The sequence below is a fragment of the Anas platyrhynchos genome, chromosome 6 (genome assembly GCF_047663525.1).
Source record: "Anas platyrhynchos isolate ZD024472 breed Pekin duck chromosome 6, IASCAAS_PekinDuck_T2T, whole genome shotgun sequence".
NCBI lineage: Eukaryota > Metazoa > Chordata > Aves > Anseriformes > Anatidae > Anas > Anas platyrhynchos.
This window is the reverse complement of record NC_092592.1, coordinates 7,620,078-7,894,386: the sequence shown is the minus strand read 5'-3', so window position 1 is coordinate 7,894,386 and position 274,309 is coordinate 7,620,078. Positions and strand designations below refer to the sequence as shown.

Genomic DNA, 274,309 nt, shown 5'->3' with positions numbered 1-274,309 from the left:
ACCAGGGAAAACCTCTGAATGAAAATAGGAAAGAAGGGCACACAAATTCAAAATAATTTTGAAGTGCACACAACCTATTTTTCGCATTCGGAAAGATAAACAAAATTTGCTACTGATTTCCAACTGATTTCCTTTACTGTTCACTGAAAACATGCAATGCATTAAAATAAGTCTGAGTGAGTAATTAGGATCACCAGGTCAACTACACAATATTAACATACAGTTGCTACTCGGAAAATCAATGCTCTTTTTTCTTGCCACTCTCAGCAGCCTTGCTTATTTTGCATATGGTTGCATGTTTAATGAGTGATCCTTCTGTAAGTGTCTGCAATTAGCACAATGATGATTAATAAAATAAGTCCTTTAAAGCTCCATTTAGGCAGCAGAACTGCACAATCAGGTATAATTAATTCATCATTAATAAATCATGGCTGATTAACTAATCTGTTGATTACAAGCACATTACTGCATAGTATCCCACCTGAGCTCTGGTGATTTTTCTACCCTTACCACAAAGAAAGACTAAGTAGCAGCAAAGTACAAAAAGAAAAAAAAAAAAAGCTTCAAGCCACAAGTATATTGGTTTGGTCAGGAAATTTAGATAGCAGATATATCTAAAATTTACACGGCTTGGTTCTTTATTAGTCCCCCTGGGTAATAAATAAGTAAAATTAATATTTATTAAATGCGGACATGTGAACAGTAATTGCTTCTTTAGTTGATTTATATTCTTTAAGTGCTGGAGTGTTTTTAAAGCACCTCAGATTCTGAGATTCACTCTTTGCATACGCCAGCAGGAAAACAAGTTTCCAGTATTGCTCCTCAAATGAATCCAAGTCACTAGCTGGAAAGTGATCATTTTTCTTTACAAGAAGGCAAGGTCAAGGCAAAATATGCCATTGCAACATTGCTGTTGAACTGCCGTCATTCCTGTGTCTTGCACATGATGATTCCGTGTTTGTAAATCAAATGTCACATCCCTGATCTTCAGGCAAGACTGAATACAGAAGAACATGCATTTCAACTTGGAAATCTGCTTACCGTCTTGCTCTCAATCTTCGTGGTACATTTAAATCACATTTTCAATATGTAGCTAAGCAGCTACAAGAACCAGAAACTTTTATTTTAAATGAATCCTAGGATTCTCACACTGTTACTTGCCTTCAGCTGCTTGGGCTTAAGTAAAACGTAAATTACGAGTTGTGATAGAATTCAAGATAGCTGGAAAGATGGTAATTTGGCACAAGTTCCTTATCATTTATAAAGGACTGCATATAATATCCAGCTGTTTCCACAGTATGGCAATGCCTTTGAATTTAAAATATATTATCCTGAAAGATCACAAAAAAGAAGAACTAATTCAGTTTAGGATAAAAGTGATTTGGAATGGAAAACAGATTTTAGCTAGAGTAACTAAAACAGTTACTTATTATATCCCTAATAAATCCTAAGAAAAATGAGAACACAAATGGAAAAAGTGACATCTGAAGCAGTATGCTCCATGAAGAACATTACAGAAGAAACTTTTAATTTAGGAGCAAATATTCAGTCTTTGAAAAGTAAATATTACATTAACCAATAAAGTTTTCTTTAAAATTTCAGCTACTTTTAAGTGTATCGCTATGTCAATCTCTTAAATCTTTCTGTTAAAACTTTAAACTACTGACTAAGCAGCAGTACTATTAGCCACTGCAACACCATTTGTCTTTGGAAGATACTGTTCATAAAAGAGAACCATGAAGCATATTGTTAAACCTTTTATATTTGCTTCATATTTTAATTCAAGTAAATTAACAAGCATGAGGAACATCTCAAGATGTGGCAGAGAGGATTTTTTTTCTTGGAAGGATGACAGATTTTAAGGAGAATAACTGAATACGGAAAAAGTTTGATTGTTTTATCCATCAGGTAAGTTTACAAATCAATCCAGGAGACAGAAATGGCTTTTAAAACATAGAATTCGGAAACAAATGAAACGATCATTTTAGAGCAGAAAAATGAGACAGCTGTCCTTTGACAGCTTTCTGAAATTAGTGCACATACGAAGTCATCAGAAGAAAGTGAAGAAAACAATATCAGGGATCTTGAAGTTTAGAAGTGAACGTTTTCAAGCACCTTTTAAAGGTGGACAGTAAGTAATCAAAGATTCTTGATGACCATGGTGATTCAGTGTCTAGAACTAAGATATAATCAACACAATAGGAATAATATGAAGGTGTGAGAGATGAAACTGTTAGTATCAGTTTCTTCATAAAGTCAAGTTTCCTTTCAACACAATAGCAAATTGCCCCGCAATTTCAACTCTTCCATCATTACGCAGTGAAATCTTCAACTCTCCTCCACGGCGAGAACATTGAAAAGCTAAATAGAAACAAGAATTCAGAGTTAAAATTCTAGTATATAATACAATTTTATTTTTTTCTAAATGCATGAAAATTCAGGCTAATGATGCCTCTGTCTCCAGAAAGCAAGCAGCATCAAGTCAGTCACTGTACCAGAGACAACCTGGATCAATTGTCTTTATGGATGAAGATTAGCTGAGGGTCTATCTCAGACAAGAATATACATATATGTCACATACAGAATGTGACAGAAGTAATACGTAGTACTAAGCAATGAAGGATGGTTTGCTGTGGTGCAGCCAGCTAAGTTTCTTTTGCATGTTTAGGTATGTCTTGAATGCACCCATTCATGGGATACAGTTTCCATAAGCAAGAAGGAAGAACACTTATCTGTGAAAGAACAGTGAACCACTTTTCTAGTACTGAACTACAATTAAATAAAAGGTTCAAAGCATGTTTTGGGTTAAAGGGTAAATAAAAATGAAGTACCTAGTGGTCTAGGAAGAAACATAGACGCTGCTTCAGCTGTCACAAACTGAGAACAAATTGTTACGTAGACAGGAAAAGATATTGATTTATATAATTCTGAAAATATCACTTAATACAGCCAGATAAAGTTTACAGAGAATAGCTTTCCACCTGTGAATAATCACAAAGCTCCATTTTTGCTGAAGCTGTTTAAGCCATATTCAGGTGGGAAGATAACGCTTAGCTAGCATGTTGAGTCTGTAGTCTTGTTTCAGTAGTCCAATTTTAGCTGCATAATTACTTGATCAGCAAATGCTCTCGTTAAGAAGTCATCTTGCAAAGGTTAGAGTTTCATATCATTTTGTTTTTGTAAAAGGCTGTAAATGGATGAGACAAGCCACTGATGTTCACAGTCTCCCTACTCAATGAAATTCCAATGACAAAGGTTGCTCAAAGCAAACAACCTTTTCCTCACAATTCCCCAATTTGTAATTGGGTAGAGACTGCATTCAGTTCCTGGCAGAGTGCAGGATCTCCATCAGACGGCACACACACCATATGCTTTAAGATGGTTTCTCAGCCACAGCTGACTAGAAAGCTCTTACTTAGAGCAGGATATCAGATTCCCAAGGCTCCAAAACCAGTGAGAACAGGAGCTCTATAATAATTGCTACTGATACTTTCTGGTCTTCTTTATTTATAGAACTACTGGCTATCATTTGTAACTTATCAGAGCAATACCTATTTATGGACTAATGACTTTAATTAGAATACTCCATACCATGATAAATTTGATAAACTGTTATTGCCAAGTGTGGATACACAGCTAAACCTTCCCCACCTCCTTGTGATAGCAGATTTAAAGAAAAGAGATAAATTATTTCATATCTTCAGAGGTTGCCTGATTTTTGTTTTTCTTTCTTTAAATGTGGAACTAGTTCTGTCTGTTTCATGGCAAGATTACTGAGGTTATTTTGATATTGGTCCATTTTATTTTACTTTCAAAGAAACCTCCAAAATACAAGGAAAAAAAGACAAAGATTTTATGCAAGCCTGTATGTAAATGGTACTTGATCTTTTCTTTCTCTCACACAGAAACAATGATACTTCACACTGTGTCTGAAAGGAAACAGACCTGCATGGAATATTTCATTAACTAGATGATTTTATTTAATAGCATTGTCTTCAAAGAGATTCAAGCATCTCTGATGTACACACTCACTTTCTGGAACATGCAGTTGTTGCACATCCCTCCCATGTGCGGATTTACCAGGAATTTCTCATACTACACACACTATTCCCAGTATAAACACAAATCTGTACATTCTGATCTGTAGAAATAATATATCACAGCCGAATTCAGTCTCTAAGACTTTCTCTAAAAAAAGAAGGTGGACAAATCTACTGACTGATGGAGGGAAACACTTTGGCAGAAATATTATACTTCTGTGTAAATCTAATGTAGCCCTAGGGAAATAGAACACCTACTAAAAATAAAAGCAGTGAATTCTATCAGTCTGTATGCTGAGATTAACTGGGAAAGATGAAAGCTATGACTGTAAATGTGCAGAACTCTTCACTTCATGGGACTTAAAATCAGCAGAAAAAAATAAACACATATTTATTCCACCTTATGAGGCAACTTATTCAAAAATTGTGAGGAGACTAAAAAACTAACAGACAGGACCTTATGTTGAAAGAAATTCTGGCAAACGTTTCTAAAAGACAAGCTTACATTTGAAGTAGGGGGGCAAAGGATCTATCCCACTCCCCCAAAAAACTCACAACTAAAATTTCTAAACCTGTTCTGTATTGGAAAGGAATCACAGAAGTTAGAGGCAACAACAGGAACCATACAATAAAATAATTTAGTTAGTTGAAGTGAAGAGGTACAGAAAAGACTCCTCTAGCTTTACCAAATACAAAAAAACCTGCCCTGGATCAGGCCCCTTGTCTTTAAAATAATTTGGAAAGTCCTATAATTTGTTTGGATATATCATATTGCTCATGTAGGTTTATAAATATCATAAAGCTACATGAAAGACTGAATACTGTGAAAATTGCTAAATAATGTAAATATTGTATTCATTAGCAATTGAAATCTAACACCTGATAGGATAGATTATTTTTTTTTTAAATATAGATATATTTCAGGGACTCTTCAAATGAAAAAACGTAAGGACTGATAGTGAATTCTCATTTAACACACCTTAAACACAAGAATATTTACATACCTCCAGGAAAAATGATTAAAGCATTTTACCTTGTAAAAAGAATTGAAAATTCTCTTTGTAGTTGATAGGAGTTGTCAGTGTTTGACAGTTTGGTCTAATAAAAATAGAAGAGAACCTAGACACAGGATATTATGTCTGATACTTCAGCGGAGATGTAGCTGACCTCCTCCTAGAGGTCCCAAAACTCAGAGAGAGCTGACAATACATGTAATGTTCTTCGTTTTTATACCATTTCATATCTAATCTATTTTGGAACTAACAGATCTTTCATTTGGAAGAAAGCCGTAATTCTTGCAATAAAAGATATCAGATATTAAAAAAGCTGTTGTGAAAGTTTCTGAAGAGTCAAAATATGCTTTTATTTATAAATTTTTGGTGATAAGTTATCTTTTATAAATAATCAAATTAAAAATGGAATTTGTACCTGCTTGCTATCAGTAACATTTTGAATATGTATTTGTGTATATAGGTAATCTACCACAAATACATTTGCTACTTTACTAGTGATGTTTTCAGTAACCTGTAAGACAAATATATATTTTTTTTGCAATATTATTTATTGCTGCTACTGATTACTGCCACTACTGATTTTATTTTTATTTTATATACATAATATACACACACACTTCCTTTTGTGGTAATAATTTGAAAAAGATTGATATATACTTGCTTTACTATTCATAAGAAGACTTCCCAGTGGCGATTTATTTTCACCTGTACTAGAGTATTTTTCATATTTCATATGCATGAAATATGAAAAAATCTAGCCTGCGGGAAGATGGGACTTGTTTCTTCCCCACTAAAAATACTAGGGGAGTAGATTATAGTATAAATTGCCTTTGCTGCTTGAGATAGTTTCTCTAAAAGAGGAAACAGCATGACACATATGAAACAAATGAAAACATAGAAGTAGAAAGTACCATATAAAAATACAGACAGAATTTGTGTCTGATTGTTTAGAGAAACACTGCTGACAGGTGTGAAGGAAGACTTTCAGCACCTGACATTAAAGACTGAAATCAACAAATCTTATGAGAAGATTGGCTACTGGCTAGTCCATAAAGATGCAATACCAAAGACGGTTGTTCTTCAGAAAATATTTTTTCCTCAACTTTATGATAACTATCACAGATCTGTATGATGTAAATGCAAATATGACCTTGGAACAGACTGATAAACGTTTCCTTCAATCCACGATGGAGAAGGTCTCAGTTACCGTGGATTATCATGCCAAGCTATGGAGGGCTAACAGATCCTTTAAAGAGATTATCATTCAAAAAAAGTCCACTCTGAGATTCATTTGGCTAAATATAGGAAGGCTTATATTCAAAGTGGCTGTTTGGAAAAGCATTTACAAACAAGAGTCCAATCTCTGATTAGACTAGGTATTACCAATTGTTGCCGAGTGCACAAAAAAATAGTATTTCTAACACAGTCATCACCACCCACTGAGAGAGACAGGACTACTAGGATATCATCTAAAGCTTACCAAGCTTCAGCCATGATGAAAGGTCATGACAGCTAAAATACAAAAGCTGAGATCAAAAACTAATGAGAGTTAGGATCCAGAACTGACACTTCAGATTCTATGCAAACATGGTGTGTCACGTTGGTAGGCAGGAAACAAAACAATTTTTTAAAGATTATCTCTCACAAAATTATTATATGTTATTCTACTCATGATGGGAAAATGGATAGGGAGTTATTACTGTTTTGGGGTTGTAATTTTATTTAATTTAAAGCTGGTAGCTTTTAAATAAATGGACAGCTTTCCAAGATGACAGTCCCTCTTACCAAGCATTTCTGTCTTCCCCAGCTGCTCTGACCAGTAGCTGCTTAAAACAGCATGGGCAGATCCTGAAAAGAAATTAGAACACAAAGTACAGAATTACATTAGAATCACTATTTTACAGAGCAATCACATTCAAAATGTAAATACCATATAAAAATCAAGTGACACCTGTGTGCACTTAAGAGTAAAAATGCCTAGGAGTCTGCAGAGCAGACAGAACGTAAAGCTTTGTCATTTCATTTATTTATGATCAAGCAGTATTACTTCCTCATCCTCTGACTTCAATGGAAATTTTGCGTAAGGGCTTCAAAATGAGGCTCAATTGGTAGGAACAACAGACACTACAGATTAAAATACTTGAGCCAAAGTATTGACTTTTGGTAAACAAGTGAAGTTTCCTAACAATGGAATCTCAAAATATTAAGCTTAATAATACTATTCATCTAAACATAATGTTATTCAATTAAACACCAACAGCTACCCATAAGGAAAAAAAAAAAGAATCTTGGATTTTTTTATTTTTTAAGAATAGGTAGACAGAAGTCAATGTGCAAAAAAGAAAGAATTCCCTCTCTTAACAGTTTTCACAAGCAAACCTCTGTTTTTTTTTTCAGTCTTGAACACTAAGTATCAGGATGTAACTCACGGTGGTCTTTTAAGATCTCACTACAGCCTCTGGAAGACCAACTTATTGTTTCCTGAGTGGCAGATGGCTTAAAAATGTAGAATGACTTATTGGATTTTTAGCTTCAGTATACATTAGCAGCTAGGGGCAAAGACACTCTGCTGGAAACCCAACTGTGAATTAGCTATAATTATCAGGGCTCTGGGACACCAGGACATGTAACAATTAAGAAATTCTCACAGAAGAAAGATAATACAAAGTTGTATCACTTACAAGTACAATTCAGCAGTATAATAAAGAGATTGGTTTCTATAAAAGAAAGGGTGATTGCAGGTGCAAGACAAGCAACTGTGAGCTACAAGCCTAGAAAATCTCAGAGATTCAGGGAACATGTAGCTTTTCCTACATAAGAATAATAATCTTCTCACAAAACTTAAGGAACAAGCTCTGGGATCAGATACATCCACCACTCTGTCCCCTGGTTTAACAGTAAAGCAGGATTACAAGTTTAATAACTGAAACATGGCCTGTGTTTACTTGCAAACCTTTCTGCTAGAAAAGCAGAATGACTACCATTATTCCAATAAAGACCTACTTCTATTTAGCAAAACACTTAATGAGTATTTTTGACTAAGTTCTCATCAGACTAGCAATTAACCTGTGATTAAGGGGTACCTAAGCAAATAATATTACTTCGATCATTCTGCAGCAAATATTATCACATCTATGGAGCAGAACATCAAAGGAAGACTTCGAACTAGTGTCTCTGCCTCTAAAAATATACCTAGCTAAGTTCTTATTACTTGCAGCACTGAGAACACACACAATAAAATGTTCTTAAACCAAGAAGCGATTTCAGCTGAAGCACAAAATAAACAACACTGAAAGAAGTGGATATGAACTTCTGCAGTACTTGCTCAATACCAAAGCATTCTCTTGCTTTTCTGTAATTGTAATACTTCAGGGAAAAGATCTGAAAAAAAAAAGAGGCAGGAACATCTGACCTGGCTTCCTGACAGCAGGAAGCTGATTTTTTCTGAATGAGGTTCACATCAGTCAAAGTTTTCCTGCTGTCCATAGAAAGCAGTAATTTATAAGAGAGACTCTGAAGTACTAATTCATGAAGTTTAATAAGAACATTTTAACTGAATTGAAACAAGACTAATTCATCCATGATGCAAATACATACCTGTAACAGGGTCTTCCAGAACTCCATACCAAGGTGCAAAATATCTGGAGTAAAAATCACGGCCTTTATCTTTTCCACTGGAGTTTCCCTTAAGAGTGAGTATGAGTCCTTTCACCTTTCCAGTCTTTTCAGCTGATAGAAATTGTTGTGCGTTCACTTGCAGTTTTTCTAACACAGACCTTGAATTTAATTATAGAATATTTTAAAAATTAATTTCACACGAGTTCAAGTATTGAAAAGCATCAGAAAGCTACAAAACTGTCTTCTCTACAATCTCAAAACAGCCACAACAAAGTGTTGGAGCAAATTGTTCTCCCAATGTCTTTTGACATAAGACTACCCTGAATATACTACACTCCTAGTAAGCAGAGAAAAAAGGCCAGGCCATGTATTTCCTATTTCTGAAAACAGAAATAAAATGCCCAGAAAAAAAGCTCTAGAAATATACACTTTCATTTCTGTTTTTCCATCACTGGACAAAATATTTCATCACTACAGAATGCAAAGTGTAAGCACTCCACATGCTTCCAGAAAAAGGAAACAACTAATACTTTTCAGATCTTCAAAGAATTGTAAAGCACTCTATAACAGTCCCAATTCTCTCAGTCTCTGTGAAGCTGCAGATACCTCCCTAAAAAATGAAGTATTGAAAGAGTAAAAATACTGATATTCAGCTGATTTTTTTGTTTAAATCTCCCCATTACCTCACTCTATAAACAGTAGTTTGGCCAAATTTCAAGTAACAATTGCAATTTGACCTGATTAAAAAATTTAGGCTTGAACAATATATATGTATATGTATGTATGTGTGTGTATATATAAATATATATATATATATATATATATACACACACACACATATATATATGTGTGTATGTGTGTGTACATACATATATATATACATACATATATATATGTGTGTATATATATATACATATATATATATGTGTGTGTGTATATATATGTGTGTGTATATATATATATATATATACACACACACACACACACACACACACACAAATGATATTCAACAAGGAAATTCAGGTCTCTGAGATTAACAAATGCTTTGAAATCAATTGAATTGGAATTTCCTCTGTAAAGCTACTTATGATGCTGTAAGGAATGTGTAAGCAGATTACAGTCAATTGGGCATGTGAATCCACGGCATTCTGTCGATGTGTCTTGTCTCACCATGAGGACCTCTATAGCTCTACAATTAATAGTTCTTCAGCTGAGAAGCTAGACTCCCAGTTTAGTTTAGTTTTGCTGGTTCTGTAAACTTACACGGGAAGATTACAGAATTATTTAACATGAGAGTTTAAATTAGAGTTTTTAATCTCCAACTGTTTCTAAAAAAAAGTAAGTAAACCTAGCCTATATGGAATAGTGGTTAAATGAAAGGAATCAATTTCTGCATGCTTGATTCAAAAAGTATCACAAACCTTTCATAAGTATCACTGAGGCGGACCAGGAGCTTCTTTGTGTCAGGAGAATAACGGAGATCTTGAACAATCATGTCACCAACAGCTGCCTGGTAAAAAAGAGTTAAAGGAACAAAGAAAAACAGAGTCATCTGAATATAAAATATCTCCTTAAAATATTCCTCAAACAAATTCTCTGCTAGAATAGGGCTCATGCAAGGTCTTTGATGCAGCCCATGAGAACACACATGCAAGAAAATTAAATTCACTAAGTGCATGAATGGATATGGGCAGGTGCCAGGAGCTTCATGTTTGTCAACTTGGAAAGAAATCCAGAAACTAAGAGCAGGGCAAGGACACCAGAGTACCCTCACATACATTCACTGAAATACATGCCAAGCACCGGCAGTGGAAGACAAAAAGGTTAACTGCAGCATTTTGGAGAATTCCATTTCTTGAACTGCAGAACTTAAGAGTTTTCAGGTTTTATGAATCTCTATGAAGTACCTCAACCAACATCATGTTGTCACTGTTCAGCCATTTTAATATACAAAAATAAGTATAGCTAATTTAAATGTATTTCTAAGAGTATTTCTACTTACCTTTATTAACTCTCCTACTTCCTCAAGTGCCTAAAGCAAAAAAAAAAAAAAAAAAAAGAAAAACTGTAAAAGATAGAACATGTATGCCATACAGCTATCTGACTACAGATAGGTAGATATATATACACCCATGCAAACATAAACACAGGCTTTCCTTGAAAGCCTTTTATAAATAAAATTTTGACTCACCTGTGGGTAGGTTGAATAAAGCGGTAAGTCCAGGACAATATGATCTTTCTCTCGTCTCGTTTTTAATTCCCCACTCAGAGTGACAAAAGTAAGAACTGAATTTGTGTTTTCTAGAGAGACACAATATTGCAACATTGTCAAGCATAAGAATTTAAATCTAAATTATTATAGCTTTTAGCCTAATACATTCAAAAAAGTTATACAGCTAAAAACCTAATAGCTACAGTAAACCTGTATTCCAGGACAAAATTCCCAGCTAATTTAGTAAATAAGCTGCTGAGACTAATGAATACAGCAACTGCCAGTAAGTCTTTCCTGTATATACCTAGAATAAATGGGAATTTCCTTTTATCAGTAACGGAGATATTCCCTATTCATCAAACTCTACTGTACCTCTCTGAAATGGCATTTGCATATTTAGCACTAGTCTTTAGTGATGGCAGGACATCAGAATCCTAAATGCAGACATCAGACTACAAGCTTACAATTAATAAAAAATTATAGTAACAAATAGCTTGTAAACATACTTTGTATGTGAAACAAAACAGCAGCTGAGGCAAGTGTAGCATGACCACACAGAGGAACTTCATTGGCTGGAGTGAACCATCTGAGTCCAAAGCAGGAACCTTAAAAATAAAGTTTGTTATTTAGTGGAAGAGGATTTTTTCCTCTTCAATTTATGTCAAAAACTTTATATACAGTAAGGACATTTAAGTTAAAATGCATGCTGTAATCAGTCTCAGTCCCAAACACCCTTTTAGGAATCTATTTTGTACTGATTTTTGGAATAGCCATTGCTTTTGAGCCAGGACTACAACTTGAGTCTACAGAGGAAAGCTACTTTGTTATAAGGACAAAGAATTTGCAGAGTAGAGAAGCTCCTTGCTTACAAGTGTAAAACAAGATTTTTCCCCATGAATAAAACACAATGCACCAGTAAAGAGTTTTGCTGGTATAATGGAATTTACACCTCAGCTAGAGCAGTTATGACTTATTTTGTTTAAACTACCAGTTAATAGTGGTAAAAGACTAATGTATTCTAACCATTTATTTCACTAAAAAATTGATTTCAATTGGTTGATTAAAAAAATTCAAAAAATCTAAGATAACTAGATGCTAACTCAGTACCTTAATCTGAAATCTGTCTTCAGGATAACACAGCTGCAAAGTGAGTAGAATCAGCATACTGAGAACTAATCCACAAAGCAATTCTGATTGGGCTCTGTGTTTGATATTTTTTGCCTTTTTCAGCATCTACCCGTTTCCTCACCCCACACATATACAAGCCCTACCAAAGAAGAAGAGTGAATTCTGTCCACTCAAACTGATCAAATAAGCAGCCTTAAGCGTTTGTTTGTGCAATTCCACATTCCTTGTTTTTGATGGAAACCTGTTTTTTTCCGGTACTGGCTCCACAGTCAGTTTCTAAGACTTTGTGCAAACTCAAAGAACAGCTTACAGTTACCCTGGTGATGATTTCCTGAACAGCCAAGCCAGATTCTGCTCACTCTGCAGTCCTGTGCATACAGAATAAGCCCTGTCTCTCTTCTGGATGTATAATAGAACTATCTCAAGAGATAATTAGTAGAAATAGAAGTATTAATTGAAGGATCTTTGCATGGCACTTTCAGGAGATTTTCTGTATACAGCTTGCTTACTTAGTGAAAGATACTAATACAAATGTTCTAATTTATGAGTGTTTGCATATTATAAAATTAATTTGATATGCAAAACAAGTACTTTAAAGAATCCATGTGCAAAAACCTTAATATTATTATTGTAAGATGCAACTCAACTCCAAGATTTTGTTTTTGCTGTCTTACAAACTAGCTTATTCCTTATAAATGAACCCACAGTATCTTCTTATTCTTTTGAAAGCAATATTGGTGCTCAAACAGAACCACTCACTTTTGGTGAAGTCATCTGCAGGGTGCAGTTTTCTGATGAAGGCAGTTTCAGAAAGATTCATTTCTGTTGCAATTTTTTGGTGCAAACCTTCATCCAAGTCCTAACAATGAAGTGACAAATCCATTTAAAAGCAGTCCATAAAAAGCAAAATCAAACTGTCAAATAAACACAGTCATCCCATTTTTTATTGTAATAAAGCAGATTCATTTTTAGTTCAATTTTTTGCATTTCCAGCATGTATTCTGTATTCTGTAAGTTCACAAATCCTTGAACTACATGAAGAACAAAGTTACAAAAATACTAAACTCAGACATTTAATGAGTACATCTTTTTTCTTAATTATGATGAAAGTCACACTGAAGTAATTCTGAACAATCAAAAACTAACTAAAACCTCCTTCTGTAACTCTGAAAAATCAATGTCAGCAAAGGGTATGTAGTAACAGCTAGGGCAATGGCCAAGGCAGCTTATCAGCACTTACTGCTGTACCCTCAATACTAGTCTTTGAACATGCTAAGTCAGTAGAAGTTGAGAGATAAACTGAAAAAACAAAAATGCTGGGCTCACTACATTCCGCTCTAACTGCCTGCAGATCTCAACCAGTGAACATTGATACTGGGACACATGAGTTGTAGTGACAGTATGAAATTTCACTTAACCCTTGTTCTGTTGTTCTTTCCCCACAATTATGCAGACTGGCCAGGTATAAGCATCTGGTCTTCAAAGTACAAACAATGATGTACTAAATGGACCTGAACAAGTCCGAACTCCGGCGGGTTGAACTTTGCCCTGCTAACTTTACTTATTTCTCTTAATAATTTTAATCCTTTAAACCAATGATCCCACATTATAGATATGAAACAACTACCAATGGGCAGAATAGACCTATCCTTGCAGAGTTAATTCTATACAATTAAACAACATCCTAACCTTTTACAGTACCAAGAGTCTCCTTTATTCCAGGAAAATAATTCTTGCTGTTAATTACTCCAAAGATGCCAAACCAGAACACTGACCAGAAAAATTTTTATTAGTATTAAAATTCTATTGAAATACTGCCATCCTGTGGCACTTCTGAAACACAGCAAGTTTGCTTTGCCATTCTTGCTTTACTGGCAAGTTTTTGTAAAGCACCTGCTGTGCCTTTGAAGGGAACAGAAACACTGCTGTTACCTGCACCGTATGTTTTTGGAGCTTAGAATAAGACTATTAATTAGAATGTCAGCTTTAATATGACACGGAAGCCTCTAACCCTGTGTACTGTAAAAAAAAGTCAAAACTTCAACGTGCCAAAGGCAACATGCAAATTGCCCACAACACATTAATGTAATAAAGTAAGATTAATATAAAAATGCAATTAGAAGCTTATAACTTTAAGTTAAGTTAGTTCTGAGAGGGAGCAGTTAGATTTCAAAGGGCTACAATGCTTCTGAAGTGAGATACTCCCTATCACAACTTTAGCTGAGCTGGTTAAGTATACAATATGGTACAAGATCTAGACAGGATTGCAGTGATTTAGGCAGGATTCATGTGGTGAATGACTATTTATATTTTTATACTTAAATTTTGAACAAGTGATACCACACAAAATACAAGGCGTATAAATTTCTACTCTTATTTAGTAACTAGGTTGTGGTAGAACTTGTCAACAGCATATCAACTTGAACCATTTGTTCAGAACATCTTCATAAAGAGAACGACTGCTGTTGAATGCCGCAGAACTACCAGTCTGCTCTGAAGTGCTCCAAGCTGTTTGCTTAGACCTGCCAAAAGCTGAGCCCGGCATGTTCAGTGACCCAGATCCAGTCCTACACATTCCCCTCACACACACTTTTCTTCCACAGGAAAAGCAAAGAAACAAATAATAAAACTTCAACCAAGAATAAAATTATTGAATATTGATTCTGTTATTTGGTACTGAGCACTCAAGTTAGGAGTGGTAAAAAAACACTGCAGTCTCTCATACATTTTTTTTTGTTTTTTTAAACTTTTTTTTTTAAAACTTACATTTTCGAGCAGACAAACTGCCGCAGGGTTTCCACAAAACGGCCGGTTTGTAAAAGCATCAACCGTAAAAATAGGAATCTGCATTGCTGCTTGCGCCTATTTAGCTTTACGCTGATTACCTCAGGGTGCTTTCTAACCCGTTCTACCCCGTGAAGGGAGCCCAACTCTGAAGTTAATGTTTCCCTATCGACAGGAGGAGCCAGCGGGGTGCTGCTCGTCACTTCCGAGCACATAGAGGGCGCCCAACGGCGGCTTGGATTCATGACGGCAGATTTTAACCTCTGTGTGGCGTCCTGCCTCCCTAACCCACGGCGGGAGGGACACACGCCCGACAACCCGACCGGCCACGGCCGCCTGAGAGAGGCGATACCCGCGCCGAGGCGACGGCAGCGCTGAGGCGATGCCCGCGTGAGGCGATGCCCGCGCGACCGTTAGGGGGCGACCGTTAGGGGCGCACGCGCCCCTCTCTGAGAGACTTGGCGCCAAGCCGCCGCCGAGCCCGCCCGGCGCAGCGCGCATGCGCCCCGGCGCCCCTCAGCCACCCTCGGGAGAGGAGCGAGCGGGCGCTCCCCTCCCGTCCCCGCCGCGCCGCGCATGCGCAGTTGCCGCTGCTCGCCACCGGCCGCGCATGCCCGTGTGCCGCCCGGGCGGGGCTGAGGGGAGCGCGGCGCCGCTGTCGCGATAGTTGCGCGCTCGGGGCCGCCATCGCGCCTCGGCTGCTCGCGTCGCTTCGGAGCCCGGCGGCCGGTCGGGAGCGCGGAGGAGCTTCCTGCGCGGCGGGACGGAGCTGCCGCTGCCGGGGGCGCGCCTGACGGCTGTGCGAGCGGCTGCCGGTGAGCGGCGGGGCGGTGGGAGGGCGGCGGGAGGGCAGCGCTCGCCTCAGCGGAGCCCGCCGGGACCGCCCGGGGAGGAGGCGGCGGCGGCAGCGCCCCCGGGGCCGGCCGCGCCCCCCCCCGGCCCTCGCCGCGGCCGGGAAGGGGCTGAGGGAGGCGGGGGGGGAGGGGGCGGTGCCTCGCTCCCGGCGCGGCCGCCATTTTGCGGAGCTGAGGCGGAGGGCGGCAGCGGGCCTGCGGAGGGCGGGCGGCGGCTCCCCGGGGCTCGGCGGCGGCTGAGGGGAGGCTGAGGCGGCTCCGCCGGGGCTGAGAGGTGCCGGGGGGACGGCGAGGGGAAAGGGGGAGGCGGGGGGGGCAGGGGCGGCCGTGAGGGGGCCCTGTGGAGGCGCGTTAAATGGCGCCGGGCGGGGAGCGGGCGCTGCGGGGGGAGGCTGGCGGCGGGATGGGGCCGTGAGGAGCCCGCGGGAGGCGGCGCGGAGGGCTCCGGGCCCCCCCTCGCCTTCAGCCGGTGGCGGCCTGCAGGCACCTGCTGCCGGGGGGGGGCTCGGCCGCCTCCCCCTGCCCCTCAAGGTGATCCCGCGGCGCCGCCCCGGGCTGCTTGAATTGGGAATAAAGCCCTGCCCGTGTGCACGGGGGGACGGGGGGGGGGGTGAAGCGCACACAAAAAGGGGCCGGGAGCGTGGCCCGTGGTGCTCGGTTCGCAGACAAAGGGGAGGGAAGGGGAGGGTTGTGGTTCCACGCCGCAGCCGTTGCGTGGTTCCTGCCCCGCCGAGTGTCACGCGTTAAAAAACAAAAGCCGCCAGGATTAGCGCGGAGAACATGCTGAGGAAATAACGAGCGCTGCCGCGGCCCGCGTACCACGCTCCCTACGAGCGGTTTTCCCTCTTGGACTCGGGGATGTTGTTAGATGTGTATGTGCTTAAGATGGGACAAAGTAAAATTTAAATGCGTAACGGGAATAAAGCGTATTATCCATAATACTACTTAATAGTAGTTCATGGGAGGAAAACTACTTGATTTCCTTTCAGGCTTGGGGGGCAGACTCAGGTACATATGGAATTTAAAGAAACTTCTTCGTTTTTTTTCTCTTGATAGCATTTAACTTAAATAAAAATGGACTGGAGTGGAAAACACAACGGGCCGAATGATACAACTAACGATGGAACGGTGGTACGACTTCGAGGCCTGCCATTTGGATGCAGCAAAGAAGAAATTGTTCAGTTTTTCCAAGGTATCTCTAGTATAGTCAAAATATAGAGAGTGGCTTTTCTTGTATCTTTTACGCAGTGTTTTGCACACTTTAATTTGTAATGCCCATTAATGGGGTGGAGGGGTGGTATTGTGCCAGATTAGATTACTTTAAGTAAGATTTATGTCCTGTAATTACAGTACAACCAACTGTAGATGTAGTACACCTGAGTATGTATCTATTTTTGTTGAGGTGGTAAATGTATTATGCATATTGAGATAACCTATACGTTAGCATTTGGAGCATTTAAATTGCTTGATTGGTAGCTATGTTTTCGTCATGTAACCTAGGTGGTTGCATTTTTGCATAACTAAAACAGAAAACAAGTATGGCTAATTCCATAAATGTTTAATGAAAGATTGTTGGCTTGTATTGTTGGGTGATGGGGGAAACTTTTTTTTTTTCGTTGTTGTTGTTTAGATATGCTTAAAGTATTTGCTGCAGATGGGAATGTTTCAGCCTTTAACACTGTTCCCCTTGATGGGGTTATTTGTCCTTGGGTTAAAGGGTTGGAAATCGTGCCAAATGGGATAACATTGACGCTGGACTACCAGGGGAGAAGCACAGGGGAGGCCTTCGTGCAGTTTGCTTCAAAGGAGATAGCAGAAAATGCTCTGGGGAAACACAAGGAAAGAATAGGGCACAGGTGGGGATGGAGAGTTTGGGATGGTGTTTAAATTTTTATTTTTTGGGGGTTGTGGGTCAGTAATGCTTTTGGGGGGGTTGGGGATCATAATATGGAACTGGGTATTTTAAAGATTTTTTTTGTAACTGATCCTAAGTTAATTGGGGAAATATGGTAGATTTGGGGGGTGGGGGAGACAGTACTACTCTGTGTATGTAGCTTGCTAAACTCAGAAAATTGTTTCAGTCATTTCTGTCATGTGTAGGGTAATTTGTGCTAAGTGCTACTATAGCCAGACATTGTTTTTCACCAGTATCTTTCTCATACTGGAAAGACATGTTCTATGCTTAATTTGTACAGCTAGAATTTTCACACAGTAATTTTTGCTATTGTTAAGTTTTTCTTTGATACAGTAAAGATTCTTATGGTTTTGAGAAGAAAATTAAGTTGTATGGTATCTTTAGTCATTTTTATTGGATTGTACATCTAGTTGTAGAAAACGTAGTATGGCCTTTTATAATATTCTGAGAGCTTACGCATGTATTCTTACTTGTACTTTGAAAATCCTCTCTTATTCAGATATATTGAAATCTTCAAAAGTAGTAAGAGTGAAATCAGAGGATTCTGTGACCTGCCAAGAAGAATGATGGGACAACAGCGACCTGGACCATATGATAGACCAATAGGAGGAAGAGGGGGTTATTATGGAGCTGGGCGTGGAAGTATGTATGACAGAATGCGTCGAGGAGGTGGTGGATATGACGGTGGTATGTTTATCTAATGATAGGGGTTCTGTTGTCAGTTTCATGTTTCTGACATTTTTGTCAAGAAATAACGAAATGGCAGTAGCTTCGTATTAGGTTTGATGCACTTCTCTAAAAAGAAATTTGACTTGTAATATATCAAAAAAATGCAGCTTCCTATTTAAGAGTAATGGAAAATATTTGAAAACTTTTCGTTAGAATTTTATATCTTGTTTGCATGTTGGTCTTTTTATGGTATAAAAGGGATTCTGCACTTGAACACTGTTCAGAACCCAGTTTTAACAGTCTGTAGAGGCAAACACAGACATCTTGGTGCTCAAAGACTGAAAAAACGATTCTTTTGCATCACTGTGTTTTCAGTAACAGCGTAATCATTCTTTTTCTTTCTCTCACTTGTACAGGGTATGGTGGCTTTGATGATTATGGTGGCTATAACAACTATGGCTACGGAAATGATGGTTATGATGACAGAATGAGAGATGGGAGAGGTAAAAAATACTGTTTAAATGTGTTTTTTTTTTATCTTTGAATTGTAAGACAGTATTTTCAAGACAGAAGTGGATTTCTTTATTAAATTGTTTTGTAAAGAAAGAAGGTTACTTAGGAAAGGGGAGTTGAGGAATCTCTGGGAAATAATACACAGATAAGTGTTTAGGTTGATACACTAGAATTGCAACCTATTCAATAGTCTAAAGTCAGCACTTTCAGGAAAAAAAAATTAGTAATCGCTTTTCTTGCTTTTCATGATGTACTTACCAGGTGTGTGTTTTCTTGGCTGTGTTTTTCTAGGCATGGGAGGACATGGCTACGGTGGAGCTGGAGATGCAGGTTCAGGTTTCCATGGTGGTGGTCATTTTGTTCACATGAGAGGACTGCCTTTTCGAGCAACAGAAAATGACATTGCTAATGTAAGTACACTAGGAAAAACTGACCTTTTAACACCAAGAGTTTACACATTCTTATCTTCCCTTTTCCAAACTAATTTACCGTTCTCCAGTGAGTGATTGATAGCTTTAACACATCTGCTACCTGAAGTCATGATTAATTATGCAAGTTCTGCAGAACTTCACAACAAACGAGCTTTTATAAAGGTAATGTCTGTGGTAAGGTTACTAAAGAAGTCAGATTGTTATTAACATTAATTCCTGTACTTTTCTGCATTTAATTTCCTTAAAAGATGGATACAGTTGTTGCAATCAGTATCTTCATTCTAAGACTTTCAGAAGCTGAAGTTTAACTGAAGATAGAGTGATTTTGTAAAAGAGTGATAGTAGATATAAAACTTTGATGATGGTGTTTGTATGTTGACATGAAACTTGTTTTAGGATGGACAAAGTGGGAAAACAGTAGGGAGCTGTGTTTGCAGGGAAAGTATTGTGTTTACCCATACGACATCAGGGTGGCAGATAAAGGGACACGTGCAGGATTTGAGCAATCTTGAGTCAGTGTGGATGTCTGCTGTGATTACAGGGAGAGTTCTCATGGGACAGTGGGCCTGGTTTAACCATAGGCTTTGTACAAGGGGCACCTTCTGTATTGTATCTGTTTAGTGTATATGTGGAACTCCATCAGGTTGTGCTCGTCTCCATTTTTTTCTGTATTTTGAAATTGAGTTGTAACATTAGTTTGGTTGTTTCCTTCAGTCTAAGGACTCTTCAAGAACAAGGGGCTGACTTCAGTCTTTGATTCAGAGTGCATTACTGCAAATTGAAAGCGTGCTGAGTAGTTCCTCAATAGTTATCCTAAAAGTTTGTTTGCACATACTGTCTATTAAAAGAGCAGTTGGTCAGATACACCATTGCATCTTTTTGATGACTTATGTGGGAAGAGAAATCTGATTAACAGCTCTTTTGTTGTTATTCCATAAACGTGTCCCTACTTCAGGATATTTAAGAGAGCTTCTTAAGATCTGTGGCTGGAGTTCTTCAAGTTGTATAATAGGGATTGTAAGTAATGCTCTGGAAATGAGTAATTAAATTTCTCATTCTACCACACAAAACCATTACTTAGTGCTTAGTGCTGTAATCCCTGCGATAGCAAAAAATGTACCTGGCTTAAATTCTAAATTTATGTGACTTTTTTTTTCGTTTTTATTTTCAGTTTTTCTCGCCATTGAATCCTATAAGAGTTCACATTGATATTGGGGCAGATGGACGAGCAACAGGAGAGGCAGATGTGGAATTTGTAACACATGAGGATGCAGTAGCTGCTATGTCAAAGGATAAGAATCACATGCGTGAGTGTTGTGTTCAAATGAGGTTTTTGTTGACCAGGCTTTTTTATGGTATATATAGGTAAACTGAATGTAAGGGTTTAAACTCAGTATAACTGAAGTTACACTGCATTAAATACACACATTGTGGTATTTTTTGCTGCTTATCAGAATAATGACTAATTGGTCATTTAAAAAAAAAAATCCTGTGGACTTGCAACTAATTCTGCAGGATGGATTTTTTTTTTCTTCAAATCTTTCTGTTTTCTGAATCAAAATACAACCTAGTTTATTGATTTCCTACAGAACATCGATATATTGAACTATTCCTGAATTCAACTGCTGGAGGTGGATCTGGAATGGGAGGCTATGGCAGAGATGGCATGGGTATGCATCAATTCCAGATTGAGCTCATTTTGCCAAACGTAGTGGGGTTCCCAGCTTGTAACGGTGCACATTCTGCTTTTCAGATCAAGGTTACGGCTCTGTTGGTAGAATGGGCATGGGTAGCAATTACAGCGGCGGGTACGGAACTCCTGATGGCTTGGGTGGATACAGTAAGTAGATGTTCTGTTTTAAAATTTATTTTCTGACTGTGTTGCTACATCTGTCTTCTGACAGATGATCTGGAAGGGTGGGTTCTGGGTGCTGTAGGATGTGCTGGGAGAAAGGGAAGGGAGGGCATTGGTTTAACTTCAATTACAAATCACATGTTTTTTTTACACCTTTGGCTACTGCAGCAAATGCTTTTTTAGAAAAATAGTGCTGAAGTATTGTTGTTCTAGTATAACTTAAGTTGGTGCTGAACAGTTTTGTATTACCCATCACGTTCTTTTCTTTTTTTAAGGTATGTATACGTGACCTTGTGTCAATTGTTTGCAGGTCGTGGCAGTGGAAATAGTGGAGGATACTATGGGCAAGGCAGTATGGGTGGAGGAGGATGGCGTGGAATGTATTGAAGGATAGCCTTGCTTCTGCGTAATATCCTGGAAGAAACAGTCTCTGGTCTACTAGACTTTCTTACAAAATTTAATTTCTTTTGTATTTTAAGAACTTTATAATGACTGAAGGAATGTGTTTTCACAATATTATTTGGTAAGCAACAGATTGTGATGGGAAAATCTGTTTTCTGTAGGTTTTATTTGTTGCATACTCTGACTTTAAATAAATTTTTATATTCAAACCACTGATGTTGATACTTTTTATACTAGTTACTCCTAAGGATGTATTACATATTCAGGAAACAGTCGGTTTAAGATGTTGTACTATGGTTCAATAAAGGTGGTTGTACTGTAACTCCTATGAACACTGAGTTCTATGTAATCTTGGTGTAGTGAACGAGTTTGAAAAATTCACTTGTTTAAGGGGGAGAAAGGTAGATTAATAGACTAGTTTATTTGGTAACAGTCTTTCCTAAATCCTTTTGATAAGTTGTATGTAATAATTTCTCAACATGGCATTAAGCTAAAGCTGTGGAGGCTAAAAGTCATAGTTCCAGCTTCCTTCCTTGTACTATCACAATCTACTGTGCTTTTCAAATGCACAGTTACATAAATGCTTAGTTTCCAAATTGTGTGCATCCACAACACCAAGCTACAGTAGTTCTCTGCTTTGCTGTAGAACTCCAGGTGCTGCATTTCACACATTTAACTTGCAAATGAGTTGCTAATCGAACTAAAACACTAGCACAGCTTTCAGCTAACATGAAATAGGTCAAATACTAGTTAATTTCAAACTAGCTTAGCTTTTTTTCTTCACAAACTGTTTTTGGGTGTTTTTAGGAAGATGGGGGGATTTTGAAGCAAGACATAAGTTTCTTTCATCAAACTTGTATTTCAACACCATTGAGCTTTTTTTCCTTTAGTGCACATAGCTGATTTGTCTGTATTTGTTCAAAACTTGGCAACCCATTTTATGGATGAGCTTGTTATGAGCCACATCTCTAAAATGCCAACTGTAAGCCCGATATTTGTTAAGTGACACAACCCCGAACACATTGGAAAAAAGTTTTTTGTGCATTTGTGACATGTAAGATGTGTAAGAAACAATTGTTTGAAGACACTTAACATACCTGATGTGTAACGAGGTATTTATTCTGAGCCAGTGTGATCTCCCAAACTAACTGCTTTGTCCTCAATGCCTCCCTTAAAATGTCAAATGTGATCTTGGGTATTGAAAGTTTGTCACCTGTTCTGCCAGTACTGTGTTATATATGTAATAAATGTCTTAACTGCAGGAGAGAGTAGAATGGAGTTTATTTCACTAGAGAGTGTGTGCTTGTGTCCAAGTGACTGGAAGTAAGAGCTGAAAGGGGCATGTAGGAAGTGAAATACTTTGGGAGAGGAAGGGGAGGAAAGATGGCTTGAAATCATTATACCAGGGATGGTGCAGGGCTCTGTTTTTAACTTGGTGCTCACAATCTAAGTAGGGGGTTCTTAGTCAGTTGCTGAGGTTTGCCTTGTAAAACTAAGGTAACAGAGGTCAGGACAATGTATCTTAGAGTCAGGTAAAGCACATCTACTTAAAGGTTTTTGTAAAAGCATAGCATCTGAATACTGTACAATAGTGTCAGCTCTAATCTTTCCTCAATCAAGTATGCTCAGCATTCTATTTTCTGAGAAAAAACACAACAACACTGGTTTAAAACTTACCTTTGGGAGAGCAGGGGGAATTACTTGGTTACTCAAAGTAGCTTGAAGTGTAGGTTACAAAAGGTACACTGAATGTGAGTCTTGAATGAAATTCTGCTGTATGGGACAGTGAATGCCTTATGACTGCCCCTTCCCCACTAATGCTTCATCCTGTAACAGTACTGAACCTTTCAAGGAACTTGGCATTTAAATTGCAGAGGAATAAAAACTCACCTGCAAACATCCTCAGATCAGAGTACTTTCAGGCGGCAGGTGAGCAGCACTTTGTTAAGTAAGGAGTAGGGTAGCTCCCCTCTGTCCAACATGTGCAAAGACATTCTAAGCAACTTGATCACATCAATAAAATGCTAAGAATACTCTGAATTGCAAATTTTAATATGACAGTGCTCCCATCATTAAGTTGCAGATCAATTAAATTTATTTTTTCCAAAAGCTATTTACAGATTTACAAATATTTGTTTTACATTTTACAAAAAGTAATGCTGGGTAATTTTAAAAACACTTTCCTTTACAAAAGCTACATAAGCAACTACATTGATGTGTGGAAATTAACAGGATGGCTCTTGGAATACTGGCTAAATGCCTATCTTTAAAAGACACAGCTAAGCTAAACAAAGTTTAGGAATGACTAAAAGACCTGTTTCTAAGCCTCCATGCTCCTGTTAGTAGGAATATAACAGGCCCATGGATGAAAGAACCAGGGAGTTGATAATTCTGCTGACTGCTCCTCAGTACTGACCAGATTGCACAGCTGGATCCAGCCACACAAAGGGCTGAAGGGAAGAGGGTTTAATGCTAGTGCAGTGACATCAAACTGAGGCCGATACTAAATATAACCCAAAAGGATGTATTCTTATTTGGCTACTAGAAGAATAAAGACTTACATTCCAGCAGAAATTACCATGGGATAACAATGAGAGGAGTGAGAGATGGTGTCAGACCTAGCAACACTCAAAAGCTGTCTTGAAGAAAAGAAAGACCGATTTAGAAACGAACTAGAAATCTGAGAAAGATAGTGACAAAATGAGGAATAACCTTCCTGTCAACACAGGCACCACACAAAGGACACAGTCTGCAGTGCTTAATCCTAGTGTCTCCTGGCAGCACATTCACGCTGCTTCTAGAGCTAAGCATGACTTACATGAAAACAATGCAGATACTCGTTTGAAGCTACAGACAACATAAGGCAAAACAACTGGGATGAACATCTCTCCATGAAAACACAGATAAGCCGAAATAATAGTTCATTTTCCAAAATAATTTGGCAAAACACATCCCCTTTCTTCCAGTGCCTAAAGGCATTGTTTCTCACCTGTCCGATAAAATCTTCTGCAGCTGTGACTACAAAGAACAGAGCTGTCAGTGCAATATTCTTTGATACATCAAATCTTGAGAATTGAGGGGAAGCAAACAAATATGGTATTTGGCAATAACTTACAGGACCACCTGCATTAATTTCATTACTAATTTTAAACTACAATTTAAAACTACCTACTGTAGAGTTTTACTTCACAGCAGCATACTGCAGGCAAATTGTGCAGCAGAATTAGGTTGGACTTGTTGCAGACTAGCCTGTAAAAGCAGGTAAATATATCACGTTTTTCAAGATCAAAATGACTAAGATACTTATCAAATACACATTAACACTGAGTCTCCTGTATAAACTTTCCTCCTTCCTCCAGAAAAGCTTACAAGTAATCTGTTAGACTAACATTGTGATCTGTATTTTTAACATGTTCAGTTTTAACATGTGTTTTCCATCTTTGGATCCCATTTTCTCTATTTGTATGAACAGGAAGCAGCCACTAAACTCCTCTACAGTGCTTTGAAAATGCAACTCCAGACTGCTTACCTGAAATTCCAGAAACAGTGCTGTACATTCTGTAGCTGGTACACTTTTACAGAATTAGCTAAATACCAAAAATTGATAAATTACTTGTAAAAGAATCTTAGGGCACATTAGAAGAGCACCTCTGTATAAGTATTGCATGGCAGGAATCACAGACACGAACAGGCTTTGGCGAAGAAGGCAGAGGCAGTTCATTGTCCGAACAGGCATTACAGAAGATCTCACCACAGTTTCTACAGTGATGCTAAATAATGGGGAGAAGGGAGAAGTGTTTGTCAAGAAAAAAAAAATAAAAATTGCAGTGGAAATATACTTGGTAATTGGATACCAATAAACCATGTATACAGAGTGATCTCAGCTGTGATTCCTTCCAATACTTTGGTCCAAGTATGAAATCAGTTTTCAAAAGATAATTCATCTAAATCTCAATCTATAATGCAATCTTTTACAGACCAAATTTCTAAACTTTGCAGATTTTTTTCAATCCCAAAAATAAGATGAACTAATATATTTTGCCAAATAAAAATATAATATAAGCATGAGTGGACAATTCTGTCAAGCAGCTCATGAGATTTAACATAAAAAATAGGTAAAATAAAAATTTCTGCATACATTAATAAAGCTTGGAAATTAACACCACTTTCAAATCACAATAAATCCATAACTTTTTAAGTTTATTATATAAAAAATGCAATACGATGACTTGCACGTGTCAAATTTTAACAGTGTCACAGCTGACAAGCACTAGAGATAGTGATTCCACAAAGTAGGTCGAATAATTTTAAGTATGGTCCTCTGTCACACTTTACCCAAAGGCAGTGTTTCTTTTGATAGCAGGGCCTGACTGTGTTACACATATCAAAGAACTAGAAAAGCATCTCAGAAAATATCTACACGTTCATCTGAAGGTTGACATTTCATACTGCATCTCTAAGACAGCTGACACATTTCTCATAATACATGTAAAAAAGTTGGAAGAAATTGTTTTAGTTTTACCTTCCTTTTGGAAAGGGAAAATTCCTTTTCACATAACTTGCAATGTGTAGCCTCTTTGTCCTTCAACCAAACCTGGCCCTGGAGAAAAAAAAAAGATCATAAATATGTGTATCCAATAAAGGTAAACCTTCGGGTTCCAAAGGACGAAACAAATCAATAGGAGTAGCATTTACTGCCTGAATTGCTTAATGCCCTGAGACTACTCTAATGTCACAGAGACACTAATGCAGAGTAACTCTGCTCCAAAACACTGCTAAGAGAACGGGAACAGGTGCAAAGAGAACATGCTTGAGGTAATAAAGATGGTCAATGGCTGAGATGGGAAAAGCAGAAAGCTATCCAAGTCTCAAAGCTGAAACCTATTTCTTTGTCCATCACAGAGGAACAATCCTCAAGATACTAGGGAGCAAAAAAAAAAAACAAAAAAACAAAAAAACAAGTGTCAAGAGCTGTTCATTTCTTTCTGTCTAAAGCAATTAATAAAAACAGCAGTGTGTTTGGCAAAACCACTTCGCACACCTTTACCTGGACTGAAAGAACACCTAAGGTACACACCACGTGATCCAGCATGTGTGCAGACACAACTGCTGCTCTCAAGTGCTCCCTGAGCAAGTCTTAAGAAAGTTCCTAATCTTTCAATGTTACAAATCGTATTTTTAGTGGCTTTTGGATGATCAAGTATTTAGTGATTGCTGACAAGTAACATGTAATTTAAGCTCAGTTGGCTACATAGATTTTCTTAGATACACTTTGTAAAATAAAAAGGGTGTACTGTTGCAAGAAGTGTCAAAATACGTACTTTTATGTCAAACAATACAAATCAGAAGCAACTGTATATTTTCTTTCCCTAAGGCTACAGAGAATCTCTGCTTCTCTCCCACTGGAGGATATCATAGAGTGAGTGTCTCCTGTAGAGCTGCTGCTGGAGAGGAGCCTTCTCATGCTTGCAAAACAGTTCAATGGGGACAGTGGGAAAAAAAAAATATCTCTCTCCTCCGAATCCTACCAACCTGCAATGCTTTGTTGGCTTCCTTTATATCTTCTATTTTCAGCTTTGATCTAAAAAATAAAGATAATGCTATTTCAAACTTTTGTCAGTTACTGCCCAACAACTTTAAAAGGTGTAGGTATTTAACAACTTTTAAGCAGAGTACTCTGAACTTCTACTTAGTATTTCATATTATAGCAGCATCTAGGAGATGCTGTCCTAAGTACTACACAAAGAGAACAAGCTCTCTCCAAAGAGCTCAGAATCCTTCGAATGGCTGCAGATATGTTTGGGATTATATGGATAAAAGAAATTTGTACCAGCGTAGCTCTGTGCAAATACCTAAAGCTAGCACATGGCATTGGTATGAACCAGGAATTCGAATTTCTGGACTGTCATGCTGGGAAAACCAACCTTCCCCCAGCAATCCAGTGCCAGCCCACTCCGGATTGTCTAAACTACAATATACACAGGAAATTTTTACACAGGGCATGAAAGCCTACACTGGTCATGGCAAAACAATTCAGAAGACATATCATTAAATGAAACTTTAACAACACCGGAGGAGGACAAAAACTGTGCTCAGAGCTTACTGCTCATTATAGTCTGAAGAGGCATAGCCCAGGCAAGGACTGGCTTAGCCTTCTGCCCAACACTGTGGAGCCCATGGAGCTGGATCCACCAGATGTGAAGGAACGGATGGAAGTGGATCCACCTCTGCCACAACGGGCCTGGGACTACTGCAGCACGTCTTTGTGCTCTGCCATCTGATAGCACCAACAGCAGCGCAGGAGTGCCTGGCAAGCCCCCTACTTGTTGCTCAGGCTCCATTGCAAGCATTAGCTTGGAGCCACCAAACACCACGGGCATCCAGCAGGCTTGCCTGCAAGATGTCCTGGCAATAAACAGCTCTTGCTGATTCTCAGGGGTTGTGTGAGTGCTTCTTTTGGGGGGGGGAATGGGCTAAAGTTGCACCAGGGGAGGTGTAGGTTGGATATTAGGAAGAACTTCTTTACTGAAAGGGTTGTGAGGCATTGGAATGGGCTGCCCAGGGAAGTGGTGGAGTCACCACCCCTGGAGGTCTTGAAAAGATGTAGAGCTTAGCGATATGGTTTAGTGGATGACGTGGTAGTGTTAGGTCAGAGGTTGGACTATGGGATCTTGGAGGTCTCTTCCAACCTGGGTGATTCTGTGATTCTGCTTGGGTTCCTTCTTTAGGAAAGCTAAGATATGCAAACTTGTCAGCCACTTCCAATGAAAAACTCCACCTACTGCCCCCCATACCCTTTTTACCTAGGATTTTCCTCATCAGAGCACTGTGCACAACTGCCTATGAGTTAGCCCACAAGTCAGAAATAAAAATAAGCAGACTTCAACTAACTGGACATTATTTCTTCCTGATAACTGGTTAGGTAATCTTGTCTTATACACTGAACTTCAAATGACCACCATCCTATTATTTCTCTTAATCCAAGTTAACATGACAAATGAAATCATCGTGAATAATTACTCGCTCAGCTTGGATGCCAGTTCTTGGAGAGCAGCTTCTTGGTCTTGACATATCCTTTTCAGTTGCCTGTTTTTTTCTTGAAGTTTAAGGAACTCCTTAAAAAAAAGAAAAAATATATCCACACAATATAGATGTATATGCCTAAAGCCCAGCAAATATAGATGTATGTGCCTAATGGCTAGAAAACTGCTCCTAACCCAAGCTGATCTTACTGAGAAAAGTAAATGAATTGATGATTCGTATCAGTTGATGATATGAATCTCTATAAAGATTTCTAAGTCCAATTCAAATAGCAACAACTCAAGATTAAATTCTTAGACCCTAAGAGCTGAAGCATTTTTGCTTCTTCGGTCCTCTCTAGGAAATAAATACAATTTATTACAGAGATCAACAACACTATATAGCCATGTACCAAGTCAGAGAGAACCTAAAGCACTTTCTGGCCTATCATAAGAAGACATTGTTCAATAAAACTGAAAAAGGAAAATGAGAATTTCATTTTTCCTTATTTGAAGGAGGGGATTCTGATGTGAATAAAAAATGGGGAGTAAAAAGAAAACCAATGTTTCCATTTTTTTTCTTAATCAATCTGTGAGAATACATTAGTCTAATCTCTCTTATCTACTTGCAGAAATCCTTAGAAATACCATGCCTAAATTCATAATTAACTTTAAAGTCAGCAGTAATTTAGAAACTGAAGTTATATTGTAGAATTTACTTTTTTAAGGTTAATTATTTCTTGAGTTTCTATTCGTAGATGAGATACTGTTTCTTTTTCCTTTTGAAGATCATCCTCTAGGGTTTGCCGCCACTCCTTTTCTATCTTCAAATCAGTTTCCAGTTGAAGCCTAGAATATGCAAACCAAACAAACAAACAAAAGAAAACAATCACTGAGCACAACAGTACCATTTATAAAACAAAAATGAGTTTATTTCTGGGTGCAATATCCTATTACCATAATAAACAGCTGATGTGTTTTTTAAAACAGAAATAGTGCGGCACTACTAAAACATTTTAGACCTCATTGTAATAAACAAAACACTGTCACTTAGGAAGTGCTTTTAAAAACAAATCATTTAAAAGGATCAAGACTATGGCATCGTTTTGAAGAGCTGTCCAATAAATGAGCAAGAGAAGATTAACCACAACCTTCTAAGGCATTTTTTAAGACATGCATAAGGGGATGTCCTCCCTTAACTTTACGTACCTTGTTTCTAAAATAAACAAACAAACCACACTGCCATTGGTGATACACAGAATGTTTACATACGTCTCTGGTGCTCACAGAAGTTATTTAATATTGTATCTTCAGGTGTTAATCTTCTTGTTTAGAATAAGGCTTATGGAGATTTGAACTGAATTAAGACTAAAGAAGGAAGGACTTTAAAGTGCTATTTTAACTGAGCTTTCTACATGGCTGAGGTTCAACATAAAGAGGGATCTAAATCCTATTACTTTAATAGGAGGCCAGTTATTGGCACTGGGGTTAATCTGATGGAAGATCCACTCTAGCTGGAGTTTTGTTATCAGTTTTGTGGAAGAGTTGGTGATTAGAATGTCATGGAAAACAAAGGACAGAAGCACACTGCCCAACCTTCTACAGCTAAATCTTGCCAACACACCAGAAGAGGAAAAAAAGCCTGAGAGTAGTCATGCAAGGTTTTTTGATGGAAAACCTGTATCCACATTAATTTCCCTGTTTTAAAACCAAAATCATTTTTAAAGGAAAGACTTACATTTGGGACACTACCTCAGCATCTGGTTGGAAAAGATCAGAAGTGAGCATGACCTTGAGGTTTCAGAATTGCAGAATTCTAAGGTTGGGGTCTGAAATGTTCTTTTGCCCAAAATCTGCAAAGATGACTGTGGTAGTAAAGTGAACATTTGTCATGACAGTGAAACAAGTTTATTAACATTCAGAGTTGTACGAGAGGCAGGGTGGGCTGGTAATCGGATTGGAATTCACTAATATTTAAGCTCCAATCCTTGTGTCACAGATCTGCAACTATCTTAAATTGTTTACTTGTTATGTTGATCACAGAGAAAACACCTGCCCCTACAGGGAGCTTTTTACATTAGATATTTATTTAGATAAGCACTGAAAAATTTAACAGGAGAAAGGGTAGAGGGTTGGCCTTTATGTTGCATTTTAGTATTTTTGATTCCTGTGGGTTTCTTCTCATGCAGTGGTAAATTAAACCATTTTTAAGGCTTTTACCTTATTCATAAGCCTGATCAATTGTACTATTCTTATGCCATTTCTGTTTAAGTTTATACTATTACATACTTATGGGGTTTGTTAAAAGTGTGGATTACTACTACTACACTACGTATTTTCCCCTGCTTATGATAATTTCCTAATGAATTACGCCAGCACCTTTAGCCAAAAATACTTCTTTCTCTTCCTTTTGAGCTGCACGCCATTTCAGAGGTGCCCAAAGGTAGCCTGACTTCCCTGGAATGCACTTATTTTCTGTCACCTTGCCAGTACCTAACATTACCATCTTTAGTATTTACATTCTGTTCAAAACCATTTATCAACCACCAGCCTGCATTAACACAGGAGACATGCTGCACTGCAGAAGGTTTATGGCTATACATTTTTCCAAACAGGACAGATATACTTACAGCTGTTTCTCCTTCTGGGAGAATTCTTTCTGCAGACTTTCAGATTTATTCACATATTCCTGTTTAAGTTTCTCATCCTCATTCTCTGCTTCCACTTGAGCCTTCTCTGCTTGCTGCAATCTGGTGTAATTCAAATCAACTTTGGGTAAAACTGAAGCTAGAACTAGGGTGTAGAGGGTGAAGAAGACAAATAAAAGAAAAATGGGGAAATAGAAACATTTCTAAATAAAAACAAAGTTTGGGGGAAACTCACAAACTCAAACGAGAAATCCATACAATGCCTAGAGAACTAGCTCCTGTTTTTCATACAGTAAGCGAGTAATCACTGTAAGTAATCAGTTTTTTTATTTTATGCTCATCAATAACAGATGCCAAAGCATGATGATACATTTTAGAATTGAAGCAAATACCTTAATGGTTTTTTTTTACTCTACTATATGTTCCTGTATTATTTTTAGAAGCTTTTTTTTTTCCCTTTTATCTCATCTTTTTTAAAATAAACCCTGTAAAAGTACGTGGCTTGGCTAGTACTTGACTAATCACCCATTAAGAGAGGGCAGAACATGTGTTGTGCAAAAGCAGCTTAAAACAATTCAAGCATAAGGCTGAACACAGAGCACTGCAATCATACAGCAAAACACTTAACTAGCCTAACACGAGACACACCGTGACAGGTCCCATTACATTTAGAGAACTATCTCAACTACATCACATTAGTAATTAACTTAAATTATCTGTATGAAAAATAATACATTCTTACAGTGTTTAAATAGCTCCATACTACAGACAAAATAAATAAAACTGATTAATCATGAAGGGAGGGGTTGTTGTTCTTTTCAATTTAGTCTTTCCTTTCTGAATTCTAGGGGTTTGTTTCTGCTTCAGCTAGAGCTCCCCTTGGAATCCACTAGCTCCTTGTGGTTTCTCTCTGCTTGACCACCTCTCCAAGTCCAAAAAAAAGATGGATGTAATGTAACAAAAGTAAAGGTGTCTAGATGGAACTTGTGCTATTGTGGCTACACCTGTCTTGATGAAAAGGCAGGAGAGTAAAAAGGCCTGTACGATACCACTGAATGCCCCCACCTGCTGTGCCTAGTTTAACAAACATGTTTCAAGTGCCAGCTCAGGTAAGAAGTGGGAGAAATCTGTGATAACTGTCTTGCTGTGCTTGATTTGACAATTCCTTAGCTGAATGGAGCCACCCATTCACCCATCTCAACTCCCAGCTAAAAAGAAATTAAGTCAGCAATACATCACATTTGTGCTTCCACTGATGAAGCTGCACCAGTGGGAATTTCCAAAAGCTAACAGTAAACAAGTGATTAAAGACTGGAACTAAAACACTTTCTGAAGTATGTACTATCTCATTCAACTATACCAGTTGTTGTGTGTTCCCTGTCACATTTGCAGAGGTAGTGCACAAAGGGGCCAAAGCAGACACATGGGAAGGAGAATACTTGGAAAAAGCAGGGTCAATTTACTGGGCAAGAGACTGAATCAAGTTACACTAGACAGGAAAAGACATGGCAAGTTAAAACCCTCTCTAAATTACAAATTAAAGTGCCATGCAGTTTCCACAGCCAAGGTAGAAAGGCAGCTTGTAACCCAAGAAACATGCTAGCCAACCCAAGCTACAGCACCATCCTCTAGACTAGCACCAAGGCCAACAGCACAGCTGTAATTCAGACAAATGCTGAGTTCGACCGAGTTCACAGCAGGATTTGAGATTCAGATGATTCCGAGACAGATATTGTTCACATTAATTGACTATGAGATCGTTAGTGCTCCCATTTCTGCTATGATCCACCTTGTTTCTTCGTTGTTTCTGTTTTGGTTTCTTCATTGTTTCTGTTTTGGGTTTTCTTCAAGGATGGAAGATTTTTTTTATTATTTTTTTTTTTTTTTAGTAGCCAGCTCACTTTAAAGGCTCTTGCTGGTTCCAAACCAAGGAATATGACATATAATCACAAAGTAAGAAACCCTTCTTGAATTATGGTGTCTTGCCCCCACTTCTGCAAGCACATTCCCTCCTGCTGATTCTTTTCCCTGTCAACTCCCCTTCCACACTTCAAGGTGTGAGGAATGTTTTAACAATTCGTGTCCATAAAGAACAGTCCTGTCTGCCTCTGGGCCCTGCACTGGCAATTTAATTCTTGAACCACAGATGCAGTGTGTCCCAGTCTCCCCCTCATTCTAGTCAATTTATCAAGTCTTCAGAAAATACTCTTCAAATTTATGAACCTGTTTGCTTTTGTTATTCTGGACTTCTATTTCTAACAGTTACAGCCTTTTTTTTGTCTTCTTCGAGATTAACTTAACACTGCTATAGGTGTGACTGTCCCTGTGAATGGCTGGTGAAGAATGTTTTAATTACTGGTGAAGTGTCAATAAGAAAGGTATTTGTGTTTGTATGAAGTCTTTGATGTCTGGGGGTTTCAGAACAACTGATTACAACTAGTGACTGTTATGGGATACCATGCAAACCTCTGGTATCTGACCAGATGGCCAAGAGATTAAGACGAAGAAAAAAAAGAAGCTGAAGGATGGCTGGGAGACAAGACCTGCAGAAAATGTTCTATAAACTTGATACGGTTCCAAAGGAGTACAAAGGGAATCATAGAATCATAGAATATCCTGAGTTGGAAGGGACCCTTAAGGATCATCAAGTCCAACTCTTGACACCGCACAGGTCTACCCAAAAGTTCAGACCATGTGACTAAGTGCACAGTCCAATCTCTTCTTAAATTCAGTCAGGTTCGGTGCAGTGACCACTTCCCTGGGGAGCCTGTTCCAGTGTGCAACCACTCTCTCTGTGAAGAACCCCCTCCTGATGTCAAGCCTAAACTTCCCCTGCCTCAGCTTAACCCCGTTCCCGCGGGTCCTGTCGCTGATGTTAATGGAGAAAAGGTCTCCTGCCTCTCGACACCCCCTTACGAGGAAGTTGTAGACTGCGATGAGGTCTCCCCTCAGCCTCCTCTTCTCCAGGCTGAACAGGCCCAGTGCCCTCAGCCGTTCCTCGTACGTCTTCCCCTCCAGGCCTTTCACCATCTTCGTAGCCCTCCTCTGCACACTCTCCAACAGTTTCATGTCCTTTTTATACTGTGGTGCCCAGAACTGCACACAGTACTCGAGGTGAGGCCGCACCAGCGCAGAGTAGAGCGGGACAATCACCTCCCTTGACCTACTAGCGATGCCGTGCTTGATGCACCCCAGGACACGGTTGGCCCTCCTGGCTGCCAGGGCACACTGCCGGCTCATATTCAACTTGTTGTCTACCACGACCCCCAGATCCCTCTCTTCTAGGCTGCTCTCCAGCGTCTCATCGCCCAGTCTGTACGTGCAGCCAGGGTTTCCCCGTCCCAGGTGCAGGACCCGGCACTTGCTCTTATTGAACTTCATGCGGTTGGCGATCGCCCAGCTCTCCAACCTATCCAGATCCCTCTGCAAGGCCTTTCCACCCTCAACAGAGTCCACAACTCCTCCAAGTTTGGTGTCATCGGCAAACTTGCTCAAAATACCTTCTATTCCTTCATCCAGACCGTTCATAAAAATATTGAAAAGTACCGGCCCTAAAATGGAGCCTTGAGGGACCCCACTGGTGACCGCCCGCCAGCCTGACGCAGCCCCATTTACCATAACCCTTTGGGCCCTGCCCGTTAGCCAATTGCTCACCCATCGTATGATGTTTTTATTTAGCTGTATGGTGGACATTTTGTCCAGTAGGATAGAACTGGGAAGGACTTGGAGAGGAAGACTATGAGCCTTCAGCATGAAAGACCCCTAGAGACCCCCAGAGGAGACTGATGCGCATGCTCCAGTAGGAGGGACTGGACCCCGGAACCTAATTATAATAACCTGGTTTTTTTAGAAGTAGTAATGAATATGTATTAGTCTAGGAGCATAAAAATCAGCTACTTGATGTGGCTGGTGTGCGTCCTGGTGGAGCGGAGACTCCCAGTGCACCCAGCGCTGTTTGCTTACCTCTATTCTTTTATATTCTTTTAATGAATCCTATTTTTTTATTTAATCCTAATTTGAATCCTGAGCCATTTCTAACAAAGGGAAACAGTGAGAAAAGCACAAAGGGCAGTCAGCAGCTAAAGCTCCCTTATTTCAGCAGTGCAGGCAAGCAGCAACAGAGATATGATTTGTAAAGACTGCCTAGTGACGGGTGGAGAGAGGGAAAAGGGGCTGGGCAAAGCCACAGGTTAGGATTACAATGACCTGCAAGAAACTCAGCTTAAAAACAAGTTAGACAAGTTCAGGATCTGTGCCTGAAATGTAAATCCTATCTATTGCTACAGCTTCTATCCTCAGCAGAAGCTACAGCTACAAAATGTGCTGGAGCAGGCTGCCCTGCCTAAGTCCAGGCTCCAAACACGATGTACCTCTGGGAAAATGTTTTATCCTCCATCACATCAGCAGAATGGAATTGTGCTTTTGCTGTTTTATCCCCAAACCCTCGAATTCTTCAACTGTACGTATTCAACATATATTTTTACACGCCCCCCCTTTTTTAAGCATACTATTCTGAAAGAGCACTCAGCCCCCCTTCCCCAAATCTCCTGCTCATGCTGTTCAAGAAAACAGTGCTAGTTACAACCAAAAAAAAACACATCAAAGAGCATGCTTTTGGGATAAACACAGCCTAAAAGTGAAAGAAGTAAGCAGGGGAGAAGGGAAATATTAGCCAGAAGGGCTACTTTTAAAATCTTTTAGTACTGCAAACAACAGGAAAAATGGCTAGATTAGCAACAAATGTCATAAATATGTACAGTCAAAATGAAGATAGCTAACCTTTTAAAATAAACTTTCACAATTAAGAAGTGATTAAATACCATTAGAAAACTAGCTTACATTTGCTTAATAATAGTGCAATAATTTACTTTCTCTCTTATTTTTAAGAAGAGGGGCAAAGTGAGATCAGAGATGATCTTTCAGAAAACAAAATAGAACCCAGCTATGATCAGTTATAGTGCAGGATTTCTAATACCACTTTACATGTAAAATTGTTATTTTACAATGCTTAAGTTGTATTTTATCAGTAATTATTTAAACACAACAGATCAGGAGGAGCTTTCAGAATGATATATCTTTGACAAGTTTATACTGGTGCTGAGCTTCATGGCTGGCACATTTGACGAATGACATTGCAATAGTCCTAGTTTGAGTTAACAGATCTTTGTCACTTCATGAATGCAGTGGACAAAAATCAAAGACAGATGAAGGCAGCAAAACAGTAAGAACAAAAATTGGGATAAAGGATAAAAAGAAAAAGAAAAAAGAGGAAAAAGGATGTCAATAAAAGAATATTCATGTCACTAATTTTTAAAATACATAACCATGTTTTTTATAATCAGATTTAAATGAAAAAAAGACGTGTCAAACACCAACATGACAATGTTTATGGATGTGTTATATTCTACAATTAAAAAGACCAATGTTGCATATAGGCTACTAAATTAAACATATGCATCACATTTTCATGTTATGTTACACATGCAATCTAACCATAACGGAAGTTTATACACTGGAATTTTAGTCTTTCACTTTTCAAGCTTTCAGTGAAAAAACACATTACATGGCTAGAACAATGGTAGTTCCAAAGCAACTGACAATAATTTTAAGAGATTCAGCAAATTCAGCAGTGATCCATGAAGGCATTAAATGTTTATATTAAGCCCATGCTTAAGTATAAGCAATATTAATGCTTTGCTTTCTATTGCATTTCATTCATTTGGGGGGGGAGGGGGGGGGGGGGGGGAAAGGGTAGTATGAATCTAAATTTTGAAACAGCTGAAACAACAGCTTTTGGTGTCAGCACAAAAACATAGAACCAGAAGATAGTGGACGAAGAAAAATGAAAGATTAAGTTTGTATTTTGAATAAGTGTATTTGTTAAAAAGAAAACAAACAAACAAACAGTAAAGCAGCAGTTAGAGTTTCAGAAACTGTCTTCAATTTTCTAGTTGGAAGTTACATTTCAGTGGCAACTGCGTGGGAATGAAGTAAATGTAAGGGGATGGAGAAATGAATGAAGAAAAACAAAGATAGACCTGTACCTTTGTTCTAGTTGTTTCATCGTTGCATTAATCTGATTGGTCTTATCCTCTAAGCGACCAATTATTTCATTCTTTTCTTTCATAGCATCTTCAGAGACCTGTGTTATAAAAAAGGGTAAAACTGAAGTAGGTATGTATTGCACTGTTACCCCATGGAGTTTCTCTCTTCAACATCTTTGTTGAAGATGGATTTTTTTTAACATTCCCATCTAAAAAGTGTACTTGACAAAGTACTTAGACAAAATTTCATGCCTAAAAACATGTAGTTTTGTACTTTACATGTGTAGATGCTATTTAGTAAACAAGAATTTTTTATTTGGTTTCCTTTCTTAGTTCATCATTTTGCAAGTCAACTTAAATTCACTGGCCGTATTTTTCAGTAGCTCACTAAGAACTAAGATGCTTCAACCTGGAAATCACTAAGGTTCTCACACTATCAGACTTTACCATATGTGCCAAAAAATACTTTGTGAATTTTACTAGCACATTTTACAATTTTGATTGCTTGCACAGCTATCACAATCTCAGCTTGAAGATCTAAATGCAAGGGAGAACATTATCCTTGTTATACAGATCAACACTATACACTGGTCCCTGAACAGGAAATTCAGCATGATTAAACTGCTTGACTCATTTCATTGTCCAGAAAGTGGGTCTGAACGTCATTACATGAAATTTGTGTTACAGTCCCCAGAAGTATATCTTCAAAAGAAAAACAAAAACCTACAAATGCTAACATAATGAATAATATTCACTTCTTATTCTTCTTCCTAGCTCTGTTTGTATTTCTCACCTTCTGGTCCAGTCTCCTGACAGTTGCAAGCAGAAGAGTAGAATCCTTTGTCCTTCATCCCACTTAACTCTCAGCAGCACTCTACTTTTTTTTTCCCTCATTCTGTCAGAGATTTGACTGGTTTCTTGTGCTGTTTTTGATAATTCCTTCCATACATAAAACTTCCTTGGTGCATAAATAACTTAATACTAAACCTCCTTGGTGTTTTGTTAAATGTATTTTGGGTCTCTGAGATCCATATTCTCACAAAGAAATTTTTTTTTAGCATTGCACTGTTACACATTTTCTTTATTTGTTAACAGATTTTAAAAAGCTGTAATTAGCTTTCTCCAATGAACCTTGTTTTCAAGTGCCATGTCCTACTTTGAATGCTCACATCTCATTTTCTCTTTAATTCCTCACCACGTGCCTCTACCTTTTATAGTTCTCTCTCTGGTTTTTATACAGCACAGGCCAAGAAGCGTGAATACCTCTAGATATAACTATTTCACATAAAATGTTACAAGACCATGCTCTTATTCTCATGCTCCTATTCTCATGCTCTGTTATTCTATAATCCAATAAAATTAAGTGACTTCCTTAAACTTTGCTTTGTGTGAAATCATGTTTGCATCAGTAATGTTCCCAAAAAGCCCACTGACCTAAAAAGTGGAAAGAAACTAAAAATTAAGGAAATAGCAGTATCTAAAGAAAATGGTAATATATCTTTCTTACTTATATCAACATCATTTCATCTGAGAGCAGACTTTACCTGCAGCTTTTGGTACATTTCCATGTTAATCGCTTTAACTTCATCAAGCTGCTGTCGAAGGCCTATGAGTGTATCCTGCTTCTCATGGATGTCCTTCTCCAGTAACTTCATGGCAAGTTCTATCTCATGTTTCATGCTAACTTGAACTACTAGCTCATTCTCCATATCCTACAAATCACACAAAAATCACACCAACACAATGCAACACAGAACCGTTCAACAATTATGCAACGTTTTATCTACGTTTTGAAGAAGTACAAAGCTAACTCTAACAGAGCTGCAGTACCACCTATTTCACCACATCAGAGATTCTGCCCCTCTGTAACTTTGCTGAGTAATTACCCGCTATCTAAGCATTACACTCACGTGCTTAGTGATTTAGGCTTTAAAAAGCTTAGAGAAGACAACTCACATTTCAATACTGGAAGATAATACTGATTTCTTACAGAGTTGACTAAGTATTAATTACAAAAATAGAACTACAGGATTTCTAGTTTTGCAAAAAAATACCTAGCATACATACACAAAGCATACAGTACTACTAACAATTTATCTGATTTTTTTTTAAAGAACTTGTATTTTCTTTACTATGCTTTGGCAACATAGTTACAGAAATGCTAATGTAATGTAATGCAAATTGCTCTTTTAGAAAACCTTTTTATTACATGCAGTTAGAGGAACAACACTCAATTAAAGTCAGTACTTAAACTGTGCAAAAGCAAAACTAGAAATGATTTCAGTCTCTTCTCAAGTATAATCTCTTCTAGAAATGCTGTGTACTTCTAGAAAAATGTACTCACTTGTCGAAGCTGTGATTCTTCTCGAAGCTGTCTACGTGCTTCATTGTACATTTCATCTAACCCCTGCCTGGAGTGTTTGTATGTCTGAAGTTCTGCTTCAACATCCACTTTAGTTACCTACAAAGATATGCAGAATCTTTTTTCATTACAAGTTTAGCAATTAACAGCATAATCCCCAAGCACAGTAGAAACAGGAAAGCAGCCTGTTTCTGCTACGTGTTCATCACTTTTATGAAAACTGAGTAAATGAGCAAACTAAGCTGTACTCCAGTACAGTACTCCTTCAGTACGTCATTCCGAAACACCGTTTCAATACTGAACAATCGAAATATCTGTCTAACCTGTGCTTTTACTTGTTTTCCTGTAAAAGAAGTTTATCTATTATCCTGTGTAGGAAGTTACGTAAGGAGTTACAAATTACAGCTTAAAAAGCATTTAGCAATTGTATATACAAGTATTCCAAATGATGTAACATTCTTATAATGAGACAGGTCAGAATAGACTGTTCACCAACTAAAACATATACTACCTTGACAAGATTTTCAGATAACTGTACTAAATGCCCTTAAGATGTAGCTTACAGTTTAAAGAAAAAAAGAAAAAAACCATGCATAAAACAACCTAGTGACCTAAAATTTCAACATATTTATGCCATAATAAAGCTTTTCAGATCTAACAGATTCTTTCCCTAAAAGAGCTGTTCTAAGTTTGGCCAGGTACTGCTTACTTTAAGTTGCAATGTAAACACAGTCAAATGACAATGAACAATGCTATGACGTACCTCTAGATGATGCTGTGTTTTCATTAAAATCAGAGTATTTTCACTCCTTAATTGATGGTTTTCTTCCTGAAGTTTAATTATATTGTTTTTGGCTATTGCTAACTGAAAAAAAAAAAAAAGGAAAAAAGACACTGACCATGTTTGTGAGTAAAAAAACAACAAATAAATGTTCTGATGAATGTAAGACCTAGACATTCTCTGCCCTACTCTTGCAGTCTATGAAATAAAGGATTCCTAAAGAAAACATAAAGGTCCCTTATTTAGTAATGAGTCACCTTTATTACACAACACCATATGTATCCAAGATACTTCATTATTTCATGTCTGGTAAAGAAGAACATGTTTTCTTTTCATTGCTTCGTTATGATGCAGAGACCCTCAAGTCTCCTTTTCTCATCCTGCATTTTTCTTTTTAATTGCATTCAAATACATCCAATTTGATTCTTTTTGGTCATCTTAACATATCATATGGAGCAATTTACATAAGAAAAGCTCTCCCACGTGGTGAGAACACACACACAAAAGAGGAAAACATTACAACTGGGCCCTATACTATATACCTCAATGACAGAAATATAAACCATCTGATCAAAACAGGTGGACACCTTGAAGTGAAGGTTTGCAAAGGAACCAGAAAACTGAGAATTAGCACTCAGAAAAAGTGTTTTCCTCTCTGTGGTTACATTAATACCCACAGCAAGCTAGCTATCTCTTCAGTCACTGAATTTGGACATTTAAATTTTCTACTACATGAACTATTTTTCAATCAGCTTGGGTTAAAAAATAATTGTGCTCTCTCTTAAAAAGCAACATATATTGGAATCTAGCAAAGCAACAGAAATAACTGAAAATATAAGATATAAATGCAAAACCAGAGCTAGGCAGATCAAAAACCTGTATATAAGCATATGGTGAATAAACGAGAAAGAAACATTTGGCTAAAGCTGAGAACAGTAACAGAAATTGCTTGCTGAACTACTTTCTGTCTCTATGTAGCAACCGGTGTCATCCATTATGGACTAGTCACCAACACAAAATTGTCTTGACAGCTGGCATTAAGAAAGGCTTCTTTTCTGTTTTTGTCCCAAGCGGGAAATTGTGATGTTCCCTAGAACTCCTTTACTGATGCTGCATGATACTAAAGCAAGTTGACTGTAAATCCCCGCAGCTACTGAACCCTTTCTACAAGTCAAATTAAAAGTATCTGAACATATTATAAAGAACTGACGTAAACTAAAAGAAGTTTTGTTTATAAATATAGTGAGTGCAAATAATATGTATTATATATTACTAAAAAATAGTACCTCTTCAATCAGTTTAGTATTTGATTTCTCTAATGAATCAACTCTTGCATGTAGACTGCTAACTGTGCTACTGAGAGAAAAAAGAAAGAAAGCATTATTCAAAATGACATACAAACTCATTCAACCAAGCTCAAAAGCTTTAAAGCAAGGAAGTGATTAATCATTAACAAGTGCTACAAGGTCTTCTCCCATTATTTGAGGTTTACCTAAATATAAGAAAATTAGTCTCCTTTGTTAAATGTTTATATACTGCTTCCCAACTCCCAACATCATCCTTGTCACAAACTCATTTTTGGATGTGATTCTACATTCCTCCCTTTCCTTTATCCTTACAGCTTATATTGTATCCAAATGTTTAATGAGTTCCCTTAAAAGGCAGTTTGCAATCATCATCTTGCCTTCCCCCAGCCCCATATAATGAAAACCATTGTCTAAATTATCTTCCTCCAAAATTCATTTATTTGTATAAAATCATTGGCTTCTCCACATTTTTTGAGATATTATCCTCAGGCTCCCTCTTTCTTGCTGCTTCTTGACTTCACTAACAAGACGCATCAGAATTTTTTTCCTTTCTGTTTGTCTGGTTTTTGTTTGTTTGGTTTTAAATCCAAACTACACCCTTTGACCAGCACTTTGTCATCACCCACCTGCCCATTTCTGCTGTAAGCACCTTTTTAGGCTTCCCTTTATGCACTGAAAAAAAATCTCTATTCTGTAAAACTATTTACTTTTTCACCTATTTCTAGTATGGTGTCCTCAGAAGCCATGAGATGTCCTTGGCTTAGTATAAGCACTGCTCTGCAACAATTAAAGCATCGGGGTGTTATTAGAACTCTTCTCATCCTAAGCCAAAACACAGCATTCCACCAGCTACTAGGAAGAAAATTAATTCTGTTCTAACTGAAACCAGGACACCAATTCATAAAGAATGGCAAGGTAGAAGACATCAATATATTTTACAATCTAAGGGGAAACGGGAAAGCAAAAGGCACCTCACAGCACTGACTTTCTTCAAGCACCATGGGATATTAGCAGCTAAGCCTGCTTTCCTGCAAGCTTTGGTTCTGCAAGAACCATGACCATACAATAGTTTCCAACAGCAATGAATCTATTCTGTTTTGGTCCTAGTTATTAAAACTGCAAACTAAATTATGAAAGGTATCATCCAGAACAGTAAAATTTTTCAAAAATTATTATTAAAACAGATCGCACTTAAAATTGTACCGACTGCACACCCAGATAAATCCTATGATGCTAGGAACCCTATGATGTTATGAACCCCAAGTACCTTGATCAATTTTGCCCTCTCGTTTTTCATTTCTCTGAAGGTTATGTTTATCAAAAACAAAAGCATGAAAATTAACATTTCCTCCCCTCAATGTCTCCAGAAAATGTAGACTCCTTTCCAACTTCACTGCATCCCCAGTCTAAGCATGAAGAATTTTCACCCATTTCCCTCAGGTTCTCTCTCCCAAAGCTGGGGTGGAAAATAGAAACGGAAATAGAGGTGTTTTACCTTTAAGCCTGAACTGACATTCATACTTCAAAATAATACTTACTTCAGTTGCCTGTTTAGTTCTTCAACATAATTCTTTTGGTCCAAAATTGCAGCAATCTGAACATTTCTAAAGCAAGAACATAATAAAGTGAGCTGTATCAAAATGCTGTAATGAATTATCATATGCAAATATCCATATTGTGTGCTTAAAAAAAATAAAATGAAGCAACTTTGTCTCACAGTCATGAAGTCAGTAACTTATTTGTTGTGACAACAGTGAAAGACAAAAGATCTAATGCTTTAACTGCAAATAATTTCTACACATGGAATGTAAAAATCTATACAGTCTCAAAAGAAAAAGGATATTTATTTACTCTGCCATATCTCTGGTTCTTTGATATACTGACTACATCACAAGCTGAGGGCTAAAAGCTTAGCAGATTCTTTCACACTGCCACTTTGCAATCCTTCAATACCATTCATTAGGTAAATGCAGCAGGTGATGTTGCTTAGGCTTGCTACAGGGTGCAAATATTCTGACAGCTAACTAGTAACACAGACCAAAGTAGCGTGCCGTCTATCTCAAGACAGTGAGATCAGAAAATTTCATATTCAGGGAACCCTGTTTCTACAAAGAACAGGGCACCAATCAAGAAAACATTTGTTGATATGCAAAAACTGAGGCATTTGGTGTGAGGACGTACCTCTCCTTTCCCCCAATGTCATCATCACTCTTCAAATACATGGAGAAATCGATCACCCCAACCTAAGGAAAAGCAAACGTACACAGTCTCATATCATGCAAGTAACTGCTGTTGTCATACATGGTCTTGTCTCCATTTATTAAAACCTCAGCTACATCAGCTTCCAACGGCTGGTCCAGTTTCAGTGTGTTTAAGTGAAGCTCAAAGAATTGAACACTAATATTTTAAACAGAACAAAACAAAAGGCCAGTCTCATGTGTTTGTTAAAAACGATGTTTCCTTTGAAACAAACTACACACCGTGAAACAAACATCCTTCAGTCAAGTTCAGAAAAGATGATTTCTTACATCTGATGGAGCTTTGCCAAGAGTTCATAGGAAGATTTTTTTCTGGGAGACTATCAGATGCTACTGAACCCTATCACTGATTGAGGAGACTTGAGATTAATTTGTCTATAGCATTTCACGCCATTTCTCTCTGCAGCACAACTCCCAAAACTGACGTTTCTCCCATGTTCAGCTTTTCAAAATTCTTTGCCAAACAGCACTACCTCTCCACACTTGCTGACTCCCAGGTGTGCACACTCAACTGTCCATTCATATTTTTATACCTTGCTAAACATGAATCCAATTCATATACTTTCTGTTCAATTGTAATTCAATCATATACACCATGAATAACATTACCTTGAGTTCTGCTTTCCATTCTATTCATGAAGCCCTACAAGCGTACTTAAACTATTTACTTTACCAAAACCAATTATTTCTGGTCTCTAGCAGCCTCTTCATAAAATTATTTCAGTTTCTCTGATCCACTGCTTCTTTCTTGAGCTCCGTTTAGCTTTTGAATACAGGTAACTTGCTAAGTCTAACATTTTCTTGGTTTGTACAGTGCTCTCCTGCACACTTCCTATCACCATCTTCTATTTGTTTTTTCCTCATCTTTTCTGAAAGGTCCCTCTTCCAAAAGCTTTCATTTAAATGTATTTTGCTTATTAAAGTAAAATATTCTCCCTTTACAAAAAGGCAAAATGCCATCTCTATAAAATGTACTTTGTTTTAATCCTCCGTATGTGCATACACACATTTCTCCACTGGAGAGGATTCTTCTGAAATACCAAAACCGTACTCCTGGGTGTGACTTTCATAACCCTTCAGAAGTCTCTTTCTGCTCAACACAACTTGCTGCTTTTGGCTTCTCTGAGGAAGATGCCTTATTCACACTGTTCTTCATAAACAGAATTACTGTAGAACCTCCCCAGGGCAGCCACTATCACCTTCTCAAATCAAGTTTTCTCCCCCCTCATAGAACAAAGCCAGCAAGTGACCTAGATAACAAAGGTGCAGCTAGCAATAGCTGTTTTGTAAGTTATAATACACGTGTGTAATTCTCAGTACTGGGGAAAGCACACTGATAAATTTCTGGAATTACATGCTTTTCAATATTGTGTCTTCTGTTAGTCAATATCAGTTTCTAAACCATTAGATATTAACTAGCAGGAATCCTAAAGACAAGTGAACTATGATTCAAGAGCACACAAAACCACTTAGCTACGGCTTTTCTTTAATACAAAAATTGCTTTTCATCAAACATATGCTGAAATACAGTAACAATCACTTAAACAGTTATGAATTTTTCCACAAACTATCTGGACACAGTCAGGGCTGAACACATCTTGTATATACTTAAAAACACTTGCGCCTATGCCTTTAAAAAAGATTTCATCAAGATTTTCTTGGAAAAGCTCAGAGTTCAAAGTCAACACAGTTTGTAAAGCATGCAGTGCTGCTCTACTGATACCAGTCTTGGTTCACATTGAAAGCAGTCACTCTCTTATAAAGACTTTTATTACACTGTGTGAAGCATTTTATCTTTTTTTCAGGTCACATTGCTCCTATTGTGTTCCAGAACAACAACAAATGAATTGAATGGGATTATGTGAACTATACTCAAAGAAAGAAGCAGAGTTATGCAATTAAAATGGGAAGAACTCTGCCATTACTACTGCTGCATCCATTTGACACCAAGCCATAAAACTTCGCCTTTGCACTCTGACCATTACCACCATGTAAAGGTCTGATCCAACCAACATTGAGGTTAATGCAACGGCCCCACAGATCCAGGACCTGGATCACACCCTCAACTATCTAGAAAGATTTCTAACAAGTCACAGCTCTATAATAATGAAATTCATTGTACACAAAATCTTCCAGAGTGCATGTTTGTTACTTTACCTGTATTGACTTACTTGTGAATCTAGGTCTTCGCCCTTTACACACAGGTTGGCATCTATTACATTCAAGCCAACTAACAATCCAACAATAACTGCTCCTTCTTCCTCCATCATTAGCGCATGATACTCATAAAATTCACTGTTAAATAAAAAGATTGTCTAAATTGATACATACAGTATATGTAGGTGCAATAAATTAACTATAAGTGACATCTAAATTTGAATTGTTTCTCTTATTCTAATCTTACTCCAACATTCTTAATGACAAAAAACTCTGCCTATATTTTGACTTCATGAATATTTAAAAGCAGGAAGCGCAGTTTGTCTCAGAGGCTACTAAAAACATAGCTAATACCCTTGGCTCCAGAAATCTAAGCTGCAAGCTTAGGGTACATAAGATGGGGATACAACTTATCTTACCTTAAAAAAGGCTTTTTTCCTGTACACTTGCTTTGAGCCACTTCTGATAGAAATTTTATCTAGTGAAAAAAAAGCTCTGGACTTTAACAAAAACACTCTTACTTGGCTTCTTTAATTTCGAGTGAGTAAATGGGTATAAGAAATATGGAAAGGGCTGAAATTATGAAAGGTTTTTTTAAAGAAAAATACTACACTAAGCCACAGAATATCAACATTTACTTCCTCCTCCTTGTATTTTTTTAAATAAAGTTTTAGACTTTATGGAAGAAACCGTTCTTTCAGTGGAAAAGTGCACAACCATTGACCAACAGTGTCATCCTGACACACCTGCATCATCTACGAGAAATAACAGTTCTTCAAAATATTTATAGGTTATAGATTTGAAAATAAGGTGGCAAGTCCTTTTTCCTTTTGTGCTTCATCTACCCCACCACAAAGCAGACCTTATGACAGAAGGGAGAAATGCCAGTTTTAGAATTGTGAAAGGACTAGCAAATTCAAGGCAATAGCCCTCCACACAATGGCTGCTTGGTAGAAAACCATGCACGTGGTAAGGGTGGATTAACCTCCCATACAGAATTTTCTAGTCCATATTCTGGATGGCTGAGGAACGCAGTAGGACCCCTTCCCCACCAGTGAAAGAACAGCAGGTACACTGCAGAAGGCCCCTCTACCATGATGGGGAGAAATGTTATCTCTTCATCCATTAGCTGGCCCTCAGTCTTGATGAGAGGACAGCATTTGGCCCCTCTGCCCCAGGGACTGGAAGAAATCAGCCCACAGGCCAGAAACTATGCCGTACTATGTTAAAGATAAATTAAAAAGTAGTAAATACAAGACAGTAATTTTTTCAGGAGACTAAATCCATAAAAGTAAGTTCTAAATGGAATTTGCTTAATTGTTTACCTGAGAAGATCTCTCTGAATGATTAAACAGCGAAGATAGTCAGCCATTTTCTTCTGCATTAGTGCCAACCGTAACCAGGCCCGGGCACGGCCCAGTGGTGTTCTGGACAAAGGGGACAGAGAAGACAAGCAGTTCAAAATCAACAATATAGCAATTAGTTTATTTTCTTAACTATCTTACCAGTATACTGGTAGAGCAACTGAGATTTCTGAAAGGTTATTTTAAATGACTGAGCAACACAGTCTGTGCAGACATGCTTTCTAGGCTTTGACTCCAAGCTTTGGGACAACATAAGAAAATTTTTCATTGACTCAGCCAGGTTTGCAAGTAGACCCTGGAAAGAACAATAGAAAAAGCAAAGGAGCCTGCCAGTAAAATTAGCTGTTTAGCTCAAGAGGGTAAAAGCATGCAACTTTCTACACACCGCTGTACTTTGTTTTCACACAATGCATGGCTAGCCAAGTGGAAAGAATTTTTAAGAGTGGTGCTTTTTCCTGTAATACCTGCTTCTTAACCTGACAGCAATGATTGTGAACAATGACCTTGAAAGTCCAGTTTCTAGCTGAAGTAAAATGTCTGCAACAATTCAGATTCCTTTCTCCAGCTCACTTATAAAGACTTTAGAGAAATTGTGAGAAAAGTAACTGAACGTCCACTACAACTTGCCATGCAAGTTTGCCTTCTCAATCCACAGTGAATTCTAACTTGAGCTCATACATTTTATGTATGTACATTTTATATCTGTGGTATCTTGAAGAGACAATTCAAAGAAAATGAAGATGTATATGTAATTAGCAAACATTAATACCTAACAAATTAAACCTGAAACTTCACATCCTCCTCTTCAAGTGCTTGCATGCTAAGTGATGAGAATGTATGAGGAAGAAAAAATAAAAACGAAAAAAGGAAACCAAGCCAAAACAGAATAAAAACAACACTACCCCCAAAAAAAGAAAAAAAATACCACACACACACCCCTATATGCTGTATCAAGATAGAAAGTGCAACACACTTAGCAAAAAGTATTATTTCATCAAGCCTGATACAAGAGTAAATAATAATTTATATACCTATCTGCTTTAGATGAGGTCTAAAGCTACAAATTATAACTTATGCTGCCATACAACCAATGACAATGTAAGCAAACCCCTTCAGAATATAATATATGGTCAATTAAAACGCTAAACACAGAAGTGGAGTGCAGAGAGATGGAAGGAGATTGTAGTCTACAGCATAAATTCACATTAGAGAAGGATGCTGTACTGGAGAATATTCCTACAAAAATCCAAAGAACTGCCCAATTAATTACTCTTCAGTATGGTACCTTTTGTTTTTATACAGCTTTTGCTGACTAGAAACATGTGTTCTTTGCAATTCTAGACTGCAATACACAACCCATTCCTTTTTCTGCTGTTTTTGTCTACCACTTAGGAGACTTTTCTCACAGGGATATCAGAAAAGAACATAAAAATCCCACTTTTGACAGTAAAAATTTTTAAGCAGCTACCAAGAACCACCTGTGCTCTCCCCCAGTATCGTGTGCTAGTGTTCAAAGGCTTGATTAGTGCCAAATGAAATCATGAGACATCTGTAGATCAGATTTTGTATCTTCTTGTTATGTTTTACCAATACAACTTACTTGAGGCCAGGCAAATCTCTGACACTTGCTGCTATTTCCTCAGCTTCTGGATATAATTTCTCCACAAGTTCCAGAGGACCCCAGATGGTTTTATTGTAGCTTAGAAAGGATTTTCTTACTAGGGGAAGAAAAATGTAACTGAATTCATTTAAACACTAGACCAGCTTCCTTCAAAACAACTAGTCGGTTCACCAGTGTCCAAAGCCCTCTCGCAAATTACTTTGCCATGAACATAGAATTATGGCTGATGCTAGAACGAAATAGTAACAAAAAGTGTGACTAGCTAGAAATACAAGCTACATACACACATACAGTTGTGGAATCCTTGGATCACTTACAACAACAGTTTACAAAACAAAAAGTTAGCAGATGTAGAAATATATGTTGTAAAGTATTAATAACGGTATTGATTATAACAGTTGACAACTCATACTTGATTCTCTTCTTAAAGGAAAAACAAAACAAAACAAAAAAAAAAAAAAAAAAAAACGCTGTTTTCATCTCATTCAAGAAAGAAAGGAAGAAAAACTGCATGTTTGGGAAGAGAAAGATGCACCTAGTATAATTACCACACCTTTAAGGCCATGCTTCAGGCAGTGCTCCATGACAACAAAGAACTGCTGCAAAGGAGGGTAGTCAGAATCCAGAGTGCGGCCAAAGCTCAAAGCTGATTCAATGAGTCCTTTGATACTTAATTTCGCCATGTTCAGTAAATTTGCTCTTTCTACAGCTGTCGGGTCTTTTACAGCTAAGGCAAGAAAGAAAACAAAAAGTTACAGTTCAAGTTTTAGAAAAGATGCAGAATATTAAAATGGTTCTTGGCTGCCTTGTTCAAAGGAATGCTTATCTTAAACTAGATAAATTCCAAGAAATAATTTAGTAAGAGCTATACGACACTACATTATGGAAAAGCACACAGCTCAGAACAAATGCCCTTACAGATTGTTTTAGTAGGTGAATGAAAAAATGAGTCCAGAAATGTCAGTTCTCCATTACTTTCTTGTCTCAGTACCTCCCAGTAACAATCAGTAACTGCAAATTAACACCGGTATCACTGCTGTCCTGAAATACTCATCGGCACAACAGCAATCAGTGCCCTCACCATGATATCAAAGCAGCATTTCTACTGATGCCAACATCTACTTGGTGTATTATAGTATAATATGCTAACGACAAAGAGACGTGATATTTCTCTTCTATATATAGCCATTTTCCACTGCAGCCCTAATTTCCAATGACAGAAGCATTTGTTTTCCTTTTTAGTCTGCACATAGTCTCAGTGAGTAAATCTGGAGTGATTTCACGAAGACATTTCATATGCACATATGTGTTGTTTTTGTTCCTGGAAAATTAATATTTAAGTTTCTCATATAACTACAAATTAATTTCTACACATTAACATTTAAGAAATAAAGGTTCCACCTTAAGTTCCACTTAAATATGTTCTTGGTACACTTTACAAAACGCACACCACAAAATTTACATTTGGAGATTAAACCTTGACAGTAAAATTCCCACAGCTTTTAAAAATCGTTCTAATCTGACAGAATGGGCAAGGTTCCTCTTTGTTGAGCTCCAGCTACTGAAACCAGAGTGTTCAGAAGATTCTCAGTTAATTTCATTCGTAATTAAGCATTTCATGCATTCAGGCCACCTTTTATTTTGCCAAAGTGAAACAAGAGACAAAGCAACCCTCTGTTTATTCACCGTGATCAAAGGAACTTGTAAAGAGGCAAAGAAAAAACTTGATGATTTACTGGTTTCTGCTATTTGCAATTAAATCTAACCAAAAAAAGCAAACAAATGAAGAACACCTATTTAAACATTGCGACACACATGTCAAAATATGCTTATATATTTGTGTCTGAGGGATCATGAACCTCTTCCCCTCTTCCTCTGCAAATGTTGGTGTTAATATCCTTGTCTCTCTGGATTTCAGAAAGCACGAAACAGTGTTCAAAAGAAAATACCTAAGACACACTTCCTTGGTGGATTCCTCAAACAGCAACGAAATCATTTGGCTGATTTCTTACATAGCACAGCTCTAGGTATTTAGGTATTAGATATTATAAACTTAGAAAGCTGCATTCTAGTTTTCTGTATTCATAACTGCCCATCAAATGCCAAAGTACCATATTACCATACAGCCTGACCTATGTCAATGTTCCAGGAAAAAAATAATTGACTGAGATGATATACCCAAGATAACCTTAAAAATCACTTTTACATTCTCTTAATTTACCAGCACTTTAACAGAAAGCATTAAGATCTGGTGGCAGACACAGCAACCAACTAGTGACAGTGCTGTGACAAGGATTCCCCCAGTCAGCAGTCCCTGCTCGCTTGTTTGTCTCTTGCCTGCCAGCCTGAGGAAGAGCAGCATCCGTACCCCTTCTGCAACAGGAGCAGGCTTGCAACAACCTGAGCGTTTCTGCTAGTATGGGTCATGTCAGATTTCCTGCTTTCTTTATTAGGTTTGGTACTGACAGTGCTAAATTCCAACTTCATCGTAGCCAAAGCATTGCTCGCTTCAGGTGGACAGCTCCCCCTCGCCACGCATTCGGTCCATCCGCCCAAAGGCATCTCACAAATTCCTTTTGCAAGCGACCTGATTTTGACTTTGGAGCTGATCCTGCCCGCAGGCAGGCAGAGTTCCACACCCACCATCCTTTTAATCAACAGCCCTCCTGCCCGGTCCTTCTAATGCAGAAACACCGAATTTTAGGTCTGTTTTAAAATACGATCTGGCTGCATTGAGTTATTTCCCTTCATCTGCTTCTTAAAAATCACGACTTGGGATTCTACACGGTGTGCTTTCTGACAGCTGCCGCCCGATGAGGCAGGCTGCCCCTCCGTAGATCGTGGCGAAAAGGGCTTTTCTCACCCCAAAACAGCAGCAGCTGAAGGGCCTGTTTGCAGGCAGCGCCCGTTTCCCCAGCCTCACCGCCACGGCTCGTACTGCTTCAGAGCCACCACAATTTTATATTCGTGAAAATAATAAAAACGTGCAGTCACAGGCTGGAGCCAGCTGTCGCCAGCAAACGCTCCCTCCCCTCCCCAGAGCCCACCCTTAGCCCTTCCCGGCCGGTTTCTGCCTCCCCCCCGGGGACGGGAGGGCACCGGCCCCTGAGAGCGCGCCCGCCGCCAGCCGCCCCTCAGCGCCCCCCGCCCGCGGCGGCCATTTTGTGCTCGCTGAGGCGCGGCGCCCGCCGCCCCCCGCCACCCCCTGGCCGAGCACCTCAGCGCCCCCCGGGCGGCCCGGCCCGGCCCCACCGCTCACCCATGGCCGGAGAGGAGGAGCCGCCGCCGCCGCCGCCGCCCCGGCCGCTCCCTGCGGGCCCCGCCGCTCCGCCTGCCCCGCCGCTGCGTGAGCCCGGCCCGGCCCCGCCGCCACACGGCGTCCCCGGCGGCGGGAGGACCCGCCCCCGGCCTCCCATCGCGATAGGCGCGACAGAGCTGCCGCGGTGGCGCCGCTCGTGGTCGCTGTCTGAATAAAAAGGGCTCGGGCACCAGGCTTTTGGCGTCTGCGGGGAAGAGGTGGGAGAAGGGCTGCAGTGCCAGGGCTCCTTCGCGTTCAACGATACAAAGGAAAAAAAAAAAAGGAAGCGATAGCTGTAAACCTTGACCAGCCCTGATGCTCAGGCTCTGATCCCTCCTCCTTTGTTTTGCAACTGCTGCCTGTCTGTGTTTAGTTACAGAAGTAGCCTAGGGAAATATATAGCACTAAGGCAGTGTTGAAGGTGATACCCATGACTGAGAAAGACCAGTTCTTAAGGCAGTGTAGATCAATCAGTTTTTAAAAGATGCTTTTGGTACTCCTTAGAATATAAGAGTATTTCAAAGAATCACAGCATAAGTGTGAGACCACCAGACCAAAACATTGTTTCCCTTGTAATCTGATTTTACCCTACATCAAGGGAAGAAGCAGATAAGGGAAGAAGAGTTTTTTTCTCATGCTTCTTTCCGATACAGGGCGGTAGAGGGATGACTAATTTAGTATAAGAAAAAAGCTACATCTTAAGCCTTCTGTGTACATATCCTAATCAAAGAAAGAAAAACTATTCTAACAAGAATATAGTATCCTGAACTAACAACGCTTATAAGCAAAAAGTGGGGTGGCAGCTAAACTGTATCTTTCAAAAGACCCAAACATGCAAAGTTGCTGAAGAAGCATGCAACCTGAAAACAGGAGATCCTGTCATGTATTCCAACTATTTCTGCGCTGTGTATTACGTGAAGCATTGTGAACAAACAACTGGAAAGAAACCAATATCAAAATTTATTATTTCAAACGTTACAAAAGTTAGGGAGTAGCTTAAAGAAGTACAAAGATATCCACATTTAACATCTGGAAGTGTCTGCAACTATATACACACAACCACCTGACATTGATACAAGAGAAAATAAATACTCAAGATTAAGAATTAGAAAAATTGACATTTCTACCACTGATCTCTGAAAGAAGCCTTTCAGAACTATTCTAGCATATGAGATAGCATAAGGAAGCTAGACTTAATCAAGTAGAAGATGCTTTGTATTGAACATGATATCATTAAAAGCACATGTTAACACCTTAGCCAGCAAGCTGCAACTCTAGTTTTGTTTCTTGGTAATTCTATTCATATTGTATGAAGACCACAGATCAAAGACTGAAACCAGCAGTTTTACAACAATCTTCAGCTGGGCAGCATTTCACTTCAGCAGATTCACCTGCTAAATACATTAGTTCATAAAAAGGAGTTAAGTGAATCAGTATCACATTCCTCCCAGATGTACATAAAATCAAGGGATTAGACAAGCCACCAAGTGATCCTCATATGAAAGATTATTTACAGTATGTATATAAATATAAGAGAGATCAGTATTTAAAAAAAAGGAAAACACAAGGCTTTGAAAGAACACATCTCCCCAAACTGCACAACACAGTTTATTAGGAATGCTAACAACGGGATTAACGGTATGTCAACTACATGTTAAAAGTGCTTAAAACCAAACTGAGCCCAGAAAACTGACTCGATGCAGCACTGGTTTACTCCCCTCTTTTCAAGTTTTTCTCCATTCACTTATACAGAAAAATGTTCATCAAGATAGAAGTGAATATAGAAATAGCCAACCAGTAGCCAAAGGAACAGAAGACTTCATATTCCTCACTTGTTGCAAATACACTGGTACCGAAATGGCCAGCTTAAGAATCAGCTTACTGAAGAAAGAAATGTGTATTGTTACTTTTACTGAAATGAACCATTTAAAATAATTTAATGTCATTTCAGTTTTGGCTTCATTCACATTGAACAGTGCACATCAGCACTCACCCTACCAAGCAGTGATTTACATTCAGCAGCACCAGAAGAAAATAGATGGGAAATGTCTTTTAAAGTCTTCATAATCACAAAATGTTACATTTGTGGATACTCTCATAAGCCCCAGCTGGAAGATTGAAGATGTAGCAAAAGTTAAGGAAGTAGTTCTCAAACATTTCAATAAGGTATTGCTATCACACACACAAAACCAAGATGAGTATGTAGTGATGCTTAAAAAAAAAAAAACTAAGAGCTTTTCAACCTTCCCATTTAAATAGGAAATGTAAGGAGCCACACCTAGAACAAATTTGGCACAATGCTGGAGAGAACCAAAAAAACATACACATATCAAAGTTACACTACTTTTCCATCTAGCAACCTTATTCCTGAACCATTCTCTCAACCTGTATTTAAATGTGTGGTTCTTCTAGAGGAAAACAAATCACAGTAACATTAAGATCCCAAGGAACTAAGATGATTAACAAAAAAACGCAAAGAAAGATTTAATAACTTAGGTTGAAATTGAATTGCAAATCACCATGGACTTATTTGTACTTTTGAAGACAGAGCAAAGGTTCTAGGTCCACCTGTTATTAGTTTGACCTCAAAGTATATTTCTGGCACATTTGACACGTTCTATACTGTGCTGTCAACCAACGTTACAACTACGACCTAAATGATCAGAGGTCTTTCCATCCTTACCTCCTATCCCAACAAGTCCCATCTTACCTTCCCCTTTTCACAAAACAGTTTGGAGAAAAAGGATATCATTGCCTCGGCCTGCAAGTGGCACAATAGCTTCTCCAGAGGAGGGTAGCGGCGCAGAGATGGAATGCAGCCCACCATGACTAGTTTGTGCTTAGCTCTTGTGATAGCAACGTTAAGACGTCTCCAGTCCTTCAGGAGGGTTCCAAGCTGTTAAACATAATTTGCTATTAGTTTTCCTACCTAAGTCGTAGAATTTAATGTAGATAATTTGTCAAAATGCATCAAAAACTTCAAGGTTGTGGGTGAATTTTACCCAGATTGAAAGTCAAGTTAGTACAAACAACTCACATTTTCTTCATTACTGTTCCTAACGAAAGATACAATTATGATACTTTTGTCTCTTCCTTGGTACTTGTCTATAGTGTTGACTTCCACTCTGTTCTCCTTCAGTCTCGCCATCAAATCAGTGATTATTTTTAATTGATGTCTGTATGGTGATATCACACCAATGTCTGAAGGCTTACAACCAGCCTAAATAAAAAAAATAGAAAGAAGAAAACAGTCACTGCAGTTAGCCTGGGATACTCTTTACTGTCAGAAGAGCCTCAATGAGGCTAATCTATATATTTAAATAGTGCTGCAAGCTATCATCTCTACACTAAAAAGTCAGTGGAACTCTAGGTATAATTGGCATTAAAGAAAATACTAAATACTGCAAGACCCCAAGCTTTGTCTTAAACCTGGCATAAAGATAAATATCAAAATCCTCACCTTCCTTTCTTCCTCAGACTGTGAGGTGAGCGTTCGTAACTCTTAATTACTCTGTATTACTCCTGAAGTTGACTAGCTGAAATAAGGAACAAGTGCAAATCCTTCCCCCTCCCTTACAAGAAAAAGTCCTAATCTCAAAGAAATTGTCATCCAGCTTTTATGCGGCCCAGCTGCAACCAGGCAAGGAACAGGGAACTGAATGCAGACCTCAGATCCCTCACTATAGTGACATGTACCTAACACTGAATTTATCCTTAAGGTCATCTCTCCTGTACGTGTGGTTGGTGCTTCTACAGCAATGTAAGATTCATTATAAAGCTGTCACTCTTGAGCAACATAATTAAAAAATACCTGAATAAATAAGGACGTGAGGAAGAACACAAGTTTGGCTTCTGTCACATTATATACACCACCTTTTTCTGCATGTTCTGGTGCTGGGACCTTTAGAAATATAAGCAGAAAATAATGAGTGTCTACAATCACACACTGTATTCTGATCCTTAACTCACCATATCATAACATTTTTATACTAAGTTTTAATAAAAAAGGGTAAAAACTAAATTTGACAGAGTATAACAACCTATACCATAAAGTAACCTCAGAACACAGCATCTGCAAAGTGGTTGAAACACTCCACAAAGATGAGTTTCTAGTAAAAGCACTTTCAAATAACAGAGAATTTTTAGTAAGAGCAAGGCACCTCAGGAAACTGTCAAGGCTCAATCATCTTACTTTACAGTTAACCTGATATACCATATAAAAATGGACTTTTTTGTAGGTGGCTCTTTTGGTTTTGTTTGAATACTACAATAAGTGGAATTTTTACAGCAGTTGAAAGAGACGTGACATCAGAGCCTAATGCTTCAACAAAACCAAGAATATTTTGGAAAGAGAAACTTTCCTGATGGTTCTACAAACAGAACAGCTCTACATACTTGAGACGGGCTTTCTAGCAAAGCAAAAAATTAAAATGGACCAGCAGATCCAGTTTCACATGACTAATTTTGGTCTGATTAATGGACAGACAGCATACCAACTCGTTTCCTGCTGTGACAAGCATTTTCCCTATGACCAACTGTTAACTTTTCTATGAAAGGGTCAGAAAACGTGCTTGAGAGCACACAAAGACTGACTGGCGAGTTCTTTCCAGGGTCAGCGATTATTGGCAAAAGGTGGTGTCAAGAGGAATCAGCATCCAAGCTGTTAGACTCAAATCATTATAATCTAGTCACCAACTACAGTGACTCCAAATATGACACTGAGTATATGTTAGTATAAAATATATTTGGAAAAAGATTAATCAACTCTTCTTCATTTTACCTCAGTTTATTTACCTAATTCTCATCTATTATGGAGTTTAATTTTTCCTGCAATAAATTGAGTCTCTATTAAAGCACACACCTGAAGCAACTTATTCCTCCCAATTTAAAATGTCTCCAAAATGTAATAGAGTTGCAATAATTCCTCCCAGTGGTGCACAGCTTAGACTATACTGATCCTCAGCCACTGGAAATGACAGCGTTCTGTGGTTGCAAGGACATCAGTAGGGCTGCACACTTACAGCTGCATTCTCTACATAAGAACAAAGTCTATAGCACATATAGCATTACCTGCAGCACTGCCTGAATTAAACTTTTCAACTGCTGTTAGATGCAATATTTCCAGCAGCAACTCTACCACTATTAACATCTTTACACATTGCAGTTTACATATAAACAAGAAACCATTTTTAAAGCTAAGTACTTTACCCTGCCTTAGCTGTATGAATTCTTATGTGCTGACTGTATTGAAAACTTGTATCAAAATGCAATTTTGAAAGGAGAATATAATGAACTTTACCTTCTCGGTGTTCAGAAAACACACAGGTTTGTCTGGCTCAAGTACTTCTTTCAACCATGTTTTTGAAGCATCTGCAAGTTCCAGTTTCAACTTCTTTAGGTTTGGCAAGTTAACAGTGGCATTTGACACCTTCTCTGATCCACATTCCAGTTTGCCTTCATATACTAACATATTACTCAGCGACATAATTTTACTAAAGATTTAGAAGAGAAGAAATTAATTTAAATCCTGCAATTTCAATCCCACATTGAAAACCCTACCATAACAAGTAGAAGTTACAAATACCTATTCATTCTGTATTGCACAGTTAACTGGACAACAGCATTCTGATTTTTCTCCAGCCTTTTAAATAAGCTTTCGCTCATACCAAGATCTCTGTTACAAAAGAAAAATCACAAAAATGTGTCAGGCCACACATTGCAAGAGACTTCCCAGAATTCATATCACTAATATCTGTCCAGCAGCATTTTTATCTTACCTTGCTTCTGAATTCTGTACAAGTGGAGGCAGCTGCTGATGATCCCCTACCAGCACAAACCTTTTGGAGCAGAACAGTGGGCCCAAACAGATGGGCTGGCTTATTTGGGAAGCTTCATCAACTATACAGAAATCAAACTGCCTCTGAGCAAAGATGGGGTGATTTACTCCCATGCAAGCTGTTGCTACCACTGGCTGAAAATTGAGACAGTAAAAATAAGAGACATCTTACACACTTTAACAGTACATTTTTAGATTAGAAGAAAACTTTAAATTAACTAAAAAGAAAAAATGAGAAACCTTTAATCCTTGAAATCAGAGCAGTTCACATTCTGCATACACATTGGCCTAATATTCCTAAAATTTTGCATCAACAAATGACAAACAAAAATCAGCTTTAGAATAGGACTTGGTAAATAACTCATTCCTGACACGTGCTCAGGATAATACCAAGTTCTGTGCATACACAATTCCTGGAGTAAGTTAAAATGACTACCTTAGAAAAGTAGGAGCACTTTTTTCTCCCCTTCTCCCCCCTTTAAGCTTTCAAATAGACAATAAAAATAGAAAGCTGAACTTGCAGCTGTCGTTATTTCCTCATTTATAAAACTCTTATATTCTTCTGAAGAATACGTAATGCATTGTGACTCATTAAAGGTTGGACTAGGTCATCTTAAAGGTCTTTTCCAACCTAAATGATTCTATGATAAGTTCTTTCCATCTCTGTGCTTCCAGTGCAATCTGAAGTGACTAAATATGAAATGTTACAATACTTCTGTTATTACTTCAATGATTTTCCTGCAACGCCTATCAGCAGCATAGTAAGCGATGGGTTTGGCAGTACGGCATTTATTCCAACTACCACGGCATTTCATTCTTTCAATGAATTTAATTTAAAGCTGTCACCCACTCTGTTTCCCCAGTTCATGGTGTGGTCCTTTGCATTAACACACAGAGCAGCACTGATCTTTCCATCAAAAATTAGTGTTTGGTCAGATCAGCTCCACAACACAATTATTCTTCTTCCCCACCCCCTGATTCTACAAACATCACAACTAGCACACGTAACAGGGACTGGAGCCTGTGGGAGTTATTATACATATGTATTACACATGTAATTACATATTGTATGTAGCTGTTTTTTAAGCAGAAAAAATGCTTTTTTGCTTTTAGATTACTGATGTTGGTCATTATTAGCTATAATGAAATTGCAATGAGGCAACAATTGAGTATCTTGTTCAGCTCAGGCTTCTCATAGCAGTAACACACACTTGGGATAGTTTCCTTCTCCGTAGTATTCTGTTTGTTCAAATGCTAACAATTATCCTCAACATTTCACAGGGCTAACAAAAACAATTTTCTCACCTGACTGTTATAGAGCTCTTCCAAATCTGTTACAGAGTTAATTGACTTGGACCTGCAAGTTTCTTCTTCTGTAAATTTCCGTATATCTGGATGAACCTTCTGAGCTCGTCCCAAACGCAAGAAGCCTACTTTGAATTTGGCCAGCTTCAGCAGAATATTGTCCACAGCAGTGTGTGTAAAACTAGTCAGAAGAACACTGAAGCCACAAGCAGAGAGAATTCTCACCTAACAAGTGGCAAAGGGAAAGAAAAGGAAGTTGTTAGCTTATATAGAAGAACCAGCAATCCCAAGTTTGTCTAGGGGGAACAGTAATCTTCAGAGGAAACCAAGAGCAAGTATGAAGACTTGCTCTTCACGACCAAATCTGCTACCTAGCTGTTATCAAAGGGACACAGGCAATAGATGTGATGTTTCTCCTAAATAGCACACGTACAACATATGCTGCAAAACAGAGAGATAACCTCCATTCAGACTTGCCAACTGCATTAAAAAGGCAGCACACCAAAGAACAAGCCATGCAGCCCATTCCCAGAAATACTTCTCTCCACAATTTAACTACGTTAGATTCAGTAGAATGAGCTGATCTGATAGCAGCACTGCTTGCTCTCCTTTCTCCTCTCTCCCCATCAGAGATCACAGAGCAGGTAAGGAACAAGAGCAGAATACCCAATTAGGAGAGATGAAATAATAGTGACATCTCACTTTCAGCTGTCAGGAACTCACTCAACCTACAGCCTGAGTCCAGTACATCCCCACAGTCCATCCCCGGAGAGAGAACACTAGCCAGAGGAGCTGGCTAGCAGGCTACACATGCTTCAGCACCACACATTTGTATAATTTAAACACAAGCAAGTTACAGACTTCTCCAAGGAGTCCTTTTTTGAGCTGTGAGTCAGGATTGGGGGACTTGCTGACATTTGCGACCAAAGAATTTAACATTAAAATGTCAGACTAAATATTACTATTGGATTTTCTCCCTTCAACATACTTCCACAAAACCAGAAGTAAGCAGAAGTGCACAAAAACAAATTTTTAGTTGTACCAAATAAAGGTTCTTCAACAAAATTAATGTATAAATCCAAATAAGAAAACACAAATAGCAGTACACTAAATCATGACAATCAATTTAGAAAAGTACACTTTATTAAGTGTTTAATACTCCCCTCCAAGTGTCATAAAAAAATTAGAAGTCCAGGCACAAGATCTTACCAGAGCACATATTGTAGTGGTTTTCCCAGTTCCAGGCATACCCACAATAAGCGTGTAGTCCTTCGAAAGCAACACTTGTTTCATTGCCTGTTTCTGAGGCTTATTCAGACCTTTAAAGAATTAAAACAACCATCAATTATCTGTCCTTCAAAATCATTATATTTGCTAACATCACTAAAGCAAAACTACAGTTTCTGCCTCCCCTTTAACTGTTAAAGAAAATATTGGGGCAAGTCTGTATGTTCTGATGAAGTTCAACATTATAATGTACAACATTATAAAGTACATTATAATGTTCAACATTATAATATAATGTTTGCCTTTGTAGGCCTTTTATGCCTTTTTTTCCTAATATACTAAATGACCACTTCCATATGGTATCTTGCATGGACATTTCTATTTTATCATACCCACTTTCAGGTTCAAATACAGGTCTAAAGGCAAAGGGAAGTGAATTGCAGAGATTGCATAATCTTTTCTAGAAGAAGCAGCAAGAAACCAGAGCTATTTTTCCCCTGTCTGATGCAGATGAGCAGTATATTTCAGAGCCTTGGATTTGACAAAGCTCAAGGAAAAAAAAAAGTATCTAGAATGATCAGTGCCTTACTGTAAAGAACACATATGGCTTGCAAGTACAGGAAGGATCTGTTACTCTTTGTCTTGCAGTACTTGTTAATCTGTCATTCTTAAATTTCAGAATATATGCCTTCCCCTCATTTCCTATTCTTTCAGCAGTTGGCAAGGAGGCTGGGCAAATCCTTATTTGAAGCAGACCTCAAAGCAACAAGAGGTTTCAGTCTTCAGAAAGTTTGTATTCAGAGTTAAGACAAATCAATTAAATTTCTGCTTTCATAGACAACTCTGCCAAAGGCAAAGAAACATTTTCACCAAATACATGACACTACCACATACAAAGTTTGTTTGAAAAAAAAACAAAAACAAAGAGTGCCCCAAAGCTTCACATATTACTGAGCAGTCAACAAGTCAGCAAGAGCGCTTATGCAAGTGCTTACATTAAAGCCCATCTCCTTCCACTCTGAGAGTCCACTTCCCCTATCCCAAGAGTCTTTTCTGCTCTCTTATTTTTACAAAATCAGGAACAAACAGCAAGCTGCAGGAAGTAACAAAAGTGAAATTCGAAGCAAACATCTGGTCATGTCTTCCAAGTAGTTTCTAACTAATTTAATCACAGAAAGACATATAATGTTAGAACTTGTCTTGTTTTTAAGCAGAAAACTACCACCAGGCCCTGATCTCAGAAAGAAAGAAACTTGTATTTAGTGTGATAAATGCTCTGTCAATGGACTTACACTACTAGACGAAAGATTAGGAGGGGTGAGAGGAAGGGTTTAGAAAGATTTTATACCCTTTAAAATATTTGCAACAGTTTCCTTTGCTTCTGCAGGAAGAACTGAGCTCAAATGCTGTATAAAACGTGGTTTGTCAAAGTCAATAATCAAGTTGCGGAGCTTTTCACTGTGGATGAAAAAAAAAAAAAAACAAGAATTAAGAGTTGTCTACTGAGAAACTACCCCAAAACCTTCAAATTTGATTCTTCATACCTGACTGGGGAATCTTTCATCAATTTGGAAAGGTTTTCAAAAGGGACCCCTGTACCAAAATCTCCTTCTTCATGATCCAGCCTAAAGGTGGTATCCTTGGGGAGCTTTGATAAATTCCTAGAGGATGACAGTAACAGGGACAAATTAATTCTATTTACAAGCAGCATGCTGATGATGAAAGACTTTTTACTAAGCATTAAGCTCCCAGAGATCACAGAGTGAAGCAACAACGTGAAGAAACACTACTGACTGATGCAAAAAAAAAAATAAAAATCAGAGCCAAATTTAAAGGCAGTTTAGTCTGAATAATGCAGGTTACCTTTAACAGTAACAGTCACAGTATCCATATCGTCTCATGTTGGAGAAATAAGTAAATTGAGTTTGCAAACATGTTTTTAATCAGTCAACCTAGTTAAATAGACAAGCATAGAGACTAATCAAGGTCAGACATTTTCAATCAAGACTAGTCTTTCAAGGGTGTACTTCCCCAGGCCCAAGTCACCACATCAGAGTTGCCTTGAGGCCTGGAAGTGCCCCTGATAGGCCTGAAGCCCCTATCATAATGCCTTCAGGTAGCTGTTTTTTCTTTTGTTCTATTACCTGCCCAACAAACAGGAGACTTTTGTTGCACTGATTTCTCTAACATAGCCAGTAGCCAAACCAAGCAACCCATTTTCCTCTCCACTCACAACCACTCTATCACCAGCCAAGAGGTTTGCTCCAGGTATTGTGCCATTTTTACGTTGGAAAGAATGCAGATACTGTCCCTCAGAAATTTCCTGCACTTGATCAATTCTGATCATGTTTCCAACACAATCTCCAGCCTTCTCTCTGTGAAGATATAACAAAAAGTGGTATTTTAACATAAAATCCCCTTGGTAAGAGATTATTTAAAAAGAAACAAAGAAATACACACTTTTCAACAGGCACTCTGACCAGAAAAGAGTTGTAAAAACCCCTGTACTTGTTTCAATGAGACTGTGCTATCTAAAGTTATAGATAACTTCCTGTTCAAAACTGAACACTGAAATGAGTGGATGTACTTCACTGAAGTGTTTAATATTTGCTTGAGTTTCTTGCTTCACCTTAAACACAATGACACTTCCCTTCTACAGACATCCTGAAACGGGCCCCAAAACTGCCAATTTTTCCACAGCTGCTAGATCAAGCACTGTAAAATAGCAAGACACTTCAGCCAGCAAAAGCCCTTAGCCACCTTTCACCCATGTTCTTAGACATGCCTAAGAATATGACCCCAAACACATCACTCTTCATCAAATCAACCCTCAGGAAACTGGTGTAATGAGCTGGACTCACAGTCAACACTCGGGGTCAACCCTCAGACACCGAAACAACACAAAACTAACTCCTGCTTCTGAATTTTGAGGCTACAATTAATTTACTTTTCCTGTATATGACTTAAAAATCTCCTATTGAAAATAGAAAACTTATGAATGTAGTAAGCTAATGCCTTCATTAGGTCACATTTCACAAAAAACAACCTTGAAAAAGGCATATTTGACTATTTCTACAAGCAATGGAGAACATCTAGTTTCCTTATAGGGAAAACTACAAGTTGACAGTGCCTCACTTCCAGTTACTGAAGGAGGGGATCATTTGTACTAGGTTACAAATTTATCTTACCTTTCCAAAGAAGGTATCATCCATATATTTTTATACCCCTTTCTACCCTCTCCAGTTTGCATCTCCAACGTTAACATTAAATACCACAGACTAAAATATTCCAAGTGGGAGGGCTTCAGGTGCTGGGTCTCTTTTTCAATAATCGATACCATGGCAGGAGGAAAAGAGATACTAGCAATCTTTTCTTCTACAGCCCTAGGAATAGAACCAAACACAGGAAAGAATCAACTTTTATCCACAAGTCTGTGTGTATGTAATGCCAATCTAAATTTAATCACTGAAAAACACACCACTTAAATTTATCTATCATGAGTGAAATAAGGTTGAATACATCCTTGTTCATATGAACAATCTCATAGTAGTAACTTTACATCACCTCTCTGATTTTTAATTAAGGACAATAAGTTAAAGAACAGTTAAAGATATTTCAAAGGTATTTCTACACATATTTAGATATTTTATCTTTTACACTTTTTTTTTAAGCAAGCTATGAATACTATATTGAGATTTATTTAAGCAAATGTTTTTGTAGTAACTGTTAAATCTCATACTTCAAGTGGATTCATCTCAGAACTATGTATCTATAGACATACTTAAATCACGTATACAGAAATGTAATCAAAGAGAAAAAGGTTAGTTCACAAGTTAAGAATATTACTCAATTAGGAATAATGTAATGCTTTAACAGCTGAATATTACAAATAGTATTTAATTAAAATTACTGTACAAAAACACAGCACATACCCACAAAGCTAGTCCCCTCAACACTTTTATCCCTACAGCTTTAAAAGATCTTCCCCATAGTTCTGTTTTTTTAAAACCCACTTGATCTCTTCAGTATGAAAATGTGTTGTTTTTTTTTTAGTGTCAAAAAACCACACAAAACAACCATTCAGCTTTATAATACCTTTATAACCAACTCAAAAACTTTATGTAAAAACTTACCAAGCATTTATTCATGTCTTTTAATGGGAGATGTGGTAAGACCACTGATTACAGTAGTGTTACAGTGGTATTGATGTATCATTCCTTGTGTGATACCCTTACAGGGAAACTATTGCCTGGAGTCCATGAGAAAGTTGTCCAGTCACAACTCAGCCCTACTGCTTCATAAGACTGCCCACTTCAAGAAGTTGTAAGGATATTAGTTTTTTAACCATAACTATTATTAATTTAAATATAGTAGACAGCTGTTGTCTTCATCAAGTGATTTGTTGAGACTTCTCTCAGATTTTGTCCTGCTCAAAGTGCACCTGAGCAAAGATGTTTAAGTCTCTGCCAGATCAGACAGACTATATGCATTGTGCAGGATTCAACAGTGTTATTTCAGGGTGCAAGAATTATCATAAAAAATACACTGAATCACAAAAATCAGATTACAGCATCATTTAAAAGCATTTAAAGCTTATTTAAAAACAAGAGTCAAACTTCATTATTTTTTTACCTGCTATATAGGAAACAATTGTGCATTTGGGAGCAATATTTACAGGCTTGACTGTCATCAATTACAGGAGGCAAAGCAGCGAGCTGTGAGTGCTGTCTTCCCACAGTAGATTTATATGTGCTGTGCATTAAGTAGAAGGCCACCTGGTTTCTTAGCTTCATTAATTCTGCCAAAAAAAGAACAAACTAGGTAGACAGTTTAAGTTTTGTTTTTAATCACTCTTAACTGAAAAATAACTAGGCATCACAATTAGCTAAGGCATAGGTACTCATATAGCAAAGTCCTAACATATTAACAAAACATTTAAGTTTTTAACATAAGCTTATTTGAATAGGTAAAATATGATAAGCAGTACATCTATAAGTACAGATACATCTGTAAGAGTAAGTCTTGATGTGTTTAACTATTACTAGAATGCTTAGTTTTAATTATGATAGTTAAGTATGGTTTGCAAGACAAGAGAACCGATTTACCTCTTTTATCCATGCGAGTCCCAGAAACAGGGTACATCGTACCAGTTTTAAGATAAAGAAGAAATCCAGCTTCAGGATCTAGTCTCCTTTCTAAATTCAACAAGGTATACAGAATAACCTGCAAACATTTTAAATATCAAACTTTTATAATGTGTTACCAAAAAAGGCTGAATTTATTATTTCCAAAATTTAAGCAGCCATTGCTATCACAATGTATCTAGAAAGCATAAGTAGCAAGCACCTAATGAAATATTTCAATTAAAAGGCATCTTTCCTAACAAAAGCTTGTACATGGCTACTACCTCTAGATCACTGACCAGCTATCTGCCAGGATGTACAATGCTAATTCTTAAAGCAGTCTGCCTCAAGCTAGTACATGAATGTATTGAGGTTTTTTTTTTCCTCTTCAAGAGGAAAGACAAAGGTGTTTGAAAGTGGTAAGTGTTCTCACTCAAAATTTCACTTTATATCTACAACTTTTTGCATTCCAGGATCAGCCATCCACAAATCTTGGTTATACCACACAAAGTACATTGCATTCATTAAGACAAAATAAGTCATTCTAATAAAACAAGATATTACTTACGGCCACTGAGAATCAAATTATTTGGTTGTTTGGTTTTCCGTACCTGACTCCTGTGCTCTATAGAATTAGATTCCTTTCCAGACTTGAGCTCTAATGGCATTATCTTAGATTGTACTCCAGACTGACGATGGATTTTCACCTTGGCTGTAACATCAATCTTTCCCTTCAATCCAAACCTGGGAGACCAGATATTCTCTTCAATGTCTAAGATCTCTACAATTTCTATCTTAGAAGAGAAATCTCCAGTTTTATCATCACTTGACCTAAGAAGAAAATAAAGTCAGTCAGAAGTTAATAAATTCCCTTAGTTCTTAATACTTAAGCATTAAAATGTGTTATAATATACATTATTTCTAAAGTGGGTGCCTATTAAGTCTCACAGAAGCCATTTTCCCATTAACAGAGAAAGCGTATCAGAAAGTTAATTTAAATTGCAGGTTTGCATGTAGATTTGCTACTCACCTAAAGTTCAAAGATAAAATACAATTTTGAAATGTTTTTTAACAGCATTTGGTCTTTTCTGAATCAACATCCTCTAAAAACATTTCTACAAAAGGATTAGTGATATATGCACCAGAAGGTAGCATACATTTTTACTTTATGCTACCTTCCTGACCAGCCATTTCTCTGAAACCTAAACAGCCTATGTCTGTTACCATTGACAACAAGAAGTCAGACAAGAAGAGCTCAGCAACAGCAGAGCCAAAACATTGTTTCATTGATAACCTTATCTTACTGAAGAGTTTCATTTCAGTAAGTTCTAATATTCTAGTTTTCAGTCTTACATTTATAACTTCAGGCTTAGTCAGTTGACGAAGTATGCTTGCTCTACTAATTACTAAAATATCTATTTTGTACCACATTTTTATAAACAATATTAAGACTACTGTGATTATATGTAACCTCTCCCTCAGTCCCATAAATAAAAGGTCCTTCTTTATATTTTTCCCAGTATTCATTATTGGAGCTAAATGTGCAGCTCAAGATTAGCTATTTAGGCACTGAGGTGATGAATTAACTCTTTATCACTGAACTGACTTGCATAATAAGCGTTCTTCTAAAAATGAAAGCAAACCAAACAAGATACACAATTGTAAATGGCATTAAATTTCTTCTTACAGTTTTAGTTGCATTTTATTTTGGTTAACTGGATTGTGCATAAAGTCTTCTGTCCATTTAAAAAATGATGGCAAGTATTCTTCTATTTCCTGCAATACTTCTGCTTGTTTCAGATTTAAGTGATACCTAAAAAAATAAAGCCACTTACATTAAGGAGACAAATATTACCTTTGCTTCTGACACTGAATTTCAAACATTACTGGAAATAACTGTCAAGTTTAAAGAACCATCTATAAAACAGACAGCAGATTCATTAAGATTCACCTCAACTGATTAATCCATAAAACTACAGCTGATCACCAGTTACAAAAGATGGAACACACTGTTTCTGATCTAACTCCCTTGAAACAACAGATGTAATACAAAGAAAGCATCAGCAAGGTGAAAGTGATGAAATAAAACCAACAGTAGAAGTGAAAGAGGACTGCATTTAGAACTGCCTATTCCTATGCTTTATGCAAAACTGAGAACATGAACGAAAACGACCATTTCCTTGTATTTGTTTTTTTGTCTCAATACACTGATCTGCTAATTGCTCTTGGTATACATTTTGATAGGCTTCAGGCCATTTCAAATGGGGGAAGGAATCACCATCTTCAGTTGCTACAGTTACAAACATGCAAGAAAGCAGAAGCCTCATTAAACAGAGCCTGATCATGTGGCATTAGACAATTCAGTGCTGGCATCCACTGGAAATAATGTCATTATTTTACAGCACCAGAGAAATACAAGCAAGTTTTACAAAACAAGTGCAAATGGCTTTAAACATCAGGCTTTTATGTAACTTACTCTCTAGTACCAAGAAATAGTAGCTTACATATGCAAAGACCAATTGAAACGAACAGTTTCAAATATGGAAGCCCAGTGTGAGACACATGCCTTGAGGAACGACAATCTAAAACAGTCACCTTCATATCAGAACCAGAGTAATAAATCTTGTTCTCATTTTATTTCTCATCTCTTCCAAGGCTGACAGACACTTTTCCCCAGTACGTGCTTTGTAATGTTCTAGAGATAACTGGATTTATGTGACTTGAATTCAATTTTAGTCAAGTCTGCAGTGGATCCCTTTAAACTGACAGCCACTTGTCTCATCATTTCTGACAGAAATATGAAGACTACTATTCATCCAGCTAGCATTTCCATCAGACTTGCTGAGAAAATAAAGGTCCTCTAACATCAGAGACATTAAATAACCCAATGAAGAATATATCAAACATCTCAGAAGCTTGTTGGTGACCAAGCACTATGTTATTTCCCAGCTATCAACACTAATTATGCTCATCAAATTTTCATCAGCTTTCAGAAATGCCGAGAAATAAGGTGTTACAGACAAAAACACCCACACAAGCACACTGTTGGAGTTTCTTCAGAAGCATAATTTACATCTATGGAAGCAATTCAGCAGGGCAGGCATATTAAACTACATTATGGAACAGTGAAATATTAAAAGACTCCTGAGTTTTATTAAGCAAGGTCATTTGGTAGAACATTCTCCTGATAATAGTAAATTTCTACTTCAAAAAAATGTGTTATCTGCTAGTTCAAGCATTCCTATCCAGTCTTCAAAACAAAAACATACATGTATCTGCAATGCTACTTACATTTCTCTGAGATACTTTTGTCCATATACGATTTTATTTGCTAGTTCTTTTACTTTTTCAGGTGACAGGTTATTTGTTACTGATTGCTGGAAAATTTCATGAAGAATTGTACCAACAAGCATTTGGCGTGATCCAGAGTCAGAGCCCTAAAACAGAAATGATACAACAAACATCAGGATTTATGCTAAAAAATGTAGCTTCTTTACAAAATGTCTGGGTTTATTTACTGCACATGATAGATGTCACTCATTTAATAATTGACAAACCATTTGATCTTTCATCTCACTAATTAATATCAGTTCAAAACTGACTGTGAATGCAGCCAAAATGAAATGAGTCTCTCCTATTGCTTTCTCTCTCATTTTTCTCTGGTGTTAAGATGCAATCCTTATGTGATTGACAGGTGAGGAACAAAGACACAGATTAAAATGAATTGTGAGCAAGTTTTGCTCATGAACAGTATTAACAGCAGCATTTCCTAGTGCAACTCTCTTTACAATCTTACAAATACTATTTTTTATTATGCACACATTAAGCAATTTCACATTGTTTTACCAACTCACATGAAATTGGTCCAACAATACCAGAATGGCTCAGAAACCCGTCTAAGCCATTCAGGAATGGGTTCTGTAGACTTCTAGCAGTAAATTATGACCTTTAAAAAGCCACCAAGAAACTGCAAAGCTAATCAGTATGTTTTGTACTTACTGACCTCTTTCACAGACCTGGCAGTTGTGGGTTCCACTCCCAATTGGAAGGTGGTGTTATCCTGTGATCAGCACCCTTTGCATTGCTCCTTCCAAACAAAATTGTTCCAAGTTCCAGTACTTGGATTTAGATTCCAGAATTAGCCCACATCAGCCCTAATTCCAGTATAGGTATATTCCAGCTAGATCATGAGCTAAAGAACTCTTCTCAGAGGGTAAACTGCCTAGCCTTGCTGATTTTTCTGATGTTTTTAACTTGTCCAAATGAGGTTACATTATGTTCTCATATAGCCAACAGGAGGCACATCCCTCAGAAGGGATTCCTATGCACAAGGTACATGTCTAAAAACCAGAAGAGCATCAAAGAAGTTGCCAGAATCTTAAGATGGGGGGTAGAACATTTTTGTCTCCACTACCTGTATTAAGAACACAAGATGACTTCAACTGAAAACCTCTGCAAAAATAAAAAAAACACAAACCACAAGTAGCCTAAACATTGTGAAGGTCAATACAATTTTACAGAACAGCATCTCAACCAACAGTTTTAATTAATATTGAGTTAAACTAACAGTTTCCATGAAACATTAGCCCAATAAAACATCTGATGCTCCACAATTAACACTTACCCTAAATTTTTCACTCAGCACTGCTCTTCTTATGCATCGAATGCTGCTTGATATTGTAGTGCCAGACAGCAGCAGATCTGGGTAAAGAATGAGGTATCCTGACTGTTCATCTATTATCCACGTACCAGAAGTACAGTCCCCTTCTAAATGAACAATGTCTCCTGGAACAACTGGAACACACTCCCTATAAAACAATACATTAAAAAACCATTTGCAAGCAAAGGTCACCACACCTAAGAAATTATACATTAACATAACAGATTCACCATACTTCAAGTCACTCCAGATCCATGCTTTGAGTCATTTCAGTATTGTTGTATTTTATGCTAGCATGCTACACTTTTTAATTACGTAACTGCAACCTTTCTATTAAACTTGTTTCAAAAGCTCAGCAAAATCTCAAAGTATTTTATTATTAATAATAATTTTAAAATATTTTCATTAATTGACAAGTTTCAAGGTTCAAGATCTTTTATATTTTGTCTTCTAAAGTCTTCTTAGACTTTGCTTTTCCTTTTCCATCTTCCAGACTTTCACGCAAAATTAAAAGCAGTGCTTTTCATTTTCAAAAGCACACTGCATATGCATTTCCCTGTGTTTCAAAAGACTAAACAAGTCCTTTCCTCTACAACATACCATCAATGCACAAACACCTAAACTAGAATCCTCATTGATTCCCTTATTAAATACTTTTACTGTACAGCTCAACTTAAGATTTCAACGTATGTTTCAAAACCCCATGTTTTACAGACATAGTACTTTCATATGAACAGTGAGGGTTCATCACTCAGAGTAATACTTCTACCTGAAACTAAGTAGCCTAATTAAAATTTATAATCTTTCTACTTCTTCATATGAATGCAAGACTGAACAAACTAAAACTTTATGGTAGCAATATGCACTCAATACAAGTTAAATGGCATCAGTTTTCTCAAGACAAACACCCATTACACTAAAATGATGACAATACAATATTAGATAAAGGTTGTTTCAACATTTCTAATCATTTTTAAGACAATACTCTCATTTTCAGTAAAACTCTCCTCTAAGGCAACACAAAGAAAATTGAGTTATTAATACAATATTTCATGCTCCTTTCAGATGTCTATATTTCTGTGTGCCTTACCAGCCATTCCTAAGGATGCACAGCTCTGTATCTTGCAGTGACTGAGATGAGGTGACTGTCAGGTGCTTCTCAGAATCATTTCCATTACTCTGCTTTACGCTGACCTCCAACACACGGTATCTGTTGTTCAACCCATTCTTAAGTATTGCGCTAGAGGAGTCAGTCACTGTCTTCCGGAAACTGAAATAACAATTTGTGAATACAAAGACATTAGGTTATTTGAAAAGAAAAGAGCTAACCCACACACAAGACGAGAACAAACTTCAAGCATAAATTCAACATCGACTCCCTTCAAATTTCTAAATGTTTGTGTATATAGACAGGTAATTACAGTGTGCTTTTTAAGTTTTATACCGATAGAGTATAGGAAATCTCTAACAATGGTTCCATATTGTTTCTTTGAAAGAAGTGAAAAAACACCGTTTGGATATATGAACCATAAGGAAGAAGATAAATACTACGGAAGCTTTAACGAAGGAGACATACGTAGCACATAAGCTACTCCTTATTGCAGTTAGTGCTTCCATTTGGTGCCTCAACACTCGCCGATCCCAAACTTAACTCCAACTACGCTTCAAACCCTGCGCCCGTGAGCAAGCCCCCGGCGGCGGGTCGTTATTCCCGTCAGCCGCCCGCACGCCGCGCTTCTAATTTCAAACCTCCCGCCCCAGGGGAGCTGCGCCCCGGCCGGCAGCTACCTGTCGGCCATGAGGGGAGCCCCCGCGGCTCGGCCCGGCTCGGCCCAGCTCAGCCCGCCTGAGCCCCGCGGCGCTGTGAGGGGAGCTGCTGAGACGAGGCGAGGGGTCCGCTCCCTTCCCCGCGCCTCACGAAATGTCGCCGCCCCCGGCCCGCCCCGCCCGCCTCCCGAGAAGCCCCACCCCCAGGCCGGCCATTGGTGGGAAGGAGGCCGCGCAGCCAATGGGAGGCGCCGCCGCACGGCGGAGGGGTGAAGGCGGGAAGCGGCGCGCGGCGGCCCCCGGCCGTTAGGGGTGGGGCCGCGCTGTGAGGGAGCCCAACGGTCAGCGCCGGCCCCTCAGCGTCAGCGCCGCTGGTGCCCGCTCCTCCGGCAGCCGGGCGACGGCTCAAACGGAATTTCGAGGTGCTTTTCTTTCTCCCAGTGCCTGTGGGCGAACCTCAACCCTGGCGTTGAGCTTTTTCTGTGAGAACAACCCCTCAGTACCGGTCGCTGCTGGGCGGGCAGCCACACCGAGGGCCTCTGAGGTGGCACGGGAGTCACTGACACGCAGACTTTTTTTTTTTTGTCACAAGACCGCTAGGACTGAAGGACACAGGTATTAGATCTATTCTTGACACATCAATATGAGCATTCTGTCGTTAAAATGTTATAAAAGCTATGTAATTGCAATTTGGTCTTGCCTCTCTTCAATGTAGCTGAACGCTGGGAAACAGTATCGCCCTCCAGTCCTTCAAAGACAGATTTGGCAAGTGGTAATGCATCGTAGCAGGAGAATCCAAGCTTAAATTTTGCAAGGTAAGGTCGTACTCAGGTGAGTGCCTGCTCTTTAGGATAATCCTGACATACATGGAAAAGACTACATTATATAGTTTCCATCGCACAGCCACTAATAAAAGCTATCTGAATAGTTAATATGGCCATACTATTAAATGCACAGGCACATAATTTGGAATGGTATTAAAACATTACTTTCACAGCAATTTTTACTTTGTACATTTGATAGCCTCGTTTATGTTGCTTCTCCCTTTCACATACACTAGAGAATAAACAATGCAAAGAAATATTGAAAATTATCAGTGTAAAAAGAAGATTCAAATACATGCAAACGTTCTTGTCTAACTTTCCTGAAAATGTTACCATCATTCCTGTATAAATGCCTTAGTTAGTTACAGCAGGCAGAAATTTCCATTATGAGAAAATAGTTGAAGTAGGGAGTTTATTTTAAAGATAGTGTTTGATCACTGGAAACAAACACTCAGACTGCGATTTTTGGGAACTACTATGGATAAACCTGCACATAAACTTTTATGTCAAAGAGTATCTGAAATAGCTTGGTTAACAGAGTTTTAAAAGTATTATCCAAGACTACATAAACAATTCTTCACAGAAGGTAAGTACTTCATTGGGTAGCACTAGCAGTTATGAGACTATTATGATTAGGATTTTAAGGAAATGTGGTTAAAAAAAGATACTGAGGCTTCTTCATTCAATAAAGTCATTTGGAATAACTATCTATACCACCAAATAAACAGAAAAACTAAATCTTGGCATTGTCAAAAATATTTTCTTACACATCTTCTCCACCTTCAGCAAGCCTTTAAAAATGACTTGGAAGCAATTAAATCAAGAAAGAACCAACACACTCACACACCAATTTATAGTAACTTTTAAAGTTTCTAGAAAGGAAGTACCCAAGCACATTTCCAATTGTTATGCTGCTGATACGTTTGAAGAACTAGAATAGTTTGAAAATAAAACTGTATGTTAATGATCACCAAGTTCTTTGAGGTCCAATTGCTGACAAACCAGTAAATTTAGAAAAACAGTGGCAGAAGGGTAGTTTAAAAATAAATTAGAAATTTATTTCAGAAATAAAAATTCACTGCAATATTGTTTTCCTGCAAGTCAAACTAAAAATCAGACCAAAAATCTTAATTGTTGTCTCTTTTAATTAAGAATGACAATTTTATGCAGATTTAACAAGGAGAAACATTCAGATAATTTCATAAACTTTTTTTTTTTTGCTACAACACACAAAATCACACAGATATTACTTCAAAAATTTTAATAAAATAAATTCAAATACATCTTGTTCTCTGTCCGTAACTATATTGTTAAATATCAAAGAAATACATACTTTTAAGAAACTGGAAAAAAAAATGAGCCATAAAAGTTGGTTTGGGATATATAACTCAAAATCCAGCTTGTCAAATTTGTCAAATTTAAGCAAATTCATGGTATCATCAACCAGTTCATTTAACAAAACCATTACCAATTCTTAAAGGACACTGATAAAATATTTACAATAAATAAATAATTTACATCACTTAAAGCAAATGCTTTACAGTTTCCTGAATCAAGTGAATAAAATCAAAAGTACCAATGCAGATTATGTATTAACAAATGTGGAAAACAATTCCTTCTACAAAAGGAACTGTAGTAGGAGAAAAATGTAAGTCTATTGCATATCATACTTTAGAAACAATACATACACACATCTACAGATTCCCAATACAACCTTCATTTACTCCTCCTCACATCCTCCCCAAGAGGTTGAATATGGTCCAGATGCTCAAATAAGTAAATGCAGCAGCATGCGCTCTTGTTTGTCACCACATTTTAAGGTAGGGACAAACCTGTTTACAAAAGCCAGTACTGTCAAGTAGATAATATACTTACAGCCTTCAATAAACTAAATTGAGAACATTAAGCTCCACATAAAAGGTTCATAATGCATTGCAAGATTAGGCCCATACTAACTGCCCTAAGGAGATCTTTTCTAGCACTTGTCATTGTACAAGTTCCACCTGCTTTTCTTTATGTAGATAGAGCATTTTCTTTTTAGAATAGAATGCATGCAAATAAACTGCTTTCCAAATTGCAAGATTACAAATAATGTTCAATACTTTGTGTCATAGTTTATTGAAATGTCTGAAAGGACTTTCATATGTACCCATCTGAAGATATGTGCATTGTTCTTATTATACAGAAAATTTGTACAAAAGGAAAAAAAAAAGAAAAGATTGTAAAGTTGCGGTCTACTGAGTTTAGCTTCCGCAGAGCTGGCAAGTAGTTGAATATAAAAAACATTACATTTTATTCAAATTAGTTTAATCAAATTAAATTTTAAAGAACAGATGTCTATTAGCTTAAAAAGCAATACAATCATGTATATAACTCCTGGAATGGTGATAAAGCTAGATAGCTAACAGCTTGAAACCCGTATAAAATGTGGGTGTAATTTTAAAACTGTGTAATTCTTAACATTAATCTAATAAAGGCTACAAGATCAAGTGCAAAAAATGTTTATAGCTAACTAATACTTATTATGATCTGTCTCCTGGTTTTAATCCAGAAAATTAACGACATTTTGGCAAATAAAATTAAGTTGTCATACAACAGCAGCTCCACAGTATCATATATTTAACTTCAAGTAATTTATTCACCAATAACACTTGAGGACTGATAGTGTAGTTTTATCTTAAAGCTTCAGAAAATTTAGTTGAGGTGCAAGAATTGTTTCATAAGTTCATATGTGGTAAAAGCCACTGCCTGGGAAGGAATGCAACGAATATAATTTAGCGATAGACCACGGTATAATCCTCTTCGTATTCCATGTTGTTGATAGACATATTTCAGTGTCTGCACCATTGTACTGGAAAAATAAGAACTTGAATCATTATTGAATAAATGCATTTAACAGCCAAATCACTTTCTTAAACACAAAACACTTCTTTTACTTGATTCCTAAGAGATCTATGTTTAAAAATAAAAAAATGACTCCATAAAGCAGAATATGACAGTCCTTTCAGGACTCAGAAGACAGTCTGAGCTTCTGCAAGACGTTTGCACACAAAGGCTGAAAATCAGAAAGAGGACAGTGCAATCCCATATCAAGACACTGCAGTCTGAAAATGATCTGCCCTAGCAGACGTAGTAAGAAATTTTACACCAGAATGGCCACACATTTTCTATCTGGCAGAAGGCAGTTATGAAGCACCATTTCTGGCTTACCAATGCAAATACAGAGTAACAAAAACAATATACTTTGCCCAATGCACACTTCTGGTATGAAATACCAGTATTTAGGTTTTGCATTCCATTCCCTTATTTTCTCCTAAAGTTCTGCACATAAAGCTTGGTTAGCCATGATTTCTACATCTTGCATGTGTGTAGCCTCCTCACCCCAAGCAAAGACCTCTTTTCTCTCAAGAGAGAGACACTAATGCATGTTAAGTATAACGTTTGACCTTATTAGAAGCAGAATTTGTGGAAGGTATGCAAGGCGAAAGATTTTCCTCACATAGCTATATTGAAACGGAGCAAAGACATTATAATGCAAAGCCCTCGAGTAAAAACCTCTAAGGTGCTCAGCACTCCAAGATATTAAAGACATTACTCTTTGAGAATATCTTCAGTGTGCCTCAGAATTTCAGTAATTTTCTTGTTTTACCTTCTTGTCCGCTAAAGACATTTGTCTACTATACTTCAAGGTACAGCTCTCCCCAAACACAGTCACAACGGAATTGGTAAACTTGGAAGCCTAATCGTAAAAGCATTAATTCTCACAAACACAGGAAGCAAAAGCCCAAGGACAAGTAACACATTTTTATTTTAAAAGTATCTGGAGTGAAAGTAATCAAGGAAAGAAACAAAACAAAACAAAACTTACGCTGTTAATGAAAAACAGAACAGCAACTTCCACAGTGAGCAACATCTAAGGTATTTATGAAAGCTCACTGAGACTACTGCTTGTAAGATCCAACTCATCATGCAGGTGGCTCATAACTGGACTCAGATACACACAATTCCACAAAACGTGAAGTAGCCAAGATAAAACTTTCCTGAAGTTTAATTTGTTTAGGGGAATTTGAAACTCAGAATGTTTTTCAAGATGACACCTGACTTAATACTATGATTTGAAGGATATTATGGTACTTCCACCTCTACTGGACTGAAGCATATGACTAAAAAACCTGCAGGAACCCCAACTACAATCAGTGCATGTGACATTACTGTAAGTGAAGTCAATAAAGCAAGTCAAATAGAATAATATTATTTAACATCAACTTTTGGAACAGATTCTGCACCATTAAAGAAATGTCTTGAGACATCTCATTTCAGGAGAAGCAGGCAGTCTCTCAGGGATCCTACGGATACTAAGGATGAGTTAGTTGAGTTAAAATATGAAATATATACCTATTCATACAGACACGGTATTAGTAAAAACAAAGTGTATGTGATTTTTATTTTTTTAACCCCAGCTTTTGACCAACTGTGTGGAAACCACATATTTGATTAAAAGCATAATGAAATCAACACTACAATAACTCATTAAAAAAAAAAACTTTTAAACTAAGAATTTAGCATTGCTCAGACATCTCGGAACTCAGTTCCCAAAGGTAAAAAGGAAATACTTACAGGCACTTGTCAGAATCTGGAAGAACCGCTCCTAACTGCATTCGCCTACGAGTTACATCAAGAGGGTATCTATAGAGGAGATATTTGAACAGCAGTTCAACCAGATGTGTGATGACTACATGAGAATATTGTGTTGTTTGTTTTTGTGGGTTTTTTTAACCAAAAAAAGAATACAGAAGTCCACGTGCAACTTCCAAGCTCCCTTTTCAGTGAGTCAGGAATCCGGCTTAGATTCTCAACACAGCTGAAAGTTCTCCAAAAAGGAGAGACTTCCCTATACAATCAAAATCAGCAAATCAGATCCCTTAAGGTATTCCATTTGGCATGAGTAAGGAAGACACATGAAGATCAGATGAGAATATAAAACAGTCTGTAAAATGCTGGAGGGAGAAGACACCTGAATCAAAAATAAAATTAACAGTTTAAAGATTAATAGAAAATGTATTTGTGACATTTGTAATGCAGTGATTTAGTGAAAAATCGATGCCACGAAAGTCTTTCAAATTCACTTGGTTTATGGCCAAAAGAAAATATAACAAGGACAGCATGAGAATGGAAGAAAAGAGGCAAAGTAATAATAAGGTAATGCCAAACAACAAAAGAAAAGTTTAAGTTATTGTAGATTCTATAGATTTGCAGGTTACATAATTTTAGAAGTAAATTGTAATAATAAAATTCTGCAAATGATGTTCCCACTCCAGATTTCATAGTTTACCGCACAAGATTCCAGCTGATTTTAGTTTTGTCTGAATTTAATTGACTCAATGCATTTATCTTTAACCCCCCTGAGAATTAAATAGATGTTTACTACGTGAAGCAATATAATTGCAACGTGTCTGATTAAAAACCCTTACTAACAACTAGACTCGTGAAAAAGTCATTCTCATGAAAAACACTTTTTCTAGAACAAACAGCTATATAGCAAAAAAACAAACAATACCCAAACTTACGATATCGTCTGAGCTATTGCTCCAGCTATGCCACCACACAGCAGATTTACATGTGTTTTCAAAACTAAGACATCGGGATTATCTAAGGAAGGCCGTCCAAGCAAGTTAGGTGCTTGAGCAAGTCCAATGCTCTTTAAGGTACCAAAGGTAAAAAATGAAAAACCTAAAAGGAAATTTAATTTTATGTACTTTCACAAAAGAGCAAAGTATTTGATGTATGTATCATCATAAACAAAAATCTGCAATTACAAGATTAAACTATTTTCCAATCCTATCAGAAGTTTTCTTAAGCAGAAAGAAATAGAATTGACAAATAATACTTTAAGTTTGTCCAAATTAACGTTTATAATTAATATTAAAAGAATGCTTTAAATAAGCTAGACCACAGATTTTAAATTACTGAATTGCTGCTAAGAGTAACCCTCTAAGATCTATTTAACTGGAAAACACTTATCATCTAGAGGTGAGCGTAGTTTAGGTAGATAGTTCTGCTGTTCCTCCATCTCACGCCACCTACTTCAGCTTGGCCAAGCATTTTTACAGAAGTCACCAGGAGATGGAGCCAACAGAGAGCCTCTAAACCTCCGCCTCTGCCCTCCCGTGGATTTACCTGTTTGAGAGAGAACCTACATGCTTTCTTACGACAAGACTGGGAAGCAGAAGAGGAAGAGAACTACTTTGCCTCTTTCCCTCTCAACTTCAAGTCTGCAGAAAGCCTGATGATGATGCTTTAACACACATTGATCAATTTAGATAAAGAACTACAAATGCTTCCAATGGCCTCCCCTCTCCATTCAGTAAAACACAAAATCCTTGATTTTAACAGAAGTTGATTAAGTAGCTGTGTGAGCATATCAAGCAAATTTAGCAGCACAAAAAAATGTTGAAGGACTGCTGTGTTGTTTTTAACTTACCAGCGTACGGAGCCATTCCTACAACAGTTGGCATCAGCCCTCTGTAGAACCCACTAAAACCACCTTCCTTTGAAAGAAAAATACACGGACATTTGTGGCAAGAAATACAATAAATGTCTTAAGCTACACATCTGTTCATACAGATCTGCACAACAGCAATCTGACTAGCAACAAGGAGCTAACAGCAGGTGCTGTTTCTTGTGCCTGAAGAACTGAGGGGACAACTGCTGGCTCCATAAATGAAGAAGGCAAAATGAATCTATAGTATCTATATCCAACATCATAACCTAGGAGACATTTCTGCATTATACATATCCCTCCCCAAATTTTTGGAATCATTACTATATGTTCTTGAAAACCAACTTCTCTCTGTTGTTTGTTTTTACCTCCCACTTATACAAGCCTTAGCTACATCTTAGCAGCCAAAGTAGAAGGAAGCATCCAGATAATTTTTTACATTAAGAAGTTCAAGGTACACACAATGAACTCATGTTATTTTCCACCAGTTCACTACTTCAATGCAGTGCAACATTATTTAAGGAGCATATTTTGCTTTGACAGGACTGAAGATTAAAAGAAAAAATACCTTTGTGTAAATCATCTTGAATGCATGGATAATTCCCATGTACTTGTGTTCCCCTTTTACTTGGAATGCCAGACGAACTCTAACCATATCAAGAGGGTAAGTACAAATCACTGCTGTAATACCTTTATTAAAAACAAAAACAAAACAAGCAAACAAAACTCACCTACACCTTATCTGGATCTAGGATTATTTTGAAAATTAGAATTTGTTTGTAGCAGTGAATATAATAGCATATACAAATTACTTTGTTAAAGAAGCACTTAAAAATCACTTCTAATCAGCAAATAGCAACCTCAGCAACACAAGAGGAATTTATATTTATACTCGATGTTCACTGAAGCTGCACATCAACCTTGATTCTCCAAAGATTTACGGGTCTAACTGTATTCACATGAGCGATCTTCACCGTGGCTCTTAAGCATCAGCTTAATCAAGTGCCTTGGCCTTTACTGGACTGCAACCACAAAATCTAATCCTATGTTACCTAATAAATAGCACCATTTATATGTTTAATTACCAAAAAGTTGTCAGAATTCAAGTGTGATTACTGGGTATAGATACATGCATTTACCTACTGCATCTGAAAATACTGAACATATTCTAACGACGTTTAAAATGAAGTCAGGAACCTACTAATGAAGAGCACTGAACTGTGTTGCATTACTGCATTTTTATAGTTCTTGTTATACCAGCACTTTGGTTTTAAAACTTTGACCAAAAAAGCTATTTCTATACTTAACAAGATGTTAAAAAGAAAAAAATCTTAGCTCGTAACTGGATGAATCCTACTTCAAAACTGTGTAGATAACTGACCAACTCGTCATTTTGGAAACACACCTCCAGTACAAAGAATAACTTCTATTACATTTACCTGAATAATAAAATTCCTTTTTACCACTAGTCTTTGAGGTAAACCACTCAGTTTCTGACAAATTATTTGGAGGGGATGGTTAAAACTGCTTACTAAAACCTGCTTACTCACCAGATTATTTTCTGGTGGTGTACCACTGGCTCTTGACAAATATATATATATACTGGGAAAAGAAGAAAGCAAAAGCCTATTCTGCTCCCTAGCAACCGCTTTTCTTTACCTAAAGATCACCCTTAAAATTGATCCTACAGAAAACGGGCACACTTCGGAACACTGGCAGGAAATCACCAGTTCCTCCTAAGTTTTAATACTCTGTTACTGGTATCTCTCTTGTAGATGCATCATTTTCTCCCTCTTTCATAAGAGGAAGAGAAAGCCACAAGAGAAAAGAGACAAAAGTGAAACAGGCAAAACCAAACAGTTCCAGCAAAGATCTCTATAACTTATGTCCACAGAGACAAAAATCAACTCCAGTTAGCTGAATTATCTGACATAAAATATCTGTGTTGGATAGGAATGGACAAAAAAAATTAACAGCATGAGAAGGCTACCCTAAAAGCTGACACTGGTCAGCTGTCAACTGAGAGCAAAGTTTTTGTCTTCCTGTAGCTTTTATTTTAGAAGACAAAAACACCTCTATTAGACATTTTTGGACTATTCCTCTGAACAAAAAAGCAGAACTCTGTCGTTGATTTTTGATGCAGTCTCACCCCTAGGGTTCAAAAGTTGGAAGCTCTATAACACCAAAGCAATTTTAGAACTGTTTCCACTGACCTACATTATTAAATGCAATTCCTCAGACTGCAGCCTTTTCCTAATGGATTGCCCAAGACGTCCAGAAATATTGTAAAATGGATGAATTCAAGCAGTTTCAAAAAAGGGGGGGGAGGAAAGAGCAAAACTTCTAGAGCTTTAGAGTTCAGAGGAAAGTTATCATAATACAGAACATGGACAAACTTATCCCTGTTCTCATTCCACTCATGCACTAAGTATCCAGGACTATCCTCTGTACAAAGACTAGCAAACAGAACAACCCAAAGTTTGATGAATGCAGTAAGTAGTCAACAAGAAGTCCAAAACCAGCACAATAGCACAATTCAAGAAAAAAAAATCAGAGGGGACTGAAAGAAACTATGTCGCATGGTTTTAAATAGGACCCATTTCTGACTTTATCTTAAAATCCTCTAGCCATGAATTCTGGAAAAAAAAAAAAAAAAAAGGATGTCCAACATTAAGGGATGATAAAACCACAAAATATGCAATATGCTTTCCTGAAGGAACTTGAAGAGGCATGTTACTGCTTACTGTTCATATGTATATTGGGAAAGGATCAAGATTTTCTCAGTCAGAAGAGACACTATCTTTTCTGGGAGGAATAGTGGCCAGCTTTGGGACACTGAAAGCCGTTTTGGGGAAGTCAACAAGAATACTAATCTCATCTCTACTCCCTAAATGCTATGAGTTATCAGAAGATGGACCACAACACCTTAAGGCTGATTCCCTGTCTTGAGGAAGTCTTTTTCAACTAACTTAAACCAACCATAGCAGAGATTTCTGTCTCAACAGGACAGAACTGAAGTCTCTCCCCAGTTCAGAGATACCTATGGCAAATCCCAGCATCTTATCTGAAATAATTGTAATAAGGCCAATGTAGTTCCTCCCTCCTGTAAGGTACCACTTCTTCAAATACAGCAACTTTTTCAATGCAAATGCTGACTCAGAAGTACCTACCCCACTGAAGTCAAGGAATTGTCAGGGAAAGATCATTTCTCACTTATTAATTTTTCTTCAAGCACTTCTGACCATTCTTGGGGACAAGATACTGGGTTACACAGACTTTTACTGGGACTCGGCATAAACAAAGCACAAGAATTAGGCCATCCAAGCTTTCAAAGTTGACAATGAGTTTAGCTGAATGGGTATTGAACTGTCTCCTGATTTCCCTACTATTCCTCCATTCTTAGTAATTTTCTTTCTTTCTCTGAAAATCAAAACTAAACTTATAAAAGTGAGAAAAAAGTGAAATACGTTTATAAAGAACAGGTGCTGCAAACATACCTGATGTACATATTTTATCTGATTTCTACATCATGCAATTTGTACTACATCGAAAACTACATAGACTAAATTAGTGCTACCAGATTATTCAGAGATATACATTCTGGAAAATGATACACACAAGTCACTGCCTGCAAGGAAATATACTCCTTCACTAGCATGAAGTAGATTGATTTATCAAGGAGGCATCTTCTGGAAAAAAAAAAAAAAAGCTTTGGGAACTATACAAAGAGAGAGACACGGCTGATGACAAAGACCATGCATCAGACTGGTTAAAGAACTGGATAATTTACAAGTCTTAGTATGTCTAGGCCTTTAATACATAATTGTATTTCTTTCTAAATGGCACCTGAAGAAGTAAACAGCACTGATTCTTTTTAAATGTTGACTCAATTAGATAACTGTTACTTAGATACTATTTAAAATTGAGATAGCAGTACCCTCCTACCCCATACTGTTTTCCAATCACTTTTAGTAAAAACAAACAAACCACCACCATGCTCTCTTTCTCTGTTAGTTTCACAGAACTTATGTTTATTCTGTTAACATCCAGTCTATTTCAGCACCTTTTTTTTATTTTTTTTTTTTTTGAGTTAATCAAGGGCAGGGGAAGAAATACACATTTCTGTTTCAAGTCAGATTTGTCAGTAAGAAAAATGAAAAATATTTAGATTTGCAAAGTCTTTCTGTAATACAGGTGTTGTTTCCTAAACCCCACTAACATCTATGATTTCTCAATCCTCTCCCCAGTTCCGTATTTTCTAAAAAAAAAAAAAAAAAAAGTTATAAGCCATTTATCTGTTAATGAGGTGTTACAGCTGAAATTTAAATCACACAAGGCCCAGGAAATTCAGAGTTGAAGTTTCCACAGTAATTTTAACTCAACCTCCTTAAATACATGCATTACAATAGGTTTTTCTTCTCTCTCACTCCACTGCCCCCATCCTCATTGCCTTGCTTTTCCCTGTGGATATGCCTTTGATCCTGTTTATCAGTTACAAAAGCTACTCAAAAGTTTCCCACCGTTCTGAAGCTGATTTCAGGTCTGTTGACTGTTAGTAATGTTGGAAACACTGACATAAGCAAGATTTAAGTATCTGTACCACACACTAAAGTGAATGCAGACAGCTGTGTGGTCTGATGGCACAGAAGGGGCAAAAAGGAATAGGAACCAAGGGCTAGCCATTTTCAACTGCATAACACTATGTTCTAGGAAACTGTGAAGACCCCTCTCCATCAACATTGAGGTGCATCCAGCTCACTGTCTCTTTCAGTCATTTAAACGTCGAAAAAAAGAGGATTATATCCCTTTGCTGGTGCCAGGAAGAGACTAAGCCATGGGAGTTAAAGCCAGAAATATTGTCAGTTGCTTTTAAGAGTCTTCTCTCTTTTTGTTTGCAATTCTAGAGAACTTCTAACACTCCAGACTCTGTGCCTCCTTCCTCCACGTATCTTCTTGGCACGCTCAATACAAACCCTCCCCTCTTATCTAATATTAATGCAACCTAATAAACAAATATTAGAACTCCCCAAATGTCACACTACTACCGTACTTGTGTGTTACATTCATTTCACTACACACCTAAGTCCAGCTCATCTACTCAGTTTTGGGGTTCTCAATACCAGACTATTGAGGATATTGTACTTAAATGCACCACACCAAGCATTTCATTTGATCAGGGTTTCCAGATATATCCTCTGTATATTCATCATATTTCTGTTACTCTAACTACACAAAACAATTAACCACAAGGGTGCTTAAAGCTATGTCAGATACTATTAATTTATCTACACAAAGAATTTCAGCATGTCCAACACTGGCAGAATTAACCAATTATTCAAAGTTTTTTACAGTGTCTCACAAGTCAGGTCCCTGGTCTCTGACAAGACTCCTGAAAAAAACTAATAATAACGAATTTTGGGGAAAAATATTTTTAATGCAGTTAAAGACAGAAAAGAAAATATATATATTTCCACTTCTTTTACACAAAAAGCCAACCAAGTTCTAGAACATATCTTTTCCTTTTCTCAGATGGCATGCAAAACCAAAATACTTTCATAAAGTCTTCCTAGTTTAACTGAAGTTAGCATAACTCATCCTTTTTTCCAAAAAAAAAAAAAGAAAAAAAAAAGAAAAAAAAGAAACTACATATGAATACATTGCAACTAGTTAAGGACTGTCAATAGACTGTATTAAGCCTCTTTTACAATGTAAAAACACACACGAAAAAACACCTCGATTAAAAATCTGTCCACTATTACTTACCTTACCCTGTTTTTTTTCTTAGCTACCTTTGGCTGAATGACCAGCAAGAGAAAAATGGACTTGTATAACCATATTATATACTGGCAGTTAAAAGTGGTTATTTTTCCTACTGTTATTGCACTAATTGATAGCTAATTATTTTTAATGTTCACATATATGATGTAAGGGTATTATGACAATCCTACACTGCATGTTGAACATATAAACATTTCTGGGAAATCCAAAGAATCCACCCATTTAAGCAGCTGCATTTCCCTCTATTTCTCCAGGCTTATTTTCAACCTAGTAGCAATGGCAGACAGGCTGATGAGCCAATTCTACAAAAACCTGCATCTTTACTCTTCATCCTGATGAGATTGCATTTTTCATTATTCAGAAGCTGTAAGGAAAACCATAAAACCTGTGCTTTACAGCCTAGCACAGAATTCAGTGTTGGAACAAATATATTTTAAAGAATACTCTTAGTCAAACAGTTTTCAACCAGGCAACTATTAGTTACCATAACCATTTACATATATTTTTGCTTAATACAAATTTGCAGGAGTTTGACCTGGGAACACACTAAATCATCCTCTAATCAGATACTAGCTTTTCAGCAAAAAGGATGTCTGAAACCCAAGTACAAAACCATACCTGCCATGGATCCAGCCATTAACCGATGCACATGCCCTGAAATCCCAAGGTGCTTCTTTATTACCTACAAAATAAGGAACATTTACAATAGTTGTATATAGAAAATACAAGGAAATACATCACACCATTTACTGGCACATTAATGCAAACCCTGTAGCTGTTTATAAGAAGTTTACAACCTTACAAATTCAAACCAGACCACTAATTACTGTTAAAGTAGTTTTTTGAAATTTTATGTTGGTACCAATTTCTTATTAAAAACACCCAAGTATTAAAATACTTCTAACAAGGCAGAATGATTAGTTGAACTTATTTGTACTATTTACTCTGGACACTAGATTGTTTATTTAGTTATCTTTAATCCAGTTCAAACAAGGCAAACTGAATACTACCTCTTTCGCATGACAGTACAAAGGACAGTGAGCAAAATTGGAAAGTTACACATTTGAACGAGAACTTCCTAAATTACATTAAGTCCTTCAAGGAAGTTAGAAAACAATTTTCGGACTTATGTCAAAGAACTAAGCAGTTTTAAGAAGCAGTTTTTCCTACGAAGAATCATTCATGGGATTATTTCATATATTCACAGAAACACAGAGTTGTCTAGGTTGGAAGAGACCTCAAGATCATCAAGTCCTAACACTGACCTAACACTAACAAGTCCTCCACTAAACCATATCACTAAGTTCAACACCTAAACGTCTTTTAAAGACCTCTATTATTCCTGTGGAGGTCCTTCTATGGGATTGTTTCCCCCTCCTTTTACACACTGCTCCAAACTATCTTGAATGTTTGTCGTCAAATAATAGATAAAAGAAACTGCTATGACGTTAAATGGTTTCTTGAAATGTGTGGATTCACAAATCATTTCATTATAAAGCACGGCATGTGCTCTTTTGTTCAACACAATATAAAACAAGCATAGCGTTTTGATCAACAGCATTTACAATTACACCACAAAAAAAAAGAACATATGAAGCTCATTACAGTTAGTTCTTTGTGTGAGCCTTCTGAAACTTCCTCTTCTGGGAGGGAAGTCACAATTTGAATCTTGCTGTCTTCAGTGAAAATCCTGCAATTTACTTCACTGGGTACTAAATCTGACCTTTCAACTATGAAATTCCTCATTGCTAACAGTAAAATTATATTTTTCACCATGTATACATGGTTAAAAACATAGTCCTGCTAACATCTGATTTCTAAAACATGCTGTGGAGATTTATTATGAAAGACTAAATGCATAAGAGTCGAAAGGAATACACAAATCACACAGGCCCCCTGAAATATGCACCTTCTCTTCCAGGTCATTTTTATCTACAGCCTGACACTGACAGTCATTTCTCAGGTCAAACGTAAGAGTAATATAGCCAGACAGATTTTCAAGTTCAAGTTATTCCATACATCGGGTACTAAGAATTCCAATGCAGTATAATAAAGAACAGAAAGGTTATGTTTTGTATTTTGTTCCTACTTTCTTCACAAAGGTATATTTTTAGCAAAATAACTAGCAGAAGACTTTAATGACCTTTATATGTGTGTGTGTGTGTGTGTGTGTGTGTAAAAACACACACAATCAACAATACAAAGCAACAAGAATTGTTTGGAATTTTTCCTTAAGCAGCACTGCAAACAGTTTCACTGTTGCTTTGAAATTTTTAATGGGTAGATTTGGATAAAATTAAGCAACCTTATGAAAGATGTGCAGATTAACCAGTAAGAAACAAAAGTTTCAGTGTTAGTTTTGATCACTTAAAAATCTGTATTCATTGCAGCCAGATAAAAAGAAAAAAAAAATAAAAGAAGAGAAAAATAAATTCAGCTACCTTTTTATATTGGTCAAATGCCATAAATTGAATTGCTCCATATGGAAAGATTCTAATCATCATTGCCCCGTTTCCTTTATACAACCCAAGGTAACCTTCCTTTTTGGGGACAGCACACAACGTAGAAAACACTCCTGCCACAATGCAAAAAGAGGTATTTAACAATTACACTGGGGAAAAAAAAAAAAAAGAAAAAGTTTCAAGCAAGTAAAATAGGACAGTATGCATAGAAGTAAAGTCCAACCATGTTGCTCCTTTAACTATGGAAAACCCACTTTTAATGCCAAAATATTGCCAGAAGGAAGAGGTTTAAGGTTAAGTTTTTACCAATTTTCTCACCTCCTATATTCAGTGAATCTCCTTCTGCATTCACATATTTCAAGCCTCATGCTTGCCTGGACTGCCACCAATCCTACTGCAAATGACAATAGCTACCCACAAAAGCTAAGACTAGCAACTGAAGGAAATAAACCTGTTGAGTTGCATTTCAGTCAATTTAAAAGTCAATTAACAATAACAACAAAAAACCTTACAACAAATCTAAAATAATGGGCAAACAACCTATTGTTGTCACATGCTAAATTAGAGATTAAATGCCATTACTGAGGAAATGAAGTAAACAAGTTTAAGACTCCCATTACTTCAACATTTTACACTTCCTGTCTCAAAGAAGAAGCAATCCTACTCCCTTTTGATGGGTGGCAAATAATGCAAGATCACATAAAGTTAGGGCAAAACCAACAGCTTTAGGAGAAGCATATTGTTAGCTATAAACGACTGCTATCAAGTTGATTTTTTTTCTTTTAAATAAAGGAATAAACCATAACAGTTGAACAATTTCCACATGCAACTACTTAAGAAGAGGTAAACCTGAGAAAAGCTTCCACCTCTACCTTACTTGAAGGCAGAAAAAAAAATGATAAACTTCCATTTAAAATTTAAACAAATGTTAATTAGCTTCTGGGGTTCTAAGAATACAATAGTGTATCTGTTTTTAAGAGGTTGCACCTACTACGTGCCTCTGAGAAAATATTTACACCATGACTAGAATTTCTCTCTACCCTGCAATGCTGAGTTACTGTTTTTTATTTCTTTCAATACACGCTCTGAGATCCAGCTGTCATGAACTCCACAGAGCAGGGACAGTAAAAACACTTAGTGAGGACTGCGATGAACCCACCCACTGGATCTCTGCACATACAGGTATTCTATCCATATAATTATCTTTTTTGCCTACACGTAACAAGGACACGCATTCAAGTCAGACACGTTTCTAACAATCAAAATCATATTTAACTCTAAGTGGGGAAGAATACAAAACTTAACTATGTGTAGTCTTAATTCTACCTTATCTAGTGCCAACTATGGCACAGTACAAAGTAATAATTTAAAATATTAGTCAAACCAATTATTTCAGCCTTCCGTTGTTAAAGTGAAGATTTGAATGCGTACTTATGTGATTGCATTACCAAGCTGCCACATGCCTCGTGTTTCCCTTTTTCATACATCAAAGTTAATATATATCTGTTGAATTTTGTTGCAAGATTTATTTTTCAAGCCTTGAAAACATGATCATTATTCTTTAAGTTACAAATTTTGAAGTTTCATTTCATGTAATGTTAACTAACTCGATTATTTTTTTCTGGACACACACCCGAACTTCTGGACGTAAGTTAGGACATGTATTTCAAGGCCAAATGACAAAATATGTCTAACATTATGCACGAGAGGGCACTGTTACAGCCGCACACCGAACGGTTCTGAACATGCTGACAATTCTGAGATGACTCTCTCACCATGATGTAACACAGATGCCGAATGCAGATCGCCAGCACCTTTTGCGAAGCACCAGCCCACTTTTATTCTCAGTTTGCATCAATCACACTGCTGTCAGGGAGGGTAAGTGCACGAGCCTGGCAGGACTCAGCGGTCACCGTCATGGTATCACCAGCCCCTCTGCGAGGACCACCAAGCTCTGAAAAGTGCCCACTCCCACAAGCCCTGCAGGCAGGTACTGGCAGTAAACACAGTAACAGTTAGCAGCAGTGACAGGTCTTACATAAATGATCCCAAGCTTTGAACCTGTGATTACCAATCTCCTGCTGACTTCAGTAAGAAGAGGATCAAGCCCCAGCTCTTCCGCCTTATGGAGGATTATTCTGACATCTCAATCTCTAACTTGTCAACCAGTGCTGCAACTTAATTGTACAGGCTCAACATCTCTCGTTTAAGGGCAGTTTGGTTGGTTGGTTTCGTTTTTAAATGCTTGCAATATACAGCACAGCGACTGCCAAACGGAAATGACCTTCTGTCTGATTAGCACCTTTATCACCGTTTCATCACTGAATAACTCAACAAACCTAAATGACAGACATTGCATTTCACAACAGAATTAGACACGCAGCAGCCATCTTACCTAGATGTTTGTAATGGTGGTTATGAGCTTGCAGCAAAATCTTTACTCGATCCAGTGGTGCAGTGGTTGTTTTGGCACAACATCCTGCGACACCTTTCCAAGAGGAGAAAAAAGCCATGGGATGCCAAAGTCCTTCAAGTCAGCAGTTAAATAAGGGATTTCCTGGTGCATTTTCAAACGGAGTGGGAGAGAGGAAGCTTACATAGGAAGTCGAGAAGGCCCCAATTAGGGGACATCCTCTAGAAGCATGCCACAAAACCCCAGCAGCCTCACTGCCTAAGCTCACTGCGTGCAGCACACAAGGGCCGCCACCCGCTGAAGCCGCAGCGCTGGGCGAAGCCTTTACCCTCGAAGGAGGGCTCCCCTCCCCTCTCCTCGCACCCCCTGGAGGGAAGCACCCCTCGGACGGAGCTACGGGACCCACCTCCGGCGATGAAGGAGCGCAGCCAGTAGAAGTCACGCCGCGCCGTACCCGCACCGGCCGGCAGCGCAGCGCCGGGCCCCGCCGCCGCCGGGGAGGCCATGGGGCAGCGCGGGCACGGCCGGCGGCGGCTCGGCTCGGCTGGGCTCGGAGCAGCCGCCGCTGCGGTGCAGGGGAGGAGCCGGGGCCGCCCGCACCCTCCCCGCGGCCGCCGCCGCGCCGGGCTCCGGCCGCCGGGCCGCGCTGCGGCGCCTGCCGATGGCGTCAGAGCCGGCAGCGTCCCGCCCGGGGAGAGCGCCACACAGCACGGCACAGCAGAAGCGAGGCCGGCCCCGCGAGGTGCAACTTGTACCCCATGCTCCGCTGGGCCAGCGCTTCGAGCCGGCCGCACCACGAGCGTTTAAACTGCGTCAGTCTGCATCAGTGTGGCTTCGTGTTCTTGAGCGCGCCCACGCTCAAGTTTCGAAATGCATCAGAAAGGGACGTAGATGCTGCATCGAAAAAGTTATCTCGCAGTCAGAGTTATCAAAACCAGTACCGTATTTGTAGCCATCAGGAGCATTGCGCAACTTGTTAGGCTGTCCACAGTGTCTCTGATAAATAATGTTTTGGTAAGCACAGGGCTTACCAAAAACCATTTGGAGGACAGGAATTCAACATGTGATGAATGCCAATGCACATCACAGGCAAGGAGTGTACCTGAAGCCAGACATTAGCGAGCAACTTAATACTGTCAGCTTTTCAATACATTTTCTGCAGTTATTCACATTTCTTATACTTTATGCCCCATATGCATTGAGCTGAGGTGCAGGTGTGCAGAACATCCTGCTTTCAGCTTGTGTCAAACTGCATTCAACAGATTTTACTTTTTTTTTCCCCCTTTAACAGACTACCTTGCTTAAAAAATAAGTTTGTTTCAGTACTGGGTTGGTTACATGCTCGATCATTACTTATTTGGGGAGTGGCTATTGTAATACACATTTTTTTCCAATAATAAAATACATAGCAAGGATGTGCAGAGACTTCTCTTGCTGGGAGAATACAAAACACCTTTTACAGCAGCCAACTCAAGCTTTTAACATTTAATAAACCAGCAATTCATAGTTTTTGTTCAGGTTGCCCTGTTGAAGTTTCCAATGCAAAATCAACCAGCCTATTAAGAGTTATTTGAATACCCATGTTTATATTAAGTGTTCATACAGTTTTCCACAGTCAGTTTGTGTTCTTTTGGGATTCTGCTCAGGAACTCCACATCAATCACACTGCTTGGACAGCCCCAACGGTAAACAATTTCTTCTATCTACTGTTTTCACCCAAGTGTTGCAACGATACTGACAGCTGAAAGTCTTCTAGAGTTTCACAAACAGCTCGAAAAATCTGGTAACCACATAAATGTCCTGTTGCTTATTTTTGACAGTGGTGAGGTATTTCAGGAAGAAACTTCATCAGACCTTGTAATTTAGGGAAGTGTGCACCATGACTGGGTACTTTTTAGGAAAGCAGGAAGAAGAGGTATTGCAAAATTAAACAGAACATCTCCTCAGAGGAACACTACCACAATGAAACTCAGCAGTGAAATTTGTGTTTAGCCTAAACCTTTTTAAACTCTATTTACACCTTCAAGTCTTAACATTCTTACTACTATCACTTCATCTTCTTACCTTGCAATCACAGAATTTCACAGAATCACAGAATCACACAATTTCTAGGTTGGAAGAGACCTCAAGATCATTGAGTCCAACCTCACAGCTAACAGTCCCCACTAAACCATATCCCTAAGCTCTACATCTAAATGTCTTTTAAAGACTTCCAGGGATGGTGACTCCACCACTTCCCTGGGCAGCCCGTTCCAATGTCTAACAACCCTTTCAGTAAAGAAGTTCTTCCTAACATCCAACCTGAAACTCCCCTGGCGCAACTTTAGCCCATTCCCCCTCGTCCTGTCACCAGGCACGTGGGAGAATAGACCAACCCCCACCTCGCTACAGCCTCCTTTAATGTACTTATAAAGAGCGATAAGGTCGCCCCTGAGCCTCCTTTTCTCCAAGGCTGAACAAGCCCAGCTCCCTCAGCCGCTCCTCGTAGGACTTGTTCTCCAGGCCCCTCACCAGCTTCGTCGCCCTTCTCTGGACCCGCTCAAGCACCTCGATGTCCTTCTTGTAGCGAGGGGCCCAAAACTGAACACAGTACTCAAGGTGCGGCCTCACCAGAGCCGAGTACAGGGGGACGATCACCTCCCTAGCCCTGCTGGTCACAGTGTTTCTGATACAAGCCAGGATGCCGTTGGCCTTCTTGGCCCCCTGAGCACACTGCTGGCTCATATTCAGCCGACTGTCCACCATCACTCCCAGGTCCTTCTCTGCCTGGCAGCTCTCCAACCACTCATCTCCCAGCCTGTAGCTCTGCTTGGGGTTATTGCGCCCCAGGTGCAGGACCCGGCACTTGGCCTTGTTAAACTTCATGCAATAAGTTTCTAAATGTTTATGCCCTCCACAAAAATTTTTTGGTGACTCTTTTATGACCCATTCTTAAAAGTCATCAGCATTTTTAATGTCATTCAAGTTATACTCATGCCTGACACCATCAGCCTTCCCTGGCAGATTGACCATACAGCAGGGGAAGACATGGAAGTCAAGACACTCAAAAGAATAGCTGCAAAGTGGAAGAAAAACTCAAACAGGTAGCAGGTAATTTTGTAGATAGATGTCATTGCTTTCTATTTTTTGACCATTGTTGCACTGTTAAAGATACTTGTTTTTATTAAGATGTTTCAAGCAGTTATCAATTTAAACAAGCTATCAAGACTACAATTAAGTAAGCTGTTCTTACAGCACTTGTTTCTGAAAAGATTGTTTTTATTACTCTTAAAATGCTCAGGCATGCCTAGCTCTGTTTTGAGACAATCATTCAAGTTTTTATCAAGTGTCACATCTGTAGGCTTTAGGGTAAATTTTTTTTTCTTCTTTATATTTATTTCTGGTCTTTATAGGTTATAGACCTGAAGTGACACCTATTCTGTCACTTCAGGTCTAGTGACACCTGTGCTGTTCATTTGTCCTAACCTATACCCAAAGCCACTATAAGTCCCAAGCTTCCACACACAAGACTCAGGAATTTGAAGTTTTATTTTTTCTTTCTCCTGTGAAGACATGGCTTGCAAATTGAAAACATCTAGACAAGTCTTTGTCTATTTTGCCTACCTTGCTACTATTGCATCTTGAGCTCTCTGGTACCACATAAAGGTACCAATGCTGCTTCCCAAGGTGAACTGAGCCAGGAACCAAGGTTGATCCACAGCACAGGGTGCATCCTCACCAACAGGGTGCAGTCCTGTAGCAGGAGAAGCAGAGCTAGGTGCTAGAAACAGGCTCTAATGCTCACATCAGGAGACAAAGCAGGTCTAGGGTCCATCTACAGAAGCACATCAGGAACAATAGGAGATAAAACCTAAAACAGGACTAGAGGCAAGTCTAAAATTTATCTAGTAACAAGGCCAGAGCCAAGACTGGCAGTAGCTACACCTATAACGTAGCTCAAATAAGGATTAGGTGTCCAGGCTTGAGTTTAAATAGAGCTGCTGGGACTGTGGACAGGGGAGAGCCCAGGTGGGGCTGGTCAGGGCCATTAAATCCTGTTGGTACAATCAGGAGCCTTATAGTCCCTACCTGTATCTTGTCAGTGAGGTCTTTAAGGAACAGAAATATTTGATTATCCAAAGTCATGAAGCTTGCAAACACAGTGGTGCTAAGTTTCTTTACACTGGCCTCTACTTTTCTTTCAAGTATAGGGACGAGGTGCAGACTTCATGAGCTCTAGTGTTACTTAATAAGGCTACTGCACAAGTGCAGCAGACTTGAAGCACCCATAAATGCCAGGCTGGTGCATGAAAAGTTAGCTAGTGTCTTCCCAGGCATAGTGTTTACTGTCAGATTATGTTTATTGGCCAGGCACAGCACGGTTATTCTGCCCTCATGCATTATACTGCTCTGCTCATGCATAGTCATGTAGTGAAATACAGGCCAAGATTTCCCCCAAAAAAAGGGAAATAGGGGCAAACTACTGCCACATGTGGCTTACAGTCTGCTCTCAAACTGCCCTTTTGAAAGGAGGGTGGCAAGCTGGGGCCATGGTTGGCAGATTTGTTCTGTAGGCTGTGTGTAGTCTGTCAGCCACAGGTCAAGAACATCCGATAGAAAATATTTGGATTAAATACAATGGACCTGTATAAAACTGGGGCAGAAGAGGAAATTATAGTATTATAAAATAGTATTAACACTTAAACTGTCTGTGTTCAGTACGCTTCCAGATGTTACCTTACTTTCAGTGCCTATCAGGCAGGTAGATACTATCTGCAGAACCAGGGCCAAGAAAGACTAAATGAGGAAGTCATTGTCAAAACCACAATTAGAATCCAAGAGTTTCTGCATTAAACACATGTTATTCAAGACTTCTCTTTCAGATACTGCCAACTGACAATTCTGCGGGTTATTTATCTGATTATCTGTGTTACAAAGACATTAGCAGTGCCTGGCTTGCGTTCAGGTGGGTTCACAGGCACAGCCCCGCAGCGGTGCAGCACGGAGCTTCCCAGGCTGGTCCAAGAGCTGGCCCCTCACTTTTTCTCATCAGAGTCTGAGTCAATAAATAGGAGGGAAGCTTTGCAAGGTAGATGTTTTAACCCATGGTTTGTAATCACACCAGAAGCCAGCTCTAATGTCTCAGCATCATATTTCCATTGCTAGCACCTGGCACTAGAAGTCTACATAGGCCTGGACAGATCCAATCTTTCTCTTACAGAACAGTTTAGGTGTCTTTGTGGTGTAATTTCTAGGGGTTTTGGCTTGGGAAGGGCTTGACTCAGGCTTGGCAGCAGTGACCTCTAGCCCTCCCTAGCCTGGCCTGATGATAGATGATCAGAAGTCTGGTCCAGATAACTCTGCAGGACTGATTTTGGGCCAGCATCTAATATAATGCACTAATAGGTCTTAATGGCCCTGATCAGCTGCCTCTACCCGCATGCTCTGCCCTAGGACACAGGACCGCTGTTTAAGCTCAGCCCTGGGTTATATATATATATTTATTATTATTATTTTAAAAGGGTGGTTTTCTTTAGTTTTCATGAACTCTGTCCCCCATTCACTTGGATTATGTCAAGCCTTATTTTCCTATTGTGCCCCTATACCTGATTTCCATGTTGACTTCTTGGTCCATCTTCAAACACGTCTCATCATCTGACAGCAGTGCTCCCTAGGACTCTTGGCTGGACCTGGTTGCTGTCACCAGCCCTGTTCTGTTTTCCTTGCATGGCTGCAGTGGGGTGGGCAGTGGCCAGCATGGTTTCTGTCCCCCATTTACATTATTGTGCTTGGCTCCCTCTTCCTCAGGGAGCAGATACTCTGCATGGATCCCTGGTACCAAGTGCAGACCTGACTTTTGCCAGAGGTGACAAAGATGTGGAGCTACTTCTGGGTTCCTGCGTTATATTCTTCAGTACTTCATTGCCCGGTTTTATTTGTTCTGCAGGTAAGTGCCAATTCTAACATTAATTTGGATAAACATTCAGGGATGGTAGTGCTGCATTAGGCCAAAGGTCTACCAGCTGAAAGGTCTACCTCTGGCTAGTAGCACATCCCTGGAAGAAGGCTGAAGTAGCATACAGGGCTGTTTTCTTAAGATACTCTTTTACCTTACAGTAATCCACAGCTGAAATAGCACTCTTCTATTACGCAGATTTTGATTCAATTTTCTCCCATTAATGTTTAAGAATACTTAACCTGTTAAGACTTCTAGCATCTACAGTGCTTTGTAGCAGTGAGTTCTATGGTTTGACAATACACTGTGACAGTAGCTGTCATCTGATGAGTTTATTTGATAAATTGGCTTGAAATAGTGATCACTCTCTGTTAATACTTTGTGTTGTTTGTTTTTAAAATATACTATTTGGTGTTTAACCTATCTGGCCATTTTTCAGCGTGAAAATCTCGGAGTGCTTAGTTGCTCCTTGTATTTCTGGCTGCTGTTACCACCCTTGTGCCTTCTTGGGTGGTGCCTGTGACTCTTTAAGCTGTGGGGACAAGAACTGTGTGTTATATTCAAGATCTTAGCAAATGACAGATTGGACTAAGTGATGGAATGGTGGTGTCTCCTGGTCTGTTTTCTCCCCTTTTTGTAATGGCTCCTGACACTACTGAGCACACAGAAGAGTTTGACAGCACTGCCTGTCTCAGTACCAGGGTGTTTGTTCTGAATGATAGTAGCTAATTCAGAGGCTGTGATTTCTGTGCTTTCCCCATGTGCCTCACTTTGTGTTCTAGTCCAATAATTTCATCCACCATTTTGTTGCCCAGCCAGGTGTTACTGTGAGTTCTTTCTGCAAACCTTTACACTCTGCTTTTGTTTTGGTAGGCTGAGCATCTTAGCAGTGTCAGGAAAGATTGTCACCTTGTGCTACTCACCTTCTAGGTTAGTGTTGAAATAGACCACAAGCATACATGTATGTCTGTATTTGTGAAAGCAAACAAATGTTAACTCTAGTTTGTTTCTTATCTTTTAGTGGAGTTCTTAATGGGGCAGTGATTGAACATGTCAGTGTTTGGTTGATTCTATCACACTTTGTATTCCACAAGCTTTTGCACCTGTGCTTGTTGCTTTCCTCCAGGTTATGTGTTTCTCTTGTTTTATGCAAGCCCTCCCCTCCCCTCGATGTGTTCCCATCTTGCCAGGAACCATGCTCTTAGCTTATGTGGGGTTTTATCATCAGCTTCCAATTTCCTTCTACTTCTGCTATGTGCAGCACTTGGAGAGCAATAGTTCTTCTCAAATCATGTATTCTTTCCTGTTGCAGAAAGCACGGCCGAAAGCACGACAGACACCACTAGAGTCAGATCACGCTCCATTTTATTGCCCGAATAGCCTAACTTTTATAGTGAACTTAACAGGGGCGGACAGTGTCTCACACAAGATTATTGGTCAAAAGCACTCAAACAACTACAAGAAAACAACCCCACCTGCAAGAAAACAACCCCCTTGTGATTAGCAGTCATGTAGACCTTGTCCTTGAAGCCAGCTACTGGTAACAATGTTTTTCTGAATTCCTAAATTGGGCAATGTGGGAACACTGTCATGGGAACTTCTCATAGTTGCCCTGGTAGCTTGGTTTGCTCAGCTACAGCAAGCCATGGGATTTTTGCTGTTTCAAAAAATCCCTCAACACTTTCTTAATTAAATTTTATTACCTCCTCTTTTTGTTGGGCAGGTCATTGTCAGAAGTCTTGATATCCTGCACCGCACAAAGTAATCTACCCAAACAGTAATCTACCATTCAGAGATGGTGGCTATGCCCTGATGGGAGAGCTCCCATCTAGGGTTAAAATTAGCAGCCAGTGCAAGTGAATCAGGAGCATGCTTTAATTTCAGGTGTATGTGCTGTTGGGTTTGCTGTATTATATCTGAGATGTCTGTGAGCTTGGCTAAGGTTCCCAGATCATATTCCTTTTTGGCTGTAAGGAAATGAAGAGAGAAGAGGATGGAGGTACGAACTGGTGATGAGCACCCACAGGTTCTGAACTGATGCCAGGAGGAGATGGCAGGAACAATAAGCCGTGCAGGTCTGTGCTGCCTCTCCTTTCTCACGCAAATTACAATAGGTAGTAAAATACTCGTGCTAAAACGTCCTTGCAGGAGTGGATGCAGGCAGTGCTGCTGCTCTCATGTAGAGCAGAGAAGCTTCCCTGCAGACTTGCGTTTGAATGGCTTGCTTCACATTTTAAGTGCTTTCTAGTGCAACAGCCAGAGACTTAATAACGAAGCTTTTTTAGAAAGTACTTCTGAGCTGCAGAGTCCCATGGACCCCTTCCACCATCAGTTTTGCAGTGCGAGGAGACGCTAGCCTTGGTGGCCTGCTCTGGGCCGTGCTGATGACTGGGGTAGGACGAGCGGCTCCATCCTGGTTACTACCAGGCAGCTCCGGGAGGCAGCAGCGGTGGCTGGGGGGGGTCCGGGCGGTTCTCTCCCGCGGGGGGACACCTCTCAGCCCCGGGGCCGGCCGGGCTCCGGGCCCCTGGCTTCCCCGAGCCGGGCCAGCCGCGGGGGGGCGGCCGGGGGATCCGGCTCCAGCGGCGGGGATCCAGGGCGCGTTTTGCCGCCTGCCGGGAGGGCCGAGTGCGGCGAGCTCCCCGCCGAGCCGCCCCCTCCCCTCCCCTGCCCTCCCGTCCCCTCCTCTCCCCTCCCCGCTCCCTCCCGGAGGGTCCGGCCGGGGCCGCCGCCGCCCGCACGTTTCGCCGCCGGGGCTCCGCCAGCCGCGCTGGGCTCGTCGCGCCGCGGGGACCGGCAGCGAGGAGGGAGCCATGAACCCAGCCGCGCCGAGCCGGCGCCGAGCCAGCCCAGCGTCGCCCCTCGCCGGTAGCCGCGGGCTGGCCGCGCCGCAGCCCTGGTACGTACCGGGGGGGTGGGGGAGAGTTGTGGGGGCTCCGCTTCCTCACGCTTTTAATTTTTAACACCCCCCACCCTCTTCTTCCTCTCCCCTCTTGCTCGGCCCGCTGAGGAGTTGGGTAGGGGGTGGCCCCGGAGGGGCGGTGGGGCAGCCCGGGGGCTATTGAGCGCCGACAGAGACACCGAGCCCACTCCTGCTGCCCCCCGTGGCCAGAGCCTGCCTGCGGAAAGCCGCCGGGCCAGCGAAACCGCCTGCGGCCCCCCCCGGAGGGGCACGGAGCCATGCGAGGGACCCTGCCCGGCAGCCACCCCCCCCGACTGCGGGCGGGGGCCGTGCAGCGCTGCCAGCAGCTGCCGCTCCGCGCTGGGCCCTGGGGGAGCAGCCCCGGGGCGAGTTCCCCCCCTCCCCGGTCCCCCCGGCTTTGCAGGGGGGCGGCCCCTTTGTCTGCCCCCTGCAGCCCCGCGGGGACCGCCCGCCCCCGGGCGGGTCGCGGGGCCGGCGGGCCACGAGGAGCCGCCGCCTACCCCAGCGCCGGGCCTGCCCCTTCCCTTCTCCCCTTCCCTCCTTCCCTTCCCTGCTCCCCTCTTTCCCTTCCTCCCGGGTCCGCCCGCCTGCTCTCGCTGAAGGAGGCAGAGCCTGGCCCGGCCCAGGGGGGCCTCAGTCCCCCGGTGCCGCCGGGCAGCCGAGCCCGAGCCGGGCGGCCCCGCCGTGTGCTTTAGGGAGCCCCGAGGCAGGGATGGGTGAGGGAATGGGATGGCATGGCTCGCTGTGAGGGAAAAGGACAGGGCGGCCTGCTGGGGGGCAGGACCGCTTCGTCTTGCCAAGGTACAGCTCATTGCACCCCAGGGGCGTGTAGGGTCTCCAGAAGGCACCAGGCACAGCAGCGGTTTGAGGAGTCGTGCCTGTCGTGTGTGCCCAGCTGGTCCGGCACCTCAGAGAGACTTTAAAGAGCAACAGAGTCAGCGACCAGCACAGACCTGGCTAGGGAGCCCCGCTTCCAGAGGCATCAACGCTGTAACTGCAAAACTGAGCAACCGTGCAGTTGCAGCGCTGGATACTTAAAGTGTAACCAAGCAGGCTTAAAGGGCAAAGGTGTCTCTTTAAATTTTCCAGCCAGCGTAGAAACCTGTGAAAATAATTTAAAAATCTTCTGACTAGTAGCTCTTCCCAGCACTTTTATGGAGAGGCAGAGGACTCTTCCACACAGTAATCACCTTGTTTTCATTAATGTCAGTCAACACAAATTAAGAGTAGGGATTGAATCCAGAAAACGTAGCATTTGTTCAGGGTCTGGGCAGGTAGCCGGGCTGGCCTTGGCTGTGAAGGAGAAGGCTGGGATATGCAGGATGGGCTGGGTTACACGGGGCAGGTAATCAGGGAGGAATTCAAGGCGAGACTGAGGAACTTTCTGATAGTTGTGATTTCTGTAGGACGGAATTCTTCATTGTATAATAATTCAAAATCCCCACTGATAATGTTTTATTATAGCTGGTGCACTACCCGTGCTTGTTAAAGCCAGCCTAAGCATTTCCATCCTGCTTTCTGTTTTCAGTTACTTACATTTCAAAACACCTTTCAGGCTGAAATTTTCCAGGCTTAATCTTTGCCTGAAGGTTCTTCCCTCCACCTCCCCCTTCTTTTAATTGAGTTTGAGATAAGGTGATTCAGTTAGGGTGGTTGTTTTTTTCTTAAGGTAAAATCTTCAAAGAATGGAGTCCAGTGCTATCAAAAAGAAAATCATGGTTTAAAGCAGCATAAATGTAGAATTGGGGGAAATATGATTAGTTTGGGGAGATTGTTTGCTTTTTTTATTCCCAAGTTCCAGAAGTATTGTAGCAGAAAAGGTTTTCAGTTGGTGAGCCTTTAGAAATTACTTATCTTTTTGCTTTTTAGCACTTCTCCAAGTTAAGGTCAGTGTTTGGCTGTGCTTAACAGATGAAAGCAAATGCATGTTGCTCCCTGGGTCGGAGGGGTGATGCTTGCGCATGCGGTGTGAGCCTTCACAATGGGTTTTTGGTGCCAGTTGTTTGAGGTTTAATTGAGTTTTGTGGTTTAAGCATGTGTGGTTCCTTGCCTTTTTTCTTTCTTTCTTTCTTTCTTTCCTTTTTTTTTTTTTTATTGTTCTAATAGAGCTTTCCCTAAGGTAGGAGGGCTTTTTTGTGGTGCTTTTGCTAGTTTCCTTCACTGTGCAGGCTCCAAAGTGTATGCTGAAGTCATGATGCCGCAAAATGTGGAGTCTTGACATCTCTTGCTGAACTCAGTGAGACTGAGAATGCAAGCCTTGGGGCAGTCCTCATCTCCCGGTGCAGTGGGGGGAAGTGGGACCTGGTGGCAGTCCTGTGCTGCTCCAGGCTCAGAGGCAGGCTTCTGGGTCCAGGAGGGACAAACATCAGGGGGAAGGCCTTGCTGCTTGGCCAGCTGAGCATCAGCAGAAGGGTTATGCTCTCAAACTGAGGCAGCACAACTGGGATGTCCCACATCCCAGTTATGCTACTGGGAAGTAAGTCCAAGTTTAATATAGCTGGGTAAAATACTCCACTTTACCTCAGGAGTGGCATAATCCTGGAAAGCAAGGTAGCAAACATCAATGTAGAAAAATAGAAAACAGTGCTGTTGCAAGGCCTGCGAGGCTGCAGCCCTGTCTGAAGTGGTGGTTCTGTGGGAGAAGTCTGAGAGGCTGTGTGGTGGTGGGTGACAGGAAAGCGGGGAGGCTGTGCTGACAGGGGAGAGGCCTCTACAAGAGCCTGTGTACAATAATTCATGGTCCTGAGAAGGCAGGCGAGAAGTTTCATTTCTGTTTCTTAACCAAAACCAAATGGATGCTCAAGGATTAAAAGGGGGGGGGGGGGGAGATGGATTTAAAGCTAATTCCCTACTCAACCCATTTCCCTTCTTTTCATATACAAAGTGTTGTACAGAGCAGTCAGGAGACGCAGAGAATGGAGCAAGATTGAAAAGCAGGTTGACTGGTGCAGCTGGGAGGAGCGTCCAGATGATATGATAATTCTGAACGGGCTGAAAAAAGATTTTGTACCTAGCATGAGCATCAGGTTTTCCAATTTCTGTCTTTTCTGGTGTATCTTGCATCATCCTTTAAAGCGCTTGCAGCTGGAAGATTCAAAAAGCTCCTCAATTCAAAATTGTAGATCAGAGATTGTGTGACATCCCAGTCAAATGGTGACCCTTATTGCTTGGGACCTGTTCATTATTGCTGAAGTGGCTTTTCTGAAAGCTTCTGGGTCTTGTTTCCCCACCAGGCTGATTTCAAGTGACTTTTAAAAAGACACCTTAACACTGAAACAAAATGCATTTGATTAATTAATTCTGGCTGTAGTGAAACCAGGCTTGACTATTCCTAGCTGTGTGATTTTTCCCATTTCCTATGCAGCTATGTTTTTTGTTTTGTTTTGTCTTTTTTCAGGGGTCACTTGCTCTCTTTCATGATGTCACGAGAAGGCTGCCATCATTTTATGAAAACATATCTTTTTTTTTTTTTTTTTTTTTCAGATTTCCACTTAGTTATGAAACAGAAACTTGATAAACGCTACTTCTAAAGGGATTTTTTTTACATTACTTTCAATTTCTTTACACAAAGTTAATTTTTTCTATTTTTTTTTCCCTGGAGGCATTCCAGCAATATGGGGTTAAATTCCCCCTAGTGCTTTGTAGACGAGATTCTCATTATAGCTGTTTGGAATTTTGACCCAGATGAAACTAGAAGATTTAGCCCTTGATTAGCTTTTTAGTGGTATTTGTTTAGGATTATAGCAGTCAGTGGGATTGCTCCAGATTTATTACTGTGAGCAAAACTTAAGCAACTGGCCTTACAACCAGCTTTCGGTTTTGCACGTGAATTAAAGAGATAAGTCAGCTCAAGTAACAAGCAGCTTCAGAATGCACAGTTACTATCTAGGGCAGTTCCCTGCAAACCCTCCTATTACCTGGTTCACTTTATAGGGACGCCCGTCCTTTCTCTGGGGGAGGGCATGGGATATCCCATCTGACGTGGCATTGAGAAGAGAGCATTGAAGTAAGTTTGTTTCTCTCCAGGGTGGTGAAAAACTGACAAGTTGTTGTATTGGACGGTGAGGTTTATATTTGATAATCCTTTTTAGTTGGCATAGATATTTTGGAAATAAACTTGCTTTGAAATGTGACTAGTGTGGTGTTGGTATTGGCTGTCCTTAAGAAGTGATGCGAGGCAATTTGCAACTGCTGCAGGCATCAAGGCAGAGTCATTGCCAGCCCTTTAAATGGAAAAGGGAGGGTAAAATATTCCTTAGTGCAACAGAAAACAGAACTTGAACGCTCAGCTTGTAGCTACCTAATATTTTGGTTCTAAATGTAGAAATGTAAACAAGGAAATAACAATGTAATTTGGTTTTATTAGAAACTTTCTTTTCAAAATGTAATTTTTCATCTAGCAGTTAAGATTATTGTGGCAGAGTAGTGCTCACTGAGACTCTGGGGTTTCTTTAAGTGGAAGTGAGGATTTTGTGCTGACAGGCATTTCTCCCAGGAGCTTACAATCACCTCGGAGGTCATATGCTCAGTCCCAGACAAATAAAACTGGAGTCCAGCATTAAAAGAAAAGGGAAAAAGTAAGACCTTTGGAGATGTATTACTCAGGTCTATATATTTCCAGGGACAAAATCAAAACAAAATGGATACAGTTGCTGCTGGTTTCTGTATGTTCCTGTATTGTTATTTCTGAGCAAGACAATACTAACAGCTTTTCTCATCTTCTCTAACACAGTATTTAAATGCCAGGCCATTTGCTACAAATAACAGCATTCTTTCTTTACCAAGAAAAAGATCTTCAACCACTCTGTGTTCAGAGCCTCTGATTTTGGCTCTGAAAAGCAGCAACACTTTGACATTGTTACTTTTCTTTGTTCTTGCCAGGCAGGTGGGTTTCTGTTAAAAACAAAAACCAGAACCAAAATGTAACAGGATAGTCTTACTTCTTCAGTCTTGAAGCAACAGTGTTTAAGTTTCTAAATGCAGGTAAAAGCATATCACACAAATATAATTTTAAAGAAAAATAAAGATTGACAAGATAGTTATAAATTAAGCTTCTAATTGGTGATTTTGGACATGATGCTTCCAAAACTTCCCCAGCAGCAGTGGCAGCTGTTTATGTAGAGAAGTAGTATGACCAGTGTTAACAAACATTCAGTATCTTCAGAAATCCAGTCTGTTTCCATTCCTGATCTGTTTTCTCATCATTCTGCTTCTGTTTCAGGGCTGATAAAGAGAAAAAGCTTTATCTCCTCTCTTCTGCTCCCCTCCTGATTCACACATTCCCATACTGTCTGGCCCTTGTTTGCTTGCTTTCTTTCTTGCTCTCCTGGCTATAGTCTCTGGAAGTAGCTCGCATTTCCTCTCCTACCACTGTTATGTAGCACCAGCCACTAATGGCTACAGATGTGCTGCCTGCTGCTTGTTTGCAGCTGGTTTTGCAGCCCTCCAGGCTATCCTTTGGAGCAAGGAGCCTTGTCTCATCAAACCACAGTCTCATCAAACCACAAAAAAAATGGGATGCTTTTTGCAGGCTGCTAACAACCAGTTTCGTAGACCTGTTGACATGCTGCTGATGCCCTCTTTGACGCTGGGTTCATGGAGTGGCAAGTGATGGCCATGCTCCACTTCCCCCATGCCTCTCCAGGAAAGGGTGAAGGGAGGAAATCTCTCAAATTACCTTAATTTCAGCTTTGTATTTATTTTATTTCAGTGTCTCACCCACCTTCTGTAGAACACCTCTGCAGGAACTGTTTAGGTCTTTGGCAATGGCCTTTGAAGCATTAGGTTTATATTCTGTAGTACACAGAATCACTCAGCTTGCTGCTGCTGAATGGACAGGAACGGGGCTTCAAAGTGCTTTAGGCAAGCTGCTAGATAGAAAAGAGTATGGGAAAGTTAGCGGTAGCCTTGGCAGGTATTGTGCTAACTGGGCAGCCTGCTCCCAGATGAGGCAAAGCTGTGGATGAGCTTACTGCTGGTGTGCTGTTTGGGGGGCAGCAGGAGACGGTGGTCCTGCACAGAGGCCATGCGCGTTGGCTGTGCTAGACCGTCTCTGTGGTGGGCTGATGAGCTTATCTTGGCACAGTGCAATGCTGCTGTCAGTTTTTTTGCACCCTTTTATGCTTACACAGGATCTGTTCTCACAGAGCCTGCTCTCTTTGCATGCTCTGTGCCTTTCTGTGTGCCCTGCACCAGGCAAACCTGGGCAGCATGGTACCGTTACACATTAAGTAGGCTGGGCTGCACCAGCAGGACTCTGCCTAAGAGCCCTGCTGGTCACCTGGGAATGATGACAAAGGGAAAGCACTCTCCTGCCTGAGACTACAGTCTCTTGCCTTGGCTTTGCCTGCTCCCATTTTTAGGATGCTCTTGTCCACCCATCTGATCTGCTTGAAGAGCTAAATAAAACTTCTAAAGCCTTCCACAGATATTTTAAAATAGCATGCATTTAAAAACTGTGTACTTGAAAGAATTGCTTTACACTTTAAAACCATAAAAAACACAAACCACCTTGAAGAAAATTGCTATGGAGCAAGAAGAGTTGGTTGTACCCTCTGAAATGGCTGGGCTGTATTTGGGGAGTTGAGGGGCTTTTGCATTGCACTCATATTTGGGGGCAAAAGCTTAGGATAAACCTGGTGGTATTGTGTTGATGGCAAATAAGGTGGTAGTCCTGCTGGTGAAGCAGAAGTCATGGCTTGCATAGTACATTTGATATAGCTAGACGGGACCCAGGCTTGCAGCGTAGTACGTTGTTGTGAGATGTTATCCCAGGACATAACCCTGGGAAAGGAGATTCTTCCCTGGTTCAGTTCCTCCATGAACAGCATTCCAAGCTAGACGTGCTTAGTTACTTCTCCCTTTTTACCTGGATTGTACCATGGTGGGCAGCCTGTGGGAGTGTGAAGGATGGCCAGGGGATGGTGTATGAGTGCGCACATACACGAGGTAAACTTGGCTTTGTTCCTTTTCCCCGAATGCCCTTAGGGTGGTAGCTTTCTGTTCCGCAGTGTATTTGTGGATTTAAATTTTACCTCTTCTTTCCCAAGGGCAGGAGTGGCTAATAAACCATTAATAAGATTGAGAAAGCTCAGTCTTTTAAAAAATGAAGTAAAATTGTAAATATGGGGTGTTGCATGGTCACCTGAGTTTGGCTCACTTCTTCGTTGGTGTTCTAGGAGTTTAGGCAAGTTCTCCATTTTGCAGTGTACTAATATTTTCAAAGCTTTTGTGTTGATTGAACTTCACACCCAATAACAACGTTTCTAGTTCTACCTCTGTATTTTTAAATGGTCATTTTAGTATATGTGCTTCCTGTGTTAATTGGGCTTCTATTAATGTGATTTTTTATCTTTTTCTATTTCAGAGTTGACTCTGTATCACTACAGAGAGCCGCAATGGGAGTGTGCAGTTTTCTATTGAAAAATTCTCTCAAGAGCTCATGATTTTTTTCCATCTCTCCTCTTAACATTTCTACTACTCCGCAGACATGGCTCACCACGCAAGGCCTTCCAGATTAGCCAAAAAGGAAGAGATAGGCAAAAGGAAAACTAACCAGGGCAAAAAGAAATCTACCCAAGTGAGAAAGAAAACTGCAAAGACTTCCACAAAGGCTGTTAGTTCTGGAAAATGCAAAAAGCCAGCACAAGAAAAAGATGTTAAGAAAAAACAGCAAGAAAAGAAACCAATCATGAGCTCTTCAGGTAGACTTCTCAGGAGCAGTGTCACCAGAACCTTGTCTGGAACACCGTGGGTGAGTTTGGAGAAAGCTGACAATATCCTCTTTCATAACCAGGATGCTTTCAACTTCAATGGCTTTACAATGTCTCTTCGTAACCGATCATTCTCCCGTAGATTTTGCCAGGCTCCAATAATCACAAAACCTAGGAAAACTGCAGCACAGAAAAGGCTAGAAACAAAGGAAAAACATGAACAAGAAGCCTTGGCAGCAGTAGAAGAAAAAAATGTCGAAGTGGGCGAAAAAGCATTGGAACAGGATCCAGCACAAAATGAGGTAGCTCCTCTGCCTGTAGAGGATGCTCCACGCAGCGCAGACGAAGAGCCTGCTGCCACATGTGCCGCTCAAGAGGAGGAGGTAGAAGTACCTGAAATAAGTGACACTGTTCCAAGCAGTCAGGTAGCTGCTGGCGATACCGAAGTGTCAGAGGTGGGATCTCAGCATGAAGACCCACCCTGTGAGCAGACCCCCACTGATCTCAGTGCAGGTAGTTCAGCTGAAGCGTTTGTAGAAGCTGCCGTGCTTGTGCCTCCATCTTCTCCTGATTCCATAACTGCCTCTGAATCAAACTCGAAGGAGCATGTAGAAGTTCCCTTCGACCCGGTGCCTAACAGTCAAGAACCCGACTCCGGTTCTGTCGATACCTCAGACCTCAGTTCAGCAGCAGCGCTGGAAGAGTTGGTCCCGCTTGCTGAACCGCACACCGAAACGGAGTCGGACCTGGTGCTAGCTAGTGGAGAACATGACTCGAGTTCTGCACCCATAGTTACCTCTGAGTTTAACTCACAAGAACATTTAGAAGATTCGAGCTTGCTCTCAGAGTCCTGCTTAAAGGCAGACTGGGATTTAGAGTCAGAGAATAAAGACTTCGGTTCAAATTCCATCTCTTTGTCTGCCACTGAATCAAATTCACTTTTACATCTTGAAGGTGTAAGCTCCCCTGCAGAATCCCCCATGAAACTAGTTGTGGATTTTGTACCCGTTCACAAGGAACTTGACTCAAATTCAGATTTGAGCTTTACCAGAGAGATTTCAGAATCTGACTCACAAAACATATTTACAGCATGTGAACCGGTTTCCGATACCTCTTTAAGCAATATTGAAGTGGAGGATATTGAACAACTTGTTAAATGTATTGATGCAGAGACGTTAATTTTGAATTCAGGTTATGTCCCCGCTTTATCGTCAGATTTAGAAAAAAGCACAGTTGATAAAATCTCCAGTGAAAACTCTGGACAATTCTCTCAAGGTTTTGTTTCAGAGTTGCCTTCAAGCACGGAAATCTCTGCTCTTGCCTCAGAAAAAGCCATAAATGCAGACTTGCCAGCTGACTCAAGACTGCAGCATAATGATTATTCATCACAGCTGGGAAGTGTTGGAATAAGCTTGAATTTGGTTCAGGACAACGTGAGCGACAGCACTGAAGCAGTTGAGGCCTCAGGGCCATCCTCTCGTACAAATCCAGCTGGTGATCACCCTGTTCCTTATTCAACCCTGCTCCCTATGTTAGAGAAAAAGAAACGAAGGCGTTGTGGAGTCTGTGAGCCCTGTCTGCGGAAAACAAATTGTGAAGAATGCAGCTGTTGCAGGAAACGCAAAACCAGTCACCGGATATGTAAAAAGAGAAAATGTGAAGAACTGAAAAAGCCACCACCGCCGATCACACTACCTCTTGAGGTAAGCCCGTGGAGTCTCAAATTAAGTCCACCCTTTTGAGGCTTGAGATACATTTCAAAATTCTGCAAAGGGAAATGCTGGTCACTGTGCAGCTTTAGAGGACTTAGGGTTTCTGTTGGAGCTAGCAAGTTGCGTTATGACTTTCTCTTGGTATCTATAGAAGGGTAGATTAAAGTGAGCTAGTTATTCTTGTTCCTCCTGCATAAATGCATAAAATCAGCAGTGAGCATGGTTTAACTCTGTGTTCTAGAGGGGAGGGAGGAAATGAGGGTAGTCTTAGGAGACTGTAAATTATTAGGAAAAGGGTCTGTGTTTCAAAATAGCTAAGGTTAACAGGTAAAAGAAGGAAGGCTGTGTGTGCTCTTCAGTTGGAGTTAGGATAATTTGCTTGTAATGACTCAACTGGTAGAAATAAATTGATAATCTTCAGGAGCAATTTGTAGCTGCATTTTCCCCTTTCACATCTCTCTGCCTTTCTAATGTCTATTCTTCTGTTTCTTTCATTTCTCCTGCCACTCTCCCTTTGTCTCTCGTACCATATCCCCCACAAATACTTTTTTTTCCTGTGTTTCTTACTCATTTTTCTGATCCATCAGCCTTTTATAACCCAGGTCATTACTTTTGGAACAAAGAGGAGGGGAAAAGACAGTCTGTATGCCCCTGTGATAACAGCACTGACCTGCTGAGAGATTTCAGTTCAAGATCAGGCTTTAATTCAGGTAAGTAGGGAGTTGAACATCGATTTCCCACATCCCAACTGAATTCCCTGACCTCAGTGCTGCAGAGCCAGCCTCTGTGTGCTTCTGGGAGTTGGTCTGCTTGGATAGTGGCTGAGCTGCGGAGGGGGAGATGCCATCCCAGTAGTTAAATCACTGGGACATTTGCCTTGGGATGTGGGAAACTCAGGTTCAAGTCTCTGCAGCAGTGTGCACTCTGAGCAGAGCAGTTCACACTGGGGGGAATGCACCTGCAAAACCTTTCTCGACAGCAGCTTCATTAAAGCAGCGAGTTCTTGCAGCAGGTAGAAATTCCCGGCTGCTGCGGAGATCTCAGGAGACCTCCTGTTTTCACTGCTCCGTCCTGTGCTTGCCAGGTTTCGCAGACACGGCTGCTCTGTCTTCACAGCAGGCAAGGAGAAAGACAAGTCCCATAGCAGTGAGGGTATGGCATGTTCTCCTTCGAGGGAAGTGTACTTTAAATTAAAATGTTTAGGGAAGTAGGTTTAAACAGCTTGGCTTACAGTTGAGTCAAAATCCTTTTGTGTCTCAACTGTTTCCAAATACCTTTTTTAATAAATGGCAAGGGGCAATTAAAACGTGACTTTAAGATCTATAAGAAAGCAATAAAGGTGACAGAGGCTGGTCCTGACTTGTTACAGCAAGAGGGTAGCACCATGATGTCCTTCTGTATTCATTCTTTAGCCAGGGGGACTGAAGGAGCTCATGGAAGAGCACTGGTGGAGATGAGGTAGGAAACAGTTTGAAAGACGTGTTTTAAAAAGGGGGTTGGCAGGGTCGGTGAAAGGAAGCACTCCAGTTTTTCTGTCAACCTTTGTTTTCCAGGCTAAACATACATCTTTTCTTGTTGCTCAGCCTGACCTTCTCCTTGCAGATTAGCCTTGCCCCTTCACCCTTTCCTCTTTCGACGTTCCTTTTGCTTTCTTTGAGGAATTCCTTGTTTATATGCCTTTCTTTGGCAGCTTATTGCTCGTGTGCTTTTATTTTTATTAAACGGGTTGTGTTTTGTGCAATACATTTAGAGCTGCACCAGAGGCCTCCTTCATTTCTCGTTAAATTTTGTATGAAGTTTGAGTACTGTGTGGAGGAAATGAAGTATTCCTGGCATTTAAGAACATGTCGGGTATTTTCTCATAAAATGGTATTTGAATGAAACCTGGTGCCTTTTCGGATATTCCTAGATGCAAGTTTGGTCTCTTGTATTCTCTAGAAACTGTGCTCTGAGAAAAGCATTTCCACGGCGTACATATGTTCCAAGAGCTCTTTAAAGATGTTGAGATACAGGGGGAGGTATCAGAGATAACATTTCCCATTCCTCCGTTAGCAGCTGTCCTTTAGATAAGATTCTCCCACTCCGGAAGGGAATCCCACTGTGTTTTCCCAAACTGTGATAGGGGTGGGACCGCAGCAGTGGGGACTTCCATGCCAGCGATGTGTTTCGAGTAGAGGGCAGCTGGAGAAAAACAGCTGTAGGTCTCTGTCCATGGTATAGAAAGTGAACGTAATTAAGAGAAATTAGGCTGGCTTCAGTGCGTTCATTCCTAGTTTGAGGAGCTGCACGGCTCTGCCTGTCCTGGTGGTGGAATGTAAGCATTTTTTGGAGGTGATTCACTGGGAGGAGGGTGGAGGGATGGACGTTCTCTGCACAATCACAGTTTAAACAGCGATGTTTTGCCTTAAAGGGAATCGTTTCTTTGCACTTTGACTCACCAGTGCCAAAGTGAGGGAAGTCAATGACAGCTCGGTGTTAACAGGTGGCTCTAGGAGAGCTGGTGCAAGGCTTGGAAGTCCGTGCATGGTATTTAAAAAACAAACAAACGCAAACCCACAAAATGCTGTTTTGTGGTTTTTTTTTTTCTTAAGATCTTGTGTGGGTTTATGGATAGACGAGTCAGACCTGGCTTGTAGGATCCGTGAATGTAGTTTGAAGTGCACAGTCCAACACACGGCTGTGCGCGCGCAAGCATTCAACCCCAGGAGAGTATCGGTTGCATGTTTGGAGCTGGTATTGGTTATGTTACTGTTATTTTCATTAATTCACACATCATCCAGATAAAGATTTGAAAACTATATTGGACTTGAAAAATATCCCTTAAAAATAACATCCCCATAAACCCACCGTGGTATGTTACCTCGCTGAAGGTAATGGGTTTTGCAGGGCCGCCACAAGGAGAAGGTCTGGAGAAAGCATTGCGGGCTCTGCTCGCAGCCCCCGCGCGGCACTGCCGCTACAGGTAATGCTGCTCGGCAGGGACCCGCGCTGAGGTGCCTTGCCCGGGAGCTGGCGAAGAAGAAATCCTAAACCTTGACTGGTTCCTGAAGGAGCAGCCAGATATGGAAAAGGTGTGAGCAAGCTTTGAAAGGCAGGGGAAAAAGGCTTGGTGTTGCGCATCCAGAAAGGGACAGCAGAATATTGCAGGAACATTCCCCAGAGAAAAGAGCATTTGGACAAGCCCAGCTGCCCGCCGGTGGGATACTCGGGCATTTTCTCCTCTTTTTCTGAGACTGCAGCTTTCAGGGCTGACACAGGAGTTGCTGAAGGCTGTTTCTCAGCTGGTGGCTCCTAAAGCCCACCTCACTTTGGGAAGCAGCCCGTGGGGCTGCTGGCAGGTCATGGCACACAGCCAGGTCGTCTGGTGCGTTGCGGGGCAGGGCCCGGGGGTCTCCAGAGCTGTGTGTGGGGCGGCGAGGTGATGATCCCTGCCTTAGATTTAGGTTCTTTGGGGAAAAGGGCTTTGCAGGGGCAGGCTCTGCAGATGTGACAGTGTCTCCAAAGGCTGCTTTCTGTCCTAGGGCTGGAGGGGGCCGTGCTGTGTGTGTTGTTTTGGTGTGGGTGTTAGAGGCGGGGGCTCTGTGGGGTCTGGAGGCGAGGGGAGAGCGGTGAGCGGGAGCTCGCTGCCCTTCCCGAGGTGTCTCCGGACGTCTCATTTACCAGCTGTAATCCGAGGAGCGGGGAAATAGTGCCCAACAATGCGGCCCGCTTGCTTGCGGCTTGCCGACGTGCTGCCGAAACCCCAGGCGCGTTTCAGAAGGCTGCTGCAATTAGAGGCGGCGGGCAGGCTGCCAGCCAGCCCCTCTCGTTGGCTTCCGAGGGAACGCGCCGCCGGCCCGGCCGCTCCCCGGGTCCCCGGCCTCGGGGCGCTCTGGGGGCTGTGTGCGGGGGGGGGCCGCCTGCCTGCGCCCCTTTGTCCCGCCCGCCCTCAGCCGCTGCCATTTCCCTGCCCACGCGCGCTCCCGCCCCGCGTGGGCTCCCCCCTCCCTCCCTCGTGCGCGCGCGCGCGTGCGGGTGCTCGCGGGCCGTGTCCTCGCCTGACCTCGCCGAGCCACGAGGCCGCGCGGGTGGGCGCCGCGCTCCCTCCCCCCCCCTTCCATGTCCCCCCCCCCCCCGGACTCCGGCTCCGCGTCCCCCCGGTGGCTCCGGGCCGCGTCTTGCGGGCGGCCGCCGCGGCCCCGGCACAGGAGCCCCTTTGTTCGGACAGCGCCGGGGGGGGGCGCTGCGGGGCGGCCGCCGCCTCCCCATTGGCTGCGCCGGGCGCGCGCGGCGGGAGCGGGAGGGGGGGGAGAAAGGAGAAAGGGGGGGGGGGGGGGGGGGGGGGGGAGGCGCGCGCACGGGGCCGCGCTCGCTCCCGCGCCGGCGGCCGGAGGGGAGGGCGGCGCTGCGGCAGGAAGCAAGATGGCCGCCGGGGGGGCGCCGCTGTGAGGAATGCGGGGCGGCGGCGGCCAGGCCGGCTCCAGGGGGCGGCGGGGCCTCTCCCCTCGGCCCGCGGCGGGGCCGCGTCGAGCCGCCGGCGGCCCTCCGGGGTGCCGCGGGGCGGGCGTGCGGGGTACTGGCGCCATGGTGCACTTCGGGAGGCAGAGCGGAGCCGGCTGCCTTTGTGACCGCAACTTACTGTGCGATTTGGTGTTTTTTTAGGTGCTAACTGAAAACAAAAGGCCTCAGAGGAGGAAGCAAAGAGTTTTTAAGGTAACCGACGATCGCTTTACCGTTTCTCCCCTCGGTTTAAGCAGCCTTTCCCTGTCACGCCGAGCAGGAGGCCGAAGGGTTAACCCGGGCAGCAGCGCTTTCCAGCTCTTCAGCAGATTAGCTAATTTTGAAGCCCAGAACATTTTCTTTTTTTTTCCTCCCTCTCTCCCCCCCCTCCGTTTTCCAGCATGCTGTATACAGAGCTGAGTCTCCCTGCAGGACGCTGCAGACTACAAAGTTTGCTTCCCATTGTATCCAACGTTCACTTTAATTTTCTCTTCTTCTACTTCGCCTCCTTCCAAAGATAGCCATTGAGTCTATGCTGGGGTTTGCAATATACGGCTTTTACAGCACCTGAAATTTAACCTGAGAAGTCATTGTTCTAATATAAACCAAATTAAGGAAACTGGAAATTTCATACCTCAATTGCAGTAGTTTTGATTCCCTTTTTTCTTTAAACTTTAGAACGCCTCAAGTGAAACCGAAAATTCTATAAACTTACAAAAGCCTTCAGTTTCATGTGGTAACATTTCATCAAGCTTTTTAAGATCAAGATTTTTAAGATGGCTATCTTTTATGATAACAAAAGATTTGTTTTTCAAACTATATTGTTCTGTGTTTTTTACCAATGTACAGTTTTGCTACGTTTATGACCAGTTTTTTAATTTTAAGAAGTAACAGGTAGCGAATTCATGTTGCATTTTTCAGTTCATCTTTAGAGTGTTTTGAATAGAACTAAGTTTTGAACCCTGTTCTTTCAAACTAAAATGCTGAAGGGTGGATGGTGCAACTGTAAAAAGAAGATAAAGTGAGAAAAATGTTCTGTTGTTAAACTTACTTGTAGAACTCTTCTCTTTATATGGAGTGCAACCAATTGTGATTTTAACATAGTTTAGCATTGTTTCAGTACATAAAAATTTCCGAAGTTATGGGACATGGTAGATGTGATAAATGCTGAATGTCTGTAGCGTGATCTCATTTGAAATCATCCTAGTTCCTTAGCAGCTTTGTCTTTGTTACATATTGCAGAAACTTGCTGAAATAAGTTGTAGTTTTTTGAGACACGGTGAAGTTAAAAGTTAAGTAAAGAGCAAATAAGTTACTTGACTTGCAAATGTCTGATCTCAAGTGTGTGTTTTCATGTGGGTGTAGTTGTGCAAACCACCTCCTTGCATGCTTAGCTATGTAATGCTAAGCAAGTGTGCTTCTAAAACACTAACAAGTACTCCTCTTCTTCCATTAATTATATTGATCTACTAAATTAGCGTATTTCATTAAGGCGTGGATATGCTTTTAATTGCCCATTTTAGTTGCTGCCCCTTCTGTAGCATAAGGCAAGGTGCAGTTAAAACTTGAGCGTTTGTTCATTGTACTCTTTGTGTGGTCAAGTAGAGGGTGTGCAAAATAAGGACTTCTTGTAAATGGGTCACTCGGTTTTTGTGATGTGTAAGTGGTATGACACTTGTTCTGTCATAGATGGTCTTCAGATTTTTCTCCTGAGTTTGTTTTACCACTGTTTCTGATTTGATGGCATGGCAGGTTGCTATGTAATATGATGCTGTCATTCCTCTCTTTTCCAAAAAGCCTTCCGAACAGTTTTCTCTTGGCTCTTAAATGGAAAAAGGCTTGTCTGTTTTTGTGTGTGCATAGTATCATATGTTAGTCATTGGGCTTGTGTTTATTTCTGCTTTGGCTTTTCCGTTGCTGAGTTGATTCTGTGGTGTTTCCCCTTTGGTTTGGGGAAAGTTCTTTCAGTTTGCCAGTATTTTGTCTTTGTTTCATGGTGCTGAATTGTATTTGATGAGTTCGCTCACCTGTGTTCATCAAGCATGGTACCCCTGAAGGCATCACATGGAAGTGGTTGCCTTGGGGTCGGTGAGGTTTAGCTTTGTTTCTAGAGAGGCAGGTTGGTCAATTTAAATTAGGTTGCATCTTTGTCAGCTTCAGTGAACTTAGAAAAAGCTACATCATTTATAGACTTCTTCAGAAGGGCATTTTAGAAATATGACACTCTGCTATATGACTCTCTAACCTGGCTTACTGGTGGGACTGCCTCGCCAAGTGGTATTGTATCTATTGGGTTACAACCTCAGCCTTTGTTTTAATGATTGATAGTGCTAACCAGTGATGTGCAAAGTTTTAACAGGTTTTATTAATTTTTCGTTGCATTTTGGTTCAAAGAGGATTGTAAACTTACTTAAAGGCTGTTTTGTAGTAGTCTGTTGAGTTAGTATTTCTCCAATCACCCTAAGTTTTTATACATGCACATAGATTTATGCAGAGGGTTGCTGATCTTCCTAATTACACTTTTTAGGACCGAGGTCTTCTGTATTGGGTGAAAACACGTAATGCTTTCCTGCTGAAAGCAGGCTGGACATATACAAACCATTATGAACAAAAGGGACTTACATTGTATTTCTCACTTCATATTGTTTAATTTTCCACGTTTGTGTTTTACTGCTTCTTTCTCATTATTTTAAGAGTCATTTACGAAATTCCGCTGTGCCATAACTACCGTGTTTGGTTCTCCATAGTTATTTTGAAAGAACATCTGAAATATTCGTCTCTTCTAATGAGCGAATGCTCCTTGAACAGAGTTGGTGTGAGTTCATAGAAATAGATACTAAAGAAGGAATAGTCTTGGTTTGTTGTTGTTTATTTTTCTTTCTTTCCGGATTATCTTGTATGTATTCCCCACTTAAGCAGGAAAATCTAGATAAAAGGGATTCATACTGAAAAACTATTTTCCCTGCATTTCAAAAGGCATGTTGTAAGCTCTGCTTCACTTAGTTAGTAGCATTCTCCTTTTAGACACTTAGCAGTGTTCTCACTCAATCTGGGCAGTGCAGTGCAATGCACCTCTCCCCTCAAAGGTGTGGAAACGTTTGCAGCCACACACAAGTTTATCACCACAGCTCAGAAGAGCGGGACAGCTGAACTTGGCATCGTGCTGTCAGGGAGGTCCCGCTGAGCAGTGACACCAGTAAGGAAACCTCCCACAAGGCAGGGTGCAGCTGCTGAAGAAGTGCACTCCGTGGTCTTCCTGCTAGGTTCCATGGAGCCAAAGCCGCTTTTTGGATGGCTGCAGATGTTTGCTGCATTCATGGAGTTGTTTTTTTTTACATAAAATTAAAAAAAAAAAAGAGCAACTGGAGAGACAGATCCCCAATAATATATGCAGTGCTAAGTGAGCATTATAACTGCATGCACATTCTTTGTTCTCTGACCAATTCTGTTTGCATGTTTATGCACAAACACTCTCGTGGTAATCCGTGCACCAGAGAAGTGTGAAAGATGTCTGCTAAGCTCTAAAATCAGTTTGGTTTAATCCAAGCCAGAAGTCAGAGATGACTCAGTATCTAGAACTTGATTTATTTCTAAACGTTGTATTGGGAACTAGTGGGAGTCTCATTTCCATCAAAGCTACAAATGCAGACTTGAGCACTCTGTTAATATTTCTCCACCATGTGTAGAAAGCATGGTGTTTCTTAACAAAAAGAGTTTGCAGAAATAGTCAGTATGGCAGATCTGCTGTTATTAGTCCTTTTCAAAATGTGGTTTGCTTCACTGCTAAAATTAAAAATAAACTCTTTTAACCTTGTGTGTGTTAACAGGAGTTAGAAGCAACTAGAAATGTGCAGGATAGTGCTTCAAGCGAGCATGAATTTAACTGATTTTTGAACACCTATTCTAACTCAAAAGTATATGGGTTTTGATGCAAAATGTCTGCCAGAACGTAGCTGGAAGTAATTCAACTTTATTTTCTTCATTTTTAAAAGAAGATGTCAAGAAGTCAATGGATGGAATTGCAGTGCTGTGGAATTTTACAGAGGAAGAAGGCAGAATGGTGTAATAGGAGTTGGAAAGGACACTGTCCAGAAAGCACTGGTCTTGTGCTTTGTGTTTTTTAAAGGGACATTTTTACCTTGGAACATACTCATTTAGAAAATACCAATTAAAATTGTTTTGAGTACTGGTTGGAAGTGTCTGCCTACTTGCATGCCTTTTTGCTCCTCTTTTTGATAGGGAGCATTTACTTTTGGCGTAGGAATGGCTTACACAAATTATCCAACTCTTTATTTTTAAAATAACAAAGGAGTAACTTTACAGTTAACTTAATTCAAAATTTAAAGCATTTGCTTCAAAAGTGTTCCTTTTTATTAAGGACTTTTTTGGAACTGAATGTGTGTCCAAATTGGATTTTTTTTTTTCTCTTGTCAGCCTCTTGCACCTCACTTGAAGTAAGCAGGCATGGTAATTCTGTAAGGCTGGAATTCCGTACCGGACTTCCCTGTGTGCAGCCTTTCCAGCACTTCCACATGAGTAACTGTGTTTCCTTTGTACGCTGCCATTAAATTTCACCTGTATGTAGATGGGTTTTTTGAATGGAGTCTTAACAAAGAAGGCCTTTGTAAATTGGAGATTTCACTCCAGTAATTTTATAACTCTTAACTTTATTCAGCCAGTTTCAGGGGGGTGTTGAAGCCCGTCCCTTGTGGACTTTTTCCTGTGGTGCTGATGGTGCTCAGTAGGGCGCGGAGGTGCTGCTCTTCCCTTGCTCCCATAGAGCTCCTCTGCTGTAGTGCCCCTTCCTCTCCCACCTGCCTCCTTCTGAGGAGCCCTGTGCTAATTGCCCAGCGGCGCCAGCCTCCTCCTCTTTGCCCCCAGAACCCAGCTGAACCTGCAGGATGTCAGGGAAGAAAGGGACGCTTCTGAGAAAAGGGCAAGGAGGGAGGACCAGGGCTTTCTGTTTTAACTCGTGCTGCTGTGGTGGAGCAGTTGTGAGGATTGTGCTGCTCCTCTTCTTGCTCAGGGAGTGCTGGAGACACAGGCAGGATGAAGCAGGGCCAGGCTCAATCATCCTAGCAGTTACGGTGGTTTTTGAGGGGGTGGAGTTGCACATGCTTTGAATCTCTAATACTGTAGGTATTGCTTGTCACTGTGTTTTAGTGCAGTGCTGGGCATTCCACCGTGTTGAATTTAGAGGAGAGAAGAGCTTCTTGAAAAGGTAGCAAATGACTGTGATCAAAAACCTTATAAAATAATCAGTGAAGTAACATCATTTGTGGGAAGGAAGGAAAACACGTCCATGTATGAATGAAGGTCAAATGCACAGGTTTGTTCTTAAGTTTAGATATTTCTAATGAAGTTTTAGCATTACAAAATAAACACGTCCATATTCTAGGTATGTTTTCTTGATAATGTTTGCGTTTATTACTGAATTAAGAGCTTTACTGAACACTTGTACTTGCCGCATGTAATCTAGGCACTGAAATGTTTGAGATGGTTTTGCAGACTGCAATAATCAGTTGTCAGTGTTTGCTATCTGATGCTCATACATTTGTAGATAATAATAGTATATAGAAAATGCTGTGAAAACGGGTGCTACTTGTTTAGAATCCTATACCATATTGCTAAGCAAGTTTGTTTATTGCTTTCAGTAACTGCTGTGGGAGGAAACCCAGTGAGAAGTCCTCAGCACACTTGAGTGGGACCAGATTTTCACTTGTGTGCTTCATCTCTATGATGTTATGCAAAGTTTTTATATATGGCAATACAAATGCAAAAAAAAAAAAAAAAAAGAATCTTGCAGACACCACTGCAGCAGGCTTTTCCATGGGCATTAGTCTAAGAGCCTTTCCTTTGGAGGGACCAAAGGCTTTAATTCCTACTGTAATAAATTTGTAATTATAAGAATCCATGCATTCCAACAATGGCATTTTTTTTTTAATGTCAAATATGAGACTTAACCAATATCAAGAAAAAAAAAACAGAATTGCATTAATGACCTAGCAGTCATCACTTCTCATTAACGCCTGTAAAATTATTGTATAGAACGTGTTTGGCTGTCATCTTGTCCTAACAGCTTTAACATTAAACCTTTAATATGAATTTTCCAAGCCTCACTTAAAATTGAGTGGTTTGTGCCTTGACACTCAGTTGGGAATTCCTTTGCCAGTGTTTTGTTGGTGTTGTCCATGTTGTATTATTTAATTGGTGCTCTTTAGTAAAATTTGGCTCAGTTTCATTTTTGTAAAGTAAGCTTTTATTGAACTTGTGAATAAGAGGAAACGTTTCCAAGTATTTAAAAACGTAAAGCATCTATTTTTGTAGCAGCTGATCTCTGCCTGAATTCTGTGACTCAAACACCATTGTTGTTGCAGTGCTGCTCCAGAGTGATGCTGTTACTGCAGTGTGTGAGTGAGCCTGGTACTCCTCTAAGCAGAAAGTGGAAGTTGTGTGTGTAAATTATGTTGTTAGCTTTATTTAAATTTGTGAGCGTGCTAGCTGCTATAAGAGAAACGTTGTTTGCCACTTCCAGCTTTTTTCCTTATGGGAATAAACAAGGCATAGATGCAGACTCCTGAATCATGGATTTTAGTTGGGTGGCCTGGCTGATCAGCATGACTATTTCTAGTTCTTCTATCTGAATTGTCTTTAGCTCGTCCTCTGGCTTACCTGTTAGTGGCTGTTACATTGGTAACGAGTGTTAGATTAGATATTCTTTCTAGTCTTATGGCCTCTCATCAGCTTCAAAACCAGGCTGGAATATTCCTACAATACAGATGTTTGAATTTGAAAACAACTCAGTGCATGACTTGTTGCTCTATTTGGGACCTGTGGCTGAATTTCAGAGTGAGGGACAGCAGCAGGGCTCCATAGCGTTGTTAACTTGCAGCGTGTGTCCTTACCAGATCTGGTCTGAGAGCTGCTGTACCAGTGGGTAGCAACTTGTGAATACAATTGGTTGCACAACGGGTGGTTAGGCACTTAAACTGAGCCCTAAATAAGGAGCAGAATGTGTTCCTGGTTAGGTTACAGGAACTGGAACGTTATCTGTTCGGATCCTTAGTGAAAGATCTGTACTGAGTGAAAATCATGAAGTTGTGTTAGTTTGGTTTGCTTACGGCAAAGCCGGGCAAGGTCTTTGTGATCATTTGCTCTGATCTGAGCAACCTTTCTGAGAGCTTATATGACTGAATAAATTTATTTGGATTAAAGCATCATGTTTTAAAAATACCTCGAGGAACTTAAATTTGAGAATTCCCATGGATGAAAAGGGCAATGAAACACCTAACAAGGTGCCTAAAAGATTCTTTACTCTCTCTGTCCCTCTGCAAAAACGTGCACCATAATTGCAGCCCAGACTTCTCTGTCCTTCACTTAAAGTCATTGAGTCTTGTTATACTTTTGTCTGCTAGAACAAGGAGCCTTCTGTTGTTGGCTTTCTTTTCCACATAGACTTAGCAATAGTTGGTGGCCTTTCAGTTTTCTTTTTCTTTGCTAACTCGTAGAAAGTGGACTCCCAGCTTTCACTTCAAGATACTTCAATCCTTTGTCATTTGCATGGTCCTCCAAGCCCCGTCCAGCATATAAATGTCTTGCTTGAATTGGGGATGCCAGGGTTGGACGCTCTGTTCCACTAGCAGGTGTAAAAGTGCCAAACACCGGGTATAAAATAATCTGTCTTCCTAATTCCACTGTTGTTTATGCACTGGAGAACCACACTAACCGTTCTGGCCATGAAGTTGCAACAGAAGTTTCTATAGTTACAATGCAGTTGGTTGCTGACCTTGATCATGGCCTTCCTAAGGTCAGTGCTTTCTAAGCTAAAACCTGCATTTTGTAAATTACGGTCTGATGTCTTCGTTGTCAGATACACAGCTTCACCAGTATCTGTAGTGAAAGGTTTGCTTGCAGCCACTTTGCCCGTCAATTTAGGAAACATCATGTGTGATTTTTTTCATTTTTTGCTATTTTTCTATCAGTATTAAATTCACTTTTCTTACGGGTCATTGCTAAGAATGTTATACGTGGCTGTGATCTGTTCCCTAAAGGCCCCATTATGAGTACTCTGTGATGATTCCCCATTTACAGTTACGGGCCAGGCAGGACTTTGTTAATGTTATGGTGATGGCTTCATAAATGAGTAGACACAGGAGACATTAGGTAGGATGGATAAATTCAAAGACGGAGTTTCTTTCATCTCTCCGTTTGAGTTAAAGCACATTAGGGGAAGGTTATATTAGGGAATACATGTTGCTGCTGATCATATCATTTTTCTCCTGTGGGTTAATTGAGTGCTATATTTTCCAGAACTGTCAGTGTCTCTTTGAGTGTTCCATTTCAATGTTGAAGATAAATGATTGAATAAATCAAAACATCAGTAAAACAAACAAATCAAACAAGACCCTAGCTTATATTGGCTTCTGTAGCAGAAAAGGTAGCGTTACAGTTTTTCTTTCTTTCTGTAACAGAGCCACTTTCGGGTACCTATGTTAAGGGAATGGGATCCTGGGGTGCGTTAAAAGGAGTGTGGCCAGCAGGTCAAGGGAGGTGATCTCCCTCTACTGTGCCCTGGTCAGGCCTCTCCTGGAGTACTGTGTCCTGTTCTGGGCTCCCCGGTACAAAAAGACAGGGGTCTACTGGAAAGAGTCCAGTAGAGGGCCACAAAGGTGGTATGGGGCGTGGAGCATCTCCCGATGAGGAAAGGCTGAGAGACCTGGGTCCGTTGAGCCTTTAGAAAAGAAGACTAAGGAAGGATGATCTTAGCAATGTTTATAAATACCTAAAGTGTGGGAGACAAAGGGATATGGCCAACCTCTTTTAGATCAAGTTTGTTTGTCTTTTGTTTGTTTGTTTGTTTATTTTTCGCCCCTGACCATTTTTCTGGAAGGAAATTCCTCTAAAGGCACTTGAGCTCTGAGCTTAGCAGCTCTGTGCCACCCTGGGGGGCACGCGGGGCTGTAGCAGGGTCTGGCCTGATCCACAGCACTGCCATGGAGAAGAGGTGCAGGTGCTCCTTGCTCACCCACCCTTTTGCCATGTTGAACATTGTGAGCCTGGAAGAACTGCTGTTCAGGTCATCCTGGCTTTGGCACAAGCAAGCAGGTGCAGCTGGATTTTCATCTCTTGGGATCTTGAGAGCCACTTTATAAGTTGCTGATCTGGGCATCGTCTGTTGTTACTGGTTCACGGCTATAATTGCTTCTGGTTGTGTCCTTCGGTACAAAATGGGTTGTTACCACCCTTAGAGGCACGAAACAAAGTGTAAACCTGTGCTGTGGTCGGCATTGTACAGGAAATGTGGCAAAGTCTTCAGGGTCACCTTGGCATTGTATTTTGATTGTGAATTGGTGAAACCTTTGCGTTACTTTGGAGGCATCTTGTGTTGAAAGAAAAGTCGATATTACACACAGCCTTTTGACTCTTGGGGGTTGATTCACTGCGACTGGCTTTTCATGTGTGCTTGGAAGCATTGCCTCATGAAGTGAATTTTCTGTGTGTATATAATTAAAAAAATACAAAAAAGATAGGATGTCTGGTTTGAGTTGAAGCAATTTAGTAATGGCTACATGAGACCATACTCCTACGGCTCCTCTTGTAATAGTACTAACTATTGTCGGGTCTAAGCATGAGATTTGTTAGTGTTTTATGTCCCCCAGCTAGGGCTGTGCTCCCCTTAATGAAGAAGAGAGGAAATTACTTTTATTGATCCAGTTTATTCTACCACTTTTCATTACACTTGTGTAAAAGCTTTAGAAATCAATCAGATTGGTCTTTCGTGCTCAGCTTCCATGAATTTTAAGACTGTTGCTTGGAAGTGTGGTATCCTTGCCTGTAGTTTGGAGTGCTTTGATTCAGGCCTGGAAGATAGATTGCTCCTAGGTCGTTCCGCTGCAAAGGCTTTGCTGAGCTATTGCTTTTGGTCTGCCAGGCTTAGATGGAGAAGAATCAAATGAGCTCTGCCCCTGCTACTATGTCCGTGCTTCTTTTTATGCTGGGAAACAGTATCTTTACCTATTAAACGGAAAAGGCCACTGAAAAGTCTGGTAAAAGGAGTAAAAAGGTATTTTTTTCAGGATCCATTGCAATACAGTAACAAAAGAGAAAAGGCAATGTATTACTCAAAAAGAAGATTCTTTTTTTAAAAAAAATCAAATTAAGATTTTAGGATAATTTCTATTCTTTGTATGGAAAAAAACATGAAACAAATAATGCAAGTGATATGATTCATCTGGTTCTTATTTTTTTTCCTCATTGCATGTAGGCAGCTTCCAGTAATGTTAGTGGAAATTATGATGTATGGGGAATAATTTTATTAATAATTCCACTTTGCTGCTGAGATCATTGGGGTTTTATGTAGACACAACACTGCACCTATATTCTTCTATGGGGGAATATACTGGGTATTTTTGAGCACAGTGATGCTTTTTGATCAGATAAAAGTACTTCAGTGAGGAGCAGCATATTTTAGAGAGAAATATGATGGTGTTTTTGTGCTTTGAGCATTGTCAGTGGACTCTGTCAGATCCTCTCGTCTCTGATGATCATGGTTGAACCTTCCTCTTTCCCTCTGTCTCTCATTGCTCGCAAATTTCCAGACTTAGAGTTAATTTCTCTTTTTTTTTTTTTAATGTAGAGAGTGACACCCTTTATAAATGAAAGGAATATGAAAGAGTGACACCCTGTATAAATGAAGGGAATATGAAAGCATGGTTGTGTTGAGAACCTACAAATGCTGGGAGACGATTTTAATCCATTTGTTTCTGTTTCCTCAGCTTTCTAATCACTGAATTAAATAACTTCAAATAGCAATTTTATGTAGTCAAGATCCTTGGACTGATAGAGATCTTGAGTATACTTCTGTTGAAGAAAACCCAGCCATTGTTATCCACTTCTGTGTTACCCACTTTTGTGGAACCCTTAGAAATTACTTTGTGATCCCACCAGGTCTTTGGGTCATTGATGGAAAACCTCCAGGATCCAGAGGAGTTGAGGTTCACTGCCTTAGTCAGTACCTGTGTGTAATAATAAAATAATAATAATAATAATAAAAAAAAAAAAACATTTAAAATGGTATCTTTATTTCTTAGTGAGATTTCTATAGGTTTGGCTTAGATATGTAGGTGCTGGATATATTTTCACATAGCATTTCCATGAGAGTTTGATGCCTCAGGTAATATTAAGGCATGCTATGAATTCTCTGTTAGATTTTTCATCAATTAAAAGTCAGTTTTAAGCTGACTACTGGGTTCCAGATGGAGTTAGGTCCACATGCCTCGTTTTGCCTGGGGGTTGCTGGCAATATTGCCTTGATGGTTATGATTAATCATAGATCTATTTTCCATTTTTACTTCATTTCTCAGAGAACTCCATGCATTTTGGCTGTGGCTACTAAAACATGTTAGATTTAACTAAATATTTTAATTTGGGTGCTATTTTCAGCAAACTGCTAAGATTTTCTGTGTATGGTTAATGAACCAGATGCATTGCTTCTGTCTACTCTGAAAAGCAGTTCTGTTTTTTGTGCTAAGTAGGGCTTAAAGCTACAGAATATTTAAATAAGTCTTAGGTACTACAATAAGATTAAGCACCAGTAATGTCCATTGTGACTTCAAATTTATTTTTTTAAAAGAAAATGGAATATAAATAGAAATAAAATTTAATTAAGGTAATAAAACTTGGATTTCAGTCTTTATTGCTGTCTCTGCCTGAGTTCTTGCCTTAATTATTTTTTTTAACTGCATAACTCCTAACCTCGTAGCCATGGTACTGTCTTAAACGTAGCCTATATGAGTATCCTCTGCAGGACAGGGTATTCTGACTTTGTCTTGATTCTGACATTGATACAGTCTTCGTCTTCACAGATATTATGTGGCTGCAACAAACTAAATATTAAGAATTTACTGCAAGAGTGCTAGTGCTCAATTACAAGAGGGACTGTTCAAAAAAGTGGAAGTTACCATCTAAACATACAAGCCAACCAAATGTTTGCATGGTAACTTTCAGATGAGCTGACAGAGTAGTTGGCTTGTTACCCTTTTCATTTCAGCTTTTGTTGTTTCTGAAGGAGTTGGTGCAGCTAACCCGAAAACCAGCCATTCTTACACACATCCAACCAGGTGGTGTGCATCAGTTTAGTGGTGTAGCTGTGAAAGCATAATTAGAAAGAGCATAATTATAAACTTTCTGAGGCACAAGCCATTAGATTTCAGTCCTGCTTTGAATTCAAGGGAGACTTTCATCTGCTTATGCAAATTCAGTTAAAAAAAAAAAAAAAGAATCCTTAGATTTTAGTCTAAATAGTGAAGTCCTTTATGTGTAAATTCATTTCTTTAGTTTGCCAACACTACCAAATGCACATGCTTTGTTTCTGCCAGCCTGATTTGGAGGGAGGTGTCCCTGCCTATGGCAGGGGGATTAAAACTTCTTTATCTTTAAGGTCCCTTCCATTCCGAGCTGTTCTGTGATTCTCTGCATACCTCCCAACTTGAGGTCAGGCAATCCTTGCTGTAAATGTGAATAAGGTTTTTAGGCTGCAAGTTTTCTTTAAGACTTTTTTTTCCCCCCAACATCTGTGCCTGGATTTAAGATACTCTTCATATCTGTCAAAGTAGGCTTTAATTGTTGTAAATCTTATGCTTGTTTTTAATGTTTTTGAGCAGCTGTTACAACAAATTTTTTATTATTATTTCATAGGCAAATTTAGAAAACAAACCAGTAAATGGCCGCAGACCAGAACTCATGGAATGCAGTATATGTGGTCATGGTGAAAAATACAGGGTGAAAACAAACCAAACGCAACCCTTTGAAAATGTACAGTCTAAGGAGAAAGAAAGAATGACAGGCTTAGAAGCAGAGAAGTGGGCACATAACGAGAAGCCATCCTTTGGTGTCCACGTCAATGGAGATATCCACGGAACTGTGACAGGCCATGAACACTTGAAAAATGCTGAAGGAAGTGAAAGAGCAGTCTCTCCCAGTCAGTTAGCTGAGCCAAAAAAATCGTTTGCACAGACCATCAAAAATGGCATAAAAACTTTACATTATTCACCACCAGAAGCAGTTGCTTCACTGAAAAAAGCATCTGTAGAGGAAAGGACAGATTTGACAAGCAACTCCCATGCCCCATGGACCAAGGCTACCAGTCTGAATAACATAGTAAACACTCTGGCGACGGGCGTTAGCTGTGTTCACCCAGACAAACACGGAAACCTTTTCATGAAAGAGGAAAACTGCGCTTGTGGTGTCTTCCAGAACTCTGACAGATCGGGGTTGCCCACTGGTTCCATTTTGGATCTGCGAGAAAGCTCGTGCTGTCCTCTGCTGCTTGAAGAGGGAGCGTATGTACAGAAGGATGGCTTTAAAGTACCTAACGCAGAGACACAGCATGAGAACTCTTCACTCCAGCCAACTTTCTTGTCCCTGATTAAAAACAGAAATTTAACCGTAGAGCAGGTTGTAGCTATTGAAGCTTTAACACAGTTATCTGAAGCCCCTTTGGAAACAACTTCACCACCTAAAACTCAAAGTACTGAACGTACAGAAGAAACAACTTCCAACTTGCTCCACAGTTATAAAAGGGATATTTCATCCTCCTTCACATCTTCTACGTTAAAAGAAATCAAAGACACTTACTTGCAGAATGAACAACAGCTCTTGGCTCACTGTGCTCACTCACAGAAGCAGCTCCCTAATAAGGCAGTGTTATACAATGGCCAAAGTTCAATTTCTGAGTTGTGCGATAAACCCGTCAATCTGGCTAGTGAGATGTATAAATTGCAGTTATCCTCAAGAGATACCAAAACTTTATCTGATTTAACATGTAATGCAAAATCATTTTCAGCACACGCTGCCAAGAACTATGATCCGGTCACCCTTGCACGGTATTGCAATGCTTCACATAATGTCCAACACGCAGGTAACAGCTTGGATGCTCTTGGCCAGTTAGACCAAAAGCCAGCCTGTAATGATTTGAGCTTGGAAACGAGTTCTTTAGTTAAAGAAGGAGGAATTCACAGCCAGGATGAAGAGGATGTAGCTACACAACTAACTCAACTCGCAGCGTTAATTGAATCAAACCGGACAAATCCAGAGCAGAAGAATGACATAAAGGCGTCACTACTTAACCTAATATCACATGAGAGGCAGCCAAAACATAACCAGGATCTGTTGCAGCGAAAGGAGTCTGTGTTTTTTAGGCAAAATTATAGTTCCTTACTGTTAAAGCAAAAACAATCATCAAATAAAAAAGGCAATGCTGTACCATGGAAACCAAGACACAAAAAAAAGCCTCAAGAAGCACGCTATCAGCAAATTAATCAAAACCAGCTAGAGCTGCTGTCATGCCAACATAGTGAGGTACAGGACATGTGGATATCATCAAAACTGCACAAGCTTGGTCAGACCATGCCACAGGACTCCAGAATAGCTCCATCTGAAAAAAAATCTCCGAGAACCAAAGTACATAAAGCACTGAATCAAAATACTTTAGCATCACAGGAAAAACCTCGGTTATTTCTCCCACAAACACAGATAAAATTCCATAGGTGCTTACCTGAGGTACCCCAGGAGAAAAAAAAAGACAGGTTGTTTGGCTCTGACGTGATGAATGAGCAACTCAAAACTGCAGGCTCCGGTGACCCACTAGGCGTCGATCCACTGAAAAATGATGTTGCATGTAACCAGTACGGGCATCTGCCCTCCCGTAATCCTCTGGCTGTTTCACAGCTGAAAACAGCATCCGTGTTGAACAGACCAAGTGAAAACGTACAGATGTTTACAGAAAAATGCAATTCTCAGGTACAGCAAGCAGTGAATGTCAGTCAGGCACATCCTTTGCCTCAGACCATTAATCAGTCTAACCTGAGAGCTACCGAAACGCGCAGCGAAGACAGAGCCTATGTTCCGCAGGGTGCCACTGAACAGGGGGATGTGAAGCCACAGGTGCTGCCTGGTCCCTGCAGCGGGGCTCCGGTGCCAGGTGCTGCGGAAGCTCTCAGGACCGTGGAGTGTGCAGGTGAAGTTACTGTTCTGACGTCAACGAGTTTGGGTACTGATCACCCTCCGAGCACAGGGGACTCAGGGTGTTCTCCAGCAAAAAACACACTCAGCAGCTTTCTTGAATCACCTATGAAGTTTCTTGATACTCCTACGAAAAATCTAATAGATACGCCTACAAAAAAAGGACAATCTGAATTGCCAACTTGTGACTGTGTTGGTAAGTCCTTTGGCTAATTCTGCCAGTACCTTTCGGACGGGTGTGTTTGTGTTGCTTCCTTTAATGCTGATCCTTGACAAAGGATCAGCATTTTGCCATTAGGGAATCAGAGAAAATTATTTTTTCCCTTTCTATAACTTTAGCGTGGCGCTCCTCAGGCCTGCAAAGCCCAGCAAAATTTGGTATTTTTGGCCTTGCAACTGGCCAGTTTAAATTCTGCAGGGTTTAAATTCAGGTTGGGGGAAAGGAATTGTTTCACTTGTTTTGTCATTCATTGCTGACTTGAATGCCATGTAAATTTATCCGAGAATATCAGATCATGATTATTATGGTCAAGAACTAGTTTCTGGTTGAGGTGAGTTGGGCAAAAGATTCCCAATACATTTTCATTGTTGCCCGAAAGCTCTTAGATAAGCAGCAGGGCATAGTTGTGGGCAGTCTTGTTGCTGTCACTGATGCTCCTGAGGAGAGTTTGCCTTGAGGTGTCCTGTCAAAGGCTTCTGACGTCTCTTGTCTCAGAGATCAGAGGTGAGCTGGAGATGAGGTGATAAAGCTGGATATGTAGTAGCTGGCATTGTGGTGTGGGGTGTTGGATCAAACTCGGTCCTGAGAACTTTCCAAATACGGCTTGACTGCTGGTGTTGGACATGCTGTGTTTCAGGCTATCAAAGCACCAGATGGGGAGGGGAAAAAAAAATCACCTCAGAGACTTCAGGTTGTACACAGACAGACTTTTTTCATCTTTGCTTAAATGTTCTGAATCAACAAACTGCTGGTGAGGTGGCCTGGATTATGTGTTCAGATCTGTAGTATATGACTCAGTTGATGCTTTTTGGTCTCACTTCTCCGTTGTCTAATGTGAGTTAATAATGTTTTCCTACTCACAAGGGCGTTGGGAAACTTAACTTAGTCAATGCGTGCCAGGTGCTGCAATGGAAAACTGCTGAGAATGTAAAATATAATTACGATTTCTCTATAGTATCAAGAAAAAAAAATCTACTAGAAGGTTAATAGGAGAAAGCAAGTATAAAATAATTTCTCTGAGGAGAAAAATCTGTCATAGTCATTCATTGCACTTCAGAGGCAGATTTTACGTATTTAATTTGGAAGATGTTTCTGTAAACCGTTTCTAAGCTTATAGCAGTGTAAATAAAATTTGGATGTGCAAACTTAATTGTCTCAACCTGCTTACAGAGCAAATTATTGAGAAAGATGAAGGCCCATATTACACCCACCTTGGGACAGGACCAAGTGTTGCTGCTGTGAGAGAAATAATGGAGAACAGGTAAGGAAATATACAAAATGTACAAAACCCACTATTTTTGACTGTTTAAACAGGAAAGAAGAGCAACTAGGAGAAATCAGATGCTATGTTTTGCTTTGTTTTTACAAAATTTTGCTCTACTCATTTGTAAAGCCTTTTCCTGTTCATCTGTGCATGAGGTAAGCTCTTGCATTCCAGTTCCAAATTTGTGTGTTTTTTTTCTGAGCTCCTGCAGTTTTAGGGTTCAGTTACAGCAGGAGTGGTATGCTCTTAGGTGCTGTTGAACTCAGTAGGGATGACAAAGATTACACTTCCTGGTGTTGTGCATACAAACAGCCTGCTGCAAGTTGGACAGAAAAGGTCACATCAGTGACCAATTGCACTAGGATTTGCGTGCAGATAACATTTTCTTTCCAAGTAATGTTTGGCAGAAGCTTACTCCTATACGAGGTATTTCAAAATGACTTTTGCAAGCAGGGTGTTGAATTTAAAAGTATTTTTTGACATCTTAAATATTTTGGTTTTCTTTTATTCTCAGTAAAGCAAAGAAAAAATAAAGTTGTTCTTGTAGAAAATGTTTACGGTTTTGAAGTGGTCTACAGAGGCTTTAGTTTTACTCATTAACTTTCTTAATACAGGTATGGAGCAAAAGGAAGCGCTGTAAGAATAGAGGTAGTGGTTTATACAGGAAAGGAAGGAAAAAGCTCTCAGGGGTGTCCGATTGCCAAGTGGGTAAGTTTTTATGTTACAACAGTAAAATTGTTCTGTGTGGCTTTTAAATATCAAATGATGTGTACAGTCTTTGAGCTTCAATATAATCTGGTCTTTAATGAAGGTCTGTTTTTCCATTTAATTTATCTACAAATCTGCCTGAATGATGAAGCTAAGGAAAACACTTTTTAAGCTGTGATGCTGTTTGCTGTGCTGTGGTTTGCATGCGTTTGAAAGAGATAGAGCTGGCAGAGATGACCAAATCAAGGGTAAGAAATTCTTGACAGTGTCTGGAAGCTGGAGCATAAAGTAAGCTATTGGGGAGCTTGAAAGGAAAGAAGGGATGATTGCTTGGGAGAGTTGGAAAACAATACAGTAAATTTTGTTTTAAACTCTTCTTAATTCTGTGATCATCTGAAGAAAGGAGCATGTGCTGGATAAGGAAGTTCAGTTTCATATACCATGGAGTTTGTTACTCTCTTTGAGGTGCTGTACTCCCTATTTGGAAATGTAAATGTGGCAGTGATAGTGTCACTAAAATCTTGTCTCACGTTGCTTCATAGGAGCCAGGAAATGAGGTAACAGACAAGCTCCAGGAAAGAGCTTGGAAAGAACTGATTGTCCTTAATCTTTGCTGAAACCACCAAGGGGGGTAAAAAGTAGACTGGAAATCTTGTAAACTGAGTTTTGGAAATAAAAAGAATTTGTTTGTTAAAATACATTTTTTATTGTTGCTGTTAGGAGTTTCAGACATCACTGAAAACCTGGTGAAATTACCTGTACAGTTGTTAGACTGGCATTGGTAACTACATGACAGAAATGATGATAGTACATAATGTACGTGAATGGTACTGCATGTATATTTATTGCTTACATGTTTGGAACAGCCCGATTGTGGTTTTCATACTCAGCACATAAACTATTATTCAGAAAGGACTCCCATATGTGTGTGTTGCTTCAGATAATACATAATAACAAATAGGCATCCAAGAAACAGAGATGGTCAAACAAATTTCAGAAACAGCTGACCCAAAAAGAATGGAATTATTTTTCTTAGCATTTCAGCTCAACAAAACCCTTCCATTTTAACACAGCTAAAAATCTTATCTTAGAAAAAGTTGTAAGCCTTTGAAAGGAAGAAGAGATTTAAAGCTAACTCTTAAAATTGAATTTTCTGTTGCCAGTATCAACATGCTGCCTTTTATATAAAACAGGAATGGTAGGTTTTATTGTGTGTCTGCGTGGCCATAGGTGTCCAACATGTGTGTACAATATGACAGCCAGGAAGCACTCGGCTGCATATAGAAAAGGCTCTGTAAAGGTACGGTGGACCTGCTGTTCAATTAGACTGTCACATTTCTTTATGTAAAGTGTTTACAAGAGTAAGCTTTAATGTAAATTTAACTAAATTCCAAACTTGTTTTGTGCAGTGGTGACTTTCTGTGTGTAAGCTCAGACAAAAAGAGGGTGAATGCTTTTCCAAATTTGCTGTTACTGTGTGACTGCTTAATACAAGAGAGGGAAGGAAATCTTTATACAGGATGCCTCATCTTGTATAAAATTTGCCCTTTTTCTGGTTGGTATTCATTATGTGTGAGTTAACTTCTCATTGACAATACTAATTTTAATCCTTAGAACAGAGCATAGTTGGCTTTTGGCTCTGACCAAAGAAGCGTAATTGTGAAATTTGTTTGAAAGCATATGGAAAAAGTTTGCTCTGCTCTTTGATAATTGCAGTCACAAGGTTCTGTCAGCTGCACAGAGACTTTCACTTACTCATGTACACTGTACTTTGGGACAGACTCATTTCTGCTTTGCAGATGGACAAGCTATTGCCCTTAGGGCTCTTGCTGGCAAGAGCACCACAATGGAGCTCTGCTGAAGCAAATGTGAGGAGAAAAAACCTGAATGTATCAATTGATCATATTTAGCTATTTTCCCCAACTAATTTCCCTATTTCCACGAGTTAAATTTGTTCTTTACCAGTTCCTTAGATATATTTTAGGATCAAAGGAGGCTTTGTAAAATGCTTGGGTCCATACAGTCTTCTGTTAATGACTGTTTCATAATACTGATGTCCTCCAAAATTGTTTTTACTTAAGTTGCTCCAAACATGTGCATGTTGTTTTAAACACTTACTGAGAAATGCTCTGTTTCCCTAAACAAGATGACCTTTTCTTCCTTATTTTTTAGGGTACTATAAACTTGGAAAATCTGTGTAGGTGTTAATTGCATGATTAGAAAATAACTTAACCATTCCATGATGCGTGCTGGGGTACACGTACTCTTCTTTCCTTTTTTGTTTGATTTTGTTTTGATCACTTTGGCATTTTTGTTTTGTCCGAGTTCTTCATGTTTCTGTGTAACAAGTTAAAGAAAAGAAAAGAAGAAAAGCTTTGCAGCACTTGAATTGCCAGTGTGTCTTCCTGGGTTAGCCCATTCATATAATCATGTTACAGTGCATCCCCCATAAGCTGCCAGTGATCAGTGATTCATGTCAGTCCTATTGTTTCATCAGTGCTTTGTTTGATGTGGTCTCTTTTTTTTCTGTTCTCAGTATGTCTGATGGGAAATAAAGATTACCTCACATCATTTAAGTGAAATGGTTTATAAACCTGTTATCTGTAGGTAGCCTCACTCCTGGCATAATCCTGCTGTGCTGAAATCAAAGATGATGTCGCTGACCTCAGAGGGCAGCTTCAGGTATTAACGTTTCTGGATTACACTGACTTCCTTTGGGTTCCTTCTCCTGGTTTCTGTGGACGTTGGCTTGGATCAGCTTTTGATCAGCTAAGCTATCATTGCTGTCTGTCTTCATTCAGAGATGCAATGTAATTTCTAAGGCTCCAGCTCTGAATAAAGACAGGAGATAAGAACTGATAAGAACAGCCGGGTCGGGGCATAGGTCTTTCTCACTGATACCCTGTCTCCAGCGCTGTCTGATAGCAGAAAGGTGTAAGAGCAGGGCAGTGGGGCCCCAGAAGACTCACTCACTTTCCAGTAATTCTTAGCTCTGAGGTTCCCCAAGCTGGAGGCAGTTTTTTTGTGCTCAGTTGTCTTTCATAAAAATGTTGCCTTTATTCATCCTTTTCCTTCCTCTTCTTTTACTCTTAGTATTAAACTGGTAAGCAAAATATTTTCCGCCATGTGCTCTATCTCCAGTAATTCCTAGCAGTTGCTTTTCCTTTCTAACTCTATTGCAGAGCAGTGATTTGGCAGTTTCTTAGAGCTTTCTATCATTATGCCAGATTCTCATTTCTGCATGGTAATGGCCAGCCTGCAGTCAGTCCCTCTCTGTTTCAAAACAGATTAGTTTTATCCACGTGCATTTAGTATGCATGCTATGGTGAATTGTATCTGCCACTCTTACTGCCCACTCAGCAGTACGAACTCCTCCTTCATTTGTTTGCAGATTGTGCTTGTCTTCACTCCTCTGAATTACTTGCTGTCATCCACAACTGTTGTCATCCTTTTATTTACCCTTGACAAACATGCTGGAGAGCACAGGCTTGAACGCAGTTCTACACAGCTCCCATCAGGGACATACCAGCCTTTGTCTTCTCACCAGTTATTCCTGGGTGGTCTTTCGCTTTGTCCCAAGACACATTGGTGTTTGTTTTTTTTAAGGGACCTTACTGAGTGGCTTTGGGGATTCTAGAAGGACCTGCAGCATGACCGAGCAGTGACTTTTCCTTCACAAACATTTGACTTCTCCCTGTGCATCACAGTTATCTGTGCGATCACTGCTTCTGTCCTTCGGAGCTACAGATGTGCCCTGCACAGATACTGGGCTAACATTATCATTAAATTGGCAGATTTCTCCTAGGCCCATTTTACGAGCTGCTATACTTCTAGTTATCTTCATGCCTTCTGGTGCTGGTGTATTATAAACCAAAACAGTGCCCATCAGATGTCACAGTTTTGTTGCTCATCTTTGAGTGTTGGGGGTGGATGTTACCTGATCTTCGCAAATTGTTACTGTCTTTGGGGAGGAGAGTGAGTGATGTTTTTCAATGGTTCCTGTTGTCCTATAACCACTTTTTTTAGGGAGCTGTAGCTTGATAAGGTGCACAGCTGAGGGTTTTCCTCCAAAGAAGTGTTCTGAAGTGGGAATCTTCCCAAACACCTTTTTGTGAACACAGCAGAAGCGGCTTTTGCATCTCTGGCCTTATTTTCTCTGAGAGCTTTGTTATTTTTTACCTGGATATTTTTCATCTGTGGACCCTTCAGATTCTGATATCTTAGTGGCAGCCCTAATAGTTTGAAAAATTTAGTATTATGGGATTGTTATACCTTTGTCAAATTCTTTCACTTTTGTACTTTCTATCTCTTGGGATTTTATGTTTATAGCTTGACAGAGCTTTATGATCTTTTAGTGTTGGTCGTAGATTGGTAGGTTATATAAATATTAAAAAAAAAAGGCAGATAAAAAAGAAGCACATATGAATACTTATACAATAGAAATATATTTAAATGACAGTCTTCTTTTAAAGACCTGGACTTAATATTAGCCACTTAAATTCATCAAATTTTCAAAAAGTAATGCTTAGATAATTCACTGTTATAACCAAGACTTTATAGATCATTAACCTGATAGGAATTTGTGCCTCAATGCTAAAAACTACAGTTTGTTGAGTGCTGAATGAGTTTTGGTAACAATTATTTCTTCTGCAGATGCAGAGATGACTTTTTCTTCCACTTTGCTTGAGAAAGTGGTGGGAAATAGAAAAAGCAAGAAAAGTGAGGAGTTACTCCAGCTTCTAGGGTATATACGTGTAAGTTAGTGTTAGAAGAGATGTTTTTTTAATTTATTAAAGAAAATGAGGTGACAAACGAGCATGGCACTGTGCTTTGGAGTAGGTGATCATTACCAACTACCCAGAGGACTGCTCTCCCAGGAGGTCAAGCACTTGTGAGCAGACTCCCAGATGCATACGTCCCTGCCCGCTGCTTGGCAGTGGGATGGGCAGGTCTGGCACAGCACGGCCCGGCTGGCTGCGGGGTGGAGGATGGCAGGGTGGGCACAGCCATTGACCACAGCTCTCGGGCTGCTGCCATCCAGCCAGTCTGGATGATGATCTCCATAGAAGTCCGGAAGGAAGTGAATTTTGGCACACAGTAGGGTGGTTGGCTGGGGTTTTAGTCATGTTTTTGGCCACCATTATATTAGAGCAGGACTTTGTTGCCATCTGTCAACACACATTGAAGTTAGTGCTTCCGTACCTGTGGTACCTCTTATACACACTGTTTTAGTGTTTGCAGGAATGCTTATCTGTTAAGCATAGAGGAGATTATTTTGGATGAAAAATGTAGTACCCAAAGTCAAGCTGTTCTCTAAGTGGTACAATGCTTTGAGATTCAAAATAATTAGAAATTTTTGCATGGCTTCTGCAGGAAACAGAGGTGTTCTCATTTCTTTAATGTGAAACTCAACTATTAGAGTAAATATCAAACAAAAAAAGTCACGTTAAGATAAAGAAAATTAAGTATTATGAAAGACTAAACATTTAAGTTGCTGTTATCACCACATCAAAACAAACAGTGATATCTGAACAAACGGGGGGTGTAGGTTCTCGTTTGTCATCCGTATCATATGAAGCACTGTTTACCATTGATGTGATGTAACAGGAGGGGAAGTTTGAGAGACTGCAGAGGGTAAGAGGGCACTGGGAGTTGAGACATGAATTTTGGCCTCATTTCTGCAGCATTGGCTACGTGGTTAAAGAAAACCAGCATCTGCATTGCTGTTTACTCATTTCTAAGTATACAGGACTGCTTCTAGTATCAGTTTGGAAGTGGTGTTGGCTGATAATTCTTGTGAAACACTTCAGTGATATTTCTCTAAATTTAGATAAGTAACTTAATAGCATTATTGATGGTGACTGCTCTGTTTTAACTTACCTGATGTAGTCTGCTAGTACTATTGAGAAGAGAGAATTCAGGGAAGTGGAGTTGATCTTTTATTCATACTGAGAATAAAAGGATATATCACTTTGCAGTGAGAAAAAAGTCTGATGTCATTTATTGTGCGTGTATATATGGGGGCTGAATTTGGAAAAGAGGGCAGACTCTCTTCTGCTGCAAACAAGAGCAGTTCTCCTGCTTTCTCTGTTAGACAGCCTCACCTGCTAGAACAGCAGAGATTTTTAGCAGCGTTGTACTCTGTTCTGGTATAGGTTATTATGGAATTGTATCCTAGCAGAAGATTTCATTGTATGTAGAAGGGACTCTGATATGTGAACTTCCCCCAGAGGCAAAATCTACAGGTTAGAAAATGTGGAGGCAAGCTGTTCTGAATGAGTTGCCTAGGAAATTACTGTGAGCACTTAGGCTGCATTCTCACTTTAAAATCATCTGTTGATGCTCTGCAAAGGAGACGCAGCTATTTTGCTGAAGAAATTCAGAATGGACTGGACAGTTATTGTAGTAGAACCACATGGTGATGAAATAAGTCTAAAAAGGGCCTTTTTGTTAGTTCTGTTCAGTTTTCATCCAGTAATTTGTTGCATTTAACTCACAGTTAAAGTTTTGTACTTACTTGCTAGTAGTATCTGGTTTATATCGTACCAAAGTTCACACGACTATTCTGGTTACCCTAAATATGAAAGTAATTTCTCGTCCATATGGCAACTCAGCATCTGGTGTGCTGAGCTTCTGCAGTCTGATTCTTAGCAAGTTACATAAGTCATGTACGTGCTAATTTAGATAGACTGGCTTATGTTTAAGGACATCAAGTATTTTTTATTCACAGTGTAATTATTCCTTGTTCTAGAGCTCCTGCCAAGGGTTGAGACAATTGCTTCAACAATCTAAAAGAAATAATTCAAGTAAGTAGAACTTAAACACTTGGACAGCTGGAGCAAGTTTTGTTCGTAAACTTTATCTATGCTGTTCAGTATATTCAGTAGTTATTTGAAAAAAGTGGGAAACACTGAGGTGACAAGTTGCCAACGAGAGTTGTTTGTGACAACAGAGGGCCAGCTATAATCACCTACAGGCAGAACTTGGTGTCCAGAATGAATGGCCAGTAAAATGTTAGATAAGTCTTGCTGGTGGTAAATGTGAAGCAATGCAAATAGCAGAGTGGAGCTGTATATACACAGTGATGGACCCCAGTCTGAGGGTTACTGCTTGGATAAAAGTACGTAAGAAAACAGCTTTGGTGTTCAGTAGTGATGAAAACAGCAAAAGAAGCCAGTGAGAATTGCTGGGAAGGAATAAAGAAACCAAGAAGTATGGTTATGCCTCTGGGCGAATGCATGCTGCACGCCAGTCTTAAATTCTGCCAACAGTTCTGGTCTCCCAGCTCAGCAAAACAAGGGAAGGCTTCTCTGCCTGGCAGGTGGGAAAGGGAGAAAGCACACTTCTCTTGGACTTTGTGGCATGAAGAGACCAGTAGCTATCTATCATCCAGTCTCATCCTATACCAAAAGCACTAGTGTTTGGGGAAGATGAGCTCAGCACAAAGAAAAGGGGTTGTTTTTTCCTCCACATGACTTGGAATTCAGCTTTGCCTATGGATGCTATGAAGCAACAGTTGATGAGAAACATCTCTGTGTCCAGAAGCCTCTGCTACTGCTCATCCCTAGGCAACTGCTGGTAGTCATTGCCAGGATTGGGATAAGGCTGGACAGTCAGCTTCTCTGACTTGGTCCTGCTCTTACAGTGTTTAGTTGGAGGCAAAATTAATGCAGTAAAGTAATCCCAAGAAGTCCTCTTATCCTTCTCTGTCTCTTTGGTATCCTTGTATGTGAGGGATTGAGAAGCTGCTTATTTGTCCCGTAACGCCTTGTTAAACTCCTGGAGTGTATGGCACTTCTTTAATAATCTAGTTCGGGGTTCATAATTCCTGTTAGGAAAATTGGGTTAATTTCTACCTTTGTGGCTTGTAGAATCAGAGGTTTAGCTGTAGTATGTTGCCAGAAGTGCTGTTGATGGCCTCTCTGTCCTAGCTGGCAGTTTGTGGCTCACCCTGAAGGCTTACTTGTATTAGCTGATTCTGCCACTTCAGAATATCTGGACTAGTTAATAAAAGAAATGAGTCGAATTGCTGTCTTTTTAAGTTGCACGCATAAACAAGAACACATGGAGAGCTGTAATAATGCAGAACAGGCATGGTCCACAAAGTGGTGGTGGTGGGTGCCAGACTGCAGCACAGGAGGAATGTACAAAATGAGATTTGGGAAAAGACAAAAACAAATGAATGTTCTGCCCAAACTGGCAACCTACAAGGGTGATAGTTGTGTTGCTGTGTGTCCAAATACGGATGTGCATAAGAAAGCTGTTAGGCAGGAGGTGTTTGTCCCACTTCAGTTTTTCTGCTTGTCCTAGATGTGTGTATGTTAGTGACCAGCTGAAGGAGCAGGTTGCCTGGAGCTTCATGCCCAGGTCCAGCATTGCAGGGCATTCTGTCAGGTCTGTGGCTTTCCAGAAGGGCTGTGTTACAGCAGGAACTGATTTTGTTGTAAATGTAGGAATTTTCTGATGGATGCTTAGTACTGGTGACAGTTACTGCTTGCTAAAATGAGCTCAGGGATAATCTGGGCCTATGTACCTGCAAAAAAGATGATCGTACCACATTTAAGTGTTATATAATACTTTAGAAACTTACTACAAGTCTGTTTTTTCTGTTATTATATTATTTGTCTATGTGAGTCACTGAGAAATGGTGGTGTGGAAAAACAGTTGCAGGGACAAGTTTTTATTTTGCTGTCTTAAAAAGCTACCTTTAAAATTTTACCACTTAAATGATTATTTTCTCATTCCTTTTAAGTGCATTAGGGACCCAAATTAACCAAACTGAAGTATTTAATTGCTTACTTTACCATTTTTAACAACTACATCACAGAAATCATGGGTAGGATCAACAACTATTGGAGATGAGATTTGCCAGCTGATTTGTGCATTGTTTACAGTCTGAGAAACATTAAATGACTTGCTCTGCTGCATATTTAACTTCATGCTCAGCATCTGAGTGTGTCATAGGGAAACAATAAGTACATTGGGATTAGTCTACAAAATTCCAATAACACATCCATATATGTTTTAAATCATTGCATGAAGAATTGATTCATAAGTTATGTTGGTATTGTATTCTCTGTGGCTGTGATAGTGCATGAATAAAATTTGCCTTACTGAGAAAGACCACTGTATCAAGCACATGCCCAAAGAACAAAAGGTTGTTCAGAGTGTAGGCTGAGCCTTTGTATGCTACTCATGACAACTTTAAAATGATGATGTTGTTGCACAAATTTAAAACAAGCGGGATGTTTTACACAATGTGTGTTTGTGGGGGGAGTAGTGGGTTGAAACACTGTGGTTTGGGGAACTTTAAGGGTTAAGAGGTCTTGAAATCATCTTGAATCACTTCAAGTTGCAGAAACTGGGATGGAAATAAATCATATTGGAGATGCCTGAATTTAAGAATAATTTGAGAAATGATCAATCAAGTAAAACCTTACGAGGCCCATTACAAACAGTAAGAAATCTGGTCTGTTCGCATATCAGACAGAATCTTGATAAGCAGTGCACAGCTTGTATTCGCATTTTGGGCTTTACCAGTTACTGAGATAAACACAAATTCAGGAAGAAAAGCAGATATGGTAATTTTTTCTTTAGCTTAATATATAACTACTTACAGAGTTTAGAAACATAGTGGATATAATCTAAAAAACAAATGGCAAGCTGGAAATTAATGAAATTACATGAGTGTTAATGTCACTAATAAGTCACCAAGTCAAGGAGTGCAGTGGGGATTTTCCTCATGAGAAAAAATGTTAAATCATCAGGAATTTACATGGTGTTTCTATTGCCTGGATTTGTTCTATAGTTTTTCAGTTGTCTCCCTCAACTGTGCTTTTTTGTGAATTAAAGCTGAGTGTGGTGTTGCTGTGAGTTTATTATTACTGCAAAGAGAGTCTCCACTTATTACTGCTTTGAGAAAGTCAGCTGTAGTGTGAGCGGGCACCAGCAGTTAACATAGGAAAAGCAGCACTGCTCCAGCTCTGCCTGCACTGCCGCTGGCCGTGAGCCCGGAGGAACTGCGATTGCTTCGGTGTGAGTTGTGCTCTTCTAAGACAGGGGGAGAAAAGTGCCTTACCCCAGTTACCAAAGGGCAGGAGTACTGCAGCTGCAGTAGTCAGATGTGAGCATATGATGTAACATCTTAAGAGGTGCAGAAATTAAATTCAGGCAACTAATAAATCCCTTAGCCACCTTCGTGGCCTGAAAGACAATGGACTGTAAAATGTTCTGGGGTCCAGTAAGAGTATTGCAATATCTGCTGCTTGCACAATAAAGCAAATTCCAGCTGGGGTTAACTCCAGGGTGGTGTGATGTTTGTTCAAAGCAAACTATGAATTACCTTCCTGTCCATTTGTCATTTTTCCTGGACCCTGTATTTCCAGTTTAGAGCTCTGTGAGAGCTCACAAAGGGCAACCTGATGTTGTACTGAGAAACTAAGAGATACCAGATTTCCTCATTGAAGTTAGGAAGTCTAGAAAACCAAGGAAGACAAAAGAGATTAAAAACATCACCCTTCCTTCTGAGTAACAAAATCAAATTCCTCTTTCTGACTCGAAAGAACAGTGCTGCCTCAGGAATGTAAAACTCACACCAACATGAATAACCTGTATTGTGTGTCAGCCCTAATAGCTTTTCTGTAAAGCTCACTCAAATGTAAATGAGTTGCATTATTTTTCTTTCTTTACAGAAAATACTGTACCGGTTGGTCAGTCACAACCAAGACTCCTTTTGAGAAATGGTACCTCAGATGCGGTTACTTGTTTTCTCACTCAATTTAAGGCTGATTTTAAGGCTGCGTAATCAACTTTAAAAGGGTGATGCTTTCTCCCTTGACACAAACTAACTTGAAGCTTGCTTCTTTCTTCTCAGCCTGAACAGATTTGCTCTGAAACTGTTAGTCTGATGAAGATCCTTTCATTTGCAGATTAATTGCGAGGGTACTTTGGTCCCCACTTTGAATTAATTCAAATAATTTAGATACTCACAGTTGATCAGGCTAGCGCTCACATTATTAATGACAGCTAGCTGCGAGTCTGGCAACAAAGAAGCTTTGACATCAGTCTGATAGGGAATCTGCATGAAAATTCAGCCATTTGGAGGTATCCAAAGAATAGGTGAAACTGTTGCCTTCCTGCTTTTATAGGCCCTGATTAGTAACTTAGCTGTGGGGTTTCTGCTAATGGATAGGGGTTGTTGGGTGGAAAGCCAGGATGACTGGCTGCTCGCCTTGAGCAAGCGTGTTTGCTGCGGGGCTGGCAGAGCCCATCTACAAGCATACAGGCTCACTGCGTGGAGCAACCCAGCTGTCTTCATCCTGTGTACGACCGAGCCGAGGAGGAAGATTTGGCCTCTAATGCCTGAGAGGTCCAGGTCCAATACATTTGTTGAAGCTTAACACTGAAGTCTTGGAACTTTTGTTGAAGCCTCATAGAGGCTATGGTGGGTAAAACATGTTTGACAAATAGATAAACATATTTTCAAAGCCTATGTTCTAGTACTACCTAGTGTTAATGCATTTTTGGTCCTCTTATAATGTGGCTTTGTTTCAAATTATGCCAAAAAACAAAATATGTAGCACTTAGACTATCTTTTTTTTCCCCCCTTTAATTTCATGGTATATTGAAAGCCATTATAGTGTTCTGTATCATGTTAGTCTTTGGTGTGTTGTTGCATGGATAAAATCAGTAAAAAAAAATCAGCACTTTGTTAAGTACTGTAATGTAGGTCATTTAGGGATATGTTATGTAAAATCTCCTTGCTTCCTTAACTAAGAACACCATTTATTTTCATCACTTTCTTGTAATATTGTTTTCCAAGATAGAAACCATCTTATATGCTGATGTGTAACTGTGGTAACCATCTTAACACAAGGCTGTTTGCTTTTGGAGTGTGCTTTTATGTACCTGCGTTCTGCAGTACATTTTCAGTAGTACTTTCAAGGTAATTATTAGCAGTGGATCTGTTACTTCGAGATGATTATTTACTTCTAGTGGTTATTTTCTTCTTAATCCGTCTTCATTGTTTGTGTAGAACACCTAGGGTATTCCTCCTGTAACATGCGCTGTTTCTACAGATAGAGAAGTAATTTGAAGTAATGTTTTACATCAGAGACCACAGCTTTCCTGCCCCTGCTTGCTGACGGACACTTCAGGCAGCGATTTTTCATTCTCTTCCAGGCCTGACATGTCTCAGAAGAACAACACGTTATGTGTTTCCTACTTTTATCTGAGAATAAACAAAATGATTCTTCCAGGTGATACGAAGAAGTAGCGATGAGGAAAAGTTGCTGTGCTTGGTACGTCAGCGTGCAGGACACCACTGTCAAACGGCCGTCATAGTGATTCTCATACTGGCCTGGGAAGGGATCCCTCATCTCCTGGCTGACACGCTGTACAAAGAACTGACGCAGAGCCTCAGAAAATACGGCTGTCCCACAAGCCGCAGATGTGCATTAAATGAAGAGTATGTCACTTCACTTGTCAGTGATCGTTGGGTCACCCTTTGAATGTTGTTCTGTAATACATAGCATGAGATTTCACTGGTAGTGTTAAAGTTACAAACCACTAGGTGTCATTTCAGTATAAAATTTAGTTCCTGGCTTTTTCTAGAGGCCAGGCTCCAAGGGATAGTTGTACAAGGAAAGCCCAGGGAGGCGGGTGGCAACTTCTCCCCTGTCTTTGCACACACTTTACATATGCAGGCATGGTAAGGAGCTGCTAGGATGTGACTTGTACTGTGCTCATGAGCCAAGCTGGCTGGTCACGAGAGGAAGGTGTGCTGCCTTTCCTCCTGCACATGAGTATACGGCATGAGGGAGGCCTTTGAGAGATCTGAGGATGTCTCGTCCTGGCAGTACACATTGCCCAGCATCTCAAGTCTGGCCAGGACAACTGCAAATGTGCTTTGTTTTCAGTTATATTAATTAAATGAGAGAAGCAGTAGTAGTGCTGTCAGCTGTCTCATGTTCTTCAGCTGATGTTGCTGTAATTCTACGTAGATGTAAAATTAAAATACTCCATCTTTTTTAAATAAATGAGAGATTGAACCTCATTGAAACTCAAGCTGTGGAGCAGAGCTGTCTTCGTGCTGATTTTTTGTTGCCTATATTTAACCAATATCTAACAGCTGTGCAGTGGCCTGAATGAGCTTGTGCTCTTAAATGGTTAGGCTAAGTAAGGTTGTTCCATTTTAGAAGTTGGATCAATTTGACAATAATGCTAAATCTCAGTGTTGTAGCAGTAGAACTCGTGGGTCTTTTTGGAGTTGGGACTGTCTTCCTTGGGGAAAAAATCCTCTACACAAAAATATTTAATTAACAGAAAATACCCGGTTAAACTGTGTTATTTTGCTATGTATTATAAAAGAAATAACAAATATCACTGATAAGTTTTTAAAAAAAAAAAAAAACACAAGCTGCATTGTCAGCTAACATGACTTGTCTTTATTTCCGTTCATAGCCGTACTTGTGCATGTCAAGGACTTGATCCAGAAACTTGCGGAGCATCATTCTCATTTGGCTGTTCATGGAGTATGTATTTCAATGGATGTAAATTTGCAAGAAGCAAAAACCCCAGGAAATTTAGGCTTCTCACTGATGACCCTAAACAAGTAAGACTTTATTTTGTGTGTTTTTTTTTCTCCAACTATTTATTCAGATGATTTTCAGAACTAGAAATGGGATCTGCAGATATTCCCCACACATACGTACGCATTGCTTATCATATGGGTATTCAACTGAATGTTTTGTAGCTGTAGCATTTATAACTTTTCCACTGCGTGAAAGTGCTCTCTTATTATCTCCTTAAGTACTCTAAAATTATCCTTAAATGCTTTCTTTTTTTTTTTTTTTTTACATATTTAGCTCCACTGTGTAAATTGATATGAAATGATGATACTTTGTAATTAGAGATAAAGGGTTTTATAAGCACCAAGACTGCACCTCAACAGATTCAGTCCTCTTGTCCTGTTATAGAAATGTTTGTGCCTTGGATTACATGCCTTTTGCATTGATCCCTGACCAGCAGACAACCTGGTATCTGTCTGACATCGGGAATAAACTGTTATTTCCTTGGACAACATGCTTCTGAAACACTTAAGGGAATGAATTACAGTAAGATATGATGCATCCAACTGATACTCCTAATTGCTGATTATGAGCATTAGTGGTGACATAAAGCTCAGTGCAGAAAATATGATGATGGATTATGCCAAGTAATATACCTCTAAAAAACAAAGTTACTTTGTGATGAAGGAATAAATGTGGTATAAACTGATAAGCACTGCCTGAGGGACATAAAGCAAAAAGATTCCTTGAGCTAACTCTAAAGTTCTTTTTGCTCTGACTGCGTAACTCCTATTCCCTGTGGAGCTCCTGGATAAATGAATTAGGTCTTCACTAGCATATCTGACATGCTTTAAAAGACGCATATAGAGCAGTCTGTTACCTAGTTCTCCTTCTGGGTTATCCTGCCATTAGTCTTTCTCAGCTCCTGAGCTCCACTGCTGCCAGATACAGAAAAGACCTCACTGGTTGAAGGCCAGACAGGAGGAGCGTTGTGCATTTTTAATGTGTAGTGTACACATGTGTGCGCACACAATGTTTCTGGGAAGAGTGATGTCAGTTTATTCACTGGAGCTAAATACTCCTCCCAAGTCCTATTTTTTTCCACAAAAGACCTGATTAAGCACATATTATGCTCATGTGCACAATGCAAAACCCTCATTCTCCTTTGACTTGCGCTGTCCACTCGCATTGTGGGTATTCACGAACTTCATTAGCACTTAAAGTGCTAATGGGACTTCTGCCTCAGCAGTCTAGGGCACACAGCCTCTCTCTACTTGTTTCCTAGTGAATACTTGACTTCAGGAAGTACAAGTAGAAATTCTCTGCTTGTCTAAAATGTCTTGAAGGAGTTTGTTTTATAAATTTTAATTTACAGAGAACTGTGTATGTTTGGATGTTCCTTCATTTTAGTAGTCCTGTTCCCCTTTGTCCCTTTCCGTTTTCTGTTACTGTGTCTTAGGTTCTTCCCTGCTTAGTGTCGCACACGGAGCATCCTGTGCATGTTTCCTCTGCAGGTTTCTAATGCTTCTAATGGCATTAGCTGGGAGATCAGCAAGGTGGCAGTCTTCATATGCACTGTCCAATGAAATATTAGCCTGCATCCTAATCTCTTAAAAGGCAGCTCAAATAGATTCTTCGCTGATCACACCGTGTTGCATGAGTCTGCAGGCTATGTTGGTGACATCGCTTCCCCTGTGTCTGTGAAAGGCCACCTTGAGCTCCATTCAGTCAAGCACGATGGCGTTCATAGTGGCATCTAGAAATGGTGCCCCACTAATGAGAGCACTCTAGGGTTGCCTGTTCATTTAACAGGTAATCTGCAGGTTTTTGTAGGAGAATACTTTCCACTACAGTACATTAGCAGTTATCTGAGTGGATTACTTAACCAATAATGGGATGTTTTCTAGATGTGTGATCTGAAAGTGTATAGTCTTATTTCCCTTTTTCTGCTGAAGTTTTAAAATCTCCTTGGGGAGTGCAGCTGGGAGGGGATAAAGGCTGCAGAGCACACAGGCAATCCGTTCTGGTGTTTGTCTGTGAGGGAAGTGTGTGCACCCTTTGGCTGCTGCTGTGCAAAAGCCTCCAGCTCTAGGTGCCAGTGGTGCTTGGCTGGGCACTTCAGTGTGTGTGCGGGCTGGCAATACATCTCAAAAAAGAGTACTTACTGGTGAATATTTTTTCTCTTCATTTGGTTTTTTATTTTTCTATCAGATACTTCTTCTAGCTAACTGGATATTGATGATTTTGCAGATGGCATAAAGCTAGGAGATATAGCACATTAAAACGAAGATAGTTCGAAGTCCAGAAAGATTTGGATTGGTTGATCATTTGAGGCCCTGGATGGAGTCAGATGAGGTTAAGGGTGTATTTACCTAGGTAAGAATAGTACATAGGATAGATAATTAAGGATGTGTTACCTTCAGTGCAGTTCAGAAGAACATGTGGTAGCAATCAACAGTTAATAAACTGGCTATAGTACAAGTTAAAAATACAGTATCATTTTGTAATATCACATTGAAAAATGTGAAGTATACTTATGGGCATAAGTGTTTACAATATGTGGTGACAAGTGTTTCTTGTAGAACACAAAGAAGCAAGATGCTGTTTTTTGCCACTACCCAGTGTGCAAAACTGAAGCTGCAGTTGTCTTCAAAAGCCTGGCCTTTGGAGGAAAACAAAGTAGGAGATACATAACCCCAGAATGAGTCTGTCACCTTTTCTTTCCCAGGTTGCTGGTGATTTTCCTGGAAAAGTAACAATTCAGGAAAAGCAAGAATTTAGGAATTGTGTTTTTCTAAATAAGAGTTTAAATGTCACACTGCCACGGAAGCCCATCATGTGTCCATGGCTTTCCCCAGGGAGCTGAATATTACTTCCAAATCTAGTAGATATTTCTATGAGGTCCTGTGAATTTTTCACACCCAAATAACAAAATACCAACTCTTCCTAAGGTTTCTATTACAGTTTTAGAAACATACCTCTTCCCCTGCGAGCTGAAATCAGTGTTAAATACTGTTAGGAGTAACTCATCAGATTAAAAGACAAAGAAGTTGCAAACTTTATATTTTAGCAGGAATTTATCATTGTAACTTAAGACCCCATAAACAAAACACTAAAAGAAGACATGAGTTTCCATCTCCACCCAGAATGTGGTATAATTTTTTTCTTCTGGATGGTATTTCTCTATTTTCTGTGGAACACACCTCTTTCCTTGATTGGCTGTGGATGAGAAGGAGGAAACAAGGCAAAAACAAATTCCTTGTATATTAGGTTTCTCCGCCTTAGCACACATCCTCTGTTGCTATTTGGTTGACTTGTATTTATTGTTTTTGGTATTTTAGTAATTTAAAAATTGCCTTATTTATGTCCAGCGACAGAAGACAATGGTACAGACGTCAGATTGATAAAAATAAGGTACAGGTGGACCTTATTGGTTTTGCTGACTTGAGTCAGACATCTCTAAACCAGATTGGATTCATTTAAAGTAAATTGTAGCTCTCTAAACATTGTCTTTCTCTGCAGGAGGAACTTCTTGAAAATAATTTGCAAACTTTAGCTACTGATGTGGCTCCGGTTTATAAAAAGCTTGCTCCTGAAGCTTTCCAGAACCAGGTAGGTCTGTGACAGCCAACTAGTGTAGCTGTACCTCCAGCAAGGCAGTATTGTTTAAAAATGAGATGCAGCGTGGAAGTATGTTAGCAGGTGGAAGCAGGAGATCTCACAGATGTGACGAATCCCACTGTTACTTCCATTTGTTATTTCATGTGGTTGGTTTTAAAATCTTTTTTATTCCAGCTGGTGATTAAGTTACGCCACCAGCTGTGCATTTTTAAAAGTCTTGCAAATAAAAACACTTTATTTGCAGAGACGGTTTGATCCTGGCTGAGCTGATAATCTTGCTGACAGCCAGTAAGAAGTATTGCATGTTTCGTGGGGAAATAGGTGCTTTCTGATATACTTACTGGCTGTATTTATTCAGTCCCAAATGCATTTGTGGCTTAGGGGGCTCTGCGTCACACACTTGCAGTCCTAAGTACCTGTAGTTCATTTCATTTTTAGGTGGAAAATGAGCACATGGGCCCAGACTGTCGGCTTGGATCCAAGGACGGTAGGCCTTTCTCTGGTGTAACAGCTTGCATAGATTTCTGTGCCCATGCCCATAAGGATACACATAACATGCACAATGGAAGCACTGTGGTATGTACAGAGGATTTTCTTTTTTTGTACTGTTTACTGTTGTGATTACTCTGTGTCCTAAAATGTTTCTTAATTTAGTGGGTACACTTGTGTGAAGTTTTTTAAACGATTATTAAATGATTTGCACGTTGCCATTTATAAATTCTCATGTTATTTGGATCTATTTATTATTAGTCTACAGAGGACATAAGTTCATCTTGTTGTAAAGCAAATCAAGAAAGGTATGTGAGTGATCTTTCCTACAAAATACCATAATTCTTTGAAGACACAAGAGCCTTTTAGACAGGATTGTCCATGGGACGGATAAGTTATTCTGAGTAGAGGCTCGATGCTCAAAGTCAGGTAATAATGGCCTAATCAAGGAGTTGCACACACATCTGTAGAAGAGCTTAAACAAATAAACTTGTTATTAATTTACCTCCCCCAGCCCATCAAATCCACTTTCTTCTTGCAGTGTGCACTTACCAGGCTTCACATTGGTAAAGTTACTAGTCAGAAAGTACATCCTGTGATGTCATGGAGCAGGTGGTGGATTCAGGTGCCTGTTACGGTCCTTGAAATTAAATCTGAGTATCTCACTATGAAAGGATAACCCACAGTTATCAGTGGGTTTTTTTTGTTTGTTTGTTTGTTTGTTTTTAATGTGATCATTGTACTAAATACCTTGCTGGTTTGTTAGTGAGAAAATCAGTTGGGAATTACTCAGTTAAGTAGTCTTTTAGAAACTGAGACCCATAGTCATGAAGAGGGACACAGTCAGAAGAAAATGAAATAAAGCTGACAATGCTTGTGTAAATATGAGTTTTGTTTCTTTAGTAGTTAGAACACTGTAAATACTTCCTAAACAACTAGGATGACTTCTTGTACATCGGTAACACTTGAGGATAATTTCTCAATCAAAGGATGTGTATACAGAAAAAGGAAACGCATCTAAAATCTCTGCCATCTTATAAACTGATTTTTTTAAGATTTGAAAATGAGAATTCAATTATTATGTTGCTGTGATGAGCTGAATGCAATAAAGCATTGAATTTAAGTGTATACTTACTGGTGTTTGTATGTAACGTCAAGGAGAAGTGACTGGAAAGGTTGTTGATGTTAAATGTCTTCTTGCAGGTGGGGTAAATATCTGTTACTTAACTATGGAAGCAGGCCTCAGAATTCATCAGCAATGCCAGTCCTGAATAGACTAGCACTTTCTTCCTAATACTGAATGCTACTTACATGCAGATATTTTAGTAAGAAAATGCTGAAAGCATACTTTGCAAAGTATTAGTGAGCTACTATGAGTAAGCTCATGTGTATGTACAGTCACTTCAGAGCTTCTGAAGCATGATAATTTAGACCTTTTAAAGATCTCAAATATGGAAATGAGACTTCCTTTTCATGGTAGACTGCATGACATAGTTTTAAATGAAACTTAATTTGGGTGTTCCCAAAATAATATTTTAAGTGCTACTTTGCCTGTTAATGTAAAGACAAAATGGAAACTGATCCCACTACTCACTCAGCCATATTGGATCCCATAAAGAATACAGTTATCCTCTTGGAAAAGTCATAAATGTGTGGCCAACAGTTGGCTGGAGGGATGATTAACTCTTGTTGTTTGTTTTTTTTTTTGTTTGTTTTTTGTGTGTGTGTGCTGGTGTTTTTTTGAGGAATGTACCAAGGAATAGTTCTATGAATGTGTATGTATGTGTAATAATCTGATGTTATTTTGGTGATTAATTTTGTAAGTCTTACAAAACATAAAATCACTCCAGCTGCTGAGAAGTTCACCTTTAAATAGGATCTTCATCAGATAGCTCACTCATACAAATACCTGTTGCAAACTTCATATTCTCTTTATTCCAATACGCTTGAAACAAAAGGCTGTGTATAAGTAGGTGGCAAATATTAACACTCAATTTATGTAACAAAATTTAACAAGAAGGTGAACTGGAGTTCAGAGTTAGCTAATGATCTATGTACAACATCCACAGTGAGAGGGCTTATTTAAGTTGCTGTCTAGTACGCTTAGATATGTAGGTACAGTTGGAAGCCCAAAGCAGAGAGTTTTATTCTGCAGACAAGGTAATAGGATATGCTGGACTTTCTTCAATCTAGATTCAGCTTGTTGATGATCAAAATTAGGGTTGTTAAGTTTGGCTTGTAAACAAATAGGAAAACTAGTGGTAAGAACACAAAACAAAATTACCACATGTGACTCTAGCATCTGTCTGGTCACCTCCTGTTTTCCATGTAGTTTCAGAAGCTACTTCAGCTACCTACTTAGCTTAAAATAGATTAGCGTTTCGTACAGGTCACTGCTGGCAATGATGGAGGTATTTGCATCTTACCTTTGACATATTCTGTATGCAAAATGCAGTGTGTGCAAGTATTACACCTACCTGAGGTGACTGTCAGTTTTCATATAGATGATTGTTTTCTGATAACGTGCTAATAAACAGAATGGGGATGACTTGCCTGACTTTTTAAAACTGAAAGGCATGCAAATTAATTTACATTTTTCCTCGTTTCCTTTATTTGATTTTTTAATGATAATCACAACTTACACTTTTAAAATTTGTACAAAACATACTTGTCATCTTGCACGTTGTTGGTGTTGGTAAGATTGCTTCTCTTCCTTCTTACCCAGACACAACATGTTCATTTATAAAATCGGAAGTTCCTCTAGACTAAAAAGGTTGAAATAAATAAATACCTTATAAGATGGTATTTATAAAATGCTGCCAGTTCTGTCACCACTAGTTATGGCATGAGTGACATTTTCATTTCTTCCTTCAGTAGTTGGTGAATCACTTTCTCTACAAATAGGAAAGAAATACTGCATAGTGCACAGAAAGTAAAGGAAAAACAGATATTTTTTTTAATGATTTAAATCAGACACAGATATGAGTTCAGCAAAACACTAAATGAGCTTAAGGACAAGTAGGGAATTTACTGTATATTTAAAATAATATTGTATCTAATCAGCTGTGAAGAATAATTTCCTTTCTCTGTTACTGCCAGAATTTCAGAAAAGCATTCTGTATTTTTCCAGATATACATGTTTTGATGATGAAGTGAATTATTTGTACGTGTTTCTGAAAATAAATGACTATCATTTTTGTTAACAGGGGAGGAAAAAAAGTTTTGGAAACATCTTTTGTAGATACAAGGTAGAATAGTACATTTTAACTTAGAAAAAGCAAGATTTACCATGGGAGATTTGATTTGCTGAAAACCTTTCCTGGCTATCAAAATCTGATAATTTTGCAGAACTGCATTTTGATAGAAAAGCTGAAGACAAAAGTGGATGTTCCCTCTTTGTCTCTATAATAGAATGAAAACACTTGGCATTTCTACAGAGGTGTAAACTAGTATGGTTATCTGAAAGAAGCAAAGTAATTTCTGCCTATGGATTGAATTTTTGAAGAACCTCGAAGTCAATAAATATGCCATCCAGTTTTACTCAGATTCTTTTGTCATCTTTTAATGTTGTACTAAGGGCCATTGCTGTATGCTGCAACACGGTGTTAGGGTGCAGTGTTCCTTGTCGATGTGAAGCTAGACTGTAAATGAGTAGCATGTAAATAAAGGCTTTATAGTTATTAATGGATTCTGTGAAATGTAAGTATTGCTGTTTCTTCAATGGCTTAGCTGCAAAGGATCACACTCGTAATGCCTGCGTGAATCCATTTAAATCACTGAAATAAGGGGTTTCACAACAGCTAGAACAAAATGGTTTATGATGACCTTACTAGCTGTGTGCCATGCATATGGGTGCTGCTCACCATGTGGGGCATGTTGCCGTTTCTGCTGGGGTGGAGGAAGGTGAGAGAGCAGTGGCGGGGCTGCACAGTCTGTAGGAGGCACTGCGGAAGGAGGGGGAGGAAGATACATCTCTGCTTACATCTATGCTTCAAAGGCAGCTGCAATGTAAAATTACTGGCAGCAGAATTAAGTAGTTAGTGTCAATAAGCAATCCATCAACAAACTGTTCCTGATTTTTTCCTTCTTATAATTTTTTTTAAAGATCCTCTGCTCTTCCCATAACTTACTGTATGTCTGTAGTTACAGCTCACCAAGTTACCACTGCATATGTATGTCCAGACCTTTGCAATAAATGACACAATATGTCTGCAAATACTTGAAGAGTGCATTTGAGGTCATGTCCACAACTTCTTTGTGAGCTACATAAGTATTTAGATGCTTAAGTTGGAGGTCCAGATTATAGCAAATCAGAGAAAAGATAAACTCCACAGCACCTTAACGGAATCACAGAATCGCAGAATTGAAGGGGTTGGAAGGGACCTCGAAAGATCATCGGGTCCAACCCCCCTGCCAAAGCAGGTTCCCTTGAGCAGGTTGCTCAGGTAGGCGTCCAGACAGGCCTCGAATATCTCCAGAGAAGGAGACTCCACAACCTCCCTGGGCAGCCTGTGCCAGTGCTCGGTCACCCTCACCGTGAAGCAGTGCTTTCGCATGTTGGTGCGGAACTTCCTGGGCTCCGTTTTGTGGCCGTTGCCCCTTGTCCTGTCCCTGCAAACCACTGAAAAGAGGTTGGCCAAAACAGAAGGATTTTTGTTACTCTTTATATTGTGAAAATGGAGAAATACTAGAAGTTTCACTGGTAATCTGTGAGTTCCCAGACAGTGGTTTGTGCACTGCACCCATGTTACAGCACGCGGCATGAAAACGGCACCTGAGGTGGGTGTATCCAGAAGGCACTGTTAGTAGAGCCTCAAGTGGTCAAAAGGAAAACTGTCTGGGACTCCCTTCTCGGACTTGCAGACTTACGCAAGCTCATTCAGGTTATAAGAGGCCAACAAAACAAACTGCTTCTCAGCTGCAAGAGAAAAGAAAGCAAAGTCGTTTGTATTTGTAATGCTAAACAGTGATGGCACAGCATCTCCGAGTCCCACGTGGCACCTTCTCTCTGTTCCATCTGCAAAGGGACGATGAGCATAGGAAATCTGGTTTCATCCTTCAAGGCTGGAAATGCTGTTTGACTGCTTTGCTGCATCTGGAATTTAAAACATCTGTTCTTACATCGGGGTGCAAAAGGCTACAACTTGTGAAGTTCAGGAGGCCAAAGGCAGATGAAAGTGTCCCAGAATAATTCATTCACAGTTGTGTGGCTACAGATGTGTAGGGCATGTCGCTGAGTTCATGGGTGTGTTTCAATTAAAAGAAGGGGGGGGAAATGTTCCATGAATATGCAAGTTTTACCATGACATCACTAAACCCAGAATAGGCAATGGTTTTGATCACCAGGCACACGGAACCTAAACAAACCACCTGGCCAGTATTTTTTTTGGCTTTCCGGCATCCTGGATGATTTAGCTGCATGTTCTGGAAAAAATACTGAGCATAGCAGGATATGCAGTTTCACTGCCTAAGTGGGGTTTAACAGAGTCCATGTTTTTCTCATGTTCAGTTTTAATTCTGGTCCATTTGCATATAGTATCACAACCAATGGAAAATGCTGCTTTTAACTTCTCAGCTGTAGCTTATGTTTAAGTTTCCTCATGGAATATTTTGCACAAAATTCAGTATCAGAGGGGCTTTTGGTACGGATGTATCACATTTGCTGTAAATTGCCAGCTAATCTGTAGGTTAATTTATTTAAATTTAAAATCTAAATATAAAATTGTTTTCTGGTAACATTAACTTTTCAGTTATCCACTTGCAGTTGGGTTCTTCCTTTTATAATGAAATATATTATGGGGGAACATTGACACTGAGAAATAATATATATTAACTTCTCTGTTACAGTATTTAGGCTTCAGGTATATTAAGGGTATTCAGGTATTCTTTTTTTTTTTTTTTCTTTTTTCTGGAGAATTTAGAATTTTCTTCATTCTTGTCTCATTTGAGTATTTAATATATTGTGTACTGGAGGTGACTATACCTTCCACATAGTTCTGCCAGAGTCCTACAGCCATTATCTTCTTCAGTTCCTCCAGAGAGTTCTTTGACTTCCTTGTTTTAAAGAAGATGTTGCTTTTGTGATACTGTCAAATACTCGTTTCTGCCTCCAGTTAAGCTCTCTTTCACCTGATAGGAGTTTTTTATTTTTTTTTCTCTCTGCTCATATACTTCCCCCTGGGTCAAGCGTTGCAAAAATATAGAGCTAATCTATCCTTGCCTAATTATAAGTCAGATGAACAGATGATTAAAAGTAATATATTTTTTAAAAAAAATCTCTTTATGGGAAAGAATAAACCTAATAACTGTACAAGATAAGATTTCTATGAACATATCTGATGAAATGCCTGGAAATGCAGAACTGTAAATTGAGTGAGGGTTTTGATTTTCAAAATAGCAAGATTGGAGTAGATCTTTTTTCAGACTAGCATATGGGTCCAGACAAAGGTTGGGCAGAACATTTTTAACAGCTAGCGAGAACCATGCAGTGTCTAATGAAAACAAACGGGAGCTAGGTGCTTCTGTGCTTATTTTATTTCTGTTTTTGTTTTTAATTTAGAAGGGGAGGATGTGCCGAGCCCTATGTAATTGTGCTCTCTGTATGTCCTACTCTCTCTCCACTTCTCCCCTGAACAATTTGGAATCTGCTGGCGTATTTCAGCCAGATTCCACTGAACACAGAAATGTATCTTGGAGCCTTTAACCTCTTGTTCCAAGCTTAGTGAAAGTCCACTGCTGAGCGGGGAGGCAGACCCAGGCCAGATCCAGCTGCAGCTCCTGGTTAATCCATGCACAGCAGGAGGTGCCAAGCTTCAGCCTGGCCCTGCTTGCCGTGGGCTGGTGCCCAGCAGAGGTGGCAGCGAGGTGTGACAGGGGCAGGGATAATGGTGCTGGGACTGGGCAGGTGGGAGCGTTGGGATGGACAAGTCCGTAGGAAACCAGGCGTCATTTGCTGCTCATGGAACGACTTGTTTTTTCTAAATCTTCCTCGTAGTCCAAAGGCTGCCCAGTGGAGGTAAGTGCGCATGGAGCAAGCACATCAGTAAATGCTACTCGTCAGCTTCTACTTGCCCTTTCACCTTTTCTTCTGAAGAGCCCTTCTCTTGATCCTTTTAAAATGCCACCTTTGTTTCTGCCCCTCAAGTTTTCTCCTCTTGCTGCTCTGCAACTGTCAAGCTTTGCATATGGCTATTTATAAAGCCCTAACCACCACCTTATTTATTTAGGATTTTTAGTTTGGGATTCTGTAATTCTGTTATTCTGGAAATAAATCTGTGATGCTTTTATGTGAAAGCTATGCTACAAAATAAATGTTTGTTTTCCCTAAATCATATTATTATTCTCCCCCAAAATGTTAGGCATGGTGACAAGATTCTAGAAAACTGAATTAACTGGTGATATGCATCAAATTTGACCTACACAGTGATGGCAAGAGAATGCCCTCATTTAGGGAGTATCATCTCCTCCTTGGATGGTGCTCAGATTGCTTTGTGTGTGTAGTTAGCAACTCCCCATGAATAGAAGCTGAACTGTGCCATGGTATTAATGCATGGCTTTCTAGTAATGTGGTATATTGTGAAAAACAGCATTCTCCTGTGAATTTAATGAATGAAACTTAATGTGTGGTTTATTTGAACACTTGCTCCAATGTGTAAAACTGTCGCCATCCCTTGGAAAGCACAGAATGAAACCAGATAGATGTGGTTTGCTCCTCTGTTTTTAAGAATGTTTTGTGTGTGTCTGTGGTTTTTGTTTTGTTCTGTGTTGTGTTTTTTTTTTTTGTCCCTAGGAAACAAGCATGTGTTTTTAGCTCTTCTTTTAAGGTGAAGGTTTAATATTAATAACAGCTGGAACTCTAGACATGCTGGAAGTCATAAGTACTGCGAAGGTTCAGCAATGATTTGGAATAACTAATAAGAAAACCGTTGCAATAACTTTGGATATTTATTCACGTTTCTTATCAAACTGGATCTAGCCAGCCTTCTCTTCTTGGCAACACATAATTTAATGAGAGAAAGTAGGTCAATGGCATGAGAGAAACCAAATATTTGTTGGGTCTCGTGACTTCATTACAGCAGGCAGAGTTGGGGAGGGGTGTTAATTTAAGAAAGTGTGTGTGCAGATATGTAGATTTAGAGAGTTATAGCTGAGATTTACTGAAAATACAGAGCAATATAGATAACTTCATTTGCCAGACAACAACAAAAAATATTTCCATGTCTTACAAACTTCTTGTTGAATCCATGTGTTTTTTTGTGTTTTTTTTTTTTCATATTTAGCCTTTAAAAATGAACCTGAACATCAAATATATATTTAAAAAAATACGAATTTCCAGTATACTTACAGCTCAGCCTATTTAATGAGTTTGGCATGTGCTTGTAGATAGTGTGAGCTGGCCCGAAGCTAAATTTTTCCTGTCCAAAACACATGCCTTCACCTTATTCTTCAGGTACCAGTTATTTTTCTGCATCACCATAAATCAAAGAAATTATGTGTCAGATGTCTACATTTGAAAATCTATAGCACTGAGACTATAAAATAGAAGAAAACAATGCAGTCCAAGATACATGCTTAAATATTTAAATAACGTTTGTGTTCTGGTTGTATTTGTAAATGGTCCTGTTCCTCCCAGGTGTGTACATTAACAAAGGAAGATAACCGGAGAGTGGGGGTGATTCCAAGTGATGAACAGCTCCACGTGTTACCTCTCTACAAAATCTCACAAACAGATGAATTCGGCACAGAGGAAGGATTGGAAGCTAAGATAAAAGCCGGAGCCATACAGGTGCTCACAGCATTTCCCAGAGAAGTAAGAATGTTAGCTGAGCCTCTCAGAGCTACAAAGAAAAAGAAACCTGACACAAGAAGGACCCCAACCGAAAAGCAGCCATTAATAGACAAAAAATATTCAACACCAGTAAAGCTGAAAACTGAAGCACCAGAAAATCTGAGCAACACATTGCATTGTTTAGGTGAGTGATGCTCATTAAATTCTGCTGGTCTTGTCTGACACTGTGTTGTGTCATACCCATCTGAGGGGAAGGAAAAGCTCTTTAATACTCATTTTTATAACGTACTCCCCTGCCCTGCGTTTTAGGAGCTAATGAACAAGATAGTGTAGTCAGCATTCTCTCTTGGCACAGAAGAAGACAGGTGATAACGCAAAAATAAGTTTGTGGTGGTGTTTTTGTAATTGTAAGTAATGCTAATGCACCAACGAAATGTTTTCAGGTTCCTGGATGGTAATAAGAGCATCTTGAAATGGTAGGAATGTTTATTTAAACAATGGGCATTATTTTATATCATTTTGAAGTACAAGAACCATTACCTACTTTGTATGAGAAACATTGGCTTTCTGACAATCTGAGTTGATGATAATTTCCTCCTAATACTTAGTGACACTGCAGCAGAGCAAGAGACTTGCCAAAAAAAAAAAAAAAGGAGCAAGGTTTTATCAAACTTTTTGAAATGCTGTCGGTGAGGGTGTGAGAGATGGGATCTGACAGCAGCTAAGTACAAGGTGTGCTTTCTCCGTTACAGGGAGATTGCACTGGCCTCAGTCTTCTGCAACAATGTGTGCTTGTGCAGCATAGAAGCCATTACTTGACTGAGCTGTGCGGAGATGCTTTTGATTCGTGCTGTTTTAGCTGACTGGGGTCAGGTTTTGCACAAGTATTTTTGAACAATAAAACTCTTCTCTGGGACTTCTCAGAAATGAAGAGTAGAAAAGAAGGAAGATGAGGAGGAAGCCACAGAGTAGATTCTACAATTAGAAGGGAGAAAACAAATAAAAAGCATAGCCTGTCTGGCTCTGGGTAAGAAAAGGGGGGATTTAGCCAACCTGCTGAAATTTTGAATGTTAATTCATGAGGGAAATCCAGGTACATGTGATAGATTTCACTTGAGGAACAAAAATTAAATCTGGATATGTTCTGGGGAAATAAAAAACACTGCAAACGAGAATCTATTTGACACATCTGTAATTTGTACTCATCAACCTGAGTACATGTTTCTCTCAAATGAGACAGGGCAACAAATCATTGCATACAGCAGGATGAAATAAGAAAAGAATTATTACACTACTAGGAAATTAGACAGCCATTGAGTTAATCTGCATGTAAGTTTGGGAGACAGTCCAGGCTCTGAAACAAATATAAAAGGACTCCTCAGGCTGAGGACAACGTCCAACAATAACTCCAAAGCAATGATTAATAACTTCCATCGTGGTTCGGGTGGACTGGAAGTCCTGGAAGGATTAGAGGACTCTGGCTTGGGAAGGAATTCTGAAATTGTCTGATCTCACTGTAAAGTTGTGCTGAAACACTGAAATAGTTAGGAACTGTCTACCTGAGCGTGACCTTGTCATTAAAAACAGGCATGGCTTCTGAATTTGAAAGCCATGCCTTTAACAAATGACATACTATCCAGAGCTTTGCTGTGTGCTTTGGAAATGTAAGACTTTATCATTAATCCCTTAAACATGCAAGAATAATAAAATAACTGCATAAAACAGTCAACTTAAATAACTGATCTTAACTTTAAATAATTAGGTAATACAGTCTAAAAGAGCTGCTGATAAAAATAACTCAGTGATGAAGAAATTCTCCTAAGAGTGAGAAAGTTTTTCAAAGATGAAAATTGTTGAATAAAACCATTTTCTTTCTGTCGTAAAGGTTCAGCCTCTATCATGCAGATTTTGATAGTGGAATTCCCTCAAGATTCTGCAAGTGAAACATGTCGAGTTTATGCCGTTCTTTCTGACTCAAAAAAGCTGTCAAGACAGTAAGCCCAAATCCGCAGATGGCACATTGCTGCAGCTGGCCAAGACTAGTACCTCAAAGCATTTACATGCATTGTGTGTGTTTCCTGTAGTCACACAGTGCAATGGCTGAATGTCACCATAACAGCCTCTCCCTGCCCCTTGCCAAAAACACAAAGATCCATGGATTATGAATTTAGAAAATTACAGTATTAACCTGTACATACTACTTCTTGCTGTAATAAGGGGTCAGTCCTTGGTTCTTTCAGTTTTGCCAGTTGCAGGTATGATTTTAGTCCTGAGAAATTAATAATGTTAATCTGGCAAACATTACGAGATTCAGCATCAAAACAAAATCAAATGGCCTGTGGAAGAGAGGAGTTGAAATTAGACTATCCGGTAGCCATCTTTCCTGACTGCAAACTGGAGGAAACAATTAAGCAGTGAGTAAAGAGAGTTCTACAATAGCTACCCTAAGCATGTCAGATATGGCTGTTAAATTTTCTACTACTATAACAATAAAATACTAGCTTACGTATACTGGAAAGGAATAAAATATTGATAAATGGTATCTGTAATGTGCTCAATTTACTAATGAGGACAAGAGTTTAGAGTATTGGTTTTGCTTTTTAAATATTAAAAAGAATATGGAGAATGTGCAATTAGATGAGATAAGCATTGGATATTCAGTCAGGTTTTAGGCCATGTGAGGCTAGCACTCTTTAGAGTAGAGTGGGGATTCTGAAGGAGTCACAAGGCTGACTATTGGGTATTGTCCATTGTTCGTGATCTTCTTTTGAAAGAGACTGACCATCATTTCAAAGCCATTACTGTATCCCCAGCTGGAAAGCCTGTAAACCTTGAGGGACTCCTCTAGCCCGCCATGTCTGCATCGTATGGAGAGCTGGAAATTACACAGTGCTAAGACAAGACTATTCTGTTTTTACCTAGCAGCAGAGATAATGGTGAGGAGGACCTTTATGGTGCTGGAGACAGCTTAGGTCTGCTTGGTAGAGCAGGTATATGTGATGTCTTGGCTAGGTTCCTAATTGTGCCAAGAGTTCTGTAGAAACACTGTATATTAAATAGGGTGCATTTGTCACACACCTCTTGCCAATTTTTGTTCATTAATGTTAATTTTTACATTTGTGATAATGCTGAGAGCCACTGAAATCCGAAATTGTTACAACATACATATTAAAGATTAAAAAAAAAGATTAAAAAAATGCATCTTTATATAGTTTCATCATAAAGCCCATTATTCTGGACAAATAAACTTTAGAGATAGAAATGTTGTTTTTTCTCTCCATAAATACTGGCAATTCCTCTTGGCCTGTATTGGACAGAAGCGGAAAAACAAACCACCAGCTTGGAGCCAGCGTCTCAGCTGGCCACAGCACAGTAGTACTGCAGCCAGCAGATCCCAGTGGGGCTGCACTCTTTTGAACACAAGGTAGTAGTCCCGAGACGTGATGCCACTTTATCTGAACCGTTACTGATTTCCTTCTACCCACAGATCTGAATTTAATTCTGTTTCGTAACATCTGTAGTATTTTGCTCCTAACCAAAACATTGACCCTGACTTTTGTTCAATATTAATTTCAGAGGAATGTGCACCTCCATACATTACCAGAACACACAGTTTTATATCTTTCTAACATGTATATACTCTATATAGAAAATGTTGATTTCAGCTTGATGCTGTTAAATAGAATTTCAGTGTATGTTTTTTTTTTCTTAATTAAATAGAATGCTTTGAGTTTCTTTTCATAAAAAGGTCCATAAAAGAATATATCCAGTTTCCTTCTGTCACCCCTCAGTTTCAGTATCTGTATGCTAAATGTATTGTCTGTAGTTTATCCCACTTTGTTTTTTTTTTCCTCATTCCTGAAAGCATGTTGAAAGAATGTTTTTTAATCCATCACTATTTATAAATTAATAGAAGAGAGAATAGTTCTTCTATATTCGGTAAAGCAGTTAGACATTCTGTGTATTTATGGAACAAAGAAACAACATTGACAGAGACAGTCCTTTGTGAGAATGTGGAAGAACTCTGCGTTGTACTAGTTTGTCAGCTAACAGATGTAAAGCAGTTTTAGGGCGTGATGTCAAGTTCATCAAAGTCAACGGAATTATTTACCATTACACTTACAGACTCTGGATGAAACTTATTTGTGACCAGAACAAGTCATTTGAGGAGAGAGAGTTTTATTCTACAAATGAGCACAACTGCAGTGTGCCAGGACTAGAAATTGGGAGCTGACATAAACTGAACAAGTAATCCCCCAAAAGATTTGAAATATCTAGTGTGTGCCAATTAGGTGCAAGACAGAGCGAGTCGCATGCAGCAGTTTGAATTTACCTGGAGTGTGTTGCCAGATACTTTTTTAATTCTGAGCAGTTACTTGCTAATGCACAAATTGTACTTTCTTTCTGCAAGGGACAGGATCTGTAAATGCGCTTTTTCCTTCTGTCATAATTTGGGGTAAGGTGATAAAGAATTCTGGTTGTTTCACAGGCTTAATTTCAGATAGACTAAATTTTGGCAGTTACCTAAAAACCTTTTATGCAGTGCTTCCTGCTGGACCATGCAGTTAGGCAGCTGCTGGGAAGCACTTGTGTAGAACTGGGCTGTCTGAATCGGAACTGCGTGCTTATTTGATCTGCTTTTTCATCCCTCCGTGAAATACCTTTCTGTTTTATATACCAACAGTCTGATGGAACAGATTAAGGCAGTAATTCAGCAAGGTAATAATGTATGTAGTTTGTCAAACAGATACTCCTAGAATGTTAAAAATTACCACGCTGAAAAATCTGTAGTCATCATTGATATCTTTCATATTAGAAAGCATGTATGAAAATACCATAAAAGGTGTTTTATTAACCGAGTAAAAGTAACTTACACTTTGGTGTGCCTTTTTTTTAGGGAACAAAACAGATGCTTTAAAACCTGGAATAAAAATGGAGACTTCTGATCACCTCTATGCCATGAAACATACTTCAAACACTACTAAAAATTGCTCCCTATTGAAACAGTACACGGCTTCCCCCCCTTTCAAGGTGGATAGTTTACATCCCTATTCATCGTTAGCACATAAGCCTGGCCTAACAGCAGTGACTAATATTCAACAAGATTTTTCAGTTCCCTACGGGTATTTTGAATGCAGTAGTAAGCAACCTCACGTGACACCTTATATTAATTGCAAGAACTTTGATGTGTCGGTCAAAGATTATACTGGAATTTTGCTGAATGACAAGATGAATGGTGTGCCACCAATTCTTCCAGAGGTCACTGCTCCAGGCCCCCCAGCCCATACAGACCCCCTGCCCAGTATACTTGAACATCAGCCAGACAAGCAGAATTGTCAGCCTCAGTTGGACAATTCTCCTTCTTCGCAGATGATCAGCTCTGGCGATTTGTCAGTACCGCAGAGCTCTCCAGCAAGGGACGCAGTTGGAAATGAAGCTGACTGCTCCCACGGGTGCCCAGTGGAGAAGGGTGGCTCCCTTCGAGAACAGATGTGTGATTTTGACTGTGCTGACGAAAAGCAGAACAGTGCACTGGGACAACCGACTGATTCTGAAGAAAAAGCTGAGGAACTGTGGTCAGACAGCGAGCACAATTTTTTGGATGATGACATTGGCGGTGTTGCTGTGGCACCTTCTCATGGTTCTATCTTAATTGAATGTGCAAGACGTGAACTCCATGCTACCACACCTATTAAAAAACCCAACCGCAATCATCCCACACGGATTTCCTTAGTTTTCTACCAACACAAAAATTTAAATGAGCCAAAACATGGGTTAGCCATGTGGGAAGCAAAGATGGCTGAGAGGGCAAAAGAAAAAGAAAAAGAAGCAGAACGATTGGGAACAGAGAATACTGAACTGAACTCTAGCAGCAGGAAAACAAAGCAAACAAGTGAAAACAGAGAGATTTTTTACGAAGACAATGAGTTCAACCAAATTCCATCACGCAGAGCATTAACAGTAACTAAAGATAACGTAATAACAGTATCTTCTTATGCCCTTACACGAGTTGCAGGGCCTTACAACCATTGGGCATAGGTTTTAGTATCAAATGCCTCCTCTTGGTGCAGCATTACGCAGTGTTTCTTTAAGGTGCTGTTAAAGAACAAGTCTCGTGTCGTTTACTATTTGCTCATCTCAACCATTTTAAGGCTGAGGTAAAAAAAAAAAAAGGGGGGGGGGGATTTCTTCTTAAACTGTGACTTTAACATTTGGTGGTGCTCAAGCACATTTTAAGCAAAAAAAAAAAAAAAGAAAAAAAAGTTGTATAGTTTTAATACATTCTAAAAAAGATTTTGTTTAGGTTATTAACCTTGATTGAAATCATTCAGTTTATTACCTTTAGGAATTTATATTTTGGTGCTTTAAATCAAGTCTGTTTACTACAGAAATCATTTATAGGGATTTTAACAGGTTCACATTTTATGGTGTTAAATCAAGTTATTACAGTAATAGCTCTACACAGCTCTTGGTGCTTAACCACATCAAACAGTTAAAATAAATAAGCTGAATTATTACTTCATGGTGCCATTGCTTTAACAACTTCCAACCATTGCTATATAGTCCAAATTACAGATAAATCTTTTAGAAAACCAATGAATTTTTTTTTCTCTAGATTTGTCATTATGTATGAAATGAAGTTATTGGCAATGATGGCTGGAAGTTGTTTTTAAGCTGTAAATATATATTTTAAAAGCACTTTCTATTTTTAAAATTAACTTGAAATAGTATAGTATAAGGATCATATTGTCTAAGGTTTGTGCATACTCTACAGAAGAAATCATTTTATTCTTGCTGTGTAGAGTTCCATATTGTTACAGCTGCAGTATGTATGCTAATAGCATGTGATTGTTTTTAGACTTGCCCTTTTTCGTGGAAGATTTTGTTACATATAAACAACAGTTATGAAATACGGAAACATTATTTGAAAGAGAGTGTACAAACATGAAATTAGGAGACATCAATATGTGCATTGCTATTGGGGAGTTAAGATTTTTTTATTTTTTTTTTAAAGGCAGCATATGTTATGATTTCTTTGAGCAATAAGTGCATAAGTCTCATTCGTTTGGAGCATTATAAGTTAACATGACAACCAAATGTTCCCAATGCCTCAGGGGTAGGATTGTTTTGGGATAAAAAATACCCCCTAGAGTTGCCTTATTCTATTCTGAAACAAAAAATACTAATTTGAGGAAAATACAAAAGAAGTGTTGGAAAAGAATTAAATTTCTAATATTTAACAGCAAATTTTTCTGTAAGAAGAACCCATCTATAGCATTCACCAGCTTTCTAAGTTCAGTTTTTTTACAAAAATGCTTTGTAAATTTTTAAGCTATTTCTACATTTCATGTAGAAAGGGTTGTATTCTTCCTTCCAAACATACGAAATTTATGTTCTCCATTTTTGTTGCAAAAGTGACATATCGTGAAATGAGTATTCGCTGGACCAGAGGAAAAACAGACACTCCATTGCTTTTAAATGCTGTAGCATCCCACTCTTCTTTCTGATTCTCCTCTCCTATGTATTTCCTTTTTAACCTTATTTATTTAAACAAATTACCAAATGACAACGTTAGCTAAGGACTGACCTCATCCTGCAACTTCCTCCGTGAGAACAGTTCTGCGTAGCCATACCTGCCCAGTCAGAGCCAGGAGCACCGCGCAAGCCAGGACTCCTGTCGTGACTGAGAGCTGCAGGATCAGGCCCCAGAGACGAAGCTGTACCTTAATTCTGCCTCGGAGTCCTCCCCGGCTGGGTAACCCATAGGCATAACGAGGTTAGAGTTTTCCAGTGTGAAAATATACTAATAATATACTTGATAATATTATAATGTAGTGGTGCTGTAACAGAGGAATATGAATTATCTAGATCTGCTTTATTTAAAACCTAGACAAGGTGCTCTTTCCTTGAAAAGTTGAACTGTAAATGCTCTATCTACAGTTTTGGTACGAAAAGTACGTAAATTGTATTTTTAACACATAGTGCCAGTTAGGACCTTGGTGCTACAAATACTTCAATACGGCCGTTGATCAATGAGACTGTTCTCCTGTACAAATGGATACGCACCTAGTGTTTGCGGGAGCAAGGTCTGAAGTAGCAATCACTATGTAATGACCCTGGGTTCAATTCCACAGATTCCTGTTGAAATTAACAAAAGTGTTGATGGCAGAGGATGGACGAATTGAACCCATTCTTTGTATCTTACCTATTTTAAGTAAAATTTGTAAAAACCGGGTATGCTGCAAATCTTAGTTCAAAGCTTAATATTAGTTCAAATAGAGGATATGAAGGGATTGTAAATAATAATAAAACAGAAACAATATTATGCCATCATTTTGTACCAGCAGTTTTATGCTTCTTGACTACGTAATATACAGTATACATCAAATCATTATGGTATTTTGTGTGCCTTAGATTTCCATTTTGAAACTTGTATATTTTTGGTGAGCCTAAGACTAGTAAGAACTCCAGCTGTCCGTACAGTAAGTAGTACTGTACGTTCTCTAGCTATTCCATTCATGTATTTGCTATCTGAAAACCCTTGTCCAATACCACGATCAATCATTTGCAGAAAAGATGAGTTTATTGGTTTCACTGACAGTGCTGATAGCTTTGGGTTGTGTAATACAAATTCAGAATATCATTCAGCACTCCCATAGCAGTAACAAGTTTTCTACGCAAAGTAATGGTAGAGCCATCTCTACCTTTAGAAATGTTCAGATCGTTACAGTGGATCAGTTTCACTTGAATCTTCCCCTGTAAACGTCCAGATTTTACTTCTGTGTGGTTAGAAACTTCAAGGTGAAAATGTTCTATTTAAAAACCAGCAGCTTCCCTCAAAGAAGTGAGAAACTGAAAGGTGGATCTGAAAGGATACCTCCAAACATAGCCCCCGGCAAGTCACTGCTCCAGTGACTGCACCAGGAGACTTTCAGCAAGTCCAGGTCTACCTTATTTGAAAAGGCAATTTTAAGAGAAAAGTTTATCTTAACATAAGATTAATGCTTTTAACTGATAGGTGCTAAAGCTCAGAGCTACTACTTTATTAAGATTACTTATATGAGAAAATATATTGTCTGTACAATAGGTGCTCTTTCCTTGGCTGTTCATAACATAACTACTTTCTCAGTGTGTATCTAACAGGCAGGTAAGCTGGCCGCTTCTGGTTACTGCTGTGGCACGTGGCAGGTTGTGAGTCGGGAAGCTCATATTTTCTATTGCTGTACTGCGGTATAGAAAATACAGCCTAGTACTGTTTTTACAACTGTGTGCTATTTATGGTAACATTTCAGAATATTTATCAGTCTTGTACACAAATTATGTGGTTTTGTTTTGAGTAAGGTTATCATTTTATAACAGTAGTCGTCTCTTAAGATTTGTACATCTGTGGGAGTATAGCTTCCCTTTGCAGCCCACACCACCACTTGCGTAGTTTGCTTTTATCCCTTAACAAAGGCCTTTGGGGATGGCCAGATAGGAACTGGATCCAAAGTTAAGGTAGCTGGCTAGGGCAGACCCACACATTTGATTTGGTTTCCAACAGCTGGCATTGTACTCAGTGGAAAAAAAATATGGATTCAGGTATGGGCTGGTGGTGGGATATGGTTGTCTTTTAACTCTTTTTCCCAGTTCTCTAGCAAAAACTGTCATGACCCAACACGGGACACCTTTGATTTTGCGGAAGAGATGTCTCTCACCCCCTTTCTCTGCTGGGTCCGGCACCACCATGGGGGGGAAATGTAGCGCCTTCTGCAAGAGCCAGTTCTGAGTCCCTGAGTCCCCCTTGGAGTTACTGCAGCTGTGCCCAATTACAGACTGAATTTTACTCGTAGAATTTCTCCGTGTTACTAACAGGCTATCTTGTATTACAGAAAGGAGCAAAAATTATTTCTAGAAATATTTTAGTTACAAGATCCAAAAAACTTTGAAAGAACTTAAAAATACTTGTGACCTTCTAGCTCTAACAGTTGTATCCAGTTCTGTTTTTTAAAGGAACTTTCTAAGCTAACTCTTTTACTTAGGAAAACTGCTTTTAAAAGTCTTTATCGTACCTGACAGCACCTCTCTACACTTAGAACAGGAAATAATTATAGTATCTTAAGCAACGTTTCATTGTAAGCATGGGTAAATGACACATTTGTTAGTACTAATGATTATTTTTAACATACAACCATTTGTGTTTTTTAAAAAAGATGTTTTTAATATCATTGCAGTATTACACTAAAATTGGTGGGTTAAATTTGGGTCCTGTTTACATTGCTGCAGCCCTGTTGACTGCAATGTGCTCGTTTATCAAGCTTTTATGCAATTTTCATATTTAACTGGATGGATATGGATACAGCTGACCAAAGCCCATGCTAACTCAGACCCCTGCAACAATACCACAATTAATAGTCTTGCAAGGACGTACACAGGAAGACTTGGGATTAATGTACTTTTGGTTAAGTGCAAAGGTTGCATTGTTTGTAGCACAAGAAGTGATTAGTGGTGTGTAGAGAGGCATAATGCCTTCACATCGAGTTTCAGGCATACAGGCAGGTCTCCTTCAGACCTGATTCAGGCTTATGTTGACAGTTTTTTTTTTTTGTGATTTTTTTTTTTCTTATTTGATAGGTTGTTCAATGACAAATTTTAATTGAAACATGCTAACAAACTGCATCTTCATGATTTTATATTTAAAATGTAAGGTTCAGTCTTGCCCTTTCACTTCCTATGAAATTTCTCTCTGTGAAATTAGCTCACTTATCAATCAGTCATCAGCTTTATAATTTATAACAATGTGATTATGCCCTTTTTTCCCCCCCATTGAAATCCTGTAACTTTTAGTTCATACAAGCTCATAGAATCATTAAGGTTGTAAAAGACCTTTAAGATCATCTGGTCCAACCATCCCCTACCACCAGTATCACCCACCAAATCCTGGCCCTAAGCACCACGTCCAACCTTTCCTTGAACACTCCCAGGGACGGTGATGCCACCACTTCCTGAGCAACCTGTTCCAATGCCTGACTGCTCTTTCTGAGAAGAAATGTCTCCTCATTTCCAACCTATAGGAAATAACCATATCCTCAGATATTATAAAAAGCTAAATTGCATGTCTACTTCACACTTCCTGTGCGTAAGAGCAGTAGTATTCAAAGTAAGGTCTTTGTGACATATCTTCCATAAAATTGGTGGTGGTGTATTTCTCACGTGTGAAAAGCATCTGTCCAGCGGTGCCCCATGAAACTTTCTGTCATCTGATCTTAAATAAGTAGTTAGAGACAAGGAACAGTCCAATCACATGTAGAAATACAGCCTGGCTTTCTTACTTCCATCAGGTGGTGATCCGACTTTCAGGAGAAAGTGCAGAGAAATATCTTTCCGTAAAATTAAACTGCAGAGAAAGTTTCCATTGATGATTGTAACACCACAGGACTGCACTGCAATGTCTGCATTACAGTGTTGTTTCTAACCAGCCAAGGATGTGCCGTTGTGTCACACAGCTGTGGGTACACGTACAAATTCAGCTGTTTCCACAGTTCCTCCAGGGACAGTCATCTTTCCCTCGTTTTCTGCCTAAGTATATTGGCTTTTTTAAGGAACAACAACAAAAACAAAAAAAAAGAAAGGGTGAGAGTTGGTCACTCTCTTTAATCTGTGTAGACAGTCAGAGGCAAAGCTGTGAAAGGTACAGTGGACTTCAGAAACAGCCTTCTCATGTACACGCGTTGTGGTTGCTAGAGTGCTTCTTTATACTGACAATTTTTGGTGTACGTAATTTTAAATACAAAAACTTTTTGAAGTCCATGATACATTTTTGTCCTTCTTTAATTAAATAGAGTAGCCAGTGTCAAAACTCCCGAGGATGTGGCTTCTCAGTAGAACAGTACAGAAACTGGCTCTAGTTTCTTTTGGACTTCCCTGTTCCTTAGTTTTCAGAAGTTGTGTAAATGGTGCTTCAGTATGTTGCTGCAAAAAATGTAGAGATTTATACTTGAGGTTTTTTCAGAGAGCAAGGATTTCTAATCATAGTATCTGATCAGGCAGGCACCAGTATGCATATAGGTCACATATTTTTTCTGAAGTGTTTGAAAAATGATTTAATATTTATTTTAGTATTGCCCTGTTAAAACATTTTTGGTCAAGTCAAAAATAAGGAGTGAGCTAAATTTTTTGCTTAATATTGTCCTTTACATATTTGCTTCCTAAATTAAGACAACTTAATTCTCAACATGCTGCTGTGTCATCTCTCTGAAGAACGTTAAATTGGAGTAGTGTCGATGAGTAGGTGTTGCTTTCTGCTCTATACAGATGACATCAAATACTACAGGCAGCTTTCTCATTCCTTAGTCTCCTTGTGGATCATCTGTTGTGGTTAGCTGTTTTCACACTTGGCACTAGATCGCATTCTCACCTGCTGCTGAATGCTTTAAACACAACTGCTCCAGAAGTTCTTCCTGTCTCTCTGCAGATCTACTTCAGTGCTCAGCAGTAGGAGTAGAGATGTCAGCCTGCTCGTGAACACTCCCCACAGCTGTCGCTACTTTCTATGTAGATCAGCCAGTCTTCATCATCTCAGGAATACCATATGAATCTATTCTCTGTGACTGTCCCAAAATCTGTTTCTTTGTCACCTCTTATTCTATATAAGGCAGTTCTCATTTTTTCATTCTTTCTTTCTCTTTTCTTTTTTTTGAATTCATGTTCTCTCATATGGAACCCATAATATTGGATATTTTTTCATTTCAAGAAAGAAGGACATTTCATTATCTTTCTTCATCAGTATTTCCTTGCTTTTTAAAATATTTTTCCAGTTAACTCTCAGATCTCTTGCTGTAGTTGTTACACTCTCTTCTTCTGTCTGCAAGTAGCTAAACAAAAGACCCTTTGCTCACAGTTGAAGACTCCTGTTGCTAGCATCTCTGTGGAGTGCCTTCTTTTCTTTTGAGTTCCTCTACCAGCTCTGCTCAGATTTTGACATGACAGGTGCTGCAGACCCTGCATAATTACAAGAGCAGGAGTATTTCTTTACATCTTCTGGTTATATTCCCGTGCAGAGATAGTTCTCGTCCTTGTGAGAAACCTTAGTGTTGTGCAAGTTCATGCCTTAACTGACAGGACTGCTTGGAAAAAAAAGAGTGGAACAATGGATTTTTTGGGTTCTTCCTCTGTAGCAGCAAGTGGAACTGATTGAGCAGAAAATAATAGTAACTGCCTTTTATAAAAGGGTACAGGAGCGTTGGCATTGTTTTTTCTTTCTGAGACGCAAAGACTTTAGGATCCTTTTTCCAATCCAGTTCCCCAGTTCACCCCAACATTGTTTACAGTGCTTAACCACATACTTGTAACTTCAGCTTTTAAAGATATAAGATGCTTCTTGATGCTGTATCCTGAATTCTTCTACAACAGCAACTTCTCTCTTTTCTACTGGACCATGATATATGCCATTTTCCACACGTAGTTATATGAAAATGCTAGAATCTTCCAACAGTGTACTTGCAGTGAATGCAAGACTGGGGTGCTAAATAACTTATGTGAAGGTGACTTGCTCTGTTTGGTGTGACAGTGCTGTTTTTAACACTCTGCACACCCTACCAGCTTTCCTCTTAAAATGAGAGTACACAGGTTGTAGACCTCAAAAAACTGTGTAAGAAGGAGGAGAGATTTGTCAGCTAACCTACAGAGAGTTGCCAGTTACAGCAGATGAACCGTATTCCAAAGAAGTGCTGTTGCAGTGGAGCAAGGGAACTGCTAGTTTGATGTTCGGTATTGCAGTTGTTGCGACAGAACATTTTAATGCTGTTGTGGAAAGTTTTGTGATCTGATCAATATTTTACATGTATGTCTGTATTTTTATTATATTGTAATGGAAAAGGGTCTAGGGTTTGGGAATCTTCTTAAAATAAGAATGAAGGCCCTGATTCTCATTTATACTGATGTCCTTTGCATCCCATTAGAAGGATAAAGGGGTAAATGGATGCCCACTGAGCTTACATCGTTTGGGGCATCCCGTTATACTGATAACAGTATGAAAGATCAGTAGTATAAATTGCAATTCTTACCAAAGGACTGATGTGTACAGCCATCAGGAATCAATTTCATGATAACCCTATTTTGTGCATACTGGCCAGTAACACCTAGATTGTTCTTAGCTAAGAAATACAGATTGAAAAGAAATTTCTCCACCTTGTTTTGTAACCGGCTTTAAGTATTCGTTTCTATTGGCTGCCCTTTTCCCAACCTTGTCTACAATGAGAATGTGGTAGATTTGTACCTCAAGGTAATGACCTGGCCAGAAATCTCTCATGGAGTTGTCAGTAATGCTGTTTCTAAACATAGGTAGTTTTTCTTAAAATATTTCCTTGCTTTTATCATTACTTGAACCCTTTTACTTGATTGCATAAAATGGGGTTGTGAGTATCTACTGAACTCCATTCGGTGTTGCCACACTGGGGTAGGTTTTGAGAGACGAAGCTAAAAGCCAACATTTTCTGACTGCCCTGGCCATGGTGATACGCAGCAGTGAAACTGCTGGCACTGCCCTGCATGCTTGAGTTGCGCAAAGCTTCCCTCACTGCCTACGGAAGCTTTTTGTAAGCATCAAGTGCCGCCCCCCATACCCTCACAACGTTGCAGTTAAATGTTTGTCTTTCAAAAAGATTAGAGGAAAAAAATTGTTGTATTTTCATTCTTAAACTTCTGAAGTGCAGTGATACTGCAGAGCCTAAGGAGAACTGGTTTCATACGAACGTTGTGAATTGCAGACTGTAATCCCTGCAACGCAAAAGGCAGTGTCTGAACTTCATGAATCTCTTGTCCTCAAAATTAAAAATAACAGCAGGCAAGAAAAGCAAATCCAATATCCCAATACAACTAAAATCCAATTCTAACCAACACAAAAACTTAAGACATTTCAGTCTTTAACAATTAATTATTCTAAAATAATTTGTTCAGTTTAAACGAGACAGCTCCTCATAATGTGATAGTATTGTACCAGGTCATAATTGCTATTCAAAATCTGCTATTGTAAAAACAACAAATTCTAAGGACATGCTGTACTAAAATGATACGGCTCATGAATTCTTTCCTACTTTTAAAAAAGATTGACAGTATGCCAAAAAAGGCTATTTTCTTTCTTCTCTGTTTCTTCCTATCTCTTTCCTTGTTTATCTTTCTTTCTTTGGGATGCATTTGATATTTATTTTTCAACTTTTGAGGTTTTAGATTATTTCCAGTTACCAACCTACTGTATCTAGATCTGAAACATAACTTTAAAAACAAAAACAAGAAGATGATGTACAGGGAGAAAAAAAAAAATCAGAAAGAAAAAGCACTTCGTTATGTCACAGTATTTACAGGAGAAAGTATAAAAATTACTTCTTTTCTCAAAAAATATTTGGGGCCTGATTCTTTCCTAGTATAACTGAGCATAGCTTCATGAGATTGGTGGAGCTGTGAGGAGTTGGACTAGCTGAGAAACTGAACCTTAAAATCTTCTTTGCAGACAAGGGAACCCTTACCAGCAGTACTTGAAGACTTGTGAGTTGTGACTGCATGTTACTTGAAAGATCTAATTAAGCTATGTTTTTTGGTGCAAGCAGTTGTTGTACATGATTTCATGTTTATGTAGCAAGATGCATTGAAATGTTGATACTAGTATTGAAACATACATGTAAAAATTGTTGTTGTGGAAATTGTCTGTTCTGTTCTATTTTTCTTGTGTGTCTCATCTGTTTAGAACGTAAACTTTCATTTTTTTTATTGTCCTAACTGAATAAGGCTAAATGAATACTGTAATTGAAAATATATTTTAAATCTTGTCATGAGTTTTTAAAAAGACTATTACAAATTGTATCATTCCTGATTACACAGAACTTTGTGGGTGGTTTTAAATAAATTTTATACTTCTATTTTGCACTTAGTCGTCTAATTTTTCTTTCCTGCATTTTTCACTTGAATCTTCTTGTAAAATGGTTTGAGGCGGGAAAAAAGAAGTTGTTTTCCCAATACATACCCAGACAGTCATACTGAGGTAACTAAAGATTGAAAATTAAGGCCTGAAGAGCCTATACAATAAAACTTAAAGCAAAGTTAAGGCCCCCCTTCATAATACAGAATATAATGTTGCATAAATGTAGAAGACCTTATTATTTACCATTTAGAACCGTTACATGGCTTTACGTTTTAGGGAAACAACAACAGTAAAAAAAATGCTTCTAAAGGTAGTCTAGTCTTGCAGCATTTCTGCAACTGTGAAGAACCTCAGCAAAGATGTGAAAATAGGGAGGAGTTACTCTAAAAAATATATCGTTCTTTAGATTCTGTATACTCTGTTTATATTGTTTACCCTATAGTCAGTAAAACAATTCAAAAAGCTATTGGAAAATTCTAAACTTCATCTTTGGACTGAAAACACAGATTGTGAACACTTGTACAGTGCCTTGTTTTTCTACCAGCTTTTTCTGGCAGAGGAGGGTTATGGGAGTCTTTTACTATGACTTAATTCCCATCCAGTAGAGAGAGTCCTGTTTATCTTTGCTTCAGCTCAGAGTTCACAGATTTTCCTCAAGACAAAAACAACCTTGGCTCTAGTCTGCTTTACTATGTAGGTGACGTTTGAGTGCACAACAATACTAGGGAGAATTCCCGGTTTTATAATCTGGAGAAAAGGAAGAAAACCCTCTGCATGTTCACATTTGCCTCTTTTCCTTCTCTAGTAAATGCAATAGCAAAAAGAGTCTATTAAAACAATCTTCCAGCTACCTGGCATCTCCTAGAAGGCAGAAAAATGCTGCTATCCGCGGGCTACAGCAATTCCCGTGCAATATAAAACACATCCCGTAATACGGTGCATCTAGTCCCTGGGAGCTGCATGTGGTAATCCACCAGGAAGGCCTTCACCCTGCCATGCAATTTGCTGCTCCTTTAGAGGATGATCATTAACGGGCTTTTATAGCAACACATCTCCCAGACTGCCCCAGGCGTGCTCTAAACAGTGCTAACAAATCCTCCCAGCAGGACGTGTCCCACGGTTTGCTGTTTATAACCTGTAGCACAGGTGTCTAGGAAAGCACACGGGCTTTGAATGGCGCTGAGAGACAGGAGCAGACCCAAGAACATCGCTGCTGACAGAGAGGCATCGATGCGGAGCAACTGTCGCCAGCTACTTCTCAGGTACTGCCAGCCAACCGCATCTTGTCCCCTCCCAGCATTGCCACTGCCCAGGCTGTTGCCAGTCAGAGCCACCTCAGACTTGGGGGGACAAAGCCAAACAAAAGTTACCAGCCCTGGCATCCCAGAAAGGCTGCTGAATATCAGTTTATTTTGCAGGGCTCAATGACTGGAGGTGATTTCAGTGCTTTCTCCTATTTTAGATTTCTTATATAAACTATGCAAGTAATACAAGATTGATACAGTATAGTTGGTTTCAATTCTTAAGATGTTATGACCTCAAATTACAATACCTATTGACAACAGTATTCATTGCTAACACCAGTTTAAACTTAAAATATATTTTTTTTCCTACTACTTTATATCTTCAAGAGTGGAATTAATCATTATATAGGACGGTCTGTGGATTCTCGAGATCAGCATAAGCATCAAATTCAAAAATAATTGTAAAGAAAATGAGATAGTGCTTCAGTAAGTAGTTTCGGTTCAGGAAATAGCCTAGATTGTCTAAAATAAAATAATTACCAGGGATACATGTTTGTGTTTTTCATCTAAATCACACTGAGATGGTATTTAAAATGTGGAAATTTAAACCCAGCTATTTCCAAAACCATTGGCTAGAGCACGACTCTTAAAGTGGCCTCTAATTCCTTGTCCAGTCTGTTTACTTCTGGATTCTCTCTTGCTTTTATAACGTACCCCAGTTATACAAAATTCTTATCAGCTGAACTCTTGAAAATGGCAATGTCTTCTTCCACATGGCCAAAAACAACTCATAAGCCCCATGATATCCCATGTATGTCTCCATTCATATGTAACAAAATTGGGCAACACTGCTCCCTTAGCTCTTGTGAATTAGCCTGGAATTCCTGCAGGGGACATCATGACCTCGCCTTACTTGTCAGCACCGAACAGTGGGAGCTTTGCCTCCTCCTGTGGCATAACAAGTCAGCAGTTCAGCTTGTCACAGCTTTGCTTTACACTGAGACTTTGTTTTTTGCACAGTGATGACTCTGACTTCCTCCGCTTGAAGAATCCCTCCAGGAAAACGAGGCATTAATCCCGTGCTTCATCAAGCAAGCACTTCTGTGGTGGGCTCTAACTCACCTCCACTAAGGCAGAAAGCCTTGTGAGGATCCATGTGGGGCACCGCTGCTATGAATTTTACAGGGTGAGCTCTATTGGACTGGTGCAAATTACCTTGCTCTGAGGGGAAGAGGCTGTCAGTGGCTCAGGTGTGCCACTGCTTAGCCACTACAGGGGCTGTGGCTCAGGCAGAGGTGTGGTTGGGGTGGAAGGCAGACTGCTTGTCTGCCTGAAGGGCACACCAACAAGCCTTGCAAGTGTCAGAGGCTCTGGATCACCCCAAAGAGTACAGGCAAGTATTCCCTTTGTGTGTAATTTCTACTGTCTGAGCAAATGCGTACTGACTAGAGCCAATAGTCTGTCTCCTTTGTCCCCCGCACTGAAGGAGGCGCTCCTTGGGGCTGTTACTGCACACAGAAGTTCAGAGGCTGTTCCCTGTTCTTCCTGTAAGTTGCAGTCTGCATGGGCCACAGCGAGTTAAATCTCTGAAGCTCTATGCTGTGCTGCACAGTGCTGGGAATTACATCTGCATGACCTTCAAAATGCAAGAACCTTTACTCTTGAGATGGAGATGTAAGTGCTGAATCAAGAACAATCCCCAAGTAGTTTAACTGGGCCAAACCTCTGCATGTAATACCAACTGAAACAGCTGTGTCGTGCTCTGTGAAATATTCTAGGACTCGGCCCTCCAGTACACCGTCAAACTTGAACTGCAGAAGGACCAGCCTCTTCTCAAATACATGTACATTCAATTTCAGGAAATAGTTACAAGTGCATCCAGTCTCCCAGCCATATGCTACAGACAAGAAATGTGGTAGCAAATCAGTATTTAGTGGATGGACAGATTGTGCTGCCCTTTCTCTGTACTTTAAGACTGCTTTAAAAAAAAAAAATCAGTATGGTAAATGTTCAGATTAAAATCTACAAACAAGTCATTCACTCCAGTCCTTACATAAAACATTCCAGCACTGGGACCTGTCTCAGACTTGTTTCTCCAACTACTTTGGCAATATCAGTAAATCTCGACGGCTTTCACCAAGAGGTAAGGTTATCTCCTTTGAGCTCCCCAAAAGCATGATCTTAAGTTATTTTATTGAATCGCTACCCATTCCCTTAGACAGTGAACTTTACCAGTTAGATAAATTGTTTGTGATAGTCCCTGTGTTTCTGGTGCATCTTAGCTTCAAAATAATTAAAGTTTGTCTTATTTACGTTACAGAATCTACACTAAAATTCATGCTTTGTCAGAAGTCTATTCTCAACCCATTTTATTTTGTCCCAATACAGTAGACCATAAAAGCCTTTTCCTCCTCACCTTGAGACGCTTTTAAAAAGTAAGTAAATTTGTTATTTGCAATCTGCTAAACCCAGTGAGGTTGATTTAACTCTGTGATGCCCCTTCTTATTTTTGTTGAGGGGTAATGCCTGTACAGAAACGCTTTCATCAAAGACTTTGTATAGCAGTACACATGTATAATAGACGTACAGTAGTGAATATATCGTGTTTGGGGAAATGTCAAGCATCAGTACATATGAGATGCCAAGGAAAAACTACAATTTTTTTTTTTTGTGCAAGACAAAGTAGTTACTCTGCTCAGAAGGTTATATTCTGCACTTGATTCCTGTAATTCAAGCATCAAAAAAAGCCATTATCTTAGTCATTGTTATCATCAGGTATTTCTGGATATCTGGAAAGGTAAAAATAAGTTTAAATCGGAGTGATCCAGAGGTACAAAGAGCAGGTTCCAAAAGTAGCACGTATGTGTCAGAAAGTTCATTCAGGGATTGAGCGGGATACATAGAAACGTATTCCCAACATGAAGAAAAGAACATAATGTAATGATGTTTCACCGTCAGAGTTCTTACATCATCAAAATGGAGTGGAATAGCCACCTCCCTGTAACTGGCAAAGGTCTTACCTTGTCTGGAGAGATACAATATGACCTGTTACTTACCGTTATTAGTTTGCTGTCTTGTAGCTTCATGTTTGGTACAAAACAGGTAATTTCTGTGTCCTCTCAATTGTGCAGATTGTCAAATTATGTTTATTAGAAGGTTATAATTTCCCCTCCAGTTAATTCTCCTAAATACATACCATGAATTCCATTCAAGCTTTCTGTTGGTTTTTGTTGGTTTGTTTCTCCAACCGAAGATAAGCCTTACACATTCCCTTCCATCTTTTTCTTTCACAGCCTGTACCTAAGGTGTCTCAAACTAGTTTTGTTCTACATGATGCAGGAAAATATCACAGTATCCCTGGTGCTGCTGTATAGTGACAATTGGTTGATAAGTACTTATTTTTTGTATGAGGGACACTATTTAGCAGCTGTTCAGTCCTACTGTATTTATTACACAATCATAGAATATCCCGAGTTGGAAGGAGCCATGAGGAGCATGGAGTTCATAGCATGGAACTTTCTGTGTAGTGTCAATAATGTCTAGCGATTTATTACAGAGTAGTACTGCAGCAGTCTGTGGTACTGTCGATAGTGCCTCCAAAGCATGCTTTTTTATCATGTCCTTACAAACAACCTTACCATGCTCACATTTTCAAAGGAAGGATAACATGTTATGGGTTTCTTGTTGCTTTTTATTTCAAAAATAGGACTTCTACTTTTCCAAGGCTTTCAGGTGGAACTTACTTCTAAAGGTAATGACAATTATTTGCAGCTGATACCCAGTTGTTCCTTCTAAATTGCAAAACCTCTGCACCAAACACTTTGGTCTGTGGTAAGTTTATGATACAACCACTGCTATGAAATACCTCAGGGGCACTTTGAAGGCAGTAAAGATTTATTTAATGACAAATGTAATTGTTTTTCTGCTTCTTCAACACCTTGGGGATCTGAAGTTGGAGTCATTAGTCAGCTTCACCAAGGGCAAATGTTTGTATCGCTAAAATGAATTACAGGACTTTTCTTTCTTCTTTTTCAGTTGAAGGTGAGATGCTGCACCAAACAGCAAATACCATATGGCAAATGTTGATCAGTATCAACATCAGTGTGTGTGTAAAATGTATACCATATGCAGCAACAGTACAATGACATAATCCTTGGGTCGATGGAGAAAGCCTCTACCCCAAAGCAAGCCATACACTCGCTTTTTAAATACCCAATGCGCTCATTAGAGAGCTGTGACATCCACTCGCAGATCCGTACTCTGGTTACACTGACTACCAAGATCAGCATGCTTCCACATGCTACTTCAGTATTGATTCTTTTTGGTGTATTAGTTGTTCTTTCTGCAGTGCTGAAAGTAAAGCTGCCTGCTGTTGTGATAGTGTCTTTATTTCAGTCGACTGTCTTGTGACATACAAAGAGGCGTAGCTTCTGAGAGCTCTTTTAGACACAGATCCTTAGAGGAAAGCTCTAAGTTTTAAACCTTTTGAAATTTGTGTTCCATTAAGTACCAAACAAGCCTCTGTTCAAAGGGGATATATATGTAATTTTAATTCCAGAAAAACTCTGGATAATAAAGAACACGTACACCACCACAGATGGTGCCACAGACCATCTTCATGGCTTTCCCAGACACAGCTAGGCAGCTGATTACTAAAGGCCAGAGATCTGAAAAACTATTTGTACTGTGAGACTTTACTATGTAACATTTCCTGATACCAAAGGTATTTTCTTTGTTCTTTCCCATTCATTGTTGTTAAATGTTCTGATTGTGCCAAAATACGTATGAAGTTCTTTAATGGTAAGTTTTACAAGTCATCTTTTCTCTCCACAATATCCCCATCTTGTTCTTAACAATTCCCATTACCACCAGGAATGCTAGAGGCTGCATATGCTTTATAGTTTTTGGTTTTGTTTGTTTTTTTCCTTCTAACTTACCTCTTTTTCTCAACTTGCCCAATTACTTTAAGCTACCTTGTAGAAATGTCATACCTGTCAGAATTCTGCCCCTTTATCAATTCTGGCTGAAATTGTTCAATGCACTTGAAAGATATTTAGGGCTTGGGGAAAAGAAGATGGAACATGGCACATTCACTTAAGCCTACAGTGTTTTCTTGGTTTGTTTGGAAAAAAAAAAAAAAAAAAGAAGTGCTTACATTTCTTCACTGTTTTTCATTTTAACTGCTCCATGTCACAACACCACGGCTCCATGGCTGATCTTGAAGATACAGAAACCTAAAGAAATCAAAAGGACTAATTAGTATTCTCTAAAGGGTGATATCAACATCTGCCCGCTAATGGTAGCAATATATGTATGGAAAGGAGGAAGTACATGAAGTCATGTTCTACCCCAAGGTTTCCTACAAACTTGTAATGATTTCTGAGGGCATCACTAAGAGTTACACATCGTCTGGTTAAACAGGCCCCAGGCCAAAGGACCGAAGAATTGAGCTACTTCATAAAATTCTGACATTTACTGACAATTTTCTCCCTTAATAAATTTTTGCCACTGTCCTTTCCATTTCAATCATTGAGAGACCTCTGTCAGCTTTTTAGCCTCTAAATCCTACTTTCAGGTGAAAGGGTACAGATTCTTAATCACACAATTGAGTTTGATGTAGTTATGCCACTAAGAGAAATAAGAGACATGAGTAAGATATAAAATGCATAGAGATTTAAAAGATGAAGAAATATCCTCATCGGTGTAAAACATTTCAACCCTCATGTAAATTGTGCTGTGCTTTAAAGTTCCAAGGCAGCTCTGTCTTTGTATGGTATGGAACACCAAACGCTGACAGGAATTTACCACCACGTGGCGGTTTCCTGCTTTTTTTCTCGTTACCCTTCTATAGCATAATGTTGCCCACTGCAAGTTGCCCTTACAGGAATGTCTGCTTGATGTTTTTGCCTCTAAAGTAGATTTTTTTCCATCACTAAAATTTATTTTTAACGACAACGAATAAAACGCCTCAAAAATCTCGATTTGATTTACAGAGGGTGTCCTGCTGACTTTAAACACTGCGTAATATCCTGCATGTGCTTTCACCTCACAGCGAACTTGGGTAAAACAAAGTATTTAAGGGGCAGAAGGATCGTTACGAAGACGGGTGAGACACGCCTGCTGCCCTTGAACTACTTACTGCAGCGGTTTCTGGCAGCAATTTCTGTCTCAGAGCGCCTGCTGTGGTGAGCCCACTCCCCCTCCACCCCGGCGCTGCCCCACGCTATTTTCTGGGTGCCCGGGGACCGGAGTCCCGTCAGCGAGCGCTGCCCCCTCCCTTGGCAGCCGCCTCGCGGCTTTGTCTCAGGCCGGGGGCCGCCCGCTGCCCCCCGCGAGGTGCTGTCGGGGCGGAAAGCGGCCTCACAGCCCCGCCTGGCAAGGACAAGGGTGGGAGCCGGCGGCGGGGCCCCAACGGGAGGGAGCAGCGGCACCGCGACCCTCCCGCAAGATGGCGCCGGGGCCAAGATGGCGGCGGGCCGCCTCCCCGCGCCTAACTGCCCGGCACGCGGCGAGCCGGCCGCGCGCCCAACCCCCCCTCAGGCAGCCCCGCGCGTGCGCGCTGCTCGGCCGGGCCGGGCGCGGGCCGTGACGGCAGCAGCGCGCGCCAGCAGCGGGGCCGCGGGGCGCGTGCGCAGTGTGGGCGGGCGGGAGGCGGCGAGGGCCGGGCGTGATGGCGGCGGGGCGGGCAGGGGCCGGGGCAGGGGCAGGTACCGGCGGGGGGCAGCGGCGGGAGGGGGGGGGCGGCCCGGGGGGGCTCCGTGGCGCCCGGTGGGGGCGGCCCGGCGGCGAGCGCGCCCCCGGCTGCAGCCCGTTTGCCCTCGCAGGTCGCAGGAGGTAGGCGGAGCCCGCTCCGTGCCGTGCCGCTCCGTGCCGGCCGCCATGGCGCAGTTCGGCGGGCAGAAGAACCCCCCCTGGGCCACGCAGTTCACCGCCACCGCCGTGTCGCAGCCAGGTCGGTGCCGCGGGGCGGGGGGGGGCGGGGGCTGCCCGGTTTGGGGCTTGGGGTTTGGGGCAGCTCCCCCGGGGCCGTGCGGGGCGGCGGGGAGCTGCCGGGCCGCCTCTGCCGCGTTTGTACTTTGGGTGCCGTTGGTTTTCCTCCCCTAACGTGCTCCGGCTCCTGTCTGCCCCCCGGGCACGGTCCGGTCTGCGGGCGTGTGCCCATTTCCCAAGACTCATCCCCAAAATGCCTTCGCCTTCTTTTCCCCTCGCACTCACTCCCAGGCTGCCTCTCCGCAGCCCTCTGCCTGCCCCCGCTGCGCTCCCTGCGCACTTTTCCCCGTTTCCCCGAGTCGCTCACCCCCCCCCCCCCCCCACCCCAGCAGCACTTTTTCTCCTTCTGCACCAAGTTGCGGAGCAGGGTGAGGGCGGCAGGCACCAGCCTCACCTGGCTGTGCTGCCTCACCGGGTGGCAGCCCCGGGCTGGGGGGCTCCCAGGAGGCTGGCACAGCACAGGGGCGGTCTGAGGGGCTGCCCCCGGCCCGGCCCGGCGTGGGGGGAAGGCTGCAAGCCCCCTGCTGAAGGGGAGGAGCTGGCAGCCATCTTAGGCCGAGCAGGGGCCAGGAGGGAGCCCCGGAGGAGAAAGAGGTGGATGGGATGGGATGGGATGGGATGGAGGGGGGGGGGGGGTGCGCTAGAAGCGCGCCCCAAAGTCTGCCCGCTGCTCCTGTCCCTCCAGCCCTGCCTCTGGTTAGCCTACTTCTCAGCCTCCTCTAATTGAACCAAGCACAGAACTTAATTGGGATAGCACTGGTTGGCATCAGTAGGGAGATGGCTCACCTACTCAGTGAGGACGGTGTCTGCAGGGATTCGTAGCTGCTCATCTATTCTGGGAACATAAGAGCTGTTAAACACGCCACTTCTGCGCTTTTGCCTTCTTCCCGCAGGATTTACACCAGTTTTCCTGTTCCTACTGTCCATCTTCCCACTGCAGTATCTTTCTTCTCTCCAGAATCACTTGAAAGCATTTAGCTCCTTACACCCTTCCCTGCAGCCTCTGCCAGGCCCGGGGGTTGTGCCGCCCAGCTCCTGTCGTAGTCCCCATGTCCATGCTTGGTTCCCTGCTTTCTGTACTGGCAGAGCTGCCTTACACTAGGGAGCACAGGAAACCTCTTGAAAAACACGTGGTGTGCCGAGAGCTGAAGAATGGGAGCTGCAGCTGGGCAGTCAGTCCTCCCTCACGCAGCTTTCAGCAGGAGGGTACAACTCTGCTGCCGGGTTGCTTGCCCCACGGGGAAAGAAGCTGTGGGTGTTGAGGTGTGCTGGCTGCAGAGGACTGCTCACCTGTGGCTGAGCTCGAGAAGTTGTGCAGGCTGTAAATCTCAGTGTTCGTAAACAGATTAAAAAATATACCGAATTGTGATGTATTTTCAGAGGATTGACAAAAGGTATAAATACACTTAGGCATGCCAGCTGTTTTATCTCTTCCTTCTCCAAAGCATGAAGGTGCTTATGGATGGGGGAAAGATCTTGATTTCCATAGCACAAGCAACATGATAGGTAGCTTTTTCCTAACCTGTAGCCAAAAATGGTGACTGATGTAACGTTAAAGCCCCCTTTGATCACTGCAGAAAGATAATTTCAGGGTTTTTTTTTAATCATATTGCTGACTTAATGCTGTCTTGGCCGTTCCTGGTGAAGTCACCGTGTGATTTAAGGTTTTTTAATTAAGGTGCCTTACTCTAAGGTAGTTGTAGAGTTACGTGCCATGTAATGAAGGGTTCCTGGCATCGTTTTGGGGCTGCTTACTAATTACTGTCTGTACCTCTGGTAGTAGAAGAGAAACAGGTAATTCCAGGCGCCAGCAAATACCTGTGTATGAGGAGAGACTCCTGCTTGCATTAGAGCAAAATTGTTCCTGTAGTCCTGGTCTCACGGTTTGCTGCATCACATGACTGAAAAAAGAATGAGGTCCCTGTTATGCTGGTTAAGCATAGTTCGAGTATAGATTATGCCTGCTGCAGAAATCTGAGTGTTAGAACATTAAAAAAAATACAATTCCTTGATAGCATGGACTGCTTCTTTAAGTGCACTTTATACTTTTGGCTTGGCTTGATGATGTGCAGATTCCTCAAAAGCTTGCGCAGGGAAATACCTTCCTGTCCTCTCAGCACGTGTTGTGTTCGTAGCGCAGCGCTTAGCGTGTGCCCTCTTCAAGAGTGAGCTCTCTGCTTGCAGTGTGAAACCTGTTTTCACGGAGCTGTAGTCAAGGGGAAGTCCTGGCTGCGCTGCGCTGCCTTCTGGCTGATGAGCACTGTCTTCTTTGCCATATCCAGACCTAATTGCATTACAGTGGAGAACAGTGCAGCTGATGAAAAAAAAAAGTCCCTCCAGCTCAGCTATGCGCTTATTGTTGCTGGTGGCCCCTAGGAGATGCCTGAGAAACATGTAAGAGGAAGACAAGCCCGCAGTGCATCTGGGAACCACTAAGAAATAGCAGCTGATGCACAGTTTGCTGGCTTGCTCTAAATAGATGGCTTGTGGTGAATACACTGAGACCAGTTTCTATTGTGTGCCAGTTGAGGGATTTTTTTTTTTTTTTTTTTTTTTGAGCAGGTTGTGTGGAGTTTATATTGCAAGGGTGTTAAGCTTGAAGGAAAAGAAAAGTCAATTTCTGTGAATTTTGAGAGGCATCCAAAATTTTGAGAGGCATAGGCTACTCCTTTATTGTAATATGTAAATATGTATTAATCACCTCTGGAATTCGGAAGCAGCGAGAGGAACTGTTAAATATTATCATTTTTTTTTTATTATTTGTCTGCTGCAGCAGAAATTTCTGTGACTTAGAAGGATGCTTGAGCTGCAGCCTAGGACTCCAGCCTATATCCGAGCCCTTTCAGACTGACTTGCAGTATTTGGGGCAAGTTGTTCAGGCTGCCTTTGAAGGGGGGTATCTCCATCACTGTGCTTACTGCATGGTAAATCCCAAGAAGCTGTTGTTGCTGTAGGTGTGTGCTGCCAGTAATAATAATAATGATACCTGGCAGTCAGGTGTCAGCTCCCCACTCGGTAAGCTTTTGGCTCTGTGACTGTGCTCTCCCCTCACCCCGTGGTAGGTTTTTTGTTTTGTTTTCTAGTAGTAATGCAACCACAGTTGCCTATTTGATCCATTTGATCAGAGCCTGCTTGTTCAAGGTGAGTACATAGGGGTGAAAGGCAGTCAGATGAAACTCCTGGAACGCTTCACAGCAAATTAGTAGGGACAAGATGCATCTTGGCGAAACTTGCTACTGTGTATGTTGGTCTGTAAGGGAATCTCAGCAGTCTTCTCTTCGTGCCCGTTGTTAGTAAGCTGATCCGCAGTCTTGCAGGTGACACGGTGCCCAGTTGATACTAAGTGCTCATAGAGTGGCAGTAGTGGTAGAAAAAATGTTTTTTTTCTTAGTGGAGAAAATGGGATAAGAGCCGTAGGGTGGGCTGGCAATTGCATAAAGGGAGGATTATTGGTTATGCTGGAAGGGAGGTTGTCAGGATAGAAACCAAAGAGCAGAGTAAGCCAAGATCTGGTTTTGGGAGCGAGCATGTTAGTATTTTTGTGGATATTCTGGTACGAAAAGTAGGAGAGGGCTTATGAAACTTGCCTGATGACACTTGCTTGCCAATTTTTGCCTCTGTGCTGGTGTAGAATAGAACATGAGGCTGAATGACAGCAACTAGCGTAGTCAAAGAGGTTCAGAGGTAATAGCATGAAGTGAACTCATGGAATTTGCTAATAGGAATTTCTGTTCAGCATCAGGAGCTGAGAGGAAAGACTAATGCGTTTGTTATTTGCCTCGGATGAGCTAGCAAAGTAATGCAGCCAGGAAAAGTGAAAGCTGTCCCAGGATACAGCAGCAAAGCATTTAGATTGGATTTCAAGCTCTGTGTGAGGTATGTTATGTAAGGCACTGGTGAGGTTCCAGGTGAGTGCTGCTGGATGGCCAGAAATTCGTCTTCAGATTAGAACCAGTGGTGGGAGAAGCAGCGGGCGAGAGGATCAAGGCCTGTCACGGGAGAAGCCTCAGATCTGGCTTGCTTGGCTTCTAAAACAAAGTGAATGTTGGAATTTTCCAGGGGAAATAGTCTCCCGTAACACTGGAAATACTGTAATACTGCTGTACTGTAGAATGCTTGATTTCACTATTAAAATACTATGACTTCCTGGAATATGACAGGATTTGACCCAGATCATAGCAATGGTTTTTATTTTCCCCGTTGCTTACAGAGTTCTTGCAGGTTTCTTTCCAAACTGTAAGGTGAGGGGTGCCATCAACTTGTTTAGTTCTAAAGATCTTCACTCTGCTGCACAGAGCAGCGTGGCGGGGGGGTTTACCTCATTCAGAAGGCGTTGGTTGCAGTTTGTGTGCTTTATGGTGATGTTCACTGAGAACAAAGCAGTCTTACTGCATCCGTGGGTCAGGGGTGGCAGCTTCGTTTTGGATCAGGAGGCATGCTGTGGAGCACAAACTGCGCAGGCAGATTACAGCAAATCTGTTCTTAATTTCATTGTGTGTCTTTAATAACTTTGGAAAAGAAAGGAACCCTGTTCAACTCTAATGTTCTTCAGTTCTGAAGGGGGCTGGCTGGCCTGTTTTTGCTGGCAATGTGCTTCTGTGCAGAGTTTCTTTTTAGTTTCATTTGAACATGTGAAGTAGACTGATAGCCTGATGAAGTGATACTTGATCGTGCAGCTGCAAGTAACTTACTTGAAAGCCCCCTGCCAAAGATGGAGCAGGTTTCCAGATAGGTTTGCAGTTCTTTACTGAGACTCACATTGTGCAGTGTTTGCTGTCTTTCAGAGTTCCTTAAGTAAGGCTTAATCATTCTTTGCTCGGAAGCACCACATGCATAAGAGGCAAACCATGTGGATAGCTGGTGCTCATGATACGCTTAGCCTTCTGCAGTGAAAAGAAAGTGATACGACAATAAAATACATTATTTTTCATTTCTAGGCAGTCTAGGCTTGTGCAGCATAAAGCCTTCCTAGTAAGAGCTGGAGACAGCTTGACTTGGTCCCTTTATATGTGCAGACTAATTAAACTCCCTGTTGTTACGAGGCTGTTCCTCCTCTACCAGCACCCACATCTACAAAACCCAGCTCACTCTGGGACAAAGACAGTACTGAGTGAGACTAAGCCATGTGCGTTTCCAGAGCAGCACACATTCCATAGGCCTCCGTTTTGTAGCTGCTGCTAGACTGAAGGTTGCTCAGAGTGAAATGGTAATTGATTTGCAGGACAGAGCTGGGATCTTCATCAGGCTCTTCCAAAACCTGAAATAGGCACACTGTATCTTTTCTTGAATGTATGTGTTGGGAGGCAGGGAAGGCAGATCTCCCAGATAACTGGGAGAAAGCCCCTCTGTTTAAAGCTGCCGTTTGTGCTTACGTGCGTGTTCTCGTTTCAGCTGCTCTTGGCGTGCAGCAGCCGTCGCTGCTTGGAGCCTCTCCTACAATATACACCCAGCAGACAGCCCTGGCAGCAGCAGGCCTCACTACCCAGACCCCGACCAACTATCAGCTGACTCAGACAGCTGCCTTACAGCAGCAAGCTGCAGCTGCAGCAGCTGCGTTACAGCAGGTAACAAAAAGGAGCGTTTGCTCTTGTCTGTAGGAACTTTCAAAATATAAAACAGTGGCTATGTAAAGCAAAAGTGTCTAAGAGAAAAGTAAGTGGGCAATGCTCACTGTTTTTTTTTATAAACCTGTTTAAAAAAACAGTGGGATTGTAGGCCTACAGCTCTGGTTAGCTGTATTAATCAGTGAAGGTGGGAATTATGGTTATGGAGTTGCTATGGAAAGCCTTTGGGGAAAAAGGAGTTTTGCTGCACCTAAGGTGACTATCTCAAGCTTCAAGTATCTCCAGTCACCATACGTAACTTGATAGCGTTTGCGTGATTTCATGCTGTGCCCTAGATACTATATGTGTCAGGCATAACAAAATCTGTTCTAGCTAGGAGGAGTGCTTCAGAGTCCAGTCTAAAGAGGAATGTTTGGTGTAAAAGTAGTACATATTGATACTGTTTGTTTTGTTTTGTATTGTTAGATGTGGATACTTTTTTTTATCTAAAACATGCTTAGCAGCTTACTTGTATTTGGTGTTTTGGGGGCAATAATGCTTTCTGTTTATGAGATATTTTGCTTTTATCTGTTTCAGCAATATTCACAACCTCAGCAGACTCTCTATAGTGTACAGCAACAGGTTTGTCTGATTCTTACTGCATATGTCACAATTTTTTAAAATACTGTTGGTTATGTGTCTTGTAGGATTTGTCTGCAAAGTCATCCTTACATGGGAAGTTGTTAAACTAATATCTTTTTGTAGTGAAAGAGAGCTTGGAGTTTACAAACTTGGAGAGATGTATCCAGAATGGAAGCCTGTCTACCTTCATGCAAAAAGGAAATCAAAAATCTATTCTATGTGTGCACAATTCCTTCTAAACTTTGCTCTAATCAGGGCCGTGTATTTTAACCTGCTGGAAAGATGCCGTCCAAAAAAAGTTCCCTTTTACATATTTTATGGTCTTTCAATTGACAGGATTTTAGAAAGGACATGGAAAGTAGAGGCATGGGCTTCTCCAGCTGCCAAACCTTTTTTTTTTATATTCCTATTAACTTTTAGTTGCAAGAAAACAGCATTTCAGATTACTGAATAAATCTAGATTACACAATCTTAAAATTAACCAAATGATCACAACTTTATAGATATGCAAACCACTGAAATCACCAAACCCCAAAGGACTATTAACTGACTCACATTAAACAAAAAAACTCTTACTTGTAAAAAGGAGGTAAAATTGTACAATTTCCTGAACCATATAAAATTAATTTATAACTTTATTTATTTTAAGTTGCAGCAACCTCAGCAGACCATTTTAACGCAGGTTAGTTTGGTTTTATTGTTTGGTCTTCATCCCCAAACACAGATAATGCAAGAGGGCAAATTTGTGACTTGTTGAGCATTTTAATCCATAAAAAGAACTAATATGAATGGATGTTTTATTGGTACAGGTTTCTTTTATCCAGATGTTAAAATATGATTAGCCTTGGTTTCAAAAACTGAATGACAACCGCTTTTCCTTAATCTTAAAGGAAATGTGTATTGAGCACTTTTTTGTTGTTTGAACTTCAAGTGTTCAGTTGTTTTGCAGTAAGTAGCAAGAAAATTCTCCTTTTAAAAAGGAATTTAACTTTGTGTTAACACTACTGCCGTACAGATTTATAGAGATTTAAAAAGAATCTCGCTGAGTTTGACAAGCCTAAAATACGAAACCATTCAACACACTGCAGGCTGCTCTCGTACTGTTCACTTACAAAAACATGCTTTGAAAAGAGTTGAGGTAAAAACAGCTGACTTCATTTCACTGTTTTACTGTGTAAAGCTTATATTTTGCCTCCTTATTCTGATTTAATAAGAAGGCAAGCAGATGAACTAGAGTTAGAGAAGGGTTCTTGTTTGCCTCAACCCTTACTAACTCATTTAGCAGTACAGTTGGGATACAAATGGAGAAATCTCTAAGCTTATTCCTAGCAGAGTTGGGAATCAGCCCACTGTATCAGTTAGCTGTAAACAATAAGGAAGTCTTAATTTTCTTCTAGAAAATGTACATATGCGGGGAAACGTGACTTTTTTTAAAAAAAAAAAAAAGAAAAGGATAAACAAAGCCAATCTTCATTCAAAATAGCAAAGAAAGATCATCTTTAAAAATAAAGACTTCCACATTCTGAAAATCTCCATTCAGAATAATTGCTTTAGGGATGTTATCAGCTCCTCTCTACATGGGTAAAAGTTATGTTCCTTGCAGGTATGTCAGGTGGTTAAGAGATTTATAGTTTTGTTTTATTTTGCTTACAGCCAGCTGTTGCGCTACCTACCAGTCTTAGCCTATCTACTCCTCAACCAGCAGCCCAGATAACAGTTTCTTATCCAGCACCCCGCTCAAGTCAGCAGCAAACGCAGCCACAAAAGCAGCGTGTCTTCACTGGGGTAGTTACTAAACTACATGATACCTTTGGTTTTGTGGATGAAGATGTCTTTTTTCAACTTAGGTAAGGTGTAAAGAGTTGTCTGCAGATGTGTTCTGTGATTCCCTCCCTAGAGAAAAGGTTTAGATTGCTGCGTTATAGTTCTGTGACTCCACTGGTAGTCCCCGCAGTTACATTTTCTCTGTCAACACTGAAAATCAGATGGTGGGTAAGTTAGTAGATGTGAGTTCCTTACATGGAATTTTGAGTTTTCTTAATGCAAAACCCAACGTTAAGAGATGTGAAAGGTAGAAAGCTCCTTGTGATATGAAATGGCTGAATTTATGCGTGATTAAATGCATGCATTTTGCTATCTGCCTATCTTATCTTAATATCGTTTAGGGAACTTCTGTGTTAGGGCCCAAGACAGGTATTAAATGCCTTTGCATTCCGAACCAAAGGGAGATGCTCTTCCTATAAGCTTTTTTCAGTCAACTTTGTCTACTTTCCCACAACTTTAAACATAGCTTGCAAATGTAAAAATAGCTTCTGTAGCTAAATAAAGCTCTCTCAATGCATTTTTTGTAATGTTTGCAGTGCTGTTAAAGGAAAGACACCTCAGGTGGGTGACAGAGTTTTGGTAGAAGCTACTTACAATCCTAATATGCCATTCAAATGGAACGCTCAGAGGATCCAGACGCTTCCAAATCAGGTATATAGAGTTTACCCGGTCTTGCTTGTACTGACTGCTTCTGGTTTAAGCTCGTTCACAACTCCTTTTCTTTTCTGCTGTTAGAACCAGACACAGGCTCAGCCGTTACTCAAGACACCTCCAGCAGTTCTTCAGCCTATTGCTCAGCAGACAGCGTTCGGTGTTCAGGCCCAGCCGCAGCCACAGTCCTTGTTGCAAGCACAGATATCGGCAGCTTCAATCACGCCTTTGCTTCAGACACAGCCTCAGCCATTGCTGCAGCAGCCGCAGCAGAAAGGTGCTCCTTCAGTGTCCTAAGTCTTTTTTGTGCCTAGTCTGACTGAATTAACAGGTGAACTAATGAGGAAAGGATCCTGTAGAAGGGCAGGGTCATTATTTTTCAGTTTTAGCATGCATCTTTTCTTCAGGTGTATATCTAAGGTCTGCACTAGCTCAAGAATCACCTGGTTAGTGCCGTTCCTGTGGACTCTCGTCATTCCTATTAAGTTTTCATAATCTGAAAGTCAATTCAATGTAATTTTTATTTGGATGCTTTTACAGACAATTTGCAGAGTTGAAAGAAATAATTGCAATGTAGCTCTTCATAATTTGGAATGTTCAACAAAATTAGGTTTTGCATAGTGGTATTCTTAAAACTGTTATTTCTGTATTTGTTTTTGTTTTATTTAGTCAGCCAAGTTGACATTTGCAAGAATAAATATTGGTGAATGTAACAAATCTGAAACGAAGGCTGTTGTCGTGTCACTTGAACTTTGTGTGGCTGACAAATCAGTAATAGAATTCAAAATAATAAGACGCAGTTAAGGCATCGTCTTCTTACTCACAATAAAAGCAGGGGGAGAAGATCACCAAAGCAGAACTTTTTTTGATAAATGCTTATTACAATCTAATTTAGTCCTAGGTGTTCAGCAGTGTTTGGCAATGTTTGCCATATTTACAAACAGTCATTTACGTGTGTGCTGTCTTGAGAGAGCAGACATGTTTTGGGGAATTAGTGCAGCAGGATAATAAGAGTAATTTATACAAGAAGCTAATTATTTTACCTATGAATAGAATCAGAAATAAAATGTAAAATTTCTTCTTGTGAGCATGCAGCATTTATATATATTAAAACCTTTACTTTTCCAAAACAGGGTTTTGTTGTTTACTAAGGTAACTTCTATGTGCTTAGATTTGGGTTAGCTTCCATGTTAAAAAGATGCTTTCAAACTAATTTCAGTTTTTTAAAATCATTGAGTCTCAGTTTGTATCAAGAGCATAGGTCTCTTGTTTCTTGGGGAGGATATTAATAATGGAATTACTGACTCGAATTATTTGAGAAAATGTACACAAGGGAAACAGCTGTAAAGCAGCAGTGTTTTTGGTGACTGGGAGTAGGCAGTTGCCCACTGTTCCGTGTTGATGCCGTATGTTTTTGTTTCAGGTGGTTTGTTACAGCCTCCTGTTCGTCTAGTCTCACAGCCTCAACCAGCTCGAAGACTAGATCCCCCATCCAGATTTTCTGGGAGGAATGACAGAGGAGGAGACCCTATGCCGAATCGAAAAGATGACAGGAGGTATGCTGTTGGGAACAGGTCTTTATAGGATGCATTGATTACAATCTAGTCTAACAGAGCTGAGCTTCTTGCACCGGGCTGAGTCAGTGACATGCACAAGTGTTTTTACCATTAGATGTCGGTGAAAAGCTCTTTCCTGTCTGAAATGAAAGAATTGCATTATCAGTCTCTCCTGTAAATAATGTACTGAAACAAATGGTGAGGAATTTCTCCTTTCTGTTCTGTGAGCCATCTCTGAGAAGTCTAGCTTCTGTTGTACTAGAAAGCTTTGTGTATTAGCAGCATGCAGAAATATTTATATCTTGTCTGCATGTTTTTTTAAGTCGTGAAAGAGAACGAGAGAGACGTAGGTCTCGGGAAAGATCACCCCAGAGAAAACGCTCCAGAGAGAGATCACCTCGACGAGAGAGGGAGAGGTCACCTCGAAGACCACGACGTGTTGTTCCTCGTTACACAGTTCAGTTTTCCAAGTTTTCATTGGACTGGTATGTTTATAGAACCAAATTTTTACTTAAAGATCACACTTTAATAGTGGGCACAAACTTGTGTGAGCAGTGCTTGCACACACGTATTGAGTGAATGTTAAATTATGATCATAACTTCCTCATAAGGAAGTTCTAATATGTAATGGCTGAGAACCTCGTGTATGAAACGTTTTAGGCTCTGGTTTTGTGTGCTACTGCAAAATGTGCTTATAGCCCTGTTTAATAAATATTCCCTAATTTGTAGAAACCTTAATTAGAAGAATGTGTAGTAGTTATGTGTTCATAATCCTTAATACATGACCTTTTAAATACATTACTCTGAATTCATACACATGTGCACACACTTGCACACATGGTATTAAATACATGGTAGATGTTTCCAATGAATATACCTCTTAATGATGTGCTTTTTTTAGTTGTTTTATTGCTGTATCTTTCAAATAATGTTGTTTATTTCAGTCGTAGCTGTGATATGATGGAGCTGAGGAGGCGTTACCAGAACTTGTATATCCCAAGTGATTTCTTTGATGCTCAGTTTACATGGGTGGATGCTTTCCCTATGTCTAGACCATTTCAGCTCGGAAACTACTGTAATTTCTACGTAATGCATAGAGAAGTAGATCCTATAGATAAAAATGCTGCTGTCCTTGATCCACCTGATGCTGATCATCTGTACAGCGCAAAGGTTTGTATAGTTTCCATTATTACAGATCTTCATGAGGTATTTTTTGCAAATAGAGTAAAAAGTTGAGTATAACTGAACTGTGTTTGTTGTGGTTTTTTTTGTTTGTTTGTTTTTTGCAATGATCTGAGCAAAATACAGTATTTTCATTCTTTGAGTAAAGAGCAGGTAGGTGGAGCTTGGTAGAATCATGATGGAAATTCAGTTTTTTCCTGTTACTAGAGCTGTCCTACGTCTTGTTTTTACTGAAATCTATTTTCCATTCTCTGCACCCAGGAAAGAAAGACATCTCACAGGATCTCTGAATGTATTTCTTAGGCAATTCACTCTGAACAGTTAATGGAGTCTTGTTTTCCTTTATGGATCCTTTCTGGGCAGTTGGTGCTATTCCACTTAGTGATGTTTTCTTTCTTACTCCTTTCAGATTCATTTCAATCTTTACCATTTGATGGAAAGTAGATTGAACAGGATTATAGGAATCTCCATTATGGCCCCTTGTGCAACATTTTTGACATGTAAAGGATCTTAGGGTCAAAAAGAATCTTCCTAAAACCCTTCTGTGTATTAGCTCTTCCATTAAAATAGGTCTGTGATTTCTAAGTCAATCTGTTCTAGAAGTGTTTAATGTTAAAGATAAATTTAGAAACAAAACTGCCTTTAACCCTTGTATTTTTGGAAGAGTTACTTTACTGTCTATAAAAAGTCTGAAGCCTTGGCTCAAGTATCAGATGTACTGTGTTGTTTTTTTTTCATTCTACTGATGCAGAGCAAGAACTCTGTTTTAGAAAGTTGATCTTTAAAATATATTCAGTATCTTAAGAAATAGCATCCAGTTTCATAATATTAAGCTGTTTAGATTATAAAGTAAGCTTGTTAGATTTGGCAGGGCCAGTGGGATGCTGAGAAGATGCAGATGAGTGTCGGCCGGCTCTCTTGTGATTGTGACAAAATGGAAGAAGTCGGTTACGGGAACCAGAAATGTACTCAGTGTGCTTCTTGGCTATTTGGTACTTAGCGGTAACATGCGAGGCAGAGCAGCAATTCTGCATGTTGCTTTTATACGCTTCCAGTTGGTTTGTCTTTTTGTAAGATCGCACATTGCATGTATATCGAGTGGTGAGGGAGTGAAAGAGCTCCCTGGCAGACACGTTAAGCCTCAGTTCTGCAATTTCCTTTTAGCTTGTTCTGATTTTTTTTTTTTTTTTTGTTACATTAAGAAAAGTATTGGTATGTATGTGTTTGCAAGTTGTGGTCATTGTTTACCGGTTATACTTGGGAGACCTTCACAAGACTCATCTCATTTACACACCAGGTGATGTTGATGGCTAGCCCTAGCATGGAGGATCTATACCACAAGTCGTGTGCTCTGGCTGAAGATCCCCAAGAACTTCGTGATGGATTTCAGCATCCTGCTAGACTTGTAAAGGTAAATATGCTTCACTGCCAGATGCTCTTGGCAATGAAGGTTGGTTATAGAGCTTTAAAATATTTGTTGGTAAGGGAAGAGCTTGTAGGCAGCTAAGCGATGGCTTTGATTTTACTCTTCAGAGATTTAGTTTTTCACTTCTTAAATTTAATGGAGCTTTATCTTTGTTGCTTTCATATTTACTGCTTTCTTCCGCTTACTCAAACTGTAGATATTTGGAGAAACCTATTTAATTAACTGTTAGTCTCTTTTTTACAAGCACTTAAACCTTTTTAAGGGTTCAGCTGTGATGAGAGTACAAATGAAGCAACAGTTAAGTAACTATTGTATTGAAATTTAACAGTTGTTAAGTTGAACAACCTGTAAGTGCTGTGGTGTTTCAAGACAACACATTTGTTCTCTTTCAATTAAACTCCATTATCTTAAAGCCAATGGGAGTGCTTGAATTTATAGATACAATGATCTTGCAGTCTTATCTTCTGTAGCTGTCCTTTGTCACTTTTAGGCAGGAATATCTACAAAGTTGTTTATTGGAATTAAGATGCCTTTTAAAATAGGATGTGTTTATCTTATATGTTAGAAGGCTTTTAATTGCAAAGGAACAAGCCTCTACAAATAAAGAAACTTGATGGAAAGTCTTGCAAACAAGAATGAGTGATGATGTTTTAAACCTATTCCATTTCTGAAATACTCTGTGGAAAAAAAATAACTGAACTCTTTCTTGACTGACTTTCATTTTCAGATTTCAAAATAACGTGACAATTTGCTCACGGATTTCAGTGTGTGTGCTATGAAATATTCTTTACACTTTGGGAAGATGACTTTTTGCCCCTAGCAGGGGAACATTCAGAAGACTCTTTTTGTCTAGTTTTTAGTGGGTATGAAAGGCAAAGATGAAGCTATGGCTATTGGAGGACACTGGTCCCCATCACTGGATGGACCTGATCCAGAAAAGGACCCTTCCGTGCTGATAAAGACGGCTATTCGTTGTTGCAAGGCTCTGACAGGGATTGACTTAAGTGTGTGCACACAATGGTAAGTACTGTACTGCAACGTAAAGTACACCATAGAAGTACTTTTCTGTTATGAAAAATTAAGAAAAGAAACATCTTCTTCTTTGTCAGCCGCTGTTGGTAGTGCAGGTAAACTACTCAAAGGGTGTTCTGTTTTCGTAGTAAGCTCGATTGGTGCCAACTCTGATGAATAATGCATTAAGGACTAATTAAAGATTCTGAACTTATTTTGACGTGTTCTGCTGTAATTTTTAATGAATGTGTGTTGAAAATATTTCTCATTTTGTGCATAGCTGGAGAAGATCGTCAAGAGAACTTCATTTCATTGTTCTTTCGTTATAAATTAGCTGTTGGTTATATAGCCATATTTTCTCTTGATGAGTTTTTGTCCTGCGTTAACACTTAGACCTTTCCGGTACTAGTAAAATTGCTCTATTGTAAGCTAAATTTGAAGTGCTTCAGTGCCTCTTCGTTGTGCATTAAGCCTATGTGCACTAAGTACTGTCAACAGGATTTTGGTAGTCTTTTTCTTTGCAATTGTGATATGTTTTTACATATATGCCGAAAGAGAAAATATGGCTTCCATAATTTTTTTCTTTAGATAAACTTCAAGGTCTTGCAGCAAAATTTCTTTACTTGATGTGCTACAAGTGATCTAGGCTCTTTAAAATGTATTGTAGAATTTTTTTTCCAACATGCTTCTTCCCTTGCGACAGGTACCGTTTTGCAGAGATTCGCTACCATCGCCCTGAGGAGACCCACAAGGGGCGTACAGTTCCAGCTCATGTGGAGACAGTGGTTTTATTTTTCCCGGATGTTTGGCATTGCCTTCCCACCCGCTCAGAGTGGGAAACCCTCTCCCGAGGATACAAGCAGCAGCTGGTCGAGAAGCTTCAGGGTGAACGCAAGGAGGCTGATGGAGAACAGGCACTGAACGCTAATCCCTTTTTCTATTTCTGCTTCTCACAGGCACAGGAACACAGGCACAAAATGCACATCACATACTACACAACATACATACATAGGAGGAACATAACTGGTAACAATGACTGGTAAACCAGCTTTCAGCAGTGTAGTGAATGTTGTTTTTTATTTTTATTTCAGCTAGTTTACTAACTTTAAATGCGTATGCCGTTATCACAAATGGAATAAAATTGTGCTTATGATGCGCAGAAATTTTTTTACCATAGAAATAGTTGCTGGAATCTGGGACCAGTTGTTGAGTGAGATGCAGTTTATGAATAGCTGTCTTCAAACATTTTGCCATTTTCTAAAATTTCTAAATTCTCTCTTGTGGCCAATTCTAATTGTACGATTTGAAATTGAACAAACGCTAGTCTGAAACATCTGAATTTCAGGCCATGTGGCTGATCAACATCTTGGAATAAGGGAAAGTCTGACTGAACAAAGAGGAACTTGGGGGATTTAAAAACCGGGGGAAGATCACACACTGTGGTTAATGGAGACCAGCAGTGTCTTTGTAACCCCGATATTCTTTGTGGTGTTGCTTTTCACCCTTTTGTGTTCCACAGATCTGGCTTGTATTGGCTGAGTGGCACTGATCATTTAAAAAGTGGTAGAATGTGTGTGTGAACTTGTCTAAACAATAACTTTAGGAGAAGACTGTCTGAAACAGTTGTGACCTTGCACAGATCAGCAACAGAATTTTAAAAATGACTAAAATGCTTTCAAGCTTTCTGAATGATAATTTTTAAATTTTATTTGCCAGGATGAAGAGGAAAAGGATGATGGAGAAGCTAAAGAGATCTCTACGCCCACACACTGGTCTAAACTGGATCCCAAAACAATGAAGGTAACTACATTTTTAAACTCGTTTCCATCATACGTTTTCTCTTTTCAAGGAGGACCTGAAACACAGCTGTCTTTCCCTTAACTGAGGAAAAAAAATCTAGTAGTATTTTATACGCCATGTTGATTTTGTAGGTATTATGTATGACATCACAGTATGAGAATGTGACTTATGATTTTAATAGATGAATACAGATAATTGAAACCACTGTGAACTTCTGAACTTTGTACAATTAAAGTATATCACATATGATACTGTTTAACTGGAAAATGAAAGTTCTGCGGTCATCTGGTCATATCTACTTATATTAAAAATGCGGGGTCTAAAATACTTTAATGTTAGTTTAAAAAGGCAATAATGGTACAAAAGCGTAATAAAAGTTTTCCACAAAAGAACTAATAGCTTTATACTGCCAAAGCTTTTCCCTGCCTCTATGAAGTCCCTCAAAAAAGAGTTATTTGGGGAGAACATGACTTTCAGTGTAATATGTTTTATGCTAGTAAATACTAGCGTTGTACAGTACAGCTTTAAAAAATGCAGTTGAGTTTTCAGTGATCTTACTCTAATTTTTACTTCATCTTTTCTGTTAATCATATGTTTTGCAATGTCACTGGTTGATGCCACTTACAGAGCTTTTATTTACCAGGTAAATGACCTTCGAAAAGAATTAGAAAGTCGAACCCTTAGCTCTAAAGGACTGAAATCTCAGTTGATAGCTCGACTAACAAAGCAGCTGAAAGTAGAGGAACAAAAAGAAGAGCAAAAGGAGCTAGAGAAGTCTGAGAAAGAAGAAGAAGAGGAGGAGGATAGGAAATCTGAAGATGACAAAGAGGTTAGGTTTTGGACACGCTTGATTTAAGTCTTATTAAGTGTACATAAATATATAAATTATTATATATAAACTTATGTTTATTTAAACAAAATTTTAAAAGTACAGGGTGATGCCTTGCTGAGATTTTTTAGTTCTCAGATGACTACTGGGAACTCCTGCTGTAACTTGAACTACTGAATTGGAATGAAATCTTGGCAAGCTTGAATTCCTGTATCAGCTAAGTCAGCTGAAATGTGCAACTCTATTAATGGTGTTTGAATTAATGTTGGACCCTAAGTCTAAGGAAAAAAAAATCCCAAACTCCTCAGCAAAAATATGCTCATTTGTGAACAGGCAAGTGCGTTTAACAAGATTTAAACATCTTAAACTTATATGAAAAGTAGCTGCTTAGTTGTGTTGGCTTTTATTGATGTGTAAGCCTTCAGGGATTTGTGTCGCAATGTTTATTTTGATCTGTAAATGTTTTGGTATCTCAAACGGTCTAAATTCTTCACGAGGCTAATGGTTTGCCTGTTTCCTGTTTTTCTGTGTAATTAAACCTTACTTTTCACATTTGGATAAAATTCTTGTGCATTGAGGTTTCCCAGTTTTGCAGTTGATAGTTTCAGTACTGTTTAGCCTGGTCTGATATTTCATGAGGGTGAACAAGATCTCTGCAATAACACCAAAGCCCAGCAACAGAAAAGGGGGCATAAATACAACAAAGCATTCTCCATACTTGCTTTTAAACCTGCCTTTTTGTATATTCCTACCTGCAGACCATGGGATAATTTGAAATTTTAGTTTTGTCTGCGTAAACGTTTTGTTTATTGGGGGAGCAGAGGCCATGCGCTTGCTAATTCTTTCAGCTGCTGCTGCCTTCTCACATAGCTTGGAGGAAGAAAACTCTCTTGGAGTTCCTTGCCAAATCTATCTTTTAAGATTAGGAGCAGGCAGGTTTGATCGTGTTTGCTTTTCAGAAAGCTTAATCTCTGCTGTGACTTCCATATTCATAAGAATTTAATATTCCTGTCTTGGCAATTAATAAGCTGCTTGGTATTTTACCTTTTTTTTTTTTTTAACACCACCACTCCCCCCCCATTTTTTTTTTTAAAATCTGTATCAGTTGTATCTATAGATTGCATTTCTTGTAAGCAGAATTTCTGGGTGAGTAGTTACCTGCCAGTTGTTGAAGCAGTATTGGCTATCTTTGGGACAATGATGGTAGAAAATTTGACTGTTCTTATTATAAGAAATAAACTACAGTAGGACTTCCCCGTACAGTTCTAAAAACACCCAGACAAACAAAATTCTTGTCCAGAGCATTGACTCCTTTACTAGCTTGTATACCATTTCTTGAAGTGAACTAGTAGGATTCCTTCCAATGTTAAGTAAACATGCTGCAGTTAGCACCATGAAATTGTTGGAAGATGCTTGTTGCTGTGTGGTTAACACTGTATGTCCTGCTTTGTGTTGCTCAAGTTTCCAGTCGTCACTCTTAGGTGAGTGTTGGCAGTGGGTGCATTGTGCATTCTGTAAATTCTGGTCTAATTTCTGTCTGTCATCTTCATTGCATTAAGCAGCCTTAGGCTTTTCTTCACTTCCTACAAAGCAGTGAGTCGTAAAAACTTAACTTATAGGCTGAAACTTTGGAATATTTTGAAACTTTGGAATATGCTGCATGTTGTTTTGTTTTGCCTATTTAGGAAGAGGAAAGAAAACGTCAAGAAGAAATGGAACGTCAGCGGCGGGAGAGACGATACATCTTGCCCGATGAACCAGCAATCATTGTGCATCCTAACTGGGCAGCAAAGAGTGGGAAGTTCGACTGTAGCATTATGTCGCTTAGTGTTCTTCTGGACTATAGATTAGAGGATAATAAAGAACATTCCTTTGAGGTAACTTGAGGTGCTGTCATATTAAAGCTTCTTTCCAGTGAGCCCTGCATTGAGACATAGCATTGAAGAAACAGCTGATGCCTAGCAAGTGAATATAAAAGTTTGTGGCTAGTCATTCTTGTTTCTTTTTAATTCTATGCTAACTGCAGTATTCTTAAATTCTGCAAGTTATGATAGCATGACACAAGAAAACTTAATGTAAAATGAGTTAATTTCTTTGTGCAGTATCTAGGAAAAGTAGTCCAGTATTTGGTACAGGGTTTACAAAAGCAACATAATCACTCTGTGATATCCAGAAGAAATACATATATTTTTAGATATTGAGCTGAAGTTATAACTTATACGGCTAGTCCAGGTCCTAAACTACGGTAGTACAGGAAAGAAGAATGTATAAAGTTCTTTAAAGTTTGCAAATTCAAAACAAATGGTAAGAAGTCTAACACTGCATAAAACTACCATGGTGAAAGCTTGGTAAGATAACACCTGATGGTTTCTTTTAGTCATAAGTGTACAAATTCTTAATATGCATTTTAAAACTCATTTTCAGTTCTCTTTTTGTTCGTCTTTCTGTGCAGGTTTCATTGTTTGCAGAACTCTTCAATGAAATGCTTCAGAGGGATTTTGGTGTCAGAATTTACAAAGCACTGGTTTCTCTCCCAGAGAGGGAAGACAAAAAAGACAAAAAAGGCAAAAAAGATGAACGAAAAGAGAAAAAGGAAGAAAAAGAAGAAGAAAATGATGAACCAAAACCTAAGAGGAGAAAATCTGGAGATGATAAAGATAAAAAAGAAGATAGAGATGAAAAGAAGGTCTGCAGCTAACTTGTATATCAGCTAGCGTTTCTATCATAATCAGTCATGTAAAAATTTGACTGGTGTATTTGAGTACTATTTTAACACACACACCCTCCCCAATTCATCTTTATCACTTAAATTTGTGTGTGTGTGTGTGTTTTTATGTGACTAAATATCATAGTGGCATCCCTGCCCATGGCAGGTGGGTGGAACTAGATGATCTTTAAGGTCGCTTCCAACCCAGACCATCCTGTGATCCTATGAAATGTAAGCATACTGAAGTTTTGAGTGAGTGCTAGTGTGATGTTTTCACTTTCATGTTTTTTAGTTCTGAATGGACTAATTTCTAGGAACTTTTACAGAGGGAAGATAAACGGAAAGATGATTGTAAAGATGAAGAAGAGACAGAAGATGACAATAATCAAGAAGAATACGACCCAATGGAGGCAGAAGATGCTGAAGATGAAGATGAAGGTATCTTGAAATAGGGATCTTGTGACTTCCAGATAAGCTTTTTTCATTGCCACTGCATATGCCAGCTTCTTTCAAGCTGGAAGATGCACTGGAACTAGAAAATCAAAAATTGCATTATTACACTAATTTTATTTCAGTAATTCTGACCAGATCTACTTAAGATGTGTCTTTCTGCTAGGCATTTTATTAACATCGTCTATATATAAAATGTAGCTGTGGTACTCCAAGTAAGGCATGCATATAGAAGTGGTTTTATTTTTTTCAGAATGCAGACCACTCGCAACTCCCATTGAAGTCAGTAGGAGATGTGAGTATTCGGCACCTCTGAAAAACCAAGCCACTTTTAAGTGCCTAACTTTTCCTATTCATCAGTTCTAAAATGTCATCCTGTTTTTGTTAGGCTGCAATGTAGTATAGAATTCTTTATGTGATGCTCGAAGGAGTTGATTTCTGTTTGGGTGGAGTTCTGTTTGCCAGAGTAAGTGGGGAAAGGGACTATTAACTTTCCTGTCTGCTAGGAGCAGCAATAATCTTTCTTGGCTCAGAGATTCGGGAAGGTGTAAGGCACCTGGACACTTTTTGGTTTGTATTTTTGTGGGGTTTTGTCATCTTAGGTAGAGTTTTTGCTAGAGATGTAGTTCTGAACTTGTAGTCCCAGCACTTTCTAAGAAGTGTTTTCAGTTGTATTTTTGTCAGAGTACTGCACCAGCCTTAAAAAACTTGGTGCTAATCTCTTATTTCCAAAATGACTCTTAATTGCTCATAACCTGACCCTGGAAAGTGTGCCCTGGACTTCTCTGTTCTGTAAAGTGCTTCTGCTTCCCATAATCTGTCCATGTGCCATCCCAGTTAGGTTTGGTGAGAACAATTTAATGTACCGTGGAGGTACAGGAGAAACCTCGTGATTCTCAGAAATGTGTTGGCAAAATTAGATAAATGTTGTGATGTGTAGGTGTTTTTTTCAAACATTTCCTTACGAGAAAGGTGAGCAGTTTCTTAAAGCTGAATTTGGCACATGGTTCTGTGTCCAAAAACTTGTACATAAGGTACAGGGCTGCATGCCATATGTCTCTGCAGTTGTCACATTCCTCTTTCTCTTTTAGTTTTACTGTACTGTCTACCTTTAAAGAAAAAAATAGTGCAGTTTGTGCTTCATATCTGACAAGTGATACGAACCATAACTTTGATCTAAAGTAAAGGATCATATACACCAGTAATATCTCTCTCTCTCACTCACTCAGAGTATAAACAGAGTTTTCATTATATAATTGGTACAGTTTTTACAATGTAGTCTAAAATACTTGAAAGCAAACGGTACTGATTTTGGTAGGAATAACCACAGCTGAATGCAGACTCTGCCAAGCCTAATTAAGAATTGTGGTAATTTCTGACATACCACTTACATAGATAGTGGTGTTGGCACAACTTATTTTGGCCTTGTTAGTGTTTTTTTCAGCTCTTCTATCCTGTGTGTGATATAAATAAGAATTTACAGAATAAAATTGACAATTGTTTTACATTAAAAACAGAGAAACAACAAATTTTAACAGGACTCATATAATTGTCATTTGTTCTTTTCGAGGAAAATATTCTCAGGTGCTAGGGAGTTTATGTGAACTTTGTAATGAACATGCATATTTGAGTTAATGTTTTTCAAATCATTTGCTGTGGGAGTTTTAAATTTTGTTTGTATTTTATAGACCGGGATGAAGAGGAAATGAACAAACGGGAGGACAGAAGAGAGGGAAATAGGCATTGCAAAGAGAGGTCGTCTAAAGATAAAGTAATTAATACCTTTCCTAACAACTACATAGAGCCCTTTTGTTAGAGATGTCTTAATTAAAGCTTATCTTTGTTTTCACTGTAAGACCTATTTGCACTCCTTGTTTCCTTCAGCACTTCTAGAGTGAAACATTATGTATATATAAAAGGGAACATGTGTCAGCTTTGGGTAAGGTACACACAAGATACTTTTATTTTTATTTTAAAGATTGCGAAGTAAAAGCTCTTGGAAAAACTTTCTTACAACAATCTGATACTGATTTGTCTGAAAAGTCTGAGGACTAATGCTGTATGCAGGCCTAAGAGCCGGATGATCATTTTATCCATGGCTTTCAGCTGCTGCATTCATAAATAACAAAAGCACAAGCTTAGCTTGATTAATAAATGGGCTTTTAAATTGTAAAGCCTGGAATCATTATGTAAATTTTTTACATTTCCCTGCAGGAAAATGGATGCCATCATTAGCTGTGTTTCTACATCTCCCTGCAGGAAAATGGATGCTTTATGTCATGAGGCCAATAGCTAGCCTTCATAGTTCAGATTAAGGAACAGCATAAGTTAGATTTGTTGTGCTTGAATTTTCTTTATAAATGCTGGAATAAAACAAGCGTCTGATTCTCCTTATTTTTTTTTCAAGGAATATTAGGAGATGTAGGAACAGAAATAATGGAAAACAGAGACTGCAGAACTGCTTTAGCTGTGAGAGCTGGATGCTCATTCATTATGTGTTTATGGGGATTTTGTTTTGAAAACAGCTGTTCAATAAAATATTTGACTGATGAGAGAAGGGATTTTTCCTATTACACTTGTTTATTTAGTTTATTTTACAAACTTTTTGATGTATTAGCTTGAACAAAAGGAAACTCTGTCTACTAGGTGTTACTGTGCATTGTGCTGCTGATTATTTAGGACAAATAATCTTTCAAGATTAGCTTGCTGATGTTTACATCTGAGTTTGATAGGTAAATGTATTAGTGGCTTTACTGAAAGTGGTAATAAAATGAACAGAGAAGAAACATTGGTTAACTGTAAAGTTTGCTTTTCTTTTTTAGTAGAGGAAAAGAAGGTGATATTTTTACCTTCCTAATGATCCCATAATTAATTTCCTGTAGGAGAAGGACAAGACACAAATGGTAACTGTTAATAGGGACCTTCTGATGGCCTTCGTTTATTTTGATCAAAGTCATTGTGGATACCTTCTGGAGAAGGACGTGGAAGAGATACTCTACACTCTTGGACTACACCTATCACGTGCTCAGGTTTTGTATTTATCCAATATTACAGGAATGCTATAGAGTAAATGGAGTTCAGCTTCTAAAGGCTATTGCTTATCCCTTTATCCCTGTTTTTTATGCAGCCATTTTGTATTTATGATGAAATATTAATATGATAATTTGTAAGCTGTTTTAGAATGAAGAGGTAAAAATTTGTAGCTTTTAACATGCTTATATTGCATATGTAGCTTTTGTCTCATGTTTATTTTTTTCTACTTTTTTTTTCATTTTAATATCCAGTATGTTAAAAACCAAAAATCTGTGCAATTTCTTATAAGTTTTTAAAGTTAAAACATTTTTGTTTCGGTAGTGTAATTTCTGTGTATAAGTAATACTGTACTTCCTTCCATGGTTGTTTTAGGTCAAGAAGCTCCTTAATAAAGTAGTACTTAGAGAATCCTGCTTTTACAGAAGACTAACAGATACTTCTAAAGATGAGGAAAACCAAGAAGAATCGGAAGAGCTACAGGAAGATATGTTAGGTAGTGTTTTTTGTATTGTACAAACTTTGCACAGAAACAGTTCTCTGGAATGATATGAGAGCCCTGAGATGTTTGCTTTCTCACAGTAACGAGTTCAGATCTGCAGAGAACCTGCCAATTTGGAAAAATAAATCTCGGGCAGTAAATCATAAATTTCAGTATTTTTGGTTTCCAGACGTTGCTTTTACAGGATGAACCTTAGTATCTTGGAACAGGAAGGAGGAGGTTAATGTTAACACTTTTTGTTCGCAGCAGCTCTGCAGTTGGGAGGATCAGTGCTGTAGGTAGTAGAACAGAGTGATTTTTCTAATACAAATTACTGCAGAAAGGAAGAATACAGGAATGTCATGAAACAGCATGATCTTTTGGGAGGCTGTGAGTGGGGTAAGGAGGGAGAAGAGCAATGTGGAGTAGACAAACCAAACTGAGTCTAAATTTTATTATTTTCCTTACATATGAAGAGCCCAAATTATGATTTTAATTCTGTCATGTTAAAGGTGTAGCTTTTGAATTAGTATGAGGTGTTGCTTTTAATCTAATGTAGGAAGCTTTTAACATTAGTCCCTGGAACTGTAGGCAACTGAAAATGTCAATGATTATTTACTAACACTACTTAATCTAATTTAGGAAACAGATTACTGTTGCCATCACCTACAATAAAGCAAGAATCAAAAGCTATAGAAGAAAATGTTGGCCTTATTGTATACAATGGCGCTATGGTGGATGTTGGGAGCCTCTTACAGAAGCTGGAGAAGAGTGAAAGAGTGCGGGCAGAGATAGAACAGAAGCTTCAGTTACTAGAAGAAAAAACAGGTGTGACATTGCTTTGAAGGTGGTATTTACATGGATGCAAGATGCTAAGACTTTTAGTAGATAAGCTAATGTGTGATCTAAGTTGCTTAGATGGTTGGTTGCATGCTATAAACTTACTTTTTCTATTTGCCATTACTCTTTGAACTTGCACATCAACAGTAGTTGAAATACTACGGTCACCGTGCTGAAATCCTCCTGACTTTTCATTCAAATTGAATATAAGACTCTCAAATGTAGTTAGAATTGAGTATTATCAAATGGTAAGGCAGTGCAGTCTTTAATTAATGTTCTTTCAAAATTAATAGTTAGGTGTTGGCATGTAATGGAATATTAGGATGCAAAATACATGGTGTTAGAAGTGACTTTTTTTTTCTTTAAGATGAGGATGAGAAGACCATACTGCATCTGGAGAATTCTAACAAAAGTCTGTCTACGGAGCTCAAAGAAGTCAAAAAGGACCTTAGTCAACTGCAAGAGAACTTGAAAATCTCGGATGATAAAAATTTGCAATTTGAGGGTCAGCTGAATAAGACAATCAAAAATTTAGCTACTGTTATGGATGAAATACAGAGTGTTCTTAAACAGGTTAGATGTTACTTCATTTCTGTTCGTCTGTAAGCTTTCTGTAGATTTAATGATACCTTTTTAAAAAAAAAACTCAGAATGGTGCATATGAGAGGCTCAAAGAGATACTGATTATTTAAAGAAAACAAATACATTGTATTTTTTCTAAGCTTAAAACACAAGTTTCTGACTCAAATTTAAAAGTACATATATATAAAAAAAAAAAATAGTGTAAATCCCAAGTCACAGAATCACACAGAATCACAGAATTTCTAGGTTGGAAGAGACCTCAAGATCATCGAGACCAACCTCTAACCTAACACTAACAGTCCCCACTAAACCATATCCCTAAGCTCTACATCTAAACGTCTTTTGAAGACTTCCAGGGATGGTGACTCCACCACCTCCCTGGGCAGCCCGTTCCAGTGCCTAACAACCCTTTCAGTAAAGAAATTCTTCCTAACATCTAACCTAAAACTCCCCTGGCGTAACTTTAGCCCATTCCCCCTCGTCCTGTCACCAGGCACATGGGAGAACAGGCCAACCCCCACCTCACTACAGCCTCCTTTAATGTACTTATACAGAGCAATAAGGTCACCCCTGAGCCTCCTCTTCTCTAGGCTGAACAAGCCCAGCTCCTTCAGCCGCTCCTCATAGGACTTGCTCTCCAGGCCCCTCACCAGCTTCGTCGCCCTTCTTTGGACCCGCTCAAGCACCTCGATGTCCTTCTTGTAGCGAGGGGCCCAAAACTGAACACAGTACTCAAGGTGCGGCCTCACCAGAGCCGAGTACAGGGGGACGATCACCTCCCTAGCCCTGCTGGTCAGTGTTTCTGATACAAGCCAGGATGCTGTTGGCCTTCTTGGCCACCTGAGCACACTGCTGGCTCATATTCAGCCGACTGTCCACCATCACTCCCAGGTCCTTCTCTGCCTGTTATGTTAATGTTAAGTCATGTTAATGCTTTCCTGTCCTGATCTTGTCCGTCCCCATTTATCCAAATGCACTATTCCGTTTGATCAGTTACTAATTTTTCAAGGCAGAATGTAGTTATTTCAATTTATCAGGAGTATTCTAGTAAAATGACTTTTAAGCAACTTGCCTAATGCTCCAGAGCATCCCCATCCCTGTATGAAAAGATATTTGCATATTCCCTGGGAACGCTGGAAGGATCCTTTTTTAAGTAAGGCTGAATAGATGGAGGTTATGAAGGCTACTCATTGGCAAACTGGTACTATCACAGTGCCTTGCTGCTGCTTCTGTCTATGTGTATTTTGAAAATATAACATTTACAAAAACTCAAGCACATGTACAAAGAAGTATGCCGAATGTTTGGCCTTTTCTTTTGTGTGATACAAGTGGTAAGTCACTGTAGCTCATTAAACTGGCAATAACTTGCAGCCGTCTAACTGCCATCCGTATCATTAAACAGTCCTGCATTTCGCTATGTGTTGTAGACTGCTAATCCCCAGGAACTGCATAATTCTGTTTCCACGCTTAAGTAGCCCCAGTTATATCCTTGTTCATTCTGTCTAGTATTTTAGAACTGAAAATGTCTCTTGTGCCCAGTGCTTTCAGACATCTTTGACCAATATCAGTATTTTATATTAGAGCTGTTACATGTTGCCATAATGTCATGGATTTTGCAGAAACTGTTTTCATTTGTTTTTTTCAAAAGGAAAAAAAAAAGCCTAGACTATAAAGTGAGGCTTCTGGGGATGGTTTTGTGCTTCTTTTTACAATTGTTTAAGTCACATTTAATTTCTACTCCATTAGTTTTTCAGGAAGACGCTGGAATTGGTTTAACTAAACTGAGTAAGATTCTAGTTCCTATGGTACTAAAAGTTAAAGCCAAGCAGTATTTTTGTCTTGCACTACTTTATAGTTCACATGAGAAATAAAATTTCCAGCACTCACAGTCTTCTCCCTTTTTTTTTTTCTTTTAAAGGATATTGTGAAAAGCGAAGATAGAGATCAGAAATCCAAAGAAAATGGAGCTAACGTATGATAAAACTGCTGCTGTTTAGAAGAACGGTGTTACATAATGTAATATAAATCATGATACCAGAATGTATGGGAAGTGATGCATGTTTGATTTTAGTAGTATAAATATCTTAGTTCCAAAAGATGTATAAAGTTTTATGAATGTGAATGTCTGCTTCTGAAAATTGCTTGTAATTCTTAGCATTCAATTTGAGACACTCCTTGAGTGAAAATAATTTTGCATTGCAAAATGTTCTAGGATGAACTTTATTACAGTTTTAACCCTAATAAAGTTCATCAACGTAATGAACAGTAGCAAGTATTTAATTACCAAATGTTTTTCATTAAAGTCTAGTGAAATCAAAATTTTCATTATTTATAGAATTGCCATTTTTAGGTTTTTATTTTTATTTGTCTAATTAGTCTTTCTAAATTCAAATATAAATCACAAAATAGCATGCTGCTTAATTTTGCAAGTAAAGATTTTTTTAAAGCTTCTCAGATTATTTTTTTTTTACTTGTCACAACTTCCTTTTCCCTTCCAACTGTAATTTTCCAAAAGTGCTTGTAATAAAGCTTCCTGAGATACAGTAGTTCAGAGTTGCATATGAGTTAAGAAAGCAATAGAAACCTACCACAATACTGGTAGAGTTGTGAGATTTATATGAAAATATATGGGCCTGTTTTAAATGTATGTCATTCGTGTTTTCTTAATTGTTCTTACCTTTGGATTAATATATATGCTCCTTTTTAACAAGTGCAGTGTATTAATATGTATGGTTGGATACCAGGCCAGTAGATGTCAGAATAATGCCTTACATGGACAAAATGCTACCGTTGTAAGTCACCTTTAATTAAATTTGGACTTCTTTCCTAGTATGTGTAATTACTTCAAATACTCTAGTCCAACAAAGTAATAGATACACAAGTATCAATATTCCATGTTATATTTATGAAGGAGCAGGACAATTTTTGTTGAAAAGAGGCTAAGACTGCCTTTACTTTGTGTTCACAGATAACCAGAGATCTAAGCTTAAAACTTAATGTGACATCATTTGTCAAAGGCAACTTACTTACATGAGATGAAGCACGAACAATGGTATTTTGGTGCAACTTCCAGGAAAATTAAGGGTTTTGAAGGTTGGGAAAGGAATCTTGTCTTACAGCAATGGTTAATTTTAACAGATTTTTTTTGTTTAGCCTAGATGTCCTAGGTAACTAAATACCTGTTAGGAAAGTCCAAGTGCCATAAAATGTATGAATAACCTATGTGAAAGCTCACGTGGCTTTAGTGAGAAACACCTTAAAATGTCTGAATTGATGCTCAAAAGGGTCTGAGGTGGTGCTTCTATCATTTCCTTCCTTAGCTCTTTAGAAGCCAGACAAGTGAAGTCTTTCTTCATTAAAATAACATGCATAAATTTCTCTCTCATTCATCACAGTTGAGTCACTGGGTAATACCTGAAGCGTTCACACTAAAGTAGGAGTTAAAATAAAAACACTACTTCTTTCATACAAGTACACAGAAATTGCATGCTTTATGAATTAAGAGGTAACATCTCATTAGAGTGAGTGAGGATGGTCATAAATGAATCCTATGAAAAGCATCGTCTGGTATACAGATAGTGTAAAGTGAAATTCTTTTGTAATCAAATTATATTTTTCACCTTTACCTTTGTACAGACTGACAGCATGTATACGTCGAGCACCATTTAAAATAGTAAAGAAAGGACTGACCTTGAAATAACTTTTTTCATGAGGAATTTTCAGCTGTAGATGTGAACATGCAAGAGATCAATTTTAGAATACAAGATAACTTTGTAGGTTCACTGTGAAACTTCTGTTGGAATCTCTTCTTTTTTTTTCTTTTTCTTTTTTTTTTTTTTTACCTTAAACAGCTGATATGAAAGCAGTTGTCACAAAAGCAGGCCTCATCTTGTGTTTGAGTTGAGTGGCCCTGTGACATAATTGCTTGTGATTCAGACTTTTATAGTACTTAAGAAAAATAATTGCTTGAATTAGTGTAACCTTGCTCTATTTTGCTTTGATGTGCATTGTATTTAAAACCCTGGTACAGTCTGCATTTATGTTGGAAGGAAAATGAAAGGTTAAAAAAAAGGAAAAATTTTACAACCTACATAGGGCTTGACCAGTCTCCCAAAGGACAAATAATCTGAGGAACAACAGGCAACTTCACAGCATGTAAAGTTACTTTATCAAATGGCACAAAGTTCTGTATACATGTCGCATCAATTCTGGTCATTAGCTAAAGCTTCTTGGTAATATTCTAGGAATGGAAGCAGTTCTTACAAAAAAAAAAAAAAAAAAGGCAGTATCAGTAATGGGGGTTTGGAGAAGCAATCTTCTATCAGTTTTAATTTATGAAGTGTTTTTGCGTTTAAGGTCCACGCTTCACATTTCATGGGCTTTCCACTGCTACACCTTTCCCTGGGTATCAGTTGCTGACAAAAGGTTGCTAAAAGAACTGAAGCAAGGTCTTGCTAGCTTTCTGTGTTGAAGCACACAACTTGTAATTTTTCATCTTAGAGGCTCTGCAGAGTAGCAAATCTAGGAGTGCTTTGTTCTGTAGAGAAAGCACTGCTGTAACAAGCTGGTGAATAGAACCAAATCTGTTTATAGGCTTTTTTCTCCCGTTTTATATTGCTCTAGGATGATGAAATTAATGAATTGAACCTTTACAGCATGATACTCAGACCAGTGGATGAGCACAGGAAGACAGTTCCACACCATACATGTGCGTGCAACATGATCTGGATTGGAGTAGACTTTAATAACGCCCCTTTGTTTGATCTGGTAATACAAAAGGTAGAGGTGCATAGCTTCAGTGCTACATAGAAACAGTGGCAAAAAGGCCAATAGAGAATTTTTGCCAAAGCTTTCTGGTGAGCTGAGTATTGCATGGGCGATAATGGAGCTGGATCTAGCACCGCTACATATTCTACCATGACAGAGTTTTACTGACATGACATGTTGTACTGACTCACCCAGTGCTTGATCTGTCGTGGCTGTAGCACCCGGGCACTGCTGCAGAACCACTTCCCAGTTGTTGCTTGGTTTTCCCTGCGTCCTTTCACACGGCCTGTGGAGCAGAAGTTAGAATGCTGTCTGGTGACCACGTGTTTCCACAGATCCAGCATTTACAACTGAGTCATTTCAGAATGTAACTTTATAAAGCTGAGTCCACGAACATAATATATGTTCATTGTTCAGGCTGAAATAACTGCTTTTGGAGAGAGAATGGCTCTCAGTCCATCTTTCTGTTGAATAATGTACTGTGTTGAGTATCTGTTTGGAGTTATGTAACACAGTTAACTTTCACTGATAATTTTATCAGGAATGTGCACAAAATGTGTTTTTTCTCTTGCTTCTACAATCTTTGTGTATCTGGGTCAGGTTTAAAATCTTTAGTACATTTGTTCAGTGCAGTTTATATTTAAAAATATAAAATATTTCATTTTTAGTGATTGAGTCTCACGGCCAGTGATAGATGGCAAACTGTGTAGGTAGCGCGGTCAGTGCACTTTCAGAAAGCAGAAATGGTTCAAATAGAAATTCAGCTGGAATTGTATATTGCCATGTAGTACAACAATAAAAACAGCATAAATAATAAATACCTCTACTTGGCTATCAAAACTGCCAGTGTTTTCCCAACAAACTCACGTTTCTGTGTATTGTGTCTCATTAGATGTGTTGCATTAGAAATTAATTGCAGTTTAATTAATATTAATACAACATTAATAGTAATATAACATACTTTTAGGCAAAATTATGTTTTCTTCATCCACTCCATAACCAGGACATTATGATATGGAATACAAATTCAGATTTTTGGAACACACTGAACACTGAAGGTTGTACATTTCAGTGTTTCAGCTGTGGTTAGGAGCTTTGCTTTTGAATTTCCAGATTCCTGATAACCTGAATTTGCTTTGAAATCTTGCTATGCTCTGCAATTCTATGCCGCTTCTGATTTCTTGTATCTGCTGTTTTTTCAAGTTTTGTTCTCTTTAACAAGTAGATTCTAAGAGATATGAAGATTCAGGTCATTTACCCTACAGTGAATGTAAGAACTGGTATCTTTTCAGGTGTGATTGAGGAATCCTGCAAGCTATTGTATCTAGCCCACTATCAGTCTGGTTCTCTGCGTTCTTTTCCTAACAATGACAGAGCAAGGTAGCGGTGTTGAGTGGATTTGTTTGTTCCATGTTGGCCATTTGCTTTTTTTGGTGCTAGGTTATGAGGTTAAACTGCTGGAGTTTTTCCTCTAGTTCATGCAGTGCTTCACCATTACACTCAGACTGTTTACAGAGCACGTAAAGCCACAGGCATGTGAGCCTTATTTTGTCCTATTGTTGAAATACCTCAGTGATGTTATTCTATTTAGAAATAATAGCCTTCACTTCCATATCTGATCATTTTCCCTCAGTCTATTGTGGGCACAAATGAAAGGATCCTGTTGGCTGAATTGTTCCCGTTTCATCATGAAGAAACTGGGGAGAAGGGAAGAGTGGAGAGAAGGAGCAGTACAGAGAATCTCAGCCTGAACTCTCCACACTCCATTTCAACAACTGCTTTTAGAGCAGTAGTTTGCTTTATTAGTTGCTTGCAACTTTTTCAATGGTATAGAAAAGGATTTGTCTGATTGTGCTGATTGGTTTTTCCCTTGTATTTCACTTAATGGTTTTTGGTCTTCCTGACAGAGGGTCATCCGGTTACCTTCCTGTTTTGTCATGCAAGGGCTGAAACAGCTGGAGAGCAATTGCTCTTAATTTCTGATCTCTTTTTAGCAGGGCTGGATGGTAGCCAGCAGATTTACAAATAAAAGGAGAAAATGCTGCCGCATGTCATGTCATAGAAATGAACAGTGGAAGATAAAGGTACGTGGTGCTGTTGGTCTCAGAAAAGACTCATCTCCTAGACCAACCTGCCTTAGTGTAAAACAGACCCCTGCATGCGTGCAGAGGCAGTGTCGGAGCAGAAGCAGGCAATTGTCACTGCATGCTAATAAAACCTGCACACATTTAGTCCAAGCCTCCAGCTGGTCTCCTGATAACTCCTTTTACCAAAGAGCTATTCAAGCAAACGTACTTTTGTTAAGTGTATTATGTCAAACATAAGGTATCAATCAAGACAGTCGTGTTACAAGTTGCAAAATCCTGGGGAAGGTTTCCAAACACATTGAGAGTATCCTTAAATCATTTGTCCATTATCTCTGATACAAAGAAGCCTTGTGTAATGCGACCAAAGGGATGAAAATGAGTAGTTGCTTACCAATATTGGACTTGGATTTCCGCTGATATCTTTCCTGAAATCAAGCTAATTACCTCTGTTGTTGAGTGGTGGGGGCAAGCAAGAAGTGTCTTTTCATTGTACTGATGAGAGGAAAAAGAGGTGACTTCAAGTTCTGGGGGACATATTGGTGGCAGCATGTCTCCAAATGCTCTGGTTATCCACGGGACCCAGTAACATGCTTGCAAGGAATGTGCAGCCAGCATTTTCAGTCTTGTGATTTGGGATATAATGATGGGCAGCCCCAAGGGAGACTTGGAATTATACACTGGATAGTAACGGAGCCACTGACAAAAGCAGAAACTTTATAGCGTTGACTTCGGGTGGCAGGGGCTCCCAATAGTTAGAGTTGATAAGAAAGAGGTGGCAGTGCAGATATTCTGAGCAGTTAATTCATTCAGATACTTTGCTTGAAGTTTAAGAAAAGGAAAATGAGTCAATTTTAGGCACTTTTTCCAGTGAAGATGGTTTGAAGGCTATTCTTATGTGACCTGCAAGTTAACAGCACAGCAGAATCCCCCTCAGTCCGATACAAAATCTCCCTGAGCACAGATTCCAAAATGAGCAGTGCTCTTACCTTCTCTGGCAAGGATTTTCCACAGTAGATGAGAAGATGCACTGTGCAGCTTTGCACAACAGGAACGAACTGCGTGTCTAACCCAAATTCTGTGTGGAGCAAGGCCTGCTGCCCTTGAAGGGGTGCCTCCACTGCCTCCTTTGCTGGGGCCTCGCTCAATGAACGCTCCATGAACGCGTAACCTGAGACACGGCAAGACCTGACCATGGGGGAGGAAAACACGACAGTGGGATAGGGAGGGAGTCTTTTGTCTCTGTGGGATTCTAGTGCAAAATTGAGGCAGTTCCCTTCAGCCCAGACTGGGATTTTCCAGAGGAAGAGTGCCCCATGCTGGAGCAGCGGGGACAGAGGGGAGAACTGACCACAGTGGCTGCAGCTGGGGCTGAAGCAGGCAGCCCTCCAGAGCCACTGAATTTATTTCCTTTCTTCTTGACTCTGTTGCTTGTCTCCTTCGCTGCCTGCCTGTGTGATCCTGATGGTGAGATCCTCTCCGCTTTGCGGAGCCACTGGCTGATTGAGCAGCATGGCCTCAGATGCCATCGGAGACTTTGTCCACTGGAAGTGCCAAACCATGCTCTCTTGGCAGGTGACTTCTGCCTGTGGCATTTTGTGATTAGCAGCATCAGCGTGAATCCTGGGGGGCAGAAATCCTGCAGGCAGGCTGCTGCGCAAGCAAGGAACAAGCAGGGCATCACCACCGCAGCCTTTCCCCGCTACGGACACCGGGGCAAACCATGTCTCACCTGCCAGAGCTCTGCTTTGAAGCACACTTGGTGGTGACCTGGTGAGTTGTTGCACTGCAGTTGTGCACATGGGCAATCAACGTTTAGGGAAAATGTGATAGGACCAGGCTGGTTTAGGTGTTTTGTTGCAGCTAGTGGTGTTTTTGGAGGAGGGGACTAGCCAGAGAGCGATACTCTGATCGGCTGGAAGGTGCATTCATAGCCAGTGGAAGACTCATTCGGTTCCATTCACCATGAACATTTTCAGACAGAGAATGATGCCTAGAAAAAAAAAAATACTGCAGCTGGATGTTATGGAGTGAATCAGCACAAAGATTTATGTGGAAAAATGCTACAGAGCGTGCTGCCACTGAAGCAGGTAAAGGTGGAGGGTGCCCAGCACTGTGGGGCCCCACAGCTCGGTGGGGCAATGGCTGCCCGGAGGGGAAGGCATTTTGTTACCTCATGTGGAGGCGATGCTCTGATCTCAGCAGCTGCTTTTAGTCTTCATTCCTCTGGAAATGCTGACCAAGAAGAAGCTCCAAAGGGGTTTATGAAAGCTTTTCTAAAAATAGGGAAAAGTGTAATTGATGGAAGATCTAAGAAGAAATCAGACCTGGGCACATTCAGGTTGCTACCTTAAGTATGTAATTATTCACAGGAAAAATTTAGGTAACAATTTTGCAGAAGATAGCATATTGCAGCAGAAACTGTCTCTGTTCCCCCTTTTGTTTAATCTATTAGCATTCAGGGGATACACAGAGAACATGCTGTTACATCTGGCAGTAGGAACAATGGCAAAGCTATCTGGGGGGAAAAAGTGTATTTTTAAGATCATACTGGTGAAAATTGTATTTATTCATCATTGCTATTTAGTACCTGCAATTAGCCCATATTCAATTAATTATGCTAGTAACCTTTCCAGTCTAATGAGGCCAGGCTGCAATCAAGGGCTTTGAATATACATGAAAATACAGCTGCTGGGTTACTGAGTGCTCTTACTGCACGGATGCTGATAAAGGAGGCACTGGGGAGGCAAGGACAATCCCCAGACAAGGACTGTATAGCTCGAAACAAGACACTGGAACTCATGATAAGGAAGCGGCAGATGGACAGAGAAACAAATGTAAGGACTATAAATCTCAAAACTGGACATTGGAATTCATTATAAAGATACAACAAATGGAAAAATTAGCAACAACCAGCTCTTGCAATTAAGAAACATGCCAACTCAGCAGATTCCTGACCAAAAGTGAAAAGTACACTGTGAGGAAGACTCGGGGTTTTCCTCCCAAAGACCCCTGCCCACAATTCTTGGGAGGCTCTATGCAGGCGCAAGGTGCCAAAAGGCTAATTAGCATGAGAAGCGAGGGAAGGTTATGAATATGTATAGGCGCTTGTAGAATATCGATAGATTGATTGTAGAAATTCAAGACTGCTTTCTGCTTTGGGTATGCACGATAGGTGGAGAGATCCCCCGTGCATCCAGCGCTGCAATAAAGAATATACCACTTAAAGGAATTTTGGCTTCGATCTTTGAATCAGTGCCACTGAATTATTCTCTGAAATGTTGCAGTTGTGTTAACTACATTTCTGCTCTTGGTACCGAACGCTGCCTCACAGCTCCTCCTTGAGCCATTGGTTTGGCCAGTGAAGCTGCTGTAGATTTTGCAGCTTTCCATGTGGTTTTGTTGTGGTTAATTAGGAGTGTTCTCTGCTGAAGGTGATTATAGGAGGCAGCAAGTTGTAATTACCAAGAAACACCGGTAAGTGATGAACGGACAGCCTAGTTCTTGCTTCATGTCAACTCAGGTGCCTGCTTTACCCTGTTGATCTGAACCACTTGCCCCAAACTAAAGAATTAGAAGCATCAGCAGCCAAACTAGAAATGTGGCAAAGCCCAAGCAGAAGATGCTGAAATGAAGGCTTGTAGCTGTTCAGCCCCATAGTAACTAACAGGTACTTGAAGTGCAAACGAATCCTGGTTTAGTTGGATTTCCAAAGGTAGGAATTTTCACAGCTGTCGTTTCTGAGAGGTTTATTGTTATGCTTCCCTGAGGGCAGCTCGGTAATCAACTGTGTCAGGGGATGAATTTTAAAGTTAGCAGTACATGTTACCTCAGGCAGAGATGGATCTGATTAGGTAACAGAAGCTTTGTGTTGAAGAGAAGCAGCAGTCCAAGTGAAACAGCAGTTCTGAATTCTTTCTCAAAGCCTTTGTCACCTTTTGGAAGACTTAAGAATGACCTCTTTCAAAAATTTTAATGTGAAAATATGTGATGCCTAGCCTGTGTTGTCCTTGGCCAGCTCAACCTGTTTATGCTTCTCTTAACGGTGGCTTTAGCTTAAATCACATAGATTTATTTTTTCTCCCTTTTCCTGATACTTACACTGCTTTCCTAATAGTCTGCAGAGAAGAGCTCTTTTCTGCCTCAGCCCTGTTCTCTGACTCTTCAGTCTCTCCATGCAGTCTTGTTTCTCTGGGCACTCTGCTGACCTTCTGCACCTGCTCCAGAGAGAGGTTTGTCTGTCCTGGTCGTGAGTAGCCTGCTGCCCTCTTTGCTGTTAACCCCGGTAGGGCATTATAAGCAAGAGCAGTGTTTTACTTTCTGGCCTCCATCTAAAAAGACATCACACTTCTAAATATGTTGGGGATTATTCCCTCTTGCTGTAGTTTTGCATCACTTGTGACTGTTGATATGTGCCAGTCTCCTGAAAATGATTTAGAGACCTCGATTCATTTGGTTTTTCATCCTTTTGCTTCCCAGTAATCTCTTTTCTCACGCAGAGGATGGCTGGCTGAATCCAAATGAAAATTATTTCAGCAAATGAATTACACAACTTCCCCTAACGTTTTATCTCTCACTGCAGTAATGCCCAAAGGGGGTTCTAACAAGTTGGTGTTCTCTTACTGTTTCTTTTATCAAATGCCTTTGAAGAAGCTTCTTTGTGAATTTCTCTTTTTCAAACATTTGATGTTGAAGGGATTCCTTCCTTCCCTCCTTCCCTTCTGAAACCAATTTTTAATCTTAGTGTCTTTATTTACGTAATTTTCTGGTGAAAAGTGATGTACTGTGTCTTTTCTTCCTTCCTTCGTGATAATGACCATGTTCTGCACTGAAAGGCTCTTCTCCCATTCCTTGTATGTGTTTTGTTCCAGGAAAGCAAGTGACAAGTTAGACAACTAAAACCCAAGGGACAAAGCTTCCTTGGTTTTGTTTCTTAAAGGAGTTGACAATATTGAAAAATGAAGCTATTGGTATCACGTTAGCAGTCTTTATTTTATATAGATTGCTTGTTTTAATCTACCTGCTCCCAAGCTGTTATTTGCAGTAAAGTGGAATTCAAGGCACGTGGGTTTCTCGTGCTCCACGACTTGTGGCTGGGATGTAGGGAACAAGAAATGTCCGAGGTGGTTCTTAGGAAACATCCTTTACTGCAGCATGTAGCAATAGCAGTGTCTGCAAACTACATTAGTGTTTGAAGAGTTTTCACAGATACCTGGTTGCAATATCTTTATCTATGTCCACGGTACACTAAAAGGGCCAGGACTGAGTTCTCAGACTCATGAGAAAAATCAGCCAACAGTTTTAAGGTGTTTCTCTCTTTCTCTTTCTTTTCCTCTTTAATCCACAATCCATTGCTCGTTGAACAGTAAACGAGAAGAAAGGGGCACACAGCACTGCAGTGGTAATTTTGCCAAGTCAAGTTTCAGTGAAGAATTATCCTTAGGAATTAGTGTGAGGGTCTTGCCATGCTCCAGGCCCTGATGCACTCTATTTTTCAAGCCCCAAGCATTCAGGAGGCCTCCTCACTGCTTATTGCAAGGAACCTTCCTGGCTACTGCTGGTCACCAGAAGACTCTGTGCTGTTGCTCTGGTCCTCTGATGTCAGCCACTGGAAGATTTAGCAGATAAGGAGAAACTCCAGTCCCAAAAGCTTACCAGGAATGGCAAACCGCTCTGCTGTATTTGTTCCTAGATAAATCCCAAACAGCTTTCTTTCTCCCCCTGTGCCCTGGAGCCAGGCTCTGGTGTGCACGCTACTCCCAGGGCTGGGGGGCAGCTGTTATATTCTCCCCCTCGGCGGGTGGAGGGAAAATCATGGCAATTCAACCCTCCCTCGGCGGGTTAAGCAGGGGGGCTGGTTTTAACCCCCTTGTCCTCCCGATCTGATAGCTGAGCGGCCTGGGTGGCAATGCTAACACCCCTGAGGGCCCATCTCCGGTGCTTGTTCAGTCTGTTGTTAACCAAATGAGGGGCAAAGCGCTCCCCCTGCCCCCGTCCTGGGCAGCCCCGGGGTGCTGGAGAGGAGCCGGACGGGGATGAGCTGGGATCCAGCTGGCACAGCGCGGCTTGAGGAGCATCGCTCCAGGGTGTGTGAAGAGAGAAACTGGGGGGGTCAGCCCAGGAGGACGCATTGCTGGAGCTGCTTGCTTCGCCTTGGTCGTAACCAGAGGTCTGCCGTGTGCTGAGCTGCCTGGTTCCCCTTCTGTGGTTCCCGTCAGGTAGAGGCAAACAATAGAAAATTCAGTTTTTCATTTGTTTAAGCTTCCGAGGCCTGAAATTGCTGCTGGTCCAGCATCTCCCCCGCAGGGCTGCGAGTTACTCCCTAGGAGCGCTAAAACCAACCCTGCTGCTTCCCAGGTGGGCTGAGGCTGGGGCTGGCCTGCAGAATGCAGCCCGGGGCCTTCCTGGGGACACCCGGAGAACATCCTACTGAATGCTGCCACTGAAAGGACAGTGCATTCTCTGTCAAGTGCTAAGGTTTGTCCATTTTTGCTGCAGGTATTGAGAGAACTGGAATGAGATAAGAACATAAAACAGGTCCTCGCCCAGTTGTTTGTGAACTTGATGGAGTTAGCTGATAGCACAGCTCCTCACATCTCCTCCTTCCCCTGCAAATACTCCCCAGAACTGAGGGAGAAGTGAAGCAATCAGAAATAGCTGAAAAGCACAAAAGAGAACAAAGATTGTCTCTCTTTATTTTCACTTCAGTACCTTGAATTTGTTCACAGCAATTCCTGTCAGTGTCAGCATCACCCTGCTGCAGAGTCTAATGAAACTACAGCTGAAATCGTGGCTGTGTGAGCAGCAGATGCTGTTTTGCCATGGGAACACCTGGTCTCGGTGAGGACAGTGGCTCTGCAAGAGGCTGGGATGTGCAGTTTGGGATTCCTCTCTTCTGGAGCCCCTTTCTTCCATCCTGCTTTAGGAGCAGGGATGTAGGTTTGCAAGTCAAAGCAGAATAGTTTTGTCCTTCAATGCAGTTGGCAGTGAAGTGTAACTCTCAGTATGTGGTTGTGGTTCACATTGGACTGCTCAGGGTTCTTTTTAAGTTTGTTCCTTTTTTATTTTCTTCAGGCTTGAAGGAGTGGATGAACAGAAATGTTTTATTTTGCACTGCTGCATATAGGCTGTTAGAACATGAGCGGTTTAGTTGCATTTTTAACTTTTATTCTCCAGTTAGTTTCAGTAAGGTCTCTGATTCAGAACTTACTAACTTGTATGTTCTGTTGTAATTGGGTTCTCCTGGTTATTGCAGTTGTTCCAGTGGTGACTGCCCAATACATCTTTGGGATAAAAAAAAAAAAAAAAAGGAAGAAAACCTTTGTACTTTTTGAAAAAGGACAACTTTTTATTTATTTTTGCTATCTTTGGCTTACTGAATCAATCCTCCCAGTGTAGATCTCACATTATTTAGCAACGTTTAGCACCTAATTGTAGCTGGCTTTGAGCCCTTACCACTGACTTGAAATGAGGTGACACCTCTGACTGTTTCATGCTTTTCCATGTCCTTAGTAAGTTATCAACCCTCTATTACAAAAGACTTTCCTCGGTGTTTTGCACTGAACCCAACTGTGATATTTGAACTACTGCTGGGACTCCCAGCAGCAAGGCACTGCAACGCTCTTCAAAATCCTGATGGATTTACCACATCTGCTCAGGCTGAATTCCTGTAAGGTGTTATCTGCAAAAACATGTGTGTGCATATTTTTCCACTGTTTCATTGAGCGGTCTCTCGTTGCACCATTTAACAAGTACCACTGAACAGGAGTGTATTTTTTACATCTAGTAAACTCCATTCATTTGAATTGTCTCTGTTTTTTTTTTTTTTTCCTAAACATCACCTCTAATAAGATCAGTTGTGCAGAACTTCATATGTGCTGTGTATTTCTCAGTGCTAGAAGTTTTCAGCAGAATGAACTTATTTGTCTTTTGAGTGAGAAAGCAAAATTCAAGAACACAGACTGAGCTATGCTGAGCTGTCTTTTTGCATTCTCACACTTTGAATCCTCAACAGCAGATTTTAACTTCATTAATGACGATGAGAGTATTTGAAGAGCTCGTTTGCTATTATTTTAATATCACACAGTTAATAAAATAAACAGCATTTATTAGTCTGATATAGATATTGATATGGTTTCATAATCAGACTTCATTTTAAGGTTAGTGTAGCTTTTCTGTACTGCCTTCTTGCTTCAACATGTGTCTGCTTCACCACCAGAGAGCACCAGCTCTAACAACAAGCCCATACAGACAGAGTTTGGTAGTGACAAAGGAAAGGTTACGAAAACAGTGGCTCTTTGAAGGTTGAGAAGAAATCCAATCGGTTTTGCATTCAGATGCTGTTTTGCATGGCCTCCTTGATGTGATATAAGGGTAACCATCCCCTTTCTTCTTTAACCTGGTGTAACCCAAGAAAACTTCACACAGCTAGCAGAGGTCAAAAGTGCTGTTGCATTGGGTTACAGAAAACAGGGTGGTCAAAGTGGGTGATGAGAGCCACTGTGGGAGGCACAGGCACCAGTGCCCAGTTAAGCTGGATGTCTGGACTGTTACCTCGTTGCTGGGAGCCTATCCCACCTCCTGCTCGAAGCAGGGACAGCTGTGAGGTCGGACCAGGTTGCTCAGGGCTTTGTCCAGTCACATCTTGGAAACTCCCCAGGACTGGAGACTGCACTTCTCTGGGCAACCTGCTCCACTGCCGGGCTGTCCTGAAGGGTAAAAAAGGGTTTCCTTATTGTTGAGGGATTTTTTGAAACAGCAAAGATCCCATGGCTTGCTGCAGCTGAGCAAACCAAGCTACCAGGGCAACTATGAGAAGTTCCCATGACAGTGTTCCCACATCGCCCACCTGAGGAATTTAGAAAAATATTGTAACCAGTAGCTGGCTTCACGGACAAGGTCTACGTGACTGCTAATCACAAGGGGTTGTTTTCTTGCAGGTGGGGTTGTTTTCTTGTAGTTGTTTGTCTGAGTGCTTTTGACCAATAATCTTGTGTGAGACACTGTCCGCCCCTGTTAAGTTCACTATAAAAGTTAGGCTATTCGGGCAATAAAATGGAGCATGATCTGACTCTAGTGGTGTCTGTTGTGCTTTCGGCCGTGCTTCCTGCAACACCTTATAGCCAGGCTGAACCTCTCTCGTTCCAGCTGATGCCTGTTGTCCTTCATCTTCACACCACGCACAGCTGCACAGAGCTTGGCTCTGTCATCTTCTTGAGGGGCTGCTGGCAGGTCCTCCCAAACCAGGATGACGGCAGCGTGGTTTTCTTTAGCCCGATAAAACTGCTGTGATACTTGCAAGAGGCTTTTCTTCTTATTATTTTTTTAACCATTAGGTTAGAGAGATGTAGGTGTCTGCATTGCCAAAACAACATCCACCCAGAGCCACTCTCTGCCAATTCCTTACTGTATTTTATAAAAACACTCCTGGGAGAGCTAAAACAAAGATGCCAGTGCTGTGCATCACTGCTGTGACTCACGCAGTGTTTACTGCTAACAGAGAGCTCGGTATGTAGAACTGCCCACGTTGGTGAGAATACTGTGAAACCCTTGGAAATACTCCATGATATAAACCATTTTTTTTCCTAGTATGTTTTATCTTGCACTGATGCATCAGTGGCAAACCATGGTCCGTTTGCTGGCAGCTCACAGCTTCCCTGCGAGCAGCCCGATTTGTACCGAAGCAGAAAGCTTCCTGGGCAGTGGCATGACTGCTGTTTGGTTAGCAACCTCAGTCTGTTTGAAAGCCAAAAAGCTGTTTTTGGTTTTGTTTTTAAACTGAAATAAACTGAGCCTCTGTGAATTTTTATTCTGCTTTTCTAAAACAAATGAACTACTCCCAAATGAGGTTTTAAATGTTGCCTTTTAGTACCCCCTTCCACCCTGATACTGGATTTCTCCTTTGTGCTCTATGGCCAGCTATATGCTGAGTTTCTAAGGTTGAGAATTATGCTAATGTTATTAAATATTTTCCTTGTTCCCCCCAAAAAATATTGCAATAAAGCTAGCCTGCCCTAACGTACACTTGCTTAGGTACTTCATGGACAGCATCGTTTACTTTCCCCCATTAACTGTTCTACATCTTCAGTATCCCACAGGCACCTGCACATCTTTGTAACTTCTGTGGGAGGCTTCACCTTGCTCTGTGTGACCCAGCAGCCTTCGCAGCAAGGGTTCTCCACAACTGGCTCTTAAAAAATATATTTACTGAGTCTTCTTAACAGAGTGGAGGTGCTCAGTTGCTCTGTTTGCCATTTACCACTTCCTTTTGGTTGAAATGTAGATGAATTGAAGTATGGAAGGGGAGTATAATAGCCCCAAAGCCATGGGGAAAGGTTTGGGAGCTCTGGGCCGGTATCCTGAGATCCAAACTACTGCTGTTAGTTCTGCACTGACCAAACAACTCCTCTGAGACCTCTTGTGATGGCAAACGTGCTACTCTCTTTTTCCTTTTCCTCTGGGCCATAAATTGCAACCCAGTTTTCACAGAATTGAAGCCCTGGTGCAGAAGCATAGTCTTTCGCATGGGGTTTGTCTTTAAAGTTGTATTTCTTTTTAAGGAGAGAGGAAGCTAAAAGTGGCTGCGCACATCCTTCAACACCATGGGCTTCTCAGACAGGTGTGAATTGCTCATGTACCATCAAAGCTTTGTTCTCAGCTGAATGACAACACTCCCTGCAGTGGGATATGGCCTGAAACAGGATCTGAGAGCTGCTTCCTTCCACCTGTGTGTGTGCTGGTGGCTCCTGCCCTCCCTGACAGCCAGTGGCCCTGCTCTGAGGGCTGCTACAACAGCACCAAGCTCTCCGGCAGCTTTTTCTGCTGTGGGTGGGATTAGGCCAAGGGTTGCCTGGGAGCGAGTGGGACGCAATAGCTGTTTTGTCCCCTGATTCATGGTTTGCTGGAACCCTCTGCAGGGGGCTGTGTTCTCTTTTGAAGAGCTCTGTGCATGCTGTTAGTCTAAAAGACCAGTGTGGGACTTTCCTTGGCTGGGGTAAATGTGAGCTGAAGCCAGGGGCCGTGCAAAGGAGTGAATTTTGTTCCACCTAGGGTAGGGAGACATGCTCGTAGTTACATTTTACTCCCATGCCTGTTGCCTTAAGCTGTACACTTTTTGTGAGTGCCTTTTGTGCGACGGCACATTTCCCAGCACAGGAGTCAGACTTGGGAATACAGCAGCAGTTTGAGCTGACCTTTCGGTGAAAAGAGGCAGGAATGCACAACAGCACGATGATGTTTTTACAGCCTCCTTTGCTCTACGGGTAAGTACCTAACCAGCAACACTTCTTAGACCAGAGATTTTGACATTAAAGAGCTAGTTGGATGGGCTGAGATTTACCGCAGAAGAGAGGGCAGGGCTGGGAGCAAGGAAAAAGCTGAGCGGTTTCACTGGAGAAATGCCAGGGTTGAGAAGGGACTTTTTGGACCAGGCCCAGTGGAAAAGATGTGCTTGTGTCAAAATCCTGTAGCTCTGGCTGGCAGCACCTGCAGACAATTACAGGAGCCAGAGGCATTGCCAGTGACTTGGCTGTTCCTCTGCTACTGCTTGCCTCCATGGCTACTTGCACGGTTTTGCAGCTTACCAGGGACCTTTTTGTTTTATATTATTTTTACCTCCTTGCAATGCAACTTTTGAATCAATTTGCCTTGTATGCCAGACATTGGGTGCTGAAATGGTTAATGATGACCCTTCTTGCTATCAGCTGTGCTGGATATATCCAATGCCGTATGTGAGTTGGTTGAAAAGTGAGTTAAAGTAAAAAATAGTCTTGCGTGCTGTTGCTCACAGCTCAGTTTCTCTGCCAGTTAGGCTGCAAACAGCGAGGGTGACCCAGAGGCAGATGCGTTTACGTGGTTTGTGAGGTGGCTGCTTTGACAGCTGTTTTGGGTGAAACACATCTTCAAGCACTGGACAACTTGCCTGCTCATCTTCAACACCCAGAAGTGCTCTTTTTGTGGCATGGCCTCATCCTCCATCTGTAAACATCAGCCCCTGGCTCTAAGTGGAGGACATTGCCTAATTGTTGTGATCTGGGAGTGTCCTTGCAGTGGTTGCGGAACCCTGACGCTTTGAAGTGTGTGCAGCTGCTCCTGCAGCTCCAGCTGATGAAGTGTCAGTGACCTGAGCTGACAGTCGTTTTGTTTCTCTCAGGGAGTTGTACAAAATAAACAGAAAGATGTTCTTCAGAGCTTCTGCTTGTTTCAGTAACAGATTAAACATGTTGCAAGAGTTGACAGTTTTTAATGGAGTTGAACTATTTGCTCTTCGCATCAGTAAAGAGATGTTTCTGAACAGAGGGTCTGGTACACAATGGTTATGCCAAAATAGAGCTTCCTGGTTATGTGCTTGTAACTGAAAGCGAGCTAAGATTCCTAACTCTGTCTTTGGAATCTACGTAGAAATGCTCTCCTTTAGTAAGGGTTAAAATCTCCATAAATGTTCAAAAAGAGATTTTACAAAAGTTCCCAAACTTTCTATGTTCCTTTTAACTTTTTTCCTCTTTAAAACTTTTCCTAGTTTTTAATTATAAACTGCCATAAAATGTGACCGGGATGCACTTTAGTCTACAGAAAAGCAGAAGCCTTGGAGTTGTAGGAGAATTGTACTTGCTCATAGTTTTCCTCTGGCATTTCTGCAGAAAGTGAAGCGAATCAAACAGGTTAGGGCTCTCGTGCAAAGAGGCACAGGATCAGTGGGATTTTATGCTCAATTATAGAGTCCTAGATAGACTTTTCTGGCTATTAAATGTAATTTCCAGGTGTTGTGTCTCAGCAGATGTAAGTGGAATCATGTAGTGGAGGTTATTGCTGATTGGCATTTATTTTTCTCCAGAACTAATCAGTTATCGTTAACCTTTTATTGCTATGTAAATTCTTTAACCCAGCTTTTAAGAAGTAAATCGAGCTCTCATGCAATAAAATGCACCTCTGTTCGCTTTCTCAGGACTAGCCTGTTTTTACCTAGAAAAAACTTGCACTGTACACATTTTTCTGGTTAAACAACCCAGTGAAAAGTGGTAAAGCTCACGTTACAGGCATGGAACAAAAAAATCGCTTTGTGCAGGTCAAGAATACCCGGAGACTTTCCTGTACCCTGAGTTTGGAGGCTCTTCCTGTGCACCAGTGCTCGTGTTACAGGTGATTGCCCACCCTGCGATTGATATGTGCTCTAAAAGGGTGTTCTTGGGTTTCGGGTGTCCAAGTAATAAGCAGCATTTGAATAGGATGGTAAACCAAACTGAGGGACAATAATACGTGACTACTGGCTAAGTGCCTTGCTGGGGACTGGTAAACGTGATTCTGTAAGAGCTGTGGAGCGTGCAACGGGAACTGTGCTGTATTTAAACAACCCAGAGGCTTACCCTGAGTTCCTTGAGGGCTGACAGGTACCTTGCATGTCACTGTAAGCAAGTCCTTATAAAAACTATAAAGCAACTAAGCATACTATGTTTCTTCCCTTTGCTATCAAGCTGGCTTTTGTTTACTACTTTGTTTTAAATATTATACTGAAAGGGCTTCTCCTTGGAAGAGACCTGGGATTTGAGGCTGTGACACAGATGTGGACAATGATGGCATGGTAATTAATATTCATAAAGATCATTAATACATTTCCATTACATTTGGTGTTTTATTCCCTAGCAGTTTGGTGCTCTACAGGAACAAATGGTAAAACTGGCTGCAGCTCTGCGTGCCTACAGCAGAGAGCTGAGCCAGCAAAGTGTTCACAAGAGTTATTACTCACTGCTGACAGTCTTTTCCCATACAAAAAGAAACCTTGCAATGCTTCCTGCACCTGCAAGGAGTGTCCTAGCAACGTCACTGGGGAAACTGGGTGCCAGGATTTTTCTCTGAGAGCTTTTTGTTGAGCCTAACTGCAGTTGTAAAACAAAGGTCAAGAGCGATTTAAGCTTTTCCAAGTGCTGTTGCTTAATTCATTTACTCAGAGGAATGTTTGTGTTCTAGTTTTCTGCCAAAAGGATAAATATCAGGTTGCAGAGTCGCCCAACAGACTCCCCAACTGCAGTTTAGTTAAATCTGAACATTGCTTAATCGAAGCTGTCAATTCTCACCAGTGGGAGAATTGCTGTTAGCATTTAACTCTAGCTTTTGCCCGGTGAAGTAATGAGCTGGCAGCTGAGCAAACCCAGGGGCTTTCTGCAACACAGACCAGGGGAGAGAACAAGAAACACCACCAGGTAGTGAGAACAGATCGTGGGTCTACCTGAAGAATAGAAAAACGCCTGGTTTTGTCTGGGGTGTACACAGTCATAGTCTTAATGTATGCACAGACCTCAGGTAAGTCCCTGCTTCATTCTTTGTCACCAGCTTTCAGGAAAAGTCTTTACTTCGGATTTTCCTACATCATTCCAAGCGCAGTATCCTGTCCTTGTGAGAGGGAGGGAAATGAAAACTCCAACTGTTGAGCTGCTGGCAGGGGGTGCGCTGTGCTCTGCTGGGCAGGGGCTGGGCTGGGGCTGCAGTGCTGCCGGGGGAGCAGGGCTTGGCTCTTGCTATGCAAAGCGGGGACAGCGTTGTTGTCTCTGACCAAGAGACGTGACCAGGTGATGTAGCCTAAAAAACGTGTGCAGTGGTGAAGAAGTACAAATTATGATTGTAACCAGTTTGTCAGTTATAGCAAGCATTTTTGTTCTCTGTACAGTCCAGTAGATAATCTCTAGTTCTAGAGCCCAGTCTAAAAATGGAAAATTTACCATTTCTGTTCCAATTTGTGTGTTAGGGCCTGTTGCTGGTCTTTTTTCTTCTGTATTCTGATCTGGTGAAAAGATTTTGTGCTTAGAATGTTGGATGCTGACCTTTTCCACTAGCTACTCAGAGAAATACAGGTTCTGCATGGTTTTGTTTGTAAACAGTCATCAGATTTAATTCTCTCTCTCATCCATTTGGTTGGACTCGATGATCTTGAGGTCTCTTCCAACCTAGAAATTCTGTGATTCTGTGATCTCCCTGTTTACTGAGCTAAATGGAGGTTTAAGCTGGAATTTAATACCAAACAAACTGATGTGCCTAAGGTGGCCTTCTGTTGCCTTCATTACAAAAACACACTGAGTATTTAGAGACATTTGTGTTCTCTGAGAAATACTGATGAGTAGTTAGTGAAATAAAAGTAGTTGAGGATAAGATGCTTGCTTTGAAGTAACACCATATAATCGTGGCTAACAGAAAAATGAAGCACTGTGCCATTCAAACAACTTTTTCTTTGCCTTTTTCCTTCCTTCTGGACTCCAGGTGATGTGCTCCCTGTTCTCATGAATCCTTGCTCACTGCCACAGTCTCTTCCTCTGGCAGAAGAAATCTGCCGTGCCATATCAGACATGAATGCAGATCAAATGCTGGTCACACAGAAAACTTTGGTGGAGCAGTTAGTGAAAAGTTATCCAGGTAAAATGTTCGTTTCCTCTTCCTTTTAAAAGTGACTGCAACATCATGATACGGGGCAAGTTATCAATGAATGTGCACAAGTAAAACTGACTATGTGGAAGATTACAAACCACCAGGCAACTGGGAGAGTGCACAAATATGTATGGCATCCTTATCAGCCTGTGAGCATCCCTAACATTGATTTGACGATGATCCTTTTTACAGATGTTAATAAATTGGGGTCGTTAGGACATTGAGAGCATGCCCTTTCTCAAGGGTCGGAAAGAACAGGTGAGGGATTGAGATGCCAGATCTAGAAAAGCATAAAGCAGAGACCGCCAGATCAGTAAGGCTTTGAATCCTCCTTTAAGAGCCAGGAACACGTTTGATTTTGATGGCAAAGGGGCCTACAGTAGGGGAGCTACACCTGGTGGCTGGTACCTGAAATGGAGCTGCCCGCAGAATCAGGATTGTTGGTCAAATTCCTGAAAGCAAATTAATTACACCAAATGAGCTTTAATGAGCTCTTCTGATGATTCTCTTCCCTTAAATGCTGCAGTTTCTTTTAATATGAAAAACGTCCCTTAAATCTGCAGTATTGAAGGGGTGCGTGTGCATGTGTCTCCGTAAAGGCTCCTTATAGCCCTTTGCAGGAGGTTCCCCGGTTTCATACTGAGCTTCCTCGTTTTATTCTTCGCAGTCTTATAGCTCTGCAAACGTTACAGGTTGATCTGGTAAGCATTTTCACTACTGGGAAAATTTTTTAATGCAACCCCATAAACTGGCTCCAAAAGCTGCCAGGAATGTGATGCAGTCCACATGTGCACTGAGACACCACGAGGTAGCATTTTCAGCTCAGCCAGAAGCCGTACTCCCCAAGTCTGTAGAGGGAGAGAACATTTTTCTTGCTATGTTTGTACCTTGCTGGAAGTCTTCCTTCTTGTGGGCAGGAGATGAGCAGCATCTGGGGCGGCTGGTCAGGTGTCACCAGACTAATGATGTGACACCTGAGGGAAAACCAGCAGCTGAGACCAGTCTCAGTGAGGTAAATTTTGGCAGCGCTTGTAACGTGACCAAACTGTACCAGAAGCTTGAGAAAGAGGAATGAAAGCTGCTCTTATATAACCTGCCCAGAGGCAAATGCTTTGAACAACACATGGCTTGGCTCCTACCTGGCAGAAGGTCTCACAAAAATCATATCCTGACAGATGCACAGGGACATCCTTGCTTATTCAAAAGAGAATACCGTGACCACCAGAAACGCCGCTGTCTTTACCTTATTCCTCAGGGGCGAGCTTCCCTCATCAGCGAGGAATGGCCTTGAGAGAGTTAAAAGGGTTTTGCTGGTCCTTACGCCGCTGGCAGGCCTGCAGCCCCCTCGGCGGGATGGCGTTTGTGTGCTGCCCTCTCCTGGCTGCTTCAGCTGTCCCCGGCTCAGGGCTGAGCACGGAATATCCGAGCTGGAAGGGACGAGCAAGGATCGGCACCGGCTGCTGGCTGCGGAGCTGGGGCTGTCCCTGTCCTGCGGGGAGTCCTACGGGGATGTGGCAGGGTGAAAGCACAATTGCTGGTGATGTATTAAAAAATGAATAAATCCCGCTCTTTGTCCCGTGGTATCAGGCATTTTCATGTCGAAATTGAGTGTTTCCCATTCACGTTTCGGTTGCAAACTGATTCTGAATCCCGCAAGCTAAATACGCTGGGTATTTCATGTTGAGTTGTTTCCAGGTCTGTTACATGCAAGTTTTTCTTCAACCAGTTTCCATTTTATTTGAAAACTTATTTTTCATTTGAAATATCTGTACTATCTTTGTTGTAGGCATTGCAGTTCCCTCCCACCAAATCTTATACAATATCCTTGGTGCTCTAATTAAAGAAAGGAAAATCTATCACACAGGAGAAGGATACTTCATCGTCACTCCCAACACCTACTTCGTTGCAAATGATGCCCCAGAAGGCAATAAAAGAGTCCTACTGGAGGACAGTTGCTGCTCCTTGTCTTCCATCAGTTGCCTTGTAAATGCTGAGAGCTGTGCAGACCCAGTGAAAGAAAACATTCCTACCGTATCCCGTTACAGATCCTGCCATTGTTTCCCTGACCAGAATATGCTAAGTGACCGAAGATATCGGCAACTAATGAACCACGAAGCTAACGGAGGAGCTAAGAAAGGCCGCAGTGAGTTGAAGCCTTCAGTTCAAACTCAAGTGATCTCTGCCTCTGCTGAAAACCACTCCTGGGACACCACCAAATCCCTGACATCAGTCAAAGAGAAACTGAAATGCAAAAAATTTGGCCTTGGCCTTTTCTGGAGAAGTACTTCCAAAAAAGAGAAACAGAAGAAGGAGTTCTCTACCTTTTCAGCCCAGTTTCCTCCCAAGGAGTGGCCAGTCCGAGATGAAGACAACTTGGATAATATGCCACGTGATATTGAACATGAAATCATCAAGCGTATTAACCCCACCCTCACGGTTGATAATTTGATTAAGCACACAAAATTAATGCAAAAATTTGAGGAGAGGAAAAGAAGTATCAGTAAAGGTATCTCTGCTGAAGCGTTAACCCTCAGGCAAAAGCATCTTTCAAAAGAGTGTGTTCCAAAGACACAAATTAGAACAGCAAAACACAGCAGGAAAACCAAATCAGACAGAGAGAAGCAAATTAGCAGAAGCAACAGGAAATCTCCCATGCCTGAGCTAACATCCCCAAAACAGAAACTGGAAGAGAACATTTCACTGCCTACCATGACCCACCAGCCGCTGGATGTAGTGGAGGAATCCCACGTCATATATAAAAAACAGATCCAGAACCCTTTTCAGGGTCTCTCATGGAGACACAACGTTTATGCCAAAGGGTACAGAGCTCGTGCTAACAGTCAGCTGAAGCCCAGGACTCAAAAGCAGGAGAGGGGCTCGCAAAGGCCCCGTTTCTTGGACTCCTCAAAAGCCTTTGAATATGAAGCTGAACAACCAGTTGCTGAAATGCAGGCTGACAATGCTAGGCAAAGCAAATTACTACGGGATAATCGGTCCTCCCTCCAAGTAAAGCAGGACAGTTTAAGTGGAAGCTGTAGTTATCCACAAAGCAGCACTTTGCGAACAGACGGTAACAGTAAACACTTTGTGGAGAGCGTTATTTCTGAAGACAACATCCACAGAGGAACAGTCAAAATGAGTCGTGGGGATATCCAAAAATCCCCTCACTCCTACACTGGGGATAACGGTATGTGTAAAGAAGCAGCAAAGCATTCACTACATCTGAAAGACAAGCACTGCAGGTACAAAGCCGCCGCTGTATGCGAGTTACTGGATCAAACAGCAAAAGAGTTTCAGAATGTCAGTCTTTCACGTTGTACAACCAATGTTAGCCGGGTAGAGGAATTTGGTGTGAAACACAGACAGAAGACTGATAAAAAGAATGACCTTATATTTAAATATGAGTGCGCCAGCCATCCTGGATCGCTGAAGGTGGAAAGTGAAGGATTTACTGGTAAGGGCTATCTTCCGTACCAGAAAGCTTGTGACAATGGTAGCTTGTTGCATCTGGGTGACAATTCTGAAAGCAATGAACCATGGCACTTGGTTCCTAGCCGTGCATCTCCAGGTACAAGGGACTGGAACAAAGCTGTGCAAGAGATGGGGCCATCTCTAACAAACTCCCAGGTTAATATTTGTTCAACGCAATACAGTACAACTGTAAATAAACCTGAATCTGGACACCAGGGATTTAACGGCTGTGCTGGCTTTGCAGAATCACTGGATGGCTCAAAAAAGCATCAAAACCCAGACTTTACAGCAGAAAGCTGTTTGTGCAGTCAGGTTCTTCTGACAGTTCACAGAAAGGAAGCTGAAAGTGGCCTTACTGACTGTGTGAAGGCTTCAGCTGTAGCCGATTTCTGCAGCACCAACGAGGCTGACTCTTTGCTGGACTCCCCCTGTGAGACAGGAGAAGCAGTGGCATGCCGTGCTTTGGGTCCACAAACCAAAGAAATGAGAAACCCCCCGGGAAAGAAAGGTCTGGTTTTTAAGAACGCGGGTACTGTGCTATCAGGACAGAATCACACAGAGGGGACAGAAAACCACAGCATAACAGGAGACAGTGGAATTGACTCCCCAAGGTAAGAAAACACATGTGACTGTGTTAGTTGTTTTAGCTTCAAATTAACAATCAGCTTTAGGTAGACTGGTTGCTTTATACCATAGATCCCTCTCCACAATGACAAAATTGTTATTATGTTTAAAAACTTAAGTGTTATGACCCAGAAATACTCAAAATGCAGAGTTCTACCATGTCTTTTTATGTGAACTTTCTCCCTACGTCCGCTATACAAATGCTGCAGTTTATATTTTGCTTTCATGAGACAAGAAATTATTATGAGCTCTGCTTTGCACAAGGAGATGTAGACAAGTGCAGAAATGTTATGAAACATGGTAATGAATAAACTCAATATGGTCCTGTTAACAATGTTGCTCAGCTTGCATTGATCTTACCATGTAATATTAACAATGTTGCCATAGTTCTCCCGCTTGTAGACAAAGAATAAAAAGTGTTTTATAAAGGTGTTCAATCATAATTTAAAGTACAAAGTATCATCAGAATTGCTCACAACAGAATGGAGAACGTGACCACCACCTGACCTAGAGGTTTCTCTTCCCTTCATAAGTAGGTAACTTTTTCAGGTGGATTTTTGAAAATTCATTAATAAAACAAACAAGTATGAAAAAATATTTCACATAGTTGCATGTGGGTAAGACTTGCAAAACTGTTAACTAAAGAGACAGGAACATAAAATGAAAAGCTGTGAGGAAAAAAAATCATATCAATTTTTAATAGCATCATATGTTCTTAAGACCTTAAATGACTGGTATTTAAGTACAATTAAACCACCCAAGTTCTCATTAGAGATTTACTGTCACCTTGAGAAACCTGTACACAAAGGAATAAATCACATACTACCATTTTTAAGGAAATTCTGCTCAAGTGTTTTTTTTTTCTCTCCCTTCTTAAGCAGCTTTTTGGCTGTACACTCTCTCAGGCAGAATTTTGGTGTGTTATTTGGACATGGACACTTGAAGCCTCTTGGTTGTTCTTCAGCAAAAAGTGTTTAAAGGGTCATTCTGATTGTATCGATGCCACCTGAGGCACCAGAAGCAAAGCCAATTCAGGTTATTTTTAGAGTATGAGGTCTGACATCTAATAATTCTGTTGTTTTAGATGGACTGAAAAGAAGATGAAGCTTCCTGCCAAATTCTAAAAGAATAACAATGCTAAAAGGAGGACAGAGTGGGAGGACAGTCACCAAAAAATTCCTTGCTTCAGCTAACTGTGGTCATGAATGTTTGATTAGTTTTTTAATGAGCTATGTAAACTTTTTTCTTTGTAACAATGCAACCGTACTGTAGCTATGACTGGTCACAGTGTGAGGCTGCTTCTAAATCAGAGCTGTTTGTTAGAAGTGTGGAGATCTAATGCACATTTCTGTGGCTCTCACCTCTAGTTTTTGCATCCCTGTGTCTAATAAAAGTGAGGACTGATGCACTTCCCTCAGATCCCTTTGTTAATCTGGAAAGGGTATGTGTTGCGCTAACAGGACTACACCACTTGTGCAGGAATGTTTGATGCTCTAATTCCTAAGTGTTTATTTAACTTTTACTTTTTGTGTGGAAAACCAGACCCAGGGGCAGGCTCCAGGCTCCCTCTCCCCTGTCAGCAAACACCGCAAAGGAACCAGCTGGGCACGCACCTTGTTACCACAAACTCTGCATGAATCCTGGGGCTTCCTCACTGTTTTGGGGAGAAATCACGGCAGTGCTGCTAGGCTCGCTTGTGCGTGGCTCTGTGTGGCGCACAGGACTCGGTCTTTGAGGCTCCTTCGGGTTTCTTCCCGTAGCTAAAGGCAGGCTGCGCTGCTTTCAGCCTGCGCGGTCTTTTACCGACCTTAAGCCCCCAGGAGATTCATTCTGAGGCAATATCCCTGCCTGCGAGGAGGGTCACAACCCCTCTAACCCGCTGGGCGCCCTGCGTTTTTTATTTTTTTATTTTTTTCCTCTCACGCAATTCGCTCCCCCCCCCGGCGGCGAGGGGCGGTGCAGGGGCACCCCCAAAATGGCGGCCGCCGCCTCACGACCGAGGCTGAGGCGGGCGGGGGCTGCCGCGAGGCACGCCGGGAGTTGTAGTCCGCGGGGCGGGGCGGCAGGCGATTGGCTGCGGCGGGCCGGGGCGGCGGGCGGCTTCCGGGGCGGGGCTCGTTCCTGTCACGGCGGCGGCGAGGAGCGGCGGCGGCGAGGAGCGGAGCGGCGATGCCCGAGGCCACCCGGCTGTGCGCGGGCAGCGGGGCGGAGGCGGGCTCCGACAGCCCCATGGAGAGCGAGGCGGCCACGGCCAACGGCCGGCGGCGGCGCAAGGTACCGGGGGCACCGGGGAGCGGCTCCGGGGAGCGGCTCCGGGGGGTTTCGCGATCGTTGCGGCCGGGCTGAGCCTTCCCCGCCCCTCAGGGGTCCGCTGGCGGCCGCCTCAGGCCGGGCCTCGCCGCCGCGCTGCGGTTCCGGGCCCGGCCCCGCGCTGCCCTGCACCGGGCCGGCCACGTGCGTGGCGGCGTGGCCTCGGCCAGGCCCCCCGGAGGCCTCGCGGCCGCCCCGCAGCCCGGCCACAACGCCCCCGCCGCGCCACCGGGGCTGGGCCCGGCTGGAGAGGCCCCTCCAGGGGGCTCCCGGCTCCTCCCGAGCCCCCCCTCCCGGTCCCAGCGCCGCGTGTGCCGCCGTCGGGAAGCCGGCTCCCGGCGGCACATGCGCGGAGGGGGCGGGATTTGGGGTTTTTTCTTCTTCAGGGGAGGGTTTAGGGGAGTTACGTGAGCCCCCGGTGGCGAGCCGGCTCTTGTCAGGCGTTTCTCCGTGCTGCCTCGGTGCCCCGTGGCTGGGCGAGGCGCGGGTTGGTGCTGACGGGCGTGTTGTTCCCCAGAAGGAGAAGAAAGAGAAGAAAGCCAAGCGGCGCGACAAGGCTCCGAAGAGGAAATCGCAGACGGATGAGAGCGAGCAGTCGGAGGATGAGCTCGATCCGCCCAAAGTCAAGAAAGCAAAGAGCAGAGAGAAGCAAAACGGTGATGCCAGAGGAGAGAGCCCGGAGAATGCCAGGTTATCTTCCCTCACCCTTAAGGCTGCCCGCAAAAAGCAGCCCAGTAATTCCAGCGAAACATCAAGTGGGGACTGTGACAGCGACCAAGAGCAGGTAAAAGTAATAACTGGCTTATTAACAGTTATCAGGGTAGCTTTCAACTCCTGTGCTATGACAAGGTTAAATTGAGAACATGTTTTTTCTCTTTTTTTTCCTTTTCTCCTTCCCTCTCAATCAATGGGAACTCTGCTGTAAATTTTCAGGCTGCTTGGTCTGCCATCGCTGTCGATTATTTGCGAAAGTTCTAAATTCTGAAAGCGTTGAGGTTCTAGATCACCATGGTTTCCTACCTTCAACAGTCCAGTGCTGTTGTAGCTGTTGGCAGCCGTTGGTGAGCTGCAGCAAGAGGGTACTTTAATGGGATTCAGCATCGTTGGATGTGACTGTAATGGCCAGAAATACATTTTAATTGACTTATTTTTGATAGAGTGGATATTTGTTGGGTGAAGTAACATTTCTTTTTTTAGCTGGTTTAAAAATAAGGGCTATATGTTAATTTCTTTCTACCTTATCTTGCTAAATGGCGCTTTGTAAGGTGATGTTTCTTAGTGTAATAAAGTATATCATAGGACCAATTCTGTAAGTATTTTTAAGCCTTCCTGTGGTTTATTATGTCTTTTTAAAATTGCTTGACATAGTTCACTGTGTTTTTTTGTTGTTGTTGTTGGGGGAAATATTGTCATTCCTAGGATTTGTTTTTAAGTCTATTTAGTCACGTTATTTATTGTTGCTTGCGTTTTTTGTGGTGATTGACACTTTGCAAAGCACCCAGCATTGCCATGGGTAGTTTTTTTTAGCACACTTATCGTTTTAGTCAACGTGCTGCTACGGTGTAAATTGAAGTGATGCACTAGTAAGTGGGTGAATTTAATGATCAATGTGTTGCTCTTTTGGGGATCAATTTGTGTACGTGTAAATTACTGTGCTGTGTTAGGAAGTAGGGAGTTGGCTAGCAAGCCATATCAATCTACTCTGTCAGTAATTGCTTAAAATATAATCTTAAAATGTATTTAAAAGCTATTAGAGTTCATTTATATATTTTCCATTATTATACCGTTATATTTGAAACTGCCTTAATTTAAATTACAGACCACTTTCGTCTAACTGAAAGATGGTAGTGAGCAAGTAAAACAAAGAAGGCTGTGATATAGTTATGGAAAAACTGACCTTTGTCTATGACACCAGTGTGCATGCCCATATCCTAAACTTTCTGAAGGTCATCTGATCCTCACATGTAAAATTACTTGATTTCTTGTTTACCCAACAGGAGATGACTGAAGAGCAGAAGGAGGGTGCTTTCTCTAATTTCCCTATTTCCAAAGGGACTGTTGAGCTTCTTCAAGGTAAGTTTCTTGGCATGATGTGGTCACAGGAAGTAAATTATCTGTCATGTTTTTGCACTTAATATGCTCAGTGAGCTTTGGGGTGGGCTTTAATTGTGTGTATGCCAGCACCGATGTTACATGCAAAGTGTATTGAACGCCAACTTTAAATACATTTTTGAGCACAGAGAAGTCTGTGTTCAGTTTTGCCTGGTTCAGCCATTACAATGGAACTTGAAATAACAGATAAAAGCTCAAAAAATTGAGAAATTTTCGGTTAAAAGTTATATCATTGCAAGTAAAAGAAATTCAGATGTATTTAGCATCTCTGACATGAGTTGTATGACTTAATATGAGGTTGAGAGAAGAATTGATTTTGACTAGCATTTTATTTGAAGGTAAGAGATTTTTTGTAGCCAGGAGGGGGGAGTGTTACGTAAATAAAATCATGATGTTTAAAGACTTCTATTATAGGCTCGTAACTTCTTCTTCTGTCCTAGCTAGCTCTCTCTGGCGGTATGAAGCAGGGGAGAGTAAGAGAGGCAGTCTCAGGGTGCTCGTTAAAAATGGCTTTGTGGTTACATGAAGCAGTGGTGGTGATGATGAAGTCCTGACTTACTGTAGAGTTGTGGGATATTCTGCTTGGGGTGACCTCTGAAATGCACGTGAGAAGACTTTAAATATGATTGTGCTAAGGAAGTCTGTTCGCATTGTCACAGCTCGAGGAGTGACGTACCTGTTCCCCGTGCAAGTGAAGACCTTCCACCCAGTGTTTTCTGGCAAAGATGTAATTGCTCAAGCACGAACTGGAACAGGGAAGACATTCTCTTTTGCTATTCCCTTAATTGAAAAGCTTCAGGCAGACTCGCAGGAAAAAAGAAGAGGCCGTGCACCAAAGGTAACTTAGTTAGAATGCTGGTTTTGCTGTTGTCTAACATTGAGTGATTCACAGAGTTAGCCCCCTGGAAAAGTTCTTCACATTTGTGCAGGGATAAGCTAGCTCACATTCTTTGCAAGCTTTGAAAGCTTCTTTGAAAGTTATATTCACTGGGGCTTTGTCTGCATCCTGTGATGCCTCATGCCCTCTGATTGAGATTAAAGAGCACGGTAGCTCTATCCTCTCAACAATTGCTTTTTCTGCTTACAGGGAGAAAAAACTAGAGGGGTTCAATGTGTCTTTAGGTAGTCTTGGCCAGCCATCTTACCTGTTTGGCCCCACTGGTCACTGGATGATTGTTTTTTCTCCCAAGTTAGAACAAAATAACGACTCTCTTGATTGATAATAGCTGTCTGCTTACGCATGTTTTTTTAAGCACATAAACAGCAGGAGATTTAAAAAATAGACAAAATTTTTAAGTAGGACCACCACCACCAAATGTTAAACGTCCTGCTCCAGAGAATGCAGATTGATTATGCGCTGTCTGCTTTCTTCTCAGAAATACATTTATTTTACCAAAAATCTTATGATACCTTCCAAAACTAGAAAGGCCAATGCCTCGTCATTCATAGTGGAATTTTTTTGTCACCCATCTCACAGGCTACCTGAAAGTTATTCCAAAACTAATTCTCGCTGTTTTATCTGCATCTGGCCGTCGTGTTGGCTGTCTGACTGGGAATGCTGACTTAAGATTCAGTACAGTTTGCAGAGAAGGGAAAACTTTCATCAAGGGAGTTAAGAATATCAGAAGAGAACAGATTTCAGGCCTTAATCCAGCATAGTACACTTCTTACTTTTGTATAATGTCTGTCAATGATGAAAGATATAACAGGACAAGGATCTTAAAGGTCCTTCTGTTAAGCCTCTGTTGCTAGAAAGTATCAAAAAAAAAAAAAAAAGCTAAAAAGCCTTACCCAACTTCTTCGGTCTTGTACTCACACAATATATGTGCATGTAGAAGAAGATCTGTAGCTGATCTGATGTGTTCAAAAGCTGCAGTTAAAGAAAACCTAAGTACCTCTGGTCTAACTCACTTAAAAAAGCCTGTCCTATACTAGTATGTGCTGAAGGAGGTTAATGATGTTATGAGAAACTTAAGTGTGTTTCCTAATCTTTGTTTAGATAACTTTTTTTGTTGTTTTGTTAGTGGTATAGTGGTTGGGCCTAATCTGTTGGCTAGAAGTCTAATGTGTTCTGGTGAAAGCTGTGTTGAGAGAACATCTGTTCGTTGTCCTTCTGTCTAGGTACTGGTTCTTGCTCCAACAAGAGAGCTGGCAAACCAGGTTGCCAAAGATTTCAAGGACATAACGAGAAAGCTCACGGTAGCTTGTTTTTATGGAGGAACTCCATATAATGGACAGAGTAAGTGACACATTGCTAACAAGTGAAATGTCAATTGACTGATGTGTTTAAGAAGTGCACTCACGTCTTACCAAATGCAGCCTTTAGCTCAAGCTCTGGGGGACAATTGTGGGGTATTCAGTGAGTGTCGCAGAATATCTCTTTATGGTGGGAAATAACTACAGCTCATCGGTCCACTGCTAACTCCTTTTCTTCTCCTTCCTGTTTATTAGTTGATCTCATTAGAAGTGGAATTGACATTTTGGTTGGGACACCTGGTCGAATCAAAGACCATCTTCAGAATGGCAAGCTGGACCTCAGCAAGGTGAAACATGTTGTCCTTGATGAAGTTGACCAGATGTTGGACATGGGATTTGCTGAGCAAGTAGAAGACATTTTGCGAGTTGCATACAAGAAAGGTAATATCGAAAGTTAAAAAAAAATAGTAGGACATATAAGGAATCTTTTAGTCTGTTAAAACCGAAAAATATTTTTCTGAAAGTTGTAATGTGGCTTTATTTAGAAAGACTGAGTAGTGTATTCTAGGAAATGTACTGTGCATGTATAGTATCAGGAAGTGTTGTGAAACTGGGAATCACTCATAGGACCTTTGCAGAGCTTAAAATCCAATACCTAGGAGCCCGTAGGTAACTTTCTTTGGCACCTCTTTAGTAGCTTTTCTTGGATTTTCCAGTTGAAAGGAATTAGAAGCTTTTACCCTTTTAATCACTTGAAAGCAGACTGTATTTTAGCTCAAAGTAACTTTTTTCTCTAATCTTGAAAATACTTTTAGTTTCAAGAGTACTTTTCCCTGGTGTTGGTAATGCATGAATTAAAGAAAAAAAAAGTTTTCCTTCTGTATCTCAGATAGTAAGATTTGACCTTTGCGAGATGTGTAATAAGTGTGTAATGAACTAGTATATGTCTGTAAAATGAAAGATATAAAGGTTGTAAAATGATTTTTTCTGTGTTTTAAGATTCTGAAGACAATCCCCAGACGCTACTGTTTTCTGCAACTTGCCCACATTGGGTGTATGATGTGGCTAAGAAATACATGAAGTCTAAATATGAGCAGATTGACCTAATTGGGAAAAGAACTCAGAAGGCTGCTACAACAGTAGAAGTGAGTAATCTGTCTAATGTCAGTGTTTTCAGGCCTCATCCCTTGCCCTTTTCGACACAAATGGTCATCCGTTGACATAAATGGTGCCATCTAAGGTACTTTATCAGGGGTGATGTTGAAAGTTTTGTTTTTAGAATGAATTCTTAGGTGTAGGACACACTACAGCTACTCAAACTATTGCTAGGTTTAGAAACTTTCATATTGTCACGGTATCTAGTAACCTTATAGGCACCTATAGCAGAGCGACAATTCAGTTATCAGTTATTTTGATTTTCAGAGAGAAATTCAGTGTGCCTTAATCTCTGAGTTGTGAGCTAAAGGCATGCATTAACATCAGCCTGGCTCTTTTGAATTACTACAGGCATCAGTCAAATTCTGGTATTCAGTATGCAGGAGGCTTTTTCAGACTTCCTGTGGTATCATAACTCACTAGGCCTCTGTTTGCTGTGTGGTGAATACCATGGCAAGGAATACAAGGCATATGTTAGAAGCCTGAATTCATTTTCTGTACCTTATAAAGGTGTTTTGTTTAGGTGTAGGGTACCTCTAGCAGATACTCTGACGAATCAGTTGGGCACATCATAATTGTAATGGCAGTTTTGAAAGAACGTTAATCTTGAGCTCAAAAGAAGCTTGTAACACACTGTTTCACTTTATCTGACATATAACTGTAGCTAATATAGCTTTGATAAAATCCTGCACCTGTAACTATTCTCTAGACACGGTTTATAATCTCCACTTTTTTTTAAAGCAAGGAAAAAAACAGATCTGTGGACTGTCATTTTTTCAGAATCACAGAATCACCTAGGTTGGAAGAGACGTCCAAGGTCACCGAGTCCAACCTACTTCTTACTCGAATTATTTCACTTAATGTTAGACTGATCATGTTGTACATGTAAGGGCCATATAGGGGTCTTGCATGTTCTGGGAATGTTTTGCCCATCAATAAATAGTATAACTCCTTAGTATTTCTGTATTTTCAAATTTCAAATGCTTTAAAGAATCTTGTGGGTTTTGTGTAAGCTAAAAACTGGAATTCTTTTCCACAGCATTTGGCTATAGCGTGCCACTGGTCTCAGAGAGCTGCAGTTATTGGAGATGTCATTCAGGTCTACAGTGGCAGTCATGGGAGGACCATTGTGTTTTGTGAGACCAAAAAGGATGCAAACGAACTGGCTCTGAATGCTTCAATCAAACAGGTATTTTATCATCTGTATTAGGTAACACAGATAGATTGACCCTCTATTGATATTAGACCTTCGCTGAGTAAGTTTTGGAGAGATTTTGAAAATGAACGATGTGGGCTTTTGCAGGTGGTCAGATTGTTTCGAAACTGCAAAACCTTAAACAAATGGTTGGAAGTTCTCAGCATTATAGTTCTCAGGACTAGGATGCTCTAACAGACACTGGACTAAAAAGGATTCTTTTCTCTTAAGAAAAAATATCTTTTCATTGATGCTAAATGAAGCAGTTGTGAGCTATTTTGTTTTTCTTTAGAGAGAACTGTCTCTCTTGGATTAAAACACAGAAACAAACTTGTAGAGCTGCTAGGATGACAGGTCATGGTACTGGAATAACAGTTACTGAGCTAGGAAGCTGGTGTTAATTAGTGTAGTCAGGGGGCCCCAATTAGGGTTTAGAGCAGAAGTACACCACAGGCTCTATCTGTGTCTCATTAAGGGATTTATTAGCTGTTACGAAGAATTTAAAAGATGTGTGCGCAGGAAGAATTCCATCTGCTGTGTCCTGTGAGTGAGCTGTAGTTTATTCCTGAGGTTTGTGGTGCAACACTCGAGAGCACACTAGCACTGGTGGAAAGTAACGTGCTGACGGAGTGGTGCAATGTTGATATGTTGTGGCACTGGCACTGCATGCTCCTTTTTGGTGGTGGTATCGCAGCAACTACTTCTGGATGTATTTTCACTAGGGAGATGGGTTAACTTATGTCTAAAAAAGCTGTAGAGTATTATATTCCTACGGAAAGCAGAACCTTTTTCATCTGCCACAATTGTATTCAGGAGTGTTTCCCCTGCACTCCTAGATGTCCTCGCTAGCAGCTAAACCTGAGTGTGGAGCCTTATCCTGTATTACTGGTGGTGTTAGTGATAGGCATTGCAGAGCTCTGATCTTGGCAGGTAAGAGAGGAAACCATTAGATGTTTCTGGTTTTGCATATTGATGTTCACTAACAGAATATATGCCTCTTCCATTTGTGGGGCAACATTAATCTAAAACTGTGAAGAAGTTTTTGAATTCTGTGGTGTCTGTAGGATTGTTTTTTTTTTTCCATTTTGTTTACATGAGGAAAGCATGGAAATCAACTGCAGAAAAGAGGTGAAAGGAAATGGAAGAGAAAATGATTTCTGTATGTTTTAATCTTTGCACTTGTTGCTGCTGTGATACAGAAGGACCTTTCAGAATATTTAGATAAAAACACGCTGCAGATTGTTTTTTTTTTTTTTTTTAAGGAGTACTTATGTTTTAATCCTTTAATTTGTAGTGGGGGAAATTAATATACTAAGAGGGATTAAAAAGCAACACAATTTTGGAAAAGATACTAAACAAATACTGTAAAGGCCTGAGAACATTATTGGAAATGGCTTGCTTTTGAACAGCTAAGCCTTGTATGGAGGATGTGGGTGGAAAGCTGGGGCATAGTTGTTTTCATGGGTCACGGTAGTTAGAGGTGGAGGTAAGATATATGTTGCTGTTGTTTTCATACCTTTGTTAAAGGTATTTGAGGTACATGAATTAGAAGCACCAAGGAAGTATCATAAGACATCTGAAGTATAAACTGGCAGTTTAGTTTTTCTGTATCTTACTGCACAGTGTGTACTGTATACCAAGGTACTGTAACCAAAAGTGACCATGAAAGGGAGAACTGTTTTGAATTTTGGTACAGTCCTATAATAACACTGTTTTTTTCTTCAGGATTGCCAGTCATTGCATGGTGACATTCCTCAGAAGCAAAGGGAGATCACGCTGAAAGGTTTTAGAAACGGTGCCTTTAAAGTTCTGGTTGCAACCAATGTAGCTGCCCGTGGTTTAGATATCCCTGAAGTTGACCTGGTTGTACAAAGTTCACCACCAAAGGTAGGTTGGGTGTCTCATGACAATAGTCTTGATAATATAATGATAATAGTCTTGTTTCCAGATAGTAAATATTGTCAAGTGATGGTGCTCACTACAGAGTTTATGAGCATTGCATTTGAGGGTAGAGAATGTCCTGATACACAAAAATAGTTTATTTGAGGATTTTTCAGTGTGCTTCAGTCCCTAGAATATGTAAAGATGCTCCTTACGATGCTGCCTTTTAAGGCTGTCTGAAGCCTCTCACTGCAAGGCCGTATATGGTAGTTGCAAGTCTGGAAGCAGTGAACACTGGGGAAAAAAAGCTTTTTGTCTTGCAAGAATGATTAACAAAGTAGGGCCACATGTGAGAAGGAGACCCCAGCAGTAGGAACATTGGCTGAAGTTAAGAGGATTTACAAGAAACGAGCTAATGTTTCAATGAATTCACTGTTAATATCTCAATAACCGTGCTCTCAAGTTGATATGCAGGACAGGGAATGGAATTGTTGGAGGCGTACACACTTAAAATGTTTTCTCGTGTTCTCTGTGGTAATGGCAAAACAAGACCTAATTGAGCCGTGCTCATAATTCTGTCTTTCCAACCATGCTTTCTGGGGATTTATGGGAAAGCTTACTCTTCTGACTTAAGTGATATAATGGTTTTTAATTTAATTCTCACTTGTAATTACTGTGCATTGTTCAGGCTGAACAGTAATGACTTCTAATTTATATGAATGCAATGAGTTGATTAAATTGCAGTGATGAGATAAGTCATAAGGCTATTTATTTTGAAGGATGTGGAGTCCTACATCCATCGCTCTGGACGCACAGGACGAGCTGGCCGGACTGGGATCTGTATCTGTTTTTATCAACGGAAGGAAGAAAATCAGTTAAGATACGTGGAACAAAAAGCGGTAAACCACAGTTGTCTTCTGTTCATGAGCACCCAAATGTAACGTGTTAGGGCAGCATGTAAAATCCTCATCTCACGTTTTGTTCGTGTAGCTCAATGACAGAGTACACCATCTAAAGCATCCCGTTGAGGTTCAGTTACCTTGCAGAGTTTGGGTATGTTGTAGACTGCTGTGAAGCGGGCACTGCACTGCAGATTCTCATGCCCACGCTTTTTCAGCACGTGCCATAAGACCGTACCCATGTAAATGAGAAGGGGAGGCTGGGGGGAAAGCCAGCAGGTTTTCCATTTAGTGTTTGCCCTGGTTTATGTGATCAATGATTTTCAGATGTGCAGCTTTCTTGGTAACTGTTACTTCCCAGTACTATTCCATACAATAGTTTTCTCACTAAAGCATTCAGTTAAGGTGATGGTTTAGTCACAGACGTGTAAAACTTAGGTTTGCCTTTAGAAAGGCAACATAAGTCATACTTTTAGTCTGATTTACTTGGATTTATAGTTCTGTTTAGAATTTGTAGGCCTTCATTTTTGCTGGAAAATATCAGAATAGTCTATTCGCTTCCAGTTAAGACCAGTAGATCCCTTAAACTGACCTGGTACATAAATGGTTTTTAAGTTATTTTCCTGTAATTATAACCTTGTAATTTTTGCTAACAAAGTAGGGATTTGAAAACTTAAAAGCACAAGAAAAAATTAGATTTAAATGGTTGTTTCATTGGAGTCCAACGCTGTTTTCTTTAAAAACTGAATTATTTATTGTTTGCAACATTCATCTGTATTTTGCTTTATGAATTTCAGGGCATTTCATTCAAGCGTGTTGGTGTTCCTACTGCAACAGATATAATAAAGGCTTCCAGCAAGGATGCTATCAGGTGACTCAAGCTTTATTGTATCTTCTTATCTTTTTAGTTCAGAAGGGCTGTTTTAGACTGTTCATTGCCATTTCGAAGCTCATCACTATTAAAGTCTTGGACTGCTATTTTTATTTATGCTCCAAAGCTAAGTAGATACCTCTGTGTGATTTTTTTTTTTCTTTTGTTCTCCTTGACTAACAATTTTGTTTGGTTTTGTTTAGATGTCTGGATTCTGTTCCGCAAAGCGCTATTGATTATTTCAAAGAATCTGCTCAGTTGCTAATAAAAGAAAAGGGACCAGTTAATGCTCTGGCTGCAGCTCTAGCACATATTTCAGGTGCTACTTCCATTGAACAGCGCTCCCTGCTGAACTCGGATGCTGTAAGTGTATATAGCTTAATGTTTGTCCTGAAGAAAAAAATGAAACCACCACAAAAATACCTGTATTTTGTAAAAATAGTCTCCTCATTCTCCTTATGGGAACTGAGAATATAGGGACTATAAATATGCATGTTTGCCTTTAACGGGAGCCACTTGAAAATGTAGTTTATAGACTAAATTAGCAGGTTTCTCATGTCTGATAGATGAGCTAAAGCCTCTTCCTCTGGCTGAATGGAACATGCCCAATTTCTTACTCTTTAGGGATTTGTTACAATGATACTGCGCTGCTCTGAAGAAATAAACAACATGAGCTATGCTTGGCGGAAACTTCGAGAACAGCTTGGTGATGATGTTGATAGGAAGGTGAACAGAATGTGCTTCATCAAGGGAAGAATGGTAAGCTTTTTTTTTCACTTGTATTTCTGCTACTGTAAGAAAGTTAGAGCAGAGTGGATAGTTGGGCTTTTCTTCCCCCATTCCAGACTCTGATAAAGACAGGATCATCTGACAGAGGGATGGGCCTCAATCTATCTTATTAGTGGTCACCTCAGCAGCTTAGGGCTCTGCTCCCCTGATATGTTAAGGAGGTAGGATAGTTCAGTATAACTGTGCATGTCCAGAGGGGTAGCAGTAGAGGTAAAAGGTACAAACTTGCTATGTAATAGAAGCATAAAGATCCGTATGAAAGGAAGTTGACTGTGTGCATTTTGGAAGTACCAGAAGGGGGGGAGAGATGTAAAAATGGCAGGTGTTGGCGGTATCTAGTTCAGCAAACCATCAAAATCCTAGCTCGTCTATATGCCAGTACTGAGGATACTCACGTGATAAACTAGAAAGCTTGAAACAAAGAGCAACCTACACTAAAGCAACAGTTCTAAGATTATTTAAAAATAAAAATAAAAATTTTTAGATGCTGTATGTATTCTCTTTTTACATCCCATCTTTTTGTAAAAGTTAACCCGTATGTCTTGACTTACGAATTTCATATATAGGTTCATAAGGTTTCCTGACTTAATTTTAAATTTGACCTTGAGGGGACAGTTCTTTATGCCAGTGAACTATTTTACTATCTGTCTGAGGTTTTTTGATATATTTTTGATGTATACTTAGTATTCAATGCTGTCTTAATTGGTGAGATTTCCTTTATTGCCATTGCTTTTCTGATCACAGCCTTGTTTTATACTTGATGTGTGGAACAGTCTATGGATGGCTTTCCCTACTTGAGTTGTAATTGCTGATAGTCAAATTGCTCCTTCAGACAAATAATTGCTTTTTAACATATGACTAATGGATTTTATTTAACCTATATGTAGTTTATTGTACCTGTTTAACTTCAGGAGATCTTTAGTCTGAACCTAACTGTTCAATTTACTGCATGTATACATTTCTTAGTATAGAAAAAAAAAATCCACTTTGAGAGAATTTTAAAAAATGAGTGACGTAGAAGCTAATAGACCACAGTTTGGAGTGGAGAGGGTGATAAGCTTGTTAAAGAATAAAATCCATGAAGTGCTGGATATGCAGAGAAAAAATATTGTATATCTGAGGAAAAAACATTAAGGAAGTACAAGTGTTGGTGATTTGTGAAACACTGGTGTAACTCTTTCAACGTTCAAAGATTTTGAAGCATCCTAAGTCAACATAAAAATAACTTGGAAATGTAAAACTTTGGTTTAGTACCTAGGTCTGGGTTCTGTTATACTCCTTTTTAGCTGCAATCAATTCAAAGGCTCAATTTGTATCCACTGAAATTATTTTCTCTTTATAGGGTGTTTGCTTTGATATTCCTGTGGCAGACCAAAAGGAAATAGAGGTACGTACTTCACTGGAGTTTCTGCTAACAGCAGACTGTAGATGATGCTGACTGTACTGGGTTAGGCTGAAAATGTTATCTAGCTTGTATCCTGCCTTTTTTAGTGGCCAAAAGGGCTGGCCATAAAGGAACAGAACAAATAGACAGTGGCCTTTTCCTAAGCTATTCCTGTCCGCAAAAATGTGTAGCTTGAAACATTTCTAGTGAAACAAATGGTGATGTGAACAATCTACCCCTTCTTATTGCTCCTGAATTGCTCTCTGTAGGTAATGTGTTTCACTTAAAGATCCTTTTTTTTCCCATTCTGCCCCCTGCTGCTTTTCCCGCAGAATCTTCTCCCCAGAAAAGTGAATTTGAGATCAGGTTTTAGTCTGGCAGAGTTAGCATTCCCATGCCCAAAATTCCCTAGACTGTGGAGATCCCTCAGAGCATCTCCATACCATGCCCCAGCATTTGTTCCTAAACCAATTTTTAGTTCTGGATTAGATGGGGGGGATCGTGGATGGGAGGGTGGGAACTGTTGGATCAGTAATAATTCTAGTGGTATTCCTAATAAGTGGGAGGTGGAGAAAGAGTTTACTGGTAAGGGCTGCTCTATAAATCTCTAATGTGGGTTTTGATTCTATTTTATAGTATCTGAGGCACAGTCAGATAGCTGTAGCTTTTATGCTTAAAGTTTTGAAACTAGTACTGACAAAGAAACCTGAATACCCTGTATTTGCTAACAGATTTTTCCTTGTTTTTTCAATTGAGCAAATATAATAATTAGGAAATGCATTAGGAATTGAATGAGGAATTTTTTCTTTCTGGAATATAACTTGATACATGTGACTTTGTTGCACTAGGGAAAATGGGAAGACTCAAAACAGTGCCGTTTGTGTGTGGCGAATGAATTACCTGAGTTAGAAGAATCACAGCGAGGAGGAGGAGGAGGAAATGGCAGAAGCTTCTCCGGCTCCAGGAGTGGAGGGCGGCGGGGCGGCTCTGGAAGAAACAGATTCAGAGGCAGAGGCCAGAAGCGGAGTTACGACAGAGCCTTTGATCGTTAACTTCGACAGTCCCAAAGTGGGAAAACGGAACTGCAGCATTTTATAAGATGTTAAAATAGGCTGTTCCTGGGCGTTTGTACCACTTTGAGAAACATTCAGTTCTTTTCTTCAGTACTACTTTGGTCATAAACAAAATCATGTTCATTTTGGGGGAAAAAGAAGACAAAGCAGGTGTTGTTTCCTTTCTTTCGCATTTGCCATCCCAGCTGTGTGACACCTCAGCCCGTGTTCCGGAGCCTGGCTCACCGTATAATGTATAGATCTTACCCGCTGGCCAAACCTGTACATTTCCAGGAAAAAAAAAAAAAAGACGTAAAAAATAAAATGCTATTTTACGAAGTGCTGGTGTCTGTCGGTGTTAAGGCAGAAAGGGGAGCGGCGTGAGGCGCGCTGTGCTTGCTGAGGCGCTGCCGGGCGTCCCGGCGGGCGGTGCGGGCGGAAGGGGCGGGCAGCGCCGGGCTGTGGGGCCGCATGGGCGGCGTGTGGGGCCGCGCTGCCCGCCTCGGCTTCCCCGCAGCCTCCCGGGCGGCAGCTCCGAGCCGCGGCCGGCAGCGGGGGCTGTGCTGGGCGGCGGCGGCCCGGCCGGGCCCGCTGCTGCTGGTGGCGGCGGCGGCGGCGCTGCCCCGGGGCTGGGCGCCTCCCTTCCTGCGCGCCGGGGCGGGGCGCGGCTCCTGGTGCTGCCCCGCTGGAGCCCGATCCGCTGCCGAGCTGTGCGGGGAGCGCCCCGCAGCCATGCCCGCCGCCGGTCCTGCCGCCAGCCCCGGGGAGCCGCAGGCGCCTGCGGCTGCCGAGCCGCTCCGCAGAGGCCGTAGGAGGAAGGCGAAGGTGGGAGAGGGACGGAGGGAGGGAGCGGGGCTGCCCGCACGTGGCGCCCCGGGCGGCCATTTTGTGCCCCCCGCGCTGAGGGGGCGCTGAGGGCTCATGGAGGGCTCTGAGGGGGCGCCTCGGGCGGCTGACGGCTGCTTTGTGTCCTCAGGGGGAGAGCGCGGAGAAGAAGCCGAAGCGCCGGGAGAAGCTGAAGCGCCGCGGCCAGGCTGAGGGCGACCAGGCGCAGCCTGAGGAGAGCGGGCTGGGCGATGGCGACCTGCAGCCGCCCCTGCACAAGAAGGCGAAGAAGCGGCTGAAAAGCAGCGATGGGGCTGAGGAGAGCGGCACCGTGGCGCTGGGCAAACCTTCCTCGGCTCTGAGGGATGGCGAGGCTGCCCAGAGCGTGGCCAACGACAAGGTGGATGGAGAGCACGACGGCGACTCCGAGGTAGCAACTGCCCGCAGAGCCCTTGTCTCACCTAGTTGGTGTCCTGGTGGTAACGAGTTGGCTTAATGACGTGCTGGGCGCCATGTGGAGACACTGTGCGAGGCCCGTAGGAGCATTTGGCTGCTGCCGTGGGTAGCATTAGGTGCTGCTCTCCTTAGACTCAGAGCAGCAGCTTTGGGGAGCCCCTAGCACGAGGCACCCGTCTGTGGTGGGTGAGTAAGGCGCAGCAGCACGTGGAGCGGCACGTGGCAGCTCTCTGCGTGTCCTGCCTTCCTCCTCGTGTCCTGCCTTCCTCCTCCTGGCAAATGCTAAACTGTCTGGAGTGTGCGGCAGCAGAGGAGGCTGGCTAGCAGGAAGCAGCTTGCATGTATTGGCTTGTCTTCCCATAGCAATTCATTCCGTGTCCGACAGCACGAGGGTTTCTTCCTGGTTGCACAAGCAGATCCCATCTGAGAAACATGCACTGCTTTGTGCTCTGATGGCACTTTCTCTCTGGAAGGCTCCGCGAAGAAGTATTTGGCAGGGTGTCTGGAAAGGACGGTTACTTAATTCCCTCCCCTTGAGATCTCCTTGCCCAGATTTGGGGCATCTGGAGCCCCTGGGCCCTGTACACACGTGTGAGTGGGCACTGCAGCTTGCCACCGTCTGTCTCGGTCCTTCTACGTGTAATTTTCTCTTTCATGTTTAAGATGGAAATGTTAGTCCAGGGTGCTGTTTGTACATGGGTATAATGATGTCATCTCTCAGATCTTTGAAGCAGAAAACTGAATAATGACTTTTAGCTAACTATCTAATGGCATGCAGAGTTAAGCTATTTGTGTAGTGTACCAAGGAGATTTGGTTTGCTTGGAGTTTTCTGATTAACATTGTAAATTCTGATACCAAATGTATTTTGCTCACAACAAGTTACCTGATTGTTATTTCAGTGGAGCCAGTTGAGAGTGATAGCAAGGAGTTTCTGTTTTGTGACATGCTGAGCATAACTGTATGATGTGATGGGTCACAGATACATGGAAGGAGTGTTTGTTCCCATTCTTTTGCCACGGGACTTTAAAATATGGTGCAGGTATATCTGAGTTAGGGATGAGGTGACATTATAGATGGTTTTAAACATGTTGCAGGTAACAAGCAGGAGGATTTGGTAGCACAGAGTTCGTGCTGATTTAAAAACACGATTTACTTGTATGAACTCCTCGTACCCTGTGACTGGTGCAGCCTGTGTCACCTTGCCTTCTAATTCAGGGTGGCTGGATTCGAGTTGCCTGCTTTACAGTGATGACATTTTTGTTTGTGAAGTACCTGCATTTCAAGGCCTTTCTTTTCTTTTAATTAGAAAGGAGGTAGCTGCTACAACTGTGCCAATAAAGCAAATAGACAGCTTTTCTTGTGTGGATATGTCGGTTATGCTATTTGATCCTACTTCAGGACTAATAAGTTTTCTTTTATCCTTTTAGGAGCTGACAGAGGAAGCAAGAGAAGGTGCTTTCTCCAATTTTCCGCTTTCCAAAAACACCATCAACCTTCTCAAAGGTTAGTTAACGTGGCAAAATAAATTTCTGTAAGTGTTTGTTGGGATTGTGCTCTGATATCCTTAAGAGCAGAGATTGAAACCTAAATCGTCCTGCATTTATTATGCAGTAAGGATACGCACCCCAGCAGTCACTGTAGGTTCAAAGAACCTGCTGTCAGTAGTCTGATAAAGTTCTTTTGGTTCAATTTCAAGTGTACTTATTTCAAGGTAGAGTTGTTCTTTGACAGCGTGGTTACTACTGCGTGTACGTTTTATAGACAGTGTTTTTTTTTCTTATTAGCATCATTTGATTTTCAGTGTGTCTTCAATGCTCTTATCTGTTCTCTGTAATATCACTTCTTAAATAAGCGTAGTGTGGTTTTGTATACAAGGGCCTTTCAGCTTCTGTGGAAAGATTGTCTCTGATTGTCCTCATACTTTGGGGCATTTTCATCTCTCCTTTAGATTAGCTTTCTTGTAAAAGTAAGAGCTGTAGAATTCTTACTTTTCTTTGGGAAGTTGTATAGTTCTTGTTCCCCAGACAAAATTATTGCTGTTGCCTTACATTTTCCTTAGAAGCGTCACTGGGGTGCATTGTTTCGCTTCCATTCTGCAAAATGTCTCTGAATTTTCAGAATGTTTTCTTAAAACAAACAGCTTAATCTCGTCCCCTGCCTTCAAAGCCAGGCTACAACAAAATCTTGGTCTGTATCAAAAAAAAATATTAATACATATATTTTTCCCTTGGTGTCTTGCACCAGTGTCGCAAAGAAGGCTGTATTTCATGTGACTGCTCACCTTTGCATTTGGGGGTGGAATACTTGTTCTAGAGTAAGAGTGAAAACCAACAGGCGTGTGTGTATTTCTTCTAACTTGGTACCTCCTGTGGCGTGCAGGATTTGGCAGGATGTGTCTTACATACTCAGACTAGTTCTGTGTGAGGGCTCCTAATTGTTAGTCCAGTTTGCAGCAGATTCAGCAGCACTTAACCAAATCTCTTTGGATTACCTTGCAGCTCGAGGTGTAACATACCTGTTCCCTGTGCAAGCGAAGACTTTTCAGCCCATATATGACGGCAAAGACCTAATTGCTCAAGCTCGGACGGGAACCGGGAAAACCTTTTCTTTTGCTATTCCGCTGATAGAAAAACTTCAGAGCGTCACACAAGATGAGAGAAGAGGACGTTCACCAAAAGTAACTTACCACTTAAGGGTTAACACCAAAACCTTTGAGTAGGGCAGATTTCAAAAGTGATTTTGTAAATGCTTTGTGGACTTGTTTTTCCTTTATTTGTGTTCCTAATACTGAACACTTTCCTCAGGCTAGGAGCTACAGTGTGACTGAGGTTTTGTAGCATCTCGGTGATAAAACGTTTCATATTTGAGGTTCCTTATGATGTCCAGACTCCTGTCCTCAGGAATTTGGTGTGTGGCTTTGGGGTTCAGTCCCCTGCCTCTGTAGCAGTTGTGTCAGCTGGACTCTTCAGAACTCAGTGAGGTTTTCTTACTGCAAGTTTGATGGTGATAATTTTATTTTTCCCCCATGTCTGGAGATGCAACTGAATGGATTCAAGGGCTACTTACGTTTTTACTTGAGCATGATATTGAACCTGTAACCAGGTATCTGTAATCAGATACCCTATTCCCACACAGATAAGATGTGTGCATTTATCTCGTGACTGAAAAGCTGTGACAGTCTACAGATCTGTTGCCTATTTCATACTTCTTTATTTTAAAGGTGATGGTGATGTAAGATTTGAAATACTATTGTCTGAAAAATTTCTAGGAATGAAATCATTTATCACTTTGTTCTTAAAAGGAAAGGTAATGGAGGAGGGCAGGTAGATGGAGAAGGAGGGTACATGGCTGGAGCATTTCATGCTGTGTATCATGTCAGATCTTACTACGCCAAATTGTTCAGTGACTGTTTTTGTCCTTTCACATTGAACTGTGCCTTCATTGCCTTCAGTAATGTTACTGAAGTGTCTGTTTTATCTGGTGTTAAGAAAAAAACATCACCGGTCTACATCTTAGTTATCTTGTAATGCTTTCCCTTGTTTCTTCTTGCTGGTGTTGAGGCTGTGATGCGCAGTTTCAGATGGCAGGAAATGTTACTGGGGTTAGGGAGCTGTGGCACCGCTGCGACAAGTGTAGCATAAAAATGGGATTACAAAATGGCAAGAATTGGAGAGCAACAGGCAAAAAATCAGAGCAGTTCTGCAGCGCGGCTTCCCCGTCCAACATGAAGTAAATCCTGTTCTCTTTGCATCCTCTCCTGAGGATGAGCTACATTTTTGTCTTTTCTTTCTTTCCAGGTGTTGGTTCTTGTCCCAACAAGGGAACTGGCCATTCAGGTAGCCAGAGACTTCAAGCATCTCACAAAAAAACTGTCAGTGGCTTGTTTTTATGGAGGAACTCCATATAAAGCACAGTGTAAGTAAACACTAAAACTCATGGATGGGAGTTGTCTTCCTCCAAATGTATTTCATGAGTAAAACTGGCTTTTTTCCCTGTCAGAGTTTCACTTCAGGCAGCTATGACATTGCATTCAAAGGAATTACACAGGCTGAGTTGAATTATTTCCAATAAATTGTCATTTAAAAAAAAAGGAAAGATTATAGGACTGCAAGTGTCTGATCCTCCTGATTGCTTCTTTATTGTGGGTTTGTGTATATTGTAAGTGGACATACGCTGGGACTGGATGACTGTCCAACGACTGTATGTGCAGGTGGCTCCATAAATTTCCACAGAAGTGACTGAAAGAAATAAATAAATTAGCTAAAAAAAATCAAGCTTTTTTTTCTGTGATAAAGCTATGGAGGTTTCTAATGCCATCACATGGCAATAATGCCGCAGTGCTTTTATGCAGAGACAAAAGCTGCAGGAAAGTGCAGCTTCTTGGTTCTAAGGTTAGAAGTTTTGCTGTGTACTGGTTGTTTTTTCAGATTTTTTTTTCCTCTGTAATCTGACACAGTTGTTGTTTTTGTTTATTTTCTTGCAGTTGATCTCCTTAAAATTGGCATTGATATTCTAGTGGGAACTCCTGGGCGGATCAATGACCACATTCAGAATAGCAAGCTGGACCTTTCCAACGTGAAGCATGTTGTTTTAGATGAAGTCGATCACATGTTAGACATGGGCTTTGCCGAGCAAGTAGAAGAAATCTTAGGATTTGCTTATAAAAAAGGTAAATGCAGATATTAGGAAAAAAATAGGGGGAAATGCAGAAAACACAGTTATACTATCCTCAAAACTGGTGGTGCTCCCTGGGTTGAATCCTTTGTGTGATGCTAGTATAAAAGCCCAGAGAAAAGGATAGGATTCAGAGCAAGGTGTCAGATGGCTGATGGGCTGGAATGACATGTTTGGAAGGAGAGAGGGGGAAAAAAGGGAGGAAGAGGGCGAAAGAGCAGGAAAAAACAAACAAACAAACAAAAAAACAAAAAACCACTATTTTTTTAGGTTTTAAGCAAAGCCCTTATGATCCTCATTCTGAAAAAGATGACTGGATTTAGGGTTAGTTGATCCTTGTACAAGTAATATTTGTACAAGTAATCTTCTAAAAAAGGAAATCTGTATAGGTTTTATAAGAGAGAGAGAATCGAATTGAGAGAATTCAATTGATTTTTTTAAATCAGACCTCAAGTTTGAGTCCGCTGTGATGTCTGAAATTGGTGGTCTTTCCTGCCAGGTTCTGAGAACAACCCTCAGACGCTGCTGTTTTCTGCAACTTGTCCGCACTGGGTGTACGATGTTGCAAAGAAATACATGAAAGGTGAATATGAACAGATCGACCTGATTGGCAAGAAGACCCAGAGGACTGCCACCACTGTGGAAGTGAGTGAGTCTGGTGCAGAGTGCTACGGTACTGAGAGCATGTGGCCTGGGTGAGATGGGTTCTGCAGTGACTTTCCGAAGTGGAAAGTGGGGGTGTGGAATGACTTTTCTCTTGATTGACACGTGAGTTTTTAAAGCAAAGATTTCACTTAGTGCCTGTAGTTGGCACTTTAAAAAATAAAGTACAAACATACTACAATTGAATTAATTATGTCTGTTTCTTTCCCAAACAGCACTTGGCTATACAGTGTCGCTCATCTCAGAGAGCAGAAGTTCTCGGGGATATCATTCAAGTCTACAGTGGGAGCCGTGGGCGAACAATCATCTTCTGTGAGACCAAAAAGGAGGCAAACGAGTTGGCTTTGAATTCTTCTCTCAAGCAGGTACTGGGGTCAATAGAAAAGCAGCAGTTACAGATACTCGGGGGTTGAACGTCTTGAAAGAAATATGAGGTTGGAACCGTGTGGATGGAGTTGTTTTTGGGTGTGTTTTTAAGATGTCTGAAATCCACGTCTAAAAGTAGAGCTGTGCATTTAAAATACGCTTGTGGCTGTTATTATGTGATTATTACTGTGGCTTTAAAATCATCCAGGACCAGATCAATGGAAAATACGCAGCTAATGCTGAACAACCAGGAAATACTGTCTCTCTTCCCAGCGGTGGGAAGGCATGTTTTGCCCAGTATTTGAAAAATGTCACATACAAAATATCTCTGGATGTTGCAGGCTACACTTCCTCTTCAAATGACATCTTAACCGTTTGTGTCATTGACAGGATGCCCAGTCATTGCATGGTGACATTCCACAGAAACAGAGGGAAGTTACCTTAAAGGGATTTAGAAACGGTGTGTTTGAAGTTCTGATTGCAACCAATGTAGCTGCCCGTGGTTTGGATATTCCTGAAGTTGACCTGGTTATACAGTGCTCACCACCAAAAGTAAGTCATTAGGGGAAAAAGAAAGTGTCTGTTTGTTTGTTTGTTTGTTTTTGTGGCAGAATAGTTGGGAGTTCCTTATTTTGCCATGTGTATTGTCTGATTCACCAATGAAGTGGATTTTTTTACATGCAGCCCTAGAATTTTCTAGTTAAGCTTTTATATTTGAGCTCTGATTAAAGTAAAAGCTAGGCTTTTCTGTTACTCCGCTAAGTCTTACAGTAGCTTTTGACATTGTTTAGGTATTTCTGAATCCTTTCTGAACACCTTTAGATGGAGTTTGTAACAATACTAAAATACTCCTGTAGCCTTTTTCTTTTGAAACTCCATTGGAGCTTTTTACTTTTAAAAATGTGTATCAATAGCATTTGTTAAACCCAAGGTATTACGCCTCCAGTGGTTAGTGTGTAGTTACAAGTTTGGGTATAGAAATGTATCATTCCTTAGGCTTCTGAATTAAAATTTAGCTTCCACTTCTCCTCTTACATTGTATAAATATCAATGGTTTAAATTACACAAGTTTTTTTCACGTTAATCTGAATTTTTGAAGGATGTTGATTCCTACATCCATCGCTCTGGACGCACAGGTCGAGCTGGCCGGACTGGGATCTGTATTTGTTTCTATCAGAGAAGAGAAGAAGACTTGCTGAAACAGGTTGAGCAGAAAGCGGTGAGTTCTGCTTTGGACTTCTTAATGAAATGATTCAGGTCCTAAGAAGACAGTGGTACTCTTGGACTTTGTAACCACGAGCTGCTGAGGGCTGCATGAGGTCAGCATGGGAGTGGGTAGGCCTAAAATGCTGATATTTGTTAAGTGTTGGTAAATGGTTTTTTATCAGCTTATTCTAATGTCTCATGAGTTTTTCCATGCTGGCAGTACTCTTGTTACTGGCAGGAGGCAGACTGTGGCCGAATACATGAATGAGGCCATGCCTTTTGTTACAATCTGCTTGTAAACTGGTGGAAAGTAGCTCCAAATTAACCAAGGCAGTGACTTCCAATCTTTATTCTAGCTTGAGCTATACCTTCTTTTAAGTAAAGACTGTTGGGGCTATAAACAACAAATGAAAGAGGTCCTGGTAATGTGACTGAGGTAGGGTTGAACCTGTGGAGTGCTGAAAATACCTTTAACTGCAATTTGTTTTCTTGATTTCAGGGGATTACGTTTAAGCGGATAGGTGTTCCCTCTGCTACAGATATAATCAAAGCGTCAAGTAATGATGCCAAAAAGTAAGTTTTTCTCTCTGTTCTTAAAAGACATCTAGAGTTCATGCCAGCAGTAATGCTGTTAGCAATTTTAAAGAACAGACATGTATGTGAGCGACTTTCCCTGTGCAGTAAAAGTCAGCTGCTTGCATGTGGACACTGACTAGTTTTCTTAAGATGATATCAGTAAACCTGTGTGCTTGAATGTCAGCCTTTTTATAGAACATAATCTGTTAAATCCTTGCTGAGATTGACCTGTGTTTAGAACATCAGTAATCTATCAAAGGCAGAACAAGAAATTACTGTCATGTGGGGAAACTGGTTTTGTCTGCTCAGATGGTATACGGTAGCAGTGTTTAAAGAGAATATTTTGTAAAATGAAGAATTCCACTACAGTAGTGAGTGTGTTGTAGCCCCATCCTGTGTTTTTCTGTCATTTTATTGCCAAGGGTTGTTATGCTTTTTATTCCATGCAGCTCTGTTTACACTTGCTGCCCAGTTGGTGGAAATTGCGTTGACAGATTTTTGTCATTAGTGAGATGATTGGCATGGTGTTGGGCTTACCTTGTACTGAAAAGCGGTGGGAAGTGCTGGTGTACCAAAAACAGCATTAGAGAAGTAACTGTTCTCAGTTTCTCAGCTTATTCTTATTCCTTCTCCCAGAACTAACCAATTTGATCAGCTTTCCCTGGGAGCAGAAGGTGCCTTGCTCCAGCCCAGCAGTGGTATTTTAGTGGCTTGTTCCCCTTGTGAAGTAAACACAAGGGATCTTCGGATCTGCTAGCAACACTTTCTGAAACTTTCCTTGCTGTTTTTATCAACGCTCTAGGTGTATAGAGGCCATTCCTCCTTTTGCAATAGACTACTTCAGACAGTCGGCTCGAGAGCTTATAGCGGAAAAAGGAGCGGTTGATGCCCTGGCAGCAGCTCTGGCCCACATTTGTGGAGCATCCTCCATACAGCAGCGCTCCTTTCTCAACTCAACTGCGGTAAATAGCATTATACCTGCATTAATAAGAGTGGATAAACAAATCACTTGAGTCCAGTGCAACTGTGGCATTTTCCCTTAAGGCTCTTTCAGTAGGGTTTCTTACAGCTGTTACCTCCTTCTGGTTTGTTTCTTGTTCCTTAACTGAACTCAGTTCTTACTTGCAGAGTAAGATGAGAGAAACTTGAGATCATTTAGTAAATTTTCATGTAATGAGACCTAAAAGAATTGCTCTAGAGATCCAAGTAACAGAAGACTTTGATACTATAAAAGAACTTAATGAAATTTCACAAGTGGATAGGTTGGTTCTTGCTGTTGTTGTTTTCCTTTCTCAGGGAGCATCTTGCATTTCTGCATATTTCAAGCAGGTCTAACATGCAATTAATTACCTGATTTCAAAGAAATCCTGGCAGGTGAAAAGTACAGTCCTTCTTTTTCCTGATGCATCCGGGGAGAACTTGGCACAGTTTATTGTGTAGTAATACAGTTTCGGAAAGAGCATATGACTGGACTGTACTTCTTGTATCATATTTTTTATTCCCTTTGCAGCTGTAACTTTATTTATTGAATAAACATCTCTGTTTCTGGCTAAAATACAGAAATGCTATTGGCTTTTCATATCAATGGGCACTCCTAGGTAAAATGTATACCTTTAGCGTAAGAGGCTTTTAGTTGCTTTACTTCTGGGAAGCTGGTCCCTTAGGATTCTCTTAGGTTCTTGCATTGTTCGTTATTGTTAGTCCAACGAAATGTATTTGCAAATGTCTTTCTCTGTTTGTTTCTTCTGAAGGGCTATGTGACCATGGTGTTGAAGTGCTCGATAGAAATGCGTTCCATGAGTTACGCCTGGAGAGGACTAAAAGAACAGCTTGGTGAAGAGATAGATGACAAAATATCTGCAATGCGCTTCCTTAAGGGGAAGATGGTAGGTTATAACCCATCCTTTGGGAAGGAGGGATGGTGGTGTGGTCCACGTGTGTGTCTGTGCATATGGCCAATTTCTACAGGGGTTGGGACAGGAGTTCTGAAGTACCAGTATAGAAATGTTCATATCTCAGTTGCATGTGCTGCCTGTCTGGAGTTTTATTGTCTTGGTTCTGTTTCTGGAAAGCAAGTGCCTATTTTTTGTTTTTGATTATTTTTTTCTCCTATAGGGGGTGTGCTTTGATATCCCTGTTAACGAACTGAATCAAATACAGGTAAGTTGTTTTTGGAACCTTCGGGGGGATAAATGAAGTTAAATGTTTGGTGATTGTCATACATCAGATTGAATATTGGGTGGTTTGGGGAGATCAGGTTTGTGATTTAATAAGAACATTGCATGGAGAGATTGCAATGAAAGAATACTCATTTCAGTGCTCATCCTATAAGCTGATTTTCATTAAACATAGTTGTATGTTTTTGGCTGCTCTGGGTTTTGATCTCTCTGGTGGAGAGTAGCAGCACTTAAAAGAGTTTTCTGTGGACTTCAGTTCTTTTTGTCCCTTGGTTGCTCTGCATGGCGGTGATTTGGGAAGGAGATGATGTGGGAAGGCTGTGGTTGATGCTTATCCCTGTGGGGCTCTGCCGAGCTGTTTTGTCATGGCTGGGTCTTGCTGGGAGGTGCTGGTGCATTTGGTGCTGCTGTTAGCCATCGGTAGAGCTTAGGGATGTGGTTTAGTGGGGACTGTTAGCATTAGGTCAGAGGTTGGACTTGATCTTGAGGTCTCTTCCAACCTAGAAATTCTGTGATTCTGTGTGATTCTGGGCACGGCATGGGGCTGGAAGGGGCCGCTGTGACGTGGGGCTGCTGTGTTTGCAGGAGCGGTGGCAGGACACCCGGCGCTGGCAGCTGGCGGTGGCGAAGGAGCTGCCCGAGCTGGAGGAGCAGCCCCAGGAGGCGAGCCGGGGACCCTCCAGGTTTGGGGACGGCGGCTTCAGGCGCAACGGCAAGTTTAACGGCGGGAGCTGGGGACGGCGCTTCAACAAGTCCTCCGTTTAACCTCTACCACAGCTACGGGACTGAGCTGGTTTTTACCAAAAAAAAATAAAAAATTAAAAAAAATATATATAATAATACTAAACGGGGCGCTCCTGCGTGTGTTTCCTGAGGGCGGTCGTGGCGCCGCCTCCTGTCAGCGCGGCGGGGCTGAGGCGGCGGCCGCCATCTTAGGGGGCGGAGGGAGGGGCCGGGGCTGAGGCGGCGCGGGGCTGACGCGGGCGGGCGGCGGGGCCGCAAGATGGCGGCGGCGGGAGAGTGGTGGGCCGAGGCCTGCGACAAGTTCCGCAGCGCCCGCACCCTGTCGGCCGTGGAGTCGCGCAAGGACCCGGAGAGCGAGCCCTACCGCTCCAAGTACAGCGCCCGGGCGCTGCTGCAGGAGGTGAAGCAGCAGCTGAGCGCCGCCGAGGAGGGAGGCGAGGCGCGGCTGCTGGCCGTGAGGCGCGCCGTGCTGGAGTACGAGCTGGGCGTCAACCACACCGACACCGAGGAGCTGTCGGCCGGCGAGGAGCACCTGCAGCGCTGCACGCAGCTCCTGCAGCCGCACCGCCTCTCCCCGGACTGCGTCTCCCTCTACATCCAGGCCCAGGTGGGCAGGGGGCCCGGAGGGAGCCCGGAGGGGGCTCTGGGTGCTGTGAGCTCGGCGGAGGGGCGCTGGGAGGGAGCTGCTCCTCTCCAGCCCCTTCGCTTCTCGCCCAAAAGAGTGGTTCCTCAGGGGTGTGGAGGTGTGCTGCTTGCTTTGGAGCATTAGCAGTGTGTTCTCTGGGTATAAACCAGGTGTTGGTAAAGCAGCCTCCTCCTTCAGACAGGGAAGCAGGGATTCATAAGGAATTCGCAAGAATTGTAGATTTCAGTGTGTCCAGACCTTAACTGTTACTCCTTAACCCTCACTTGCTGTCAAAGGCAAGTTGGGGGGATGCTTTTATTTATGCAGTATCCTGAAAAGGTAAATTATTTCTAAAATCACTTGCTTGTTCACTTTTCAGCATTGCCTGTTATTTCTTAATCTACTATATTTTATTCAAGACAAGTAAACACCATCTTGAGAGTCTAGAAGTAATAACATTCACTCCCTAAAACTGAAGTAGATAATACTGTTAACAAAATCTCTGTCCAACAGCAGACAGGGCTGCCATCACCTGCCACCCAGTGCAAGGTGTGCAGCCATGAGCACTGCTGCTAAATGAGCGTGCCCTCAGCTTCCCATCCCAAGCACTGTAAAAGACTTGAGTATTTAAATTAAAAACCACAAAGCCACCAAACCTGAGTATGAACACAGTAGTAGTCACCGTGGCTATAATTCTACATCAACGTGTTCTAGGGACTGCAAATTATGTTGTCACTGCACTTGTGCTGTTTGGAGGGGAGGCACATTCCTTTTTCCTGCTGGGCCTGTTCCTGTAGTCCTACCTGTAATTTCTGACCTTTTACGTAAGGATATATTTGGCGACTTTTGTCTAATTAAATTTGGTCAGTTCCACTGCTCAGCGGTGGGTAAAATGTTTCTGTTCATAAACATCATGCTACGTGGTGCTTTCTTTTAAAAATAATAAAAGGAATGGAAATGAAAGGGCCACAAGGCTGGCATACAACTATGCATAGTAGCTTTTTTGAAGGTCTTTTTTTTAATCTTACTCGATTTTGTAATAACACTGGCTAGGAATTAAATTAGCACAGTAGACATTGATCACTATTAATACCTTTGTCTTATTTTTGTAAAAGGTAGGTTCACAGCTGCAGTAACATGTTAGTTACTATGTACTTTCCTGTAATATAAATCTAAAGGTTGTAATCCATAGCTTTTACATTTTAGTAGTTCCTTTCATCTCTTCTTGTAGTCAAAATGTACAAGCATTCATTCCTAGCATTTTTTTCCCTGTTAAATTTTTCCACAGAGTTGTGATGACAAATATCTAATTTGATAGCGAATGATTTAAAACATGCTTGAATCAGATGTAGAGCATTCTGTGTTGAAAAAACTTTATTTGAACACACCAGTCCTAATTTAGGAGAGCAACACAGAAAGTTACACTTTGTGAGATGATGTTTGTATGTATTTGCCCCTGTGGGAACCTTTCTCTTTGAGCAACTTGTGATAAGATGGGTTGCCTTTTGAAATGTATGATTTTAAAATACATATATGGGGATGAAGACTGACAAGTTAGTTGGATAAAATGTGTGATGTAATTGGAAAATAACTATTTTGTTCTTCCTTGTAAATGCAGAACAATCTAGGTATCCTGTGGTCTGAAAGGGATGAAATTAAAACTGCACAAACTTACCTGGAATCTGCCGAAGCCTTGTATAATCAATACATGAAAGAGGTACTGTATTTATTAATATTCTGTCAGGTCTTACTTTTGTGCATCACTTACAGTTTCATTGGTCTTGGAAAAAACATACAATGGAACTTGAGTTTCTGAGCTTCATACTCGCTGCTGTGATACTTTTGAGAAGTGGGATGGTTTGTGCTGCTAGCAGAGGAGGCTCACTTGCTAGTTTCAAATTGGGTTTACTCGGGAAAATAGTTTTGCTCAAAAAAAAAAAAAGCCCTTGAGGAAAGGTCTTTGAGGTGATACTCCACATTGAAAACAAGTAGAACTTGGTTACTAATTGAGATTGTCCTAATCTTGTTTTGGGAACACTCTGAAATGTCAAACTTTCAGTCTGATAAGGGAAATAAAGTGTAATGTTTGCATGGCTTGGTCTGACCATGCACAATGTAATATTGCATAGAGGCAAGGAGTTTAGTTCATTTCAAAGAGGACAATCTTACAAACAGTTATACCCCTCTTGCATATTAAACAACCTTTTGAGTCATGGATTCTGCTGTATATCAACAAAGGCTCCCTTGTGCTATTGTTAGGTGGTTTGCAAAGCTGTTCCTACAGTGACTTGCCTCAGGGACGCAGAAGAGCTCCTGAGGGAGCTAAAAATATTTGTGAACTTAAAGGAGCAAGTATGCTGTGTTTCAGGCCAGACAGAAGTTAGATGCATTAAATTAGTTTTACATGAACGTGGTTTACAGAATAAGTTATTCTGGAAATTTTAAGATGGGTTATTCTTTATGGGTTATTTCCTGCCACAGGACTGTCTTTGTAACCATGCTAGTGTACAATTAGAAAAGAGGTAATGGATATAGGGAGTAAAAAACAACTTGTGTTACAAAGCCTGTCTGTTTTCCACCCTCTGAATCAGTTGGTTTAACTAGAGACACCGTACCTCTCCATAGATCCTCACTCTAATTCCTGATGTTCATCAGTGATATACCCAGCCAAGTATGATGTTGTTAGCTTCCACAGCACCTCTAAAAGGTTGTGTCTTGCTCCAGTGGTTATGGTTTTGAATGGCTACTACCACATATTTTAGTGGATTAGATTCTTCTTGTATGAAGAAAATAATTACTTTGTACATACCATAATATACATGAGGATTATGATGGAGCTTTTGGTTTAAAAAACAAAACAAAATGAAGTATTTCAGTAATAATTCACTCGTTTTCATTAATAAACTTGCATGTAGGTCGTGTCTTAGATCAAGATTTAGCATCTTCATCCTCCAAAAACATTGGCTGTTGTCTCATTTGTAAGTTTGAGTAAACAGCCTCAGCAGCTTGTGAATAAAGGGAGTGATTGCAAAGTGGCAAGAGCAGCCTCTGCAGCAGGTCTGCTGAGTGCTCTGCACGTAATGTTCTCTGCGCTACTTCCTGCAGGATGTTTTCTTTTTACCGATTAATGCTGCTGGGCAAACGAATGTTTCACACTTGAAGACAAGCTTAGCATTAAACTGGCACTTTAAAAACATGATGTAAAGCCATTATGTTGTTATATAAAAAAGACACCCAATTGTAGTCCTGTAAAAATACAGGGTGAGTATTTCTGGGGCTCGTAGCGTGTGTTATTTTGAAGTATGCAGGCAGAAATATTTTACAAGCTGAACACGGTGTACTTCTGTGTGAAATTTTGGTCTTCTCCTCTTCCCCCCCAGATTTCTTGAATGATGTAGAATTGCTGCAGAAATGTGACATTCAGATAGCTGTAAATGTGTTATGTGAAGTTCTGTTGAATTTAGGATTGCAAAGTGATAAAGCAGTCTGCAGCCAGCAGAGGGAGCGCTGTGTCACAAAGTAGGAGAAATGTAGTTGACTGAATAGGTTGTGTATTCCTGCAGGATGGAAATCCTCCCCTGGATCCCAGTGAACATTTCATGTCAGAAGAAGAAAAACTCACAGACCAAGAAAGATCAAAAAGGTGGGTGCCTAGCAGCATATTCGAATTTTTGTAATTTTTATTTTCTTACTTAGGAGGGTGTATTTAGGGAGTAGAAAATGATGAAATCTAAGGAATTTCTTTTTTCAGATTTGAAAAAGCCTATACCCATACGCTGTATTATCTGGCCCAAATCTACCAACACCTAGAGATGACTGAGAAGGCTGCTCAGTATTGCCATACTACTCTGAAACGACAGCTTGAGTACTGTGGCTATTACCCCGTGGAATGGGCACTCAATGCTGCTACGCTGTCACAGTACTATCTCTCTAAGGTAATATAGTGGTTTTTCTGCTGTAATTATATCGTAAACGTGGCTAGCAAGTAAGGCTACTGTTTAAACAGCTGTTTGGAGCAGGGCTCCCTGTTAAATTAAAAGTGGCCTCTTATTAAACCATGGATTGTCTTCTGACATGACAGAGCTATTATTTTTTTCTGAAGAAGCCATAGTAGCCTTGGTTTTTTTCTGTGGCGTAGTGATGACAACAGGGAAAACGGACAGGGCTGTAGACAAGAAAAGCTCTGTAGTTAATGAGCATATCAGCAGTGATGTGACATGATGCTTGTAAGTGAAATTTACTAGGTCATAATTGCTTAATCTTAAATTGTTCCTTCTAATTATATTGTTCATAGAGTCTGAAAACAAAGGCGTCTTAGGGCTGAGGTATTGCACGTTTTATGTTCCATATAAATCATTATCCTTTGTATTTTGGCACGTGTTTAAGAACTGAGCCTATGTGAACATTAAAGCTAACTGTAAGATGATAACTGTTACTTCCACACATCTGTCTGGACTCTAAACAATCAGTTCTGTTAGGAAATGCTTCCATTTTGGTTAGGAATGTTGAAGTTCCAGACTACTCAGGTGCTTTTTCCTGATCCTTAAAAACTTCTGCCATACATTAACCAGTTAATGCTCATTTGAAGAGTAACTTGCCACTTCCATGTGGTTTTGATGCATTGACAAGAGTAATCATAAAACAAGGCACATAAAAGTAAAGGAGTCTAAATCTGACTTTAATGTATTGACTTGTTTGTCCAGCTCCTTTTGACTAACGCCATCTGATACAGTCTTCACCAGAAGATGTCAGGAAGTGATAGTAGCATAGATCAGAGCAGTCTGAAAACGTTCACAATCTAATATTAAAAAAAAAGAATATTAAAAGAGTGGCTTGCGTTTATGGCTGTGGTAGACAGAAAATAGTTAGAAAATACTGCATTCAGTAGTACGTGTGGAAAAATTCTTTTCTTCCAGGATCCAGGGGAATATTCTTGAGAGCCTCTCAGTTCTGTAATTTGCTTTGTACTCCTGTCTCCGTGCTGCCCGAGGTGAGGGGTCTAGTCAAGCTGAGAGCAGTGCTTGTGTTGCTTGTTCCAGTGACAAACGCTGCCGTTTCTGTTTCTCTCAGCAATGCTTCATGGAGTCCCGACATTGTTTAGCAGCAGCCAGTGTCATCTTTAGTCAAGCTGGCCAGGTGCCATCTGCTGAAGACAGTAAGTTCGTACAAGTGTTCAACAATAAAATACGGTGAATTATGCATCATTCATACAGGCATTAAAAGTGAAGCCTATAAATATGTATAAAACAGATACCAGTGTTAATTTTCAAAAATCTCTTTTGTTAATGAACTGGAATGTCTCTGAAGAGCTGCTGCTACTGCAGCTTAAGATTAGCTATGAGTAAACCCTTTGAAAATAAAATTGAGTGCTTGTTGATGATGTTTCAGAAAGCATACCAGAAAGAGTTAGATAAGGTTTGCATTTACTGTAAAAGTGACAAAGATTAAAAACTGAAATTTAAAACAATATGCTTTCAATAGTGGCAGTTCACGCACTTGTTACTGTATGTGTGCTTAAAATCCAGCTTACCTTTGTTGTAAACCATCAGAGGAAGATGATTCAATGAACCAAAAGGAGTGCTTCCTGGGCATAGTTTTTGAAGGGGGAGGGAAACTGCAGCTCTTAAAAACCACAAATTGAGAAGGCATTTGTACTGCCTTTTGTTGCTGAATGCTGCAGCCTCATTAATGGCTATTTTTGAAGTTGTAGATATCATCCTTATTGTTTGGGGTATTTATGTAAAGGAACAACTTCACTGTTCAGCACAAAGATCAATAAAAGACTTCTAAAGAACTGACCGCAATTTTAAGGACCTGTGGTTACGTGATAGCATCAGTACGCAACGTAAGTTGTCTGTTGTAGGATTATGCTTTGCTTATCTACAGCACAGCGTTTTCTGTTCCATGTCTTGGGCAAATGACAGCTTCAAAACAGAGCTTAACTGACGGAGTACTCACGGTAGTCCCAGCGTGAGTTCATAACTCTGACTTTAAACGGTGAATTATATTGTTTAACATCCAATGGTTTGAGCTGTTTAGAGCTCTAGCACTTGAATCCATCCATGTTGTTAATTCACATAAAGTATAACCTGAATAGACTCAAATGAATTTTATTTAATTGAAGTTCAGTGACAGTGCATTGATTTGTTTTTAGTATTTTTTCTTGCTCAAAAATACAGAATTGTATGCAGTTGCCTTTGAGGATGTACTTAAATGATGGTGTCCAAAGACTTTCAGTTTCAGGGGAACAGGGCTGTCAGAGCCGGGTTATGCTGATCTCTTAGGCCTGTAAAAACCCAGGGGTTTTCAAACTGCCTGTGTTATAAAATATTCAGTAGGTCTCAATCGGTGTTTACGGGCTTCTGTAGCTACCTGTCTGCACAGTTGTCAGAGTTCTTGGATATGGTCATTAAAGTAAAAAATGAGGTGATGTTTTCAGTAGGCATGTGGAAGCATACCAGCTGTTGACGGAGTTGTATAGTAACCTAACACAGTGAACATGTATCTGTCCAACAACGAAGAAAAAATAATTAACTACAAGTAATGTTTCCTTTGCATGTAGGATTTGGGATTATTACTGGAGTGCTCAGGTATTAAGGTTCTTCTGTGTTTATTTCCACTAACTAGATGAAAATGAGCAAGACCAGCAGGACCTTCGACAGAGAAAAGCTGAAATTGCGAGATGCTGGATTAAGTATTGCTTGAATCTTCTGCAGAGTGCTCGGAAATTACTTGAGGTAACTCAAAATCTGTTCTGTGGAATAGATTGCTAAAAAGAAAAAGTCTGTTTTGATGCTTGTAGCAGGAGTCAGTTCATAGTTGGTAGCAAATGATAAGCAATTGCCCAATGAATAATAAAATAGCTGTTTGAAACCTAGCAGGTATTTCGTAGCATGTTTTGGCTTTAATGCAGTACTTAGAAATAAACATGGATGGGAGATCAGCTCGCTAACGTGATCAGTGTGCTGCTTGTACAGCAACTTCACCAATTCCTCTCCTCTCTTGAATTTGCTCATGGTTTGATTTTGGCAGGTCAGTAAGAACATCCTCTTGATACGCAGCACTTTAGCCTGCTGGTGTTTTCATGCTAAATGCTCTGCAGAAGCAGGGCCGTATGGCTTTACATGTATTGGTTTGACTACATTGTCACACAGACTAGGGAGACTTAAATTGTTTTCGTCTTGTTTTTTTACAGAATCAAGATGGTAATCTATATTTTTGTTAGTGAATATAAGGTTTAATGTGCAAGTGTGTCTTCTCTTGTGTTTTGCTGCTAGCTAGTTTGTATTTGAAAGGTAACTCGTAAATAAAATGATCCAGTGTAAGCCTGCCTTTGTAAGGCACGTGCACTTTTAATTACTATGCTTTGTCTTTTCAGGATGACATTGGAGAGATGGATTCATTCAGGCAAATGCAACTTAAAGCCCAAAGGAAAAAACAGGAAGATGAGAACGAGAACGACAGGAAAAAAGCTGTCCTTTTTGGGACGAGCGATATATGTGACTCTGTCTTAGCCATGGAAGAGAAAGTGAGCAGCGTGTATCCGTTAGATTTTCAGGAAGCCAGGGAGATATTTCTAGTGGGTCAGAACTATGTTCAGGAAGCAAAAGAGTTCTTCCAGGTTGATGGTTATGTTACTGACCATATTGAGATTGTTCAGGATCACAGTGCGTTGTTTAAGGTCCTTGCTTTCTTCGAAGAAGACTATGAGAGACGCTGCAAAATGCACAAGCGTAGAATAGACATGCTGGAGCCGATATGCGCAGACTTGAACCCGCAGTACTACCTGCTGATCAGTAGGCAGCTGCAGTTTGAACTAGCCGAGACCTATTACGAGATGATGGATTTAAAGGTATCTATTGGTAACAGGTTAGAGGGGCTTGACTCCCACACGATAAAAAAAGTGAATTCCTTGGCTCAGTTAGCAATCAAGTATTACGAACTCTTCTTAGATTCTTTGAGGGACCCAGATAAGGTGTTTCCTGCAGAGCTCGACGAAGATGTTCTCCGCCCTGCAATGGTGGCTAAATTTCATATCGCACGGCTCTATAGTAAGCTTATTACTTCAGATAGCAAAAAGCAACTGGAAAATATGCAGACATCATTAGAATATTACACGTTTCTGATAGACTATTGCGAGAAGCACCCAGATGCTGTCCGGGTTGTTGAGACTGAACTAGAGCTCAGTAAGGAGATGGTGGGCCTTCTTCCAACAAGAATGGAGAGGCTGAGAGCAAAACTGGGGCCATTTGTATAAATACTTGCCTTGAAGGAAAGGTGAACTATTAAAATGATCTCTGTCAAAACCAGTGCTGCCAGACAGTTTCTGTGCCGATTAATAAAACTGAGGTGCCCACGGTTTGGCAGTCCAACTAGAGCCTGCAGTAACACAACTTCTTGAAAAACAGAGCACTCCACTTTAGTAGCTCACCCACACTAATGGTCTAAACCTTAAATGTAAAGTGAATGTCCAGAGGATGCTTTGTATTGCTTGTACTGTATGTAAATATAAACCTCTTCTCCTTCTATTTTTCCCTTTGAGATGCGGTCTAAATGTAGTGCTGCACAAGAATGGTTTCTTCGAAGAGAATCTGTTGCCCTGGGGAAAATTTTTGAAGAAACTTGAGGCACGTTCTTCCACTTAGAAAACTTTCTCTCTCTTCTAACCTTTGTACCCAGAAAACCTTATCAGTATGAAAGGAACTCTATTTTCATTATTTATTTTATGTGTTGCTCAGTGTTTTCTTTCCCTCTTAATTAAAACCTAACAGATACGGGCTCAATAAATGGACTAGCTTCACTAATTTTTTTTTGTTCAGAGTCCTTAGAATTCTGTTTTGTCTTACTAAGATATGATACACGGTACAACTTCTACCAAAATAAATGCTTGTGAAAGTGTTTTCCCATGTGCCATCAATCAAAATACACGAGCATCTGAAGCACCAGAATGACAAGCAAGAAAGCAGCAGACTTTCTTGCTCAAGGTGGGAGGAGAAGCCCTTTTCTTTGTACAACTGTTAAAAAGTGGTTGGGTATAGAGGTGCCGTGGGATAGTGCTCCAAACACTGCTTCAAGGCCTGAGGTGCCATAAACAGCTCCTTGTGTAGGTTAGGAAGGTCAGAAGCTTTCTCAGCCAGCGCTGCAGGTAGGCACCTCTCCGAAGTTGCTGCAGATCTTCAGGAGCACTGTTCAAATGTCTGATTTGATGCTGTGGATTGCCAATTGCTGCTAGAGCTGATTCTCATTAAGGACCTGCTGGTTTGGCCGTGTTCCTGGTCTTACACAAACCATCACCTTTGCCCCATTCTGAATTAGCCCCCTATTTACTCCTTCATGGAAGACCAGGCTGTGTTTCTGCCCCAAAACACGCACTGAGCTTGCCTTTGTATTTCTTGTGTCTGTGGAAGGATTACAAGGCAGTGCTGTAGATAAAACACAGGCTGAGCACACGATCGAGCCGCATACATAGAACAGTTGGAGAGGTCAGCCAGCTCTGGGAAAGCGCAGTGACAAGGGTGTGCAGTAACGAGCCGCCACATGCGGGCAGCCTTATCGTTATCGAGCTGATGGGAAGATTTTTACAGAAATGGAGGGCATTAAATGAGAACAGCCCAACAACGGGTTTCTTATGGAAACCTCAAGAAAACGAGAGCATTTTTAACTGGAGAGGGGGTGAGGGAGGAGCGTATGCAAGCAAGAAAGTACATCGTGTGTGTGTGTGGTAAAAACCTCTCGTTTGCAGGCTGCTGCGCAGAACGGGCTGGCTGACTGCTAACCACAAGCAAATAGGCCAAGACACGGGGCCTGGAAATGAGAGGCAGCAAAGCTCAAAACTAGAGCATCTATTTTGCATGCATGCAGGGAGCGTGTGGGCACGTGTGTGTGAATGCGTGTGCACTGTTTGTTTTCCTACTTGTCTAGTCAGCCTTTACGAGTTTCCTTTCCACTGTCAGTATCTCAATTCAGTTTTTCCCTCGGCCTGACGGTGGGACGGCCCACAGGTTGGCGGAGGGCTGTACGGTGTTCTTGTGTTATTGCAGTTAAAGGCAGGGTGCATTTTTACCACTAACTCGTATAATTTAAAATATAAGGTTATGTTTTTCTAATAACTTCAAGCAGTTATTCAAGTATCTATTCAAGTAGAAAAAGTATTTTTATGTTTTTCTTTTTTGTTTGTTTTTTTTGTTTGTTTTTTGTTTTTCCCTCGTTTTTAAATATTCCACCCTTGAGGGCCTTCAAGTGAATTTTTTAAAGCAAGGCTGGGCTGATCAAACTTGGCTTTACCTGTAATTCAGGGAAAGACAAATGCAGAGCTGAGTGCAGGACCCGGTGTCACTTTTAGCCAGCAGCTGGTGTGGAGAGGAGCACCCCTCTTGGTAGCAGCTTTTGCTTTGTATTCAACAAAATCCTGGTCCAAGCTCAGTGGAGAACAGGACAATACTTAAAAAGGCCTGGAAATAAGAGAGAACGGGGCTTTTTTCACACTTTTTTTTTCAGCTTGTGTGGTTGGTGCTGTGGTTTGGACACTTCTTGCCTCTGCGGGAGTGCTTCAACTGGTCTTAAAAGCTGCAGTATAATGTAAGTGTAAATATTAATCATATATTACATTTAGGGAAACGTTCCAGAAACCAATCATGTCAGTTCTTCATCTACAGTAAAAGCTGAAGACTGCTACCAGCTGAACATATTTTATTCCTGAGACTAGTTCCTGCCAGATGCTCACTGCAACACATTGTGTTGTGGGACCTCAAGGCATGTGTTTTTTATGGAAACCTCTTGAATATTTCCTCTTTGTTAAACTATCTGATGGAATGGACTCAGATGGTGGAGTAGCTTAAAAAAAGGGAGGGAGGCCAAGAGGGGACTTGCTGGATTAGGCAGCAAAGCTCCCTTCAGGAATGCTGAGTTTTAACTGTGAAGTATGTGTGAGGTCAGGCATTTATTTCAAAGATTAATTAAAGATTAGATTCCCGTGAACTCCATTTAACCTGCATTTTGTTCTTTTTTGTACCTCAAAAAACTCATGCCACTGAAAACTCCTCTCTGTTGTTCTGCTGTTTTTTTTTTTCCTCCTTACCCAGCGTGGAGCAGTGAGGTTTGCAAGAAGCCCATGTTTGTGCAGCATGCATATCAAGTGTCAGATCTCCTAAACGTGGAGGCTATAACCTCAGCGTCCTTCTTCAGACAGAGCATAATACTCACTACAGGCAATTTGTTTTGTTTAAAAACAGTTTCATTTTAACTTAAATGCTCTCAATTCTCATACTAGCGAAGACGCTTTACGTGTTACAAAGTGGGTGGATCAGGAAGCTTGGTAAATGGTTCAGGACGGAGAATTAACCCACTGCCTTTTTCTGTCTCACCCCAAAGCCTATGGAAAGAGGCTCTTTCCCTTTTTCCCTTGAGGAGAGTGGCAGAACGGCCGTGTCCTTTGCCATTCTCCTCCCTTACACTGGCTGAAACACCAGGGGAAATGAGAAGCGAGCCCTCACTTCCCCTTTCCCATCAGGAAAATGTGTCCCCTGCGCCCCAAGGGGGACAGTCTTATGTGATCTTGGCAAGGCGATGACTTCCTCCTCTATCTGCAGGCAGATGCCTCGATGTATCGGTGCAGAGCTGGCACTGGGTGTGATCGCTGCAGCAGCCCCACGTCCGGAAACATTGCAGGAGCCTGATTAAGCTCAACATCAGACAACGAGATACAAGGCTGATCTGCTTAACTTACGGCTTCAGGCATTTCAGTTTTGTTTTGTTTTGTTTTGTTTTTCTTTTTTTCCCTTTTTCTCAGCACTCAGTGAAGATGAGCTTTACTTGTGTGTTTCTTCTAAAAGATTGAGATAATCACTGCTGCTTTGATGTTTTCTGTGGAACTTTTCGTTATAAAATGCCCAGAACCAGCCCCAGTCCCACCAGCAGCACCCCTACCTCGGCTGGTGTCCCTGAGGCTGACCCCTTCACAGCCTTGCAGTTACAGAAGTGAAGACTGTTATGTTAACATCAAGTGTGTACATTTGTGGCTGGAAGCATTTGTCAACTTTTTCCTCCTCAGTTGCAACATTTTAGGTTACTTTAGAGCTTGCCAGGAATAATTAATGCAGATTTTGAATTCCGTTTAAAGACTTGGCTCATGTGCTTCCAAGTAACTCTTTCGAAGTGCCTGCTGGCACTTTTTAATTTCGCCATTTAGTTGATCACGTCTCGCTCTTCCTCATCCCAGCGAGATGTCTGAGCAATCAGTGATTTCCTAACCAGAACCGTTTGCCTGCCTGCCCTTTTCCAAAAGCTCACAGTTGGGCATTTACAGCCAAAGATGTGAGCGTTGTACCAGAGAGACTGTTCAGGGAGGGAATACTGAGCACAGCCCGTTTTACAGCCACCAAAATATCTTGAGTTTGTCTGGAGAAGTGACTGACAGCAGCTTGGAAGAGCACGGTTATCCAGGTGTTCTGTGGCAATGCTCACGTGTTTAGTGCTGGAGGTTTTTTCTCATCTGGTGCACAGAAATGCTGAGAGTCTCCTCACATGCTCATTGACACTGCGAAAGAGACGTCGAGCAGTGATGCAAGTATTTCACTGTTAGAGCTATTAGTGGACTTTGCTGACAGAACAAAAAGGAATTGGGTGAGTGATGAGTGAAGGCTGCGATGGACAAGTTGGAGCGAGACGTCAGGCACTGGGCACCGTGAGAGGGCAGCGAGGGCGTGCGTCAGAGAGCTCCAACGTCCCCGTCTGAAACACAGGGGGCAAAAAGAAGGAATTAGCAAGATGCTTTCCTGTAAGTTAACCCTCTCGGAGGAGAGGAAGAGAAAGTGGTTCCCGGACAGGCTCTCCAGCAGCTCTGAGTGCTGGCCATGAAACTCTGCCCACCTGGAGCCCGTCTCCAGAGGAGTCCAGCAGCCTCCAGGGATGCTTCAGAGCAGCCCACGAGAGGAGGCAGTCAGGTCAGCTCAGAGCCTCCTTCTGCCAGAAAACCAGGACTTTGCACATAACGGAGGCACTGGTGGGCCAAAAGTGGCATCAGGTTCTGTGCAATAGAGACGAGAGGACAGCAGGGATGATGTTGGAGCTGATGACCACCAGCCCAGCGTGGTCTGCAGGCTCAGGGAGAGGAGGGGACGATAAGGAACAGCACAACCTCCTGTATTTGCAAATAACTCTCAAATCCTTCTCCTGAACTTCTCCACGTGCTCTGTCTTATTTTTTACGGTGCCAAGCTGCCTATGTTACTTAGGGCTTTAGTAAGAGCACACCTCGCTCTGCACCATAAAGGCACAAAGTTCTGCTAGCAGGAGGGGCTCCTGGGTGTGACCGCCCTCGTCAGCCTGTCCTCACCCTACTGCAGCATTTGCTGGGAGCACCACATGGGATGAATCCAGTCCCAGGCTGGCAGAGCCCTGTTTCTGACAGACCAAGATCGCGGGTGGCAGCTTCCTGTGGACCATCCGCAGCGCTCGGTGCCCGTGCAGCTGTGGCTTTTCTCTCTGGGTGTCTGTTGGCCTTTATCATGGGAAAAAAACAGGGAGCTGCTCTTCTGCGCAATCTAGATGGCAGCAAACGTCAGATTTCTGTGCAACGCACGTGAGCGGCAAAGACTTCTTGTGAGATCTGAATCTTATCTTCACGGGCCAGGTCCTGATACTGCCCTTGGAGGCAAGAGGCTACGGCACGAGAGGCAGAGGGATGCCGTGCCGTGTGGGCTGCCGTGCGCCAGCATCCCAGGCACTGGGCTCAGGCACAGCCAGGGTGGAGGATCCATCCTGGCTCCAGGCTGGACTTAGAAATCCCCTCAAGGGTCCCAAATCTACCTCCTGGGTTCATCAGCTCTTTGTCGAGCTGTGATGCCCGTGGCCATCCTTCTCCCTTTAGCCTCTTTTCCAGTGCTGCTCAGCACAAGTGTAGCCTTTCTGTACCACCAGTCCCCAGCACAGTGACCTACAGATAACGCATCGATGTGTAATATGTTTGTGTAGATAACAGTGACCCCTGAGCGTGCAGTGACCCCGCAGCAGTTGGGCTTTATCTGATTTCTGAGCAGTTATGAATGAGAAACTTCTTTATCAGGACCCCCCTCTGGGTGGACAACGCCTCGCCCCTGTACCTGCATGATACGGGGCCACCAGGAGGGAATTTTCTTGCCCTAAATCCCCCGTTGTCAATGGCAGGATAGCTGCTGTCATGCTGGGCATTCTCACAGCATGATCACAATTTACTGATGTTATAAATTACTCATCACTCCTGAGGTAAAGTGGGAGATAAAACAGCCCTGCGAGTTATGACTGAGGAGCTGTTCATCACTTGAGACTTTGAAATGGTTCTTCTCTGCTTTGGGGCTATTTCCAGGCATTTTGGGCACATTGGGAGGAATCCCAGGTGTCTGCGCAAGGGGCCAGAAGCAGCCCCCTCCCTCTCCCTGCCCCCAAATTAATGCCTTAGAAAAATGCAAAGCCCTTAATCTGCCTTACACGTGATTTGAAAGCAGCAGCAG

General features: G+C 40.6%; 11 protein-coding genes, 2 long non-coding RNA genes and 1 other non-coding gene across 37 annotated transcripts; 8 read left to right on the top strand and 6 right to left on the bottom strand.

Moving 5' to 3' along the window:
• Window positions 1–1,744: 1,744 nt before the first annotated feature.
• Window positions 1,745–15,263, bottom strand: PBLD (phenazine biosynthesis like protein domain containing). Its single transcript, XM_038181376.2, has 9 exons — window positions 14,778–15,263; window positions 12,771–12,870; window positions 11,390–11,488; window positions 10,863–10,972; window positions 10,674–10,703; window positions 10,093–10,181; window positions 8,651–8,829; window positions 6,839–6,901; window positions 1,745–2,361 (listed from the first exon to the last, which is right to left on the bottom strand). The coding sequence occupies exons 1-9, from the start codon at window positions 14,859–14,861 to the stop codon at window positions 2,249–2,251; spliced, it is 867 nt and encodes a 288-aa protein (XP_038037304.1). The 5' UTR covers window positions 14,862–15,263; the 3' UTR covers window positions 1,745–2,248.
• Window positions 15,264–15,380: 117 nt separating this feature from the next.
• HNRNPH3 (heterogeneous nuclear ribonucleoprotein H3) lies at window positions 15,381–22,695 on the top strand. Of its 6 annotated transcripts, none has more exons than XM_038181370.2 (10): window positions 15,381–15,610; window positions 16,706–16,841; window positions 17,367–17,505; window positions 18,064–18,206; window positions 18,650–18,736; window positions 19,038–19,156; window positions 20,349–20,484; window positions 20,767–20,847; window positions 20,931–21,017; window positions 21,343–22,695. In XM_038181370.2, exons 2-10 carry the CDS (start codon window positions 16,724–16,726, stop codon window positions 21,417–21,419), a joined length of 987 nt encoding a protein of 328 aa, XP_038037298.1. In that variant the 5' UTR covers window positions 15,381–15,610; window positions 16,706–16,723; the 3' UTR covers window positions 21,420–22,695. The 6 variants fall into 6 exon arrangements, with proteins under 6 accessions (XP_038037298.1, XP_038037299.1, XP_038037300.1 ...); XM_038181371.2 differs by having other exon boundaries at window positions 18,064–18,251; window positions 21,308–22,695; XM_038181368.2 differs by having other exon boundaries at window positions 15,382–15,610; window positions 18,064–18,251.
• An 811-nt stretch (window positions 22,696–23,506) lies between these two features.
• On the bottom strand, window positions 23,507–52,532 carry RUFY2 (RUN and FYVE domain containing 2). Of its 3 annotated transcripts, XM_038181366.2 has the most exons (18): window positions 52,255–52,530; window positions 49,549–49,722; window positions 48,975–49,092; window positions 47,336–47,437; window positions 46,025–46,148; window positions 43,777–43,838; window positions 43,134–43,199; window positions 41,575–41,644; window positions 40,271–40,372; window positions 39,490–39,606; window positions 38,690–38,857; window positions 37,146–37,243; window positions 31,084–31,203; window positions 29,173–29,302; window positions 28,455–28,549; window positions 26,967–27,015; window positions 25,957–26,034; window positions 23,507–25,204 (listed from the first exon to the last, which is right to left on the bottom strand). In XM_038181366.2, exons 1-18 carry the CDS (start codon window positions 52,409–52,411, stop codon window positions 25,061–25,063), a joined length of 1,974 nt encoding a protein of 657 aa, XP_038037294.1. In that variant the 5' UTR covers window positions 52,412–52,530; the 3' UTR covers window positions 23,507–25,060. The 3 variants fall into 3 exon arrangements, 2 of the variants coding, with proteins under 2 accessions (XP_038037294.1, XP_027316057.1); XR_003497984.3 differs by lacking the exons at window positions 23,507–25,204; window positions 25,957–26,034; window positions 26,967–27,015; window positions 28,455–28,549 and adding an exon at window positions 30,192–30,318 and having other exon boundaries at window positions 52,255–52,532; XM_027460256.3 differs by lacking the exons at window positions 23,507–25,204; window positions 25,957–26,034; window positions 26,967–27,015; ... (1 more) ...; window positions 29,173–29,302; window positions 31,084–31,203 and adding an exon at window positions 31,410–36,271 and having other exon boundaries at window positions 52,255–52,532.
• DNA2 (DNA replication helicase/nuclease 2) lies at window positions 49,587–72,385 on the bottom strand. 4 transcript variants are annotated; one of them, XR_011810437.1, is made up of 22 exons: window positions 72,021–72,156; window positions 71,535–71,714; window positions 70,409–70,592; window positions 69,076–69,221; window positions 67,472–67,597; window positions 66,396–66,615; window positions 65,767–65,884; window positions 65,294–65,459; window positions 63,850–64,044; window positions 62,806–63,036; window positions 62,206–62,322; window positions 62,010–62,119; window positions 60,644–60,753; window positions 59,435–59,659; window positions 58,071–58,264; window positions 57,878–57,967; window positions 57,593–57,785; window positions 56,105–56,194; window positions 55,331–55,513; window positions 55,043–55,189; window positions 54,287–54,417; window positions 49,587–49,722 (listed from the first exon to the last, which is right to left on the bottom strand). XR_011810437.1 is itself a non-coding variant. In XM_005009107.5 (21 exons), the coding sequence occupies exons 1-21, from the start codon at window positions 72,241–72,243 to the stop codon at window positions 54,361–54,363; spliced, it is 3,093 nt and encodes a 1,030-aa protein (XP_005009164.1). In that variant the 5' UTR covers window positions 72,244–72,385; the 3' UTR covers window positions 53,231–54,360. The 4 variants fall into 4 exon arrangements, 3 of the variants coding, with proteins under 3 accessions (XP_005009164.1, XP_012947558.1, XP_021122579.1); XM_005009107.5 differs by lacking the exons at window positions 49,587–49,722; window positions 72,021–72,156 and adding an exon at window positions 72,233–72,385 and having other exon boundaries at window positions 53,231–54,417; XM_013092104.5 differs by lacking the exon at window positions 49,587–49,722 and having other exon boundaries at window positions 53,231–54,417; window positions 72,021–72,155.
• Window positions 72,386–74,162: 1,777 nt separating this feature from the next.
• On the bottom strand, window positions 74,163–90,842 carry SLC25A16 (solute carrier family 25 member 16). 3 transcript variants are annotated; one of them, XM_005009124.6, is made up of 9 exons: window positions 90,594–90,839; window positions 90,170–90,262; window positions 87,754–87,887; window positions 85,931–85,994; window positions 80,103–80,224; window positions 79,517–79,583; window positions 78,603–78,765; window positions 77,653–77,721; window positions 74,163–75,886 (listed from the first exon to the last, which is right to left on the bottom strand). In XM_005009124.6, the coding sequence occupies exons 1-9, from the start codon at window positions 90,691–90,693 to the stop codon at window positions 75,730–75,732; spliced, it is 969 nt and encodes a 322-aa protein (XP_005009181.3). In that variant the 5' UTR covers window positions 90,694–90,839; the 3' UTR covers window positions 74,163–75,729. The 3 variants fall into 3 exon arrangements, with proteins under 3 accessions (XP_005009181.3, XP_021122564.1, XP_038037302.1); XM_038181374.2 differs by lacking the exons at window positions 74,163–75,886; window positions 77,653–77,721 and adding an exon at window positions 77,801–78,049 and having other exon boundaries at window positions 90,594–90,842; XM_021266889.4 differs by lacking the exons at window positions 87,754–87,887; window positions 90,594–90,839 and having other exon boundaries at window positions 90,170–90,214.
• TET1 (tet methylcytosine dioxygenase 1) lies at window positions 87,883–172,527 on the top strand. Of its 5 annotated transcripts, none has more exons than XM_005009109.6 (13): window positions 87,883–88,956; window positions 95,975–96,113; window positions 106,412–108,460; window positions 113,111–113,161; window positions 125,645–128,165; window positions 129,360–129,450; window positions 130,068–130,161; window positions 142,419–142,627; window positions 143,623–143,773; window positions 147,252–147,341; window positions 147,789–147,926; window positions 156,472–156,811; window positions 161,525–172,527. In XM_005009109.6, the coding sequence occupies exons 3-13, from the start codon at window positions 106,535–106,537 to the stop codon at window positions 162,664–162,666; spliced, it is 6,753 nt and encodes a 2,250-aa protein (XP_005009166.3). In that variant the 5' UTR covers window positions 87,883–88,956; window positions 95,975–96,113; window positions 106,412–106,534; the 3' UTR covers window positions 162,667–172,527. The 5 variants fall into 5 exon arrangements, with proteins under 5 accessions (XP_005009166.3, XP_071896455.1, XP_071896456.1 ...); XM_072040353.1 differs by lacking the exon at window positions 87,883–88,956 and adding an exon at window positions 93,191–93,277; XM_072040354.1 differs by lacking the exon at window positions 113,111–113,161.
• On the bottom strand, window positions 152,798–180,291 carry LOC106014563 (uncharacterized). Its single transcript, XR_001185958.5, has 3 exons — window positions 179,906–180,291; window positions 178,922–179,000; window positions 152,798–152,934 (listed from the first exon to the last, which is right to left on the bottom strand). It is a non-coding gene; the product is annotated as an uncharacterized lncRNA (long non-coding RNA).
• A 64-nt stretch (window positions 180,292–180,355) lies between these two features.
• Window positions 180,356–208,139, top strand: CCAR1 (cell division cycle and apoptosis regulator 1). 5 transcript variants are annotated; one of them, XM_038181362.2, is made up of 26 exons: window positions 180,356–180,473; window positions 180,591–180,718; window positions 186,148–186,320; window positions 186,897–186,941; window positions 187,597–187,623; window positions 188,595–188,788; window positions 189,302–189,416; window positions 189,501–189,693; window positions 190,840–190,972; window positions 191,296–191,457; window positions 191,917–192,142; window positions 193,452–193,565; window positions 194,434–194,600; window positions 195,295–195,505; window positions 196,308–196,391; window positions 197,035–197,220; window positions 198,906–199,097; window positions 199,673–199,906; window positions 200,254–200,365; window positions 200,631–200,672; window positions 202,066–202,148; window positions 203,260–203,406; window positions 203,783–203,903; window positions 204,531–204,716; window positions 205,096–205,301; window positions 207,229–208,139. In XM_038181362.2, exons 2-26 carry the CDS (start codon window positions 180,646–180,648, stop codon window positions 207,286–207,288), a joined length of 3,486 nt encoding a protein of 1,161 aa, XP_038037290.2. In that variant the 5' UTR covers window positions 180,356–180,473; window positions 180,591–180,645; the 3' UTR covers window positions 207,289–208,139. The 5 variants fall into 5 exon arrangements, with proteins under 5 accessions (XP_038037290.2, XP_038037289.2, XP_038037291.2 ...); XM_038181361.2 differs by having other exon boundaries at window positions 187,591–187,623; XM_038181363.2 differs by lacking the exon at window positions 187,597–187,623 and having other exon boundaries at window positions 180,357–180,473.
• LOC113844074 (small nucleolar RNA SNORD98) lies at window positions 194,218–194,282 on the top strand. Its single transcript, XR_003498217.1, has one exon. It is a non-coding gene; the product is annotated as a small nucleolar RNA SNORD98 (small nucleolar RNA).
• Window positions 208,140–209,809: 1,670 nt separating the features above from the next.
• LOC140002868 (uncharacterized) lies at window positions 209,810–233,420 on the bottom strand. The gene is made up of 3 exons (XR_011810438.1): window positions 233,281–233,420; window positions 216,263–219,444; window positions 209,810–210,363 (listed from the first exon to the last, which is right to left on the bottom strand). It is a non-coding gene; the product is annotated as an uncharacterized lncRNA (long non-coding RNA).
• On the top strand, window positions 215,752–233,941 carry STOX1 (storkhead box 1). Of its 3 annotated transcripts, none has more exons than XM_038181359.2 (4): window positions 215,752–215,876; window positions 227,408–227,560; window positions 229,359–231,654; window positions 232,752–233,941. In XM_038181359.2, exons 2-4 carry the CDS (start codon window positions 227,428–227,430, stop codon window positions 232,789–232,791), a joined length of 2,469 nt encoding a protein of 822 aa, XP_038037287.1. In that variant the 5' UTR covers window positions 215,752–215,876; window positions 227,408–227,427; the 3' UTR covers window positions 232,792–233,941. The 3 variants fall into 3 exon arrangements, with proteins under 3 accessions (XP_038037287.1, XP_038037288.1, XP_005009147.1); XM_038181360.2 differs by lacking the exon at window positions 215,752–215,876 and adding an exon at window positions 222,900–223,422; XM_005009090.6 differs by lacking the exon at window positions 215,752–215,876 and adding an exon at window positions 225,976–226,456.
• LOC101800344 (nucleolar RNA helicase 2) lies at window positions 233,746–247,669 on the top strand. 2 transcript variants are annotated; one of them, XM_027460760.3, is made up of 15 exons: window positions 233,746–233,941; window positions 234,498–234,761; window positions 235,975–236,050; window positions 236,749–236,927; window positions 238,211–238,328; window positions 238,541–238,726; window positions 239,285–239,430; window positions 240,480–240,629; window positions 242,361–242,522; window positions 243,296–243,415; window positions 244,213–244,286; window positions 244,490–244,649; window positions 244,911–245,045; window positions 246,418–246,462; window positions 247,308–247,669. In XM_027460760.3, the coding sequence occupies exons 1-15, from the start codon at window positions 233,837–233,839 to the stop codon at window positions 247,509–247,511; spliced, it is 2,124 nt and encodes a 707-aa protein (XP_027316561.1). In that variant the 5' UTR covers window positions 233,746–233,836; the 3' UTR covers window positions 247,512–247,669. The 2 variants fall into 2 exon arrangements, with proteins under 2 accessions (XP_027316561.1, XP_027316559.1); XM_027460758.3 differs by having other exon boundaries at window positions 233,747–233,941; window positions 234,495–234,761.
• Window positions 247,670–247,944: 275 nt separating this feature from the next.
• Window positions 247,945–259,302, top strand: LOC101794908 (nucleolar RNA helicase 2). The gene is made up of 15 exons (XM_027460755.3): window positions 247,945–248,336; window positions 248,488–248,766; window positions 250,221–250,296; window positions 251,292–251,470; window positions 252,591–252,708; window positions 253,277–253,462; window positions 253,967–254,112; window positions 254,346–254,495; window positions 254,887–255,048; window positions 255,596–255,715; window positions 256,202–256,275; window positions 257,081–257,240; window positions 258,030–258,164; window positions 258,394–258,438; window positions 259,041–259,302. Exons 1-15 carry the CDS (start codon window positions 247,983–247,985, stop codon window positions 259,218–259,220), a joined length of 2,364 nt encoding a protein of 787 aa, XP_027316556.1. The 5' UTR covers window positions 247,945–247,982; the 3' UTR covers window positions 259,221–259,302.
• A 93-nt stretch (window positions 259,303–259,395) lies between these two features.
• Window positions 259,396–268,724, top strand: KIFBP (kinesin family binding protein). The gene is made up of 7 exons (XM_027460761.3): window positions 259,396–259,806; window positions 261,443–261,541; window positions 263,388–263,467; window positions 263,576–263,759; window positions 264,895–264,979; window positions 266,452–266,561; window positions 267,203–268,724. The coding sequence occupies exons 1-7, from the start codon at window positions 259,459–259,461 to the stop codon at window positions 268,079–268,081; spliced, it is 1,785 nt and encodes a 594-aa protein (XP_027316562.1). The 5' UTR covers window positions 259,396–259,458; the 3' UTR covers window positions 268,082–268,724.
• Window positions 268,725–274,309: the final 5,585 nt, after the last annotated feature.

Excerpts from the sequence above, each read along its gene's own strand:
- DNA2 (XM_013092104.5), bottom strand. The coding sequence starts at position 72,061 with ATGGAAGCACTAACTGCAATAAGGAGTAGCTTATGTGCTAC. Across the intron at positions 63,037-63,849 it reads ATGATACCTTCTTTGGAAAG|AGAGAAGGCTGGAGATTGTG; the intron begins GTAAGATAAATT and ends ATATCTTCACAG. Across the intron at positions 54,418-55,042 it reads ACTTGCAGGCCGAGGCAATG|ATCTTCAATCTTCCAGCTGG; the intron begins ATATCCTTTTTC and ends AACTTTTGCTAC.
- RUFY2 (XM_038181366.2), bottom strand. The coding sequence starts at position 52,411 with ATGGGAGGCCGGGGGCGGGTCCTCCCGCCGCCGGGGACGCCGTGTGGC. Across the intron at positions 40,373-41,574 it reads ATACTAAACTGATTGAAGAG|TTAGCAATAGCCAAAAACAA; the intron begins GTACTATTTTTT and ends TTTTTTTTTCAG. Across the intron at positions 25,205-25,956 it reads TTTCCCTTTCCAAAAGGAAG|CATCACTGTAGAAACTGTGG; the intron begins GTAAAACTAAAA and ends CCCATTATTTAG.
- LOC101794908 (XM_027460755.3), top strand. The coding sequence starts at position 247,983 with ATGGGCGGCGTGTGGGGCCGCGCTGCCCGCCTCGGCTTCCCCGCAGCC. Across the intron at positions 256,276-257,080 it reads TCAAGTAATGATGCCAAAAA|GTGTATAGAGGCCATTCCTC; the intron begins GTAAGTTTTTCT and ends TCAACGCTCTAG. Across the intron at positions 258,439-259,040 it reads ACGAACTGAATCAAATACAG|GAGCGGTGGCAGGACACCCG; the intron begins GTAAGTTGTTTT and ends CTGTGTTTGCAG.
- HNRNPH3 (XM_038181368.2), top strand. The coding sequence starts at position 16,724 with ATGGACTGGAGTGGAAAACACAACGGGCCGAATGATACAACTAACGAT. Across the intron at positions 18,252-18,649 it reads AGGTGGTGGATATGACGGTG|GGTATGGTGGCTTTGATGAT; the intron begins GTATGTTTATCT and ends TCACTTGTACAG. Across the intron at positions 18,737-19,037 it reads CAGAATGAGAGATGGGAGAG|GCATGGGAGGACATGGCTAC; the intron begins GTAAAAAATACT and ends GTGTTTTTCTAG.
- TET1 (XM_005009109.6), top strand. The coding sequence starts at position 106,535 with ATGGCTCACCACGCAAGGCCTTCCAGATTAGCCAAAAAGGAAGAGATA. Across the intron at positions 128,166-129,359 it reads GCCAACTTGTGACTGTGTTG|AGCAAATTATTGAGAAAGAT; the intron begins GTAAGTCCTTTG and ends ACCTGCTTACAG. Across the intron at positions 147,342-147,788 it reads CTGAAGCTTTCCAGAACCAG|GTGGAAAATGAGCACATGGG; the intron begins GTAGGTCTGTGA and ends TTTCATTTTTAG.
- KIFBP (XM_027460761.3), top strand. The coding sequence starts at position 259,459 with ATGGCGGCGGCGGGAGAGTGGTGGGCCGAGGCCTGCGACAAGTTCCGC. Across the intron at positions 264,980-266,451 it reads GGTGCCATCTGCTGAAGACA|ATGAAAATGAGCAAGACCAG; the intron begins GTAAGTTCGTAC and ends TCCACTAACTAG. Across the intron at positions 266,562-267,202 it reads GTGCTCGGAAATTACTTGAG|GATGACATTGGAGAGATGGA; the intron begins GTAACTCAAAAT and ends TTGTCTTTTCAG.
- SLC25A16 (XM_005009124.6), bottom strand. The coding sequence starts at position 90,693 with ATGGCCTCCCCGGCGGCGGCGGGGCCCGGCGCTGCGCTGCCGGCCGGT. Across the intron at positions 85,995-87,753 it reads CATTTGACCAATATAAAAAG|GTAATAAAGAAGCACCTTGG; the intron begins GTAGCTGAATTT and ends CTTATTTTGTAG. Across the intron at positions 77,722-78,602 it reads GCAATAGCTCAGACGATATC|ATACCCTCTTGATGTAACTC; the intron begins GTAAGTTTGGGT and ends TCTCCTCTATAG.
- LOC101800344 (XM_027460758.3), top strand. The coding sequence starts at position 233,837 with ATGCCCGAGGCCACCCGGCTGTGCGCGGGCAGCGGGGCGGAGGCGGGC. Across the intron at positions 236,928-238,210 it reads GAAGAGGCCGTGCACCAAAG|GTACTGGTTCTTGCTCCAAC; the intron begins GTAACTTAGTTA and ends CCTTCTGTCTAG. Across the intron at positions 246,463-247,307 it reads CAGACCAAAAGGAAATAGAG|GGAAAATGGGAAGACTCAAA; the intron begins GTACGTACTTCA and ends TTGTTGCACTAG.
- STOX1 (XM_005009090.6), top strand. Across the intron at positions 227,561-229,358 it reads GTTAGTGAAAAGTTATCCAG|GCATTGCAGTTCCCTCCCAC; the intron begins GTAAAATGTTCG and ends TCTTTGTTGTAG. Across the intron at positions 231,655-232,751 it reads AGTGGAATTGACTCCCCAAG|ATGGACTGAAAAGAAGATGA; the intron begins GTAAGAAAACAC and ends CTGTTGTTTTAG.
- PBLD (XM_038181376.2), bottom strand. The coding sequence starts at position 14,861 with ATGCAGATTCCTATTTTTACGGTTGATGCTTTTACAAACCGGCCGTTT. Across the intron at positions 11,489-12,770 it reads TGCAGATGACTTCACCAAAA|GTTCCTGCTTTGGACTCAGA; the intron begins GTGAGTGGTTCT and ends TTTATTTTTAAG. Across the intron at positions 10,704-10,862 it reads TTTATTCAACCTACCCACAG|GCACTTGAGGAAGTAGGAGA; the intron begins GTGAGTCAAAAT and ends TTTTTGCTTTAG.
- CCAR1 (XM_038181361.2), top strand. The coding sequence starts at position 180,646 with ATGGCGCAGTTCGGCGGGCAGAAGAACCCCCCCTGGGCCACGCAGTTC. Across the intron at positions 186,321-186,896 it reads CAGCAGCTGCGTTACAGCAG|CAATATTCACAACCTCAGCA; the intron begins GTAACAAAAAGG and ends TATCTGTTTCAG. Across the intron at positions 202,149-203,259 it reads AGAGGTCGTCTAAAGATAAA|GAGAAGGACAAGACACAAAT; the intron begins GTAATTAATACC and ends AATTTCCTGTAG.